The sequence below is a fragment of the Heterocephalus glaber genome, unplaced genomic scaffold (assembly GCF_053883595.1).
Source record: "Heterocephalus glaber isolate CG9 unplaced genomic scaffold, H.glaber_assembly_v1.0 deba00000470, whole genome shotgun sequence".
Classification (NCBI taxonomy): Eukaryota; Metazoa; Chordata; class Mammalia; order Rodentia; family Bathyergidae; genus Heterocephalus; species Heterocephalus glaber.
Genome location: NW_028258145.1, coordinates 4,045,076 through 4,307,695, shown reverse-complemented (window position 1 = coordinate 4,307,695; position 262,620 = coordinate 4,045,076). Strand labels below are relative to the sequence as shown.

The following is a 262,620-nucleotide window of genomic DNA, read 5'->3' as shown; positions in this document are numbered from 1 at the left end:
AGCAATACTAGCCCAACTCTGCTAGCTGACATGCCCATTTGAGTCACACAGGGCTTCGGTCTGATTCCTGATATAAAACAGTATAGCCAAATTAGGGAAAGCAAGAAGCATGTGGCACTCATAGCCCGCTAGTACCAGGCAGGGATGTCTCCTACAGAAACGTACTGTTGTCTTGGGAAAAGAAAGCAATCTCTGCTTCAGGAAGTTAAGGAACAGTGAACTGATTTGCAAGGAGAATGAGGGAAGAACGGACCCTGTATCGCAGAGGATTGTAGACGTTCTCCATGCCACAGACCAAGGCTTTGTGATACCGATAGGGACCCACCAGAGTACGAGAGTACTAAGGACCTGAACCAGCAGAGCAGCAGCATCTGAATCTTCACTCTAGGTCATGTTCTTACCTGTAAAATACTCCCTTTTATTATTCTTAGAGGATTCGCTGGTTTCTTTTCATAAGCAAAATACACCTCTTTTTCAAAAGTACAGTTTGCAGAAGTTTCACTCCTTTTGTAATAAATTTGAGTTAGGAACTTTTACCTTGTAGCACAGCAGTACCAACTCTAGCTAGTTCAGCTGGGAACCACAGGCTAACTGTGGGGCTCAGCATGTGGATGCTGGGAACACTGACTGCTGAAGAAGATGTTTTTATGTAATGTGTGGAGATGGCAGCCTCAGTAGAGAAATGTAAAGACTGAGATGAATTTTACCCTAATGTGAATATCTTGGAAGAAAATGTTTTAATATCCAGGAACGGTGGCACACACCTGTAATCCCAGATCTCGGGAGGCTGAGACAGGATTGTCACAAGTTTGAGGCCAGCCTGGGCTACATACTGATTCAAGGCCAGACTGGAATACACAGTGAGACCCTGTAACAAAAAACAAAACAAAAGAAAACAGAGAGAGAGAGAGAGAGAGAGAGAGAGAGAGAGAGAGAGATAGTTTAAATGCCATAAGAGTAGTTTTAAAAAAGATACAGCATGAAAACAGCAATCATTAGAGAGGAGAGATGGCTAAATTAATATCAGATTTGAAAATTTAAAACTCACTACAGATGGTCATTTTATAGTGCTAAAAGTCAATCCATCAAACCATAGCAATTATAAATATATGTGCACTTCACATCAGAGTCCCTACATTCTTGACAATTCTGTGTTTCGCTGTCAAAATTCTGAAGTAAAAATGGCTACACTGGGTTGGTTGTAGCTCAGTGTAGGACACATGCTTAGGCCTTGGGTTCAATTTTCAGCACCAAAACAATTTTTCTGACAGAATTAAGGAAGAAACAAACAATTTAACAATTGTTGGAGGTTTGACAAAGAACAGACAAATTAGGCAGAAAATCAACTATCAAGGAAACAATAGTTGAACAACACTATGAACTACACCTGAAATATTTATAGAACAGTCCACCCCACAATAACAGAGTACTCATTCTTCTCAAGGATCCATGGAGCTGTCTCTAAGAGAGGCTATATGTTAGACCACAAAACAAGGCTCAATAAATTCCAAGATTTTTAAATCATACAATCATGAAATCATATCCTCTCTGAACATAACACTGAAAATACAAATCAGTAACAGAAAGCTAGGAAATTCAAGAATGTTGCTGTGGTACTGGGGATTGAATCCAGGGCCTTCTCACTGAGTTACATTCCCAGCCCTTTTGTTTTGTTTTGTTTTGTTTTGTTTTGTTTTGTTTTGTTTTTGGTTGGTTGGTTTTTTGAGACAGGGTTTTGTTAAGTCACTAAGTTGCCCATGCTGGTCTCAAATTTGTGATCTCCCTGCATCAGCCTCCCAGAGCACTGGGATTATAGGGATGTGCCACCACACCAGGGGCAATTATCTCCTGTTTTAAAACATTTAAAAAAAAAACCAATCTAAGGAAAGCCAATAAAGATAAGCACACAGACCCAGCTGGCTGTCTAATCTACAGTACAATGGCTCAGCTCCCAAGACTGTCCTCCAACTTCAGATGTCAGTTTCAAGTTCTAGACAGTTTTACCTGTGCTTCTCACTCATTATAATCTGGAATTCCCACAGCTGCTTCTTTGGAGTCAATTTATTTGTTCAAGTGGCTTATAGGACTCAAGAAAACATTTACCAGTCGTTTTGTTTTGGTTTGTTTTTCTGAGGCAGGGCCTCACTATGTAGTTTAGGCTGGTCTCAAACTCAGAGTGACCCTCCAACCTCAGCCTCCTGAGTTCTTGGGGTTACTGGTGTGTGCCCCCACACCCAGCAGTCAGCTGGTGTACAAAACACCCTTCTCCCATATACTGCCCTACACATCTCTTCATTTGCATCTTTCAGAGTATCCTTTATAACAAAACTGGTAAACTGGGTGAGGTGGTGCATGCCTGTAATCCCAGCACTTGGGAGGTGGAGGCAGGAAGATTGCCATGAGTTTGAGGCCAGCCTGAACTACACAGCAAGATGCTGTCTCAAAAAAAAATTTTTTTTTAAAGTAACAGCAAGCTGACTAACATGGTAGAAAGGCAGCAAAAATTAAGGCAAATGGGCAAACACAGCCAGCAGAGGCAAAAGATTTCAACTAAGCCATACACCAGAGAGCAGAAGCCTGGAAGGAAAAAGCTGGGGAGAGAGTTTCTCTGGAAAAATTAGGACCCATTTCACAACTTATACTGGAAAATTGTGGAAGTCATGTGCCTGCCCAGGGCAGGGTGCTTGGCCAGAAATGACCTGGGAAAATGTTAAGCTTTCCCACCCAGCTGATCACTCTGCTCAGTGAAAGCAAGAGGCCAAGGCTAAACATGGTACATGTGGCCTGGCCAGAGCCAGTCTGCAGTGAGTGACAAAGGTTTTTATTTCCACCTTCCTCACCCCTTCCCTGCATTTTCTCTCCCCCTTCTTCCCTACAGTGCTCATGGGACCTTCTGCCAAATACTAGCTGGATACAAGCTAAAGAACAGAATTAAGAGACCACACATGCCAGAGAATACAGACTGAAAAATAGATCAGAAAAGGCACTAAACAGCGATAAAAACTATAAGGCAAGTAAAAAGATGTCATTTCCAGCCTATGAACATATTATAGTATTAAAAATTTCCAGTTTTCAGCAAAAAATGACAAAACGTGCAAAGAAATAATGATCTACTCACAGATGAAATTGTCCATCAGGCCACCCAGACATTGGCCTTGCTAAATAACTTTAAATCAACTGTTCTAAATCTAAGAAAAAAGAACTTAAAGTGGTCCACTTTCAAGAGAAAACTGAGGCTGGGGATTTAGCTAAGTGGTTCCACTGCCTGCCTCGAAAGCACAAGGTCCTGAGTTCAATCCCCGGTACCAAAATAAAAGATAAAACTGAGTGGAAAATTACTGGCAGTTTTCTAACTTCCTGATAAAGTTTATATATCTGGAGGGTCTCTTGGCAGACAGGAGCTTGAGGAAAGGATAAAACTAGTATCTAAGAGAGCCTCTGTAGGTGTGAGTAGGGAACAAGAGAAGAAAAGCATATTTTTCTAATAGAAACATAGTAATGCAGTTGCAAGGCCACATGAATCACTATACAGGAACATCTGCTTCTCAGAAAGTCCTAGGGTAAGGAACAGACAGTAATATGAAAAAATCCAAACTCCAACTGGGAGGGACCTGGGGTGAAACATTAGGCGACATCCAGGGACAGATTGTGCCACTCTTAATACTTGGCCAATGCAGAACAAGGGCAAGGGACCAGTTGTGTGTAGGGAGTTTAAATTGTTTGCTGTGAGCACTCAAGTGTGTCTCTCAGACACCCACACTTGCAAGACTGACTACATTCAAGCTTCGCCTTCGATGTTCTTCCTGCCTCTGGAGTCCATCCTTTGGGTCTAGACAGGTGAATGCATTTCTCATACTAAAGGTGCTCAAAGACTTACAGGAAAACAGGGAGGTTTTTTTTCGTTGCTGTTGTTTTGGTTTTTTTTTTTTTTTTTAACAAAAAACTAAAGGAGTCCAGAAATAAACCAATTAAATGCCAAATTGATTTTTTCCCAATGATGCTAGGGATCAGACCCTGGACATCGTGTATATCCTGAATGTAAAGCACATACTCTACCAATGGCCAATTAATCTTTAGCAAAGTTGTCAAGACTATTAAATTGGATTGTTTGCCCTAGAGCTGTCTCCATATAGTTTTATGTCAGCCAAAAGGCTTCTCTGTACATAGTGAACCACAACCTAACTTGATATGTAAACAGACTATAACCTACTATTGTAACAAGCAGCTGAGACTCAATCACAAGCAGCCAGCTGTTAAAGCCATGTTCAAATAAGACAGATTCCAGTTGTAACTAATTGGGCTGTCTCTGTACCCTACTTATATTTTCTGGATATTACTTCTTTTTTCTGGCTATAAATAAAGCATGGTTTTGTAGTCAATTGTTGCCTCATAAAATGACAAATAAAGCCAATTAAGATCTACAAAGTTAGATTTGTTGTAATTTTCTCTTTTAATAAGACCATTCAATTAGGGGAGAAGAGTCTTTAACAAGTATCAATGGAACACAACTGGATTCATATGCAAAAGAATGAAGTTGAATGCCTATCTCACACTACACAAAAATGAACTCCATAAAAATTAACTACCTAGCCAGGTATGGTGGTGCATGCCTATAATCCCAGCACTCAAGAGACAGAGAGGAGGATCACTGAAAGTTTGAGGCCAGCTTGGGCTACATAGTGAGCTCAAGGCCACCCGGAACTACATAGCAAGATTCTGTCTCAAAAAATCCAACCTAAATATGAAAGCTAAAATTACCTAATTATGGAATTCCTTAGGACTTCCGGGAAGATGGCAGAGTAGTGAACAGCAGAGAAACAGCTTCTCCAAGATTTGGTGTCCAGATGCTGGAATAAACGTGAAGAAGACAAGGAGGGAAATGGGTCCCCAAGACACAGCAAGGATCTGAAGTGAGAATTGAAGCCCACAGGGAGAGCAAAGAGAGAGACTTCAATGAAGACAGAGGAGGTAACAAGCAGTACTTTCTCCCTGAGCCCTGACTGACTGCATGGGAAGGGCAGCTCAAATCTATAGATGCACAGTGACTTCTGGCAATCCCAAAGGCCTCCACAGAGAAATGTACCAGTGGAATAGAGCAGTGGATGCAGCATATTGCACTGCCTGGTGAGTTATTCAGGTTCAGACATCCCCCAAGAGAGTGATTAGCAAGTAGCCATCTTGGAGAGGGACCAATTGAGCTCAGAACTCAGAGCAGCTGTGGGCTGGTTCCATTAGGGTGAGGCAGGTGAGTTCAAGTCGGCAGAAGGTCAGGGAGCCAAATTCAAGTGGGCAGGGACCAAGTTCAAGCCAGCAGGAGACACACAGAGTTTTGCAGGCTGAACAAATATAGTTCCAGCCTTACAGCCAGAAACCAGCCTGAGCTTCAGAACTAAGGGTATAGGTTTGGTGGGATTATCCACTAACCCAATGTAAATCTTTAGATGGCTTCCTGGGATTAATCACCATAGATCTGAGCTCTGTGTGCCCAATTTGTCTCCCCAACTTGACAGCAGAGACATGTTTCAAAATGGGCATTTTCTTTCTTATTTTTCCCTTTTTTTGTTATGTTTTGTTTTTTCTTGATTGTTTGTTCTTGTTTTTATATAAGTGTGAACATGTTTCTAGTTTTTTTGTTGTTGTTTTATTCTGTTCCTATTTTTATTTCTTCCTTCTCTCTTTTCCTCCTGTCTTCACCAGTTCTGTAATCTTCCTTTGTCCTCCAGCCTTGCTTCTCATCTCTTCCTCTTCTATTTCTTTATTTTTTCCCTAACCCTTTTTAAATTTTCTCCGCTGAGGGTAAAATCACCATGCCAAGGGTATATTTACTGTATACAATTTTCTGGTTTGTTTTAGATTTTGTTATATAGCCACAAATCTAGTTCTTACAGTTAAAGTTGCAAATCAATCGTTAACACAGTTTGTCATTTTCTAGGCTGTGTTTGATGCTATTGTTATTGTTGATTGTACTATTTTAGCTAAGGTGACATAATTGTTCTAATCAGTTGTTCTTCGTGGTATGCCAAGACTGAAATTGCCTCAGAGTCATAAATAATACTATAGGCCAGTGCAAAAAAATCAGGGGTAGGCCAAATAGGAAGTAACTTCTCACCCCTAATAAATTGAAGAGGTAGGATCTTGCAACAGACTCAAAATCCAAAAGCCAGCTACACCCAGAAGACATCTCTGAGAAGTACTCATTTCCTAAAGGTTCTAAATACTGGCAATAAAGCTACTTACCATACACAATTTGCAAGCATCAACCCAAGAATTAAACTAAAAAAAGAAAGAAAGAAAGAAAAAGAAAGAAAGAAAGAAAGAAAGAAAGATAGATAGATAGAAAGAAAATGGTAAGACACTTTAGCAAGATGCAACTCCAAGCTTCCAGATCACCAAAGGCAAACCCAGGGAGCAATGAGGTGGAACAATTTGAAACCCACCCATCTAGACTCTAAAGTGCTAACAGTGGAAGTAACAAAAGCAGATAAATGAGGTGCTAGAAAAAAATCAAATCAAAAATAGTTCTGAGATAACGACAGAGATAATGATCATAATGAAAGACATGATTAGTGACCTTAGAGCAGATACAGCTAAAAAAAACAAATAGAAGAGGGCTGGGGATTTAGCTCAGTAGTTCTGCCACCTGCCTCAAAAGCACAAGGTCCTGAGTTCGATCCCTGATCCCTGGTACCAAAAAAAAAAAGAAATTAGGAAAATGATAGAAATCATGAATGCCCAACATAGGAAACAAATGGAATCCATGAAACAGATTCAAACAGATATCCAAGAGAATAAAATTCCATTGAAAGTATATGCAGTTGAATGAGCCAGTGTGAGGAAAGTATATCAGATATGGAAGACAAGATGACAGTTAGTGATCATGAAAAGAAAGATCTCTTAAAAATAGCAAGGGACCATGAAAAATCAATCCAACAGCTACTAGATGATGCAAAGAATAACATAAAATTGGTCAGACACAATGAAAAAGCAGGAGATGAAACAAACAATAATAAAAAACTGTTCATAGAAGTAATGGCAGAAAACTTCCCAAGCAGGGAATAAGAATTTGGCTTACAGACAAGTGAGGCATATAGAACTCCAATTAGCCATGATAAAAAAAAAAATCTTCCCCAAGACATATAATAGTTAAGAGTCCAGAAATTCAACACAAGAACAGAATATTAAAAGTTGTCAGAGAAAAGAAACAAATCACCTATAAAGGAAAGCCCATCAGAATCACAGCAGGCTTCTTAACACAAACCCTCAAGTCAAGGAAAGCTTGGAATGAAGTATTTCAAGCCCCAAAAGAAAACAACTTCCAACCCAGATCGACACACTCCATGAAACTATCTTTCAAAACTGTTGGAGAAATAAGATACTTCCATGACAAAGAACACCAGAAGAAATTCACGACCACCAGACCAGCACTTCAAAATGTTCTGAAGGACATTCTAAAAGGTGATAACAAGGACTACAATTCCATAAACCCCAACAGAATGAATCCACTAGGTATGGCAAGGAAGTAAACAGAAGGGGAAAAAAGGGACCCAACAACAAGAAAATAATATGACAAGGATAAGTCAATACACAACAGTCATAGCCATCAATGTAAATGGTCTCAATTCACCAATCAAAGAAACAGATTGGGTAGAACAAATCAAGAAGCAAGATTCAACAATATGCTGCATACAAGAAACACCTTGGACTCAAAAAGAAATTCATAGACCGAAAGTCAAAGGAAACAATACTCCATGTGACAAGAACCTGGAAAAAAGCAAGCATAGCTATTCTATTTTCAGACAAAGTAGATTTCAAGGCAAGATCAATTAAGAGAGACTACATCCTGGTAAAGGGAAAAATCCAAGAGGAAGAGATAAACAATTATAAACATATATGCACCCAATGCCAGTGCACTTAACTATATAAAACAAATATTAATGGACATCAAAAATCAAAAAATCAGTAATACAACTGCAATAGAGGACCTCAATGGCCCACTATCACAAATACAGAGATCATCTAGACAAAAAAAATCAAGAAAGAAATATCAGAACTGAACCAAATTTTTGAGCAAATGAACTTAGTAGATGTCTGGCGAGTGTTCCACCCCACAACATCAGAATATATGGGGGAACTCATCAAAATAGACAACATACTAGCTCATAGAAAATGCTTAAGTAAATGTAAAGGAATTGAAATAATCCCATACATATTATCAGAACATAGTGCAATGAAATTGGAAATCAATGGTAAAAGAAATCACAAGAACTTCAGAAACACATGGAAATTAAATAACACCCTCCTGAACAACCAATGGGTCACAGATGAAATTAAAGAAGAAATTAGTTTCTATAATTAAATGATAATGTCAATATAACATACTGGAATTTATGGGATGCAATGAAAGTAGTCCTGTGAGGGAGATTTATAGCAGTGAATTACCATATCAGAAAAACAGAGCAAGCTCAAATAAACAACCTATCGTTGAACCTCAAAAAGTTCTTCTAGAAAAAGAAGAGCAAGTCAAACCCAAACTTGTACAAGGGAGAAAGTTCAGAGGAGAAACTAATGCAATGGAGTCTAAGAAAACAATACAAAGAATAAATGAATCAAAGAGTTATTCCTTTGAAAGATTAAATAAAATTGACAAACCCTTAGCCACCTTATCAAAAAAGGGAAAAAAAGACTCAAATCCATGCAATTAGGAATAAAAAGGGTGAAATCACAAGAGATCCTGCAGAAATTCAGAAGATTATAAATCCCTACTTTGAGAACCTGTATTCTAATGAAATGGAAAGGATAAAACAAATGGACAAATTCTTAGATACGTATGAATTACCAAAGCTGAATGAACAAGATATAAAAATTCTAAATAAATCAATATCAGTCAATGAAATTGAAGATGTAATTAAAAACCTACCAACAAAAGAAGCCCAGGCCCCAATGGATTCACTGATGAATTCTATAAGAAATTTAGAGAAGACCTAATGCCACTACTTCTCAAACTCTTTAATGAAATTGAAAGGGAACCAATACTCGCGAATTCATTCCTGGAAGCAAGCATTACTCTGATACCAAAGCCAGAGAAAGATCCAACCAAAAAAGAGAACTACAGGCCAATCTCTCTCATGAACATACATGCAAAAATCCTCAATAAGATACTGGCAAATGGAATGCAGAAGATCATCAAGAAAGTTATAAACCATGAACAAGTAGGATTCATCCCAGGGATGCAGGGATGGCTCAACATACACAAATCAATAAATATAATACACCATATTAACAGAACCAAGGACAAAAACCATATAATCATCTCAAATAGATGCAGAAAAATCATTTAACAAAGTTCAACACCCATTCATAATTAAAACCCTACAGAAAATTGGAATAGACAGTCTTTATCTCAATCTGATAATAGCCATCTATGATAAACCAAGAACCAACATCATACTAAATAGACAAAACCTGAAATCTTTCACTCTAAAATCAGGAACAAGACAAGGATGTTCACTTCATCACTCTTGTTCAATAGAGTTCTGGAAACACTAGCCAGAGCAATTAGACAAGAGAAAGAAATACAAGGGAATAAGGATAGGAAAGGAAGAAGTTAAATTATCATTATTTGCAGGTGACTCAATACTCTACATAGAAGACTCCAAAAACTCCACTTGATTTAATAACAAACTTCAGTAGTGTAGCTGGATACAAAGTCAACACTCAAAAATCAATAACATTCCTGTACACAAATAAGAAACTCATTGAGAGAGAAAATAGGGAAATAACATCTTTATATTAGCATCCCCCCAAAATGAAATACCTAGGAATATATCTAACAAAGAAAGTAAAAGACCTCTACTTTGAAAACTACAGTACTCAGAGAAAGGAGATTGAAGAGGATATCAGAAAATGGAAAGATATCCCTTGTTCTTGCGTAGGAAGAACCAATGTAGTGAATATGGCCACACTTCCAAAATTGTTACACAGATTTCATCCTGATCAAAATACCAATAGCATATCTCACAGAATTAGAAAAAACAATCCTAAATCCATTTGGAACTAGAAGAGACCTAGAATAGCAAAAGTAATTCTGGGCAACAAAGGCATGACAGGGAGCATCCCCAACTTGAAATTATACTACAAATCTACTGTGATAAAAACAGCATGGTACTGGCAAAAACAAAACAACTCCCCCCCAAGAAAACATACTTGAGGATCTATGGTACAGATTAGAAGATGCAGAAACAACTCCAAACACACTCAGCCACTTTATCTTTGACAACAAAGCCAAACATCTTCACTAGAAGAAAGATAGCCTCTTTAATAAATGGTACTGGAAAAACTGCCTTTCCACATGCTGAAGATTAAAACTAGACCAATATCTTTCATCATGCACTAAACTAAAATCAAAATGGATAAAAGACCTAAATATTAAAACAGAAACAATAAATCTGCTGGAAGATATAATAGGGAATACTCTTGAAGACATTGGTGTAGGCAAAGACTTCATGAACAAAACCCTGATTGCACAGGAACTATCACAAAGAATCAACAACTGGGGTCTCATCTTATTAAAAAGTTTTTGCACAACAAGAGAAACCACCAACACTGTAAAGAGACAACCCATAGTGCAGGAAAACATTTTTTCCAGCTGTTCCTCAGACAAAGAACTACTATCTAGAATATATAGAGAACTCAAAAATCAGACCCCCCAAATTTGAAGACCCAATCCAAAAATGAGCATCTGAAATGAACAGACATTTCTCAGATGAAGTAGTAACAACAAATAAATATATGAAAAAATGATCAACCTCACTGATCCTTGGAGAGATACAAATTAAAACAGTGAGATTCCATCTCACTCCAGAAAGAATGGCTGTTATCAAGAAATCAACCAATAACAAATGCTGGAGGAGCTCTGGGAAAAGAGGAACCCTTCCCCACTGCTGGTGGGAGTGTAGACTGGTGCAACCACTGTGGAAATCAGTGTGGAGATACCTCAAAAAAACTAGGATTAGGGCTGGGAATTTAGTTCAGGGGTTTTGCCGCCTGCCTCGCAAGTGCAAAGACCCGAGTTCGATCCCCGGTACCAAAAAACCCCCCAAAAACAACTAGGATTAGAGGTCCCATTTGACCTAGCTATTTCCTTTCTGGGTATGCTTCTGAAAGAATTAAAAGCATTGGGCCAGGGATTTAGCTCAGTGGTTTCGCCGCCTGCTGCGCAAGTGTAAGGACCAGAGTTTGATGCCTGGTACAAAAAAAATAATAATAATTAAAAGCATCATATCACAGCAATATATGCACACCCATGTTTATAGCAGGACAGTTTATAATAGCTGAATCTTGGAAACAGCCCAAATGCCCATCAACTCATTAATGGGTAAAAAAGATGTGGATTTTTTATACAATAGAGTGCCACTCTGCCATAAGTATAAGCTTGAGACATTTCTAGCTAAATGGATGCACCTTGAGACCATACTCTTAAGTGAGATAAATCGGACACACATGTTTAAATACCACATTGTTTCTTTGGTGTGAGAAACCCAAAGTGGAAATAAGGACCAAAATGTATAATAGATATTGAGAAATGGGAAGTAAATGTTTAAACAGAAGGGTGGGGGGAGAGGGAAAGGATAGAAGGGACAAGGAAAGAGAATAGAAGGAAAAATGGAAACAATGCTTTTTTAAATAAGGAGGGGGAGAGGGGTTGGGAAGGAATGTGAAAAAAAGAACCAAGATATATCATGTACAGGTACAAATTCCCTATGATGAATGTCATCATTATGTATATCTAAAATGTTGCAATAAAAGTTTTCCTTCAAAAAAATAATAAAATTACATAAATATGAAAGCTAAAATTATATGTCTCTGAAAAGAAAATGAAGTAGATCTTCCTAACCTTGAATTTGGCAATGACACCAAATACATGAGCAACAACAGAAAAAAATTGATAAACTGAATTTCATCAAAATAAACTTGTGGTCATCAAAACATATTATAAAGAAGGCTAAAATATACACAGTGGGAAAAAAAACATTTGCAAGTCATGTATCTGATAAGAATATAGCATTTAGAATATAAAAAGTATTCTTAAAATTCAACACATGAACTGGACCCTCTAAAATTATGAGTCAAAAATACCTCCCTCCTTTAAAACACACACACAAACACAAACACACACACACACAGACAACAAAAAGGGAGACAACGCTATTTTAAAATAGGTAAAGGACTTGAGTAGAGATTTCCCCCAAAGAAAGGAGAAAAATGGCCAACAAACATGTGAAAAGATGTTCATCATCTTTAATCAGCGGTTATTAGAGAAATGTGCATTGAAACTGTACTGAGATACTAATTCTCTAGCATTGTGGCTGCAGTTTTATTAAATGGAAAATGACTAATGTTAACATGGATGTGGATTAGAGTCAAAAATAAAAATATAGGGCTACCCACTTGGGACCCCTCCTGCCCCTCAGGAACTTTCCTATCAATAAATATCTTCCTACTTAAAAAAAAAAAAAAGAAGAAGAATCAAGATATATCATGTACAGGTACAAATTCCTTATGATGAATGTGATCATTATGTACTTCTAAAATGTACCAATAAACTTAATTAATTAAAAAAATAAAAATATAGAGAAGAAGTTCCAGAAAAGAACTTTTTACTTGGGCATGAAGACTAGGATTGCAATCTGGGGCACCACGCCTGAGCCAAGGTGGCTTCTGGTGTGTTCAGAGAACCAAGGAAAGCTGCGAGGCTCTCTTAGGACACAGACATCTTGCAGATTACTATGAAAGGAAGTTCACTGGCACTTCCGGTGCTTGAGGCAGCAGGCAAGCTCTAATGGGTGAATAATAACAGTTACTATGCAAGAGTAGGCATGGCACATACCTGTAATCTTAATATTCTGTGAGGCTGAGGCAAGGGGATTGCAAGTTTGAGTCTTAAAGCTAGAGACTCAGGAAAGTCAATGATGCCATTCTGAGTCCAAAGGCCTGGCAACCAAGGGATCCAATGATGGAAATCCTAGACCCTGGGCAGAAGAGGAAATCATGAGCTGCTTCAGCTAAGCAGAAAGACAGGAAAAATGTGTTAATCTCTCCATCATTTGTTCATGACAGGCCCTCATAGGACTGGAGGTTGTAAGGTTGCCCAATTCTACCCCACAAATTTTTCTCTTGTCCCAACCAACAGGGCTTTCAACATCCCCAGGTGCTGATTAGGGTGTTTAGATTGTTGCTAAAGAGTGGGGGATGGTGGTGCATGCCTGAAACCTCAGCACTCTGGGGGGCTGAGGCAGGAGAATCAAAAGTTCAAGCCCAGCAATTTAGTGAGACTTTCTCAAAATTTTAAAAAGGGGTGTGGGGAGTGGGGATGTAGCTCAATGTGAAGGCCCTGGGTTCAACCCCTAGTACTACAAATATAAAATAAAATATAAAAAGTAGATTACCCCACACACAAAACAAACTAGTCCAACCCTTGTGCCAAATTCCTTATAGCTTTACTCCATTCTTTGATCCCCTGGGTATAGACAAATCTGGGTAGACCAATTATTTCTCTCACTGTTGCATAAGGATATGCTGCAGCACTCTGGAATAATTTCCCTAATAAAAGCTTTGGGGTGCTCACCCTGGCATTGAAGGGCTTTTTCCTTTGGAATCCCCACCAGCCCTGTCTCCAGGTGACTTAGGGCACTCCCTTGTGGGAATTCCACTGCCCTGATCCAGGAGGACAACATTTCTTACTGAGTCCACCAAGTCCAAAGCTAACCTCATGTGGAAACACCCTTGCAGACGCACCCAAGAATGTTTAACCGGGGATCTGGTAGTCTCTGAGTCAGTCAGATTGACACATAAGACTATCAGAGTCCTCAGAAAACTGAAACAAGAGATTTCACTGGACCCAGCCACACCTCTTCTGAGGATCCTTCTGAAAGAATTATAGATGTCATACCACAGTGATGTGTGCACACCCATGTTTATAGTAGCACAACTCATAATAGCTAAGTCTTAGAAGCAGCCTAGATGTCTATCAGTGGATGAATGGGTAAAGAAAAATGTACTTTTACACAATTAAGTACTACTGTGCCATAAAGAAAGATAAACTTGAGTCATTTGTAAGAAAATGGATACAACTTGAAACGATAATGTTAAGGGAAATAAATCAGACACACAAGCTTAAATATTGCAGTTTCTCTTATATGAGAAACCTGAAGTATAAATAATTTCAAAAGCAAAATTAAAGGCAGATGATAGGAAAGGGAGATAAAGTATGTGGAGATGGGAAAGGGATCTGTGTATGGAAGAAGGTGGGAGGGAGAGAAGAGGAAGGGGAAATAAAAAGAATCAAGATGTGATACGTCTATGTACCAATTCCCCATGATGAATATATATTTATTATGTATTGCAAACATGCTATAAGAAGAGGGGGAAAAAGATTACTGTCATATCATCCATCTAAAGAACATAGTTCAAAGCTGGGCATAGTAGCACAAACTTGTAATCTTACTACTCTGGGAGGCTGAAGCAGGAGGGTTACAATTTCAAGCACAGCCTGGGGGATTTAGCAACTTAGTGCGAACTTGTCTCAAAATTGAAAAGGACTGGAGACATAGCTCAGGGTGAAGGTACTGAGTTTGATCCGAGAGAGAGAGAGAGAGAAAACAATTCAATAATTTTTAGTATATTCTCATATATGATCATATATGGATATGCAACATTACCAGAGTTAAGTCCTTTTAACCAGTAGGTGCTCAAAGAGCAAGAGCAAGGTCATATCCAATCTTGGCCAGAAAGAGCATCATGACTGATAGTCTTGTCTACTATGGCTATGAGATTGAAGGATGGTGGCATTTATTTGTGTTGCTTATTTGTCATAACTATATCTAAATCTTATCTCAGAGTCATTTAGGCAAGCTACAGAATTTGACTGGCTGAAAACAAAACAAGAAAAAAATGTACCTTCAGGCTATGAAAGGAGCCATCCCTAATTGTGAAGCTTTTAAGAGGTCATTCTATGTGGGAGGGGGTTGCCCCAGCATATGTTGTCACGCTGGAGCAGTAGTAGTAAAGCTCAGTAGTAGAGCACTTCTAGCATGTGTGAGGTCCCAGGTGCAATACCAACACAGGGAAAAAGAAAAAGAACACATTGCTAATGTTTTTGTTTGTTTGTTTGTTTGTGTTTATGCTAACTATAGCTCTCATCTGCTGGGGTTGCTGTCATTTCCATTCTCAGTATCTTTTGGGTTGAGGAACCTGGATCTCAGCACACAGAAAAACTGTGAAGAAACTTTAGAAGCTTGTTATTTGAAGTCTGTGTACTCTCCACCAAATGCCTGTAGATTTAATGGAACAACTTTCCAACACCAGAGGTTATTTATGGCACACATAGAAAATACCTGTGCCTGGAGATTTCTTTCCTGTGGTGCACATGAGGCAGGAGATTAGGGCGTGACAAACTGGCTGGAGAAGTGGACGTGACCTATCAATTACCAAGTTCCAGCACACATGGGCAGAGTTTCTCAAAGCCCTGTACTTGGAACCAATCAGAGAGTGCTGTCTTCAATTCTTTTCACCAGAACCCAAGCAGGCTTTTGATAGGATGGCCTAGACCTGAAGTCAGCTGGAGGAGTGAGAGATACAAAGATGGTGGTCATTGAGCTCAGGGCCACTGTGCTCTCTTTCAAAGTGGTCCACTCCTACACTACATTTATACACGGTCTCAATGCAAGGTGAACTAGCCTGATGAAAATACATATTCCCTCAAATTTCACAAGAAATATTAATATGGAAGTCTATACTGAAAGAGAATTGATCCATTAATTAATTCATAGATTAACATTTTCAACAACTACTTCCAGAATCAATGATGAATAGGCTTGGTGTCAAAATTACACTGAACAAAATCCATTGTTTACATTTATTTTATTCAGGTAGTTAATTTTTTGTGATAGGTCTTGGTACATTGTCCAGGCCTGCCTTGAACTCACAATCTCCTGCCTCAGCCTCCCATCTTGAGATTGCAGGCCTGTGTACCACACCTGGCTTACTTTTATAATTATGAGTTTAAGATCTTTGCTCCTCTGGTCATTATCGTGAACATCATTGTTTTAAATTTTGCTGGACTTGGTGGTACACACCTGTAATCCCAGCACTTGGGTGGCTGAGGCAAGAGGATTGCTGTGAGTTCGAAGCCAGCCTAGGTCCATAGTGGGTTTAAGGCCAGCCTGAACTACAGACCGAAGCCCTACCTCAAAAAACCCCAGAAATTTTAAAAAAGACAATATTGCATATGTAATCATTTACAATTTCTTCTCATTTTTGATTGTGTAAATATAGGCCATTTTCAAATTTAAGATATGACAAAATGAATATCATATAGCCATTTAGGAGATTTTAGGGCATCTGAGGGTTCAGGTTAGTTATGATCAAAGCCCTAGTTAGGTTCAATACCCAGCACCAACCAGAACTAAATAAACAAATAAAAGATTTTTAACATAAGTATATAGTTTTGAATAAAACAGGAATTAAGTACTTTATATTGAGTTGTATTGATTATGAACCCCAGTGAGGACTAAGTTTTCAATATTTTCCTTACTGTAGAAACCAGTGTTTAAACAAGGGCTCAATAAATACATATTGAATAAAAATGAAACAAATTAACCCAGAAAACCTATGCCAGTGGTAGCATTATAAAGCAATTTCAACCAATTTGGCTTTAAAATTTAATTGGCTTGTATTTTGTATTAGCAATTCATGCATTTGTATAGCATCTCACCTAAAGACTCGGACAAGGTACTTTGCTGAGTGTGGCAGAATAGGTGGTTTTTATAAGGTAGCTAACACAGGAATGGGGATACTGAATACAAAAAGCAGGCTGGTTAGCATCAGGTTGCTTTGCTTGTGAGGGTTATCGAAGAGGGGAAGTTAATACCATGCCCAATGAAGTTGATTGAGCCCTTTCTGATTATTTGCTGCTACTCTTCTGGTTTTAGGAAAAGCTGGTCTGCTTGGGAATTTTCCCACTTCCTTATTGTATAGTTCTTGCCAGGGGTGGTGGCACACACCTGTAATTCCTGCACTCAGGAGGCTGAGATAGGAGGATTGCTGTGAGTTTAAGGCCAACCCAGGCTACATAGTGAGACTCTGTCTCAAAACAAAACAAAACAAAACAACCTTATGACACAGTGTCATGAGTGGCTCTTTAGTTTGGTCCTTTGGGGCCTAGTTCAGGAACTCAGTTCAGACACAACGGCCTTCATTTAACTGGTTTTAATCCTGGCTTTATGTAAAGCTATGGGGTAATAGTAAGAACCCCTATATGCTCGTAGCCTCTGTGTTTTACAAGTGCTTTTACAGAGGTTTTTCCACTTGGACCTGGAAAGGTGTGTTAGGTAATTAGGGCAAAGATTACTCCCATTTTGCAAATGGAGAAACTGAAATGCCAGGAAGTTAAATCATTTTATCATTTATGTTTGTAAGATACCGATTTCTGCCTCCCAGTTTGCTCATTTCTAAAGACATCAGGGTTAGAGGTGGGTGGGGTATTATATTGTCTATAAACATCTTTCCTTTAAAAAAATATTAAGTTTTAACTAAGTGGCACAGGCCTGTAATCCCAGCACTTGGGAGGCTGAGGTAGCAACTTCGAGGCCAGCCTGGGCTACATAGTGAAAGCCCAAAAAGTTCAATGCTGGGAGTGCAGCTCAGTGGTAGAGTGCTTGCCTAGTATGTACAAGGGCCCAGATTCCATTCCTGACACTGCAAAACAAAACAAAACAGTATTCTCTTACAGTTCTGGAGGTCAAAAATCCAAAATGGTACTCACTGAGCTAAAATGTAAGTGTGGAAACTGTTTCTGGGAACCCTATCCATTCCTTACCTTTCCCAGCTTCCAGAGGCTGCTTGGCTGCCAGCTGCATCCCTCCCTCATCTGCAGAGGCACCCAGGGCTGGTCACAACTCACAGCCCCTCCTGTGACCTGATTCTTCCTCCTCCTGTTCTGCACCAAGGGGCCCTGGAAATTACACTGGGCCCACACGGGTTGCCTAGGGCCCTCTACCCTCTAAGGCCAATCAATTAGCAATGTTAATTCCTTCTGCTGCCTGTATTTCCCTCTGCCCTGTGACATAACCCACCCACTGGCAGGTCCCAGGGAAGAGGGTGAAAACTTCTTTGGAAGGTTATGGTTCTGTCCACCATACTCAGGAGCTTCAGGAAGTACCGACGCTCGGCCTCAAGCCTCAGACACTGGTATAATTGGCCTTGAGTGTGGCCTGGGTGTTGAAATGTTGCTGAAGCTCCCAAGGGATTCTGATGGTTCAAGAACCACCTGTACTAAAGAAATAGTTTAGCCAGGCTTGGTGGCATATGCCTGCAATCCCAGCACTAGGGAAGCTGAGGCAGGAGGATCACCGAGAGAGAGAGAGGAAAAAAGAGACAGAGAAAGATATAGAATATATACACATGCCTGACACAGTCTTACATGTTTTTGTTATTAATGAGTCATTTATTTTTCTTTCATTTATTTATTTATTTTTTAGTCAGGATCTCATTATATTACCCAGGCTGGCCTCAAACACCTGGGCTCAAGGAATCCTCCTGCATCAGCCTCTTTCAGAGCTGGAACTTCAGGTGCACCACTTTACCCAGCTGATGCTTTTGTTATTTCCAACTGTTTAACTTCCCCAGCAACCTGTTTTTATATAACTACTAACATTTACATGCTAGGCATTGTAATAAGTTGGTTGTGGTAATGCTGTAATGATATTGTACCCATGTTTTCTCACAGGTAATCCTTGTGACAACCCTCTGAAATAGGTACTAATCTATCTCTCATTTTATTTTATTTTTCTGAGAGTCTCATTATGTAGTCTGGGCTAGCCTTGAACTCATGACCCTCCTCCCTCAACCTCCCATGTACTGGGGTTACAGTTGTGCACTGTCATTCCTGGCTTTCTTTTCCCCATTTTGCAAAGGAGAAAAAAAGTCTCAGAAATTCCCCCCAGGTCATGTGATGATAAATAGTGAGCAAGGATTAGATCCCGGTTCTGTCGGACTCAGAACTTCTGTATGACTCTGTCCCTGGAGGAGAGAGCACTCGGAGCCACTGGAATTAAGACTGGGACCAGAAAGGTGTGAATCAGGTATTAACATCGAAGCTCCAGAGGAGCTGGTGTGGAATCCAGATGAAGGGAGCCCATGTTTAGAGAAGTCACTCCCAGGGGAAAACACATAATTTAAAATGGTCATCAGGATAAATGGGACAGGTTACATTTCATGATTTTATATTTAAAATCGGGTGTACTGACTGTTTTGTGCGTTAAAAAATATGAAATTGTTTACTTTTACTCCTTTGAAAGCAGAACATCCCTCATCTTTGTTAGGGATACATGTCATTAAATCAACCACATATAGCTTATGTTCCCAGGAAAGACTGTTCACCAGCTTTTGGCAATGGGTCATTGAAGGAATTTATTTATTAATTCATTATGTTTGTTTTGTTCTTTTGAAACAGGATCTATGTATACCAGGTTGGCCTTGAACTCACTATGTAGCCCAGGCTGGCCTCGAATTCACAGTGATCCTCCTGCCTCAACCTCCCCAGTATCTGGGATTACAGGTGTACACCACTGCAACCCAGCAAACCTCTATTCTTTTTTTTTTTTTTTTTTGGCACCAGAGATCGAACTGGGGTCCTTCCGCTTGCACAGCAGGCATCGAAATCACTGAGCTAAATCCCCGGCCCAAGCCTCTATTCTTATAAACCCTGCAGAACCACACTCATAGCTTCTGGTAACCTTTATTCAACACCACAGGCAGCCTTGGTTTCCCATCTTTGAGAATGGTGGGACCATGCATGGCCACACAGCCCACTGGTAAGATTGCACTGTGTGGTCCTGGGGCATCTCTAAGGGTGCCCAGATGTGAGGGTGGGCTCAGGGTGACAGAGCAGGGCAGGGACCACAAGTCTGTCACTGGACATCTTCCAAGCCTTGAATGCAGCCCTGTACAACGTAGATGGGGCTGAACTTCTGTGAGACAGTAAACAGTACCTTCCAGGAAGTGACATCAACATGAGAATACACCATGTGGTGCCGCATGCCTATAATCCTAGCATTTAGAAGGCTGAGGCAGGATGATTGCTGTGAGTTCAAGGCTAGCCTGGATTACATAGCAAGAACCTGTCTAAAAAAACAAACAAAAACTGAGCTGGTCATGCAGGTGCACACCTATAACCCCAGCACTCTGGGAGGCTGATGTAAGAGGATGATGAGTTCAATCCCAGCCTGGCCAACTGAGTGATTTAGTGAGACACTGTCTCAAAATAAAAACAATAAAATTTAAAAGGGCTGGACTGTAGCTTAGTGTGAAGGCCCTGGGTTCAATCCCCAGAATACTCTCCCCATACACACACACACACACACACACACACACATACACACAAATTAAATCAGTAGATTGAGTAGAGCAGATGGGCCTCCATAATGTGGGAGAGGCCTCAACCTGCCAATGGAAGCCTTCGCAGAACAAAAGACTCACTCACCACCACCACAGCGGCAAGAGGCTGTTCTGCCAGCAGGAAGCTTAAGACAAACTACAACACTCTTCCTGGACTCTTCCTAGGTCTCCACCCTGCAGATTTTGGACTTGTTGTCTTCCATAATTATAGGAGCAAGTCCTTCAAATAAATCACAGAGACTGGTGTGACGTTGCATGCCATAATCCCAGCTACTGGGTAGGGTGAGACAGGACGATTGTGAGTCCAAGGCCAGCCTGGGCAACATAATGAGACCCCATTTCAAAGAAAAAAAATCAGAAAAACTAGATTAAAATAGACTAAACATGTTACAAAGTTAATAATAAACAAAATTTCTCTCTGTATCCTGTTGGTTCTGTTTCCCTGGAACACTCTAATGCAAACTGTTAGATGATTCTGCTGCTGCCCATTCCTCTGACACAACAAAGATCCTGATGCTCAAATTCATGGGGCAAAAACATCCATGGTGTTCTGTGGAGCAAAAGCGTAAGAAAAGAGGTCCCAAGTACCCTATGGTTGCCCCTCCTAAAAGTCCAGAGCTCATTGCAAAGCAGGTTGACAGCAATGTGGGTGAGGGCCACAGGCTCAGGGAGGCATCCACACCTCCAGAACTCCCGAGGTGCCTTCCTCTCCCTCCACTGGGTGTGCATAGTATGGAAAGTGGCCCCCATGACCATCTCATGCCTCACGGAGACAACACTTAAGGAACAGTAAATTGTTATGTTTCAAAGGCTGTCTTACTCTGAGGACTCCCCCAACGGACAGGAAGCCCCATCCAGCCCCGGCAACCAACATTCCCTGAGTCAAGCAGCCACAATGAAAGAGGCTCCAGATAGCTTGGAACTGTGCTTGCTGATGAGGAACACTCAAGTTTCCCAAGGGAACACGTCCTTCTGTGGAGGTCAGAACTTGCAGGGTCACCCCCCAGCACCTCAAGAAAAGACCAAGACTTGGAGACACTGCAGCCGGAGTGATCAGATTTGTAACCAGATTTGGGTTAAGAACCCAAGGAGCACAATGCTCTAGCAGAGGGAATCCAGCACAGGGCATCCGGTCTGGGTGTCATACCCAGGATGTGGGACCTACTGCTTCTTTTCCTGACCTGAGCCAATGACAAAGTCCCACAGCATCCCCGAAAGTGCTTTGTAGCCTGAGGAATGAACAACAATTGTGAGGTATGGTTGAGTGATTCCCTGGGCAGATTCCCATATTTGAGGTATTTTAGACAAATTGCCCGAGTCACAACATGTAAGGTAGTTTTATTTGTTCCTGGATAGGTCACACACCTTCCATGCCTGTGGACAATAAAGAACTTTACATACCATTACTTCATCAGTGGCTGACGGACTGATGGATTCTAGGGAGTTTTATGAGCTTCACATGAAGGGTTTGATATGGGCTCCAGTGAGAGACAGCAATTTAACCCTTTAGTCCATCATAGAATGGGAAAATGTCAGCAAATATCAGTCACTGCCATCTTGAGGGTAGAAGCTATGTCTTAGTTGACTTTTATTCCTGGCTGGTAGCTCAATGTAGATACTAAATAAACATTTATTGTATGAACAATTAAAATATTTCAGAAGAGATAAGGTTGTTACTTCCTGGAACTGCTCTTCACAGCCAATTTAAACATTTGCATACTATTTGCCTTGTTTTGGTGTTGTTCTTTTTGTCACATGGGGTCAATATTTTATTTCATACTTACCGGAGAAAAGGTGTAATGTGAGAATAAATTGAAAATACACTCACACTACCTATTTCAGATTCATCATTCAAATCTCCATTATTTTTCTGAGTGTAAAGTAGAAAAAATCTAAAACAAATTAAAATTAAAGCCTTCATTCATAGCTGTTCTCCCTAATGCTTTCAGCTGAAGGTAATTTACATCCATGTAATTTAAGATTTTGGACTATTGAAAAGTATTTCCTTTAGAGATTTCATTAAGTACAAAAGAAAAGTCAATAATAGAAGGTAGATGTTTAGGTGTTTAAATTTATGTAAATACACATTTGTAATCATCGCCCTTAACACACAAGAGAATTTGCACTGGTTAGGGATGTACATTAGTCAATGATGCAAAGTAGAAATGCAAAAGAGAAGATTTTCAAAAATCAAACAAACAAACATGGTAGAACCTCTCAATTAAGAGGAGTTGATTAAGAGAAGTCAACACTTCCCATCAGGAAGTTTTCCTGGGCAAGAGTGACCAATTTATTCCTCTTCCAGGAATCACTCACAAGAGGGGCAACAAGATGTTTTTACTTTTTTACCTGTGTAGCAACCAGCAGTAAATCCAGACACCCCCTTTTCCATCTGACAATTTGAAGGAGTCAAACCTTTCTGACCCTAAACAATTTCAGGGCCAAGGATTTAGTTCAGTGGTTCTGCCACATTTCTCACAAGCACAAGGTCCCAAATTCAATCCCTGGTACCAAAAAAAGAGACAAGGTTGGCACCCAAGAAAGCAGGATGGAGAGACATAAGGATTCCAGGTGCCCAGACAAGAAATTAAGCCACTGAATCAACCACCCCTAAAAATCTTCCTACCACTGGGCTTCCTGTTCTATGAGGAAAGAAACCTTCTTTAGTGTTGAAATCAATTTGAGTCAAGGTTTTAGTTACTTACAACAAAACATTCATGTGCACCTGTATCAAAATTGGTCTTTCATGAGAGGCCCACCCAGATACCATACATAAGTGTATGCAGACCCTAGCCAGAAGCCCACTCAGAAACCAGGGACTCAGGTGCACAGCCCCCACCCAAAGACCCTCCCAGACAACAGCTACACAGGTGGACATGCCCCAACCAGAGGCATGCCCAGATACCATCCTAAGAGTGCACAGACCACAGACAGAACCCCGCCCAGACAAGAGTACAGCACAGGGATCCAGAAGGGTACCATTCTGAACCCAGAAATTGGCACAGTGGTGAGCATCAGAGGAGGCCTCTCTGAGGCTTGCTGAGAATTGAAGCCCACTGCATGAGCAAAAAGTCACCTCAACGAAGGCTCAGCAGGCTGCATCTGATGAAATGAGAAGACACGTAAACAAGACTCAAAACCAGGCTTCCAGATCACCTAAGGCAACCCCAAGGGGCAATAAGATGGAACAATCTGATACTCAACCAACTGGACTTCCTGAATTGGCAACAAAAGAGGATCTGGAAAAAATGAAATCAGAAATAATTTCTCAGATAACAGCAGAGATTGTGCCCATGGTACAAGACATGATTAATAAACCTAGAGCAGACACAGATAAAAAAAAATAGAGGAGCTGAGGAACATGATGGAATCCCAACATAGGAAACAAATGGAATCCATAAAACAGATGCAAACAGATTTCCAGGAGATTAAAAACTCCATTGAAAGTTTACGCAGCAGAATGAGCCAATGTGAGGATAGAATTTCAGATATAGAAGATTGGATGGCAATTATGACCAGGAAAAGAAAAATTTCTTTAAAGTAGTAAGGGACCATGAGAAATCAATCCAGCAGCTGCTAGATGATGCAAAGAAAAATAACATAAGACTGATCAGAGTCAATGAAGAAACAGGAGAGAGTGCAAATGGCATTAAAAAACAACAACAATAACTGTTCACAGAAGTAATGGCAGGAAACTTCCCAAGCAGGAAAAAAGAATTTGACATACAGAGAAGTGAGGCATATAGGAGTCCAACTAGCCATGGTTAAAAAAAAAAAAATCTACACCTAGGCATATAATAGTTAAGATTCAAAAAACTCAACAGAAGAACAAAATACTACAAGTAGTTAGAGAAAAGAAACAAATCACATACAAAGGAAAGCCCATTAGAATCACAGCAGACTTCTCAACACAAACCCTCAAGTCAAAAAGATCCTGGAGTAAAGTACTTCAAGCCCTAAAAGAAAACAACCTCCAACCCTGATTGATGTACCCTGCAAAACTATCTTTCAAAATTGATGGAGAAATAAGATACCTTCCTGACCAAGAGTCCCTGAGGAACTTCATGAATACCAAACCAGCACTCCCAAAATTTTTAAACAATATCCTAGGAAAAGACAATGAGGATCACAACTTCAGGAAGCCCAGTAGAATGAATCCATCAGCCAAAACAAGAAATTAAATGGAAAGGGAAAGAATACCACAACAGGAAAAGGTCATGACAAGGATAAATCAATACATATCAGTTATAACCATCAATGTTAATAATCTCAATTCACCAATCAAAAGAAACAGAGAGGCAGGATGGATCAAGAAGCAAGATCCAGCAACAATATGCTGCATACAAGAAACACACTTAATTAAAAAAAAAAAAACTAGTATTCTTTTTTTTTTTTTTTTGGTACCAGGGATCAAACTTGGGACCTTGCAAGGCAGGTGCTGGAACCACTGAGCTAAATCATAGATGAAAGTTAAAGGGTGGAAAACAATAATCCATGTGACAGAAACCCCCAAAAAAAGTAGGAGTAGCTATCCTATTTGCAGATCAAATGGATTTCAAACCAACACTCATTAAGAGAGACGGAGAAGGCCACTATGTCCTTGTAAAGGGAATAATTTAAGAGAAAGAGATGATAATAATAAATATATATGCACCAAATACTAGTGCACCCAACTATATAAAACAAGTACTAGCTGACATGAAAAATCAAATATGCACTAATACAGTAGTAGTGGGGAAACTCAATACCCCACTGTCACAAATAGATCAACTAGACAAAAAATAATGAAATACTAGAACTCAATCAGACTCTTGAACAAATGAACTTAACAGATGTTTCCAGAGTGTTCCACCCCACAAAATCAGAATTCACATTCTTTTCAGCTCCACATGGGTCATTCTCCAAAACAGACCACATACTCGCTCATAGAACATATTTAAGTAAGTGCAAAGGAATTGAAGTTATCCCCTGTATATTATCAGACCATAGTGCAATGAAATGGAAGATCAATAGCAAAAGAAAGTGCAAGATTTCATAAACAGAAGGAAATTGAACAACGCACTTCTGAATAACCAATGGGTCACAGAGGAAATTAAAGAATAAATCAGACAGGTTTTACAATGAAATGACAATGCCGATACAACATATTGGAATCTATGGGACACAATGAAACCAGTCTTAGGAGGGAAATTCATAGTAGTTAATACTCATTAGGAAAACAGAGTAAGCTCAAATAAACAGCCTAATGCTGGGCCAGGGATTTAGCTCAGTGGTTCTGTGCCTGCCTCGCAAGCACAAGGTCCTAAGTTCAATCCTCAATACCAAAAACAAAACAAACAACAAAAACCTGATTCTGAACCTCAAGTTTCTAGAAAAAGAAGAGCAGGATAAACTCACAGCTCATACAAGGGAGGAAATTAGAAAGATCAGAGCAGGAATCAATGCAATGGAGACTAAGAGAATGATGCAAAAAAATCAATGAAGCAAAGAGTTGGTTCTTCAAAAGAATAAACAAAATTGACAAACCCTTAGGCAACTTTGTCAAAAAAAGGAAAGAAAAGACTTACATCCATGCAATTAGGAACAAAAAGGGTGAAATTAAAATGGATCCAGCAGAAATACAGAGGATCATCAATACCTACTTTGAGAATCTATACACCAATAACATGGAAAACACAGAAGAAATGGACAGATTTCTAGATACATATGAATTACTAAAGTTGAACAAAGAAGACCTAAAAATTCTTAACACCCCAATTTCAATCAATGAAATTGAAAACGTAATTACAAACTTATCAACAAAGAAAAGCCCGGATCCTGATGGGTTCACTGCTGAATTCTACACAACATTTAGAGAAGAACTATTGCCAGTACTGTTTAAACTCTTCAATGTACTTGAAAGGGAAACAATACTCCCAAATTCATTCCCGAAAATAAGCATCAACTTCATCCCCAAAGCAGAGAAAGAACCAATCAAAAAAGAGAACTACAGGACAATCTCACTCAAGAACATGGATGCAAAAATCCTCAATAATATATTGGCAAACAGAATCCAGAAGATCATCAAGATCATACATCCTGACTAAGTGGGATTCATCCCAGGGTTACTGGGATGGTTCAACATACACAAATCAATAAATATAACACACTATATTAATAGACCCAAGGACAAAAACCATATGATCATCTCAATAGATGCAGAAAAAGAATTTGACAAAATCCAACACCCATTCATGATTTAAAAAAAAATCCTACAGAAAATTGGAATAGATGGTCTCTATCTCAACCTGATAAAAGACATTTTGAAAAACCAACAGCCAATATCGTACTAAATGGTCAAAAACTGAAATCCTTCACACTACAATCAGGAACAAGACAGGGATGTCCATTATCACCACTCCTGTTCAATATAGTTTTGGAAACATTAGCCACAGCAATTAGACAAGAGAAAGAAATAAAAGGAATAAAGACAGGAAACAAAGAAATTAAATTGTCATTATTTGCAGATGACATGATACTCTCTATAGAAGACCCCAAGAACTCCACCGAAAGTCTTCTAGACTTAACCAAATTCAGCAGAGTAGCTGGATACAAGGTCAACACACAAAAGCCAATAGCCTTCCTGTACACCAATAACAGACTCACTGAGAGGAACTGGAGAAACAACTCCTTTCACAATAGCATCCCAAACAATGAAATACCTAGGAATCAACCTAATGAAAGAAATCAAAAACTCTACTCTGAAAACTATAGCACTCTGATAAAAGAGATGGAAGAGGATATCAGAAAATGGAAAGACACCCCTTGCTCCTGGGTAGGAAGAACCAACATAGTGAAAATGGCCATACTTCCAAAACTGCTATATAGATTCAATGCAATCCCAATTGAAATTCCAACAGCATACTTTGCAAACCTTGAGAAAACAATCCAAAAATTTATTTGGAACAGGAAGAGACCTAGAATAGCAGAAGTAACTCTAGACAACAAAGAAAAGGTAGAGGGTATCACAATCTCCAACTTGAAACTATATGACAAAGCTACTGTGATAAAAGCAGCATGGTACTGCCAAAGAAATAGACTCAAGGATCAGTGGAACAGATTAGAAGATACAGAAACAACACCAGTCACATTCAGCCATCTCATCTTTGATAGAGGAGCCAAACACCCTCACTGGAGGAAAGATAGCCTCATTAATTAATGGTGCTGGAAAAATTTGGTTTCAACTTGCCAAAGATTAAAACTAGATTTATATCTCTCACCATGCACTAAACTAAAATTGGAATGGATTAAAGATATAAATATTAAAACAGAGACACTAAACCAGCTGGAATAGAAGTTAGGTAGAACTCTTGAAGACATTGGCTTAGGAAAAGATTTCATGAACAAAACCTCAGTCGCACATGAACTAGCACAAAGAATCAACAAGTGGGATCTCTTCTTATTAAAAAGCTTTGGGGGCCAGGGATTTAGCTCAGTGGTTCCACCACCTGCCTCACAAGCGGAAGGACCCAAGTTTGATCCTCGGTACCAAAAAAACAAAAACAAAAACAAAAAGCTTCTGCACAGCGAGAGAAACCAACAGCATGAAGAGACAACCTACAATGTGAGTAAATATTTTACCAGCTGTTTCTCAGTCAAAGGTCTACTATCTAAAATATATAAAGAACTTTAGAATGATGAAACCCATCTCATTATTTTGGGATACAGTGGACCCTTGACTTACAAACTCAATTCATTCTCGAGGACTGGTTCTAACTCAAGTTGGTCAGTGAAGGTTCAGGCTTCCCTACATAGCCTTCAAAGTTTCTCTCCTGTGTACAGGTAGATCTCAGTGTCCTTAGAGAGACATCAGCCCTAGATTTCTCAGTTAACCCCACACAGGAAAGGATGTTGTAATGTTCCTTCCAGAATTCTTTAATGGTTAAATCTGTATCTGAGACCATCTGGAAGCACAAGTTGCTAGTATTCAGGTCATAACTCAAGATTTTGGTAAGTTAAAACTAAAATTCCAGTTGTAACCCAAGTTGTTCATATGTCAAGCTGGTCGTAACTTAAGGGTCCACTGTATAAGCTTCACATGGGCCTCTCTAGGATCATGCCAGCCTCAGAATCAAATAAGGACTAAAAGGTATAATAGATAATGTGAAATAGGAAGAAAAGGGGCAAAGGGGAAGGAAAGAAGGGAATGGAATTAATATGAGAAAATGAAAAAATGGAAACAAAGTCTTTGTAAATAGGGAGGGATGGAGGGGTTGAAGGGAGAGCAGGGGAATGGAGAAAAAATAAGAACCAAGAGTGATTATGTAAAAGTACAAATTTCCAATGATGAATGTCTCTATACTGTATACCTAAAATGTACCAATAAAATTAATTTTTAAAATTGTGAAAAAAAATAAGAATCAGGTGTCCACTAAATTTTGAATTAACAAAGAAGGGATAAGTGAGTAAGCGAGTAAATTAGACAGCAGTGTCCTTGGGTTGCAAATAACAGCCTGACTCAAACCACCTTAAATAAGAAGAGGATTTCAGGCCTAGCCAACTGGGGTGTTTCCATTGATTTTGAGGGCAGGAGTGCGATTGGACCCCAAGGCCATTTGGAACTTGATCTTTGGATGCTGCCAGGACTCTTCAATTCTTGCTCCTTCTTCAAGAGCAGCTATTCAACTTTCTCTATAGTTGCTTTTTTGTTGTTGTTCCTCAGATCAAATAGAGATTCTAGAGCTGGGATTGGTGAACTAGGATTGGTAAACCAGAGAGGCTCAAGGGCCATGTGACCACTCTGTTGCAAGCGATCTCACCTCTGCTCCTTGTATACAAAGGCAGCCTTGGATAATGTGTGAATGAGTGGCCTTGGTAATGTTCCAGCAGTGATAAAACAGCCTGGGGTGTGAAGGGGAATAAGTCGAGCTGTTTTATGATATTTAGTCTTACTAAGTACAGATGTCTGTCTGTCTGTCTGTCTGTCTCTCTCTCTCGTTTGTCCTTCCTTTCTTCCTTCTTGCAGCACTGGGGATTGATCCCAGGGCCTTCACATTGAGCTACATCTCCCCTTTTTTAATTTTTTGAGACAAGGTCTTGCTAAATTGCTCAGGCAGGACTTGAATATGTGACCCACCTCCCTCAGCCTCCCAATTTTTGTTTTCTTTTCTCTCTTTCTTTTGCTATGTTGCCCAGATTGGTCTTAAACTCCTGGGTTCAAACTCCTACCTCAGCCCCCTAAGCAGCTGGCACTATATATGCTCCACTCCAAGGCCAGCTAAGCTTTCTTTTTAACACCACCCTCCCCCTCCCCACTGGCTTCTAGGATCCTCCTTTTTTCTGGGACAGGACTTGTGGGCATATATCAGATCTTTGAAAGGAATGTTGTCCATAAAGGAACTGGCTGTGAACCATACAAAGCTGAGAACAAAGGTGGACAGCATTTCTGTGAAGAGGTTTCCAGGCAACATACTGGCTGCTGACCAGAGAGAAATTTCCAGGATGCTAATGTGGGCCTCAGTGCTGATGACATGGTATCTTTGTAGACAAGGCCAGGGAATTCCCAGATTTCCTCACACTGTAATCCATTTTAATTGTCACTGTGTGCTAGTCACTGTTTGACAAAATAGAGAGAAAGGGACCCATGGAGAGGTATGGTATAGTTTTTAATTCGATACATTACTTCTTTACTTTTTACCCCAACTCTGCCTGTCACAAAGAGGAGCTGAGGATTCCCATACTCCCCTCCTAAATCGAGGGCTTGGGGACTCCCTAGGTGTTGGGGTCTGGATTGTCATTTGTGGTGCCCCGCCTTGTGACTTCACCATCTCAGCCATGGGTAACGAACAACAAAATCCTAATCAAAGTCTGAGTGGGGAATGTGCCATCAGTGACCCCTGACCTAGAAGCTCTGCTTGGTCCAAATATCAGTTCCTTCCTTCCTTCCTTCCTTCCTGCCTGCCTGCCTGCCTGCCTTCCCTCCCTCCCTCCTTCCTCTCTCCCTCCCTCCCTCCCTTCTTTCTTTCCTTCCCATCCTTCCTTCCTTTCTTCTACCTGTTTTCCCTTCTCTCTGTCTCATTCTGTCTCTCTCTCTCCCTTCTTCTCTTCCTTACCCTTCTTTTTCTTTCTCCATTCCTTCCTTCCTTTCTTTCTTACTAGCCTCATTCCTGGAAACTGGTGTGAATAAAGACAAATGTGAGACCTAAAGTATTCACAGGAACCTACAATTAGGATCTGCTCTCCGAGATGTGGTAAGAAACTAATTGGTTAATGTTTGCAAAATGCCAGGACATTCTTGAATAAAAGCCCTTATATAAGTTCAAAGTATTTGTAATTATTATGATTATTACTATAATTTATGGGATTTAGCTGTAAATCTTTTAATAGGGTGAGGTCAACACTTCCAAAAAGCAGCAGCAGACTGGGGCTGTATATAAAGCACTGTGGATTCACTGCCTCTAAGGACAAGAGCTAACTGAAGACAGGTGAGTGTAAAACAAGTATAGAACCTGCACCTGGCTTACTTAGGATGAAAAACTCCAGTGTATGGTGATGGACTCATAAGGGTTGTGTTCTGCTGTGGCGTAAATAAGAAAAGTTGGATCAGATGAAATTTACAGACTTTGCAGTGAAAACTCAAGTTTTAAAAGATGTGTAAATGATAAATAATTTTTTTCCTGTTCATTACAATACTTACACAATTGTAGATTTCTTTTAGGGCCAATATATGCTTTCTTTTGGATTTGTGTGCATATACGAAACAAAGAATGGTAGAAGAGAAATATGTGTGCATTTCGGTCACAGGTCAAGCGGGATGGCTTTTCTGTGAATTCAGAGCCAAAGGAGTAAGGTGTTTGTATTTCACCGAATGACAAATCTCTTCCCTTCCCTCGCATTCGATGTTGCCAGTCTTATGTTAACCCGGACACTTGGTGGGTCTACAACAGACAGAGGCCTATGTTCTCTGGAAGCTGTGGAAGTACTAAGGCCAGCATGCCTACCAGTTGGTGTCTTAGCTAATAGAGTAAAAGGATAAGTGAGCTTCAAGAGTCTATCGATGGAACAAAGAGGCCAGAGTCTCTTTGATTTGTCCTTTGTTGAGAAGGGGAAACTCCAGGACGGATCTCCACCATGAGAAAAACAGCCATCCTCAGGCTCTCAGCTCTGGGAAACACAAATGGGTCAAGTGAGGAAAAGCAGGTGCAGCAGGAAGAAGCCTCCTGTCATGGCACCATCTTCTCAACAAGGAAAGGATTTCCCTTCAGAGGGACAAGAGAACAAGTTGATCCTTCTGAGGTTTTCTGGGCTGGTCATCACGGCTCACAATCCAAATTCAGCAAATTTGCGTTTTCACAGACCATGTAAAAATGCCATCTGTAAACAGTGACAATTTGAAATGAGCTGTCATGCTGCTGCCTTATATTTTCTGCTAAAATGTTAGATCGTTTTTCTCCAGAAAGTGCATTCCAGAGCAGAAGCATTTTGAATGTGTGACTTTTGTTGCTGTTATCATTTTAGTTTAAGGACTATTGATGCATAGTGGGCAATGGGCTGGGTTGTTGCTATGTGTGTGAGGAGTCAGGGGAAGAACAAGACAGCAGGATGGGTATGACTGAGATATGATGCTCCTGAAAAGGGCCCTCAGCCCACAGGGAGCAGGCGGGGGAGAGATGAATTAGCAACAAACAAGGCAGCAACACAATTTGGAGTGGGAGACCCTGCCTAATGCAGATCTATAGAGCCTTTCTTGAATCCTTTAGAATCAGATGGGGACCACAGTGGGGCAGGGCCACCCTCATCTCTCAGCATGTCGGGGTGTTTAATGCAGCACAATTCCAGGCTAGTTGGAGGGCCTCGAGGACCCAGGGTGCTCTCATTCAAGGTTAATATGAAGATCAAGAGCATTCATGGAAAAGGAATGGGAATTCTATAGTGAGAACCACAAAGATCAAAGTCCCTCTTTCTACTTTTCCCAGGAAAACTTTGAGCAAAGAAAGGAATTATTCTTGTCCCTAATCTACACAATTGTCCCAAATCTAAACAATGCTTTGGGAATTACAAAGTGCCCAATGGAGAGAAGATAAGTAGAGGAAGACATCCTGATCAAGGCCACCAGGAACTTGAAGTAGCCCCTGAGGAATGCTTTGGTCACCACTTTCTAGGGTGGCATGTTGTTCCAGTCTGTTAACACCCCCCTGCTGTTAGCTACTGGCTTGCTCTTCAAGGTGGCAGAAGAGTGATGCTACCATATATCTTATGCTTAGCATCAAGACGCCATATTTGACCTGGCCTGGCATTGTCATAAGTTTCAAGGCAGGGAGCCACAGAGGTATTAACAAATTCATCCTAAGTAACCAGTGGACAGTCCATGAGCACACCCCATGACGCCTGAATACTTCCTTCCAGACAGAGTATTTTGGGGCACCTGTGAATTTGGGCCACAGAGTTTGGGTTGCTTCCACCTGCTATGTTTATGAGTTTGGGGGTGGAACATTTTGTCCATTCATATAAGAAGTGCATTGTCACTTCTTGCTCTTCCCTGATGTAACTGGAAAAGATTTCTTTGAAGATCTGGTCTCATGGACAACCAGAAATTGACTGGGTTACTAAGTAACTGGCACATTTATTTACACAGACTCACGCAAGTAGCTGCTCAGCACAGAAGTTAGTTCTTGGAAGAACTTAGTGTTTGGAACATGAGGTGGCTCTCATGTTGCAACAAAAGCTGTCTTGAGTTTCCAAGGGGAAGCATCTTTCTTTCCTGGAAAAGCACAAAGAGAGTGAAACACCCAAAGCTTAGCATTTGATTACAAACAGTGCTTTTTTTCTAAGGCTCCTTTCCATGAAGCCAGTGAGATACATGCGTAAAGATGGATTTCATGAGACTGTGGGCTTTTTCTGTGCCAGAGCAGCTTTCTCCATTGTTTTTTCCTGGATTGATTGTCCTCTTGCATTCAGTGCTGGGGGCTCAGGGATGCTGAATAATTGATTCCTAGGGTTCTGCCAGCCCAGCTAAAACTCTTAAGTTCCCATACCTTTCTGGTGACTGAGCATGACATTTTCTACTCAGCTAAGCATAATCCACAGACCACCCCAATGTTGCAGGGAAGAGAGGCTAAAAGTGTGGCCTCATCTGAGGGACCTCTTCCCCTAAACTTTAAGAAGATGGAACTTACTAGGTGTGGTGGGGCACCTCTGTCATCCCAGCACTCTGGGAGGCTGAAGCAGGAGGATGGTGAATTAGAGCCCAGCCTGGGCAACTGAGTGACTTAGTGAGACCCTGTGTCGAAAGAAAAGAATAAAATTTCAAAGGGCTGTAGGGGATGTAGTTCAGTGTGAAGGTCCTGGATTCAATCACCAGTACCACAAAACAACAACCACCACCGTGGAACTTTCTATCTGGGGACATCATGTCTTCCTGAGTGTTTGGAAGAAATTGCCCATAAGAATAACCTTAAACCAAAAGAGGCCTGGGGGTACAGCTCAGTAGTAGAGATCTTGCCTGAGCAAGGACCTGGGTTTGTTTCCGAGCACCAGAAAAGAAAAGGGAAAAAAAAAAAAAGCCGCAAAGCACCAGGTTTCCATGCAGGCTCCTGCAGGCAATGATAGCAATAACTCCAAATGACAGGTTGAGGCTCTGCTGATCCCAAGAAAGTCAACAGGAAACACCCTGAGGTGAGAAGGTTGGTGGAGGTGGACACTGTGAGGCAGAGGCCCAGACAACTGTGAGCTGTTCTGGGGTGTGTGTTGTGTGTGTGTGTGTGTGTGTGTGTGTGTGTGTAGCAGTAGTAGTAGTGGGGGGGTTCTGGTGGAACCGGGGCTCCTTGTACTCGTGCAAGGTGCAAGGCACAAGGCATGGAAAGGAGGCGTTGGGCTGAGAGAGAGAAAGCAGGGGAGTGCATGTTTGATCCTGGGTGATTATCCGTTCTCCCCTTGAGCAAGCACTTAGTGAGTTCATCCGGGGCCCCTGCCAGTGACCTGACTTCTCCGGGCGGTTATCTTTCTATCCTCCTGGGTTCTAGCACAAGAGTTTTTACAAGCTGGGCGTGGTGGTGCACACCTATAATCCTAGCACTCTGGGAGGTTGAGGCAGGAGGAGTGAAAGTTAGAGCCCAGCCTAGGCATTTGATAAAATAAAAAGGGGCTGGGGATGTAGCTCAGTGTGAAGGCCGGGGGTTTGATCCTCAGCACAGGCAGGGTAAGGGTGTGCTAGAGAGGGAGAACAAGGAACGTGGTTCAAGGTGACTGAGGGGATCTGGAGCCCCCAGGGTGGGGACAAGAGCAATGGGGAATGACTTCTGACTCCTTCCTTCATCTCCAAGTAAAGAATCAGCATATGTCCCGAGGCACCAAGGACAGTGTGGCCTGTCCTCCTACCTAAAGGGCAAAGAACCCAGAGTAGGGACAGCAGCAACCCAAAACTCTTCTTTTCACATTATCTTTGGATAATGAAGAGGCCCTTTGGATAAGACACTACATCAAAAGTTGGTTTTTCAGGGGGCTGCAGCTCAGTGGCACAGCGGCTGCCTGACAAGCAAGAGGTCCTGACTTTGATCCTCAGTACCAAAAAAAAGAAAAGACAAGTTGGCTTTTCAGGGACTTGAGTGGGCCCAGAGTCTCTGGGTGTCCAGAATGAAAGCATCTTGACTTCTTGCTGGCACTCAGTGTCTTGACGCTGAGAGGCATCCCTGTGGTACGAGTAGAAATCTCCTCCTCTTTAAGGAAAGATGGAGCACTTGTCCTACTTTTGCTTTGTGTGTGTGTGTGTGTGTGTGTGTGTGTGTGTGTATGATGATGATGATTTTACTCATTACTTTTCTTACTTCTCATGCAGGAAAACTCATTCCATTCATTCTCCCTTCCCAGAAATGTTACACACTGTAATGACAAAGATGGATGTTTTTACATCTTCAAGCTAATGTTCATTTTTAAAGCATTTCAGGAGCGGCAGAGCCAAATCTTCAATATGTCTGCATTGTGGCTGCTTCTGGGCCTCCTGGCCTTGACTGGTGAGTGGGTTTTAGTTTTTCCAAACCACCCTGGAGATGGGAAGGGAAAGTACAAGAACATAGTGGTACTTTTGTACTCAAAACTGGAGTGGAAATATGATCTTTCTTCTAAAATGTCCATTAAATCCTGGAGTTAGGAATAGTCAATGACAAGCAGTCTCTCTCCCAATACCCCATGAAAGGTTGAGTTTCCCCAGAATTCAGGGTGGGCTTTAAAACAGGGTTGCTTGAGGTCAGACTTTAAACATACACGAATGATAACGACTCATTTCCCACTATACAAAGTATCGATTGAATTTATTTATAGACTGTGTATTCCACTGAAATGTTGAGATGGTTGCCACAATAAGATTTATGTAATTCCAATGGAGAACTAGTACATAAGCTGACAAGATGGGCCCAAGCTAATAGCCACCCAGGCTGACCCAGCTGCTGTGACTGTGCTTCTGCTGTGGCCCTAACATTGCTTGCAGCTGGATGAAAAGTGAAAGCAAATTTTTTTGATAAATAAAATGAGGAATCACAGTTCTTCAGAAGGTACAAAACTTTTCCTGTCTCTAAATTTTAAAATGTCTTACATTCATTCATTCATTTATTGGCTCAGTCCTTTAACAATTATTTTTAAATTCCTACAAGGTGCTAAGTACTGGAATATGAGGAAGTTTGAGCATCATAGAATGTGGTTAGGGAGCGGTCCACAAGGGGGGGAGCAAAAAGTGAAAACCAAGTGTGACCTTCAGGGTATTTGTGACCAATCAGAACGACAAATGTGCACTGGTTAAAAAAATTTAAAAGAACACATTGGCTTCTTCAATTTTTAATGTAGTCATAAAGCATCAGGTCTTTTCATTTCCACATTGCTCATCCCAAGTTTGGGAGGTAGAAGCATTTACTCCAAAATACTAGTATTTTCAGACATTGACCCCTTGAAACTGTAAGAACACACAGCCTAGGAATGCATTTATGTAAACATATGGACCACATATGATATATGCAATAGACATATTTCCGAAGATCATTAAGATTTGACAAGCAACCAATTCATTATGTATCACAAATATGATACAAATATTGTATGATAATAGAAAAGAAAAAAATCCTTATTAAATACTATTTTGGAAAGGACTCTATTGAGAAGTTCTTATTGGCTTACAATGATGAGAAAGTTCTTACAGGGAACAATTTCCTGCCACATAAAGGTATCTTTTTTTTTTTTTTTTTGGTACCGGGGATCGAACTCAGGTCCTTGCTCTTGTGCAGCAGGTGGCAAAACCACTGAGCTAAATCCTGGGCCACATAAAGGTATCTTATTGGTTCATGTACCCTTATCCAGTGCCCATTGTGAATTTATAGTCATAAGTCAGGATATCAGATATCCAGATCCTCGGATGCTCAAGACCCTTCTATGAAATGGTGTAGTGCCTTCATAGAACCTACACTAGTCCTCCCATACTCATTAAGTCACCTCTAGATTCCATATTGTTCCTAATACAATGCAAATGCTATGCAAGTGGTTGTTAAATTGTATTGCTTAGTGAATAATGACAAGCACAAAAGTCTGTGCATGTTCAGTACAGGCAATTTTTTTCCTAAAAAATTTTTGATCTCCAATTGTTGAAACCATAGGTGCAGAACCCACAAATATAGAGGTTCAGCTGTCTATTGTTAGTACTCATCAACTCTCATTCAGGTGTGAAAAGAAGAAACAGTCTTTTCTTACAGGGCCTTTGTGAAATCTCAGTAGTGTCTAAAACAATGCCTCCCTTTCAGTGATGACTAAATTCCAAGTAGAGACAGATGCAAAGAGACACAGGGAAGAAACAGAAGAAACCCCTCCATGTAGAGACCTGGCCCTATGCCTCACATGCACACCCACTCTTTGCAACCTAGGGTCCCCACCTAGAAGGCATCAAGAGAAGGTGAAGCCAACCTCATTATATGGGCAGTGACTTTTCTCAGGGTCTGAGTTGAGATTCCCTGAGAGACTCAGGTGTTATATGTGTTTCTCCAGATGTTCTCCATGAATATCTCACTGGACCAAGGAGTCAGGAATATTTAAGTATATGCTGAGGGAAGTAAGATGAAGATTAGAGTTCATCTATTATCTGATAATCTCTGATTTATTCCAAGACCCATACCCAGCAGCATCATACAGCCCTTGAGCTTTGCAAAGAGTGTAGCTGCCCCAGTAGATGCTCATGTCTGTGGAACAGGAGGGGAGAACTTAGTATCAAGCATTGTCTGTTATAATTTCTTAAGATACTATTGGATAAACTCCTAAAGTTTTGACTGCAGAGTCAAGTTCTTTTTCATTTATCATAGTTGACTGTATTAATGTCATTTCATTCACAGACAGAAAGATGATGAGGACTATTCTAGTGTAGTGCCTAAGGCTAAATCTTTCTCGATCTGCAGGCTCATCTGAAAGCAGCAATTGGGGATGCTATGGGAACATCCGCACCCTGGACAGCCCGGGAGCATCCTGTGGGATTGGAAGACGTTATGGCCTGACCTACTGTGGTATTTACATCTCTCTGTCCCCTCTTGCTCTTTTGACATATCCTCTAGGCTTCTGCTATGACCCACGCCAAGGAATGGTGAGAACACTGGACCTTGAGTCCAAAGACCTTTTCAGAGTCCTGGCTGTGCTCCTTCAACAAAGTCACTCAGCTTCCCCAAACCTCCTTTGAATGGTGGGGTGACAGTCTTTATAGTGTTGTGGTGAACTCTGATTAATGTCATGAAATGAGAGGGCTTCTTAAACCGTAAGTGCTTAGAAGGTGAGGCCAGCCAGCTAAATTAGTATCAATTTTCATTGTTCTTGGCATTCTTGTTAGATAAAGGTTTAAACATACACGATTCTTGGTGTCACTTAGGAGTGGAAAGGTGGCCAATCATAGGCAAAGCCATTGTGAGGGACTCCAAGGACTTCGTGAAGTGTTTAGGGGAACTTCTCCTCCATAGTGTGTGCCCAGCTGGCAAAAGGATGGGTACTGCACATTTTGTTGGGAACCCTGTCTGGGGTGCTTAGGAGGGGCCCAGTGGTGCCCATGGGCATAGAATTGCATCAGGAGCCTGGTTGAGGGGTGCTGGTGGCCATAGAGGACATCTGTCTCAGGAGAGGCATGGGAGGGACCTGGCTCAAGCTCTCAGGAAGAGAATCCTCAATCTCAGGTCAGGGAGCAGGACCAGGGATTTAGGACAAAACCCTGGGCTACCAGATCTCTCTCTCTCCTTGCTGGCTCCCCTCTGAGTAAGTCACCCTGAGCTGCATCCTTCCTCCTGCGTTTGTTTCAGGAGTCCGTGCTTCTGAAAGGCTGGCTGAAATAGACCTGCCTTACCTGCTAAGATACCAGCCCATTGTTCGGACAGTTGGCCGGAAGTACTGCATGGATCCTGCAGTGATCGCTGGGGTTCTGTCCAGGGAGTCTCTCCGGAGCAGGGTTCCAGTCAACGTGGTGCAGGTAGCTCTCCATCAGTCAGTGTCATGTGTGGCCCTTCTGCAGGTGACACAGTGCAAAGACACACATGCCTGTTTCTCCTGTTGTTGAAGGCACAGGTCCATAGAGTACACTGCAGGTAGTGCTGCCCTGAGTTTGGAGTTCTCAGTTCTGCCTGAAAGATACCAGCTGCACCATTTCTGCCTCACTTGGAGCCACAGTTTCTTTTCAGTAAAATAATGCTTTATTTTCAGGATATCAGCCTGGGCACCCTATTCTGGATTTCCAACAAGGCAGGGGCCGGGAGAAAGATTAGAGATAGTATATCCTTGCTATGTTCTTTCCTAGCCAAGTGACCTTGAGTAGGTAATTAAACCTCACTGGGCTTCTGTTTCCTGGTCTATAAAATGTCATTCTTTTATTTCCATTGCTACAGATCAAACCCAGAGCCTTGCACATGCTAGGCAAGTGCTGTATCACTAAACTGTAGCCTTAGCCCTAAAACACCATTCTCTCAGGATTATTATGAAGATTCAATGAAATAATGTGAAAAAGTGCCTGGTATCTGGTAGATTTGCAAAAAATTCTAAATTCTTTTTCCCTTGTTTTCTTTCCACACAATTCTTAGTTCTGAAGGTTGAGTTTTATTTGTGCACTAACTCTGCCTGGCATAACTTGTTTTGTTTTGTTTTAGAAAAACATTTATTGGTACATTTTTTTCCTTAAATTCTGTTATTGGTACATTCTAGGTATACAATACGTTCACATTTATCATTGGGTGCTTGTACCTGTACATGATGTATCTTGGTTCTTATTTTTTCTCCATTACCTGTGCACTCTTCACCCCCTCCACCCTTCCCTATTTACACAGACTTTGTTTCCTTTTTTTTCTTTTCTCATAATTTTTCCTGTCCCTTCTTTCTCTTCCCCTTCCTGTCTGACCACCCCTACCCCTTTGGACCTTTTCTTCCAATTTCAAATTATCAATTATTCATTTTAATCCTTTTAATCCTTAATTACACTTTCAGTTTCTCACACTAGAGAAACTATTTGATATTTACACATGTATGTCCTATTTATTTCACTTGAGAGTATGGCCTCAATATGCATCCATTTAGCTATAAATGACTCTAGTTTCTCATTCTTTATCGCTGAGTAGTACTCCATTTTATAAAAAATAAACACCACATCTTCTTTATCCAGTTTCCAGTTGATGGGCACTTGGGATGTTTCCAAGTTTTAGCTGTTACAAACTGTGCCACTGTAAACATGGGTGCACATATATCGCTGTGGTATGATTCTTTTAATTGTTTTGGGATGATACCCAGCAGGGGAAGAGCAGGGTCAAATGAGACCTCTCGTCCTAGTTCTTTGAAGTATCCCCATACTGATTTCCACAGTGGTTGCACCAACCTGCACTCCCACCAACAATGGAGAAGGGTTCCTTTCTCCCCACACCCCTGCTAGCATTTGTTACTGGTTGATATCTTTCTTTTGGTACCGGGGATCAAACTCGGGTCCTTGTGCTTGTGCAGCAGGTGGCGAAACCACTGAGCTAAATCCCTGGCCTGTTGGTTGATTTTTTGATAGCAGCCATTCTTTCTGGGGTGAGGTGGAATCTCAGTGTTGTTTTCATCTGCATCTCTTGAATGACCAGTGATGTTGAACATTTTTTCATATGCTTATTTGCTGCTTTTACTTCTTTGTCTGAGAAATGTCTGTTCATTTCAGATGCCCATTTTTGAATTGGGTCTTTGAATTTGGGTGGTCTGATTTTTTTCAGTTCTTTATATATTCTAGATAGTAGTCCTTTGTCTAAGGCACAGCTGCTAAAAATTTTTTCCCACATTGTAGGTTGTCTCTTAGCTCTGTTGGTGGTTTCTTTTGCAGTGCAGAAGCTTTTTAATAGGATGAGATCCCAGTTGTTGATTCTTTGTGCTAGTTCCTGTGCTACTGAGGTTTTGTTCATAAAGTCTTTTCCTATGCCAATGTCTTCAAGAGTTCTACCTAACTTATCTTCCAGCAGTTTAGTGTTTCTGTCTTAATATTTAGATCTTTAATCCACTTTGATCTTAGTTTAGTGCATGGTGATAGGCATGGGTCTAGTTTTAATCTTTGGCAGGTTGAAATCCAGTTCTTCCAACACCATTTATTAAATAGGCTATCTTTCCTCTAATGATGGTGGTTGGCTCCTTTGTCAAAGATGAGGTGGCTGAGTATGTCTGGAGTTGTTTCTGTATCTTCTAATCTATTCCACTGATCCTCAGGTCTGTTTCTTTGCCAGTACTATGCTGTTTTTATCACAGTAGCTTTGTAGTATAGTTTCAAGTTGGGGATTGTGATACCCCCAGCCATGTTTCTGTTCCCTAGAATTGCTTTTGCTATTCTAGGTCTCTTATGGTTCCAAATGAATTTTTGGATTGTTTTCTCTAGTTCTGTGAAGTATATTGTTGAAATTTCAATCAGCATTGCATTAAATCTATATAGTAATTTTGGAAGTATGGCCATTTTCACTATATTGGTTCTTCCTACCCAGGAACAAGGGATGTCTTTCCATTTTCTTATATCCTCCTCAATCTTCTTTTTCAGAGTGCTATAGTTTTCATTGTAGAGGCCTTTTGCTTCCTTTGTTAGATTGATTCCTAGATATTTCATTTTTTTGGATGCTATTGTAAAAGGAATTATTTCCCTAATTTCTCTCTCAGTGAGCCTGTTATTTGTGTATAAGAAGGCTATTGTTTTTTGAGTGTTGACCTTGTATCCAGATACTCTACTGAATCTGTCAATTAAGTCTAGAAGTCTTTTGGCCGAGTTTTTTGGGTCTTCTATGTAAAGTATCATATCATCAGCAAATAATGACAGTTTAACTTCTTCCTTTCCTATCTTTATTCCTTTTATTTCTTTCTCTTTTCTAATTGTTGTGGCTAATGTTTCCAAAACTGTATTGAACAGGAGTGGTGATAGTGGGCATCCTTGTCTTGTTCCTGATTTTAGCATGAAAGTTTTCAGGTTTTGACCATTTAGTATGATGTTGGCTGTTGGTTTTTCATAGATAGCCTTAATCATGTTGAGATAAAGACCTTCTATTCCAATTTTCTGTAGGGTTTTTATCACGAATGGGTGTTAGATTTTGTCGAATGCCTTTTCTGCATCTATTGAGATGATTATATGGTTTTTGTCCTTGACTCTGTTAATATGGTGTATTACATTTATTGATTTATGAATGTTGAACCATCCTTGAATCCCTGGGATAAATCTGACTTGGTCGGGTGTATGATCTTCCTGATGACACTCTGTATTCTGTTTGCCAGTATCTTGTTGAGGATTTTTGCATGTATGTTCATTAGGGAGATTGGCCTGTAGTTCTCTTTTTGGGTTGGGTCTTTCCCTGGTTTTGGAATCAAAGTAATACTTGCTTCCAGGAATGAATTTGGAAGCCTTGCTTCCCTTTCAATTTCCTTGATGAGTTTAAAGAGTAACGGCGATAGTTCTTTAAATGTATTGTGGAATTCAACAGTGAAGCCATCAGGATTGATGAAAAGCCACCAGCTTTTCTTAGTAAGTTTTAATTACGTTTTCAGTTTCATTGATTGATATTGGGTTGTTTGGAATTTTTAGGTCTTCTTCATTCAACTTAGGTAATTCATACATATCTAGGAATCTGTCCATTTCTTCTGTGTTTTCCATCTTATTGGCATATAGGTTCTCGAAGTAGGTATTGATGATCCTCTGGATTTCTGCTGGGTCCCTTGTAATTTACCCTTTTCATTCCTAATTGCATGGATTTGAGCCTTTTCTTTCCTTTTTTTGATAAGGTTGGCTAAAGGTTTATCGATTTTATTTATTCTTTTGAAAAACCAACTCTGATTCATTGATTTTTTTGTATCATTCTCTTAGCCTCCATTGCATTGATTTCTGCTCTGATCTTTATAATTTCCTCTCTTGTATGGGCTTTGAGTTTGTTATGCTCTTCTTCTTCTAGGAGCTTGAGGTTCTGCATTAGATTATTTATTTGAGTTCTCTGTGTTTTCCTGGTACATTTTAGATATACATAATGATAACATTCATCATAGGGAATTTGTAGCAGTACATGATATATCTTGCTTATTATTTTTCCCCCATCCCTCCTTCCTTATGTACAAATGCTTTGCTTCCATTTTTTCCTTTTTCTCTTTTTTCTTGTCCTTCTTTCCTTTCCCCCTCCCCCTCCCTTGTTCCTTTTCCAATTTGAACATTTTCTCCCCATTTCCCAATATCTATTATACATTTTAGTCCTTATTTCCACTTTTGGTTTCTCACACCAGAGAAACAATGCAGTATTTAAACATGTGTGCTTGATTTATTTCACTTAAGAGTATGATCTCAAGGTGTATCCATCTAGCTATAAATATCTCAAGCTCATCCTTCTTTATAGCAGAGTAGTACTCCATTGTATAAAAAAACACATCTTTTTTATCCATTTGTTGGATGATGGGCATTTAGGCTATTACAAACTGTGCTGCTATAATTATGGGTGTGCATATATTGATGTAGTATGATGCTTTTAATTCTTTTGGGAAGATACCAAGATACCAAGAAGGGGAATGGCTGGGTCAAATGGAACCTTCGGTTTTGGTTCTTTGAGGAACCTCTACACTGATTTCCACAGTGGTTGCACCAGTCTACACTTCCACCAATAGTGGAGAAGGGTCCCCTTTTCCCCACAACCCTGCCGGAATTTGTTATTGGTTGATTTCTTGATAATAGCCATTCTTTCTGAAGTGAGATGAAATCTCAGTACTGTTTTAATTTTCATCTCTCAAATGACCAGTGATATTGAACACTTTTTCATATATTTATTTGCCACTTCTACTTCTTCATCTGAAAAATATCTATTCATTTCAGATGCCCATTTTTGGATTGGGTCTTCAAATTGGGGGGTGGTGCCTGATTTTTTGAGTTCTTTATATATTCTAGATAGTGGTCCTTTCAGGAACAGTTGGCAAAATTTTTTTCCCACATTGTGGATTGTCTCTTCACCCTGTTGGTGGCTTCTCTTGCTTAGCAAAATCTTTTTAATAAGATGAGATTCCAGTTGTTAATTCTTTGTGATAGTTCCTGTGTGACTGAGGTTTTGTTCATAAATTCTTTGCCTACACCAATGTCTTCGAGAGTTCTACCTATTCTCTCTTCCAGCAGATTTAGTGTTTCTGTTTTAGTATTTAGATCTTTGATCTATTTCAATTTTAAGTTAGTGTGTGGTGAAAGATATAGGTCTAGTTTTAATCTTTGACATGTGGAAAGCCAATCTTTCCAGAACCATTTATTAAAGAGGCTATCTTTCTTCCAGTGAAGGTGTTTGGCTCCTTTGTCAAAGATGAGGTGGCTGAGTGTGTCTGGAGTTGTTTCTGCATCTTCTAGTCTGTTCCATTCATCCTGGAGGGTTTTGCCAGTACCATGCTGTTTTTAATCACAGTAGCTTTGTAGTATAATTTCAAGTCAGGAATTATGATGCCCCCTGCCTTGCCTTCGTTGCCCATAATTGCCTTTGCTATTCTAGGTCTCTTCTGGTTTCAAATGAACTGTAGGATTATTTTTTCTAATTCTGTGAGATATGCTATTAGAATTTTGATCAGGATTGCCTTAAATCTGTATAACAATTTTGAAAGTATGCTCATTTTCACTACATTGGTTTCTCCTAACCAAGAACAAAGGACACCTTTCCACTTTCTGATATCCCCTTCAATCTCCTTTTTCAGAGTACTGTAGTTTTCCATGTAATGGTCTTTTATTTTCCTTGTTAGATTCCTAGGTATTTCTTTTTTTATGTTATTGTGAAATTTGTTATTTGTGTACAGGAAGGCTATTGATTTTTGAGTGTTGACCTTGTGTCCAGCTACACTACTGAAGTTGGTTATTAAATCTAGAAGTCTTTTTGTGGAGCTTTTGGGGTTGTCCATGTAGAGTATCATGTTATCTGCAAATAATGATAATTTAACTTCTTCCTTTCCTATCCTTATCCCTCTTATCTCTTTCTCTTGTCTAATTGCTCTGGCTAATGTTTCCAGAACTATATTGAACAAGAGTGATGAAGTTGACATCCTTGTCTTGTTCCTGATTTTGGAGTGAAATCTTTTTTTGTCCATTTAGTATGATGTTGGCTGTTGCTTTGTCATAGATGGTTTTTATTAGGTTGAGATAAAGACCATCTATTTCAATTTTTTGTAGGGTTTTTATCACACATGGGTGTTGAACTTTGTCAAACACTTATTCTGCTTCTGTTGGGAGGATCGTATGGTCTTTGTCCTTGGCTGTGTTAATATAGTGTATTACATTTATTGATTTGTGTATGTTGAGCCATCCCTGCATCCCTGGGATGAATCCCACTTGGTTAGGGTGTATAATCTTCTTGATGATCTGGACTCTTCTGTTTGCCAGTATCTTATTGAGGATTTTGGCATCTATGTTCATTGGTAAGATTAGCCTGTATTTCTCTTTTTTGGTTGGATCATTCTCTGGCTTTGGTATCAGAGTAATGCTTGCTTCCAGGAATGAATTTGGGAATATTGCTTCCCTTTCAGTTTCATTAAAGAGTTTGAGAAGTAGTGGCATTAGGTCTTCTCTAAATTTCTTATAGAATTTATCAGTGAATTCATTAGGGCCTGGGCTTTTTTGTTGTTGGTGGTGGTGGTGGTAGGTTTTCAATTACATCTTCATTTCATTGACTGATTTTCTGACGTAATTTGTGGGGAAGAGACTTCTGGGAAACAGGTCAGACTACACTAATTAATGCTCAGCTGGGGTCATTGACAGCAAAGTTGAGTCTGAGGCTCAATTCTTCCTACTATATCTCAGACCATTGTTCCTGGGAAACCTGTGAGAATTATAGTCATTTCTTAAACTTTTAAGAACATTTATCATTCCATGATCCTTAAATTGGTTTTGCATCAGTAGTTCCTTGTATGAAACTATAAATCAAAGTTCTTTCAAGTAACTTATCTCGATTTGGGGATCCACAATCCATCCTTGACAAGTGAGGAAATGAACTCACAAGGGAGTGGTCACTGCTGTAAAATCACCCTGGAAATCACACACCTGGAACAAAGGACATCTTGAGGAGGCCTGGGCTGGCTTCATTGCTGCTGCCCCCTGCTGGCTTCTTTGTAACATCTGGCTCTTGGGGAAAAGGATGAGTTGACCTCCTTTCAAGATGAAATAAGAATCCCCAGAATTGAGACATTTCTCCTAAATAAGGTGAACCCGGTGTGAAAGTGGAAACCAAAGGGATATAGGACAGGTTAGAAGTGCCCTGAGACATCCTGATCACCGGAAGGAAGATTTCCAGGACTGGGGAAACTCCTAAGGAGTTTCACGTTTGCAGCATTGAAGAAGGCCATTGAGATGGTATCTACACAAAAGCAGTCATTTCTGGTCTCCAACTGGACCTCTCACCTGAGGCAGCAGTGAAATGACTGCTCATTCCTTCCTTAGCCCAAACTCTGGGGTTAACTTTTTCTTTCTTGGTAGGGACCTTTAACATGAGATCTCTTTAAAGATTTTATTTTAAATACCATACTGTACACCATACAGTGGCATTAATTCCATGTACAATGTTGCACATCAGATTTCTAGAACATTTTTACTGCAAAGCTGAAGTTTTACACATGTTAACTAGCAAATCTGCCTCTCCCTTCCCCCCTAGGCTAGTCTAGTACACCATTCTGTTCCTTGTGTCTGCGCATTGGACTGTTTTAGACCCCTAATATGAGTGAAATCATGTGGTATTTGGTTTTTGTCTTTCTGTGACCGGCTTATTTCACTTAGTATAACGTCCTCAATGCTTATCTAGACATTATCCCTGGTACAGAATGGCCTTTCTTTGTGAGGCTGAGCAATACTCCATGGTGTATGTATGTGCCACATTTTCTTTGTTCACTCATCTGTCAAGGATGCTTAGTTGCTTCTATAAATTGGCTATGGGCACAGCTCTGGAGTGAACATAGGAGTGCTACTATTTCTTTGGGCACCTGATTTCAGTTATTTTGGATAAAAACTCAGAGATGAGGTTGCTAGATCACATGCACTTCCTATTTTAATTTTCTGAGGAACCTCCATACTGCTTCCCATGGTAGCTGTATCACTTTTCATATCCATCAACAGCACACAAGGATTCTAATTCCTACACATCCTCTTTTTTTTTTTTTTGGTACCGGGGATCAAACTCAGGTCCTTCCGTTTGCGCAGCAGGCGACGAAACCACTGAGCTAAATCCCCGGCCCAGTATACATCCTCATTGACACTTGCCTTTTGTGTCTTTGACAATGGCAATCCTTATAGGTGTAGGTGGCTTTACTCTTTAATCCCCAGGGAGATCAAACCTGGCATTGGTTCCACCAAAGGTGGAATGAGAAAAGCAGAGGGGAAAGGAAAGGAAAGGAAGACACTGAGCACATGACCTGGCATCCCCCACCCCACCCCGTCAGCTTACCCAGTTTTTCCTCTGCCTCTTTGCTTCTAGGACATAAATGTTTTTGCTCCCAAATCTTGGATCAGCGAGTCCCAGGTTTCCCAGATGACTAAGGTTCTGACTACTAGAATCAAAGAAATCCAGAGGACATTTCCAACCTGGACCCCCGACCAGTACCTGAGAGGTACGTATAACCCCATTGGTCATTTTTTCACAGCATGGAATCCATACAAATTTAATACCTTGCACTACATTCCCTCAAACCACAATTGCCTCCTGCTAGGCAGTCAGGAAAGACAATCTAAGGTTTGTTTTGCTGATTATCCTGAAGCAGCAAGGGGCTGCCAGGCCCCTTGGGATTAACCTATCACCTGCATTTCAGCTGGGCTGTGCTCCTACAGCGAGGCTGCTGGCTTTGTCCGAAGGGGCCAGGACCTGAGCTGCGACTTCTGCAATGATGTCCTTGCACGCGCCAAATACTTCAAGAGACATGGATTCTAGAACTCTGGCGAAACCCCAGTTCATTCAACTGTTACGCAGAAAAAGCTAGCCAGTGGGGCTGCCATTGCAAATCTGAGATTGACTTAAAGGTCATCAAAATAATTATGAATCATATTAAAGGAAGAATTATTACCTGCACTCTGTGGTCCAGTGTGTGTGTGTGTGTGTGTGTGTGTGTGTGTGTGTGTGTGTGTGTGTGTGTGAATTATGGTCTGTATCTCTTTAATAGTGTTTTCAAAACATTATTTCTAATGTGGATTTCTGTGAAATGAATCCTATATCCCTGTAATTGCCAGATTTAGCATATTTATTCCATTGAACAGGTATAAGGGATAGGACCCTATTGCAAACATAGACATCTTCAGTTTTAAAGCTCATCTCTTAAAGTTTGTATTTTTGCCAAGGTGGCACAGGTACATAACTGGGTAGTTCCTTGCACACATGCATGTGTGAATATGTAGTGGGGTGTCGGGATGACTGTCCTGGTTTGCGCATGTCAGGACAAAATCACAGCAATGTAATTTAAAGATCTCGGTTCAGTTTATTTTCCATTCTAAAATCCGGTTACACTTATGAAACTAAAACTCTGAAGACAGAAATCTCTAAAATAAAAGTTTATGGAATAGTTACAGATGCTAGGGGGAAAGGGACCAGGTCCCAGGACAAGTTCCTGCCACCACCCAAATCAAGGCCAGATAGCAGATGGGAACTGGACCACAGACAAGAGTGTTCTTTGTTTTGGTTTGGTTTTCAGTGAATGTTAGTAATATAAAGTGTTGTGGATCATTTTGAGTCTGTGGAACTTGCATTTAACATATCTTGATTCTTTTAAAGTCCATTCTCCCCTCTCCTTTTCCTTTACCTTCTCCATAATCTGGTTCTCCATCTCTCCTTTATTTTATTCACTTATTTATTCAGTTTAGCTTTCTCCTGTGAAAGAGAACATAGTCTATTTAACTTTCTGACTCTGGCTTATTTCACTTAGCATGGTAGTCTCAAATTCCATCCATTTTCTTGCAAATGACATGATTTTATTCTTTTTTATGTTTGAATAGTATTCCATTGTGTATATATAGCACTTTTTTCTTTATCCATTCATTTATTGATGGGCAACAAGGCTGCTTCCAGAGCTTAGGTACCGTGAATTGCACTGCTATAAACATAGGTATGCATGTATCACCAGAGTATGTTGTCCTTAATTCTTTTGAGAGTGTACATGGAGAGGTGCAGCTGATCTAATGGTACTTCCATTTTTAGTTTTGGGGAACTCTCCATACTGATTTCCATAGTGGTTGTACTGTTTTAGATTCCTATCACAATGTAGGAGGTTTCCTTTTCCCCACATCCTCATTAACATGCATTGTTTCTTGTATTCTTGATGACAGCCACTCTGCAAGGGGTGAGCTGGGGTCTGAAAGCAGTTTTCATTGGCATTTCCTTAATGGCTAAAGATATTGAGCATTTTTCATATACTTATGGCCTTTAACCTCCTTTGGAAAATATCTTGTGCGTACTAAGTATATGTTCTACTGCTGAGCAATATCCCCATCCTGTTTTGTGGAGATTTATGATTCTCAGACAATACAAAGCAGAAAGAATGTTTAATTTAAAAAAAAAAAAACACTAGCCAGACATGGTATCTGCCTATAATCCCAGCACTCAGGAGGCTGAGGCAGGAGGATCACCGCAAGTTCAAGACCAAGCCAGGCTACACAAGGCCAGCCTGAACTACAACAGTTTTAAAAAGCACTAACCTCTGAGCTGACCTTCAATTGGGTATGTAGGGAATGATGTCCCAGAACAGGTCTGAATCACTAATCTCTTCCAAGTCTCACCCGTGTTGCAGTATTTATCAGTACCTCATCACTCCTGAATGCTATTTTATTGTATAGCTCGTGTTTTCTATCATTTTGATATTCAGTACATTGATAAATTAAGTTCTAATCATTTTATTTTTACCAACAAAACATGAGTATTTATTTTCCCATAGCCTCAATATAGAAGGTATTTTTAAATTTTTTCATTAACCTGATATTAGTAAAAAGTGGTATCCTAGGATAGCTTTAATTTTTTCATGTTGTGAATGAACGTGAACATTTTTTCGTACGTTTAACAGTCGCTTGCACTTATTCTCTGGAAACTGTATTCTTTGCCATCTTTCTATTTACTTACCAATTGTGGGAACTTTTAATACATTCCATATCTTAGCCCTCTGTAATACAAGCGTTTGTGGGTTTTTGTTTTGAGATAGGGTCTCACTATGTAGTTCAGGCTGCCCTTGGACTCATTGTGTAGCCCAGGGTGGCCTTTAACTCGTAGTGATCATCCTGCCTCAGCCTCCTAAGTGCTGAAATTACAGGTGTGTGCAACAATGCCTGGATTTAATACAAGTTTCAAATGTTTTGTCCTGATTTTTGTGTTTCTAAAATGTAATCCCACAACTCAGGAGGCTGAGGCAGGAGGATCACCTCGAGTTCAAGGTCAGCCTGGACTACATAGTGAGGCCCTGTCTCAAAACAAAACAAAAAAATAATTATCACGTTGGTAACTCCTAAATTTGGAGGGGGCTATCTGGTTGTCTCAGTGCCACTTATGGAATTGTCCTTGTTCTCCATATTGATTGGAAATGTCACATTGTCACATTCTGAATTCCCATATCTAAGGTCCATTTTAGCCAGCTCATGTGTTTCCCATTAGCTATCTACCTCCTCGTGTGCCCGTACCACATTACTTTACCTAACATCTCTGTATACTCCTATTTTCTCTAGTCTGGTCCTTCTTTAGGTATTTCCTGCCGCTGGTCACTGGGAAGGACTTGAACTGTTCTCAGTGATTGAAAACAAAGTTGATGCTTTCAAATCCATTCACCGAGCAATTAATAAAAAGTGCAGGTGATGGTCTGTGTGAAAACCTCAGGACTTGGGTCTTTTAGGGGATGAGATTGGGGGCAGATGTGTGAGCAGGAGGAGGAGTGGAAAGGGATGGGGATGAGGCTGAATGAGCCCTGGAGAGCTCTCCATCCACAGAGAGCCAGCCCAGTTCCCATTCACGTTAAAAATGTTTTCATCTCCTCATGCACCAGTGTTCTTTAGAACTGCTGGAATCTCCCCTCCATGGATTCTACTATAATGGGCTTGTTCTATCCAAGGGCCTCCAGCCAGGTGATTCTTGTGTGGAGCACTAGTGGAGCTTTGCTGCCATACAGATGCTCCGTGGTCACCTGGAATAGACAGAATGTGTGTGTGTGTGGCTTATACAGCTGCAAACCCTACGCCGTGGTGTCTCTGAGCTCTGCGGAGCAGAGCAAGCCCAATCCTGAAGACACTGGGCATAGATGGACCAACCCATCTCATGGGCATTGTAACAACCATGCTTGTCTCTACAAACAGCTAAGACTGCTGTAATCAACCAAAGGAATGTGGCTCATCCCCTCCACATTCGAGGGCAGAATCATGCACCATCCTGTGTCGTGCGGTTTCTCCTCAGAGCCTGATGAGCTCTAATGAACTAAAAAGAATGACTTATTCTTTCTTCTGGAAAAAAAATGAATACAGTTATCAACATATAAGTAATGGGGCGGCTTTTATGTTGGAAACTTCAGAGAATAAAAGTGGATGGGAGCTGGGGATGTAGCTCAGTGGTGGAGTGCTTACCTAGCACATGCAAAGCCCTGGGTCTGGTCCCTAACACTGAGAAAAAATTAGGAAAGAATTATGACTTAGGTCTCAAAAGCAGAAGATGGCATTTCATTCTCCACTCATGTTTCAAAGGAAGCCAACAACCAGAAAGAGCAAAGTCATTGATAAAAGCTGGCCATCAGAGCCAGGTGTGGTGGCACATGCCTGTAATACCAGAACCTGGGAACCTGAAGCAGGAGGATCACTATGAGTTCAAGGCCAGCCTGGACTACATATCAAGACCTTGTCTCAAACAAACAAACAAACTTGGATCTCATCCCCAACATATCCCATTATGCATATGCAAATATTTCAAAATGGGAAACACTTGTGATTCTAAGCTTCACAAGTGAGGGATATTCAACTTGAAACTGTAAATGCAATCTATTTTGAGTGCATCTCATTGTAAAGGTTTGTGCACACGGAATATTCAGTGCATATTCAGTTCAGCTAAAAATACATTCATGGAGAAAATCTAAGGACATTGGAAGCTGTGTCCTGATTGACTTTCTCCATGTTGCATAGAGTAGTAGCTTTCAGGCTGTGCTTTACTCTGAGTGACTCCATGTTATACAATAGCAGCATGCTCTATTTGGAGCACAACTGCTGAGGCAGAATGACCTGATCACTAATCTGTCCAAATAGATAACCACCCAATGCTGGACACACCAAACTTCTCAGAAAAAACTCCCCATTGCACAGCACAACCATAAGGCATCTGCTGATAAAATAAAATGAACCTAGCTAACCAAATGGTCACCTGTGGACTTAATTAATTAAATCAAGGACACATGGATACAGCTAAGTCATACAGGGAAAACAGCCCCATGAGCTTATCAGACGCACCACACCAACACATGTGCAACTTCCTCACCTGGATCATAAACAAGTGTGACCAAAAAACATAGTGAATATTTAAGAATTTTATTATTTAGTACAGTAAAAGACACTTTGCCATGAATTCCCCTTGAAATCCTCCCCCTCGCTGCAAACACAATCATCCCATGGTTCTTGCCACTTTCTGAAGCAGTTCTGGAGTCCTCCTTCCTGAGGGTCTTTAGTCTCGCTGTCCTGGCTGCCTCAGGGTGAATCCATTTAAAGTGTCTACCTTTCATGGTCTTCTTGACTTTAGAGATGAGCCAGAAGTCTCACAGTGGGGTCAGATTCAGTGAATAAGGTGGATGAGGACACAACATCATGTTTGTACGAACTGCCTTTCTGTTGGATGGTGCTTGGCATTCATCATACTCCACAAAGACACCTTGACCTGTGATTTCATCGGACCAGCTCGTGAATACACTGAGAATGACAGGCCACAAACTCCAGCTTTCTGTCCCCCAGCTCCTGCTCAGCTCCATCTCCCTGCTTGAGAAAGCCCCTCCAAATGCTGGCCATCCAAACTCCAGCTTTGAACCAACACTAGGGTCCTAAGTAGCCCCCAGTGCCTGCTTGGAGAAGCTCTACCTGGCCTGCAGTCTGTTCTGGCCACATGTGGTGACACTTTTACGTCTCTGCCTCGGCTTCTGGTTCTTGCTCTTGGAGTCCTGCAGCCACCACTAACCCTTTCTTAGCCATTCTATAACCTACATATGTGTGGAGTATGACGTGTGACTCAGGTGTTACAGATATTGGTCATTAAGATTGGCATAAAAGAGGGCTGGGGATTTAGCTCAGCGGTTTTGCCGCCTGCTGCACAAGCACAAGGACCTGAGTTCGATTCCCAGTACCAAAAAACCCCCAAAGATTAGCATAAAAGAACCTGTGACTGCCTAGCTTGCTTGATTATGTGGCCTGATAAGGTTGATGAAATTTGTGCCACTCATAAATTTATTGTCATTCAGTAAATTCTGACATTATGGGAAGACACAGCCATATCTGGCCTATGTTACTGGCATAGTTCACTTATGACATGACTTTAACAAAGACAACTGCTCCCAAGGATGGATAGAGCCGTGGGTTCAAGTCCAGCCTTACAGAAGTTACTTCATCTCTTCATGTGAATCTCCTTATCTGCACAATGAGGATTAAATCTATGGAAAGTGCTGAGTACAGACCCTGACGCATGATAGGAACTCAACAGGTCATAGAAATAGATATTACTTTGAAAGGTAAATGTGCATTCTTTCAGCATCAAAAGGCTAAGAAGAAGGCCAGAGTGGGCTCAGGGGGATGCACTTGGGGGGAACAGGATATTCATTGGCTCTAGTTTCAGTAATATCAATGATTCCCAAGTCCCCGCCCATTGACACTCAGACCCCAGGCAAAGGTTTCTTAACCTGAGTTGGATGCTCATTTCAACAGCATCATTACTTAGAAAGAAAATGAAATAAGGGGGTGTGAGTACCATTGTTTTCAGATGTAACAGCTTGAGGGGGGACCGACCTCTAAAATAATGACAATCATTTTTGCTAGCACTCAAAGGATTTTTTATTGGTATGCTTGCAATACATGCTATTTACACTTGTTTAGAGCAATTGATACATATACATAGACAACATACTATGATCCATGTCTTATTCCACATTCTAAATGATGAAGAACACACTCTGGTCAGGCTCATCCTGCTCTTGGGAGGCCTGATTTCTCCCAGCTTCCTTCCACCACACCTCCCAGGAGACGGGCGCCATCTGTCGGTCCTGAAGGAAGTCTTGCCTTCCCACTCAGATGAAAGACACCTGCACTATCTTTTCCCACTCGGCTCATGGACACCTGACTCATCTCTTGGGAATTCATGTGCCTCAGGACTCTGGGATTCTACAACCTCAACTGGGAAAAACCTGGTGCTTATGTGGTCTCTGAGCACCTGGTGTTGCCTTCTTTGCAGAAACTGTCTCAGGACATCTTGTTGGAAATTCCCAGGAGAGAACATTGTTTCTGGCTGCCTCAGAGCCTGATGAAGCAACACAGGTTATCGCATGTCATGTAAACAGCTCCTAAGGGTTGTGTCCATCATAGTCTTTTCTAATGTGAAAACACAGGGCTGAAAACAGCCAAGCATTTAAAAGAGGCTTTTGTGGCTCTGATTGTCTCCTTGGTTCCAGTGGAAAACAGTTTATAGTCTATGGCTTTTTAAATTCATTCCTAGCTAAGACAGCTAAGGTCTTCTCCAGCGTTTGGGTAACATGTGATTCTGATGCCTCCACCTAAGGACCAGCAGGCCCCAAAAGATTCCCCACACCAACATTCACCTTGCTCATCACGATGAACCTTTCCTGTTGTCAGCATCTCCATGTCACGTCCCTACTTTCTATCCCGAGAGAGGAAGGGAGAGAGAACAAGATTTAAACCCACCTTACCCTGGCATGGTGTCGAACACCAGTAATTCCAGCACTCCAGAGGCTGAGGCAGGAGGATAGATGTGAGTTTGAGGCCAGCTTGGGCTACAAAGTGAGTGGCATAGCAAGATCTTGTCTCAAACAAACAAACAAGGGGCTGGGGATTTAGCTCAGTGGTTCTGGCACCTGCCTTGCAAGTGCAAGATTCCAAGTTCGATCTCTGGTACTCCCAAAAAACAAAAACAAAACAAACTAAAAAAGGTTTAAACCTACCAATTTGCTAATATTAGCTGTAGCTTTCTCCCCTGCAAGGTAAAGATTGAATTGCCTATAGCTGTCTAATAAATGACTAGAATACATTAGGGCTTCAGCTGAGGAAAACGCCCAGGCTGCCTCAGGTGATGGGGCTATGCTATGAAGAGTCAGGGGAGTGTGTAGATAGCACCAGAACCCCCCTCAGTAGAGGATGAACTGGCACTGTGACTCGAAATGTCCCTAGAAAATGTCTAGCTCAGCTCCCAGGATCTGTCTTCTCTGGGATGCAGGAAGCCTCCTCCGTCTCTGTGTGGACAACACCTCTCCTAGCCACCACCAGCTCTTCTGGTTGCTCTCTGGTCTCCTGTCTGCGCCCTGAGGGTTCCTACTGCCTCTTGGCCTCTGCTACCTGGCTTCTCCCTGGTGGGTCTTTGTACTCTGGCCACTACATGTGATCAAAAAATATCGTAGATCTTTAAAGTTTTAAAAAGTATTCCAGCAAAAGACGCATTGTTCATCTCCCTCAAAATCCTCCCCCTTGATTCAAACAAATTTATCCCACCATGCTCACCAAATTCTGAAGCAGTTCTGGAAGTCCACTTTCATGAGGGTCTTTAGTTGTGTTGCCATGGCTGCCTCAATGTCCTGAATTGATTCAAAACATTTACCTGTCATGGTCATTTTGACTTTGATGGGAAGAACCAGAAGTTGCACAGTGCCAGATCTGGTGAGTAAGTTGGATGAGGACATACAGTGATGTCTTCATAAGCCTGCCTTTCTGTTGCATGGAAACCAGCAGCAGAATTCACTGTATTTTTGTTCACATCTCAAAAAGACCCTAAGGAAAGAAGACTTCCAGAACTGCTTCAGAAAGGGGCAAAATGATGGCATAAGTGAGTTCAAAGTGTGGGGTGGGGGGTTGAGGGGAATTCATAGAAATATGTCTGTTAGTGTAATAATTATTTTTAATTTAAGCAGTCAATATATATGTTGATCACATCTTTTATGTTCCTGACTTTCATTCAGACTGTCCAATCAGAAGCTCATGGATTACTCCCCAGCACAATTACCCATGGAATATTTTTTAACTCTTCTTTTTTCCTTGACCCATGAAAATCATTCTTTGAAATGTGTGGGGCAGGGGTGACACCCTTACATGACAATTACACTTGGTGCTGTGTTTGAATGTCTGTGTTCTCCAAAACTCCTGTTGAAACTTAATTGCCATTGTGCCACTATTAAGAGGCAGAGTAGAGGTGGTGGCCCATGGAAGAGCACCTGCTCAGCAAGTCCAAGGCCCTGGGTTTCACTATTAGGGACAAAAATAAGTTGGGACCTTTAAGTGGCATTCAGGCCATGAGGACTGTGCTCTTGTGGGTGGGACTGACACCACAATGAAGGACAATGTTGGTCCCTGCTGTCCTCTCCCATGTTATGATTCAGCAGGACGTGATTTCCTAAAAGTCACTATCTACTAATACAATAGCCACAGGCAGCTATCCAGCCCTTGACATGTGGCTAGTTTGAACTGAGATGTGCTATAAATCTAATATATAAGAACTTAGTATAAATAGACTTTAATAATGATTACATGTTGAAATAATATTTTGGACATATTGGGCCAAATATCATATATTATTAAAATTCATCTCAGCTTTTTCAATGTGCCTAATAGAAAATTTCCAATTAAGTAAGTGTGTGTACATTATATTGCTGTTGGACAGCACTGGTCTAGAAAGTCTCTGGACATAGGATACCAAACAGATATCCTTTCTTCAGGCCTTGGGGGTATATTTTGAAGAAACAGACAGGTGCTGGGCAGTGTCAAAATTTCAGGCGACCCCTGAATTTCAGGTGGTCAGGAAGGTCACAAGTTCAAGGTCAAGGCCAGCCTAGGCTACATAGTGAGACCCTGTTTCAAAAAAAGAAATTAGGGCCAGGGATTTAGCTCAGTGGTTCCACTGCCTGTCTCGCAAGCGGAAGGACACGAGTTGGATCCCTGGTACCAAAAAAAAAAAGAAATTAATGTGGGCCTATGTTGGACTAGAAAGCGCAATTTTTTGAAGGCAGATAGGGAGTGAAAGAATTGATGTCTGGCTGCTGGAAATGACAACATCATTGAATCCTGGAATTTCAGGATTAATGAATGTCTTATGAATCATTTGATCCAATCAATGATGAAAAGGAAACACCTGGATTCAGAATTTGAATGTTTGGGTTCTAATCTCAGCTCCATCCTGTGTTAGATTGGGGGGTGGGTCTTAGAAAACCCTCCCTCCCCATTGTATGTCTAAAGGGGAGATCAAACTTGGTTGACCTTTCTTGGAAGGTTACTTCAATTATTTTAATTTATTTGAAAACCAACTTAAAATTCCAAAGCACTCTACAAATATAAAATATTAAGTAGATGTCACATACTGCACAATCCTGGCTCAGTCTATTTCTACAGAGTTACTAATCATTTTCCAAATGGGCGAAAATCTATAGAACATTTGACCTCAAACATATTAGTGTTCTGTCTACATAGAGAAGAGGAGGAAGCAGAGATTAAGCCTAAAGCTTGCATTTTTCCTTTTCTATTTTGATTATTTTTTCTTTCACAATTCCAACTAGTTGAGGGGTGCTTGGTGGGCGTTCTGGGTCCTAAGTTTAATTGCACCAGTCTGAGACAAGCGCAGTGGACCCAAGCAGAGGTCTCAAATGCCTGGGAGATTACAAACAGCATTTCCCTCTGGCCAGTAAATTAAATGAATTCAAGTTCTTTGTAGAGCACTGGAAAATTATTGAAAAATATTGTAACTATACCCTTATAATTAGGTAATCTTGTTTTATGATACAAAATTCCTTTCTTCCTTTCCCTTCCCTTTCCCTTTTTTTTTCTTACTGACTTTCCCTTCCTGTTTTCCTTCCTTTCTTTTTCCCTTCCTTCCCTTTTTCCTCCCTCTCTTCCACCCTCGCTTCCTCCCTAGCTCCCTCCCTTCTTCCCTTCTTTCTTTTTTGGCATATGATTAACAAAAGACCCTAACTCTAATCCTAACCCTAACTGAGACAACAGTATATTAGGACTCTTGTTCTAAAAAATGAGAAAAAGGCAAATGACCCAGTAGAAATGATAAAAACAAAACAATAGTACAAAACAATAAAAGATATAAGCAGGCAGTTCAGAGAAGGTGAAACTGGAATGAGTAATAAGCATACATGAAAAGACACCAACTTCAACCAGAAAATGAGACCCCCTCACAATTCAAATCAGCTAATAGCCAAACTTGGTGGGAACGGGGGGCACTGGAACGTCCCACACTGCTTTAGAGGGCAGCTGTGCCACCTTGAAGAAGAACGTTACAACATCCGATGGTTAAAAATGCAATTCAGATTACTTCCCATGCTTTTTTAAAACATTGGAAACAGTCATCCTGCTTAAGTAAAGAACATAACAATATATCATGAACAGTTTTTGGTCATTAAACAAGAAAGCTTATTATTAAAAAGTCTTCATGTTAAAACAGAAACACTTAAGCTGGTGGAAGATAAAATAGGTAAAACTCTTGATGTCATAGGAGTAAGCAAGGACTTTCTGAACAGAACACTGGTTGCACAGGAAAAAGTCCCAAGAATCAACAAATGGGGTCACATCAAATTAAAAACCTCTGCACAGCAAAAGAAATAACCAACAGAGTAAAAAGACAACCTGCAGAATGGGAAAATTTTTTGCCAGCTATTCCCTAGACAGAGAACTAATATCTACAATATATAAAGAACTCAGGCCAGAAACGTAGCTAAGCAGCACAGCTCCTGCCTGGCAAGGACAATGTCCTGAATTCTATCCCTGGTACCAAAAAACTAAAAAACAATTGGACTCTTCAAAATAAAAGGCCAATAAAAAAATGGGCAAGTGAAATGAACAGATGCTTCACAGAAGAAGTACAAATAGCCAATGAATACATGAAGAAATGTTCAACATCTCTGGCCATTAGAGAAATGCAAATTAAAACATTACTGAGATTTCATTTTATCCCAGAAAGAATGGCCATCATCAAGAAATCAGATAATAACAGGGCTGGGGATTTAGCTCAGTGGTTCCACTGCCTGCCTCGAAAGTGCAAGGTCCCAAGTTTGATCCCCGGTACCCCGGCCCCCAAAATCAGATAATAACAGATGCTGGCGAGGCTATGGGAGAAAAAAGAACCTCTCTACACTATTGGTGGGAATGTAAGCTAGTACAACTACTATGGAAATTAGCATGGAGATTTCTCAAAAACTAAAACTAGAAACACCATTTCACACAGTTGTTCCCCTTCCAGGTATCTTCCTGAAAGAGTTAAAGATAACATGTTACAGTGATCCATGTTTATAACAGCACAATTCGTAATAGCTAAATCTTAGAAGCAGCCTGTATGTCCATCAACAGATGAATGGATAAAGCAAGTGTGGTATTTATACACCATGGAGTACTACTCTGCCTTAAACTCAAGTCATTTGTAGAAAAGTGGATGCACCTTGACACCATAACATTAAGTGAAATAAATCGGACACAGAAGCTTAAATATTGCATGGTTTCTCTTCTATGAGAAATCCAAAGCATAAATAGTAAAATAAAAGATAGATATTAGGAAATAAGGAGATAGATCTTTCTCAAAAGGGAAGTTGGACCAAGAAACGGAGGGAGAGGAGAATGGGGAGGAAAAGGTAGTGAAAAAAGAATGAAGATGTATGTACATCTAGCAACTCCACACAAGGAATGTAAACATTATGCACTGCAAACAGGTGCCAATAAAAATTAAAGATAAAATAAAAAGCCAGAGGAAATCCTGGCCCCTGCATCCTTTCTGTGCCCTGCAGGGTCACTGGGCTGAGGAACGGTCACCAGAGCCTTGCACACAGCCCAGGTTCCGTGCCCCAGCCTCTGCCATGGAGATGTGGTGTTGTCCCCCACCATGGCTCCTCTCTCCACTCCTTCCGAAAACTCCCCACCTCGGTGTTGCTCAAGTTACTAAGGAGAAGAATAGGAGAGATCCCCAGGGATCTGGGTGCCCTAGAAACAGGAGGCAGGGCCAGGGCTGGGCTCGGAGAGTGGGGTGGAGCTTGCACACGACAATCTGTGCAGCTGTGGATGAAGGGAGGTGGAGTCTCACAACATAAGGTGGGACCTGTGGCGTTGGATCTGCTTCACCCCCAAAACCTGGACCCCAAGTATCTTACGGGCTCTCTTGGCAGTCCTCTGGAGCAGCTTTTCCACATTTTCTCCATGTCCTAATTCCATATGACTTGATCTCCTATTTTATAGGGGAACTAGAATCCATGAGAGAGCTTTCTGAGTTTGCTCCCATTAACTCAATATGTTGAACTACATAACTCTGATTTCCCCATCTTTTTCCTCCTATTAGAATTCAAACTAATCTATTTCTAAACATGGTTGATTGGCCCACAGGTGGGTACTAGACCCAGGGTAGGTTAAGTGGAGTTCTTCTCCAATTTGTTTGTTTTTCAATTTATGTACTAAGTAGCTATACTGTAATTAGTGTACATCTCCACAGTCTGCACATCTGTAATCCTAGCACTCTGGGAGGCTGAAGCAGGAGGATGTCAAGTTCAAGCCCAGCCATAGAGAAAACCTGTCTCAAAAAAAAAAATATATATATATATATACATATATACATATATACATATACATATATACATATATATATGTGTATATATGTGTGTGTGTGTGTGTGTGTGTGTGTGTGTGTGTGTATGGACTGGGGATAGAGGTTTGTGTGAAGTCCCTGGATTCAATCACCAATCCAGGAAAGAAAAAAAGAAACTAGTTGGAACATTCTTGTACTAGTCTTTTGGGAGACATTTGTTTTTTCAATTTTCTTAGGTGAATGCCTAGGAATGAAATTCATGGTCACAGGGTAAATGTATGTTTAACTTTATAGGAAACTCCTAAATGGTTCTTCAAAGTAATTATACTATTTTATATTCCCAACAGCAGTGAGTGAGCTCTGGTTTAGATTCTCACCAATACTTGGTATAACTACTCTTTGCTCTTAGCCCTTTTAAAGAGTGTAAAACAGAATGTCATTGTGGTTTTAGTTTGCATTTTCCTGATGTCTAATGACGTTTAGCAAGTTTTTTATGTGGGCTTTATTGGCCATCTATAGATCTTCTTTTCTGAAATGTTGGTCAAATCTGTGACATGGGGAGCTGGGACCAACAGTGTATGCCTATAATCCCAGCTAGGAGGCTGAAACAAGAAGATCTCTTGAGCCTAGGCATTTGAAGCCAGACTGGGCAACATAACCCTTTCTCCAAAAAGAAAAGAGAAGGGCCAGGGATTTAGCTCAGTGGCATCACACCTGCCTTGAAAGCACAAGGTCCTGAGTTCGATCCCCAGTACCAGGAAAAAAAGAAAAGAGAAACATTGGCATTGGAAGATTAATGATGCAACCGTGGAAGGGGTCTCTTCAGCAGAGTATGTTAGTTTACCTTTCCTATCATAGACTGAGTGGGATTCTAGTGAGGTGCTGTAAGGGCTTCCCGCTGCCTCCCCATCGGCCATGCCTTCTGGGGCTCTCCCTTCAACCCGAGCCATAGACACTGACCTCCTGTCCCCTCCCCCCAATTTCCCTCACCTAGGCCACAGTGAGCCCTCACCTCCTACTTCCTGGCCTAGAAATCAACTCAATTATTTCCCTGAGCTGGGAGACATGTAAACAAACAAATGAATAATTCAACAAGAACCCAAAGCATCAAAACCTGGGGGCAACACATCGTGATAATAACAGGGCGTGTGTGGGAAGTGCAGAGGTTTACAGGTTTACGACATGTTTTTGTAGATAATTTATGTTTATCTTCAAAACAAAGTCCTGGGGCATCATTATCAGTGCCACTTACAGAGGGGGAAATGAGGGCTCAGGGAGGCTGCAAGAGTTGTGCATGCTCCTCCCCTGCGGCTGGGGCTGGGACTCACAGGCAACACCACAGGGACACCCAGGCTCTGCCATCACAGAAGTGTGTGGGGATGGAGAGGGAGAGTGGGCCAGGGAGCTGGAGACCCCGGACTCTTCACCCTCAGGGTGCCATCCCTGGCTAGCTCAGGACACAGGCAGCCCTCTCCTTGGTGGATCAGAAGAGCCCTTCACGGACCCCACCAAAATCTGCTTCCTTGGGCACAAGTGCCTCAGTTTCCCTCATCCTTCATCCCCTCCTAGTTAGGGTGGTGCTTCTTCTTCTTTTGGGAGGCGATGGTTTTGGATTTTTGAGTCAAGGCCTCACTATGTAGTCCAGGCTGGCTTCCAACTCACAGCAATCCTCCTGCCTCAGCCTCCTGAGCACTGGGATTAGAGGTGTGCAGTACATGTGGCTACTCTTGACACTGCAAAGTTAAGAAGTTCTTTGGGCAGTGCCCCTGCCTGCCCCACTGAGGCAGCCTGACTGAAAAACCTGTAACTACAGCTGAGGACATTTCAATGATGGAGAAAACAGGCACCCTCTCTCCTCATACTGCCCTTGTCAATATGAAAACAACTGACAACCAGGTCTTCAATTGAAATTCTGGGCCTGCCCTCCATGAAGGACTTCTCCTGTTTGCTAATCGCAATACCGGAGGAGAAAATGCACTTTGAAAGCCACCTTAAAACACAGGATTGCCAGACATGGCAATACATTCCTGCAATCCCAGCTACTTGGGAGGCTGAGGCAGAAGGATGGCAAATTCAAGGCCAGCCTGGGCAAGACTTTGTCTCAAAATTGCAAAAAGTAAGAGACAGGAGGCTGGCCTGGGGTACACAGTGAGTTCAAGATCAGATTCTTGTGAGACGGAGCTGATACTTAAACATCCAGTGGGCCAGCAGGGTATAGGAGTTGAGAGTCAGGCTTTGCAACAAACCTAGGCCCATGCCCTGTGCTGGTGATCTACTGGGCCTACTCTACAAGTTCAGTGCATCTTAGCCACATTATCATTATTGATGGAGAAAATAGAGAGCAACAAAAAGGCACTATGAGTGTATTTTACTCATTGTTCATTTGCATTTTTTTTAAGCTTACAATTCACTCTGAACCATTTGCATTTTTCAATGAATTGCCTTGCAAATCATTGGTTCAGAGCACTGTATGAAGAGCATCGCTCTGGAAGCACATGGACCTGGGTTCAACCCTGGCTCTGCCTCAGGTTTACTTTTGGTCCTTAACAGGTTGGGGGACTTCTCCGAATCTCAGTTTCCTCAAATCTAAAACAACAACACCTAATTCACAGGGCTACTGGAAACTGAGTGATACAATGTCCAGGGGAAACTGGGATTTGAAGGGTGTCACGTTTTTGTTTGTTTTCTCACTGACCAAACAGAATAATTGTCATATTTGAAAACAATTATTTAAGTTGCAAAGGGTGTGGATTTAAGGTCCTCATATGTAGAAGAGCTCAGAGCCCCACTTCTGAAAGCAGGGAGGGAAATAAAACCCACTTCGTGTTCAACAGCACTTTAAATGCTTTATTACCATCTATCTTCTCCAGGAGCACCTGGGGAGAGCATCAGCCTCCACCCCACACTCTTTTAATGTTTAATTCTTTCCCTATGCCTTCTTCCTCCTTCCTGAAACTTTCTCATTGCACTTAAGCCTAGAACATCCCTGCCCACCTCCCTGAATGCTAAGCTCGGAGCCACTTAAAGGCATCTGTGCTGCCAGCAGGAAGGCACAAGTGACAGACATGAGTGCCCTGAGACAAGGCAGAGGTCTGCTTCAGGTGGACGTGTGCTCCTAGGAGCTGCAGCCATTGCAGGAGCTGGAAAGTCATTTGTTTCCGTGCCTTTGACTTCCTGTCTCCAGGTGGATGTAGAAGGGATTATGTGCAGGCTTAGAAACTTCTCAGACTTGTGGAAATGTGGCCAAACTTCTTCCCCTCTGGGAAATGTGCTTTGCCTATTTCAGGACTATCCTCACCAGGTGTGGTGCCCATACCGGTAATCCCATCACTCAGGAGGCTGGGGCAAGATGATCACCTCAGTTTAAAGCCAGCCTGGGATACATAGTGAGGTCCAGGCCAACCTGAACCACATAGTGAGACCCTGTCTCAAAAAACCAAAAAAAAAAGTCCTTCTAATTTCCTTTTTCTGGGGCTATGCAAGGTGTTTCATCTCTTCCTTTGGCCGTGAGCGAGAAGAAAGATGTCTATCCCTGAAGAAATTTTCATCCCTAGCCGAATCCTCTTTTCCCATCTGCTCGGAAAGTCTGGAAAATGACCACCCTACTGGCTACTCCTGGCTTTGAACTGCTCTCCTAGAGAAGGGACCTGGTCTATGTCAGAGCTGAAATTGGAGCACAGAGCCTAGCTGACCCTTTGAGGACATGTGACATGGAGTCTGGGGATCATGTGACACTGAAGGTGGAAACTCCTCATTTCAGGCAAACCACCAACCCAGGAACAAAAGCTGCCAGTATTTTCTGTTTACTCACCTTTTAAAGGGTAATCTTAGTGTTACCAGATGGAGGGTCCCTTGGGGCTTTTTTCCAGGTTCTTGGGGTCCCAAACAGAGAACTGGACAAAACACACAGAAAAGAGAATAAAAGTACACATTTATTGAAGGCTGAAGAGAAGTTCACACTGCAGAGTGAAAGGAGACTGGAGAAAAAGTCCCCTAAGATAAGAGAAAGTAGTTTTTTGTATCCAAAATTCCTCATTTATCTTTCTTTTATGTAAATGAGGCATTGGGGCAATTAAGCTATAAAATGCTCACTTGGCATCATGCCCTATATAACTGTCCTATCAAAAAACTCATTTGGGGGCTGGGGATTTAGCTCAGTGGTTTCGCCACCTGCTGTGCAAGCACAAGGACCTGAGTTTGATCCCCGGTACCAAAAAAAAAAACTCATTTGGCTTCTTGTTACATGTAAATGAAGGATCAGAAATAGTGTCTTTTGATTGGCTGTGCCCACATGCAAACAAAGGATTGAAAAGAGCATTTTCTGATTGGTCCTGTGAATAGCACCAGATTTAAATGAAAGGACTGAAAGTAGCCAGTTTCTGATCAGTCCAAAGTAGCATGTTTCTGATTGGTTCTGTGTACAGTGGCAATGGTTCACTGTATTGGGAGTGTCCCTCACCCTGTTTCCCTGTCTTATTAGCATAACTTTAGGTATTCAGAAACAATCCACCAAATAGATGCCTCCAGTGCAACCTGGGGGTTCATTTGACAAATTAATTACTTGTGGTTAATAAACATGTTGAAGTCCTCTCATTAAAGGGCCCACCTAAATCCAAAGAACTATTATAGTCAGGTCTAATGAGGTCAGTGGTTTTAAAGAGAGTGCTATAAACCATATATAAAGCTCCTTTACCAACCTTTGGTACTGGAGGAGGGTAGGAGGAGGCAGGTAAGTTTGCATGCTAGTGAGTGACCACTTCCCCCATAGGTTTCTCGGTTGAAGGAGAGAGACAGTGACCTGGTGACTAGTGGATTCTCCAACTGTTACACCTGTGCCATAGGACAAAGGCCACCACTCTGTACCACTCTGTAAATCTTTTTCTTTTTTTCTTTACATCTTGACCTACAGGTTGCTGCTACAGAGGACCTTCTCAAAGGGAGAGGGAATATTTTCTCTGGAAAGTTGCAAACAGGTAAGTGCTGGCTTTCTTGTGTCTTGTAAGCCTTATAAGCTGTCTTTAGAATGAAACCAAGAATAGAGTACAACAAACTTCTTTTAAGTGTGTGGGGGTAACGTACATAAGATGTGGATGGGCTGGGTCAGGATGAACTGAGTTGGGAGTTTACACTTTGAGCTGGAAAATGGGTATTGAATTTTGGAAATGATGCTACACTTTTTTTTTTTGGTACCAGGGATTGAACTCGGGACCTAGCGCTTGCAAGGCAGGCGGCAGCGGCACCACTGAGCTAAATCCCCAGCCCGACTCTACACTTTTTTTTCTTTTTGTTACCCAGGATCGAACTCAGGTCCTTGCGCTTGCACAGCAGGTGGCAAAACTATTGAGCTAAATCCCCGGCCCTCTACACTTTTTTTTTTTAATAATCAAAGCAACATTCAGAAAGCAAGTTTTGAAATTAATGAATTTCTATTTAAAATCACAACAGGTCCTGAAGGGTAAGATTCACCACCATGCTGCCCTCTATCCTGTTTGTGGGACTTACTGCTCTCATCGGTGAGTCCTCCGGCATTTATCACTGTTCACTGGGTGTCAAAAAAAAAAAAAGCAGTGATTCCATACAGTAGAAGAGTGGGCTCTTCTGACCCTCATGGCCATGAATCAACTGCTTATTTCTGTAAATAAGACTGCATTCTGCTTGTCAAGCAGATGGAGACATGAGTGGAAATTTAAAATAATAGCAATTGATCTCCTCACTTCTGGTCTGATGGTGCACCAATGCAGTTTTGAACCTTTGCCTTGTAATGAAGGCTGGTAGAAGAGCTTCAGATATGGTTCAATGCTCTCTGTAAACCACTGACCTAAGAGATCTATGGAGCGGTGTCTTGGGAGGCAAGACTATGAAAAGAAAAGTCATCAATGCCAGGCAATAGATAAGAGTTAAATGTACATATAGAGGAAAAAAATCCACTGGATTTGGGAGATCCTACTAAGAGGTCCACACCACAATGGCTTTCTGGGAGGATATAAAGTTGGAGTGCTCAGTGATTACTGTGACAAGGGAAGAGCCTGCTGTGTGGGAGGAATGAGCAGTAAAAGACACAGCAACACACAAAAAGTGTTTGGGACACAGTGAGTGTGTCAGTGTGACCAGAACAGGGAGAGGCTTTTGGGGGTTGTTTTTTTTTTGGTACTGGGGATGGAGCTCAGGTTGCAAGGCGATTGCAAGGCAGGTGGTGGATCCAATGAACTAAATCCCCGGCCCGGGACAGGGTATTTCTTTCTTTCTTTCTTTCTTTTTTTCTTTTAGTACTGCGGATTGAACTTGGGTCCTTGCACTTGCGCAGCGGGCGGCAAAACCACTGAGCTAAATCCCCAGCCCTGGAGAGGGTATTTCTAAGGGGAATGCTGGACAGGTGTGGTGACACACGCCTACAATCCCAGCACTAGGAAGGCTGAGGCAGGAAGATTGTCATGAGTTTGAGGCCAGCCTGGATTACAAGGCAAAACTCTGTTTCAAAACACAAATCAATCAATCAATCAGTCAATCAATCAATAAATGATGGTGGTGGCTGGAGGCTGGAAACATAAGTTGGTGAAATGATAAGAGACCTTGAAAAAGAAAAGGTCAAACCTTTATCTGAAGAAAAGCAAGAGTCATTATAAGCAATGATCAAGCTATCTTATTTATGCAGTGATGAATGAGAAGAAAACATTTCTAAAATGTTCAATTCTAAATTTGGAAAAGAGAGGCTACCTAAAAGCAATAATTTCCAGTTACTATAATCAAAAGCAGGGCAACATAGTCTTACTTTTTTACTGATTTCTAATTGCCAGGTAGTAGCAGAGTTACACTGCCAGTGGATTAATTATGAGTTTCTACTGAAAGGTGACTCTAATTGTAAAAGGGCTTATCATGTTGAGGACACCATAAACACCAGGAAGTCATAGTTACACTGTATTGTTTTATTTGTTTGTTTTTGTTTTTGCAATGCTGGGACCAAATCCAGGGTTTTGTCATGCTAGGCAAGTGCTCTACCACTGAGCGGCACCCCCAGCCTTATGCTGAGTTATTTGGGAACTAAGGATGATTTAGGGACCAGTGTTTGTGAACAGTGCTTATGTCATTGTTCCCCCAGATATTTTGGATACATGAGTGGTTGAATCCCTAGAAACAGAGCTTGCAGACAAGCAGGGCTGAATGTGTTTCCTACCCACACTGTGGGCACAAGGGTAGGCCCCCTGTGGGATGGTTTCTGCTCTGTGGATCTTGTGGAAACCTACACTTTTTTTTTCCCCATTAAGTTTATTGGTACATTTTAGGTATACAGTACAGTTACTTTCATCACTGGGATCTTGTACCTTTACATGAATCTTGGTTCTTATTTTTTCCCCCTTTCCCTACCCTCCTTTCACCCCCTCCATCCCTCCCTATTTACAAAGACTTTGTTTCCTTTTTTTTCCTTTTCTCATATTTTTTTCTTTCCCCTTTCCTTTCCCCTACCCCTCCCACTTCCCCTATCCCTTTAGACCTTTTCTTCCTATTTCACAGTATCAATTATACATTTTGATCCTTACACTTTAAGTTTTTACACTAGAGAAACTATTCAGTATTTACACATATGTGTCCTATTTATTTCACTTAAGACTATGGCCTCAATGTGCATCCACTTAGCTATAAATGTCTGTAATATCTCATTCTTTATGGCTGAGTAGTACTCCACTTTATAAAAAAAAATCACATCTTCTTTATCCAGTATCCGGCTGATGGGCAAGGAAACCCATACTTCTTAGAGAGCATAGGGGCTTTGCGGGTTTCTGCTGCTTTTATCATTTAGGCAGACTTTCTCAGTATCTTCTGTGTTCATGATAGTTTAACTGTCTAACTTTCTGGTTCATTCACAATTCCTTTTTTTTTTGTTTGTGGATGGAAGAGAACAGGTTGGGCCTATATTTTTATTTGTTTTGATGAGTTTTGCTTTTTGAAAAGTTACATACTTTAAAATTTTTAAATCTTCAGAGTTACTTTGTTTTCTGTGTAAAATAAATATTTTAGGGAAGAATTCCATTTGTTTTTTCCTCCAAGTTTTGGATTTTAAAATAATCTTTATTAGTAAGTATTTGCAGTACATGATGATTACATTCATCATGAGGAGTTGGTACATATACATAACATATCTTAATTCTTTGTACTTCCATTTGTTATATGTCTAATTCTAAAATATACAGTCAAGGGCTGTACCACAGAACTACAGTCCTAGTTCTGGTAACCCTTTTTACATCAAATATTTTAACAAAGTTAGTTAAAAATTTATGAGCCAGGTATGGTGGTGCATACCTGTGATCCCAGCACTTGGGAGGCAGAGGCAGGAGGGTCCATCGCTGTGGGTTCAAGGCCAGCCTTGGCTTATAATCAGTTTAAGGCCAGTAAGACCTAGTCTCAAAAAAAAAAAAAGACCAGCAAATATGTTTGGGACCTATACGAGTTGATTTCCATAACATTTTGCATGGTGCTTTAGAATTAAGAGCTGTATTTAAAACACAGCACAACAAAAAGTATTTGGAGAGGGTGGGAAGGATGCACTCTTTTGACTGAAGAGCCAAGAGTGGTGAAAGAGGGTGTGAGAAGGACCAAGTCTGTGGCCCTGGGCTTTGGTTTAGTAGTGGTTTTGGTTTTGTTTGTTTGTAGTTTTTTAATAGCTCAAGCAATATTTTGTCACAGGCTTCATGCAAGTTATCCTTCTGCCTCCTAGGCATGAGCTGGGGCTCCTACCCTTTCCCTCACTCCCTTCGGCCTCACCTGCACCCCCGCCTATACCACGGCTGCTATGGGGACATCATGACCATGGAGACCTCCGGGGTGCGCTGCGACATCTCCAATCTGCTCAGCTGTGGTGAGTGGGAAACAGCTAATGTTTGGCCTCCACCTTTCATCAGCTTCTTTCTTAGGAAGTAACTTAATTATGAAAGATGTCATCATTATAACAACAGTTATATCAAAATTAAAAGTTAAAGAAAATACAATTCAGCCTCCCAGCACTGTGGGAGGCTGAATCAGGAGGATCGCAAGTTTGAGCCCAACCTGGGAAACTCAGCAACTTAGCAAGACCCTATCTCAAAAAATAAAAACTAAAAAAGGGGCTGGGGATATAGCTCAGAGATTTGTTACCAGGCTTTGGGATGCTGGGATTCTACTTCTAGAGGTGATTTCTAGGTTCTTTCTGTCCCAAATAAGGAATGGAACAAACAAGCATAAACAGTGGCAAAGGTTCACATTTATTGAAGTAGGCAAAAACAGGCTCTGCAGAGCGAGTTTGGGCCAAGCACAAGTAGGGGAAGGGGGTGGGATACACTCTACAGAATAGGGTGGGCTATCATGAAGAGACAGGATAGCAAAGGCTTAATGGCCACATATACCCCAGGAAGATGTCACATCCAGGTCACTCAAAAACCTGCCCAAGTCCCATGAAGGGCTTTAGAACAGTTCTGTGCATGTGTCCTGGGATTACTAGGTCATACCTACTTTCTCAGTTTTAGCTCACCCTACCTTCCTGCCTCAGGTTCAATCACCAGCACAAAAAAAAAAGAAAGAAAAGAAGAAGCCTGTTCAACCAAACAAATCATTTCTTTTCATTTTCCACCATCCATTTGATTTGAGGTTTTTGTTTTTGTTTTTTTTCTTTTTTGGTACTAGAGATAGGAGCTTGTGCTTTTCAGACAGGTGTGGCACCACTGAGCTACATCCCCAGTCCTTGATTTGGTTTTATGAGACAGGGTCTCACTGTGTAGTTCAGGCTGGCCCTGAGCTCACTATGTAGCCCAGGCTGGCCGTGAACTCACGGGAATCCTCCTGCCTCAGCCTCCCGAGTGCTGGGATTACAGGCATGCACCACCATGCCTGGCTACACACATACTTTAAGCAAGCCTCCTGCACTTTGTACTCCTGCTCCTTGGTGACCCTGCTCCAAAAGGCTTCTTCCTGGTGCTACCCTATAGGAGCAGGTCAGAGCTGGACAGAGCTATGAGGTCACCACACTGCCCCTCTCTGGACAGATCTGAGCACTGAGGTTCAAGCCTCCCTGGCAAAGAGCTAGGTGCTAGCAGAGCAGGGCTACAACTCAGATCAGCAGCTCCTGGCCCAGAGCCATCCCAAAGCATAAAGAGGAAGGAGAAACAGTGGAAGCAGTTCCAGCCAGAAGCCTTGGACCTGTCTGGTTTCTACAGTCAGGGCTGAGAAGGGCATCTTGGGATGGTTGTCCAGGCTGTAGGCAGTGGCAGCAGTCAGGGCTGTGGCTAATTTTAGTAAACTTTGAAAAAGGGCCCTCAGAGCTGGGTCTGGTGGTGTATACCTGTAATCCCAGGGACTGGGAGGCTGAGGCAGGAGGATCACAGTGAGTTCAAGGCCAGCCTGGGCTACATAGTGAGACCCTGTCTCAAAAAGCCAGAAACCCAGAAAATGTGGTTTTTAAATAAAATGGAGTACTACTCAGCCATAAAAAATGAGAAATTAGAGACATTTATAGCTAAATGGATGCACATTGAGGAAATACTCTTAAGTGAAATAAATAGGACACACATGTGTAAATACCAAATAGTTTCTCTGGTGTGAGAAACTGAAAGTGTAAATAAGGACTAAAATGTATAATAGGTAATGTGAAATAGGAAGAAAAGGGGCAAAGGGGAAGGAGATGGGAGGGCTAGGGGAAAGGATAGAAGGGAATGGGATTAATATGAGAAAATGGAAAAATAGGAACAAAATCTTTGTAAATAAGGAGGAATGGAGGGGTTGAAGGGAGGGCTGGGCAAGGGTGAAAAATAAGAACCAAGAGAGACTATGTAAAGGTGCAAATTTCCAATGATGAATGTCATTATATTGTATACCTAAAATGTACCAATGATTAGAATGAATAATCGAGAATGCAAAATAGGAAGAAAAGGTCCAAAGGGGCAGGGGTAGTGGGAGGGGCAGGGGAAAGGAAAGAAGGGAAAGGAAAAATGATGAGAAATGGAAAAAATGGAAATAAAGTCTTTGTAAATAGGGAAGGGTGGAGGGCGTGAAGGGAAGGCTAGGAATGGGGAAAAAATAAGAACCAAGATGCATTATGTAAAGGTCCAAGTTCCCAATGAGAAATGTAACTGTGTTGTATACCTACAATGTACCAATAAAAGAATTTAATACAAAAAAAAGAATAAATATACTGTCATTTCTAACTTAATCTTCACCCTCTCGTTGCCTTTGCCATAGTGGCTTGTGGGTGTGCTGGGAGAGGGGTGGCTGTCTTTGAATAAAACAAACAAACAAAAAAACAGAAATCCAAAAAAGAAAGAAAGAGAAGAAAGGAAAAAGGGCCCTCTTTCAGAATGAGGGAAGCAGTCTTTTTTTCTGTCGCTTAGGGATCCGTGGTTCTGAAATGTTTGCCGATATGGATCTGAATGCCATAAGGACCTACCAGACTCTGATCAAAGAAGTGGGGCAGAGGTACTGCGTGGACCCTGCGCTCATCGCGGCTGTCATCTCCAGAGAGAGCCACGGGGGTGTCGTGCTGCAGCGTGGCTGGGACCACAGGGGACTGAAGTTTGGCCTGATGCAGGTATTTGGGCTTCATCCTTCCTCGCAGAAGCTCAGCCCCAACCAGAAACTCAGCTGCAGAGCTCCCAGGCCCCTGGGTACAGGTGCTTCACCATCACTCGTCCTGGGATTCTGTGACCCGTCTGATACTTCATGACAGGATTTTCAGTTACTCAATCTCTTCTGAGGTGTTTTAGATGGCCAGGCAGGCTAGCTACACCTGTCATCTCGGCACTCTGGGAGGTTGAGGCAGGAGGGTCACAAGTTTGACCCCAGCATGGTTATTTAGGGACTTAGGGAGACCCTGTCTCAAAATAAAAAACAGGCTCAGAATGTAGCTCATGCAATGGCCCTGTATTGAGTCCTCAGTACAAAAACAAAGCAGTGTTTTATAGGAATCATAACTACAATTCTGCGATAAGTAATATGCAATATACTTCAACTGAGAGAATTTTATAGAAAGCACTATTATTACAGGTGTTTCTTGGGGTTCCTGAAGTAGTACATTTCACCCATGTGAATTGAAACACATAATCAGGCCCACTTGGACTTTTTCCTTGGGATAACCTGAAGAAAAGGATCCAAATTACCTGGATATTTGCTTTCTATGTTACATTGTATATAGAAGCCCAGACTTCAGGTTTCTGAGTTAGAAGCCAATTTTTATTTGAATTATTTGGAAAAAAAATTTTAAAGTACAAATTGCTGGACATTGGTTGCTAATGGTTTTGAAACAACTTTGCTCTTCCTGCTCCTCCTCATCCTCTTCCTCTTCTTGAATTTTAGCATGCTTAGCTAAAACTACGCATGTCTGCTTCTCCCAACCTTTCTTTTGTTTCTACCTCTTCGCTGTGACAGACAGGTCAGAAGAGTTGACTTTTGGGAGATAAAGGAAAAGGCTTCCCAGCATCTAGGAAGCTGAGCCTGGGAAGAAAAATTCCAAACAGCAGAGAAATGTTGCCTGATTCCGATGCTGATGTTATTATCTGCATTTTCCAGCTTGATAAAAGTGTTCATCCTACTGGTGCCTGGGACAGCAAAGAACACCTTTCACAGGGTGTTGGGATTCTAGCGGAAAACATTAAGGTGATCCAGAGAAAATTCCCCATGTGGAGCGTGGATCAGCACCTCAAAGGTAGGCTGTATATTTAGTGCTTCGTTAAATGAGCAGTGAAGAGATGAAATGTCAGATGTGCTCCGAGCCTCCCAGGGGTCCTCCCCACCCAGCACCTTCGCCAGCCTCTTTCCCTTTCTACAGCCTGTTGAGCTCCTATGGCATCTCTGTCAGTAATAAGCCGTGACTGATGCCTTGAGAATAAATGCAGTAATTTAAGAGAATGTCACCTTCTTCTCATAGGCTTTCGCAAGTGCAAGATGTTAACCATTTCCCAGAGTGTTTGAGTAAGTTTTCACCCTGTGAGCATCCTCAGGGGTTCGGGCATTCTGAAAAGTCAAGATGAAAATCTCAGCTCAACAGAATGCAAGCCCTCCAGTTCAGCATCTCCCAGAGGGGAGGAACTCACTAGCCTCCCTCTCTGCCCTTTTTTCCTGCATTTTCTGTATCTTTGGTGACACCATGAATGTAACCAGTCATGCCAGCCAGAAAACCAGATTGCTTTCTTGGGCTTGCTGGCCACTCCTGTCTATACCCAGCCATACCAGCTCCTTCGTTGGCCTTCTGTAGACCCAGAGTGTGCAGGTCTCTCTCCTCCTTCCAGTTTCCCAGTCTGAACTAAGAACAAGCAAGGCCCGTGAAGGCAGGAATCTGGACTAGGACCTTTTTTGTGTGTGTGACATAAGAGCAGGGTACCATTTTGTTAAATGCATAAATAAATATTTGCAGATAAAATTCCAGGGTAAAACAGCACCTGCATGTGCATATGCCCCTACAAGGAAATGAATATGTGTTGGGTACCTTGCCCTCAGAGTGGCACATAGTGGCTATCTGAAAACATTGTATCTTTTCTTTTTATTAGTACGTATTTGTGGTACATAATGATTATGTTTATCATGGGGAGTTGGTACGTGTACATAATGCATCTTAATTATTTTCTTTTTCATTCCCCCTCTTCTCCATCTATGGTCCTTCCAACTCTTGGCCCCCTTCCCATTTGCAAAAGCTCTATTTTTGTCTTTTTCCCTATTCAATTCTTTTTTCTTTCCACCCCCTTTCCTTCCTTCCATCTCCTCTCCCTCCATTTCTTGTTCTTCCATTAATTTGAAAAAGATCTTCCTACTTCCTATTTACCTATCTTCTGTTTGTGAGTGGGGCTCCTCCTTCCCTATTTTATTTTTTAAAAGAACACTTATTGAATGAATGAGTGAATACATGAGTGAATTCTTGAATAAATGAGATAATGTTACCATCTCAGACATCAGATTTGCTGTACATCTGGTTCTGCCGGCTCTCGACTACATAAAAAGCAAATTTGACTCTTGAAGCAGGAAAAACCAGAGTTAAAAAGAGAAAGAAAGAAAACAAATTGGAACCTTGCTAGTGATCCTGGAGGAAGTATATCCTTTCAGGAAGGGAGGCAGGTGGAGGACTTGTATCTCATCTCTACCGACAGTTCCTGTTAAAGTCTAAACCTCTGTGCTTCATTTCAGGTGGTCTCTCTGCCTTTAAGTCAGGAACAGAAGCCATTGCTGCCCCAGAAAATATCGACTCTGACTACGTGAATGATGTTATTGCCCGAGCTCGATTCTATAAAAGCCATGGCTTCTAGGTAAAACCACATTGGAGGTCATTCAGATGGTTTCTTGGTGAGAGTTTGATACCAATGAGTTGTACACAACACTGGTAAAGATAAGATGAAAATTATGAAAGAAAATACATTTCCAAATTTTCTTAATGAAAATAAGCATTAGAAAAAGAAAAAGAAAAAGAGGGGCTGGGGCTGTAGCTTAGTGGGATGCTTGCCTAGCATTTGCAAGCCCCAGATGTTTTCCTTAGCACCACAGAAAAAAAGAAGGAAGGAAGGAAGAGAGAAAGACAGACAGAAAGAAAGAAAGAAAGAAAGAAAGAAAGAAAGAAAGAAAGAAAGAAAGACCCAGTTCACAATATGGTTCCCATGAGTGTACACAGGCAGACATAACAATTGCTTTGTAGTCAGTGTGGATATGATGGCGGTGACACCTACATATTCCAGCATGGCCTCTTTTCTTCATGATTTCAGTGCCGATGTACACCATGGTTTAAATGCCCACCTATACCCTCCCTACCAGAATTACTACCAAGAAGTTAAGTGAGCCCAACCTGAATCTCTTTCCCAGTGTCTTCCCAGAGCAGAAGGGCTTTGCTTATAAGAACTTCCTGGCTCATCAGCCAGTTCTCCTGTTGACAAAGGAAGAGGCACAGATGGAATTCCAGTCCCATAAATAACTGAACGCTGACAGAGTGACCTTCAAGTGATGGACACCACGTCCTTCGGGCCCATACCAACCTCCTGTGTCTCTTGTTTGCAGAAGATCCATGCACTGACTTCTTTTCTCCTGTTTTCAGTATTCACTGCCAAAAACTTTATTTCTCAGAGGTCTGCTGCCCACAAGACATGGCTGAAGATAACCATATGACACCTAAATTAATTATGATTCTTTGGTCAGAAGCGAAAAGTGGACATTTCTGGAAATTTTAAGCAGTAAAATTACTAGAAGGGGTATAGAACCAACTGAGGACATAAAGAGAAACCAGACAACTCTAGTCAGTCTTGATAGAGCATGCCTATAATCCCAGCACTCAGGAGGCTGAGGCAGGAAGATTGCCACACATTCAACGCCAGCCTGGACTACATGGTGAGTTCAAGACCAGCTTAAACTATATAGTGAGATAAGGAAACAAAGAGACAAGAAAGGAAGGAAGGAAGGAAGAGAAAGAAAGAAAGAAAGAAAGAAAGAAAGAAAGAAAGAAAGAAAGAAAGAAAGAAAGAAAGAAAGAAAGAGAGAGAGAAGAAACCAGGCAATTCAGGTCTGGGAAACAGCAATCAGTTAGCCATACCTCGTAGTATGAAGTATCACCCTTACTGCACAAATGAACTCCAAAGACTTCCCCCAATCTGTCCATCACTTACACAGTGCCAGGGAAAGACTCTGGTTGGTTTGACTTAGGGCAAATACACACCTACCCCTTGGCTGCTCTGCTGTTTGGTTTTGCCCACGCTACCTACAGTGGGGAGAGAGAGAGAATTCTCTAGGAGGAAACCAGTGCTGTTTGTGACTCTTACTTGCGTAGTCAGGAGAACACACAATGTGTTGGAGTGTGAAGGTCACAAAGTCCCTGCCAGTATGGCCCCTGCTGGGCTTTTGGCTTCCTTCCCTGTCACTTCTCTTTCTGAGAAGGAATCAAAATCATAGCCACTTACCTGGGAGCCACTTTGGGGAAAGCCAAGAAAACCCTTCTTTGCGCAGCAACCTCCAACCCTTGCCTGATGATTTGACCCCAGCAGAACCAGGAATCTCTGTTGCCTTGGGAAGAGCCAACAGCTAGATGGTGTGGCGGCATAATTATCTTTTGCAGTCAGCCGAATTAGCTGTTAAACATTTTTGATTCTCATTCCTGCATGTGGGCAATGCAAGACCTTCTTTAGATGTTCACTTTGCTCCAGAATCATTTCCCCACAAGCATTTGTGCCACCTCGTCACCAGCCCCTTTGATGTTGCTGTTACAAGGATAAAGTACATCCAGACAAAATAATTTTCAAGTAATTTGCAAAAAAAGAACTGGTACACTGACTTAATCCCTGAGCCTACTCTCCTGTTATTCTCTTTACACTAGGAGGTATCTGACAGGAGACTCCATACTCAAGGTGTTTTAGTTTGCTTGCCCCAGATGCAGACTCTGACACGGGAATCTGAGGGCAGGTAGTCAATCTTAGAGGTACAGGGAACCTGGTATGAAGTGGCTAGTGATACAGGGAAGGGAAGGAAGCTAATAGAACATGCTAATAGTGGGCCCCCAGGCTCAACCTTGCAAGAAAGATATAAGGATTAATGCAAAACACATATCAGAATTACTCTACAAGAGGAACAGGAGCCAACAGACCTGTAGGTGTGTGTGTGTGGGTCTGTGATTCTTTGCTATGATCTGCCAAGCATGTAGGCAGCACAGTGTTCTGTATTTCCAAGAACAAAAGGCCACAGGCACAGAAATGCAAATCAGCTGAGGGTTCTGAAGGTCCAGGGAATACATAAGGAACTTTAAAAACTTAGACCCTCACACTAAAAGACCCAATCAAAAAATGGACAAGTGTTAAATGAACAGACACTTCACAGAAGAAGTACAAATGCCCAATAAATACATTGAGCAATGCTCAATATCACTGGCCATTAGAGAAATGCAAATCAAACAACACTGAGAGGGCCGGGGATTTAGCTCAGTGGTTCCGCCGCCTGCCCTGCAAGCACAAGGACCTGAGTTCGAGCCCTGGTACCAAAAAAGAGTATAAAACAACACTGAGATTCCATCTTACCCTAGAAAGAATGGCCATCATCAAGAAATCACATAATAACAAAGTGCTTGGGAGACTGCGGGAAGAGGAACTCTTTTATACTGCTGGTGGGAAAGTAAACTAGTACAACCACTATGGAAACCAGTACGAAGATTCCTCTAAAAATGGAATCTAGAAATCCTATTTGACCCAGATATTCTCCATCAAGGTATCTTCCTGAGTTAAAGACATCATAGTACAGTGACTCATGCTTACCCATGTTTATAGCAGCACAGCTCATAATAGCTAAATCTTGGAAGCAGCCTATATGTCCATCAGTAGATGAATGGATAAAGAAAATGTGGTATTCACACACAATGGATCACTCTGCTATAAAGATAAACTAGTCATTTGTAGGAAAATAGATGCACCATGAGACCATATTGTTAAGTGAAATAAATCAGACCCAGAAGCTTAAATATTACATAGTTTCTCTTATATGAGAAGCTCAAATTATAAATAAAGAGCAAAATAAAAGGTAATAGGAAGCAGGGAGATGGATCTTTCTCAAATGGGAAGGAGATGAAGAGATGGAGGGAGAAGGAGAGGGAAGGGAGGGGGAGGGGATGAAAAAAGGAATTAAGCTGTGTTATGTACAGGCACCGATTCACCCCAGGAGTGTAAACATTATGTACTGCAAACATTACTAATATATATATAAAACCAGAGAAGGCACTTCACTCAACAACAGAAAGGAAGCTGTGTACAGAGAGTAATGTAAGATATTAATCGAGGTCAATAAAAATTTTTCTTATAAATAATATTAAAGTACTAGTGACATTGATGAAGCAAAGGAAAAAAGGATTATCTTATAATTTTTAATGAAAAAGAAATCTAAAAGATATTTCCCTGGATGGACCCATTCATGATTTATATTCTCATCTTTTCTTCCTCTTGGTCATCAATGCCACATATGCCCTGTGACATAATAGAACTGTACATTCAGTCTCTGAAGCACTGTGGTTAGGAAAACCATGATATAAGTCTCAGCTTCTACACCTGTGACTTCCAATAATGCTCTTAGCACTGATGGTCAAAGTCCTGTGAGATATTTCCGATTTCTGTTTCAACAATACTAGGCAGAGGGAATACCTCTCAGGCAAAAGTCCACCTCCTTAATACAGTCAGGAAAAAAAGACATAACCACTTAACATTAAGTACTCAAATATACTGATTTTTCTACAAACTTTTTTTTTTTTTGAGACAGGCTCTCTCTATATGTAGTTTAGACTGGTCCTGAACTCACCATGTAGCCCAGACTGGCCTCGAACTCAGGTGATCCTCTTGCCTCATCCTCCTGAGTGCTGGAATTACAGGCATGCGGCACATGATTGGCTTCTCCTAAAGACTATTACCTTAATTAGTGTTCCTAACTGTACCCTCCATTTGGACTCTCATAACAGCTTTTGACTTTACAAAAGCAGGTAAGGGAAGTGTTTCTCAGCCAGACATAATATTCATTCTCCTAAGACATTTGGGTGAGGAGACACAACTTTAGTGGTGGCAAACCTATGACATTCATGCTGCAGTGGGCACGCAGAGCCCTCTCTGTTGGCACATGAGCCAAGTCACCCCATCTAGGATATGAAAAATTACCAGCATGCATACAACATAGATCACGTTAACTGTGCAAAAGCATGCCAAACACAAACTTTTATCTTTCAATAAAAAGCTATTTGTAGCATTGAAAGCTCTGTTCTTTTTAACACAAAAGATAATAATGTATGAGTTGATTTTTCTAAACTAAAACCTCAGTATTCAGGTTTAATTGCAGAGTTGGCACTTTTCAGTAAATAAGTGGATTTTGGGATGCAGTCTGGGCACTCAGTCTCTAAAAGATTTTCCATCACTGATCTAAAGCCTTTTAACTCAGGCATGGTGGCACATGCCTACAATCCCAGCACTCAGGAGGCTGAGGCAGGAGGATCAAAGTGAGCTGAAGGCCACCCTGCGCTACATAATGAGTTCAAGGCCATCCTGAACTACATAACGAGACAAGAATCTAAAAATAGAAAATAATCTGATTTTTAAAAGGAGTTTCTGGGCAAAAAGTTTACCAAAATTATATATTGACTTTTACTTTGCATTATTCAGGGCTCAGAGAAACAATCTTCATGTCAAAATCTCCCTAAAATGGTGTGTGCAACTCCAAATTGCCCTTGGCAAAGCTGTGCCAGTTAATAAGCATACTAGTTAGTACTTCTAACGTGAAGAGGTAAAGAAACAGGTGCTTGGCCTGAAAGGGGCAGAGTTATGTTGTACAGACCCTAGGAGAATTGCAGTGGTCCTTAAGGATAGTGGTTGGGTAACTTAGTGCCCTCTGAGTTTGACCAATGGCCAGTGGCAAACAATCAGAGGCCAGATAAACTACAGCACAGGAGACCAAACAAAGCAATCCTCTGAGACACAAAGTCAAGACCAAGAAACACATCCTTAGGTTTTGAAATGACTAACATGAGGCAAAGGAATGGTATCCGGAGCCCTTATCAACTCTGCAGCCCCTGGGATGAGCTCTGGGGTGGCCTTACAGGCTTGTCCCATACATTGAAAGGAGGTCCCCATGAGCCCTGCTCCTGGGAGTCACACTTGTGCAATTCCTCTCTTCCTTGAGAGGGCATAGGACCTGTGATTAGCTCCTAGTCAGGGAAACTCAACAAAGGTAATGGAATGTCTGTGATCATATTTATGTGGTTACTTAATAGTGCCAACCCACCTGGCTAGAGTTTCTCTTTGGTGCTATTTTTTGGTAGGTAGGGCTTTTTTTTTTTTTTTTTTTGGTACTGGGGATTGTACCTAGGGGCCTTGTAATGACCTACATCCTGAGCCCCGGCCCCCCTTTAAAATTTGAGATAGGATCTTGCCAAGTTGCCCAGGCTAGGCTTGAACTTGTGTTCCTTACGCCTCAGCCTCCCAAAGTACTGAGATTCCAGGTGTGGGCTGTGCCCAGCTTTAGTAGCAGCTTTAAAGAAGCAACTTGACATCAGTCTTGGTTATCTGTTTTTTTTTGTACCGGGGATTGAACTCGGGTCCTTGCACTTGTGGAGCAGGCAGCGAAACCACTGAGCTAAATCCCCAGGGGCCCCTGTCTTGACATCAGTCTTATAGCCACAAGGAAATGAATTCTGCCAACCACCTCCGAGTTTGGAAGCAGGTCATTTGCCAGTCAAGGCTCTGATGAGAACATGGCCTTGGCAGACTATTTGCAGGCTTGTGAGGTTCCAAGCCGACAGCCCAGCTAACTGCCCAGACTTAGGCCTCACAGAAACTGAGATAATACATTGTAACAAGGAGCCACATACACGTGGCTGCAGAAAGTGAGGATTGGATCTGCACCAATAGAGAAGAGTCACATCATGAGTTTTATATAGGTGAAAGAAAGTTAAAATATAAAATAGAAAAAGGACAGCAGATATGAGTATAGTCCAACAGTACATTACTACATGAGGCAAGAGACAGCACCAGCAATGGGGAATCTCCTGGGGAAGGATCTTGCATGAGATGGAGCCCTTGGCAGAAGCAAGAGAAAACACCAGCACTGTATCCATCTTGTTAGTTTAAGTATTATGTTTAGACAAAAGTGGCATGGTACCAACAGGCCTTCATGTCTTAGAGCAGTGTCTTGGGCCTGGCTAAAACCAAGGGCACTCACAATGCTCTCAAGAGTAATCTGCACATAACAGTTCTTTCCCAGGGGAAATAGCTAGTATCTCTGCAGAAGATAGCAGCCAAGGTCATTTCAGCAAACACTTGCATTTTGGCAACTCTCAACATTTTTAACCCTTTCCCCGATTTATGTGTCTGAGTGTAATTAGCTACATTTGTGGTCATTTGTTTTGCAGCAATAGAAAATGAATGCCCTGGCCAGGTGTGGTAGTGCACACCTATAATCCCAGCATTCAGGAGGCTGAGGCAAGAGGAGGGCCATGAATTCATGGACAGCCTAGACTATGTAGGAAGTCCCAGTTTCAAAAGAAGGGAAGGGGAGGGGAGGGGAGGGGAGGGAAGGGGAAAAGAAAAAGGGAAAGAAGATAAATGTACTGAGGTGTGCCCATACTAATGGCTTTTTCCTTTTTATAGATCATTTTGTTTGTAGATGTTCAACTTAACATTTAGATCTCTTACTCTGTGGGCTGTTGAATATTTACCCATACTTTATTAGCCAATATACTCTCCATCAATCTATACAATATTAATATTAGCACATTAAGATATGGCACATTTGGCAGGAGCTGCTTTTATTTACCAAGACATCTTCAACCTCCCAGCAGGAAAGAAAATGTTACAATGTGACATACAGGTCTCTCCCCAACTAGACCGAGCACATGTAATTTAGCGTCCTTTTGTTACCAGGTTCTGGGGTGCTGGGGATGCCTTCTAGAGGTGTTTTCTAGGTTTTTTATCCCAAACAAAGAACTGGACAAAGGCAAAAGGTGGTGAGTGCGGTTTTACATTTATTAAAGGTAGGTAGGAAAAGAAACATGCTCTACTGAGCAAGCATGGGCTAATTAAAAGTTGGAAAAGAAGTTCACTCTGCAGGGTGAGTGTAGCCACTGTGGAAGAGACAGCAGCGGCCAGGAGCCCAGTGGCTGCCATCTTTTGTATCCATCCTTGGGCTGATGTCAATTCTAGGCCATCCTATCAAACTCCTGCTTTTATTTATTTTTTGGGTACCGGGGATCGAACTCGGGTCCTTGTGCTTGTGCAGCAGGTGGTGAAACCACTGAGCTAAATCCCCGGCCCTACTCTTGCTTTTATTTACCAAAACATCAGGACTTGTTTCCTGCTCCACAGGGTTTTTTTGGTTTTCTGAGTCAAGGTCTCACTATGTAGTTTAGGCTACCCTTGAACTATGTAGCTTGGGGCTGGCCTTGAACTCTTGATGATCCTCCTGCCTCAGCCTTCAAACTGCTGGGATTACAGGTGTCCACAGGCTTCAGATGCCACTGCACTACTAACTCCCCGCTGCTCTTCAGGCATGTGTTAGCCATGTTTTCTTCTGTTGGAAGTCCTTGTGGCAGCTTCAAGGGCTGGATTCTGTGACATGAGAGAACGTATTTAGAGTTATACTTGGGGACACATTTCTTTCAAACTGCTGAGATAATAAACAACAAACCTTATCAAATGTTTAACCACTTTCAGTTTTGCATTTACTGAAGGGATATTCTTGTGAACTTGAGGAGTATGTGCCTATGAATAAAGAGAAATAATGTCACAGGTCAATTTAAAATGCACATGGCCCTGTTTCAATGTTAAATGGAAGGCTTTTTCTACCCAAATCAAACTTATGATTACAAATAAGTTTCACTCAGTAATATATTTAAACACAGAACATATATATCTCAAAATTTAAATAGCAGAAAATTTAAAGTGAATTTAAACAACACTAAAAATGACTGAAGTAGTTGCATACTTTTTCTAATCCAAGCATCTTTATTATATCTTTTTCCCAATATGGACGTCTTTGTATACTTTTTATTCTGGTAACAATATGCAGTTTATGGGGGTGCTGTGGGTCCCCACCATATTTTTCATGATCTTCAGGTGAAGGCTGAAACACCTAGAGGGGAAGATTTAGAAATAATAAATTTTCAACTTACACATAGTTTCTGTGTATCTCATATTTTTTTCTTACACACACACACACACACACACACTACATAATTATCTCATCCCTAATCTTTATTTTTGGTACCGGGGATTGAACTCGGGTCCTTGTGCTTGCGCAGCAGGCGGCGAAACCACTGAGCTAAATCCCCGGCCCAATCATCCCTAATCTTTATATAATTCTCAAACTCAAACTGAACATTTCTACCATGCTAGTCTAACTATTCAGATAAACAGATTTAAAATTTCATACTCTAAAAAAATATCACACAGGTAAGAATTTTGCTGGGATTTTTTTTTGGTATCAGGGATCAAACTCAGGTCCTTGTGCTTGCGAGGCAGGCAGTGGAACCATTGAGCTAAATCCCCAGGCCTGCTGTTTTGTTTTTTAACTGGTAGAACAAAACAAAAGGAATCAGATGACACTGAATATATATATATTTCAAATGCCAGGAGAATGTCTTCGCACTATAGGGGGAACACCTTCATGTGAAAACAGAAAGTCCACGACCTTCAGGGAGTGCACATTTCAGACTTTCAGATTGGGGTGCTCAGTTGTTAAAAGTTAAATATTCCAAAGTCTGAAAAACTCCAAAATCTGAAATTAAGGGTTAAGATGATACATTTTGTTCTGTGTATTTTGCCACAATAAAAAAGCAAAGAGGAAGGAAGGAAGGAAGGAAGGAAGGAAGCAAGGAAGGAAAGAAAGAAAGAAAGAAAGAAAGAAAGAAAGAAAGAAAGAAAGAAAGAAAGAAAGAAAGGAACCCACCCTGCCCCCTCAAAAAACTCAGCTTTTGGACTGGGGATTTAGCTCAGTGGTTCTGCACTCAGTGGTTCTGCAGCCTGCCTCACAAGCACAAGGTCCCAAGTTCGATCCTTGATACCAAAAACCGAAAAACAAAAACCAAAAAAATTCAGCTTTCACAAAGCTAAACATAGACTTTACCCTACAATTCCGCAACTGTGCTCCTGGATATTTATCCAATGAGTTGAAAACATGTCCACACAAAGACCTACAAACAAGTACTCATACAACTTTATTACTGCCCCAATCTGAAAGGATTCAAGAGGTCAGTTGGTAGGTGAATGTACAAATAAACTATGTAAATCTATACCATGGCATATTATTCAGCAATAAGAATAAAGAAGCTATTAAGCTGCAAAAAGATATAAAAGAACCCTAAATGGACACCATTAAGAGAAACCAGTGTGAAATGACTATATACTGTATGATTTCAACTACATTGTGACTACAAGTGACATTTTGGATAAGGTGAAGCTATGGAAATTCTAAAAAGATCAGTGGTTGCCAGGGTTTGGGAGTTAGGAGGGAAGAACAGGTAGCGCACAGGTGATATTCAGGGCAGTGAAGCCATTCTGCAATATTCTGTAATATAAATACATGATGCTACGCATTTGTCAAAAGCCACAACTATATAACACAGAGAGAACCCTACATAAACTGTGACCTTTAACTAATAATAATGTGTCAGTGTTATTTCAATAATTATAACAATTGTATCACAACAGCGTGAGATGTTAGCTCCAGTGAAAACTGTACTTTGAGGGGAGGGAATATATTGGAAGTCTCCACACTTTCTGATCAAATATTCTGTAAACTGGAACTACTTGATGAAATAAAGTCAATTAATTAAAAAGCAAATGAACAAAGCAAAACAAAATGAAAACCAAAGTCAACACAGGGGTTAGTTTATGTTTTCTAAAAGAAGGATGTGTATACAAGAATCTAATAGAAAAGGCTGAGAGATTCAAAGTAGCAATGGTGGATAAAGGAAGTGAAGAGTCACAGAGAGCAAGCCTGGGCTGGAAGGCCTCGTGTTTTCCCATGATGATGGTGACATAAAAACACATATACAGGGAAAAACCATAAGCAGGAACAAACAGACTCAGAAATAATAAAAACCCACCCCTATGGATGCCAGTGGTACAGGTTAACAGAACATACTTATCTTTTTAAGATCATCATTTCCAGGAATCCTACTATGTTTTTTTTTTGGTACCAGGATCAAACTCAGGACTTTGAGGTTGCGAGTCAGGCACTGGAACCACTGAGCTAAATCCCTGTCTCCCTACTATGTTTTAAATGCTTCACTGTTGTGAGATTTTAAGAGGAGAGACTAACAGGTGATACAGGAGAATTTATTACAGAATTTTACGTGTATACTGACTTGGTGGACTAATGTCCAAAGGCCAAGCCCAGCACAAAGGAAAGGCTCCAGTTTTATACATTTGGTCAAAGGGATTGGTCTTTCTAGTGATGTAGCAAGTGAGTTTAGAGAAGCAGGGTAAGGACAGCCTTGAAAGAAGACAGAGCCTTGTGAATCTTTTGAGAACAAGATGACACAAACTTTGTTTACAGGACGGTTGCCAATTTTATCTGTACCAGAACAAGGACTTACAGCTGGGGGAGGTGGGTGATCCAAGGGGTGGGTGGGGCTGGCGAAAGCTAGGAATAACTTGTTTTCCTTTGAGTCCTGCTTTAGTACTATCGCCAAATGTAATTTAACATAAACACTTTCAATATTACAAAATGGCTACCTTTTCAGACATAATTTTTAAAAATAGTAACAAAAAAATTCTTACTTTATCTGGAATTCTTGATTTGGTAAATTTGTGACGAATCCAATCTGTACCCATGAGAGATTCCATACCTTTTATCACAGTCTAAAATATGATATAAAAAAATTGTTCTTTCAGAATCCTGTCCAGTGCAGAAATCCATACCCACCCATCTTTAGTTGTCAAGAGTTTGTTCTGAACTAACTTATAATTGTTAAAAGTTTATCTCAGCTCTCAGGCTGAATGAATGTATCTCCTCTATCCACTAATGTACTATAAAGATAGACGTATATAACCTCCTCTCTAACCAGGAGTCAGTAAACTTTTTCTGTAAAAGATCAAATAGTAAATATGTTCAGCTTTGAGTTATCTCTACTGGTAGGACTTGACTGCCTATTTAGGGTGAAAGAAATCATACACAATTTTCAAACAAATGAGTATGGCTGTTTCAACAAAACTTTATTTACAACAATAAGTGGCAGGCTATATTTGGCTTGAAAGCCATGGTTTACCAATTTTTGCTCTAGACCATGAGTAATAATTCATCTTCAATAAAACAATGTAAAAGAAATCCAAAGTGAGTTTTCTTTCTAGTCCTAACAATGCCTCACTCCTAATTCCTATCTTTTGTTCCTGCTCTTTCTTCCTCTGATCCTGTTTTTCTCAGGCTGCTTGGGGGGCAAGAGGGGGGAATTCCCTGCCAACCTTTCGCCCCAGCCAAGTACTATGTGCATGAGTGACAGCCACTCCCACCATTCCTTTCAGCCTTCCCTGCAGGGAACAGATGCAGAGACAGGGCATCAACAGCTAAAGAAGAGGCAGGGAGGGGGTGGGTGAGTGGGTCTTTTACACTAAAACACTGAGCCTACACACTGGTTCTGCTGTTTATAGTTGTGAGACAGGACATACTTATCCTCTCAGAGGTCAGTTTCCTCAGAACTAAAAGAACTACCAATTTTATGGGCTCCATTAGAAGTTAAGATAATGTACACATTATTACCGTTGACAGCCAACAGCAGGTCTATTTTAAGACCTAGTCTACATCTAGGTCTGTAATAACCCTGTTCTTTTTTTGGGGGGGTACTGGGGATCGAACTCAGGTCCTTGCGCTTGCACAGCAGGCGGTGGAACCACTGAGCCAAATCCCCAACCCCTACCCCATTCTTAAGTGTAGATATGTTAATACATTGTTGCACTCTCTAAACAAAGAATAGAAGGAAATACATGAAAATTCTAACATCAGTTGCCTCTGGGAGTGTTTCTCTTCTTTCTGTTTCTGTGTATTCTTCTAATTTTCTGTGATTGAAATGTACAATTTTTAGCTGGTGTGGTGGTACAACCCTATAATCCCAGCATTTAGCAGGCTTAGGCAGGAGGATTGCTGCGAGTTTGAAGCCAGCCTAGACTACAAAATGAGTTCAAGGCCAGTGTGAACTATACAGCAGGATCCTGCCTCAAAAACAAAACAAAAATACAATTTTCATAATTTATGGGAAAAAAGTCCTAAAACTTTTAGGATTAAGGCAGACCTAAGGAAATCAAGAGTGGCTGTTTTTTACTAACATGTTCTCCAGAAAAAAGGTTTTATGATTCCAATTTTTATTTTTTTTGAGACAGGGGCTGACCACGTTGCCCAGGCTGGTCTTGAACATGTGGGTTTAACTGATGCTCCCACCTTGGCCTCCCAAATGGCTAGGACTACAGGTGTGTGGTACCATTCTTAGCTGTAATTCTAAATCATTAGGGATAAAATAGCAGATCAACCATAAACAAAATCAATGCTTACATTAAAAAAATTCATATATAAAGGAATCTGTAAAAGAATTTGCCTTATGTATTGTAATCAGGAAAAAAAAATAAGAAAAAAATAAAGAATTCTTGAAATACTCACCTGTAGCCTGCCTGGGGGCCCTTCAACCACTATGCGCAAAATCCCTGCCATAGTGTAGTATTATTTGTCTTCAGAGGCTGTAAGAAGTATAGAATAGATCCACTGGTGAAATGTTTTGGAAATGGACAGGTCCCTCCTTCTCTAGTACTGCAAAACAAATCAGCAAGTTAAGTGTTAGCTTGATTGAAGTTTAACAAAACCTTGGAGCTGGGCCTGATGACACAGGCCTATAATCCCAACACTCTGGCAGGCTGAGGCAGGAGGATCACAAATTTGAGCCCAGTCTGGGCAACACAGTGACTAAGAAAGACCCTGTCTCAAAATAAAAAAAAATTTAAAAATGGCTGGGGATGTATGTAATTGACTGCAAAGGACCTAAGTTCAATCCCCAGTACTACAAAAAACCAAAACAAATCTTGATGATTTTAATAGTATAAAGGGAATTTATTTTTATTTTTTCAGTGCTGGGGATTGAATCCAGGACCTTTATAATGAGCTACATCCCCAGCATTTTTTGTTTTTGAGACAGGCTCTAGTTAAATTGCCCAGGCTGCACTCAAACTTGTGTGTGATCCTTCTGGCTCAGCCATCTATAGTGAAAACAAAGGTAAATAAATACACAGCACAAACATAGTAAAAAAAAAATTAGTCATATACCATTTCCTTCCAATGAGTTACAGCTTAGCTGATGCCACAAAACTGAGAAATGGGGGTTTACTATCATTTTTTAACATCTTTAACAATGAACTCACAGCAATCCTCCTGCCTCAGCCTCTCAATGAGATTACAGGTGTGCACCACCATGCCTGGCTGAACCAATTTAATGCTAAATTATTTTACAATACTTTTTCCTTGCAAGATAAGCATTATAAGCTAATACAACACATTTGGCTTCATACTTTATTAAATCTTTCTCTTATCACTTAGATTTCAACAAAATCCTCCAAACTGGCCTGCCTTCCATTCCAAGCTCCCTAATGCCTTTTTCCCAGACAGAAACAAATCAGCTCATTAAATATCATCACTCTGTTCAAAACCTTTGAAAGAGAAAGGTTTCTCACGGCTGAAGTTGGAACTCATGGTTAGGTTAGTGTAGACACTATGGGCATGGAAATCCTTACAGATATGCATGCACGGAAGTGTCAGCTGAATCAGCTGAGGAACTAAAATCAATGGCACCTAAACTGTAACCAGTAATGAACACACTCAGTGCCCAGACCTTGCTAACAGCCTTCTGTAGTAAAAGGAGAAATGCTGATGATGTCTGGAGCCTCTAGTAGTGCCAGAGTGACTACTATAAAAAGTAAAATGAGGGCTGGGGATTTAGCTCAGTGGTTTCGCCGCCTGCTGCGCAAGCCCAAGGACCCGAGTTTGATCCCTGGCACCAAAAAAAAGTAAAATGATGGGAGTATGTTAAATGGACATAGGGGCCAATTGAGAGAGTGCCCAATGGCCAAAGCTAGAAAAATGTAAAAAAAAAGTTAAAGTATTGGGTTAGAACCTGAACCAAAAAATACAGTCTGAAGCCCATAATGATTTAAATAAATAAATGAGAAAAGAAATAAAACTCTTGTACAGAAGAATTGTTAATAATTCATGTAGATGCTCTCCCCTCAAGGCAGTAGATCAAAACTATGTATCCCTAGCATGAACTAGGGTTAATGACTTGTTCCCAAATAGTATGGAAAAAGGAAAAAATAAGCCAGCTGTAGTGATGCACACCTGTAATCCCAACACTCAGGAGGCTGAGGCAGGACTGCCATGAGTTCACTACATAGCACAACTGCACTACATAGCAAGACACTGTCTAAAAAAAAAGGGGGGGTGCTTTTCAGGAGAGAAACCTGACAAACACCACCACCTTACCCAGGTGATCAAGGTTAACATGGACAATGATAAAAATAAAGCTTATAGCATGTACACATGATACAAGAATGACATTTTACCACTGGTGTTTCACCCCTAAACCCCTAACTCCACTGTAAGAGAAAACCTCCAATTAAGGACCACTGTGCAAAATACTTAAACAATACTTCATTAAATACCTAACTGCCTCAAAACTGTCATGGTCATAAAAAATAAGAAAAGTCCGAGAAACTAGGCAAGAAGAATATGAGAAGATATGATCATTAAAAGTAATGTAGGTTCCTGGCAAAAACTGAGGAAATCTGAAAAAATAAGTATGGATTTTAATCAACAATGTATCAATATTGGTTCATCAATTCTAACACACACATTATCAAAAGGGGAAAGTGGATGCAGTATATGTAGGAATACTATACTACCCTTACAACTTTTCCTAGTCAGCTAACTTTTTTAAAAGCCCAAAGTGCCTCTTCATTTAATCACAGTGAAAGCCAAAGTCCTTAACCCCCACATCCCATTCCTTTGCACCTCATTGCCACTTTTGCACCTCTATCCCTGTCTCATCCCCAAAATCTAGGGTATCACTAGACAAGCTGATTTCTTGCTTGGCCTGAAACTAGTCAAGCAGCAGTTCCTTTTAATTGGCAGAACAATCCTGACATGACTAATCCCCTTAAATCTTTCAATTTTTGTCTCAAAGCTCATCTTGTTAATGAGGTCTACCCTGATTACATTAACATTCTGACACATGCAACTGTTAGCACTCCTGACCCCTTATTCTTTTTTCCAACAGCACTTATTATCTTGTATCATAACTTGATTTTACTTGTTGTTGAGCGTTTGTCTCCACTTACAGCATGTCAGTTTCATGGAAAAAGAATTTAAAATTTTGGTTGTTTGATATATTAACAGATATATCCTAATTATCTTCCTAAAGCAGCACCTTCTCCATAGCAGGCACTCACTGTACACTTGCTGAATGCAGTTTAATTTACAGACATCAGAAGGTGTGACAGTCAAGTTATTCTCTTTTTGTTTTGTGGCGCTGAGGATCGAACCTGGGCCTCATACCTACTAGTTAAATTTGCTCTATGGCTATGCTGGATCCTCAGCCCCAAAAGTTTTATCATAATAAAGTAGAGCTTATTTTTTTTACCCATGTAGAAGCAATGATACTGTCTTCTACTTTACAATAACTCTTCTCTAGCACAGCTATAAAAACAGGAAAATACCTTTTTTTTTGTACTGGGGATTGAACTCGGAATCTTGTGCTTTCGAGGCAGGCGCCAGAACCACTGAGCTAAATCCCTGGCCCGAAAATACCTGTTTTTAAAAAATGTCCGTGATGTGTGTATACAACTCCAAAAAGCTGTCAAAAAACATTAACATATCCCTGTATGGTAGGCTGTATGGATAATATTATATCGGATGTTTTTTGTTTTGTTTTTATTTTACAGTGGGCATGCATGTAAAGGGTCTTTTAAAAAGCAATTTCTTCTCCTAAAGAAACATGGATTTAGTTATGCGAGAAAAAAACCCCTACTACACAAATGCATAAAACTACATAAAACTACCCTTGCCAAAAAAACCTCGAGATCTGTGAAGGCAAGAAATGTGTCTCTCTTCTCTGTACTCCTAGTATCTAAAAGGGAACAGGCAGCCCTACAAACTACCACTTGGGCAAAAAGGCTGAAGCAGCTCTGGGTAGACAGTGATCAAAATATGCTTGCAAAAATCAGTTTTTGGCAAATGGCAAACATTTTAGCCGCTAGTTCCTGAAAGTTTCATTTTAAAAGATAGCGATTTTAAGATAAGACAATTTTGCCTTCATCAAAAAAAATTGTCACTTATCCCCAGTGGAAGCCCTCGGTTATGAATAAAGCAGATACAACAATTAGAAAGCACATATGAATTAATTCCCACTCCCAAACTGCCCAGCATTGGCGACTCCGTCCAGGGCTCCAAGAGTGTGTCGCAGGAGCCCTAGAAAAGGATGCAGGATCTGGCCGGCCGATAGTTTTCCGGAGTCAAAGAGATGGAATTGGGACACAGACTCGTTTGAGTAAGTGTGACCCGCCAACTCAGAATGGAACAGGGGAAATCTATCAGCACGCAGCGGAGTAAAACTAGAAACATAGACTCTTGGAGGAAAAGGTAATACTCCCAGCCTCTCATTGCCCACTCACCAGTGGCCGATAAATGTCCACCCTGAACTTCCGCACAGAGCGGAAGCTGAGCGGAGAAAGGAACACCAAGTGCAACACTCAAACCCCGCCGTCTCAGCGTGCGCGACCTTTTAGTTCCAGGAGTTCCGAGAGGCGCACTTTAGTTCCTGCTACAGTCCCTCCCACTCAAGGACTAAGGGTGGAAGGCGCAGGCGCAAGCGTGTCACAGGACCATTTCCTGGAAGCGCACTAAGCCCAGCTCACATTAACTGGGGCCGAGGTGGAGGGGAATTGTTTTAATTATGGCCACGTCGCACGTTCGAGGGGATCCGGAAGGCAAAACTGCCATCACTGTGCTGAAGCGGGCGGTGGAACTAGATTCGGAGTCCCGGTACCAGCAGGCATTAGTGTGTTACCAAGAAGGGATTGATCTGCTTATACAGGTTCGGAAAGGTGAGCGGTGAGCCGTGGAGGGGAAGACCAGAGGAAAAGGAGCTGGTTTACCATGTTTATAGGGTGCAGCGAAACAAAATGATTCTTCCACACCACCAGGAAGCGGTCAAAGCCGAGGGTGGGATACTCTGCAGGACAGCTGGGCTGGTTTAAAAAAAAACAAAAACTAATAGAGTGATGTCATCATGAAAGGAGAGGGTCTATTTCTAGATTTTTAGAAAGGTTAAGAGAAAACCATATAGTTAAGACCTGGCTTTGAGAGAACTTTATTTTATTTTTTATTTTTCCCCATTAAGTTTATTGGTACATTTTTGGTATAAAATACATTTACATACATCATTGAGATCTTGTACCATTACATGAGTCTCTTGGTTTTTTTTTTTCCCCCTTCCCTTGCCCTCCCTTCACCCCCTCCACCCTACCCTATTTGCAAAGACCTTGTTTCCATTTTTTTTCCTCTTCTCATATTTTTTCCTTTCCCTTCCCCTACCCCTCCCAATTCCCCTGGTCTTTTAGACCTTTTCTTCCTGTTTCACAATATCAGTTATACATTTTTTAAATTACAATATTAAGATCTAGGAGACATTACCACAGATTTTACAGAATTTGAAAGGATATAGAAAGCATATTACAAAAATCTTTTTTGAAATAAATTTGACAACTTCTAAGAAGTACCTTGGAAGACAAATTAATGAAACTAACTCTGGAGGAAATATAAAATTTGAATAGCACCTATTAAAGAAAGTATATTCCTAGCTTGAAAACCTACCTATATGACAACAGGCTTGTATACATTTTAAGTGGTAAATTATATCAAACATTTAAAGCGGAAAAAAAGAAAAGGAACACTTCTCCCTTCATTTTAGGAACTCAACATTGTGCTAATCCTAAAACTGGATAAAGATAATAGAAGAAAAAAGTATGAACATAAGATATAAATTTGTTTAACAAAACAATTAGAAATCAGATCTGGCAGGATATAGAAAGTGGTTTTGTTATAGAGATGGCATTGGTTGGTTCAGCATTGGAAGATCCACCCCCCAAAAGTCATCATTTTAACAGAGGAAAGGAAAAAGCCATATGATCCTGTCACTAGTTGGAGAAAAAGTATTGGACTAAATTCCACAGCTGTTCATGGTAAAAGCTATCAAGAGACTAGAAGTAGAACAGAACCTTCTCAACAGATTAAAGACATGTACTCCATACTTCCAGTGAGAACGCCTTATATGAATGGAAAAGATACAATGCTTTCTCCCTAAGGTGGGGAACGAGGGCAGATATGGTTACTCTTCATCTGTTCATTAAACTTTGAAACCTAGGCCCAAACCAAATAGTCTGGCAATAAAATGACACAATTAGGATAGGATTGGCAAGGTAGAAGCAAAATCTTTATATGTAGATGAAATGATCATCTACAGAGAAAATACTAAGAAATCTCTAGGAGCCCCTAGAACTTGTATTTGAATTTAGCAGGATTAGAAAACACAAGGTGTATATAAAAATTCAGGTCTATGTATACTTGCTATAAATGAAGAATTGGATATTGAAATTTAAAAGTTATGTAGGAGTACAAAGGACCTAGAAAAGTAAAAAAACGAAACAGTGTTGGAAGACGTTTAGTACCTAATTTTAAGACTTCTTCTAAAGCTACAGTAATCAAGGCAGTGTTGGTGTAAGGAAAGACATATAGATCATTGGAATAAAACAGAGAATCTAGAAATAGAACCACACATATATGGTTCTCTGAGTTTTGAAAGATTATTTAACATTAGCATTTTATAGGATATAAACTCAATTCAAGAGCCAAGGAAGAGAGAGTGTTTTCAGCAAATGGCACTAGAACACCTGGTATCCGTATATAAAAAATTAACCTCAACCCTTTTTTTCCATACATGAAAATAACTTGAAGGGATATATGAACCTAAATAAGAAAGCCTAAAAGTATAAAACTTTAAGAAGAAATTATAAGGGAAAGTATTTATGAATTCAGGGTAGGCAAGAACTACGTAGGATACAAAAGACATGATGTATAAAAGAAAAAAATTGATAAATGAGATTCCATCAAAATTTAGAACTTTAAATGACATCATTAAAATGAAAAGCAGTCCTTAAACAGACCATATTTACAATGCATATAACCTATGAGCAGAATATATAAAGAATTCTTAGAGCTCATTAATAGACAACCCAATTAAAAAGTAGACATAAGAAGATGAAAAATAGCCAGTATAGCACAAGGAATGGTGTACAACTCTAGAATCAGAAAAATACTAATCAGTACAATAATAAGATTGAATTATACACTCATTAGGGAGATGAAATTAAAAGTTTTAAAAGCCTTGTCATGACTTTTTCTTTTTGTTGGATTCTCCCCCTTTGTGTTTAATTTGTCACGCCCAATGGATTCATTCTACTGGGTTTCCTGGGGTTGTGATCCTCATTGTGTTTTCCTAGGGTATTGTCTAAAAGTTTTTGGAGTGCCGGTTTGGTATTCATGAAGTTCCTGAGGTGCTCTTTATCATGCAAGTATCTTATTTCTCCATCAATTTTGAAAGATAGTTTTGCAGGGTACATCAATCTGGGTTGGAGGCTGTTTTCTTTTAGGGCTTGAAATACATCACTCCAAGCTCTTCTTGCCTTGAAGGTTTGCATTGAGAAGTCTGCTGTGATTCTGATGGGCTTTCCTTTGTATGTGATTTGTTTCTTTTCTCTCACTGCTTGTAGAATTTTATTCTTCTGTTGGATTTCTGGAATCCTAACTATTATATGCCTGTGTGTAGATTTTTTTTGATTAAGGCTAGCTGGAGTCCTATATGTCTCACTTACCTGTATGTCAAGTTCTTTTCCCCTCCTTGGGAAGTTTTCTGCCATCACTTCTGTGAAGAGTTTTTTATGTCATCTGCACTCTCTCCTCTTTCTTCATTGACTCCAATCAGTCTTATGTTATTCTTCTTTGCATCATCTAGCAGCTGCTGGATTGATTTCTCGTGTTCCCTTACAATTTTAAAGCAATTTTTCTTTTCCTCCTCACTAACTGCAATCTGATCTTCTATATGTGAAATTCTATCCTCACATTGGTTCATTCTGCTGCACAGACTTTTGATGGAGTTTTTAATCTCTTGGAAATCTGTTTGTATCTGTTTTATGGATTCCATTTCTTTCCTATGTTGGGATTCCATCATGTTCCTCAAATCCTCTATTTGTTTTATCTGTGTCCTCTCTAGATTTATTAATCATGTCTTGCACCATGAGCAAAATCTTTGCTGTTATCTGAGTAGCTATTTCTGATTTCATTTTTCCCAGATCCTCTTTTGTTGCCAGTTCAGAGAGTCCAGGTGGTTGAGTATCAGATTGTTCCATTTCGTTTCCCTTTGGGGTTGCTGTAGGTGATCTGGAAGTCTGTTTTTGAGGCTTGTTTATGTGTTTTCTCATTTCCATGGGGGGGGTGGTGGTGGTGGTGCTGCTGGTGCCCACATGGCTCACCTTTTCTGCCCTAGGAGCTTGGGATGGCAGCAGGGGAGCTTCCTTCCAGGTTCTCGGACCGGCTCAGCTTCTCTGCCCTAGGAACTTGGGATGGCAATGGGGGAGCTTCCTTCCATGTGCTGGGACAAGCTCACCTTCTCTGCCCTAGGAGCCTGGGATGGCAGCAGGGAGCTTCCTTCCGGGCGCTGGGACTGGCTGAGCTTCTCGGCCCTAGGAGCCTGGGATGGAGGCAGGGAGCTGAGAGAACTTTAAGAGACATCGTTGGATTAGGAAGTCTGAATATAGAGTATATTAAAATCATTAATAAGGCAATTCCCCCCCCCCCAAAAAAAACTATTCTTAAGTTTTAGAGATGCGGAGTGATTTTTGGAAAGAAATATTGTGAGCATCTCCCCCCAGCCCTAAATCAAAACAAAACAAAAAACAAAGTTGAGACTGGGTACATAATTCAGTGGTAGAGTGCTTGTCTAACATGAAGCCCTGGATTTATCCCTAGAACCTCGAGAAAGCAGAAACAAATGTATGACCTTTTTCATCCTTTAAATTGTTCTCTAAAGCAGGAGTTGATGGTATTCTTATTCTATAGTGTCAAGAGGTAGTTCTCTTTCAAGTTCTGCCGCTGGCAGGTGGTAGAGCCACAACTGGAGCCAGAGGCCTCAATCACTGGAATATCAAGTCCCCAAAACAGAGCCAGTGAAGTGTTGGTCAGGTGGAACACTCCTGTGAGGGATCAGAAGCAGGAGAGTCACAGGTCCCAAGGAGGTTATAGAGACAAGTTAAGACCCAAAATGCAATTAATTCTGATACAAGGAATAAGTATTGGGATAGATAAGTACAATGTAGATTTAAACAAGTAAAGGTCACGCGAAGGGAGAAAGGTAGAGATGATGGTTTGATAGAAGCTTTGGAGTAAACAGTAGAACTTCAGAAATCAGAAATAAAAAGGCTTCATAGTGAAGATGGTGGTCTCCAGGTGGCTGTGTGCTTCCCTGCTCCTGCTTTGTGCCTCTGACCTGGACGCCCAATGAGGCTACTCCACCTCTGCAGAAGGAGGACATTGGCAACTACAACAATGTGGACATGGCAGGTCTCCTGGAACAGTGGGAGATAAATGATGACACAGAAGGAAGAAATGAGAGAACAAGAGACCTTCAGCACCTGTTGACTTCTCAAAGCAGACCAGGGGAAGCCCAAGAGCATCCTGAAAATGATGAAGAAAGGAAAAACTCCTATGCTGTTTGTCATTGGATGGGGGAGCCCCATGGAGAAGGAGATAGGAAATCAGGAGCCTACGGCAGGGCAGCCTGTGCAATGCCAACTACAATGGGCAGAGGTTCATTGTGGGATCAGACTGGGCTATCTTCATTCTTAGGAGCAATGCCTGGGAGATGAAGGACTTTGGTCAGTCAAAACAGGTGTGCTGATGTTACTCTGGAGGGACAGGTGTGCCTGGCAAGGGAGGAGGAGGCAAGGAGAAAAAGCAAGAGAAGAGCAAAAGAAACAAGGAAGGAAGGGGTCTGAAATCTCGGGCCTTGAAGGAAGATAAATGAACTGGAGGTCAGCGAGAAGACCTGTGACTGCGCAGTGTGTCTCCCCATGGAGCAGACAGGCCACTAGAGCTCCTTGCTGGTCTTGTGGGCAGGGATGGGTGCTGGAAACTCAGACCAGGTGACATTCTCATTTCTTCTAGAAAGGGTCTGCCACAACGCCAGTCTGATCAATGCAAAAATTACTGTCATAGGGCCGGGGATTTAGCTCTGGTTTCACAGCCTGCTGCACAAGTGCAAGGACCCGAATTCGATTCTCGGTACCAAAAAGAAAAAAATTACTGTCATAAAGCATTCAAGTATGAAGACAGAGGTTTTCTGGTTAATAGCAGACGCCAACGAATTCATGCTTACTACAGAATCACCATCCAAAAGCTGATGGTGTTGCTATTTCCCATTTAAATTAACCTGATGGGTCTTTGGCTCCCAATGTGTCACCGCCTCACCTGCTCTGGTAGTCTGCTGAGTCCATGCTTTTGATTTTCTGTTAACCAAAAAGATAGCAGGTTGTGATCAGACCAGCTTTTCAAACTGGCTTCATCAAGTCAGACTGTTGGGCCACAGCTGTGGTTTTCATCACCATGAAGGTAAAGTGAGTTGTGGTGTCTAAATGTGTCACCAGGAGGCCAGGCATGTAAACCCTGTCTGTGTAGGAAATGCTGAGAGCAGAAGCAATGCCACTCAGCAATCCTACATAGTTATTTGGGATGTCACTGACTGAAGTCCCTCTCCTCAGCTGAAGGGAACTCCTGCTGTCAGATCATGTGGTTTCCTTATTTAGGACAGAGAGAGATCACTATAAAGTATAATTGGGGGCCAGCAGAGCCCTGAGCAGGGGTGGCAGAAGATGCAAGGGCCTCATTTACAGTGTTTCTAAACATTGTCCTTTGATAAAGTGCCTAAAGTTGTGTTTTTTGTATGGTACTAACTTGATGTGCTGCTGTAGGTGTCTGAATTTTTGCTGTTTGTATATTACAGCCGACTCTGAATAAGAGAACATTCATACACAGACATCATTATTTTGGAATTTAAGTTATTTGAAAAAACTTGTGGTTTCAAGAGATTAAAAATAACACATACATGGTTAGAAAATGTCACTAAGGGTGGTACAAAGTGTCCCTCCCCTGCTGCCAGTACCTTGTCCCTTGTCCTAGTGGAGCTATTATTCATACTTTGTTTTAAAAAGAAAAGACATTCAGCTAAGAGTATTCAAATGTTTGTGCTCTTTTACCAAATAAGTAGTTTAGTGTGGTTTAGTGTAGTCATTGGTGAGCTTAGTTTTAAGGTCCTTTAGAAATCTTTTATTTCTAAAGCCCAAATGGCAAGTAATTAAATCGAGTGGGCATCCAAGAAGCATGTCAATGAAAAGAGAAACTCATAATTTTTGGAAAATTTAAAAGCATAGGAAGGTTGAGGGAAGGTGGATCTTGGGTTTTGTTCTGGCAGGAAAGTGATGGAAAAAACAGAACATGTTTAGGGAGAGTAGCAAATCAACAGCAGAGATTAAAAAAGGAGATATTAAAGTGTGGCTCTAAAGGAGCTTGGGTGAGGTGTATGGGAAGAATTACATGGATGATATTGCTGTTGACAAGCAGCATTTACTTCCTACATGCCTGGCAGGCTTTTTCATAGTCAGCCACGCTCTAAGGTATTATTACTGTTTCCATGTTAAAGTTGAAGATACAAAGAGAATGACTAACTGGCCAGAAGTCACTCAGCTAAAAGTGGAAAAGCAAGTTTTAAATGAAAATGGCCTGACTCCAGGGCCTTTTTTGTTAACCACTATTCATACTGAACGTTTTTGTAAAGCGTTTGACATTAAGCCACCTTTCTCACCCTTCCAGACTTGGTGCTCCAGAGGTGACATAGTATCAGTGCCACATTCCTAACCAAAGGTGCTTCATATTCTTAGAATGACTACTCTGTATCAGCTGAATTTGAGCTTGGCACCTATGTATTTTAGGACTGAGGTAAACCATGCTAAGAAGGAAGTTTGTGGGAAACTGGAAATAATGTTTGAACTAAATAGAAAAACTATTTTCAAACTTGAAAATATGATTATTTTAAAAATTTATAGGCACCCAGGATCACACTAAGAGATGTTATCTCAGAGAAAAAATTACTCACTACATGGATAGAGCAGAAGACATAAAGAAATACTTGGATCAAGTAAAAGAAGGTAAAAAGGCTGTTTTAAAAAACAGGTCCAAGGGGGCTGGGGATGAAGCTGGGTTAAAGCATTTGCCTAGCATGCATGAGGCCCTAGGTTTGATCCCCAGCACCACAAAAAATAGTAGAAAACTTATCCATAAGCTGCCATGATTCTGTCCATTCTCCAAGTATGTCCAGCTTCCTTTAGAGCTCTGTGTAGTCTGAACCATTTGCCTGGGGCTTACAGATTTACTCTGCATTTCTTCTCCCTCTATACAAGAATTATTCACTTTTTTTTGTTAATGGGTGGGGTCATACACCCCTTTGAGTATCCCATAAAAGCTCTACATACTGCAGAACATCACCATTTCTAAGGAATTTGCAGATTCCCAGTTGCTTTGTGGACCTAGTTTAAGAACTACTGCAGAGGAATGCTGAATGTGGATCCTGTATTTTATGTGTACTTCCCTTTATGAAAGGAGTAAAATCATTAAAGTAGCTAAAGAAACTCCTGGGACTTCTCTAAGATACTGTTGTGAATCAAAGCATACCAAGAGTTAAGTACTCCTAATGACCAGATGTGAAATAGGTATGTATTGTTCCCTGTATATTACTAGTTTCCTATTCACAAGCATCCAGGTTATGAACATCTACATAAAAGGGCATTGCCACCTTACAGTGTACATTATTGCTGCTTTCTATGGCCAGAGGTACTGCCACCTGCAAGTACTGGTCCCCTGACCCTTAGCTGTTCTTCCTCTCTGTCCTTACTATGGCCCAACATGGTTTCTCATTGTCTTAGACAACTTTAGAACTTTGGGTCTCATGGCACAAACCCCTGAGTGCCTGGGGACATCCCACACACAGATATTGGTGCTTTCCCAACCTTCTTGACATAAAAAGCAAATAATTCTGTTACCACTGTTTTGGGACAGTCTAGTTTTTAAGAGCCTGTATTGCAGGAAAGCCTAATATGTATGTCCAATGCTAGACTGTCCTGAGTGCCTTCAGATGCTATCCCCCAAAGAAGAGCCAGACTACTGATTTTTAAGCAAAGTATGAAGTACAAAACCATGTGAATTAGGGATTACTATTAGGGGTCATATATTTTTTTAAAACCTTGATGGTCTCTGATAACTTATTCAATAATTATTCATTTTGAATTAACAAAACCAATGGAACTATCCTGTTGATCCTGTGACATCCCATTCTTTAACTTGGATTATAAGTTTAAAAATTATAACTGATCCTGGTTAATCACTGTTTAAAAATTGTTTTAAAAAGTGGTAACTGATAATATACTGAAGTTTGTGTTTTGCAGATGGAAAATATCACAAACAAATTAAGATAGAAGAGAATGCAACAGGTTTTGGTTATGAGTCACTTTTTAAAGAATACCTTAATGAGACAGTCACAGAAGTTTGGATAGAAGACCCTTACATTAGACAAACTCATCAGGTAAGTCACGTGTACTAAAATACAATGAAGTCTTACTTTTAATGAACAGTCAGCCCTCTGTAGGTCCCACATTCAAATAAAGATGGAAATTAAAAAAAAAATTGCATCTATACTGGACACACTTTTCTTAACATTGTTCACTGAACAGCACAGTGTAAACTATTTACATTGTATCAGATATTACAAGTAATCTAGGTGTGATTTAAAGTATTTGGGAGGCTATGTGGAGACTGTGCAAATACTGGGGCATTTTATATAAGGGACAAGCTTCTGTGAATGGGGGAGGGGTCCTGGAAGCCCCGCCCCTTCAGTGCAGAGGTAAAACTGTACTAGTCATTATCCATCCTGATGTCTTTCAGCTATATAACTTCCTTCGATTTTGTGAGATGCTTATTAAGAAACCATGTAAAGTAAAAACGATTCATCTTCTCACCTCTCTGGATAAAGTAGGTATCTGAAAGAACTTTCTTACTTGGCTTATTAACACTTTTTCAATTATGAGATGTAGCCTGATTACAGAAAACCTGGGTGCAATGCTTCAGCTATATTCATTTCTTGGGAATTATTATCTGATAATCAGCCTAGCACATCTTGAGAAAAATGCTGTTGATTTTAGGATGTTGATTTGGATTTGACCATTTTCATAAATTCTTATTTGTTCACATAGTTTGTCAGTTTTTTCTCTGGGATGTTCCTAGAAGTGATCATGCTTTCTGCACTACTATTTTGTGTCTTTACTAATTCTTTCTGGGATTAGCAGCATGATAGTAAGCATATTTATCTTGATTGGGGCTTAAACAGGGATGCCTCTAAATAATTATGATTTCCAGCATTAATTAAGAAGTGGGCAGCCACACCTGTATGATTAAACATCATTACTAAAATACCTTTAAGGAGACCAGCTGAAGTTGTGTTATGGTCATGTTAGGAAGAAACTTTATAAAATTACTTGTTTTTTAAATTACTTCACATTGTTGGGTTGCTTTGTTGAGATAATAGACATTAAAATAGTATAGAACTTTTAAATTTTAACCCATCTGTGATATTCACTGTATAGCACAGGGATAATTTAAAATGTTAGTAACTGAAGCATCAAATTATATTTTTGCTATTAACAGGGGTTTGGGAAAGTACAACAAAGTAGCCTGGAAGAAATAAAAGAGTCACTCAGGAATCATGGAGTGCTGTTGGAAATAGAATATTCTTCTTCAATACATGACCGAGAAATTAGGTTTGTGTACAGTAAAACTTTAATTTTTATCCAGTTGAAATAGCTTTAAAATTTCTCTTAATAAGTCTTATATAATTGTATACAAATACTGTTTAAATATTAAAATTCAAATAAAGCTCAATTTTAGTAATTTCTCACTTTTGAGATTAAAAGAAAAAAATCTGTTTACTTTGTCCCATGAATTTATTATTTCTAGAGGAAATAAAATTTACATGTTCTATGTCATTGTAGGAAGAGGGAAGACTGTTCTGCGTACTGCATATAGTGTTATGAGAGTGAAGTAGTTCCTTTTCTAGTAAAATTTATATTTACATAATGTAGTTTTATTTGCTGTGGGTAAGTAAATATTCTGGCAGAAAGGAAATATGCTGAATTGCCAGGCATGGTGGCGCATGCCTGAAATCCTGGCAGTTGTGAGGCTAAGGCAGGAGGATTGGTGTGAGTTCAAGGCCAGCCTGAACTACATAGCAAGACCTGTCTCAAAACAAATGAACAAACAAGAAATCCGCCCCCCCAAATGCTGAGTCAATAAGAAAGTCGTGCTTGCAGTTATTTTAGAGCTATCTTCCTTTTGTTTAGCACAGGGGTTTTCCTATGATTATAACAATGGCAACCCCATTTTAAATGGAAACTTAAGCACAAACTACACAAAATAGATGCAAGTTCAGTGCTTCTGTGGTTAAAGCAGTGGTCAGGAGCTGGGGTTCCTGTGCTCATGTTCCCAATCTCTAGGAAGGGATCCCCTGAAATCCCACCACAGTCTCTGTGAATATACTCCGCAGCCACCTAGCACAGTGGAAAACTTTATCAACAAGCTGAAATGCAAGAGTAAGTTCTGACTTAATTGTTAAAACTGTTAGCTAATCAAGTCAGCTGACTGTTTCTGTGGCCCTTGTGTTTAATTGTAGACAGAGCCCATGATGATCCAGGTCTGATTCAGCTCATGTATTGGAGGAAATGGTTTTCTTTGTTGGGGGGAAATTTTACTGATACTTAATGCACTACAGCTTTAATAATTGTCTCAAATCTGATACTGTATACTAATTTCAATAGGTTCAACAATGGATGGATGATTAAGATTGGAAGAGGACTTGATTACTTTAAGCATCCACAGGTAGGATATAATTCTATGAGTAAGCGTGTAGCACCATTTTGTATCACTTTTGTTTTTGTTTTCTGAGATGGGGGTCTCACTATGTATGTAGCCCAGGCTGGTCTTGAACTCCTTGGGCTCAAAAGTTATCCTCCTACCTCAGCCTCCCAAGTAGGTGGGACCACTGGTGCATCATGACGCCTAGATTACTTCTGTGTTCCTTTAAACAATACTCTTTTCTTCCTAGGGTCGTTTTTCCCTCGGATATTGTGATTTTGATTTAAGACCATGTCATGAGACAACAGTTGACATTTTTCATAACAAGCACACACGAAAAATATGATCATGGAAGCCTAATTCATACTTCATATTTCTACTTTAAATGCTGTCTTATTCCATTTTCTGTTGCTATAATGGAATACCACATATTGGCTAATGTAAAAAATAGAAGTTGATTTAGCTCACAGTTTTAGAGGCTGGAAGTCTTCAGAGGACAGTGTTGGCATCTGGTGCAGGCCTTCTTTCTGCTTTGTATGTGACAGACGGCATCATGGGAGAAATGCAGGCTACCCAGAGAGAGCTCAGTTTTATAACAAAGTCACTTCTGGGAAGCAGAGCTGGTCATATTTCAGAAGTCCCACTTAAAATTGCTATTTTGAGGACCAAGTTTCCAACACATGAACTTTTTTTTTTTGTTTCTTTTTTGGTACCGGGGATCGAACTCTGGACCTTGCTTGTGAGGCAGGCGCTGGAACCACTGAGCTAAATCCCCGGTCCAAACACGTGAACTTTTTTTTTTTTTTTTTTTTTGGTGCTGGGGGTCGAACTCGGGTCCTTGCGCTTGCATAGCAAGCGGCAAAACCACTGAGCTAAATCCCCAGCCCCAAACACATGAACTTTTGAAGGACACATTCAAACCACAGAAGTGAATACTGGATTATTTTTTTTAAATTCGAACATATTTTTATAATGTATGAATCTAACAATAAACTTTTTACATTTCTACTAGTTTATGAATCCATTGTTCATTTGGGGGAACGTTCATATTTTTGTTAATGTGTTAGTAGACTGACAGTGTTTCTTATCAAATTCAATGGTTAGGCTCAGTGTTGACCTAGTGGGGAACTTTGATTCTCTTCCAATTTGGTTTGTGACCAGAATCGTGGAATTATGTTTGGGAAATGAGGCACTATTTTAATTCTGGTTTCTAGACCACATAAATCTGTCACTATAGAGAATCAGCAATCTAGAAACCTCTGGATTTATCCAATTCTTGTAAAAATCCTGGCTAAGAGCAGGAGGTATTAGATCAGTGGTACAGTGTGTGCTTAGCATGCATGAAGCCCTGGGTCCAGTACTCAACACCCTGGCCAAAAAAATCCCAAGAGAAAATGATATTTAAGGAAAAGCGTCTATACATATGTTTTCCATTATGTTAAATACCTATATATTTGGAGTCCCCAGATCAAATTAGAACACCAGAAAGATACCAAGTACAAGTATAAATGGATGGAGTTGTAGAAGAAAGAAAACTAGAGCAACTGGAAAGACAATTACATTCCTGAAAGAATACAATGTCAGTTTGCCCTAAATGAAATTTATAAATTAGATGACAAAGGAGACTAGCACCAGGAGACTTTCTTGACCAGCTGCAAGACATATTCACTACAGCAGTTTTTAAAATATGCAAGGGCATAGATCTGGGCAAAAAATCAGTGCAACAAAATAACTCAGAAAATGTGTGTGTGGATATTTAATATATAACATGGTGTCATTTCAATTTAGAAAGTGGACATTCAATAAATGATTGGAAAATAACAATACTAGATCTCTCCCTTGTTCCTCATAGAGAAATGGATGAAAGAAATAATTAAATGGAAAATCTGGGTTTTTTTTTTTTCTAAACTCTTGTTTGTTTTTGTTTGGTTTTTTTTTTTTGGTACTGGGGATTGAACTCAGGAACTTGCGCTTGCGAGGCAGGCGCCAGAACCACTGAGCTAAATCCCCGGCTCCCTAAACTCTTAACAAATGTATAATAACATGGAGACCAGAAACTGTTGAGGAAAGGAGCAGAGCAAAAGATTTGATCACATAAATATTTAAAACTTGTGTATAGGTACCATAAACAAAGTTTGAAAACATGATCAAATTTACAACATATAGAAAAGGGATAAATATTCCTAATTCTGTAAAGAAGATGGTCTAGTTTTCAGCAGTGACCTTGATGCGACTTGTAGCCTCATGGAGGACTTGGTCCTAGAGCAGTGTCTTCTGATCATTCCTGCCAGCACACACATCCCCAAGCAGATGGTGCCCTATTTTTTGTTCTCTTTCAGGAACAAATTTCTTGAAAGTTTTCTCCATTTCCTCACCACCTATTCACACTTCAACTCTACTCAGTCACTCCACTGAAATTTGTTAAAATCAGTAGTGACTCACCATATGCAGTGGGCACTTTTTAACCTTCATCTCACTTGACCTTTCAGGGGCATCTGGCCCACTGGCTACTCTCTTCTCAAAACTCAACTTTGAAGGGCTGGGGATTTAGCTCAGTGGTTTCGCCGCCTGCTGCGCAAGCGCAAGGACCCGAGTTCGATCCCTGGCACCAAAACAAAACAAAAACTCAACTTTGGTAAAATACAATTTTTGATTCCATCCTTTAAAATACTAGACTTGGAGCTGGTGATGTGTAGGTTCACTGGTAGAGCATTTGCTTAATCCCCAGCACAATAATAATCCTTAATCTCTTCAACCCATACTCTCCCTAAGAAATTACACTTGAGGTCACTTCTATCACTGGCATTGCCAGTGTGGGCCTCACTGCCTTTGCTATCTCTCTTTTTTTTTTGGTACCAGGAATCAAACTCAGGAACTCTGGGCCTTGAGCTTACCAGGCAGGCACTGCACCACTGAGCTACATCCCCAGCATGCCTTTGCTATCTGAGAAAGTGAGGCTCTAGACTACAGAGGGATCTCCCCTCTCAGTTTCTCTGCCTATTCTCATGATCTAAAATACTATTCATACACTGTCAACTCAAATTACCTAAGACTTCTCAGAGTTAAAATTCAGCTGCCCTACAGCATCTCAGAAGCACACAAGCATTTCAAATATAGCGCACAGCTGAACTCCTCCATTCCCTCTGCTTACTCCCATCCATCCAACTGCTTAATAGGAAGTCTAGACTTCTCTTTCCTTCATCCCAACATGGGTTTGAAAAGTTCGGTGGAATTTACTTGTAAAATACACCTTGAACCCATCTGTTCCAGGTGTTCCTTGTTCTGATTTCCTTTTTGGAACACCCTTCACCTGATGATATCCTTTCTTGAGGAAAAAACTGGTATGGTGCTAAAGCATACCATATCAAGATTTTTATACCTTTCTCAGAAAATAATTTTCATGTTACAAGTGTAATAATGTTTAAGAAATTTGAGAAATCTCTTCAAAACTGTTAACATGCTATTTAATATTTGAGCTGCTAAAGAACAAAAGGACTTGCCTATTGAACCTGCCTCAAAGAACAACTAAACTGCAAGTCATGTTTGTCCCAGGAACAACTAAAAAGTAAAGTTCTCTTTACTTATACCACCTGTGCTTTGAGAAAATTAGTTGTAAGCAAAGCCCAGTGTCCTCACTCCTGTTCAGTCTATAGGTCTGGTCTACTTAGATACGTGAAAATAATTCATAAAAGGAGGGCTGAAATCAATGTGGTGATGTCCAAATACTGTAGAACGTTGTTTCAGATAGAGAAGTCTCTAGATCCCTCAAGATCCTGTTTAGTCCCTCCACTAAATTCGTATATGGGAGTCCTAACCCTTAGTACCTCAAAATATAACCATATTTAGAGATGAGGTCTTTAAAGAGGTAACTGAGTTAAAATGAAGTCTTTGAAGTGGGTCCTAATCCAGTATGACTGATCCTCTTGTAAGAGGAAATAATTTTATCACCGATATACCAGCAGAAGAAAGATCATGTGAGGACACAAGAAAAAAGGTAGTTGTCCTCAAGCCAAGGAAAGGGACTCAGTAGAAACCAAACCTGCTGGCACCTCATTTTGGACTTGGAGCCACCTAATCTGTGAGTATTACAGAAGGCCTAGCAAGCTAACATGTATTGCTTTTGTTTCCTTTGTAAATGAGGCATGCCTTGAAAATAGGAGTTGTAGTGTCCTTAATTTTTAACAAGTGCCCAATACACTGTCCGATTCTTTCCATGGCCATTCTCAATGTGATCTCTCATCTCTGCTGCTGTAGGAGCCTCCCAAGTGGCTCTTTCCTCACCTTGCCTCATACTAATCCATTTTCCACAGAGCAGGAGACTCATCTTTATTAAAACTGTCATCTCACTGCACTTAAAATCAAGCTGTACTTCAGGCCAGCAGATTCTGTATGATCTAGTCCCTGCCTCTCCAACTTCATCTTGCCCAGCTCCTGCATTCCTTCAACCAGCCTAGCTCTTTCCTGCTTTTAGGGCCTTCCTGGATGTGTGGCAAATTGTACTTTCCAAAACTGGCTGCAGTAAAATCCATTCTAGCTTTTATAATGAGTTTAAAATTCCTTTCATAGAGTATGGTCCTTCTCTTTGCATTTAGACGTACTTGTGACTACTGAAGTGATCCAATGTTACTTCCAAGGCTGGGTCATTGGATCAGCTTTCTATTGCTGGCACAAAATACTTGACATACACAAAGGAGGAAAGGTTTGCCTTAACTCACAGTTGCAGAGGTTTCAGTCCATGGTCAGCTGGCTCCAAGGTACCAAAGTTATGGTGGAAGGGTGTGGCACAGGAAAGCTGCTCAACTCATGGAAACCAGGAAACAGGGAGGAGGGGAAGAGCCAGAGACCATATAAAGTTGCCCAAATCACCCCTCCATGACTGACCCAGACATACCCAGAAAGGGGATTTACTAATCTAGGCATCTCTCGAGCAAATCGAGATGACAAGATAAATTGTCACAGTCTTAAAATGGCCTCTGCCCTGCTCTCTTGGGTTGCTTGCTCTGGGAACCCAGCCACTAGGATGTGGGGAATCCAGGCAGTCCATGTGGAAAAAAATTGAAGCTCTGACCCCATGGTCCCAACTTGAGCTCCCAGATGCCTCCCAGCACGTCTGCCATCCAGATGAGCAAGATTCTCTTGAAAATAGGTATTCCTTGCCCTGGTTAAACTGTCATCACTAAAGATGTCGAAGCAAATAAGCTATCCCTGGCAAAGTCTTGTTCAAATTTGTATTTGTGAATGATTGTTGTTTTAAGTCATTCTGTTTTGGAATGGTTTGTTGCATAGCAGTAACTGATATCAACTGGAATACTGTCCTTCTCACCCCACCCCTCTTTGCACAGTGGATTTCTTATTCTTCAGGTCTCAGTTTAAATAGCATCTTCCTGAGAGCTCTAGCCAGGTAGCCCCTATTATTGCCGGTTACTACTCCCTCAACTTTTCTCTCATAGCTTTTCTTTTTGATTATTTACTGATTTGTTAATCTCCTTTTCCTAAATGGACAGAGATTTTAAAACTCAGGTCTTGATTTCTTAATGGATAAGATCAACTTTTAAAAGATGAAATAAAAGGAATATATAATATCAAAACTAAATAAACATTGTATTGTGAAGCTTGTTAGGTAAGATAAATGTCTGGCTAAGGCACAGGAAATTATTTTAGTCCAGTTTTACTTTGGTTTTTTTAAAAGTTTGAAAGCCACTATACTAAAATGTTAATTCCTTTTTTTTTTCCTGAGGTCAAGAACCATTTGTCTTTATTCACCATGAACACTGCACGGTGTTGGCATAGTAGACACTCAGTAAACACTGAATAAATACTGGAGAAATAAGTGTGTGGATGAGTGAACTGTAGAAACTGGAAATGGTCAACAGTGATGTTACTCTCTAAAGTTTACTAATGAAAAGATGGAGAAGGGCTGGGCATGGTGATGCATGCCTGTAATCCCAGCATCTGGGAGGCTGAGGTGGAAGGATGGCCTCAAGTTCGAGGCCAGCCCCTGAACTACATAGCAAGACACTGTCTCATAAAAAGAAAAAAAAAAGAAAGGAAGAAAAGAAAGAAAAGATAAGATGAAGAAAAAAAGAATCTTGAGCAGGACCCAGTAAAAGTGGAGAGAAAGAAAAATGTGATGGTTCAAGGCACAAACTCAAATAGGAGAGGACAAATCCTGGGTATAGTTAGAGGAGGCAGCTTTAAGGAAAGGGGGACATTTCTTCTCTGAATGAAAAGGGCAATGTTGAAATACACAACATGGGAGCTGAAGGAGCTCACTTCTGAAGGCCTCAACAAATTATGAATCAAAGTTTGTGACAAAATAACTGTAGTGGAATTCTGAGTTTGAGAAGAGTGGAAATCTAGGAATAAGCCACCTTTAGAATGACAGGAAGTCAGCCAGGGACAAGGTGAATCTGACACCAACAAAAAGATATGTTGATAACTATAAATATGAAACTGGGCTAATATGCATGAATATACATATCACTTACCATCTAGGTATAGTAGAAAATCAGGGGGATTCCATCTTTCTGGAACCCTCTTGGTCCCGCTTTGGGGCAGTTTTCTATCTTCTGCTTTTTCCTCCTTAAAAAAAAAGTGACTATGAGCTGGGCACGGTGATACATGCCTGTATCTGCAATACTAGGGAGGCTGAGGTAGGAGGATCACTGCAAGTTCAAGGCCATCTTGGGCTACACAGTGAATTCAAGGCCAGCCTGAACAACAAAGCAAAATCCTGTCTCAAAAGGACTAAATAAATAAATGAGTTCAAGGCCAGCCTGGAATACATAGTAACACCCTGTCTCAAAAAGAACCACCTGGGCCTGGGATTAGCTCATTGGTTTCACTGCCTGCTGCGCAAGCGCAAGGACCCGAGTTTGATCCCCTGTACCAAAAAAAAAAAAAAGAACCAACAAAAAAAATTTTTTTAAATGTGGCTATGGTTGATCCAGGGAGAAAAGTAGATAAGAATACCATTAAGAAATTATAGTATGAGAGTTGAAGTTTCCAAAGGAAGACTCGGGAGCGGGATCAAGACCACTTCAGGAAGGCTTTCTGAGCTTGTTGTACATTTCCCATCCATTCCTAAGACCAGTTTTCAGATACAACAAACAATGTCATCTGAAATGTTACCAGATTTTAATGAGACTTCTGGTGCTGAAAGAAAGCAAGACAAGTGAAGATCAAGAGGAGAAACAGAAACCAAGAGTGAATGAAGGGATTGAGCCAGTATCTAAACGATGAATGAAGAAGCTAAGGAAACAGAAACAATGGGAAGAACAATGAGAACTCCGCAAACAAAAGCAGAAAGAAAAATGCAAGAGAAAGAAATTAGAACGACAGTGTCAACTGGAATCAAACTCAGATGGAAATGACAGAAAACGTGTTCGAAGACAAGTTGTCCATAGCACACTCCGCCTTATCATTGACTATAGTTTTGATGATTTGATGGTCTTAAAGGATATTAAACTTCATAAGCAGATTCAGCAATGCTGTGCAGAAAACCGAAGAGCACTGCATCCTGTGCAGTTTTACTTGACGAGCCACAGAGGCCAGCTGAAAAAGAACATGGATGACAATGACAAAGGATGGGTCAACTGGAAGGATATCCACATCAAACCAGAGCACTATAGTGAACTAATAAAAAAAGAAGACCTGGTATATCTTACATCAGATTCCCCTAATGTACTGCGGGAATTAGATGAGTCAAAGGCCTATGTGATTGGAGGATTGGTAGATCACAACCATCGTAAGGGATTCACGTATAAAAAAGCATCAGATTATTGGATTGATCATGCCCAGCTCCCTCTCAGAAATTGTGTGAAGATAGATAGTCTGAAAGTTCTGGCAGTTAATCATGATCAACACCTTTCTGATCTATGGCCTGTTTATTTGTGGAGGCAGATATTCATAAACATACTGTAAGTATACTAGAATGTTGTATAGGAGAATTACCCTCCATTTGCAGCTTTCATTTTCAACTTGAGTATTGCAAAGAAATACCATAACTCTGGGAAGAAATGCAATTTGCTGGACTCAACTTCATCTCTTCTGGACTGTGGAGCCCTAACCTGTGCCTCCTTTGTAATGTCACCGTGGAAATAATCAGGCAGAGCTGAGAATCTTTAATACATTCTCTTAATTTCTATAATGGTAATAAATCAGTTATGCAACTGTTAAAAAGAAATAGTATACTTTAAATAATTCACACTGGAATAGGAAGGGAAATGAAACTAGGAAAGATTAGGGAAGTATCAAGGGCTTAGAAAAGTGTAGGGCTTGATTTAATAGGTCAGGATGGAAGGATAAGAAAATATAGCTAAAAGGGAGAATTTTAGAGTTTAAGGGAAGTGGTAAGAAGCCTGGATTATATTCCTTAGAAGTAGGAAAAACAAAAACCTACCTCTGATATTAGTGTGTCTAAGATGGTATGCATCTAAAGACGGTAAAAGAGCAAGGAGCTGAAATATAAATGTGTGCCAGGTGTTAAAACCTATGAAGAAAAAAGTAATAGTATCCTACAGGTTGGTAGAAAATATGGGCAAGGACAGGTGATAAACAATTTCAGATGGGGAGATGTTACTGAAAGACTTTTTTTTTTTGGTACCGGGGATTGAAATCAGGACCTTGTGCTTGCGAGGCAGGCGGTGGAACCACTGAGCTAAATCCCCGGCCCTGAAAGATTTTTTTTCTTTGTAAGACACAGGCATTTAAGATTTTAAAAATTTTCTCATTGAAACTGTCAGTACAAAGAAAGTTCTTTGGAGTCACATTATTCCTTTAATTTTTTCACAGAGAATATTCCATTTACTATGTAATTCATGGTCTTCTGGACATGTTCTGAGTAACATATGTGTTATCATGGTAGTTTCAATTGGACAAAACTTGCTGCCAGTCAAACTTGAATTTAATTTGTCATATATTTCCAGTGGCAGCCAATGATCAGGTGCTTCAATATTGCAGATTTCGATTCTCCCATTCTTTATGTCTAGAAATACTTTAATTTCCAAGTGTTCCTGCTCATATAACACATTAAAAGTAGTGTTTACACTAAACTTTGGAGTTCTGCCATATATCCACTCCCAAGTTTGTAGTTCTTTGGCTTTGCTATTTATTCCAGGAAACAATGTCTCATCTGTTGGGTTTATTAGGTTGATATGATTATCAATTTGATGATGAGCAGCATATGTGGAAGCAATAGCATTTATCAGTACCTCACAGGTCAGAGTGGGATCTTTTTCCAGAAGATTTTTTACTATAGCAGGTGTGCTAGTAGTGGCATTGCTCTTGATTCCTTGGTACGGGCTCTTCAGCAAAGATGACAAAGAAGTCCTGTCAGTACTACATAACAAAGTGCAATGGTGATAAGCCGCAGTCCTGCCAATCTTAGAAGCTGTTCCTGAGATCTTAAACTGCCCATCAAGTAAAAGGTCAAATCTTTTTGTAGCCTGCACATCCAGCTGGGGTTGGACAGCATTGAGAGCTCTCACAACTAATTTCAGGTTTTCCATTCTATCATACTTGTTTTTGGTTGTAAAGAAAGTGAGATTGATATTGCCTATATCATGGTACACTGTTCCTCCTCCACTCAGCCTCCGAGCCAGTTTTACACCTCCTTCTCTCATCAGAGTCAGGTTACATTCCTGCCAAGGATTCTGATGCCTCCCAATCACAAGAGCGGGAGAATTCCTCCAAAAGAAAAGAATTGGCTTGGCTTCTAGATTCACATGGTCGTGGATCCAGTCTTCTACAGCCAGATTTTGGTAAACATCATTGGAAATTGACTGTAAAATGAGCCCACTTTTTACTGTGTTTTTAAAGCCAGCTGCTGGGACCTTGTGGTTACAAAGTAACTGGAAGCAATTCTTCATTGAAAATGGGATCAGCATGCTTTTAAAAATGGAAGACAAACAAATTAATTCAGTGAGAAAAGGAAAATGAAATTATATTTTGTAGCTACTGGTTATTTAATTCAGTCAGGTTGCTTTTCTTGCCTTTTATCATTAGTTTTTAGCAACTCTACAAGGGTGCTCAAAGGAATAAATGAAGATAAACCATTAATTTCAGTTGATATGAAATGAGGGCATAGATTTTTTGAAACAATACACATGCTTCACATAACATTATGTAATATATCTCAAAGCCAAACAAATTATTTTTAATTCACAAGTAATATACAATCATTGAGAAAATAACAGATAAGCAAAAAGAAAATAAAAGACTCCATAATCCCACCCCTGTAGAGATAACCATAATTAACATTTTGGTATGAATAATCCATTTTATTTCTGTGCATGTTTATACACCCAGCACACACTTTTCCCTAAAAAGTGTAAGTGTACTGTTACTTTAGCATTTCATTCTAACTTTTTAAGATAAGGTCTCACTGTTTTGCCCAGGCTGGCCTTGAACCCTTGGCCTCAAGTCATCCTTCTGCCTCAGCCTCCTGAGAAGTGTTGGGGTATAGGCAGTGCCATCCCACTCAGCTCATTTAAAATTAAAACTATTTTTACTTCAGCTTTAATGATTGTGTAATAGTGCATTGTTAATATGCCAATTTGTATAGTCTCAGGCTCTATTAGGCTGTTTCTAGTTTTTCTGTTTTATCAACAATGTATTCATGAACATCTCTGTGGAAAAAGAGATGTCTCTATGAATTATCTATAATTTTTTTTTTCTCGGTACTGGGGATCAAACTCAGGACCTTGTGCTTTCGAGGCAGGCGTGGTGCCACTGAGCTAAATCCCCAGCCCTATCTCTAAAAAGTTTTAAAAATAATTTGTATTTGACTTTGGGATATATGATTTATTACTAGCATAACTTTTATTTAGGTCAATATTAAATTAGGATGAACTACCTAAGGTCAGAGGGAGAGCAAATCAGAATATGTAGGTTTATATGGAAAGGCTATGAATAATTTCATTGTTTAGATAGTTTTACAAACTACATATCAGCAGTGTTTGTGAAATTTAGGTGTCAAAAGGAAAATACTATCCATAAAAATGAAGTACTTTGACTACTTATGGTTTTTTTGGTTTTTTTTGGGGGGGGTAGCCGAGATCAAACTTGGAACCTTGGGCTTGCAAGGCAGGTGCTGGAAACACTGAGCTAAATCCCCAGCCCTACTTATGGTTTTAAAATCATTCTATTTCAATTTTATTTCTTAGCACACTTCCAGTTTTCCTTTAGGATAAAGAACTAGGAATAGAGTGGATTGTTTTTTGTTCTATTTTGTATTTTTGAGACAAGGTCTCACTATATAGTTCAGGCTGGCCTTGAACTCACTATGTACTCCAGGCTGGTTTTGAATTCTTAGTGATCCTCCTGCCGCAGGCTCCAAAGTGCTGAGATTACAGATATGCACTACCATGCCTGGCTGAGAGTGGATTTTATTTTTTTTGCAATTCTGGAGATTGAACCCAGGGTCTTTGCACTGAACTGCCTCCTAGACCTACCTCTCTTTCTCTTTCTCTCTCTTTCTCTTTTGACAGGGTCTTGCTAATTTGCTCAGGTTGGCCTCAAAACTTTTGATCCTCCTGCCTCAGCTTCCCAAAGTGCTGGGATTACAAGCATACACCATCATGCCCAGCTCAAGTGGATTATTGAAGTTCATTACTAGGCCAAACTATTTAGTTCAGTAATGTCCTAGAAGTGTAATACCTAGGTTAAAGAGTCTTCAGATTTTTATCACTCTTGACATATTTTATAAACTATGTTAAAGAAAAGTTGAGCCAGTTTACATTCCCTCTGTTTAAGAAAGATCTGGAGAGGTTTAACAGAGGCAGAGTTACTTGAACTGTATCTTGAAATTTGATGGTTTTCCAGGTCGTTTGGAGCAGCATACTGCTGGCACATGCAAAGGCATACAGTGGTCTAATATTAATGAACATTTTAGGGACTCCTTCCTAAGGGACAGCATTACCCTACCAGTGTTCTAGCTCCCCTGAGGCCTGTAGCTACACTTTCCTAGGAAGTCTCTACACTCAGATTGTATCTTTGGTTAATCTCTTTGTTCTTAGATCTGTTTGTCTGAGTTCCATAAAATTCTGTATTCATTTGACAAATATTTATGGACCATCTACCAGACACAAGGTAGTATGGAGACAGAGAAGAGAGAAAACAAAGTCATGTACAGTAATACCTCAATTCACAAAAGCCAATGTTGGTGAACAATTCAGTCTCCGAACAAAGGTGTTTAGCAAAATTTTGCTTCCTTTCATGAACTCCGCATCATGAGGAACATGACCATGACTATCTTCCCCAGAATCATGGAATGAGTTAAGCCATGAACCGAGGTATCACTGTAATCTTAAAACATTTGGATTCTGTGCCCTAGACCTCTTATCTGTAATATATGCATAATGACAGGACTCATCTCATACCATCAGGATTAAATGAGCTAATATAGCTAAAGTGCTTATAGTAGTTCTGGGCATACAGAAAGTACACAATATGTGTTCTGTTAATATTATTCCCTGATCTCTGGCCTGGCTAATAGGTGGAAAGAGATGATAATTCTGAGGACAAATCTTATAGGAAGAGGTGGTATGGGTGAAGATATATGGCTCATTTTGACTGTACTGAACTTGAGTTTATGGTTATCCAGCAGCCAGTGGGACAGAACTAAATAGATGGTGACTGAGGCCATGGGAGAGGACTAGACAGTTTAAAAGATATTGTGAGTAGACATAGAGCCTTCAACAAAACCCTGAGAAGGAAGGAGAGCTCTCCTCCCCAAAACTGGTAACAGAATGAAGACATTTAAAACATACAGTATTATGGAAGCTTCAAAGAGATAAGCTGAAAACAGCACCAAGAAGGTTCAGTTAATGAGATGTGTAGAGGGAACACAGGCACAAAAGCTGTGGCAATAGAAGGAATGTGGTTAGGAGAGGCCTTAGGAAGCAAGAGAACTGAGCGTGTTTAGATGCTCATAGGAGAGTCAGGAGAACAGAGCAACACTGGTGAAGGGAATCCTTGAGAAAGCAGTGGTGCTGGGATCCAGATTTCAGATAGGGAAGTAGTCTTTAACAGAAGGAATTCTCTTCTACTGTGATCCAAAGGAGAAATGGTGACAAACAGGTATGGTGGTGTGTTGAATGCTAAAATTGGAAGTGTCTACAGAAGTGGAGATTCTCAAAGACCCTGTGACATATCCTTCCCTAAAGTTAAAACTCTCACTCTTGTTATCATATACAGAATGTAGTAGGATAGCTTAAATTTAAGTCCAGAGTGGTGATACATACCTGTAAACCCAACACTTGGGAGGCTGAGGCAGGAGGATCAAAAGTTCAACACCAGCCTTAGTTACACAGAGAGAACCTGTCACAAAATAACCAAAACTAAAACAAAAAACCTCCAATTTTAATCCTGGCTCTGCCAGTTAGTTAACTGAATAACCTTAAGTAAGTAGTTTAATCTCTAGTTGCTTTATTTGCCTCAGACCCCATAGAATGATTGAATTAAATGTGTTATGCATAAACCACTCATGTCTGGTCAATGTGAAATGTGTCAAAATGTTAGATGTTATTATAGGGTTCCTCCCTTCACAACTGTTTTCCTGTTCATACTGTTCCAGTCATACAACATGTATTCCATCACGTGTACAAGGATTCCTAACCAAGACACACCCAAATGGTATTTTTCTTGATAAATTAGCTATAGTCCCAATATACTGTCCAAAACCAAGATCATACTAGGGTTCCAGAATTAACCCAATTCATGAATTGATCTAATTCACATATTTTAATAGTGCTCAAAACATCTCTATATCCCCGGGCATTTTGTAGTGTTAATGAAATACAATAAAGGTATTAATTTGACAAATTCTGCATCTACTACATGACTGCATTGTTTTTGACAACTGGAATTCATCAGTAAGCCAAATAAATAAAGGTGATAAGAAAAAAGAAAAGGTAGGGCTTGGAAAGAGGATTGGAATCATATATGTGAGTCAATTTTCAGTAGGGTTGTTAGCTGAGGCCTCATCAAAATGCTGACATGTGAGCAAAGGTAGTTTGGCTGAATGCCTACTATGTGTCAGAAACCATTCTAGGTATTTGAACTCGTAAAACCAATAAATCAGCCTTGGTGAGGATGTAACATTTCAACTGAGCCCTAAAGGATAAGAAAGGGTAATACAGAGATGAAGTGGAAACAAAGGCACATCCAAAAACCCTGAGTACCAACGACCTGTACTGATCTAGAGAGAGCATGGACTATCATACTGATGAGTGTCCATCCACTTGCTCATGAGCCAATTTATCACAAGTTTGGTGAATATATAATCAGAACAAAATGATCAAGTTATACAATTTCAGTGTCTGATGGTTTGGGCACTGAGGAAATCACAACTCCTGGGCAGAGCAGAAATCCTACATTTAAGCCAGGACATTTGTATTCCATCTGGGACGAGTATGCCTCCCTTCTCTTTTATGGTATTGTTGAAGACCCATCCCTGAATGACTGATACACTCTTTATTTGTCAGGATATAGTTAGGCCTTTGAAAGACTAGCAAAATTTTGTTTCTTTAATCTCCATTATCACTGTTTAGCAGTTTTACAGCAAATAAATGCAGGAAAAAAATGTTCAACATCATCCATCATCCGAGAGATGCAAATTAAAACAACGCTGAGATTCCATCTCACTCCAGAAAGAATGGCTGCTATCAAGATCAACCAATAACAAATGCTGGTGAGGCTGGGAAGAAAAAGGAACCCTCCTCCACTGCTGGTAGGAATGTAGACTGGTGTAACAGCTGTGGAAATCAGTGTGGAGATTCCTTAAAAAACTAGGACTAGACTACAAAAAACTAGAACTAGACCTCAAAAAACTAGGACTAGGACTACATTTGACCCAGCTATCCCCTTCCTGGTATCCTCCCAAAAGAAGTAAAAGCATCATACTACAGTAATATATGCACACCCTTGTTTAAACCAGCACAGTTTGTAATAGCTAAATCTTGGAAACAGCCCAGATGCCCATTAACGGATGAATGGATAAAGATGATGTGGGGTTTTTATACAATGGAGTACTACTCTGCCATAAAGGTTACACTTGAGACATTTCTATGTAAATGTATACACCTTGAGACCATACTCTTGAGTGAAATAAGTCAGACATATATGTGCGGGAAACTGAAAGGGTAAATAAGGTCCAAAATGTACAACAGATATTGGGAAATAGGAAAACGTTCAAATGGGGAGGGGAACAAGGGAGGGGGAAAGGAAAGAGGGGAAAAGAAAAAGAATAAAAGGAAAAAACAGAAACAAAGCTTTTAAAAATAAGGAGGGGAAGAGGGGTTGAAGGGAGGGGAGGGGGTTGGGGATAAAGAAGAATCGAGATATGTACAAACACAAATTCCCTATTATGAATGTGATCATTAAGTGTATCTAAAATGTACCAATTTTTAAAAATTCATTAATTTTATTAGTACATTATAGGTATACAATATGTTGACATTCATTATTGGGAATTTGTACCTTTATATAATATATCTTGATTCTTATTTTTTTCCCCATTCCCCTGTCCTCCCTTCAACCCCTCCACCTCTCCCTATTTATAAAGACTTTGTTTCCATTTTTTCCTTTCCCCTTTCGACCTTTTCTTCCTATTTCACATTATCTATCATACATTTTGATCCTTATTTACACTTTCAGTTTCTCACACGAGAGAAACTATTCTGTACCAATAAAATTTAAAAAATAATTATTACTTTTAGTTTTTCCTCAAAGGATATTCTTATTTCCACATTCTTGGGGACACTTTGCACTGCCGAACAGGGCATTCCATCACTAAAACAATCCCCATTCCATCATCTTTTTTTTTTTTTTTTTGGTACCAGAGATCTAACTCAGGACCTTGCGCTTGTGTGGCAGGCGCCGCGCCACTGAGATAAAGCCCCGGCCCTCCATCATCTTTCTAGGTAGGCCTAGCTTTTGTTGTGTGTGTGCCAGTACTAGGAATTGACCCCTGGGGCGCTCTGCTACCAAGCCCCAAACCTTTTTGAGACAGGGTCTCAGTTTTGCCCAGGCGGGCCTCGAACTTAAGATTCTCCTGCCTCAGCCTCCAGAATAATTGGGTTTACAGATGTGCCTGGCTCCTGTTTCTTCATATACTTTATCAAGACTATTTTGCCACCTCGCTTACAATATTCGCAATCTCATCACAACACTGTGCGTGTTCTGCCTCCCACTTTTATCTGTAGGGGTACACACAGCTAGCATACAACGTGTTTTACTTTGTTCACCCTCGGTCCGGGGTTCAGGACCAGCCTTTCCTAACAGCGACAATATCGCGTCTCAGGTGCCCAGGGTAAAGTGCAATGCCTTCATCCTTCATCCTGGGAGGCCCGAGATGGCCCCCGCAGGTGGTACCCGGCCAAAAGGTCCTCAGTCCCTACCCGCCGCCCAATCGCGCACCACGATCTCTGCCACGCACCTCACCCCGCAGCGTCCCCGGGAAATCCGTTTCCGGTTTCACCCACTAGCTACTTCCGGTCGTGCAGAGCCGCTGGGGAAGGTCGAAGGTCGCTTGGACGCTAGGCATCCGCCAGCAGCTCACTGAAGCTATCCAAGCCCTTTATGCCCCGCCCACGGGGGAGGGGAGACGATGGCCCCGCCCTCTCGCGGCCCCCGCCCCTAGCGTTCGCCCCCCGGGGTCTAGAGGAGGCGTGGCCGCACCGGGAGCGCCCCTGGCCTCCCAGTCGCTAGCGAGGTGGCAAGTCTCGGGTTTGTCAGAGTCCTTCAGGACACAAAACCACATTCGAGGCAGGAACGCAGGCCTATGTCGAATAAGAGAATAAAGTCCCAATTCAGATGGCGTTCTTCGCTTGACAGCAAATAACGGCCGCCCAGCGGCGAAGGTAGGAGAGGCCGGTGAGCCAGAGCGCTAATCGTGGAGCGAGTTTCGGGGGAGCCCCCGGAAACCCCGAGCAGCGAGGCCAGGAGGGCCTTTTCACTGAACGTGCAGTCGCTGCCCTGGGTCTTCACGTAGCTCCTCCTCACAGTCCTGCCTTTCCGCCTCGAAAAGTGAGGAAATTCAGATCAGTCTTGAAAGACAGATTGCATGTAAAGGAGTAATGAATACTGAAGCCAGAGTTAAGGGGCGGTAATAAGAGTGGGTGCAGAGTTCCTAAGCTGGAATCAGTGCATCAGAAAACCGACACGCTGAGGGTAGTGACGACACTTGGGTGTCCCTCACAGCAGCTGCGGGAACATCCCTGCGGCTCAGCCAGATAGATGGGAAGTCACCCCAGCAGCTGAGGTAGCAAGGGACAGCTTCAGCTAGTGATTGCAGTGTAACAAGCCACCTCAAAGGATGGAGACTTACAGCAACCATTTATTTTTAAATTTTTATGTATTTTGGTACCGGGGATCGAACTCGGGACCTTGCGCTTGCGAGGCAGGCGGTGACATCACTGAGCTAAATCCCTGGCCCAAAGCAACCATATACTATCTTTGAAGAATGATGTGTGCAAGCTGCGTGGTTCTACTGCTGCTTTCACTTGGGCTAATTCCTGTGGCTTCATTAGCAAGAGTTGATGAGCTGCGCGGTCCAAGATGGCCCTTGTGTCCCACTCTAGCAGTTGGTGCTGGCTGGCTGCTGGGCCAGCTCAGGTCACCTAACCTAAAGTAGCACTTTAGCCACCTGCTACTAGCCAAAGCAACATGAAAAGAAGAGTTAAGGGGTGGGATAACAGACCCCACTTCTTGAAAAGATGGGCCCAAAGAATCTGTGGCCATCTCTTTCAATCTCCCGCAGAACCCAATCTCTCCGTCAGTTAGAATGGAGACCACCAGGACTTACCTCTTGGAGTAAGAAGCTCCAGCGTTTATAGTTTGATGCTGATACCGTAGATAACCAGGGCTTTGTATAAGCTACGATACAGACACAGTGACTCATTTATTTATTTATTATACTTGTGACCAAGGTCACTCTGAGTCTTTTTATTTGGATGGAATGGATTTTGTTAAGTTAGTCACAATAAGAATTTTTCCTAGTTATTAAAATGGCCCCACAATATTATTTTTTAATTTATATCCTGCTAAATTTCATTTCTGTGAAATCTGAGGTGGTGCCATTTACTTTTTTTCTTTGTAATTTCCATCTGAGGTGGTTTTAGAGAATCTGACTCTATTCCTTGCTCTTTTTGTCCCTTGGTTATTGTTGCCCCTCTCCTACTTCTTCAGTTTTTCCACTGGAACCTTTCCAATGACACCTGCTTCACAGCCCTCCAGTGAATTGCTCCTTCCAGCTTTCATCCTGTATACTCCTCTTGAAAGCAAAGCTTCTTGTAAACTGCCACACATCCAGTATCTATTTCCTTCTTCACAATCAACCTTCTCCAAGATGGCTTTTGCTTCATTATTCCAGCAAAAGTGCTAGTATCACTGGTGGCATTCACGTTGCTAGATCCAATGGACTTTTCAGTCATCTAACTGTTCAGCTGACTGTCTCTGCCTGCAAAGACTCCTATGGGCAAGCTTCATGTTCACATCTTGACTTTCCTCCATACTCAGCTGCCTTTGACAGCTGTCCCTACTCTGATCAGCCCCTAAATGTTGGAGTTCATCAGATCTTTAGCTATCAATATATAGTCCTCTTAAGCAATTTCATTTATTCTTATGGATTTAAATACCATTTTTTATCCATTTAAAAATTCTATTTTTAGTTCTATACATACAATTACCTTAAAAATCTGGTATGTTTAAAAACTATCTTTCTGAGCTCACTCATTGGCCCAGGAAACCACCATGAACCTGGCCTTTTTTAAAAATCAAAAACCCCCCATCTCTCCCCCGGATGGCCATCATCATCATCATCCACTTGGACAACCATGTGATGCAAAGTTACAAATGTCACCTCCTCAGAGAAACCTTTCTCATTCCCACGATTAAAATCAACTTTATATGTTATGCCTCCTGTCTTGTTTCTTTGAAGGCTTTACTTTTTCTTCATAGCGCATTACAGTTTAGATCCTATATCATCATTGTATAGCACCCTGTCTTCCTTTGTAGACAGAACACCCTGTTAAGGCAGTGGCTTTTACTCACTGCTATATCTCCAGTACCAGCACAGTGCCAGGCTAGGTGAACAATGAATGATTTATGTTTTTTTTTCTTTTCCAAAGAAATATGGTCTGCAAATGGCAAAAAGCATGGTCTCATTTAACAATTTCATTTTTTTAAATTCCAAGATCAATATTCCTATAAATATATTTGTTTAGTTTTTGTCTGATTTATAGAACATTGTTTCCCCTTAAAGATGCCTTTTCCTCTTTTGTAATGCATATTAAGGTGATTATGCAATTGGGTATTAGGAGTGATTAAGTATTCAAGTTGAGGAATATGTTCAAAACATATGTAATATGGGTATAGCTCAGTGGTATAGCATGTGTTTATCATGGGTGAGGCCCTGGTTCAATCTCTAGCACCAAAAAAGAAACAAACAACCATATACAATATAAATAGTTACAGGTCACTTCCTAAAAAAGGTGTTAATTTCATCTAACATTACATTAGTTGATACTGCTGTTTCACAGAGCTAGATAGTTTAATAGCTGATATAAAACAGCTGTGTTTAAAAATACAAACCAAAACATGGCTAGGTGATAGCCCACCCTGCTTTCTCCAGGGTGTTCTTTTGTCTTGCTTTTTCCTCGTTTAATCGGGCCGAGCTTGCTTCACAGAGCATTTCTCTCTCACTCTTCATTTTTAGTTTTTCAAATAAACTTTGCCTCTGCTTAAAAAATCAACAACAACACTGGATTACTTTTACTAAGTATTGATGGTATAAAATGGTAGCTTATGCAAGATAAACCATTAAACTAAGAAGTATTTTCTAACTCTGAAATAGATTAAATATGGGGAGAAACGTTTTAAAAAAAAGATTTAAAATGTGAAACACTTCTGAAGATATGCAGCTTATTGGTCTTTTGCCAAGTTTATCTGTAGTGATCTTTCACGGAACAGAAATGAAAAATATAGGAAGGTAAACTATCGTAAAGCAAAATCCAAAACTGGAAATGCAACATACAGAAGTGGTACACCAGAAATAGCATGAAATACTGATGACAAATTGCTGGGACACTTCATTTTTAAACCACTCATTAAAGAAATTCTTTACAATTACAATAAAACGTTTTGGTGTCATTCAAATACTGTCGTTTTTATCAAGGTTTGAATATAATCCTAGAGAAATCTGCTTTGAATTTTGAAAGGCTTTTTCTCCCTAACCTGACTGCCTTTTCAATATGCACCATCAAAAGATACAGTTTAAGATGATTCATAAATAGTGAAAAATAAAACATATCTTACTTCATTTTTGTTAGGTGTTCCTAATGCAGTTCAGGTCTCAATAAACACCTCTTAATTGAAAGCAATTTTTGGTTTCTTCATTCCATATCTGTCATTTCTATTCCATCACTTTCTTTAACATATACCACTGAACCCAGAGCTTTTTCTGAAAGAGAGCCTGTGCCAGTCTCTTCAATTTTTGTAAAGTTCTCTTGGTTTGTGTCTTCTAATCTTATTTTCTTGGTATTTTGAAATAACTGAGTGACTGGTTCCAAACTGCTTTTCTCAGTCCCTTGCATTAAGTGATCATCCACTTTTGAATTCATTCTCATGGCAGATACCTGAGTAGCAGATTTACTATGTGAAAATCCCATTGGGTAGTTTGAAGATACCTTTTAAGGTAGTAGAAACGTTTCTTCAATTTGATTACTGAAAAATGAAAATAGAGGTCACAAATGAATACAATAGGAATTTCAACAACTGCATGGCAATATTTGTTTGAAATGTCATGGTGATGCTAAAAATATAAAGTAAAATTACCCTTTATCATTCACTGCTTACATTTTCTTTGTGGGAAGGGTTTTAGAGTATACCAATTCCTTTGAAAGTCTTTTTAAAAAGTAATTTGCCTAATTTACTATTTATCACTGTCCAGCAAACAGCAGAACTTCTCTTAGTCTTTTCTGTCATTCTTACTAACAATAATTTTTAATTCATTATTAATGGTTTAAATAATTACCGAAGGCCAAGCATTCTGCTATGTAGGTGTTCTGTAAAAAAGAAAAGATAAATAAAGATATGGACCTTGTCATTAAGGATCCTAACCTGGAGTGAGATCTTGGAGAGGTTTCCAAAGAAGGTCAGGGGCTATGACAGAAAAGATAGCCTTCCTGGTAAAACAAAGACTTAAGAAAACCTGTTGATTACGGGAGGACCAAGATCTACCAATGATGTGCAAGCAGCCACTTGAGATCTGAAGTCAACTCCACAGCCAGGAATGAAAGCACCAGCCCAGGTTCTAGAATATGTAATTCTTTGATATTTAGCTACTGTGTTTTCTTTTGATAAGTTACAATTCCATACCTATCAAGCTCTAATCCTTATACTGCAAATTTCTTTTTGAAAAATATTTAAAAATTTTAGTATGTTTATAGTACATGTTTACATTCCTTGTGGAGAGTTGGTACATGTACATAACACATCTCAATTCCTATTTTTCATCCCCTTTCCCTCCCCTCCACCTCTCCTCTCTCCATCTCAGGATCCCCTTCCCCTTTGAGAAAGATCTATCTGCTTATATCCTATTACCTCCCTATTTCTATTTTGCTCTTTTTTATACTTTGGTTAAGATTATGGTATCAATGTGCTTCCATTTTCCTACAAGTGACTCAAGTTTCTTTCTTTATAGCACAGTAGTACTGCATGGTGTGTAAATACTACATTTTCTTTTTCCATTTATCTGTTGATGGACATAGAGGCCACTTCCAAGACTTAGCTTCTGTGAATTGTGCTGCTATAAACATGTACGTATCACTATAATATAATCTTTTTAACTCTTTCAGAAAGAAACCTAGGAGAGGAAGAGTTGGGTCAAATGGAATTTCTAGTTTTTTGAAGATGCAATGCAAATTTCTAAGAAAACCCCTTGAAACTCTGTTTATGTTCTGACTGAGTATCAGTGTTTAACCTGTAACAGAACAGAGTCCTTGGCCTACTGCAGTATCCTTCATATAGTGGGAACTCAAATGGTGTTACTATAACTCTTAGATAAATAGTACAGATTTGGCTTTCTGTGACTCAAATACATCTTAACTACATTTTTAAAAGATCTCTGGTGAGACTGTAAAACATGTATACCTGTTATATTTGGAACTTAGAGATAAATATTTCTTCCTCATCAAAGATATCTAATACTATTATCAAGTTAATAAAATTGAGTTTATTCTATTATTTGGTTTTTCATCTTTAATTATGAAGGAAACACTCCCATCAAAAATGCATAACAAGACTGATGGTGTAGTTGAGTGATAGGGCACTTTCCTGGCATAGTTAAGGCACTGGGTTCAATCCTCAGCACCAAGAATAAAAAGTATAATTTTAATTTAATCATGAGGAAACAATCAGATTGAGAGACAACCAAATTGAGAGACCTCCTGTAAAACAAGATAGGCCTCAGAATTGTTTCTGACTAAAAGAAGCCAAAAATACATGATTTCCAAATGCAGTGAATGTTGTTGAATTTAAAAGGGGGAAGTATATCACATAGACTATTATTTGGACAACTGAAAAATATGGATATGTATGGTTTGTTAGATAATATTGGGTCAACAGTAAATGCCATGGATGTTATAACTGTATTGTGGTTATATGAATGAATGTCTTTGTTCATAGGAAATACACGCTGAAATAGAGTTGAAGGATCATATCTGCAACTTGCTCTCAAATTGTTTAGCAATGCATAAGTTGACAAATATAGGGAGAAAGAAAAATAGACACAATATTAACTATTGAATCTAGGAGACAGAAGCTAAAAAATGTTAAGAGTATTATTCTTGTTACATTTCTACAGATTTAAAACTTTTCAAAATACAAAATTGGAAAACACTAACAAAACCCTACAAAACAACCTACGCAGTTGAAACTAACAAATGTGAAATAATGATAACTTATGTAATTACCTATTAGCAGACTGAGTCCTTCACTCTAATGGGCTGCAGAAGGACATTAAGGAAGGAAAATAAGAAGGTAGATTTATCCTCGTGAGTCTCTCCATATCTTCCCCAGAATCTTGAGGACATAAAAGAGAAACAAGTCTTTTGCTTTGACATGCATTCGGGTCAATAGTCAAGAAGAAATCTTGAATGTATACAGAAGAATAAAAGCCCATAAGGAACAAATCAATTTGGCAAAAAAGAACAAAGAGGTTTACCTTACGAGATACTAAGATAGGGCATAAAGTAAGAAAGCAGTCACCATTGAGGTGTAGGAACAAATAAATGACCAAAAAGAACACAAAAGAACTTCAATTTGGACCTGGTTATGTTTGGGCACTATAAGGCAAAGGAGATAAACACACTAAATTTAACATGTTAGCATTGTGAGCATTGGCTTACTATGGGATCATGCAGGGTTCCTGTGATAGAATCCTTATCATAAAAGGACTTTATAAAGCAGAATCCTTATCTTATATATGAAAGTGAAGTCAAAAGGCAGAAAAGACCTAAATGTGACTGTTAGAACTATAAATGCAATAGAAGAAAATGTAAGACAATGTATTTATCACTGTGGGTCTTCTTGAACAAGACCTTAAAAGCTTAAACATTAAGGAGAAAACAGATTACTTATAACTAGGAATTTCTATTCACTGAAAAAGTACACATGATAGGACAGATGCAAAATTGGAAGGAGGTATTTTCTCTCCAAAGATGACAGGGGATTTAATAACTAGAATTAAAAAGAAGTAAAAATAAAAGAAATCCTAAAAATCAACAAGGAAAAAGAAAACCCAAGAGAAGATGGGCAAAGGATATAAAGACATAATTCAAAGACTGTGGAATCCCAAATGGGTTTTGAATGCATGAAGAGATACTCAAACTTAGTTGGTATCAGAAATCCAAGTTTACTACCATCAGACTGGTAGACTTTAGAAAAATAGACAATACTGAGTATTACAGAGAGTGCAGGATGATGGGAAACCCTGCTAGTGGAGTCATTCTTAACTCTGCTTGTATATACTATGTCCCGTCTGTTAATGAACCCTCTTTCTACTTCCACCCTTATAATTGTTATGGTTTTGGGGGCAAAGGTTCATGTATTAAAGGCTTGGACTCTAATAGAGCAATGTTCAGAGGTGGGACTTTGGAAGGTGACTGGATCATAGGAGCTCTAATTTTATCAATGGATTAATCCATTGATAGATTCATAATTTTATGGCATTATTGGGAGATGATGAAAACTTAGGAGGTGGGAGCTAGTTGAAGGGAATGGGTCATATGGGTATACTTTGTGACTATGTCTTGTACCCAGTCCCTTTCTCTCTGGCTCTATCTCACTGGTTCCTGCCTATCTTGAGGGGAGCAGCTTTGATCTACCCTGCATTCAGCCATGATATTTGGCCTCATCTCAGGCTTGAAGCAATGGGGCCAAGCTACCATGGACTGAAACCTCTAAAGCCATAAGCCAAAATAAATCTTTCCCTTCTTTTAAATTGTTTCACTCAGGTATTTTGTCACAGCGGTGAAATGCTGCCTAACATACACCATACTTCCCCACGTATAGTCTTCAAACAGTATCTGATAGGTGCCCTTTTAAAAAGTAAGGCAGATCACAACATCTTGATAGACACGTTAGTTGCTTCCCATCTCACAGCAAAAGCCAAATTACATATCTGGTCCCCAGCAATGCTAGGCAGAAGAATGGCCACCAAAGCTCAGCTAGCCTTGAGGTGGGAAAATTATGCTGGATTAATTGAAGGATACCAATCGAATCACAGGGGTTTTTTTAAGTGAAAGAATGTCAGTGTTAGAGTGAAACGTGAGAAAAATTTGCTGACTACTGTTGGCTTTAAAGATCAATGGGGACCACAAGCTAAGGAATTTGGGCAGCCTGTAGAAATTAGAAAGGGAAGTAAATAGATTCTTCTCCACAGCTCAAGAAGGACAGCAGCCTTGCTGACATATTTATTGGGCTAGAGCACAGTGAGATCCATTTTGAATGTTTAATCTCTGGAACTGTATGATAGTAAATTTGTGTTGTCTGCGGGAAATTGTTATAGTAGCAACAGGAAACTCATACAGCAGCTAATACCCTTTTCTATCTCTCTCTCTCTCTCTGATTCTTCAGCAGCCCTGTGAGGTCACAGATGTTCCTCAAGCATATGCTATGCCAAACTCTCATCTGCTACAGGGCCTTTGCACTTATAGTTCCCTCAGCCTGAAACAATTTTTGCTCTGCAAACCACTCCCGTTGGGATTAAGTAGTGACATGGAGCCTCAAACTATGAAGATCTGGCAGATTTCTGCTTCCTGCAATAGTGGAGTGACAGGAGCCAGACTGATCATCATGCTTTTTACCATTTATAAAAATCGACAACACATGAAGCAATGATTTTTAGATTTGGGACAACAGGCGGTGTACGAGAGGGACCCCTGAGAGAAAGGGAATAAAATAAGGGAGCCTCATAGAAGGGCTCATTGCCTGGAAATTTTCAAGCTTCCACACAAGAAGGGGGCCCAAAGGGGAATCTGGTCATTTTAATGAATGGAGAAGATAGTTTGGGGAGGCCAAGTGGGTAGAATCTGTGGAGAGAGGAGAGAAGCACAGAGTGAGAAAGCACTCCAGAGATCTTCAGAGGATTCCCCTCAACTCTTCAGCTGAGTGCTGACAAGGGCATGTTAAGAAGGAAACTTCTAAGGCCTGAGAGGGAACCACTGAAAAGAAGAAGGCAGAATAATTGCTGGAGCTCACACAGGTCAAGAATAGTTTAGGGCCGGGGATTTAGCTCAGTGGTTCCGCCGCCTCCCTCACAAGCGCAAGGTCCCGAGTTCAATCCCTGGTACCAAAAAAATAAATAAATAAAAAATAAAAGAATAGTTTATGTTCCCACCAGTCAGGTGGAAAGATATCCCAATATCTGGGGCATTGGGTAGAGTCTATAGAAAGGTATTGGCTCAGTAATAAAGCCAAGATTGCCCTACACTAAAGATTACACTGGACCTAGCAAATTTTAAATTAATGTCTAGCTAGGTGTGATGGTGAATCCTGTAATTCCAGAACTCAAGAGACTGAGGCAAGACAATTACAAATTTGAGCCCAATCTGGGCAGTCTAGCAACTTAGACTCTGTCTCAATCAATCAACCAATCAATCAAACAATCAATCAATGGGCTAGGGAATGTATGTAGCTCAGTGCAAAGGCCCTGGGTTCAATTCCTAGTACCAAAACAACAGCAGCAAAACTTGGCCACTAAATAGCATTGTCTAATATGGTAGAATTTATTGTAGTGATGGAAATAGGTATAGTATTCTATACCTATATCATCCTGTATGGTAGTCATTAACTATATGTAGCTTTTGGAATGTGAAATGTGGGTGGTACAAATGAGGAACTAAAATTTAATTTTATGAACATAAATTTAAATAATCACATCTAGCTAATGGCTACTGTTTTGGATAGTACAGATCTAAGGGGTCAAACTGCTCCCAAGTACCTTAACCGTATCTCAGAAGAAAGCCAAACATATTTAAACTCTAATTCTCTCTCCCTCTCTCTTTCTCTCCTGTATCCAAGTGTGTGAAATCTGCAATGTTTGGCAGTCAATCAAAACTTAGCAGGCATGAAAACACAGAAAACTTATAATCAGGAGGAATAAAAGTAGTAGCAAATCCAATCCCGTTGCACCTAATGGTGGGAGGCAGTAGCCCCTCCTTCCCTTCCACGGGTGGGAGAGTTAAACAGCCACAAAAACATCATGAAAGATACTGGTATCAAGACACTACTATATGCTCATTTTCTATGCATATTTTCAGTTATTCTAAGTGTCCTTATTCCATCATTCTTCGTGGAGGATTTCTCAATATTGGACACACACTTGACGTGGTTGTGCTTCTGTTCTCTTTTTGTAGCTTCAATCAATTTTGTATTAAATTTAGTACCAAAGCCAAATGCATCCTCTAAAAGAAGTTCATTATCACATAAGGTAACCAGGTTTTTGAAATGCTGTCTACTTTCTTGTGTCTTGTTTTTCCTTTCATGTGATTTTTGTTTTATATGGAGCACCACTAATTGAGTTGGCATTGGAAACATTTTTATTTGCAGTTATTTTGTCTACTTTTACTACTGTACCTTGTTTATGTTTGTTAGGACCAAACCTTAAAGCATGGCTAAGAGTTTTCAGTAAAAATGGAGTTACATCCATTTGGGAGAACAGTCTCCAGATCACTACAATTTCTAGTTTTGTAGGAGCGTGGCTTGGAGCATTTCCTATTCCATTAGATTGGGAAAAGCCATGGCAGGTATGGCCCATCTCCTGTACACTTGGAACAACCTTTGGGTACGTGGCTGGCCTTGTTATTTCACCACTCTAGATACACTAGAATAGATAGCAACTTACATACAAGAACAATTAACTGGAGCAAAGGGAGAAGATATTTCTTTGTGCAGATTCTGTAAGGGGTGTGCAGAAATGTATATGGTCAAAGCCAAGCAGTTCCATTTAGAGCACTGTTTTTTTTTTTAATGTAGGTTCAACATGATGTGATTGTAGCTTTTTAAACTATGAAAACCCTGAGAGATTGTACCTTCTAGTTGAAATAAAGTATTTATAATAGAAAAAAAGTAGTAGCAAATCCACAATGAGTACCTAAAAGGAGTATTTTATATATATTCCATGTCTGGAAGAAGGTAGAGTAAATCATGAGCATGATATAGTATGAAATGGAAGCTTTCTTTTGAAACATCAAATTTCCATAAATGAAAAATAAATGTCTGATGTGAAAAATATGGGTGAGACTAACACTTCCAATGAAAAGAACTGAAAGCTATAGCATTGCAAGGCTCTGGAGGTAGCTTAGTTGTAGGGTGCTTGCCTAGCATGTGTGAAGCCAGGGTTCCATCCTCAACACTGCACAAAATCTATATACAGATACATGTCATATAGAGAAATATAAATATGTAGATATATTCATATAATGTATAGATACAGCTACATATAAACATGTTTATACAGATATATCTACACATATATATAATCATATAGATAGGTAGATATAGATACATGATGATATCTATATATACCGCAATGGGAATTATCCAATCTAAAAAAATGCACAGAGCCTCAGTGAGCTATCAGAAAATACCATGTAGCTCAACATATGTGTATTTGAAGTCTCTGATTTTTTATTTTGAGGGGATCGGGAGGGGCACAGGAAAAAAAAAGGCAAAACAGATTTTGCTACTGAAGCCTTTGAAATAATGGAGAAACTAAAGGACTAGAAAACCTAGACCTTAGAACTACACATAAGGTACATGTCACAAAAGAGGCAAGTTACTATACAAGGCTTAATTGGGGCAGGGTGGGACACTCACCACCCCTTGGGTTTACAGAGAGGGAAGGACATTTTCACTTTTTTGGGTTAGGGGAGTAAACCATCTGTCCTTGATAGGAAAAGGAAAATTCTTATGCACTCCTTTGGCCTTAAAAAACTCTTTTCTCTACATTCTTTCCAAAGAATCTTCAGTAATATCTAGGTGGCATAGGTAAATGCTTAAAACTTTTCTTATTCTTTCCCATTTCCTGTATTAGTAATCCCCCTCCTCCCTTAAGTCTTCAACTGAGAGAGTTTTGTTTGTTTGGGTTTTGGTGCTGGGCAGTGAAACCTGGGCATCCTGCAGCTTAGCACCTTGCTCTACAACTGGGTCACATTGCAGCCCAATTGATGGCTTTAAAGTTAGTACATTCTTTTTATTTGTTTTCAGTCATGCTAGAAGAGACTCTTCAAAATAATCTTAGTGTCTGACAAGAATAACAGATTATCCTAACTTTTCAGGATGGTCTTTTGAAAGCGCATGCTTTTTTGTTACATATTTTATCAATGAGGTGTAATTGTATCAAAGGAAATGTGCTGTTCCCTGGATTTTTCACCGCTTTAATATGAGACAATTTCATTTTCTAGTATCTAGTTAGATTTAGAAATTATATGGTATTGAAAATAAAAGTTATCTATCCCATTTTGTGGAAAAAGTGAGTACTCACCAGAAAAAACAGGAATTGTTAAGTCTCCTCAAACGTGAGCTTACTTTTGAAATGCAAAGGTTTACACCACATCAAGATCATCAGAAGGCCGCTGTACAAACCTACCTAATGTCATCTGTAGGAAAAGACAGGGAGATAGGGTCACCATTGTAGTTCAGAAGCCCTTGGGTTAAGAAGGGTGGGCATATTAAATATTTAGAAAAATTAAGAAGATACTTCTTTTCAAGCTAGGCTCCAAAATACTGGCAGAATAGCGCAGTTCTTATTCTTTTTCACTTAGAAGCTCACTTCTCCACTTTAGAATAACCTAGTTGCTTTTTTTTTTTCCTGCACTGGTTAAATTAAATGAGCGTTCCCGGACTGAAGGCTCCTAAGTGAGCGAAGACAAGTTTAAACGGTATTAAATAGGAAAAAAAATCGATACATTATGAAACATCGCGTGAGGCAGTATGCCTCTTTTTTTGGTTAACCATCGCCAGTTTTTCTGCAAAGAGGACTGGCACTTGAAAACTACCGGCCTAGAATCTGGGATTTTTATTGCCGCCTCCCTTCTCCAGCCTGACTGGATCTTGCAAGGGTGACCGAGGTCAAAGGTCCTCGGGCTCCCCAGATCCGAGGCTGCAAGCGCTCACCCGGACTGGCAGCTCACTCCCTGGAGTCTGGAGCTGGAGGACCCGACCGGGGAGGCCCCGCCCAAAACGAGCTCTTGGGTGTAGAAAGAGCCGTGCCCAAAAGCACCCGTTCTAATAAATGTGGATCCAGAATGACGTCGAATCCCTAGGAAAAAGCCCAGAGCCATCACTGGAAGCATCAGGAGGGCGGCGGCGGGGCGTGGGGGGGGGGGAGGGAGGAGGTAGACGTGCGCACGCGCGTTCCATCTAGGTGTGTCGGCACGGAGGAAGGAAGTCGTGAGAAAGGGGTGGACACTGGTTACTAAGAGACGGGACGCTCCGGTCGGGCGTCTAGCGCTGCGTGGGCGTGCGCCTGCGTGGCGCGGATGGGCCGCGAAAAGGTCTCTCCTAGGCACTCTGTGAGGCGGACAGGTGGACGTACGCGTCGATACATGCGTGGGTGCGCGCGCACGGCTTGTAATCCCTGAGCGAGGGCGGGTCGGGCCAGCTACGCGTGCGCACGGGGCCCGGGGGCGCGCCGGACGAAAGCGGAGCGAAGGCGCCTGGGAGGTGGTAGAAGAGCCCCTCTCAGGTACTGAGGGAGCGTGAGGGCGGGCCAGACCTCGCGCAGGCCGGCGCCAACCGCCCCCGCCTCCCTCCTGCGGGGTCCCGCCTTCCTCCACCTCCGCCGGGGCGGGGCCAGGCCGATTTGGGGGCGAGCAGGGCGGAGGATGGAGACCGGGCAGGACCTGGACTGACCGCGGAGGCTCGGGCCTGGCAGTCGCAGGGATGAGCACCGCGGAGGACTTCGGGCCCGAAAGCCCGTGGAGGGCCCCGGAGCTCCAGGTAGATGCTTCGGAGATGCGCGGGGACTGCGGGCGGCCTGGGGTGGGTCTCCGCGGCCGGGACCGCTGAGGGGAGGTGGCGGCCCGGGAAGCCCTCTAGGACCCAGCCTAGACCTTGTTGTCTAGTCTCAGGAGTTCTGGGTTGAACCCAGTTCCTATGGTGACCGCTTCGCTTCCTCCCTCAGCTTTTAGCTTGGTTGTTGGGGGACGGTTCTGCCTAGAAACGCTCTGGAGTGGAGCAGAGAAACTTGGAAGTTAGAGATTTAGGAGCTCACCTTGTCTCCTCCTGACTCTCAGTTTCTCCCTTCTGAGTCGTCTTTGTAGACTTTGTAAGGGGAAGGGACGAGATGATATAGGCATTTGCATAAAATGTCATGTAATTTTAGTAGAAATTGTACACAGGAAAGGCAGGGTAAGCTGGCTTCTGTTTGAAAAACTATTGAAGCGTCAAATACAGGAGATCGTGGACTTATACCTAAATACATGTGTCCTTTTTAATTTTCAAATAAAATCAAGGATTCTGGTTTCAGGGAAACATTGCATAGATGAGTGTCTCAGCGTTTTTCCTTTTCCATTGTAGGCCCTTATGTTACGGGATGTTTGCTATTTAAAATTCTATTAGTTGTCTACATTTTCAAGTACATTTTTTGTAAGGAAATAGAGAATAACAATCGGTTTGTAAATGGAACGAATAGATAGATTATTTATAAATAAATAAGCCTAGTGTCACATTTACTTCTACATCCAGGGTAAAACTATTTCTTGTTTATATATTTTAATCCTAAGTCCTTCGGTGTAAACTATTGGGAAACAACTAAGCTTATTACGTTAAATATTTATTTCAGGTCTAAACTTAGGTATTATTTAATGTCAGCCTTCAAAATGTATCTCATTTTATTTGCTTTCTGAAGAAAAAAAATCATTACTTGTAGCGCAGAGTACAATCGGGTGTAGAGATTGGTTGAGCTCTTTTCTGTCTTCTTTTTCAGTTGCTTAGTGTAGTTTGTTTTCAGCTGGCCTATTTTTAAATCCACCGTGTTGCATAGGTAGTCAGAGCAAATGTTGTTATTCATCCCTTCAAGGGTCACATGCCTTTCTGTCCCCAGAGAGAGCCACTGTCCTGACTTCTAAGATAGCCACTTGCTTTCTTTTCCTTATAGTTTCACCATCTTTGTATAATATGAACATGCACTGTATAGTTTGATTTGTTTTTGCACTTTAAATAATTGAACTTTACTAAGTATTCTTTTTGTATCTTCACTCAACATTGTGTGTGTGTTTGTTTTACACGTTTGCAGTACATAAGGAATACATTGTGAGGAGTTGGTACTTGTACATGACACATCTTAATTCTTTTTATGTCCTCTTCCCTGCCCCTGCACCTTTCCCTCCGTCTCTTGATCCCCTTCCCATTTGCAAAAGATCTATCTCCTTGTTTCCTGTTGTCTGTTATTTTGCTCTTAAAATTATTTGTACTTTGGGCTGGCCATGGTGGTGTACACCTGTAATCTCAGCACTTGGAAGGCAGAGGCAGAAGGATTGCGGAGAGTTTGAGGCCAGCCTGGGCTACGTAGCAAGACCCTGTCTCAAAGGGTCTTTTTTTTATTTGTACTTTGGGTTTCTCATATAAGATGATATTTAAGCTTGTGAGTCTGATTTATTTTATATTATTAGAATGCACCTTGAATATTGTGTTTTAAAGATTTATCCTTGTTGCTTGTAATTTGCAGATTAGTGTTCCATTGTTAGAGTAAACCACAGTTTATCTACTTTAGATGAACAGTGTTTTTTTTATAGTTTTGGGCAATTATGAAAGATACTGCTGTGAACTAACTAGCTTGCCTGCCTCCTTCCTTCCCTCCTTCCTTCCTTCCTTCCTTCCTTCCTTCCTTCCTTCCTTCCTTCCTTCCTTCCTTCCTTCCTAGAGATAAGGTCTCTATGTAATTCAGGCTAATCTTGAACTCACTATGTAGCCCAGGAGGCTCTACAACTTGCAGCAATCCTCCTGCCTTGACCACTTGAGTGTTGAGATTACAGGTGTGCGCTACCACAGCTGGCAAATATTCTTTTTTTTTTTTTGGTACTGGGGATCGAACTTGGGTCCTTGCACTTTCAAGGCAGGCAGCAGAACCACTGAGCTAAATCCCAGGCCCGCCAAATATTCTTATACATATATCCCAGAAAAATCTTGTTTTGAAGTGAGCTAACTGGTAGGGTAGATCTTACCTCTTATTTCACCACAAAATGAAAATTGTACCAGGTAGGAACTTCCTCAGATGTCTACTCCTCATCTAAATCTTCACTTATCCTTGTTTTTTAATTCTTGTCTCAGGGGATGATGCACACTCTACCTGGGTTTCCTCATATTACCTCATTTTCTTTCTCCATCAGTTACATTAACCTGTACTGGGAATGATTGTTTCTATACTGTTCTACACCTGAGGCCTTGGACTTCAGGGAGTTCTTCAGATACCTGAATTTGCAGAGTTTTATGTATATAGATTGAGTATTCCATATCCAAAACAATTGAAACCACAAGTGTCAGAAGACCACATTTTGAATTTTTTTCAGGGGGAGACTTGACATATGCATAAACATAATGAGATATTCTGGGGATGGAACTCAAGTTTAAACATAGCATTCATTTAAATTTCGTATATACATACCTTAAACATATGGCGTGAAGGTAATTTTCTTTTTCAGTACTGGGAATAAAACCTGGGGGCACTTTACCACCCTCCCTCACCCTCAGCCCTTTTTGATTTTTTATTTTGAGATGATCTTGCTCAGTTTCCTGGCCTGGGCTCAAACTTGTGATCCTTTTCTGTCTCAGTCTTCCAAATAGCTGAGATTATAGGCATTTACTATTGCACTCACCTGACGGTAATTTTGAACAATATATATATTTTTCTTTTATTGGTACATTTTAGGTATACAATATGTTTACATTTATCATTGGGTGCTTGTACCTGTACATGATGTGTCTTAGTTCTTATTTTTTTCCCCATTACCTGTGTGCCCTTCACCCCCTCCACCCTTCCCTATTTACATAGATTTTGTTTCCATTTTTTTTCTTTTCTCATAATTTTTCCTTTCCCTTCTTCCCTTTCCCCTTCCCCTCCCACCACCCCTACACCTTTGGACCTTTTCCTATTTCAAGTTGTGAATTATTCATTTTAATCCTTATTTACACTTTCAGTTTCTCAGTATTTACACATGTGTGTCCTATTTATTTCACTTAAGAGTATGGCCTCAGTATGCATCCATTTAGCTATAAATGTCTCTAGTTTCTCTTTCTTTATGGCTGAGTAGTACTCCGTTTTATAAAAAAAACCACATCTTTATCCAGTTTCCAGTTGATGGGCACTTGGGCTATTTCCAAGCTTTAGCTATTACAAACTGTGCCGCTATAAACATGGGTGCACATATACCGGTGTGGTGTGATTCTTTTAATTCTTTGGGGAAGATACCCAGCAGGGGAATAGCAGGGTCAAATGGGACCTCTAGCCCTAGTTCTTTGAGGTATCTCCATACTGATTTCCACAGTGGTTGCACCAGTCTACACTCCCACCAGCAGTGGAGCAGTGTTCCCCTTTCCCCACAGCCCCGCCAGCATTTGTTATTGGTTGATTTCTTGATAGCAGCCATTCTTTCTGGGGTGAGGTAGAATCTCAGTGTTGTTTTCATCTGTATTTCTCCAGTGACCAGTGATGTTGAACATTTTTTCATATATTTATTTGCTGCTTTTACTTCTTTGTCTGAGAAATGTCTGTTCATTTCAGATGCCCATTTTTGAATTGGGTCTTTGAATTTGGGAGGTCTGATTTTTTTCAATTCTTTATATATTCTAGATAGTAGTCCTTTGTCTGAGGTACAGCTGCTAACATTTTTTTCCCACATTGTAGGTTGTCTGTTAGCTCTGTTGGTGGTTTCTCTTGCAATGCAGAAGCGTTTTAATAAGATGAGATCCCAGTTGTTGATTCTTTGTGCTAGTTCCTGTGCTACTGAAGTTTTGTTGATTCTTTGTGCTAGTTCCCGTGCTACTGAGGTTCTGTTGAACAATATTTCTGATGTGCCTACATTTTGGTTATGGCCATACACCTGAGGTCAGTGACGTATTTTTTACTTGTGGCATCAGCACTCAAAGAATTTTGGATTTTGGAGTATTTCACGTTTTGGATTTTTAGATTAGGGATGTTTAACCTTTATTTGCACTTTTCTGAGAAGAGGAGTCAGGGTTTTTGTTTGATTGTAAAAAACAAAAGAAGTCCTTAATTTAAAGAGAATTAACAACTTTTTTTTTTTTTTTTTTTTTGAGACGGGGTCTTCTCATTTATGTAGTTCAGGCTGCCTTGAACTCACTATGTAGCCCAGGCTGGCCTGGAACTTGCTGTGCTCCTCCTGCCTCAGCCTCCTGTTTTTTTCCCTCTTACAATCACCCTTGTACAACTTTGGTCTTCCTCTGACTTTTGCTCTCTTTTCCTCTTGTAATTATGCTTAAAAGTAATGTACATTTTCTGTTTCCTTTAAAAAAATCCTCAGTCATTCCTTAGTCCTCTTCAGACTTACTTTCATCCCACCCCTACTGCTGAAATTGTTTTGTTTAAATAATGAGACTTCATTATTTTGAAAATGTTTTATTGAGTAGATATAAATATTTTATTGAATAAAATTACTGTTATATTGAACAACTTTATGGTTTCAGGCACTAGAGACATCAGAGTGCCCTGGACTATAGCTTGGTGGTAAAGTGTTGCCTAGCATATGTGAAGTCCTGGGTTGGATCTCTAGCATCTCTCCCCCACAATAAAAGAAAGGAAAAAAAAAAGAAGAAAATAGGTATCATAGTTACCAGACAAGAATTTACATGTCTTACAGTTTGTATCTTAGTAAAGGGAAGACAGACAATAAATGAGACCAAATAAGTGATACAATTTCAAGTAGCAATAGTGTAAATAGCCTAAACAGTGACTAGGAAAGGCTACTGTAGGAAAGAAATAGGTAAGACTATAATATTTGAGCCAGATTGCTGAGGATGAGAAGTAGCAAACCATGCAAAAGGCTGTGGTAATTTGTAAACAACAAAAATTTAATTCCCAGTACTGGAGGCTGGGAAGTCCAAGGTCATGGCACTAGCAGATTTTGTGTCCTTTAAGGTTCTATTTCCTGTATCACAGACAACTTCCAGTTATTTTTTTCACAGGATAGAAGGGGGCAAGAGAATTCTCTGGGGCCTTTTTTATAAGCCAATTAAATATGACCTAGTCCCTTCTCAAAGGCTGTACCTTTTTTGGGGGAGGGAGGTGCTGGGAATTGAACCCAGGGCCTCAGGCATTCCAGACCATTGAGCTGCATCCTCAGCCCCCATACCTCTTAATGTGATCATTTGGGGGTTAAAATTTCAACATATGAGTTTAGGGGGCACAAATATTCAGATCATAGCAGCACATTAGAAGAACAGAAAGAAAATAAATAAAACTAGTGGGTGAACAAAAAAGACAGTACCAGATCAATTAAGTGAAGACAGGGACCAAATCATGTAGGGCCTTAAAAAGTTTCCATTTCATTGTGATTGTAGTGGGAAGCCACTGGACTGTTTTTGAAAATTATCTCATTTTATTTAAAAAGAATTTTAAATTAGTGCATGTATGCAGTACATAATGATCATAATTGTCTTGGGGAGTTGGTACATGTACATAACAATCTTGATTCTTCCTTTATCCCCTTCCCTTCACCACCCTCCTCCTTTCTCCATCACTTGGACTCCTTCCCTTTTGCAAAAAAATCTATCTCCCTCTTCCCTGTTACCTTTCATTTTGCATATGTATGATTTCTCATATAAGAGAAACCATGCAGTATTTAAGCTTGTGTCTGATTTATTTCACTTAATATTACAGTCTAATGGTGCATCCTATTTCCTACTGACTCAAATTTATCCATTATGGCAGAGTAGTACTTAAAGTGATTGATTTGATTTTAGTGTGGAGAATAAGTTGTAGGTGAAAAACAAGCAGAAATACCAGTAGGAATTTGTAGTAATCTAGGTAGGAGATGATGGTGACTTGGACTAAGGAGGTGGTAATAAAAATGTTCAGAGTGAATGTTTTTAGAATATATTTTGGTGGTGGAAACAACAGGGCTTGCTGATAAATGAGAGTCAGTGAAAAAGAACAAATATCACTCCTTAGCTTTTGACCTTGGGCATATTCACAAATGATGATGAAAGAATGTATTGGAGGCAGGGCTGAAAGCAGGCTGCGGGGTTTGAGAGGTCTGTTCTGGACTTGTTGAAGTGGCCATGGCAGTGGATATCCAGTAAGAACAATATAATGTATTAAATGCTCTAATAGGGCTACATTGATAGCTTTGGGGAATGAAGAGTAGATTCTAAGTCTTTTCTGGAGAAGTGAAAGTCAGAAATGCTTCTTTGTGTCCTTTTCTCTGTATTTTCTTACTATACATGTACATTACTGATATGATAGTAGTCATGCTGTGCTGTAATTTCTGATTGGTTTTGGACTTCTGTAAAGTAAGGGTTGAAATTGTAGATTTTTGTTTGTTTTCTGTGTTTTTAATCCCCGTATGTTAATATCATTGGTTCATTCTTATTTTGGCTATTTATAAATTTGATTAGTGAATAAATGTGATTATTGTAATCTGATAGCATGAGCTGAAACAGTTATAGTAGGAATAGAAGAAATGTATTTGAGAAAAATTTTAGTGAAACTATCAGGACTTGATGGTTGATTAGGTGAGTTAGTGAGAGGAATTATTAATAATAGTAATAATAAATCATATATATGATACTATATGCAAGGCACTATTCTAAGTGCTTTACATATATTAACTTACTTAGTCCTTGTACAACTCTATGAGGCAGGCACTACTATCATCATTCCTAGTTAATAGACAAGCTAAAGCCAGAGAAACAACATGTCCAAGGTCATACAACTAGGCAGCAGAACTAGGATTATGAACATAGGCAATCTAACTAACATCAAAATATACTCTTAGCCAGTATACTGTTTCTCGGTGGAGAATGAAAGTTTCACTTGTGTTCTCTGAGATCTATACAAAAACACCAAATCCCATTCTAATGGATATTGATATTAGAAATCACAGGAATTTGGAAGATATTCACATGGCCTGAAGTGTGGAAACTGCCAGGCTATGAGTGGTAATTTCAAATACACACATCCCTTACCCCCCCAGAAATATTGTTTCCAAAGCTAAAAGACAGAAGGTAGCAGCTCCAACATGCTTGTTCATGATTGTCACATGGATTTATGGCCTTTTCCTATTTTTAATTCCTAGACTAGCCTAATAGGTAATTTTAGAATAGGTAATTTTAGAATAGGTAATGTAGAATCTCCATTTGACTGCTCAGCTTACCAAAGAGAAGAAGGGAAAGGTCAATTTGTCTCCTTTGGTACACTGCTTCATTATCAACCTCAACAAAATTTTATTGGCAGGTTGGTGGAGAGAGAGAGAGCTTCCAGGTATTGCATGTTCTTAAGATCCTCATAATTTTGTGAGAAGGACATATCCAGAAAAAATAGCTACATAAATTGTTCTGTAATCAATATATTGAAGTCTTAATAAAGAAGTGATTATTATATAATGGTAATAATAGAGAAAACCTCCTGGAAAATTTAGAATTCAGGCTGGGCCTTAAAAGGATTTAGTTAAATTGAGAAAATTACTTCTAAGTGTATGTATTAAGAATGTATAAAATAGTTTGTCTTGAGGAGTTCTTAGAGGTTTCAAGTAGGAGATAAGTTTGGAAAGTGAGAATTATGAAGAGCTGAATATTGAGCAGGTTTACATTTTAACTAAATAGACCCTTGAAATTCAAACTGAGGTATTAACCAAAGAAGAAGTATAGGGCATCTTTTTCCTGAAGTGCAGAATCTCAGGTCTTCTTTGAATAAAAATCTGCATTTTAGTCAGCTTTCCCATTGCTGGGACACAGTACCCCATATGCATAACTTGAAGTAAGTTTTATTTATTTATTTTATTTTATTTTTAAATTTTTGCTACCAGGGATAGGGAAGTAAGTTTTAATTTAGCTCCTGGTTCAGGGCTTCAGTCCACTGTTAGCTAGTTCCAAGGCAGAAATATCATGGCACAAGCATGAGGTGGAGCAGAGCTGCTCAATTCATGGTGGCTAGGAAGTAGAGCAGGGCAACAGTGCCAGAAAAGAACCTGCAAGGGACCATATATAGTACCCATGGCCCATCCAGACACCCAGGAGTGTGCTCTACTAATCTGCAAGGTAATCGTAATCCAATAAAGTTGAGATATCAGGATGAATGATTACAATCCACCCATTGTCAACTTCAAACCCCAAAATATCTCCTTAAACCATACTTAATCTCCAAATAAAGACAATAGTAGGTTCATAATTCCACCTAACATGTTTCAGCTATCCCACATACAACCAGAAATGCAATAATCCCTTCCTTAAAGTTTCAGTAGGTCCAGTGTTTTGCAAAGTCCAAGTCCAACTCTCTTTCGAGATTCAAGGGAAACTATTAGTCATAAACCTCTGTAAAAGTTAAAAAGAAATTGCATAATCCCAAATGCTATGGCTTGTGTCTAGATGTCCCACCAAAGCCTCATGCAATCATGGGTTGGGCTTTTCAAAGGTGGCTAGATCTAGAATGCATGATGTTAGCTAGGATTAAGGGTGTGTGATTACCACATTTGTCCACTGGTTGGGTTGGTATAGTTCTGAGTATGAATAATGAGAAGACCCATCCTGGGTATGAGTGCTACCCACCCTAAGGGCATATAGCCTGGATATGAGGGATAGAAAGAGGGTCACTGTAGCTTGCTGCTCACTGCCTTCTGCCTGCCATGAACTGTTTCTCCTCTGTGATGCCCTTCTGTCATGCCACTCTGCCTTGGAGCCAGCCAACCATGAACTGAAACCTCTATAAACTATGAGCCAAATAAACCTTTCTTCCTTTAACTTTGGGCATTGGGTATTTTGTCTCAGTAGCGAGAAAAATAACTAAGGCATTAAGATAAAGCTGGCACCAGGTAAACATTCCCTTTTCAAAAGGGAGGAAGTGGGAGATAAAAAAGAATCTGAGCAAAGGAAGACTGAAAACCAGCAGGGCAAACATTAAATCCTATAGCTGCATATTCAGCATCTGGGGCACGTGGTGGTAAATATGATTTCCAAAGGATATGGGTGGCCTCATCCCCTGTGGCCTTGCTGATTGCAGCCCACAAAGCCTCTTTTTTTTTTTTTTGGTACCAGGGATCAAACTCGGGTCCTTGCCCGGTGAAACCACTGAGCTAAATCCCCAGCCCCAAAGCCTCTTTTTAGGGCAGCTCTCAGTTGATGTTCACATTCCTGGCATCTCTGACTTTCTGAGGTCTCCACTGCACCATAGCTTTATGTATTGCCCTCTTAGGGGCTTCTTGCCTGGCTTCCTGGGTCTTCCTTTGAAATCTTTGTGGGAACCCGACCCCCACAGTTTTTGCATTCTGCATATAAAACCAATATCACATGGATGATGCCAAGGTCTGCTGTCTGTAGAAACAGTAGCCAGGTATCCTTAGACCATGGATGGCTGAGCATGGTGAAATGAATCCCAGGGAACCAGTTTCCTGTGAGCCCCTTTTCAAGCAGGCATCCCAGGGATTCTCTTCTCAAAAGAAAAGGTGATGCTTTTGCATGCTTGGGATCTTAGAGGTCTTGGTGATTCATGAAATGCCTTCAAGGCATCTTCTCCCCCTTCTACAAAGTACTTGTTTTTCTGTGTTTGTTTGTTTGTTTGTTTGGTACCGGGATCGAACTTGGGGCCTTGTGCTTGCAAGACAGGCGGTGGAACCACTGAGCTAAATCCCCGGCCCTTTCTGTTTGTTTTTAATGGCACTAATCTCTTTAGCAGCCAGATCTCCTTTGATCCAAACTTTACACATGGTTCTTTCTGGGCTAAAATGTAAGTTTTCAAATTTTTCTGCTCTGCCTTTTATCTTTAATTCTTACTATAAATCTGGCCAAGCAATCAGCAATACCCATGCCACAGCTTGATTTTAAGCTGTCTTGAAATTTTCTCCTCCAGATAAATTAGTTCACTTTCCTTTATCTCAGTCTTCCACAAAATCTCAGGACGTAGGGAAAATGTAGAAAGACCTTTTGCCAGAGCATAACACGAATGATCTATAGTCCAAATGCCAGTGGACTTCTTGTTCCCAACTGAAACCTCCTGAGGCTGGCCTTTACTGTCCATATTCCTGTTAACATTGGGCTTTTGAGTGCTGATCAGAATCACCCATTAGGCTCTGCTTATAGCATTCTAGGCGTTCTCTAGCCCGCATCTCCAAACTCCTCCCATAAGTCAGTTCCAAAGGCTTCTAAACTGCATGGTCAGGTAGAATCGCACTAACCCCATTCTTGGTATCAGTTTTCTGTATTAGTCACTTTTCCTGCCACTGAGACACAATACCTGATATGCATAACTTAAAGGAGTGTTTTAATTTGGCTCAGAGTTCAGAGGATTCAGTCCATGGTTGGCTGGCTCCAATGTAGAAATATCCTGGTAGAAGTGTTGGATGGAGCAAAATTGCTCAGTTCGTGTCATCTGGAAAGCAGAGCAAGGGGAACAGTGCCAGAGAAGAACAGGCAAGGGATCATATATAGTACCCAAGGGCATTCTCCCATCACTGACTAGACATACCCAGAAGTGTGCTCTACTAATCTGCTAGATATTTCTAAATCTAGTGAAGTTGACATGAAAAACTCTGAATGTTGAGCAGCTTTACATTTTAATTAAGTGGACCCTTGAAATTCAACTGAAGTGTTAACCAAATTGTGATTGCTGGACAGCTTCAAAATGCAGAATCTCAGTTCTAATGTGAATAAGCATCTACATTTAAACAACATTCTTTATGTGCATTTATATGGTTAATAGATTTTATGTTGTTCAGTATAAATACTGTATCAGTTTACATTGCTACCAGTGATGTGTAAAGATGGTAAATTTTATATCCAACTCATTAGTCTTTAAAACAGGGTACTTCAGTGTTGCTTTCATTGGTATCCAGTCCAAAGGATAAAATTGAACATTTCTATAAATGTCCATATTTGTTACCAGTTTTTATTAGGGTATTTTTTTCCTTTTTATTTATAGGAATTATTTGTATATTAGGGAATTTAGCCCTTTGTGATATTGGCAGAAATCCTTTTTGTTGACATACAATACCAATGGCAGACATGTTGCTAATGGTTCCTGTATTGGACAACATAGGCCTAGAGATATACGGCTCACTTTGTTACTGACTTATATCTCCTTAGAATAGTGATAGAATAGAGCATGCCTTTGAAAAGCATGTTCAATATCATAGTTTTATATTTGGAAAACACAAAGTTTTTAAGTAAATTTAAGAAGATAAAGCTTGAAATTCTCTTGCAGTAGGACATAGTTAATAGCTATTGAAAATATATCTAAGAATGTTACTGATTTTTGAAGTTTATTGATTATTGTGAAAAATCACAGAGCCATTTTAAATTGAATGCTTCTGTATATTTCTATTCTTCCCATTAGGTTACCACCAAAGAACATCGTTCTGGTCTAGGGGCTCTAGTTTCTGAAGCTGAAAAAAACCAGAATACTCTCCAGCTAGAACAAGAAGTGAAAAACCAAGATAAATTCATCTCTACACTGAAATTACAGGTTTCTTTTAGTTTACATATGTATTTCTCATGAGTTAATTTGGGATGGGAACCTACTTTAAAACAAGGGGATGGAGAATAAATAATTACTGATTCAGAGCTTGTTGAAATCTAATGGGTCTAAAAATCAATTAATTTTTATCTTAACCTTTTTGATATACATGGATTTAGAGGCAGTAAGTGCAAACTCTGTGACAAGTGTTGTATCAGGTGCTTTAAAGTACACAATCTTACTTAATCATTTCCAACTTGTGAACTAATGATGTTATTTCCATTTATATGGATGGGAACTGAAGTTACAAGAAGTTAAATAATTATAATGTTCAATTAATAAAGTTGATTTCTCTGAACTTCTCGGTTAATCGGGATTTGAATGCAGTCCTCTGAACTGCAAGTGCAGTACTGTTTGTATTCTCCTGGTGCCTCATATGTGGTGTAGCTATTAAAAGCCACTTCTGGGAGACAGAATAGACTTACCTTTTCTTATTCATCCTTTTAAATACAGCTAGCAACTCTGAACATTGTATATATAAAACAAACTTAAGAAAGGTAGGTAGAAGGAGGAAAACTAGTTAGGGACCTCAAGACACAAAGAACATGTTAGTGAGTTCCTGTATTTTCTTTTTCTCAATATATCCTAGACAGAATGCTAGAATAACTGGCACCTGGAAATGACAGTGGGCACAGTCAAGACCCCAGAAAAGGCATCTCACCCTAACCAGAGGACTAGGAAAGGGACGGCTGTACAAGGTAGACAACTTCTGGACAATAACTGATCACTCCAAACATCACAGAAAAGAACTTCAGCCCCAGTACCTCCAGCCCAGGCAAGAGCCTAGACCAGTGATGGTGAACCTTTGAGAACTTTCAATGATTACAAACAGCTGTCTGGAGCACGAATGCCATAGGTTCACCACCACTGACCTGCCTTTGACTCTTGCCAGGCTGTAACAAGGAGCTTCACCTGTGCCTCGTATGGCCTCATTTCTTGCACCACACTCTCAGCCAGCATGTTATCAAAGAAGGCCGAGTGAGGAACCAGAACTTTGTTTCCCACCAGGTAGTAAGGAGCACCCATGCCCTAAGTTTTGGTAGAAACAACGTGGGGAGACAAGACTTCTGCTTCCACGCTGCAGTAAGAAGTATCCCTTCTTTCAAGGGTGGTATCAGAGGATACCTAGTGCAGAGTCAGGACTTTACTGCTTCTCAGCACAAGTAAGACCACCCAACAACAGTGTCAGTGGAGGATAAAGGGGGAGCAGTAATGAAGTGTCTCTTCCTCCCATTTCCATTGGTAATCGCAGAGGACTAGTAGAGAGCCTGCACACTCACCCCTGCCTCTCAGTAACAAAGATCCTGCCCTCCTTGAATGTCAGTAAAGGCTGGCTGCATGGAGAAATTGGAGTTCCAACCCATGTAGCAGCAGTGAGACAATGTCCCCCTTTCTAGCAGCAGCAGTATCATAGGAGGCCTACTAGAACCTCAGATCCAAAGTGTTACAATACCAGATCTCAATGAAAGAAATTCACTCATCCTCACAGGAATCAGGAATATCTGAGAAAAGACAGGAGAAGCAAACACTGAAATACAGCATATTATAATATTTTGTTAAGGATTTTAAAGCACTCATGTAAATGCTGAACAAGCAATTATGAGCCCACATGAAACTAATAAAAAATACAACATCTCAGCTGAGAAAAGTTACAAAGAACCAAACTATATAGTAACTGGCCCCAGAAAAATCTACACACAAATGTTTATAACAGCCTTAATTATGATTGCCCAACAATCAAGATGTCCTTCATTAGGTAAATAGATAAGCCAACTGCAATATATACATACAATGAGATAGTACTCAATGATAAAAATAAAGAACTATGTATCAAGCCTTTAAAAGGCATGGAGGAACCTTGAAAGAATATTCAAGGTGAAAGAAAATCTGAAAATACTACAAACTATATGATTATACCTATATGACATTCTGAAGATGAGCTATGCAGACTGAAAAAGAAGCCTTGGGGAAAAAGGGATTTGGGAGGAGGGGGATGAATAGGTGGTATGTGGGAGTTTTTAGAGCAGTGAAACTATTCTGTAGTATACAGTGATGGTAGATACATGTCATTCTACATTAAAAACCACTGAATGTCAACACCTAGAGTAAGTCCTAGTGGAAACTATGGACCATAGTTAATAATGTATCCTTATTGGTTCATTAATTTTTTTTTCTTGCTGCAGTGGAAATTGAACCCAGGAGCTTTGCACTGAGCTACATCCCCAGCCCCTGTGTCAGGCATACACCACTATGTCCAGCTTCATTTCATCAATTTTAACAAATACACTGCAAGACGATAAGATATGAATAATAGGGAAAACTGTTGGGGAGGAGGTGGGAAGGGTATGTGAGAACTCTTAATTTCTGATTAATTTTTCTGTAAACCTGGGCTGGGGATTTATCTCGGTGGTGCCGTGCCTGCCTTGCAAGCACAAGGTCCTGAATTTGATTCCTGGTACTGCAAAAAAAAAAAAAAAAAAAAAATCTATAAACATAAAACTTGTTTTTAAAAAATTTGTTTAGAAGCATAGACAGGACAAAAAATTTCTAGATTGGATATTTCATAAAAGCTTAGCATCCAGGATGTACAAAGAAGTACAACTCAATCGTATCTCAATGGTAGAGCAATTGCCTGTAATGTGCTAGGCCCTAGGTTAGAGCCCCAGCACTGAAAAAATAAAAAAGAAAAATGACTTAGATAGATGTTTCTCCAAAAAATATATAACAGGTTGTCAAGTGAATGAAAAGATGCTCAGCATCATCTACCATTAAGGAAATGCAAATCAAAACCACTATGAGGTACCACTTCATGCCCATTAGGATGGCTGTATCAATTTTACAGAAAATAACAAGTGTTAGTGAGGATATGAAGAAACTAGAACACTTTTACATTGCTGGTGGGAATGTAAAATGGGGCAGGTACAGTGGAAAACAGTTTGATTGGTCCTCAAAATGATAGCTAACTATATGATTCCGTAAGAGGGGTATGTGAGAACTCTAATTTCTGATTAATTTCTCTGTAAACTTAAAATTAGCTTTTAAAAAAATTTGTTAAATAGTATAGACAGGACAAAAGTTAGCTATTCCATCCATAGGTATATACACTAAAGAATTAAAAGCAGGGACTCAGATACTTACACATGTTCATAGCACCAGAAACCCAAAGTTGGAAACAATCCAAATGGCCATTGACAAAAGAATGATAAACATAGTGTGTGACCTAGCACAGTGGTTTAGGCCTGTAGTCCCAGCTACTCAAGAGGCTGAGGCAGGAGGATCACTTCAGCCTGGGAATTTAAGGACAGCCTGAGCAGCATAATAAGACTCTGTTTCAAAACAATAATAGCACCAGGCCCGGGGGATTTAGCTCAGTGGTTCTGCCACCTGCTTTGCAAGTGCAAGGTCCTGAGCTCAATCCCTGGTACAAAAAAAAAAACAAACAAAAACAAACAAAAAATATATATATAGTAACTGAAATTGAAGACCCAGTGTTCTCAACAGTGTAGAGAGGAATGGATCATTGAATATGAGAATAGAAAAATAGAAATTATCTAATCTGAACAACAGAAAGAAAAATACATTTTAGAAATATGAATAGAGCCTTGAATAAGGTGGAACTATTACAAAAGACCTTACATTTGCATCATCAGAGTCCCAGAAAGAGATATAAGAGAGGGTGAGCTGAGAAAATATTCTAAGAAATCACGGCTGAAAATTCTCCTAATTGGGTACCAAATATATAAAACAGATTAAAGGGCTGGGGATTTAGCTCAGTGGTTCTGCCGCCTGCCTTGCAAGCACAACGACCCGAGTTCGATCCCCAGTACCAAAAAAATAAAACAGATTAAAGGTGAATGAATACCTAACAGGGGTCACCTAGTCCAATCTATGCCAAGACACTTCATAATCAAACTTTGGAAAACTAAGGACAAAAACAATTCCTGAAAGCATCCAGAGAGAAACTATACATTATTGGTAGGGGAATACCAAATTTAAAAGATTGCATATTTTTAAAATTTGAAACCATGAAAGTAAGAAGGAAATATTACATTGTCTTTCAAGTTCTAGAAAAAAGAACTGTCAGCTCTCTGTTTTGTATCAAGTAAAAATATCCTTGAAAAAAGAAAGAAAAATTAAGATATTCTCAGGTGAGGGAAAACTAAGAATTTGTTGTTAGCAGAGCTATCCTAAAAGAATAGCTAAAGAAATTTCAATAACCAGAAAGGAAGTGGAATTGGAAGGAATTTTGGATCAGGGAGAAGGAAGGAAGCACAATATATACCATATAGAGCAAATCTATAGGTAAATTCAATAGAATTTCCTGTCATTATATATTTATTTTTAGTTTTCAAAATTATGTTTGACAGTTGAATGTGTTTCTCAATGCATGTAGGAGAAGATTATTTTATTAATTTAGGAAAAGGGATATAAAGGGAGGTAAGATTTCTATACTTTCACTTGAACTGGTAAAATACAATATATGGTAAATTATGTATATATAATGTAGTGTATATAAAGCATCCACTTAAAAAAAAAGATTTAAAGAGGTACACTCAAACACTACAGACAAGTCAAATTGGATTTCTGAAAAACTGGGAAAAAAACCAGGAAGAACTTCTGGGGTAAATGGCAGAATAGAAGTGTCCTTTACACAACTCTACAAGTGCAAAGAGTCAGGGCAACAAAAGAGAAACTATATTTTGAGGAAGAAAGGAATTCCAAGAATCAAAAAAAATTACAGGAAAATTAAAAAGCTTGGTGAAGTAGAAAGGAACTCAGAAAAGCACAAAGCAATCTACAGCGCCAACCCTGGCTCTCCATCAGGGGTGGTGGTGAAGCCAGGGATTGGATTGGGGGTGGGAGGGAAAACCCAATGCTGCAAGCACAGGTAAGCCTGGAAAGTGCAGGTGCCCCCCAAAATAAAGCCTAGCAGTCCTAGCTCCAGAAGAAACCCACAGTTCTTACAAGCTTTTTGTCTAGCACAGGGATTTTCTTTGACAGTGGTGATTGTTGTATAACCAGCTGCGTTTACAGAAGAATTACATCATTTGCTGTCTTTTAGAGAGCTTAATGAGAAGATGTCTTGAGAGGGGGCCTGTTGTTAGGGACTAAACTATTTTGAAGATAAGTAAACATGGAATAGTCACAATTCACTGTCCTTGGATGTTGTGACTGGATGTTGTGGAAATAGGCACCATCTGTCACAAGTCCACTGAGAAATTTAAGTAGCACATGTTCAGGCTGTGGAAGGCCTAGTGGTCAGTGGTCCCACCCTTTGTGGTGAGGAATGAGACTAGTTGCTTGTGGTTTAGTGCCAGCACTTACACTGCTGAGACTGAGGCCAGAAGATTGCTGTTTCCATGATTTCCCCAGGTTATGGCTTATATCTAGATGTTCACCCAATGGCTCATATGCTCATAGATAGGGCTTTTGGGAGTGACTGGATCATGGGCGTGTGATACTGGATCAGTCCACTGATTGGTTTAGCATAGTTCTGGATATGGATGATGGATTTACTGAAGAGGAAAGACCCATCATGGGTGTGGTTGGCACCAGCCAATAGACTTGTAGCCTGGATGGAAGAAAAAAGGAAAGGAGAAGGCAGGCTGCCGTTTCATGTCTGCCATGCCATGAACTGTTTCTCTTTTTTGATGTCCCTCTACTATGCTGCCTTACCATGTAGCCAGCCAGCTATGGATTGAAACCTCTGCAAACTGTGAGCTAAAATAAACCTTTCTTCTGTTAACTTGTAAGAGTTTCAGGTATTTTTGTCTCAGAAAAGAGAAAATAACTAAGGCACCCATCTCTTAACTCAGAACTCAGTGTCTTTTTTGTTTTTTTGTTTTGCTTTATTTTTTTGCTTCCCCCATTCTCTGAGGCATTTGGGGATATGTTGCTGCTTTGACATTTGCCATGCCTATGGGTGCATAGACTGAGGGGCTCTGAAGCATGCCCTTTCCACATACTACCAAAAGCTCATTGGGGCTTTTGTTGGCTCCAGATTTCACCACACTTCCTACATGCACAGACAGAGGCCCTTTTGAGCAATGAAGAGGGTTTTAGGAGCAAGTGACTACCTGCCTGGCGCATATACCTTGGAAGTACTTTGGGACTAGTGGCTGCTCTGGTTGTGTATTCCACAAGCTTCTGGAGTGAAATCAGTCCTACTGCAGACAGCATACCCGTAATCAGTCTGGTGGGAAATATGAGGCAGGGCTCAACCTGCATACAGCAACTGCCTGTTGATGAAAACTGAGAAGAACTACAATAGGCCTCAGCTGCTGCCTAGGCCCCTGCCCCATTCATAGTGGAGTCCAGTGTTAGAGAATCTGGAGAGAAGCTTCTCCAACCCAAGTACCTTGGCTAGGAGAAATTTTGGACTCATTTTTTTCTTTTTTTGTCTTATTTTTTCTTTTATCTAATTTTATTTACACATTTTGTTCTTTAATTGTCTTTTATCTCTTCATCTTTATCACTTATTTTTTTCCTCGTTGAAAATTATTTTGTAATTATTAATTTGACCTTTCTTAACTTGGAACTTTTTAGTTTATTCTGCATTTTCCCCTTTCTTTTCTACTGTTATTGGTGGTGTAGTTGTTGCTGTTAATTGGGTTTTACTATTTTTTCTATACCTGGTTTGTTTTGTATTGTTGTAACTGCGGTTTGTTTTCTCCTCTGAGTGGTACTGGGTCTCAAGGCCACAAGAAAAGATTCTTTTCTAAGAAGACGCTCCCATAAAAGTGGAAGAGATGTCCATCCTAGCAGGTACACAAATCTAAATATAGAAACATAAGAAATGAAAAAAAAAAAACCAACATGATGCTTCCAAAGGCTTATAAGTCTGCACTAGCTCAATCCAAAGACAATGAAGTGGATGGATTGCTGGACAAAATTTTTATTCAAAACACTGATTTTAAAAATGATCAGTGAATTCAGAGATGATGCTGTTGAAAGCCAAATGAATTAAGGAAGACAAAAGAGGATATGAAAAGAAATTTATTAAATAGAGATCCTGGAAAAGAACCAAACAAGTCTTGGAAATGAAAAATTCAGTCAAATGAAAATGTGAAAGCTTCATCAATAGGTTACATCAAGCAGAAGAAAGAATACCAGGGCTTGAAGACAAGGTTGATTAATTGTCATATGCATACAACAATAAAAGTATGAATGCAATGTATAAGGCATATGGGACACAATTAAAAGACCAAACATACGAATCATAGATATAGACAGAGGATCAGAGATAAAGGCATAGAAAACCTATTTAGTGAAATAATAGAAAAATTTTCAAATCATGGTAAAGATATGAACATCTGGGTATAGGAACCATTTAGAACTCTTTTGAGACATGACCAGGAGAGAACCTCTCCACATCATATACAAAGGCAAACTCATCAGAAAAATACCTTTTAGCAGAAACTCTAAAGGTTAGGAAGGCATGGAATTATGTATTTCAAGCTCTGAAAGACAGTGCCTTCAAACTTAGATTACTATATCTACCAAAGTTATCCATCATGCCTGAAGGACAAATACTTTGCAAGATAAGCTTAAACTAAAGGACTTTATGACCACTAAAGCAGCATTAGAGAAAATACTAAAGAAATCCTACATAAAAAAGAGGAAGTAAGATAAACACAATCATAAATACAAGAACTCTCACTAGAAGAGTAGACAATAGGAATTAGGAAAGAAACAATTCAGTATACCATTAGACCTCTAAGATGCATAGGTGAGAAAGAAATGAACATAGATTATTCAAAACACCCAGAAGAAGAACAAAATGACAGGAACCAGTATATACCTTTCAATAATAACCCTGCATGTAAATGTCTTAATTATGCTGTTAAAAGTTGTAGACAACTATTTATTGTCACACTTGATCAGCCGAGACATACATAGACAGAAAATTAAAGGATGGAAAATGACATTCTGTACATACTGGATCTGAAAACAAACAGGAGTAGCTGTACTCATATCTAACAAAACAGACTTCAAGCCAAAATCAGAAGAGACAAATAAGGTCACATATTGATAAAAGGAACAAATCATCAAGAAGATATAATGATCATATATGTATATATGAAGAGAGAGAACCCGATTTCTCAATTTTTAAAAAACACTACAGGACATAAAGAGAGAGATAGGCCCCAGTATAATAATAGTGGGCAACTTCAGTATCCCATTCTCACCAGTAGACAGATAATCCAGATAAAAAGTCAGCAAAGAAACATCAGAGTTAAATTACACTCTAGCCCAAATGAATTTAGCAGATGTATAAACTATTCTATCCAATAATAGCAGAATGCACATTCTTTTCATTAGCACATGAAACTTTTTCCAAAATAGATATTCTAGGCCACAAAGTATTAACAAATACAAAAAATTGAGTTTGTTGCATCTTATCAGATCGTAATAAATGAAGTCAACAGTAAGAGAAACTATAGAAATTATATGAACACATGGAAATTTTAAAATATTCTTTTGAGTCAGACGAGTGGTGACGTGCCTGTAATCCCATCACATGGTAGGCTGAGATAGGAAGATTGCTGTGAGTTAGAGGCCAACCTCCACTACATAGGGAGTTTAAGACCAGCCTGAACTACATTGCAAGACCCTGTCTCCAAGAAAAACCTTGTAAGCTGACTGTGGTGGTGCACCCCGGTATTTCTAGCACTCAGGAGGCTGAGGTAAGAGGATCACCAAAAGTTTGAGTCCAGCCTGGACTACATAGTGAGTTCAGGGCCAGCCTGAACTGCATAGCAAGACCCTGTCTCCAAAAACAGAACTGTGTGTGTGTGTGTATAATTTGAACACAATGAATCATTGAAGAATCAGAGGAGAAATAAAAAATGTCCTAGAATCAAATGAAAATGGAAACACAATATACCAGAACCTGTGGGAAACAGTGAAAGCAGTTCTGAGAGGGAAGTTTGTAGCTATGAATGCCTACATTACAAAAAATCAAGATTTCAACCACATGATGCATCAAAAATGCTTTTAAAAATGACAAACTAAACCCAAAATTAGTAGAAGGGAAAAAACTGTACAGATCAGAGTAGAAGTAAATGAAGTTAAAACTAAAAAGTTATTAAAATGATCATTTAAACAGTTGACTGTTTGCAAAGATAAACAACATTAACAAACCCTTAGCTAAACCAACCAAAAGAAGCCCCAAATAAATGAAGTCAAACATGAAAAGGAAATATTGTAACAGAATGCTGCTGAAATCCATAGGGTCATTAGAAAATATTTTGAAAAATCGCATGCCAATAAATTTGGAAAATTCTAAAAGAGGTAGAAAACTTCTAGACACATATGACCTGCCAAAGCTGAGCCAAAAGGATATTAAACTAAATTGATCAGTAACAAGCAGTGAAATTCAAGGGGTAGTAAAAATTAAAATGAAATGGATTCACAGCTGAATACTACTAGACATTTTTTTCCCCCCATTAACTTTATTGGTACATTTTAGGTATAAAATACACTTACATTCATCATTGGGATCTTGTACCATTACGTGAGTCTCTTGGTTCTTATTTTTTTCCCCTCCCCTGCCCTCCCTTCACCCCCTCCACCCTTCCCTACTTGCAAAGACCTTGTTTCCATTTTTTTCTCTTCTCATATTTTTTCCTTTCTCTTTTTTCCCTTCCCCTACCCCTCCCACTTCCCCTGCTCTTTTAGACCTTTTCTTCCTGTTACACGATATCAGTTATACATTTTTTAAATTACAATATTAAGATCTAGGAGACATTACCACAGATTTTACAGAATTTAAACAGATATAGAAAGCATATTACAAAAATCTTTTTTGAAATAAATTTGACAACTTCTAAGAAGTACCTTGGAAGACAAATTAATGAAACTAACTCTGGAGGAAATATAAAATTTGAATAGCACCTATTAAAGAAAGTATATTCCTAGCTTGAAAACCTACCTATATGACAACAGCAGGCTCATAAACATTTTAACTGATAAATTATATCAAACAATTAAAGCAGAAAAAAGAAGGAACACTTCTCCCTTCATTTTAGGAACTCAACATTGTGCTAATCCTAAAACTGGATAAAGATAATAGAAGAAAAACGTATGAACATAGATAGAAATTTGTTTAACAAAACAATTAGAAGTCAGATCTGGCAGAATGTAGAAAGTGGTTTTGTTATAGGGATGGCAGTGTTGGTTCAGCATTGGAAGATCCACCCCCCAAAAGTCATCATTTTAACAGAGGAAAGGAAAAAGCCATATGATCCTGTCACTAGTTGGAGAAAAAGTATTGGACTAAATTCTACAGCTGTTCATGGTAAAAGCTATCAGGAGACTAGAAGTAGAACAGAACCTTCTCAACAGATTAAAGACATGTACTCCATACTTCCAGTGAGAACGCCTTATATGAATGGAGAAGATACAATGCTTTCTCCCTAAGGTGGGGAACAAGGGCAGATATGCTTACTCTTTATCTATCCATTAAACTTTGAAACCTAGTCCCCACCAAAATAGTCTGGCAATAAAATGATACAACTAGGATAGGATTGGCATGGCAGAAGCAAAATCTTTATATGTAGATGAAATGATCATCTACAGAGAAAATACTAAGAAATCTCTAGGAGCCCCTAGAACTTGTATTTGAATTTAGCAGGATTAGAAAACACAAGGTATATATAAAAATTCAGGTCTATGTATACTTGCTATAAATGAAGAATTGGATATTGAAATTTAAAAGTTATGTTGGAGTACAAAGGACCCAGAAAAGTTAAAAAAAAACAGTGTTGGAAGATGTTTAGTACCTAATTTTAAGACTTCTTCTAAAGCTACAGTAATCAAGGCAGTGTTGGTGTAAGGAAAGACATATAGATCATTGGAATAAAACAGAGAATCTAGAAATAGAACCACACATATATGGTTCTCTGAGTTTTGAAAGATTATTTAACATTAGCATTTTATAGAATATAAACTCAATTCAAGAGCCGAGGAAGAGAGAGTGTTTTCGGCAAACGGCACTAGAACCCCTGGTATCCACGTATAAAAAATTAACCTCAACCCTTTTTTTCCATACATGAAAATAACTTGAAGGGATCTATGAACCTAATAAGAAAGCCTGAAAGTATAAAACTTTAAGAAGAAATTATAAGGGAAAATATTTATGAATTCAGGGTAGGCAAGAACTACCTAGGATACAAAAGACATGATGTATAAAAGAAAAAAATTGATAAATGAGATTCCATCAAAATTTAGAACTTTAAATGACATCATTAAAATGAAAAGCAGTCCTTAAACTGAATAGTTTCTCTCGTGTGAGAAACTGAAAGTGTAAATAAGGACTAAATGTATAATAGGTAATGTGAAATAGGAAGAAAAGGGGCAAAGGGGAAGGAAGTGGGAGGGCTAGGGGAAAGGATAGAAGAGAGTGGCATTAATATGAGAAAATGGAAAAATAGGAACAAAATCTTTGTAAATAGGGAGGAATGGAGGGGTTGAAGGGAGGGCTGGGCAAGCGTGAAAAATAAGAACCAAGAGAGACTATGTAAAGGTGCAAATTTCCAATGATGAATGTCATTTTATTGTATACCTAAAATGTACCAATGATTAGAATGAATAATCGATAATGCAAAATAGGAAGAAAAGGTCCAAAGGGGTAGGGGTAGTGGGAGGGGCAGGGGAAAGGAAAGAAGGGAAAGGAAAAATGATGAGAAATGGAAAAAATGTGCATAAAGTCTTTGTAAATAGGGAAGGGTGGAGGGCTTGAAGGGAGGGCTAGGAATGGGGAAAAAATAAGAACCAAGATGCATCATGTAAAGGTACAATTCCCAATGAGAAATGTAATTGTGTTGTATACCTACAAATGTACCAATAAAAGAATTTAATAAGAAAGAAAAGAAAAGTAGTCCTTAAACAGACCAAATTTACAATGCATATAACTTATGACCAGAATATATGAAGAACTCTTACAGCTCATTAATAGACAACCCAATTAAAAAGTAGACATAAGAAGATGATAGCCAGTATAGCACAAGGAATGGTGTGCAACTCTAGAATCAGAAAAATACTAATCAGTAGAATAATAAAATTGAATTATGCACTCATTAGGGAGATGAAGTTCAAAGTTTTAAAAGCCTTGTCATGACTTTTTCTTTTTGTTGGATTCTCACTCTTTGCATTTAATTTGTCACACCCAATGGATTCATTCTGCTGGGTTTCCTGGGGTTGTGATCCTCATTGTGTTTTCCTAGGATATTGTCTAAAATTTTTTGGAGTGCCGGTTTGGTATTCATGAAGTTCCTGAGGTGCTCTTTATCATGCAAGTATCTTATTTCTCCATCAATTTTGATAGATAGTTTTGCAGGGTACATCAATCTGGGTTGGAAGCTGTTTTCCTTTAGGGCTTGAAATGTTCTTCTGTTGGATTTCTGGAATCCTAACTATTATATGCCTATGTGTAGATTTTTTTTGATTAAGGCTAGGTGGAGTCCTGTATGCCTCACTTACCTGTATGTCAAGTTCTTTTCCCCTCCTTGGGAAGTTTTCTGCCATCACTTCTGTGAAGAGTTTTTTTATGTCATCTGCACTCTCTCCTCTTTCTTCATTGACTCCAATCAGTCTTATGTTATTCTTCTTTGCATCGTCTAGCAGCTGCTGGATTGATTTCTCATGTTCCCTTACAATTTTAAAGCAATTTTTCTTTTCCTCCTCACTGATTGCAATCTTATCTTCTATATCTAAAATTCTATCCTCACATTGGTTCATTCTGCTGTGCAGACTTTCGATGGAGTTTTTAATCTCTTGAAAATCTGTTTGTATCTGTTTTATGGATTCCATTTGTTTCCTATGTTGGGATTCCATCATGTTCCTCAGATCCTCTATTTGTTTTATCTGTGTCCTCTCTAGATTTATTAATCATGTCTTGCACCGTGAGCAAAATCTTTGCTGTTATCTGAGTAATTATTTCTGATTTCATTTTTCCCAGATCCTCTTTTGTTGCCAGTTCAGAGAGTCCAGGTGGTTGAGTATCAGCGTGTTCCATCTTGTTTCCCTTTTGGGTTGCTGAAGGTGATCTGGAAGTCTGTTTTTGAGGCTTGTTTATGTGTTTTCTCATTTCCATGGGGGGGTGCTTCTGGTGCCCACGCGGCTCACCTTCTCTCCTTCTCTGCCCTAGGAGCTTGGGATGGCAGCAGGGGAGCTTCCTTCTTGTTTCTGGGACCGGCTCAGCTTCTCTGCCCTCGGAGCTTGGGATGGCGGTGGGGGAGCTTCCTTCCGGGTGCTGGGACTGGCTGAGCTTCACTGCACTAGGAGCCTGGGATGGAGGCGGGGAGCTTCCTTCCGGGTTCTGGGACCAGCTCACCTTCTCTGCCCTAGGAGCCTGGGATGGAGGCAGGGGAGCTTCCTCTCTACTAGACTTTTGAAGAAAACTAGCACCAATTCCCCTCAAACTATTTCATAAAACAGAGAACAAATGTTTCCAGACTCATTTTATGAATTCACTGTTATCCTGATAACAAAATCTGATTAAGCACAATGTTTTAGTTACTTTTCTAATTGCTGAGACAAAATACCTGACACTCAAAGTTAAAGGAGGAAAGGTTTATTTGGCTCACAGTTTGTAGAGGTTTCAGTCCATAGTTGGCTGGCTCCAAAGCAGGGTGGCATGGCAGAGGGGCATCGCAGAGGGGCATCACAGAGGAGAAACAGTCCAGGCCAAAGCAAGGCAGAGAGAAGACAGCAAGTGGCAAATCCAAGGGATCTTAGCACCTTCTTTCTTTATATTCTATCTAAGCTACCTGGCTTAGGGCAGGTGTCAAACCAATCAGTGGACTAATTTAGTAATCACACACCCTTGATTCTAGCATCACCCATTCTAGATCCAGCCACCTCTGAAAAAGCCCCCACCTATGACCACATGAGGCTTTGGGGAGGCACAAAGCCATAACATGCAACAACAACAAAATAACTATAGATCAGTATTCTCAGTGAACATAGATGCAAAAATCTTCAATAAAATACTTGCAAGTCATAATCAACACATTAAAAAGATCATAGAGCATGATCAAGTTTGTCTCATTCCAAGTATTCAAATCAGAATAATACAGCACATAAATGGAATCAAGGATAAAAATTACATCTCAATAGATGGAAAAAAAGCCTTTGATAAAATTCAAAATCCCTTCATGATGAAAATCCTGAATAACTTGGTATACAAGGATCATACCTCAGCATAATAATGGCTATATGTGACTAACCTGTAGCTAGTATCATACTAAATGTGAAAAACTGAATGCATTTCTTCTAAAATCAGAAACAAGTTATGGGTCTCTTCTCTCTTTCTTTTTTTCTTTTCTTTTGAGACAGGATCTCACTATTGAGTGCAGTCTAGCCTTGAACTCAATATGTAGTCCAGGCTGGCTTTGAACTCGTGGTAATCCTCCTGCCTCAGCCTTGTGAGTGCTGGGATTACAGATGTACAGCACCATGCCCCCCTCACCACTCTTATTCAATACAGAACAGTACTTGAAATTTTACCCAGAGCAACCAGGCAGTAGAAATAAAGGGGATAAAAATAGGAATGGAGGAAGTCAAACTATACCTGTTTGCAGATGATACTCTGTACTGAGAAAATCCTAAAGGCTCCTCCAAAAGACTCTTAGAACTGATACACAAATTCATCAAAGTAGCAGGATACAAAATAAACACACAAAACATCAGCTTTTCTCTACATCTATAAAAAACTCACTGAGCAGGAAGCCAGGCATGGCAGCACATACCTATAACCCAGCACTCTGGGTGTCTGAGGCAGGAGAATCACAAGTTTAAGCCCAGTCTGGGCAACTTAGTGACTATCAATGTTAAAAAATAAAAAAAGCTTGGAATGTAGCTCAGTGCAAAAGTCCTGGGTTCAATCCCCAGTACAATAACAACAAAAAATGAATCAGGAGAACAATTCCATTTGCCATAGCCTCAACAAAGCAAAACAGAACCCCCAAAGCCTATGAATAAACCTAACCAGGAAGATGAATGACCTCTATAATGAAAAATAAGAACCAAGAGAGACTATGTAAAGGTGCAAATTTCCAATGATGAATGTCATTATATTGTATACCTAAAATGTACCAATGATTAGAATGAATAATCGATAATGTAAAATAGGAAGAAAAGGTCCAAAGGGGTAGGGGTAGTGGGAGGGGCAGGGGAAAGGAAAGAAGGGAAAGGAAAAATGATGAGAAATGGAAAAAATGGAAATAAAGTCTTTGTAAATAGGGAAGGGTGGAGGGCGTGAAGGGAGGGCTAGGAATGAGGAAAAAATAAGAACCAAGATGCATTATGTAAAGGTACAGCTCGCAATGAGAAATGTAATTGTGTTGTATACCTACAATGTACCAATAAAAGAATTTAATACAAAAAAAAAAAAAGAAAATTCCAAAACACTGAAGACAGAAATTGAAGGAGATGCTAGAAGATCGTAAGATCTCCTGTGTTAATGGATAAGGAGAATTTTTTACACAAAGCACACAAAGATCTGCCTCTTTTTTTTTTTTTTTTTTTTGGTACTGGGGATCAAACTTGGGTCCTTGCACTTGTGCAGCAGGCTGCGAAACCACTAAACCACTGAGCTAAATCCCCTGCCCAAGGAGAATTTTTTAAATGGTGCTCCACTGAAAATGATCTACAGATTCAATGCAGTGCCCATCAAAATAACAATGATCTTCAAAAAACTAGAAAAGGCAATTCATATGGAAGCACAAAGGACCCCAAATAGACCAAGCAATCCTGAGCAGAAAGAGTAACGCTGGAAATGCTGTGATTTCACACTACCACAGAGCCATATCAACAAAAACAGCATGATATTGCATAGAAACAGACATAGACCAACAGAATAGAATAGAGGTTCCCAGAAATAAAGCTACGCATCTTCAAACAACTGGTTCTCAACAAAGGTGTCAAAAACATCAATTGGAGAAAAAAATAATCTCTTCAGCAGATGATACTGGGAAAACTGAGTATCCAGTTTGAAACTTGATCCTTAATCTCTAAACCCTGTACAGAAATCAAGTGTAAATGGATTAAAGACCTTAATATAAGACTTGAAAGTTTGAAACTACCAGAGGAAAACATAGGAGAGACACTTCACTATGTTGGCACAAGAAACAATTTCCAGAATAAGTCTTTAATAGCTCAGGAAATAAAAGCAAGAATTGACATATGGGATTATATCAAAAAGTTTCTGCACAACATGGGAAATGATAAACAGCAAAGAGGCAACTTACAGAGTGGGAGAAAAATCAATGTCATTCATCTGATAGAGGACTAATATCCAGAACATATAAAGAACTCAAAAATTCAAACACCAAAAGAATAAATATTCCAATAAATAAGCAAATGAGCTGAACAGGCACTTCCAAGAAGTACAAGTCAAAGATGTAAATATTAAAACAGGAACAATTAACCTGCTGGAAGATAAAATAGGTAAAATTCTTGAAGACATGGACATAGGCATAGACTTTCTGAACATAACCTTAGTTACACAAGAAATAACTTGAAGAATCAACAAAGGGATTATATCAAATTAAAAAGCCCACAGCAGAGGAAGCAACCTACAGAATGTAGAGACAACCTACAGAATGGGAAAAAAGTTTTTGCCAGCTACTCCAACAGAGGACTCATTTTCCAGAATATATAAAGATCTCAAAAAAATTAGACCCTCAACCCAGTAAAAATAGGCAATTGAAATGAATACACATACCAGAAGAAGTACAAATATCCAATAAATTAAATACATGAAATTCCTCCAAAAACTAAAACTAGAAATTCCAGTCGACCAGTTGCTGATTCCTCTTCTAGGTACCTTCCCCAAAGTGTTAAAGACATCATATTACAATGATATAAGCATACCCATATCTAGAGCAGTACAACTCGTAATAGCTAAATCTTGGAAGTGGCCTTTATGTTGATCAACACATGAATGGATAAAGAAAATGTGACATTTATACACATTTGCTATAAAGAATTTGAGTCATTTATAGGAAAATTAATGTACCTTGAGACCATAATGTTAAATAAGTCAGATATATACACTTAAATATCGCATGTTTCTCTTATATGAGAAACCTAAAGTATAAATAAGAACAAAATAAAAGATAGATAATAGGAAACAGGGAGACAGGGCTTTTACAAATGGGAAGGGGACCAAGAGATGGAACAAGGAAGAAGTGGAGGGGAAGGGTACGTAAAAAATTAAGATGTGTTATGTACATGTACCAAATTTATATGATGAATGTAATCATTATGTACTGCAAACATGTACCAATACAAGTAAAGCAAAAAACAAGTATAAGTAGCCAATTAATATATGAAAAGATGATCAACATCTGTAGCCATCAGGGAAATGCAAATCAAAAGTACATTGAGATTCCATCTCTCATAAGAATGGCTGTTATCAAAACAGACAAAAAATAATAAATGCTGACGATGTCAGGGAGAAGGAACCTTTAGAAAGTCTTGGTGGAAAGGTAAATTAGTATAGCCACTATGAAAAACAGTTATGAGGCTTCCAAACATTAAAAATATGACTACCTGCCACAGACCAGCTGCAGTCAATGTAGGGTAGGAAGGGGAGATGTCCTGGGACGGCGATGGGAAAGAACCTCCACAAGCAATGTCCAGGTTCCCTATGAGAAGCCTCAGGGTCTACTTTATTTTTATATCTTTAAGCAATAGGTGGGAGGCATTGGGTGGAACATGTTTACATTTTAAGCTGTATTAGCAATTTCTATTGAAGTAAAGATTATTTTTTGCTAGACAAAGTACAATTCCTCTAAGCTGTTTCATTTCATTGAACATCATGAATACATACTTAAAAATTACAATTGTCCCCTTATTTACCCACACCTAAATAGAACAGAAAGTAATTTAATCAAAATCTATATCAGTGGGGGTTCAAGCGAGATTTAATCAATTAAGTGTCAAACTTGTGGTCGCCAGCTGGCCCTTGAGAAACTGCACAATGGTTAATATAGTTGCTATTAGCTCTCTATTTTTCTTTACCTCTATTCATCTTAACTAAATGTCATTTGGGTTCATAGTCCATGAGCAGGAGATATTTACAGCACTTTGAGAAATATTGAGTAACTTGTCTCCTTAATGCATTTACCTGTCTTAACTTTCTTTCTTTTTCCCATTTTCCACTATTTCTTTCATCCAAAGTCTGTCTTTCCAATCTTTTCATAAGACCCCTTTAGTAAATAGAATGTCAACAATAAGAGGGGCAGTTATAGTAGTGGGGAAACGGGGTTTTAGGAGAAGTTTCTTTAGAAGTGGATGTGGCAGTAGAACTAAGAGAAACTGGAATTTGGGACTTGTGAGCCAGATCAGATTTCAATATATCATTTCCAATTTGCCTCATGGAGAGTTTGTTGTTAGTCACGAACACAATGACTCCTGTGATCAGAGTAACGATTATAAACATTATGGCAAGAAAAAATAAAACATGAGGGTACGATGGGTTCCACCCTTTCTTTCCTTCAGCTGGAACTTTGTCAAGCAGCAATGGAGGTCTGTTGGGCTTTGCCAACTACCGTATGATCCAGCTTTACCATTCCTGGGTATATACGTGAAGGAAACTAAGTTGGCATACAGAAAAGCTATCTGCCTTTCCCTGTTTACTGTGGCACTATTCACAATTGTTAAGATATGGAATCAACTTGGGGGGGGGCCAGGGATTTAGCTCCTGTTCCGCCACGTGCCTTGCAAGAGCAAGGTCCCGAGTTCGATCCCCAGTCCCCCCCAAAAAAGGCAGAATCAACCTAGGTATTCATTAATACAGCTAAAGAAAATATGGTATATATACACCATGAATTATTAATCATAAAGACACGGCCAAGTATTATGTTTTTCTCCACATGTGGCAACAAATTTTTTTAAATGGATGATTTGAAAGTAGTGGACATACTGCTAGGGTAGAGACTGGGAGGAGAGCAGAGAGAAGAGAAGTAAAAGAAAGTAGGTGGTTGAGAGAGTGGAATAATCAAAGCAAGATGTAGCATATATGTAACTCATTGAAACCCATTGTAAAGTTAATATGCACTAGTTTAAAAATATGTGAAATACAGAATAAAAAGCATGGTTGAATCTCATATATCATTAAACATAGTCTCAATACATCAGTTAAAAGAGACTGGCAGAGTCCATTTAAAACCATGACTCAACTATATGCTGTGTGTAAAAAACTCAAACATAATAATATAGCTAGGGCTGAAAGGTTAAAATCCATGCAAACCCAAAAGTAAAAATTGAAGCTGCCATTTTGCAGAGGAATGACCTAAAATACAAGTACAGATTTGTATTCTAAAAACTACAGAAGGCTAATGAAATCAAAGAGCTAAACAAATAGAAGGACATGTTCATGGATTGAAACCATCAATATAGTGAAGATATTGAGCCAAGTGTGGAAGTTCATGCCTGTAATCTTGGCATTTGAGAGGTGAAGGCCAGAGGATCGTGAGTTCAGGGCCAACTTGGGCTACACAGTGAGACTCTCAAAAAGCCACAAAAACAAAAGTGAAGATACTGATTCTCTAAATTGTTATGTAGGTTTAATGCAATTCTTAGCAAAATCTCAGCAAAAACATTTTGGGAAAAGGATAATCATTCTTTCTGATTTCCACACAATAGCTACAGTAATTAAGTCTGTGGTAATAGTGGAGAGTTGGACACATAGGTTAATGATACAGAATAGGGAACCCAGAGATAGCCCTATGCAAATACACCCAAATTTTATACATATATGTATATTTTAGACAAAGATGTAGACTCAACTTAATGGAAGAAAAATAGTCTTGTTAAAGTGGAGCTAGTAGAATTGGATATCTCATAGGGCAAAGTTAGCTTTAAATTTCCATGAAGCAGAAGCAAAAAGGAAATATTAAATAATAAGCCATTAGGGTAAGAACAAACCAAGTATCTAAAATAGGAATTTTATTTTCTGAAATTGAAGTCTAAGCTAATTTTTTCCTGAAGATTCTCAAAAAGGAAAATTCAGTGAATACAGTGTGTAACATTTCATTAATTTCTGTAAAATATGGTTTGTTTGGTTTTTTTGGTATCAGGGATCGAACTCTGGTCCTTGCACTTGCGCAGCAGGTGGCAAAACCACTGAGCTAAATCCCCAGCCCTCCCTAAAATATGTTTTAAAATGAGTTCAGTGAGGTTTGTTTTTCATAGCATGTCTTGGAGCTTAGGTATATATAGAGTGCCAAAAAAATTTACACACACTTCAGGAAAATATTTTAATAATTTATTGAGAAATCATGAGATTAATGCAAGTTACCTTTGGTCTCTACAATTACAAGAGGTATTCAAAATATTGGCTCAGAATAGGTGCTCAAAATAGGTGCTCAAAATGACTTCCAGACATTTATTAGTACAGCGAACTATTGCTTGGGTAACCTTGGTCCATTGCATGTCCATTGCTGCACATGCATTTTTCAATTTCTTCTCCAAGGGCCGGCAGTGTAGCGGGTTTTCTGTGATATCTGACATCCTCTAGGGGCCTCACGTGAAGTTACAACTATCTGTTGAAGAAGCATCATACCATTTTTCTTTTCCTGAAGTGTGTATACATTTGTGTGTGTGTGTGTGTGTGTGTGTGTGTGTGTGTGTGTGTGGACTCTATATCGGGGATGGTGGCAAGTCAGACTGGATAGGTGAGTAGATCTGGGATCACAAATGGCATTTTTTAGCATTTTTAAAGAATATAAAAGACTCAGTTAAGGAAACAGTACATTTCTAGTTTCTCTTTTTGTTTTAAAAAGTTTCTTCAATTTTTTTCTTGTTTCTTCTTTTTAATAATTCACACTTTAAATCTCTTTTAAGTTAATGTGCCTTATAAAAAATGCTAAAACAAGTGTTGAATTAAAACAATGGCTGGGCATGGTGGAACATGCCTGTAATCCCAGCACTCTGGAAGCTGAGGCAAGAGGATCACTGCAAGTTTGAGTCCAGCCTGAACTACATAAAAATAAATAAATAAATAAATTAGTTAATTAAAAAATGAATTTTGCTTCTTGATGTGTATTTATTTAATATAATATATAGCATTGTAGCATACTTAAGAATGTTTCATGACACAGGATATTTTTTAGTGACAAATCATAGTTTATTTTTTAAAGTAAATTTTGTTGATTTTGATGTTTTGGAAGACTGTTGCTACAGTTAGTTGTTCAAGAAAGGCAAAGTTAGGGCAAGACTAATGTTAGAACTCACAGATTGAACATTTAGGTATTTCAGATGTTTTTTAAAGACTTAGACTTTTTTCTGGTTTTTTTTGGTTTCTTCTATAGGATACCAACGCAAGGTACTCAATAAATAATTGATAAATACACAAGGGGCAGGTACTATGGAAAAGTACTTGTGCTAGGAATATCTCAGAGATATTTTTGTGATTACACTTAACATACTGTATTTCCTTAAGTAAGCAAAAATTCTCTAAGGGCAGTTACTTAATCTGTTTGTATTTTTGGAAAATAATATAATTTCTGAAATAATTGGTAAATGGTTATACTGTGCTGTTTTTATTGTATTTTTTTAAAGACATTAAAGGTAGAAAAAGCCATTTTCGTTGTCTATTGATTGGTACTAGGCTGGAAAGAAAGGCTGTGGTCCTCCACATTAGGCAGCACATACTTGGTTGATTTGGTATTTAGCTTAGTCAAATAAGTTATTATGTTCAAAAGGACCTTTCTAAAGAGTCAACATTTAATTCTAAAGAACTCTTAATAATTAATTTTAAGAATATGGTTTATTGCAGATATGAATATTTGGGTACTTTTTGAATAGTTTGGTTAAAAATTAATAGTGCTCAAATTCATTTAAAATAAACTGGAAATTTTCATGAAAGATACAGATGTAAAATTTACCACTCAGGTTCAGTGGTACAGTGCTTGTGTAGCATGCACAAGGCCCTGCTTTAGATCCCCAGAACCACAATTAATGAACAAGTAACATTAAAAAATTTTTAATATATTTCTTGAATAATACATTTGCATGGTATAAAATTCAGAAGGCACAAAATGTTACACAGTTAGGTCTCTTTGCCAGGGAAACAAATGTTCCCTTTCTGATTCCAACTGCCTAAGCTGTTCTCCTCAGAAGGAAGCTAAGGAGATCTTTTAATGTGATTCTTTTCTTTCTAATTGTAACAGATTGAAGATCTCAAACAGACAAATCATGGCTTGGAAGAATATATTAGGAAACTCTTGGATAGTAAGGAAGTGGTAAGCAGTCAAGTAGATGATTTAACCAGCCACAATGAGCATCTTTGTAAAGAATTAATTAAAATTGACCAACTAGCAGAGCAACTAGAAGAAGAGAAAAATTTTGTGGTGGATACCGCTGACAAGGAACTTGGAGAAGCAAAGGTACTGCTAGATTTACCACTGATCAAGATTTTAATTCTACTTTAAACATGTAATTATTAAACACAATGGAAAAAGTGGCATTCTCATGGCATTAGGAAATTCTTTTAGATTTGTAATTATATTGAAGGGTCTATTCTAATGATTAAATTATACTGTTTCTTACTTTTTTTTTTTTTTTTTTGGTACTGGGGATTGAACCTTGCGCTGCGAGGCAGGCGCCAGAACCACTGAGCTAAATCCTCGGCCAATGTTTCTTACATTTTTTTAAAAAAAGTTTTTGCTCAAAAAGTTCTCTTTATCCAAGTGCTAACCAGGCCCAACCCTGTTTAGCTTCCAAGATCAGATGAGATTGGGCATGTTCAGGGTAGTATAACCAGAGACCAGTGGTGGCAAACCTATGGCATGCATGCTGCAGCCAGCTATTTGTTATTACTAAAAGCTCTAAAATGCTTGCTTGCCATTACTGCCAAAAATGTTTTCTAAACAGTATGTAGTCATTGCATAAGCTTCAAAGCAACAGAAATGTTCTGTACATACGATGTTGCTTCCGTCCCTAGTTCTTCTCTCTGCAGAGAATAATACATTTATTCTCATCTCTCTATTTTCATACACATGGTTTATGTCATATTTCATACTTTTAATTTAGATTTTTACCCAAATTTAAATTTCTATGTAGTTAAATGTGCTAATTCTTTATTGACTTATGAGTTTGGTTCTTTCTTCAGCAGGCCTTATCACTACAAGAATTAGAAAAATATTTTCTGTAGTTTTCTTTTAATAGTCTTAATTTTTAATACTTCTGGAATTTATTTTTCTTCTGGTAGGAAGTAAGGTTGACTAGCCCTTTCTTTCCCCACCAATTTGAAGTACTATTTTATCGATACAAAGTTCTTCTATCTCTGTGAATATGTTTCTGAATTTTGTTTCATTGATTCATTTGTCTTTTACTCTGCCATTGCCATATTATTTTACTTATTATAGTTTTAATATATTTTAATAAACATTTTATTTTTTGATTGGATTTTAATGCTCTGTCATCAAATTTAGAAACTAGGGATTTAAACACAATTGTAAAATGAAGACAGTTTCATTTATCATTGCTACCTAATGACTTACAAGCAGGATACAGCCTATACTGAATGTTTAAATGATAATGATTTTATTGATCACCAAATTAATAAATTGTGTCTGCAATAAGGTAATTTTCAGAGCAAATGATTATTGCATGTTATTTCATAAATATTCTTTAATGTGCTGTCATGTACTTATAATAAAGCACTTAGTTCAGTAAATTATCAGAGAACACTTAGTGAGATGATATTATTATTATTATTATTATTATATATATTTTTAGTACCAAGAATCAAACTCAGGGCCTTGTGTTTGCCAGGCAGGTGCTGTGCCGCTGAGCCACACCCCGACCTGTGATATTATTTGTTAAAGTAAATTGAAATGTAAGAGTTCAGTTAATGAACTCTAGGATCATATAGGTTTTTATGCAGTAACCTCTTTTATTTATACTATGTAAGGGATAAGTCAGTCTAAATTAGTGGAAAGTCAAATACTAAATGGAATAAATACATGAAGTATATTATAGGCACACTCATCTCTAGCAGTGTTGCCCTAAGAGGTACTTAGGAGAACTACTTAGAGAGAGTATGTAATAATGGCTTGTTTCAAACTTCTAATTGTTACTACTAAAATATTTGAAGGACACTTAAAAATAGTTTGAGTATTTTAAACATTTCTCAATAAACTTTTTAGTTTGCATTGCTACTTTCTTTAAGGATAATTACTCTTGCCAGGGATTTAGCTCAGTGGTTCCGGCACCTGCCTGGCAAGCACAAAGTCCCAAGTTCGATCCCTGGTACCAAAAAAAAAAAAAAGATTACTCTTGATTCATAGTTTAATGGTAAATGGAGTCAGGCTTTAATATTAATTACAAAAATCATCAAAGTTAAGAGTTTATGTCTTCCTCATTTTCTTCAAATTATAAATAACTATACTCTTTCTAAGACTGAAGGAATTGTAGTTGGCTGAATTCCATCAACAGCAGTGCCCTTTTTAGATGTCATCCATCCTAAAGGATTGCTTAGTGTTTATATTCTAGAGAGAGGAAGAGTACTGTGGCAAGGTGAATTCTCTGCTATTAAAAAGGAGCATTTCAGGAATGGAAAACATCTAAAATACACAAGCTAGGATTTACTTAAAATATTAAAATTTACAGATGAAATTTTCCCTGGCTCAGAAGAGTATTTCTAGGAGCATGAAATGTTGGGTATATTTCAGAAGTGGAAAGCTATTCAAGCTTTTGAGAAAGAGGTGGGCTGTAGTCTTGGAAAAAGCACGGCTGGTGCAGGGAAAACATGGAAAACTTAATAGAGGACAAGCTAGAATGAATTTCAAGGGAAAAGGGAATTAGAAATATGTACAACCAACATATGTACAGGCAGTATGAACACTAATGTGTCATCATCTCTTAAGTCATTGGGTCTGTATTGTAGGTTTATAATCTAAACATTATAAAATAAATTATAAGATTTTCTTTGCCTAACTTTGGGGATGGAGATTGAAATCAGAATTTCTAATAGGATTGCTAAGAGAGAATGTTAGGTTCCTATAGTGCTTGAGATTAATGTTCTGTATATGTGAAGTAGGCCAAAGCTGCGGTGTAGTTTGCCTGGAACTGATATAAATAGTTATGTTATTCAGCTGTCTTGTTGACATACAATATCTGACACCCACAACTTAAAGGAAGAGAGATTTAATTTGGCTTATGGTTTTGGGGAATTTAGACTCTGGTCATCCACTCCAAGGCAGGAATATCATGATGAAAGGGACAGCAGAACAAAGCTGCTTAGTTCATGGTGGCCCAGAAGCAGAGCAGGGGAGCAGTGCCAGAGAGGGAGGGGTGGGTAACCAGACATAGACCCTCAAGGCCACACCTCCATGACCTGCTCAGGCACCACCTGTCCCATGGTGGATCCCACAGGCAATCATAGTGATACTCCACCCTAATGGCTAAAATAGTGTTAAATTTATTTACTGTGGAGAGTTCACTTTTAGTCATATTTCTAAATCAACATAGTAACTTCTTTCATTAAAATGTTTTCAGTATTATTTATTGCTATGTAAGAAATTACTCCTAAACTTTAATGGCTTCAAACAACAAATCTCAGTTTTGATAGGTTGGGAATTCAAGAAGGGCTGAGCTGGGTGGTGATTCTGGTTCCGTTTATCAGAAAATGATGACTAGGAGGACAGGCAGCAACAGTCATGGCTTGACTGTACTGGCGCTGGCTCATTGTGTGGCTGCTGACTCTTGGCAGGAGGCCTCCATTCCCTGCTAAGTAGACTTCTTTCTAGGGTTGCTTGAAGGATTCTGTGTGCCTACCCCTCCCCCAGTCAGTGATTAAGAGACACAGCAAAGAGAAATCTGCAGGGTCTCTTGTGACCAGGTTTAAAAGTTAAATACGATCACTTTTACCATTATCTCTTCATTAAAAGTGAGTCATTAAATATAAGCCCCATCCCTCAAGGGGAGGAAAATAGGGAATTTTCTTTGAAAGAAGGAATATCACAATTTTACATATGCCTTAAAACTACCACAGCTATCTGCCTCCCTTTATCTTCTCATTGTAAGTTGTATATCATTCATGTCTTAATAAACCATATCTCAGTTAACTAAACATAATTTTTGAAAAAATAAGTTTTTTTGAGACAGAAGCTTGCCGTTTTGCCCAGGCTGGCCTTAAACCAACAAGCTTCCTGCCTCAGCCTCCTGAGTACTTGGTATTGTAGGTATGCACCACTATGCCCTTCTTGATTTTTTGAAGTGTGAGGAAGCAGAATTCCAATTTTACCATTATTAGTTTCTTCATAAAGTTTATATTTTTAATTGATATAGGGGTCATTATTGGAATGGATCACTGATATCCCTATCATTATCATTACTTTCCTATATGATTCACTTAATCAAAAATTGTATCAGAGCCTACCATGTGGAAAACATGGTGTCAGTCCTGTTGAAGTTTGTAAACCACCTCCCCATAGACTCTCCTTCCCACTCCTGAGCTCCTTCCCCTTTCTTCACTCTGCTCTAGCCACCGTGGCCTCCTTACTGTCCCTTGGAATTTATCAGACGTTCTTTTGCTTTAGCATCTTTGCTGTAGCTGTGACTTTTGCTTGGAATATTCTCCGGTATTTTCATATAATTGATTCCCACCCTCCTTTAAATCTTTACTCAAACCCAGGGATTTAGCTCAGTGGTGCCACACCTGCCTGGCAAGCACAAGGTCCTAAGTTTGATCTCTATATTCAATGGTCACCTTTCAGTCAGTACTTCTAGATCGTCCTATTTCATGTTCCAACCAGTTTCTCCATAAACATTCCCAATATCATTAGCTCTGCTGTTACCTTGCTAATATACTATATGATTTATTTTGTTTATTTTTAAGTTGTCTATTCCACTTGGAATGTTAAGTCCTCAAAGGCAAGAATCTTCACCTATTTTGTTTACATTTTTATCTTAAATACCTAGAACAGATACGTAAGTGCCCATTGTACATTTTTTTAGTGACATGATCACTATCTGACATCTATGTTTCTATTATCTTTTGTTTTTTCTCTTTTGACTAAAATATAAACTCCAGGAGGGCAGAGGTTTTTATTTTATTCTTTGCTTTACCCAGCACATATTGCAATGACAGATAGATAATAGGCATTTATTAAATAACTGACAAATAAGTGAAAACATTAGGTTGACTTTTTTTTTTCACTTGGGCCAGTTATAATTTTGTTTTTCAGATTGGAATCAGCAATATTTTTTTTCCAGTACTGGGGATTAAACCCAGAGCCTGCACACTGAGCTACATCTCCATCCTATTTATTTTGATACAGAGTCTTGCTAAGTTACGCAGGCTGGGCTTAAAGTTATGACCCTCCTTCCTCATCCTCCCAAGTAGCTGGGATAACGGATGTGCACCACCCCACCCAGCACTTTGTATCATTATAAAAGTATGGGCTGTGGATGTAGCTCATTCGTAGAGTGCTTGCCTAGATGTGGCTTAGTGGTAGAGTGTGTGCAGCCCTGGGTTTGATCTCAAGCATCATGCACACACAGAGCAGTAATACATGTTTATTATAAAAATTTCAGTCCATGAAGTATATTGAAAAAATAACATCCACCATGATTACACCTTGCTATACCCAGTCGTAATCTTTTTCTATTTACATATTACTGGTTATATTTTATCCATATCTAGAATGTATGTGTATTGACTTATTTTTATTGTATGTGCTACTAAAGCAAGCACTAACAGTTTTTTGAGAAAGTATCCTAGTAGATACTTAATTTTGCCAAGATTTTATACTTAATTTAGTATGGACATCTTTATAAGTTGTATATACTAGAACCATTTCTTTTTAGTGTCTTTACAGTAGAATAAATTAAAACATTGAAAATTATTTATTTAAAACTATACATAAGCTTTTCCAAACTTCAACTTACATTCAAAATGATAGGATCCATTAATATTTAATAGACTTAATTATGACTGCTAGAGGAATCTTAGGAAAGAACTTTGATTTAAAGAATAAATGAAGACAAAATAATTCAAGAAAATGCAAAATTAAAATATAGCAGACATAAATTAAAGTATAATTTTAATTAATATAATAATATATTAAAAATATAATATTAAAACATAGCAGGGCACATTTTAATTAAGAATAATGAAGGAAAAGTTGATGAATAAAAACATCTTTCATTAAATTAATTGCTAATTCTTTTTTTTCATACCGGGGATTGAATTTGGGACCTTGCACTTGCGAGTCAGGTGGCCGAACCCCTGAGCTAAATCCCCGGCCCCTAATTTCTAACTTTTAACAGAGAGCTTTAGTGCCTCACATAAAAATTCACTGTCCTTTAGGAACATACAATATAGATTTATAAGGTGATGTATAAGACTGAGGATGTTCAGTGTTACGAAACTGATACTATAAATTATATAACAGTGTTTTGTAGATTGGGTTGGACTAAGCTATTTAAATGGTTCAGAGGAGGAAGCAATCTATTCTAAATGGGTTAATTTTGGCAAACTTCTTTTATTCCAGTCATTCTCTTACAGACTCCATATTAACATTTTCAGAATAATAATTAATATTGATATTTTGTTCTACTTCATGGGGTTGTGATTTGGTAAAATGTAATTCATTAATATCTTGCACAGAACATTGTGTAATTTACTGGAACTGCTGTATTTCATCATAGGTTCTTTTACCATGAAAGGTAGGTAAACATAAGTGGTAGGTTATATTTTTCTTAAAATTTTGCTGTCTTCATGTTTTTATTTTAAAATGTCTTCCTTTTTGTTGTTCTTTACAATTAAATCAGTTTAAGCATCTGTAATAAAAGAAATTGTTTCTCATTTTTCAGATTGAACTTATATACCAACAAAATAATATAACAGTATTGGAAAGTAAAATAAAAAGACTTAGATCTGTAAGTATATTTTTCATAGATCTATGTTAAGGAGTCATTGTTATTTAGTAAGCTGTGAATATAATTATATATATATTTGTGTGTGTGTGTGTGTGCGTGTGTTTGTGTGTGTATATGCACACACTTTTTTCCCTAGGGAGAGAGAACAACTTTTGGTTGGTTTGATTAATGTCTTTAGCAGTTCTTTGATTAAAAATGATGGCTCTGAAATTTTTAATTTTCAAAATATAAGGTGCATTTGTCGGCACATTAAATTTCATTGTCCTTAGTAATACATATTTTTAATCATAAGTTTTGTTACTTCTGTTACGTTTTATTTATGAAATGAAAACTCCTCTGTTTAAATATTTTAATGTTAGTATATTTAAAATACTCTGAAAATGTTTGTAATTTTCTTCCAATAAAGTATTGATAAATGTAAAAAAACGTTTAAAAATTGTAAAATAAGTGTTTCTAAATATATTAAAGCGAACGCGAGTCCATGGAAATACACTTGAAGGTATGGAATATCCAGCATCCATTTAATTTATTAATTCCTTGAACAATTATTGAACAAAACTCAGACACTATGACAGATGTTTTAATGGTAGCATGTAAGTTTTTCTAAATCAAGTTAATTCCTTTTATGAGATTTGTGTTGGGTCTGGGCACATTTACAGCATCTGACAATTTTTTAAAACCGCTTTTTCTTCAAAATTATTGAGTAAATTTAGGGGTTCTTTTATTCAAGAAAAAAATAAAGTACATCCAGAAATGATAAAAAAAAATGAAAGGATCTAATTGCTTTTAAAAAACTATTCACAAATAAGTTTTAAATATTGCTTTTAAAATACCAAATTTATTTTTTTAAATTTTATTTTATTGGTACATTTTAGGTATGCAGTATAATGACATTCATTGTTGGAAATTTGCACCTTTACATAATCTCTCTTGGTTCTTATTTTATCCCCATTCCCCTGCCTTCCCTGCAACCCCTCCATCCCTCCCTATTTACAAAGACTTTGTTTCCATTTTTCCATTTTCTCATATTAATTCCATTCCCTTCTTTCCTTTCCCCAGCCCCTCCCACTTCCCCTTCCCCTTTGCCCCGTTTTTTCCTATTCCTATTTCACATTATCTGTTATACCTTTTAGTCCTTATTTACCCTTTCAGTTTCTCACACTAGAGAAACTATTTGGTATTTACACATGTGTGTCCTATTTATTTCACTTAAAAAGAGTGTGGCCTCAGTGTGCATCCATTTAGCTATAAATGTCTCTAGTTTCTTGTTCTTTATGGCTGAGTAACACTCCATTTTATAAAAAAAAACAAAACAAAAAAACACATTTTCTTTATCCAGTCTCCAGTTGATGGTCATTTGGGCTGTTTCCAAGTCAAATTTAATATTTTTAAGGATCTTGTTTGTTTTTTTAGAAAAGGATGTCACAATTTAGCTTGAGATAATGGCCTAATTTTTTTTTCCCTTGGCAAGATAATTTTAGAGACTGAAAAAGCACAAAATCAATCTCCTTCTAGACTTGATTCTTTTGTCAAGAGTTTAGAAGCAGACAGAGATTACTACAAAGGTGAAGCTCAACATTTGAGAAAAATGCTCAGAAATAGATCTAAAAGCCCAAGACGCCCATCTCCATCTTCCAGGGTAAGTTTGAAAACTTGTAAATATTTTGGAGTTTGTTGGTCAAACGCTGACTTTTATACTTTGACTTACCTAATCTGGAAATAATTCATTTTGATTGGTTGGCATGAGTTGCTGTATCAAAGAGGTTGGGGGACAGAGGTCCCTTTGATGGCACAGTGGATAAGAATATTGCTTCTTTAAATGTAGTATAAATGCACAGTGGAGTACTGTATTATACAGCTATAAAGAAGAGAAAAATTATGTCATTTTCAGGTAAATGGATGGAACTGCAAATCATCATATTAATTGAAATAAGCCAGACTCAAAAAGAAAAGTATTGCATGTTCTCCCTAATATGTAGAATCTAAAAAGATGACATGCAAGTAGGAAGAGCCTATTAGTAGACAAGAAGAAGGGAGTAAGGGAGAGGAGGGAGGTGCAGGGGGATGAGAAAATTATTAATTATATCATTAAGAGATCAGATGCTGACGAATTTATTGTAGGTTTCTACTACACTTCACGAAGTGGAACAGCAAGTTACAAAACAGTATATGTGGCATTGCCAAGTTTTTATTTTCAAAATTGCATTTGTATAGGGCCAGGGATATAGCTCAGTGGTGCTGCTGCCTACCTTGCAAACGCAAGGTCCTGAGTTCAATCCCCGGTACCAAAAAAAAAAAATTTATATAGAGAGATATCAAGAAATCATCCAGAATTATGTTCACTTATCCATTTTAACTGCTTCTGGGAGTGAGATGCTGATCATGTTTTTCTTTTTGTTTGAGTGGTTTTTGACTTGCGCTACTATAAAATATTTCTAAGTGGAGGAAATTAATATTTCTATGAGTATATGAGGTGATGAGTACATTAGTGCCCTAGTCAACTTTCTTTTTCATGGAGACACCATACCTGATACCTACAATTCAAAGGAGGAAAGGTTTATTTTGACTTACATTTCAGTCCATGGTTGGTTGGCTCCAAGGCAGAACAGCTTGGCTCAGGGGCATAGTGGAGGAGAGCTGCCCACCACATGCATCCAGGAAGCAGAGAGAGTGAAGAGAGAGGCCTAGGAAGTGAGATTAAACCCTTGCTGGTCATACCCCAGTGACCGCCTCTTCTGACCAGGCCCCTTCTCCTGACGGCACAGCAGTTATGTATAAGCCCCCATAATCCATTCACCTTCCAAAGGTCCTGCCTATGATCCCATGAGGCTTTAGGGAACACCTAGATCTTAACTGTTAAAAGTTAGTAGTAATCACTTCACAATGTATATGTATCTCGAAATACCATGTTGTACACTTAAATATGTATAATTTCATCTGTCAATTATACTAAAAAAGAGGGAGACATGCTCCTTAAAAAAAGGAATAGTAGCTCTTTATTCATAGTATGAGAAGTGTTTAGGCAATAATCAGACAATTTGGAGCAATTTGGGGTAAAGCTGTTGTAAAAAAAAAGATGATTTTCTTATTTATTCTTCATGATTTCTCTTTATTATATAGTCATATTTAAGTAGAGATCATATACTGCCACCAGTATCAGCTTTTTAAAATACCATAGGTTGAAAAGAAAAATTTCAGATTTCTAATATAATAATTATAGGGTGCAAACTGTGATGTAGAGCTTTTGAAGTCAACAACAAGAGATCGTGAAGAACTCAAATGCATGCTGGAAAAATATGAGCGTCATTTGGCAGAAATTCAGGGTAATGTCAAAGTTCTTACATCTGAGAGAGACAAGACCTTCCTTCTTTATGAACAGGTAAATTGTTTATTCTTATAAATAAACAAGTAATGACATTACTTCTATATGTATATATTCTTAGCTTATAGATCTATAAAATAAGGAGGCAGGCTCCCTTTGTTCTGTGAGCTTATGTAGTTTGTTGACATCTCAATTTTGATGGTAGAGGCTGTTTAGTTAACCTGATCAGAAACTTACACTTTGTTTTATAAGCAGTAGAAAGTTTTATTATTTTTTTAAAGCAGGAGAAATATGGCCAAAGTAGCATTTTTTACAGTTTTAACCCGGTGGCAACTTTTTATTATCTCTCACGTAATCTTCTTTATCATTCTTGCACAACAATTACTCCTTCAGGAGAATTAGAGGAGGGAGAGACCATGGGCTCCTTGGAAGGCTGCCCTGGTAGTCCGTGCATGAGGCTTTGGGGGACTTAAGTGAGGGTTCTAACTGTGGAAACAAACACAGGGACACACACAAGGAATGCAGGGAGACTTGAGATTCACTTTAGGAAGGAGGAACATTGAATTATCTGAAAGTCTGTCTTGAATGACTAAGAGAACTGTAGTAAGAGGAGAAATAAACTCATTGGTGTTTGGGTGAAAAATTGTGACTCTGGGGTTAAACAGATGGAGTAAGATGATGGTAATACTTTCAGGTAATAATTGCCAGCAGGCAGTAAGAAGTATGGTGTTGGACTGAGGAAACAGACAGGAGCTGAATATGTAGTTTTAGAAGTCATGGCTTAGAGGTGAGTTTTTGTTTTTTGGGATTTTTTTTTTCCTTTGGTACCTGGGATTGAACTCAGGACCTTGTGCTTGTGAGGCAGGCAGTGACATCACTGAGCTAAATCCCTGGCCTAGAGATGAATTTTGAGTCTGCAGAGGGAATGAAATTCTCAATGAGAATTCTCTGCCTAAAGGAGCAGAGAGGCCAAAATGTAATGTTCAAGAAGCAGAGAGGATACTTTTAATTCATTTGGGAAGATACCCAGCAGGGGAGTAGCTGGATCAAGGGGGACCTCTAATCCTAGTTCTTTGAGGTATCTTCATACTGATTTCCACAGTGGTTGGACCAGTCTACACTCCCTCCAACAGTGGAGTAGGGTTCCCTTTTCCCCACAGCCCCGCCAGCATTTGTTATTGGTTGATTTCTTTTTTTTTGTATATCCTTTTATTGGTACATTTTAGGTGTACAGTATAATGACATTCATCATTGGAAATATGCACCTTTACATACTCTCTTGTTTCTTATTTTTTCTCCCTTCCCTTGCCCTGCCTTCAATTATAAAGATTTTATTTCAATTTTTTCCTTTTCTCATATTAATTCCATTCCCTTCTTTCCTTTCCCCTACCCCTCCCACTTCCCATTCCCCTTTTCCCCTTTTCTTCCTATTTCACATGATTTGTTTTACCTTCCAGTCCTTATTTACACTTTCAGTTTCTCACATTAGAGAAACTATTCGGTATTTACACATGTGTGTCCTATTTATTTCACTTAAAGAGTGTGGCCTCAATGTGCATCCATTTAGCTGTAAATGTCTCTAATTTCTCGTTTTTTCTGGCTGAGTAGTATTCCATTTTATTTTTTAAAAGCCACATTTTCTTTATCCAGTCTCCAGTTGATGGGCATTTGGGCTGTTTCCAAGTTTTAGCTATTACAAACTGTGCTGCTATGAACATGGGTGCACATATATCACTGTGGTATGATTCTTTTAATTCTTTGGGGAAGATCCCCAGCAGTGGAATAGCAGGGTCAAATGGGACTTCCAGTCCTAGTTCTTTGAGGTGTCTCCATACTGATTTCCACAGTGGTTGCACCAGTCTACACTCCCACCAGCAGTGGAGCAGGGTTCCTCTTTCCCCACAGCCCCGCCAGCATTTGTTATTGGTTGATTTCATGATAGCAGCCATTCTTTCTAGAGTGAGGTGGAATCTCAGCGTTGTTTTCATTTGCATCTCTTGAATGACCAGTGATGTTGAACATTTTCATATGTTTATTTGCCATTTCTACTTTGTTGTGTGAGAAATGTCTGTTCATTTCAGATGCCCATTTTTGGATTGGGAGGTCTGATTTGGAATTGGGAGGTCTGATTTTTTTAAAGTTCTTTATAGATTCTAGACAGTAGACCTTTGTCTGAGGGACCACTGGTGAAAATTTTTTCCCACACTGTGGGTTGTCTCTTCACACTGCTGGTGGTTTCACTTGCTGTGCAGAAACTTTTTAGTAAGAAGAGATCCCACTTGTCAAGTGATTCTTTGTGCTAGTTCACAGGCAGCTGAGGTTTTGTTCATAAAATCTTTTCCTACACCAATGACTTCAAGAATTCTACCTGACCTCTGTTCCAGCCGGTTCAGTGTTTCTATTTTAATATTTAGATCTTTAATCCATTTTGATTTTAGTTTAGTGCATGGTGAGAGTTATAGGTCTAGTTTTAGTCTTTGGCAAGTTGAAACCCAATTTCTCCAGCACCATTCATTAAAGAGGCTATCTTTCCTCCATTGAGGGTGTTTGATTCCTTTGTCGAAGATGAGGTGGCTGAGTGTGTCTGGAGTTGTTTCTGCATCTTGTAATCTGTTCCACTGGTTCTCAAGTCTGTTTCTTTGCCAGTACCATGCTGTTTTTATCACAGTAGCTTTGTAATAAAGTTTCAAGTTGGGGGTTGTGATACCCCCTGCCATGTCTCTGTTGCCTAGAATTGCTTTTGCTATTCTAGGTCTCTTCTTGTTCCAAATGAATTTTTGATTTGTTTTCTCCAGGTCTGTGAAGTATGCTGCTGGGATTTCAATTGAGATTGCATTGAATCTATATAGCAGTTTTGGAAGTATGGCCATTTTCACTATGTTGATTCTTCCTATCCAGGAGCAAGGGATGTCTTTCCATTTTCTGATATCATCTTCAATCTCTCTTTTCAGAGTGCTTTAGTTTTCAGAGAAGAGGTCTTTGATGTCTTTAGTTAGGTTGATTCCTAGGTATTTCAATTTCTTGGATGCTATTGTGAAAGGAATTGTTTGCCCTATTTCTCTCTCAGTGAGTCTGTTGTTTGTGTAGAGGAAAGTTATTAATTTTTGTGTGTTGACCTTGTATCCAGCTACTTGACTGAATTTGGTTATTAAGTCTAGAAGACTTTTGGTGGAGTCCTTGGGGTCTTCTATATAGAGTATCATGTCATCTGCAAATAATGACAATTTGACTTCTTCATTTCCTATCTGTATTTTTGTTTTTCTTTCTCTTATCTAATTGCTGAGGCTAATGTTTCCAAAACTACATTGAACAGGAATGATGATGATGGATGTCCTTGTCTTGTTCCTTATTGTAGTGTGAAGAATTTTAGTGTTTGACCATTTAGTAAGATATTGGCTGTTGCTTTTTCATAGATGGCTTTTATCAGATTGAGGTAGAGACCGTCGATTCCAACTTTTTGTAGGTTTTTTATCATAAATGCATGTTGGATTTTGTCAAATGCTTTTTCTGCATCTATTGATATGATCATATGGTTTTTGTCCTTTGCTCTGTTAATATATAGTATATTAAATTTATTGATTTGTGTACATTAAACCATCCCTGCGTTCCTGGGATGAATCCCACTTGGTCAGGGTGTATGATCTTCTTGATGATCTTCTGCATTCTATTTGCCATTATCTTATTAAGGATTTTTGCATCTATGTTCATTAGTGAGATTGGCCTATACTTCTCTTTTTCTGTTGGGTCTTTCTCTGCTTTGGGGTTCAAGGTGATATTTGCTTCCAGGAACAAACTCAGGAGTATTGCGTCCCTTTGAATTTCGATGAAGAGATTAAACAGTAGTGGCAGTAGTTCCTCTCTAAATGTCTTGTAGAATTCAGCAGTGAATCCATCAGGACCTGGGCTTTTCTTAGTTGGTAAGTTTTAAATTATGTTTTCAATTTCATTGATTGATATTGGGTTGTTTAGAATTTGTAGGTCTTCTTCATTCAACTTTGGTAATTCATCCATATCTAGGAATCTGTCCATTTCTTCTGTGTTTTCCATCTTATTGGCGTATAGGTTCTTGAAGTTGGCATTGATAATCCTCTGGATTTCTGCTGGGTCTGTTGTAATTTCACCCTTTTCATTCCTAATTGCATGGATTTGGGCCTTTTCTTTCCTTTTTCTGATAAGGCTGGCTAAGGGTTTGTCCATTTTGTGTATTCCTTTGAAGAACCAACTCTTGGCTTCATTGATTTTTTGTATTGTTTTCTGCCCTGATCTTTATAATTTCCTTCTTTCTATGGGCTTTGGGTTTGTCCTGCTCTTCTTTTTCTAGAAGCTTGAGGTTCAGCATCAGGTTAATTGCGCTTGCTCTGTTTTCATAATGAGCATTCACTGCTATGAATTTCCCTCGTAAGACTGCTTTCATTGTGTCCCACAGATTCCAATATGTTGTATTGTCATTGTCATTTAATTGAGGGAACTGTCTGATTTCTTTAATTTCCTCTGTGACCCATTACTTATTCAGGAGTGTGTTGTTCAATTTCCATGTGTTTATGAAGTTTTTGCGGTTTCTTTTGCTGTTGATCTCTAATGTCATCGCACTATGGTCTGATAATATACAAGGATAACGTCACTTCCTTTGCACTTACCTAAATATGTTCTATGAGTGAGTATGTGGTCTATTTTGGAGAATGACCCATGTGCAGCTGAGAAGAATGTGTATTCTGATTTTGTGGGGTGAAACACTCTGTAAACATCTGTTAAGTTCATTTGTTCAGGAGTTTGATTCTACTATTTCATTGCTTGTTTTTTGTCTAGTTGATCTATCTATTTGTGACAGTGGAGTATTGAGGTCCCCCACTACTATTGTATTAGTGCTTATATAATTTTTCATTTCTGTTAGTATTTGTATTATATAGTTGGGTACACTAGTGTTTGGTACATAGATATTTATGATTATCATCTTTTCCTCTTGGATTGTTCCCTTTACAAGGATATAGTGTCCTTCTTTGTCTCTCTTAATCAGTGTGGGCTTGAAATCCACTTGGTCTGCCAAGAGGATATCTACTCCTGCTTTTTTTCAGGTTCCCCTCTCATGGAGTATTGTTTTCCACCCTTTAACTTCCAGTCTGTGAGTTTCTTTTTGAATTAAGTGTGTTTCTTGTATGCAGTATATTGTTGGATCTTGCTTCTTGACCCATTCTGCCAGTCTGTTTCTTTTGATTGGTGAGTTGAGGCAGTTAACATTGATGGTTATAACTGATACATATTGAGTTATCATTGTCATGACTTTTTCTTTTTGTTTGATTCTCCCCCTTTGCTTTTAATTTCTTGTCATGCCCAGTGGATTCATTCTCCTGGGTTTCCTGAGGTTGTGATCCTCATTGTCTTTTCCTAGGATTTTGTCTAAAATTTTTTGGAGTGCTGGTTTGGTGTTCATGAAGCTCCTAAGGTACTCTTTGTCATGAAAGTATCTTATTTCTCCATCAATTTTGAAAGGTAGTTTTACAGGGTATATCAGTCTGGGTTGGAGGTTGTTTTCTTTTAGGGCTTGAAATACATCTCTCCAAGCTCTTCTTGCCTTGATGGTTTGTGTTGAGAAGTCTGCTGTGATTCTGATGGGCTTTCCTTTGTATGTGATTTGTTTCTTTTCTCTAACTACGTGTAGAATTTTGTTCTTCTGTTGTGTTTCTGGAATCTTAACAGTTATATGCCTATGTGTAGATTTTTTCGATCAAGGCTATTTGGAGTCCTATATGCCTCACTTATCTGTATGTCAAGTTCTTTTCCCTTGCTTGGGAAGCTTTCTGCCATCACTTCTGTGAAGAGTTTTTTATGTCATCTGCACTCTCTCTTCTTTCTTCATTGACTCCAATCAGTCTTATGTTATTCTTCTTTGCATCATCTAGTAGCTGCTGGATTGATTTCTCATGTTCCCTTACAATTTTAAAGCAATTTTTCTTTTCCTGGTCACTAATTGCAATCTTATCTTCTATATCTGAAATTCTGTCTTCACATTGGCTCATTCTGCTGCATAGACTTTCAAGGGAGTTTTTAATCTCCCGGAAATCTGTTTGTATCTGTTTTATGAATTCAGTATGTTTCCTATGTTGGAATTCCATCATGTTCCTCAGCTCTTCTATTTTTTATCTGTGTCCTCTCTAGATTTATTAATCGTGTCTTGCACTATGGGCACAATCTCTGCTGTTCTGGGAGAAATTATTTCTGATTTCATTTTTTCCAAATCCTCTTTTGTTGCTAGTTCAGGGAGTCCAGGTGGTTGAGTATGAGAGTGTTCCATCTCGTTTCCCTTTTGGGTTGCTGTAGGTGATCTGGAAGTCTGGTTCTGAGGCTTGTTTACCTGTCTTCTCATTTCGAGGGGTGAGGGGTACTGCTGGCGCCCACGTGGCTCACCTCCTCTGTGCTAGGAGCTGTGGCTTGCCTACCCAGAAGCCTCCTCCATGCTGGGAGTTGGAGCATGCCTATCCAGAAGCCTCCTCTCTGGGAACTGTGGCACCCCTACCCGGAACCCTCCTCTGGGCTGGGAGCTGTGGCTTGCTGACCTGGAAGCCTCCTCTGGGCTGGAAGCCATCTGTTATTGATTTCTTGACAGCAGCCATTCTTTCGGCAAGGTAGAATCTCAGTGTTGTTTTCATTTGTATCTCTCGAATGATCAGTGATGTTGAACATTTTTTTTCATATTTTTATTTGCTATTTCTAGTTCTTTGTGTGAGAAATGTCTGTTCATTTCAGATGCCCATTTTTTTGGATTGGGTTTTTAAATTTGGGAGGTCTGATTTTTATAAGTTCTTTATATATTCTAGATAGTAGACCTTTGTGTGAGGAACAGGTGGTAATTTTTTCCCCACATTGTGGGTTGTCTCTTCACACTGCTGGTGGTTTCTCTTGCTGTGCAGAAGCTTTTTAATAAGAAGAAATCCCACTTGTTGATTCTTTGTGCTAGTTCACATGTGACTGAGGTTTTATTCATGAAATCTTTTCCTACGCCAGTGTCTTCAACAGTTCTACCTAATCTCTCTTTCAGCTGGTTTAGTGTTTCTGTTTTAATATTTAGATCTTTATGTGCACCCATGTTCTTAGAAGCACAGTTTGTAATAGCTAAAACTCGGAAACAGCCCAGTTGCCCATCAATTGGAGACTGGATAAAGAAAATGTGGGGTGTTTTTTTAAAGTAAAATGGAGTACCACTCAGCCATAAAGGATGAGAAATTAGAGACATTTATAGCTAAATTCATGTATATTGAGGCCATACTCTTAAATGTAGTAAATAGGGCAGACATATGTAAATACCGAATAGTTTCTCTGGTGTGAGAAACTGGAAGTGTAAATAAGTATCAAAAGGTATGATAGATAATGTGAAATAGGAAGAAAAGGGGAAAAGGGGAAGGGGAAGTGGGAAGGGTTGGGGAAGGAAAGAAGAGAATGGAGTTAATATGAGAAAATGAAACAATGGAAACAAAGTCTTAGTAAATAGGGAGGGGCGGAGGGATTGCAGCGAGGGCAGGGGAATGGGAAAAAAATAAGAACCAAGAGAAATTATGTAAATGTGCAAATTTCCAACAATGAATGTCATTATATTGTATACCTAAAATGTACCAATAAAATTAATTTTAAAAAAGAAGCAGAGAGGAACCTTTCAAAGAGATAAAGAACTAAGAGCATATTATAAGCCCAAGGGAGGAAGGAATCTCAAGAAAAAGGGTGATGAAAACAAAACCAGATATTGCCAGAATATCAAGAACAGGAGTGGAGAAAAAGCTGTTAAGTTTGGTGAGCTCATTAGTTGAAGTTCCACAGAATATGCTGGGGTTGGGAGCCTGGTTACATTGGGTTGAGAGAGTGCGTCGTAAGGAATTATTCCAATGGGCACAGATGGTACTTTAAAAAAAGTATACCAGTGGAAGAAAAGACACAGCATGGCTAGTGACAAAGCAGGATTAAGTGGCATGTTTTCAAGATAAGGGAGCCATGTACATGACAGAAGGTGGGGGAGAAAAAGCCAGTGGAGAGTATACTATTCAAGGTCACAGAAAACTAGAAAAGAGTTTGGGAGATTGTAGAAGTCACTTTAGGAGGTAAGGTCTGGAGTTCTAGTGAAGGCTTAGACACAGAACCTGGGAATTGATGTGTCTTTCTCTTAAGACTTAGACACCAGCTGAATAGATGGTGACCCAAATCCTGAGGAAAAAGATAAGGAGACTTCTGCAACAAAGTAGAGTCTGAAATCAACTGCAAGCACGCAATAGATTTGAGACCAGGGCATCACTGAAGAAGTGTAGAAGAGAATATGTTAGGCTATCAGTAGGGATTGATGGGTGTTTCTGTCAAGGCAAAAGGAGCCAGGAAATGCTAATAGAAAATACACTTAAGCAGAGAAAGGCAAACACTGCGATAAAATTCACCATACCAGTATTCTACCTGAATTATGTTGTATTCAAGTTTTTACCATAAATAGTTAGATGAAGTATACTGAGTATATTTCTTTGCAAAACATTCTTTGATACAATGATTTCTTCCAAATTAATTTTATTTAAAAAGTTTGATACATTGTAAAGTGAGCTGCTATTTAAATACATTTGTTTGCATTTATTTGTATAAACTCATTTGAAAATAAAAACTTCTCTTTACTTGCTGTATGTACATTAATATAGGTTTGCACTTTAACTGGCTAGCTATTAGGTGGCTATATTTTTGTCTAATTTAAAGCTTGTTTTAAAATTTTATCTATGTATTTAAATAACAGGCACAGGAGGAAATTGCCCGACTTCGACGAGAAATGATGAAAAACTGTAAGTCTCCTAAATCAACAACAGCGCATGCTATTCTCCGGCGGGTGGAGACTGAGAGAGATGTAGCCTTCACTGATTTACGAAGAATGACCACAGAGAGAGACAGTCTGAGGGAAAGACTAAAGGTTTGCAGAAATTTTATCTATCTAAACGTATATGAGATACAAATGTAGTGACACTGAAAGTGCTCTATTTTATTTTTCTTTTTAAAACAGATTGCTCAAGAGACAGCTTTTAATGAGAAGGCCCATTTGGAACAAAGAATAGAAGAGCTGGAGTGTACAGTTCATAATGTAAAAAAATCAATCTAGGCTATAAGAGCCTTTCAGTGACCTTTCCTTTTCCCTGTTTTCTATATTCAGAGAAGTTCTTTTATTTTTATAAGATAGTGTTTCTTGTCCTAAAATACTTAAGGTGGTATATATGGTATAAATCATCACTGTTTTACTTGTTTATTTCTTTCTAAAAATATGAGCAAATTGTTTTGTGTGTTTGGTTGCAAAATGTGTTCTTTTAAAAAAAATTATCAGGATTCACTCACAGGAATTTTAACAACTTTCTCCTCTCTCTGTTTTGTTAAAAATAATATTGCCAGGGCTGAGGATTTAGCTCCATGGCACCACACCTCCCTTGGAAGCGCAAGGTCCTGAGTTCGATCCCTGGTACCAAATAATAATAATAATAATAATAATAATAATAATAATAATAATAATGCCAACTATGAAGATGCTATGGATCTATATTTGAGATGTTATGGATATATAAACAGGATTAAATGGATTAACTTTTTTCATCAAGTTTAGTTAAAAGTTTTTATAAATTTATCTGTAGTATTTTAAGTAGAAAACACTAGACAAGAGAAATAGAATTTTTATTTTCACAATCCCACTTACCTACCCGTAATCCCATTTGTAATTTATTAATGGTGGATAACAGATAAATTCTTTTGCAATTTGAATACGTAGGCTGTAGTCAAATTGAACTAGATTGAAAACTGTAAGCCAGTGTACTGTTATAGACTTTCGGAAGAGCTGTGCAGTGGCTAGTTTTTGTTCCTTCCAGAGACATAGTACTTTATCCATAATGCCTCCCATAGCTCTCAGGTCTGACCTGATCATCTCATGTAAATTTTTCCATAAACCACAGTTGGAATGGAGGGAGGATGTCTCTGCAGAAAGACTCCTGAGGCTTCGTTAGTGATGGCTGTAACCTTGTTGTTCTACTTGTATAGCTTGATGACGAACGGATGGAACAAATGTCAAATATGACTTTGATGAAGGAAACCATAACCACTGTGGAAAAAGAAATGAAATCACTAGCAAGAAAGGCAATGGATACTGAGAGTGAACTTGGCAGACAAAAAGCAGAGAATAATTCTTTGAGGTAAACAAAATAACTGTTAAAACAGTTTACTGTTACTGATAGCTCTGCCTTTTGTAATATATTTTATAATGAACATTAAGTTATTTATTGAATTTAATTTCTGAAAGGATTATTATAAATTAGTTTTAGAAACTTCAGGACACGTTTGAACAGTTTTCCCAAGATCAATCACAGACTAGTAATGGTGCACTGAACTAGAAAGCATATTTCTAGTAATCTTGACTGTACATTTGCAGACTTCTTCAGGTTTACCTTAAATAGCTTTTACAGGGCCCTTATGGGTACTGAGCATATTTCACTTTCACTTTACTTTTTTTTGGTACTGGGGATCGAACTCAGGACCTTGCACTTGCGGGGCAGGCAGCGGAACCACTGAGCTAAATCCCTGGCCCTTAATTTACTTTTATAACCTTAAATTCTGTTCTGGGATGTTAACGATACAAGGAAGCAGAGGTCTGACAATAGCTTAGAGAAAAGGTACTTTAGGGCATAATTAAAAGTCAGCAGAGAAATAGGAACATGTAATGGAATTTCTCTTAATTGAATGCTAAGTATGTTGCTTAACTCTTCCTACATACTAGTATGGAAGCAGAATAAATATCAATTAAAACAGCCTGTAGGCACTATATATATGAGAATACATTTTCGAACAATTTCTATGTTTGTCATTTAACTTTTAGGATCTGTTGATGTGAGTAATCTATAAATTCAGTAAGGTTGAATTTTAATAGATAAGTGAACATTTGAAAAATAGCATTCATATTGTTTTTGTGGTATTGGAGATTGAACCCAGAATCTCATGCTGATTCACATTCCCAGTCCTTTTAAATTTTTTATTTTGAGTCAGGGTCTCACTAAATTGTCCAGGCTGGGTTCAAACTTAAATCCTCCTTCCTCAGCCTCCCAGAGTACTGGGATTACAGGCATGCACCATCATGTGTTTCTGAAAAATAGTAGTTCATCTGAGTGAAATCTATTACTGTGTCTACAGATAATATTTGGTCCCTGTACAAATTCTCAGTTTCTCCTTGATCATGCTGCACAGGTTGTAATCATTTGTCAGGATGGATAATTACTTAAATTCTTTCCCTTCACTTTAAAAATTTTTTACTGCTTATAAGAATATTGGAAGATTAGGTGAAATGAAGGTAATAATAAAGCAAGACAAGAGTAACCAAAAAAAACCTTTGAAAATTGAGAAAATCATGAAGAAAATTTAGATCATTCTTAATTCCAATTCCCAGAGGAAAATAATAATATAGAACTTTCTGACCAGAAATTTGTCTATCTGTATATATTATGTAAGTTTTTATTGGTTGAGATTGACCTGTATAATTTTATACTTGGTCAGTTTCATTTAATTATATACCATAAACATTTTCTCATGTTACCAAAAGTTCTTTGAAAGCATTTTTTAGAATAATATTCTAGCAGAGATATATAATAGTTTTAGAGATTTTTGATGTATATGTTTCATTTACATGTAATCAGCATATAGTACAGTATGAAAACTTTAAATGTATGTAATAATACAGCATGAATTATTTTGAGATGTATTCATGTTGTTATATATATTTAATCATTCTTTGTAATTACTGAGTAGTATTCTGTTGTATGGATATAGAAATAGACATTAAGTTGTTTCCAATTTGTGGCTGTGACAAATAAACCTGCTAAGAACTTTCCTATGTAAGTCGTTTTGTGGACCTATGCTTTTATTTCTCTTGGAGTGGTACATAGGAATAAAATGGATAAATTATATGATGATATATATTTCACTTTTGAATAAACCGTTAAACTTTCTGTCTCCCTTTCTCCTCCTTCCCCTTCTTCCTCTTCCTTTCTCTCTCTCTCCCTCTCCTTCTCCTGCCTTCTAGTGGTTGTCCTAAAGTGCCTGTTCTATTTTATTTTGCATTTGTACCAGCAGTGTATGAGTGTTTCAGTAGTTATATATCCTCACCAACATTTGGTATGCAGTATCTTAGCTTTACCTTTTCTAATATATATATATTATGCTTTTAATTTATTCTTTCCTAATGATTAATGATTTTGAGCATCTGTTCATACACTTATTCGCCTTTTGTGCATCTTTTGTGAGATGTCTCCTCAAATCTTTTATATTATTGAGTTTATATTAATAAAATGGTAAGTGTCCATATTTTATGTATAAGATCTTTGTCAGGTGTATGTTTTGCAAAGATTTTCTCCCATTCTGTGGCTTGCCTTTGTATTATCTTAAGAGTATCTTTTTAAAAAAGCAAGTGTTTTTAGTTCAAGTGAAATTTATTGAATTCAGTAAATTTATATTTAGTGTTTTATTTTCTTCTAAAGAAATCTTTGTAAAACCTAAGGTAATTAAGATTTTCTCCCATGATTTCTCTTAGCAGTTTTGTAGTTTTAGCTCTTATATTTAGATCTGTAATACATTTCAAGTTAATTTTTATGTATGATATGTAAATGAAAGTTTACCTTTTTTGCATAAGGATGTTTAATTTTTCCAGTATCATTTGTTGAAAATACTTTTCTTTCTTCATTGAATTGCCTTGTACTTGTATAGGTCAGTTGTCCATATGTCTTCCCTCCCTCCTTCCCTCCTCCCTTCCCTTCTTTCCTTTGTTCCTTCCTTATTGTGGTAAAAAAAAAATAACAGGAAATATACTTCTTAAATCTTTAAATGTATTGCATAATACTAACTATATAGCAGATCTCTAGAACCTTTGCTTTTTGTACACCCAAGCGATCTACATCCATTGAAAATGGATGCTTCCCCCTCCCCCAGCTCCTGGCAACAACCATTCAACTTTCTCTTTTTGAGTTCATGTCTTATACATGGTATATTATACAGTATTTGTCTTTCTGTGACTATCTTATTTCACCTATCACACAAGTGATGTTCTTAAGGTTCAGTCTGACAAAATTTCAGACTGATAATATTCCATTAAATTATACACCACATTTCTTTATTCATCTGTTGAAGGACATTTAGATTCTTTTAATCTCTTGGATACTGTGAATAATGCTGCTGTGAGCATGGGAATACAGATAATGTCTTTGAGGTCCTGATGTCCATTCTTTTAGGTAAATACCCAGAAATGGGAATGTTGATTCATATAGTAGTTCTGTTTTAATTTTTGAAAGATTTTCAACATTATTGAGATATAATTATTGAATTAAAATTGTATATGTTTAAGGCATACAATGTAATGTTTTGATGTACACATATTGTGAAATGATTAATAAGCTTAATTTATATATCCATTGTCTCACATAGTTCCTTTAACTATTGTAGTGAGAGTATTAAAATCTCCTATTAGAAAAGTTTAAGCATATGGCATATTATTATTAACTATAGTCACCTCACTGTACGTTAGATATTCAGAACTTTTTCATCCTAGAACTGTAAGTTTTTATCCTTTAGCCAACATCTCCCCATTTCTTCTACAACCTCAGCTGTTGGTAACCACCTTTCTACTCTGTTTCTGAGTTTGACTTTTAAAAGATTCCCCGTATAAGTGATATCATGTAGTATTTGTCTGTGTTTGGCTTATTTCACTTAGTATAATGTCGTCCAGTCTCATCCATGTTGTTATACATGGCAGGGATTTCTCCATATTTATGGCTGACTTATATTCCATTGCATATGATATATTACAGTTTTTTAATCCATTCATCCACTGATGGACACTTAGGTTGTTTGTGTATCTTGCCTCTTTTGAATAATGCTGCAATGAACATGGGAGTGCAGATTTCCCTTTGAGGTAATGATTTTATTTATTTTATATGTATATATATGAAATTGGTAGATCACGTGGTAGTTGTATTTTCAGTCCTTTGAGGCACCACCCTAAGTTGTCCATAGTGGCTATTCCAGTTTACATTCCCATCAACAGTGTGAGGGTTTCCTTTTTCTCCACATCCTTCTTAGAACTTGTCTTTTGATACTAGCCATCCTCATGGTGTGAAGTGGTATCTCATTTTGTTTTTGATTTGCATTTTTCTGATACTTAGTAATGTTGAGTACCTTTTCATATGTCTTCCTTGGAAAAATGGCTGTTTACATCTTTGCTTATTTTTTGAGTAGTTTGTTTTGCTGTTACTGATTTTGTATCCTGCTACTTTGCTGAAATTGTTTATCAGATCTAAAAGTTTTCTAGTGGAATTTTTATGTACAAATAAGGATAATTTGACTTCTTTTTACCCTATTCATATCTCTTTTATTTATTTGTCTTGCTTGATTGTTCTGGCTAAAATTACAAGTACCATGTTGAATGATAGTGGTAAGAGTGAATATCCTTGTCTTTTTCCTGATTTTGGAGGGAATGTTTTCAGTTTTTCTCCATTTAGTATGATATTGTAGTTTACTGTTATTGCATAGACACACAATTGATTTAGCTGAGTGTGGTAGCCACACCTGTAATCCTGCCACTCAGGAGGCTGAGGCTGGAGGTTTCCTATGAGTTCGAGGTGAGTCTGGCTACATAGTGACTTCAAGGCCAGCCTGAACTACATAGCGATACTCTGCCTCAGTCCCCCCCCCCAGATAAAACCCAATAGATTTTATATTTTGATTTTGATCCTGCAACTTTACATGAATTTATTAATTATAAATTTTTTTGGTGAAACTTTTTTTCTATACCATGTCATTCTAAATAGTAAGATGATGTCATTTCTGAACAGAGACAACTGTACTAATTCCTTTCTGAATTGACTACCTTTCATTTTTTGTTGTTTAATTCTCTAGCGGGGACTGCCAGAGTTGTAATGAATTGAAATGGCAATGGCAATAGTCCTTGTTTTGTACCTAATTTTAGAGGGAAAGTTTTCAGTGTCCATTATTGAGTGTGTTAGCTGTGGACCTGTGATATATATATGGCATTTAATTTTGCTTTGACTTTTGTTATTTCCTTTCTTTTACCATCGTTGGGCTTAGATTTTTTTTAAACTTCCTTGAGGTGTAAAGTTAGGCTGTTTATTTGAAATCTTTTTCCTTTTTGAATGTAGATGTTTATCAGTATATAGTTCCTTCTGAGAGCTGCTTTTACTGCATCCCATAAATTTTTGTGCGATTTCTATTTTTGTTTCAAGATTAAATTCTCCTTTGGATATCTGTGTTGTCTCATTGGCTTTTCAAAGTATGCTATTTAATTTCCACATATTTGTGGATTTTCCAGTCATCCCCTTGTTCCTGATTTCTAATTTCATTCCATTATGGTCAGAAAAAAAATGCCTGATATGTTTTCAGCCTTCTTACATTTGTTAGCGTTATTTTTGTTTGTTTGGTTGGTTGGATGGTTTTTTTTGGTACTGGGGAACAGACTCGGGACATTGCACTTGTGAGGCAGATGTCGGAACCACTGAACTAAATCCCCAGCCCTGTTGGTTTTTAAAAAACTAATTTTATTGGTACATTGTAGGTATACAATATAATGACATTCATCATTGGAAATTTGCACCTTTACATAATCTCTCTTGGTTCTTATTTTTTCCCCATTCCCCTGCCCTCCCTTCAACCCCTCCATCCCTCCCTATTTACAAAGATTTTATTTCAATTTTTTCCTTTTCTCATATTAATTCCATTCCCTTCTTTCCTTTCCCCTACCCCTCCCACTTCCCATTCCCCTTTTCCCCTTTTCTTCCTATTTCACATGATTTGTTTTACCTTCCAGTCCTTATTTACACTTTCAGTTTCTCACACTAGAGAAACTATTCGGTATTTACACATGTGTGTCCTATGTATTTCACTTAAAGAGTGTGGCCTCAATGTGCATCCATTTAGCTGTAAATGTCTCTAATTTCTCGTTTTTTCTGGCTGAGTAGTACTCCATTTTATTTTTTAAAAGCCACATTTTCTTTATCCAGTCTCCAGTTGATGGGCATTTGGGCTGTTTCCAAGTTTTAGCTATTACAAACTGTGCTGCTATGAACATGGGTGCACATATATCACTGTGGTATGATTCTTTTAATTCTTTGGGGAAGATACTGAGCAGGGGACTAGCTGGGTCAAATGGGACTGCCAGTCCTAGTTCTTTGAGGTATCTTCATACTGATTTCCACAGTGGTTGCACCAGTCTATACTCCCACCAGCAGTGGAGCAGTGTTCCTCTTTCCCCACAGCCCCGCCAGCATTTGTTATTGGTTGATTTCATGATAGCAGCCATTCTTTCTAGAGTGAGGTGGAATCTCAGCGTTGTTTTCATTTGCATCTCTTGAATGACCAGTGATGTTGAACATTTTCATATGTTTATTTGCCATTTCTACTTTGTTGTGTGAGAAATGTCTGTTCATTTCAGATGCCCATTTTTGGATTGGGAGGTCTGATTTGGAATTGGGAGGTCTGATTTTTTTAAAGTTCTTTATAGATTCTAGACAGTAGACCTTTGTCTGAGGGACCACTGGTGAAAATTTTTTCCCACACTGTGGGTTGTCTCTTCACACTGCTGGTGGTTTCACTTGCTGTGCAGAAACTTTTTAGTAAGAAGAGATCCCACTTGTCAAGTGATTCTTTGTGCTAGTTCACAGGCAGCTGAGGTTTTGTTCATAAAATCTTTTCCTACACCAATGACTTCAAGAATTCTACCTGACCTCTGTTCCAGCCGGTTCAGTGTTTCTATTTTAATATTTAGATCTTTAATCCATTTTGATTTTAGTTTAGTGCATGGTGAGAGTTATAGGTCTAGTTTTAGTCTTTGGCAAGTTGAAACCCAATTTCTCCAGCACCATTCATTAAAGAGGCTATCTTTCCTCCATTGAGGGTGTTTGATTCCTTTGTCGAAGATGAGGTGGCTGAGTGTGTCTGGAGTTGTTTCTGCATCTTGTAATCTGTTCCACTGGTTCTCAAGTCTGTTTCTTTGCCAGTACCATGCTGTTTTTATCACAGTAGCTTTGTAATAAAGTTTCAAGTTGGGGGTTGTGATACCCCCTGCCATGTCTCTGTTGCCTAGAATTGCTTTTGCTATTCTAGGTCTCTTCTTGTTCCAAATGAATTTTTGATTTGTTTTCTCCAGGTCTGTGAAGTATGCTGCTGGGATTTCAATTGAGATTGCATTGAATCTATATAGCAGTTTTGGAAGTATGGCCATTTTCACTATGTTGATTCTTCCTATCCAGGAGCAAGGGATGTCTTTCCATTTTCTGATATCATCTTCAATCTCTCTTTTCAGAGTGCTTTAGTTTTCAGAGAAGAGGTCTTTGATGTCTTTAGTTAGGTTGATTCCTAGGTATTTCAATTTCTTGGATGCTATTGTGAAAGGAATTGTTTGCCCTATTTCTCTCTCAGTGAGTCTGTTGTTTGTGTAGAGGAAAGTTATTAATTTTTGTGTGTTGACCTTGTATCCAGCTACTTGACTGAATTTGGTTATTAAGTCTAGAAGACTTTTGGTGGAGTCCTTGGGGTCTTCTATATAGAGTATCATGTCATCTGCAAATAATGACAATTTGACTTCTTCATTTCCTATCTGTATTTTTGTTTTTCTTTCTCTTATCTAATTGCTGAGGCTAATGTTTCCAAAACTACATTGAACAAGAATGATGATGATGGATGTCCTTGTCTTGTTCCTTATTGTAGTGTGAAGAATTTTAGTGTTTGACCATTTAGTAAGATATTGGCTGTTGCTTTTTCATAGATGGCTTTTATCAGATTGAGGTAGAGACCGTCGATTCCAACTTTTTGTAGGTTTTTTATCATAAATGCATGTTGGATTTTGTCAAATGCTTTTTCTGCATCTATTGATATGATCATATGGTTTTTGTCCTTTGCTCTGTTAATATATAGTATATTAAATTTATTGATTTGTGTACATTAAACCATCCCTGCGTTCCTGGGATGAATCCCACTTGGTCAGGGTGTATGATCTTCTTGATGATCTTCTGCATTCTATTTGCCATTATCTTATTAAGGATTTTTGCATCTATGTTCATTAGTGAGATTGGCCTATACTTCTCTTTTTCTGTTGGGTCTTTCTCTGCTTTGGGGATCAAGGTGATATTTGCTTCCAGGAACAAATTCAGGAGTATTGCGTCCCTTTGAATTTCGATGAAGAGATTAAACAGTAGTGGCAGTAGTTCCTCTCTAAATGTCTTGTAGAATTCAGCAGTGAATCCATCAGGACCTGGGCTTTTCTTAGTTGGTAAGTTTTAAATTATGTTTTCAATTTCATTGATTGATATTGGGTTGTTTAGAATTTGTAGGTCTTCTTCGTTCAACTTTGGTAATTCATCCATATCTAGGAATCTGTCCATTTCTTCTGTGTTTTCCATCTTATTGGCGTATAGGTTCTTGAAGTTGGCATTGATAATCCTCTGGATTTCTGCTGGGTCTGTTGTAATTTCACCCTTTTCATTCCTAATTGCATGGATTTGGGCCTTTTCTTTCTTTTTTCTGATAAGGCTGGCTAAGGGTTTGTCCATTTTGTTTATTCTTTCAAAGAACCAACTCTTGGCTTCATTGATTTTTTTTGTATCATTCTCTTAGTCTCCATTGCATTGATTTCTGCTCTGATCTTTATAATTTCCTCCCTTGTATGAGCTTTGGGTTTGTCCTGCTCTTCTTTTTTGTTGGAATTTTTTGTTTATTGTTTTGTGACTTAACATATGGTCTATCTTAGAGTGTGTTTTAGATGTGCTTAAGAAAAATTTGCAATTCTGCTATTGGGTGGAATGTTCAGGTCCTTTGACATAAAGTATACTTCATGGAATCCTTGTTGGATTCCTCTAAGAATAATTATCCATTATTGAAAGTGGTATATATATATGTGTGTTCAGGTCCTTTGACGTAAAGTATACTTTATGGAATCTTTGTTGGATTCCTGTAAGAATAATTATCCGTTATTGAAAGTGGTGTATTAAAGTCCCTATCTATTATGAATTTTTGGTTCTTTCTCCCTTCAAATTTATTAATATTTGCTTTATATGTTTAGGTGCTCCAATATGGGGTGCATATTATGTATAACTGCTGTATCTTCGTAGTGAATTGACTAGTTTGTCCTTATACAGATTCTTGTATTTGTATTCTATACATATTCTTTGTCTCATTTTATAGTTTTTGACTTAAAGTCTATTTTGTTTAAGTATAGCTACCACTAATCTCTTTCTGGTTTCCATTGGTATGGAATATCTTTTTCCCTCTGTGGGGTCTGTAGTGAGGACTGCTAATAGTCACCTTAGTGGGGAAGCTGCCAGTGTCCTCTGCAGAGCAGGCCACTGGGGACCATGGTGGCATTGACCACATGGCTGATACTGATAGTCCCTGCCCTTAGTTGTTCAGGCATCTCTCAATGTGTCAGGTATGCTGATCTTTCCAGAAATCCTTCCGAGTGAATAGTCTCCATTTTTTGCTCCTGTGTGTTAGAGCAGATTCTTAATTCTGATCCCTTCCTTGGATATTTTCTTTAATGGATAGCTGTCTAGTTATTTTGAGCATTTTTTTTTTGTGGCAAGCAAATGCTGTACTTTGCTCAGCCATCTTACTGATGTCACCCCTCTTATTTTTAATTTTTTGAGAGACGACTCTCCTCCTTAGTGGCTGAACCAATTTACTTTCCCCCAAACTATGTATAAAGCCTCCAGTTTCTCCATATTTGCAAACATTTGTTATTTATTGTTGTTTCGTTTTGGTGGCCATCCTAACGTGTGAGGTGATACCTCATTGTGGTTTGCGTTTCCCCAAAGATTAATATTTAGCATCTTTCCATATACCTGTTGATTTTTTGTATATGTTTTCTCGGGAGAATTGTGTATCCAACCCCTTTGCCCATTTTTGAATAGGGTAGTACAACAATTGTTTGGTTGCTTTTTGGGTTTTGGGTTTTTTGCTATTGAGTTGTATGAATTTTTTTTTTTTTTTTTTGCCGTACCGGGGATCTTACTCAGGACCTCAGGACTTTGCGAGGCAGGCACAGGGCCACTGAGCTAAATCCCCAGCCCAAGTTGTATGCATTTTTAAACTATTTTGGATATTAATGCTTTAGCAGGTACATGTTTCCAAATATTTTCTCCAGTTCTCTAGGTCTTTTTTTTTTTTTTTTGGTGGGAGGTACCAGGGATCAAACTCAGCACTTTGCCCTTGCCTGTTCCGCTGAGCAACATCCCTGGCCACTAGGCTGTCTTTTTACTATACTGATTCTTTGCTACACAGAAACCTTTTAGTTTGATGTAGTCTCACTTGTCTATTTTTGGGTTTTGCCTGTGATTTTGGTGCCATATCTAAAAAATAACTTCTAATATTATGAAATGTTTTCTCTTTTGTTTGGACTTCTATAGTTTCAGTTCTGTTTAATTTCTTAATACATCTTTAGTTGATTTTTGTGTACAGCGCAAAGTAAAGATCGAGTTTAATTTCTTTGCATGTGGATATTTAGTTTTCCAACCACTATTTGTTGAAGAGAATCGCCTTAACCCATTGTGTAGTTGTTACCCTTGTGCCACACTTCACATCATTTGACCATGCATATGTGGGTTTATTTATTTTATGTCAGTACCATGATGTTTTGGTTACTATAGCAGCCAGTGTGATATAGTTAAAAATCAAGAGTCATGAGGTCCCCAACTTTGTTTTCTCTCAAGATTGTTTTCTGTCTAGCTAAAAGTTTGTCAGTTTTGATCTTTGTGGGTCTATTTCTTGATTATCTACTTTGTTCCATGGGTCTATTTATATATGTTGATGCCCATATAATATTTCTGATTATATTAGGTTTTAAAAAAATCTTCCTATTAGGTAGTTTTACCCCCTTAACTTTGTTCTTATTTTTCATTGTTGCATTGGCTGTCCTAGTTTGTTTGCATCTTATTTCAATTTTAGAATCAACTTTTTTAAATTAAAAAAATTCTGCTGGGAATTTTGTTGGAACTAGAGAGGAATACCAACACTGTTGAATCTTCCTACTCATGAACACAGTATATTTTTTCATTCATTTAAGTCTTTAATTTCCCTCACTTTTTTGTTTTACAAGTGGTCTGTGTGTGTACACGTGTGTGTGTACCCATTCATGCACATGCGTAAGTCTGTGTGTATCTGTGTGTTTCACTAGGGATTGAATCCAGGGAGTGCCAACCCATATCCCCAATCGTTTTTTATTTTGTTTTGAAATGGGCTTTCACTAAGTTTCCCATACCTCAAACTAGTGATCCTCTTGCCTCAGACTCCTGAGTAGATGGGATTCACGTGTGTGTCACCATACCCAGTTGATTTGTAGTTTTTAGTGTATTGGTCTTGCACATCTTTTGTCAGACTTGTCCTTGTGTGTTTCATATTTTTATGCTGTTATAAAGGAGTTTAAATTTTACTTTCCAATTGTTTATTGTTAGTATATGAAAATACAATTGTTTTTCAAGATAGACTTTTTATTTTAGAAGTTTCAGATTTTCAGAGAATTATGAAGATTTATAGCATTCCTATGTACCTCACACACAAGTTTTGCTCATGTTAACATCTTCATTATTATAGTATATTTATTATAGTTAATGAACCGATACTGATACATTATTATTAAGTAAAGTCTATACTTTGGGCAGATTTTCTTAGTTTTTTTCCTAATCTCCTTTTTCTGTTCCAGGATCCCATCCAGGATACCACATTACACTTAGTTGTCATGTCTTCTTAGGCTTCTCTTGGCTCAGACTTTCCTAGTTTTTGATGACCTTGACAATTTTGAGGAATACTGATCAGCCGGTATTTTGCAGAATGTCTCTTAAATGGGGTTTATCTGATGTTTTTCTCATGATTAGATTGAGGTAATATATTTTTAGGAGAAAGGTCATAGATAGAAAAATGACGATCTAGGCTATGTATAAAAGAAGGGTATGCACAGACAATATGATTTAACACTGTTGATTTTTATCTTGATCACCAGTCTGAAGTAGTGGTTGTCTTCCTGAGGATGTTATGTACTTGGGGGTCATCTAGTGTATAGTCTTTTCAGTTTGGCTTCTTTCACTTAGTAGCATGTGTTTAAGGTTCATCTATGTCTTTTGTACTTTCATCATTCATTTCTTCTTCTCACTAAATAATATTCCACTGTCAGATATGCCATATTTTGTTTATCCATATACTTGTGAATGATATCTTGTCTGCTTCCATGTTTTTGGTAATTACATTATAAACTTTCACTTGTAGGGTTTTTTAAAAGTAAGTTCAGTAAATGCTTAAGTGCATGATTGCTGGATCATATAGTAAAGTGATGTTTAACTTTTTGGGAACTACCAAACTCTCTTCCAAAGTACGTATATACCAAAGATTTTGATTTTACTATTGTGATAAATGTATACTGATAAATTGTTATAATTTGCAGTTACTTAATAATAAATGATGTGGAGCATCTTTTCATATGTTTATTTTCCATTTGTATATCTTCTCAATAAACCTCTCATTGAAATCTTGTGCTAATTTTTAAAGTGTTTATTTACTTATTGTTGGGTTTTCAGAGTTCCTTGTGTATTTTGGATGCATTTTCTTATAAGATAGATATTTACAGTTACAGTCTCCCTATCTGTGTCTTGTCTTTTCATTCTCTTAACAGTATTTTTTTTAGAGAGCAAAAAATGTTTTAATGAAGTTCAGCTCATCAACTTTTCCTTTCATGGGTTGTGCTTTTGGTGTCATATTAAAAAGCACATCAATCTTTCTCTTATGTTTTCTTCCCTAAGTTGTATAGTTTTACATTTACACTTACTGTCAGTGATTTATTTGGAGTTAATTTTGTGAAAGATGTAAAGTGTGTGTTGAGGTTCACTTAATTTACATATGGCCATCCAAAAATTGTTCTAGCATCATTTGTTGGAAGGCTGTTCTTTCTCCACTGAATTGCCTTTACTCTTTTGTCAAAGATCATTTGCCTATATTTGTGTCTTTCTTCAGCTTTCTGTTCTGCTTCTTTGATGTGTGTCTATTCTCTTGCCAAACCATGCTGTCTTAATTGCTAAAGTTTTGTATTAAATCTTGAAACCGGATAATGTAAGTCTTCACATTTTGTCTTCTTCAGTAGTATATTCTGTCTGCTAAATCTTTTGCCTTTCCATATAAACTTAGAATTACTTTTTTAGTATCTACAAAATAGCTTTCTGGAATTTAAATTCAGATTGTATTGAATCTGTAAATCAATTTGAGAACAATGTATATCTTAATATTGTATGTTTCAGTCAATGAACATAGAATTTCTTTCCATTTATTTAGATCTTTGAATCTTTTGTCAGTGTTTTATAGTTCTGTATATTAATACTGTACTCAGTATGTAAATATAGATACTATATATTATCAAAATTTTTAGGCCATTTAAAGTATTTCTTATACTCCATCCTATATTTTTTTTCTCCTTTTGGCATTTCAAGAATATTCACATTTTGTTTGGAGGTACTGCCCTGTTTTTCAGTTCTTTTTTGTCTTTGCTTCTTTTTTGGTACTGGGGATCAAACTTGAGACCTTGTGCTTGCAAGGCAGGTGGCGGAACCACTGAGCTAAATCTCTGGCCCTGTCTTTGCATTTTAGTTTGAACAGTTATACTTTCTTCAAGTTCAATGATTCTTTTCCTTGCCTATGTTCAGTCTACTGATGAACTCATCAAGGACATTCTTGGTTTTAGTTACAATGTTTTTTACTTCTAGCATTTCCTTTTCATTCTCAGAGTTTCTGTCTCCCTGCTTGCCTTACCTCTGTATTATTGCATGTTGTTTATTTTTTTCCATTAGTTATCTAAATCAATTTGTCCTAATTATTTTACATCTACCTTATAATTCCTATATCTACCTCATATTTGAGTTTAATTGTGATCCTTCAGACTTTTGGTGTGTGTTGGAATATTCTGTTGGAATTTGAATATGTTGCCTTAAGTTTTAGTAACCAAGGTAAATGGTCCTTTAGTGTGAATATTTATGTTACTTTGGCTAGGAGCCGGGTATATCCAGTGTTTGCTGTAGCTGAACATTCCTTCAGATTTCTCTATTGTCCTAATTTTTGGGGGTGGGTTGTTGGATTTTGCTGAGTTTTTAAAGAAAATTTGAATAAAATTTATACATATTTATGGAGTATCATATGATGTTTTATTACATGAATAAATTGTATTATGTTCAAACCAGGGGAAGCATATCTATCTCCTTAGATATTTATCATTTCTTTGTGTTAAAAATACTCAAAATCCTTTCTTTTAACTTTTTTGATCTACAGCACATTATCTACAGCCACCCTACTGTACAATAGAACACAAGAACTTATTTCTTCTATCTAACTGTAACTTAGACCCTGTGTTGTATTGTCTTGATTTTTGTCTCTCCTCTTGGTATTGAGCTTCTCTGGATACTTTTCATCACTGAGAGGACACATCTTATAATTTATTTGGATTATTTTAGAGTCCTGATGGTAAAGGGGAAGGGGAAAGATTTCATGTTTTTTTGGGGGGGGGTATTAAATTCTTTTATTGGTACATTGTAGGTATACAACACAATTACATTTTTCATTGGGAATTGTACCCTTACATAATGCATCTTGGTTCTTATTTTTTCCCCATTCCTAGCCCTCCCTTCACGTCCTCCACCTTTCCCTATCCACAAAGACTTTATTTCCATTTTTTCCATTTCTCATCATTTTTTCCTTTCCCTTCTTTCCTTTCCCCTGTGCCTCCCACTACCCCTACCCCTTTGGACCTTTTATTCCTGTTTTACATTATCGATTATTCATTCTAATCATTGGTACATTTTAGGTATACAATATAATGACATTCATCATTGGAAATTTGCACCTTTACATAGTCTCTCTTGGTTCCTGTTTTTCACCCTTGCCCAGCCCTCCCTTCAACCCCTCCAGCCCTCCCTATTTACAAAAATTTTGTTCCTATTTTTCCATTTTCTCATATTAATCCCATTCCCTTCTATCTTTTCCCTTAGCCCTCCCACTACCTTCCCCTTTGCCCCTTTTCTTCCTATTTCACATGATCTATTATACATTTAGTCCTTATTTACACTTTCAGTTTCTCACACCAGAGAAACTATTTGGTATTTACACATCTGTGTCCTATTTATTTCACTTAAGAGTATTGCCTCAATGTGCATCTACTTAGCTATAAATGTCTCTAATTTCTCATTTTTTATGGCTGAGTAGTACTCCATTTTATAAAAAAACCACATTTTCTTTATCCAGTCTCCAGTTGATGGGCATTTGGGCTGTTTCCAAGTTTTAGCTATTACAAACTGTGCTGCTATGAACATGGGTGCACATATGTCACCGTGGTATGATTCTTTTAATTCTTTGGGGAAGATCCCCAGCAGGGGAATAGCGGGGTCAAATGGGATTTCCAGTCCTAGTTCTTTGAGGTATCTCCATACTGATTTCCACAGTGCTTGCACCAGTCTACACTCCCACTAGCAGTGGAGCAGGGTTCCTCTTTCCCCACAGCCCCACCAGCATTTGTTATTGGTTGATTTCATGATAGCAGCCATTCTTTCTGGAGTGAGGTGGAATCTCAGCATTGTTTTCATTTGCATCTCTCGAATGACCAGTGACGTTGAACATTTTTTTATGTATTTATTTGCTATTTCCACTTCTTTGTCTGAGAAATGTCTGTTCATTTCAGATGCCCATTTTTGGATTGGGTCTTTAAATTTGGGAGGTCTGATCTTTTTAAGTTCTTTATAGATTCGAGATAGTAGACCTTTGTCTGAGGAAGAGCAGGTGAAGATTTTTTCCCACATTGTGGGTTGTCTCTTCACACTGCTGGTGGTTTCTCTTGCTGTGCAGAAGCTTTTTAATAAGAAGAGATCCCATTTGTTGATTGTTTGTGCTAGTTCACGGGCAACTGAGGTTTTGTTCGTAAAATCTTTTCCTACACTGATGTCTTCAAGGGTTCTACCTAACCTCTGTTCCAACTGGTTCAGAGTTTCTATTTTAATATTTAGATCTTTAATCCATTTTGATTTTAGTTTAGTGCATGGTGAGAGATATAGGTCTAGTTTTAATCTTTGGCAAGTTGAAGTCCAATTTTTCCAGCACCATTTATTAAAGAGGCTAAAAGATTTCATGTTTAAATCTCAGTCTCTTAGTTGGTCTGTGCCTCGAAGCTGTGATGTTCACAAGAGTTTTTCCAAGAGTAGAGCTTTTTAAAAAAATCTCCTTAGTGAAACAGGAAGGTAGAGAGGACTAAATTATGGTAGAGGGAATGTCTTCTTTCAGTCTTTATAAGGTTGTGGAAAAGTCTGTTCACTCAAACAGTAAGAATTTAATGTGAAGAATGCTCCTGCCATATTTTACCATAATTACTCTTGCCTTTCCCTTGTCAGAGCTACAAAGGAATCGTTTTAAGATCTTTACCCTGAGAACCTGGTGGGGTTCCTGAAGATAAAACACACTGCAATGTGGGATCTCCTTCAAGACTCTGGTCCTCAGGAGCTTCTCTCCTGGAAGGAGCTTTTCAAACTTATCTACCAGTAATTCATGAAAATTATCATTTAAATGAAAATAACCATTTATGTTTCCATTAGCTTCTGCTCCAGATGAGTAAATCTGGACTGTGGCTCTAGATTTGCCAGTCTTTTCAGATTTAGGGCTAATGGTTTAACCTGAAACTCAGATCACTACTGTGTCTAAGACAAGTCTTTGATTATCAGTTCATTCATTTTTTTCCTCTTATAAGGATGGGAATGACAGATTCCAAGATCTTTACATGTTGAGACTGAAACCAGAAAGGCTGCGATTGATTTTTATATATTGATCTTGTATTCTGTACCTTGCTAAATTTACCTTTGTGTTCTACATTTTTCTAGATTCCATTGAATTTTCCAAATAGACAATTTTGTCATCTGAAAATAAGAACAGATTTACTTGCTTAATTTGGGTGTCTTTTTCTTGCCTTATTACCCTGGTTGTAGCATTCATTACAGTGTTGAATAGAAATGACAAAGGGCATGGACATCCTTGTCTTGTTCTAGATCTTAGGGGAAAAGCATTCAAATGCTCATCATACCATTTTATAGTTGTATAGCCTCTCTTTCCGCCACCATACCTCACATCTGGCACTGTTTTTCAATGGTATAATTTTTTTAATTTCATGACTATTATAAATGAAATCATATGGATATGATTTTTGAGATTAGATTGAAAAATCGGAAGAATGCAAGACTTATCTAAATTTTTGTATCAATAATTTACTACTTTTTATTGCTGAGTAATATTCTATAGTATGAACATATCACGATTTGTTTATTTTCCTGGAGAGAGACATTTTGATTGTCTAGTTTGAGCTATCAGAAATGAGGTAGACCATGTGCATTTAGTGTAATTACCAGTAGGGCTCAATTCTCCCATGTTATTCTTTGGTTGTTTTCTCCCCATTTTACATTTCTGTGGGTTTTTCCCCCTGTCTTTATTGGGTTATTTGGCTTTTTAAAAAATCCACTTTGATATCTGTAGTGCTTTTGAATATATAGATCTTTTCAGTAATTGCTCTAAGCATTATATTTTATATTATACTTTCCTGGTGTTACATTTTATCATTTTGAGTAAAGTATAAAATCTGGCCTCCCTTGAAATCCCTTTACTCTCCACTGTTTATAATTGTCTTAACAGATACAGATTCATACTTCTTAGTGTAAGATTTCCTCTTTTATTAGCCATTATCTCTTTGAATATTGTCTTTATACTTTCCTTCTGGAATTTCTATTAGATATATATTAAACTTTCTCATTCTGTCATTCATGTCTCTTAACCTTTACTGTGTACTTTTCTTTTTATCATGCTCTATTATAGGAAGTTTTATCTGATTCATTCTTTTCACAATTTTCTTTTTCTCTTCAGCTTTATCTCTTCTGTTCTTTAACTTGTCTGTTAAGTTTTGTTATTTTTGAAGTTTTAATGATAGTTTAATTTATGAAATTCTCTGGTTTTTCCAGTGTTGATTATTTCTTTTTCATTTATATCTGTTACTTATGTATTTGTACTTAAATCTGTTTTAAGGTTTCTGTTTGATATTGCTATACTTTGATGTTCTTGGTAATCTAGTTTGTATATTTTTTGCTCCCATAAGGTTGTGTTGTTAATGTGTTCTATAATTTTGAATTGTGAGATCATTTTCAACGAGCCTTTTTGAGGCCCTTAGTTCTGTGCCTTAGTCGACAGCATGTTTCCAGCAAAGTTTTGCCAAGTGTCGCAGATTCTGGGACAAAATTTTATTTGATTTCTTATCTTGTTTTGAAAATATTACTACTGTCTTTTCTTCCCTCTTTGATAACCTGCAACTCATTTAGCTTGTTGTGCTTGTTTCCTAATACTAAGGTTACTCCTACTTTCTTTTATATGCTAAATGAGCTTGATTTAGTATTATGTATCTTTTTTTAATGTCCTATTCCTTACTTTATTTTTTAATTTTTATTTTTAATAGTACATGCTTGCAGTACATAATTACATTCATTGTGGGAAGTTGGTACATGTACATAACACATCTTAGTTCTTTTCACATCCCCTTCCTCTGCCCTCCTCCCTCCTTTGAATTTAAGAATTCCTAGGGAAAACTTTTATTTCTCTGAGCTTAGCAATAATTGATAAGGTCTGTAGTTTGACCTTTTCACTAATAGTATAGCTGGCTCTCAGTGGCTTAATGTGAGAAATCTTAGTCCATTCTTGTGTTGTGAACATCTCTGTAGCCTTGTTTTCTGTTTCTAAGTTAAAATTCAAGATCACAGGCTACCGAGACAGTTAAACCCCAACCATAACTAATATGTCTTACTGCTCTAATTTAGTCACAGGGAACTTTCCTTACAAATTCTTAACAAGTTTTGCTGTACATTTAAAGGATGAGTCTTACATTACATTCAATATATCTAAGTATTTTGTGGTTAAAGAACTTTCAGATTATGTAGTCTTCCATATTTCCAGAAATTAAATCTGTTTACTTATTATTGACAGTGAACTCTGTGAGGGAAGCACCAGTGACAGTCTGATTCACCATAACTTCTTCAACACCTAGTGCTTGGTGCATATGAGACACTTAATCAATGTTTTTAGAATGAATGAAATGCTGTTAATTACAGATTTATTTATAAAAGTGAAAACCTGAAATGAATCTAATATATAGTTAAGTAAGTGATTATGTTTGCTAGGAAGTAAGTGAATATTATTCATGTAATATTTTTTAGCCAGGAAATAATTATGTGGAAGGCTATAGGAAGACTTAAAAATATTGAAGAAGTATAGGTGAAAAAAATCATATTCAGTTTTGAATTTATGGTATGTTAGCTTTAAAATGTATATAGCAAAAAATATTGAATAATGAATGCCAACATGCTAATAGTAGCTCGTGTTGGAGTAGTGATTGAGGATCCTTTTTTATCCTTTATTTTCTATGGGGTGGTTTTATAAATTAAAAAGTAAATATTAGTATCCTACATTTTTAGATTTTAGATACATTAAAAGGTGGCAAAACATAAAAATTTGAGGATTAGTTTTATGATTAAAATATTTGCAGACTTTTATATGAAAACACAGAAAAAGACCTTTCTGATACTCAACGACACCTTGCTAAGAAAAAGTATGAGCTACAGCTTACTCAGGAGAAAATTATGTGCTTGGATGAAAAAATTGGTGAGTTTTCTTCCTGATATTACTATTATTTTTCTTTAATCTGGTAAAAAAACGTGTTCTCTTCAGTTATAACTGAAATTTGTAAACTGAATTTTTTAGGTAAACTTGGAAATAGGTCTTTAACGTAAGAGTTTACAAATGAAAAATAGTGGAAAATGCATTTTTTATAATAAGATTTTTTTTAAACTTAAATTTAGGACCAGAATTAATTAGGATTTAAAATTTGTCAGTGAAGAAATAGCTAAACAAAGGAGCAACACTTTAAATATATGATCACTTTCAAATTTGCAATTTTTTGTATAATATTACAGCTTGCTCATAGCAGTTGTAATGAAGCACCTTAACTGTTTCATTACTTTTGGTATATAGTATACAAATATTTGGCTTATATCTATGATATTACTTGGGTTTATCAAAAGTCAATTTTATAAAATTTTTTATTTGTTTCTTATTGGTGATCTTTATGCAAATATGGTTATAACAATCTTATAAGGTAAAATTTTTTGAGCTCTATAAAAGAGCTTTTTTTTTTTTTTTGGTACTTGGGATGAGGATTGCACTCGGGACCTTGTGCTTGCGAGGAAGGCAGTGGCACCACTGAGCTTGAAAAAGCCTATTTTAAATCAGAGAAAAAGTTTTAACATTTTCTATTATGTAGTTCAAAAAATGACTGGCATGAGCAGTTAGATAGGTGGAGTTGCTATTTATTGAGACAAAAAAAATATTAAAAGAACTATAAAAGATAATGTTGAAGAATTCATTTTTTAAATATTTTGAGACCAAGATGCAAGGTAAGCAGTTAGATATATACATTTGTATCTCAGAAGAAAAATCTAAGCTAACCAATATATTTTGGGGCCATATAAGCATATAAGTGATATTTTAAAACCATGAAATCACCTAGAGAAAATATAGAGAATAAGAAGAGGATCCAGGACCAAGTAAGAACTCAAAAGAAGTAGGAAGAAAACGTAGAAGTGAGTGTTATTTTGGAAGGCAAGAGAGCAAAGTGTTTTTAAAAGGGGGAGTGATCAATTGTCAGAAATGAATTGAAGGTTGGGCAAGGTGGTGCATGAACACCTATAATCCCAGCGCTCAGGAACTGAGGCAGGAGAATCACTGTGAGTTTGAGGCCAGACTGGACTGCACAGCGAGACTATCAAAAACAAACGAACAACACACAGAAGTGAAATAAGATGAGGATTAAAAAAATATTGATAGAACTTGGCACATTACACCAAAAATGTTTGAATGACATTGAATATTTGAATGGAGTGTTAGATGTGGAAGTTTAGGAATGAATGGGAAGTGAAGTAGAGGTGGAAAAGAATAGAAAAGTCTCTTGAGAAGTTTGGCTGTTAAAAGGTAGCAAGAGGGTGGGGATTTAGCTCAGTGGTTTCACTGCCTGCTGCGCAAGTGCAAGGACCTGAGTTTGATCCCTGGTACCAAAAAAAAGGTAGCAAAAAAATAAAGTGGTAGAGAAGTTTTTAAGAAATTCATGGATTGATTGTCAGGAGGAATGAACTCAGATGTCAGAATACCCCACACATGTGGGTTGCCTTAACGTCAGTACTGCCTGCAGAGAGGCCTAGTACATTCTCGAGTGCCATGCAACACAGGACAGTATGGTCTGACCTCCCTCAGCACTGTGTCTGATGGCCCTTGCAGGGATTAACTGGTCAGGTATTATCCAAAGTTCTGGTCTAGCAGAGATGACCTTGTAGAGCACCAAACCAGTGGTTGTCAAACTTTGGTGTGTGTTACAATCACTGGAAGCTGATAAAGATTATGAGGCCAGAGTCCCTGAAGTGGGGCAGTACCAGAGTCTTAACACCCTACAACCTCCACTCTGGACCAGTAGTTCTAACCTTTCATCATACATTAGAATCACTATGGGCTTGCTAAAACATTAACTGTTGGGCCCAGTTACAACTCCCAGAGTTTCTCGTTCATTGGGGCTGGGCTGGGGGTTTGAGAGCTTCCATTTGCCAGGTGATGTTGGTGATGCTGATGGAGAAACCGTAGTTTGAAACCACTGTCCCACACCAATCACTTCAGCTTTCAGCATTGCCATTGGCTTGCCCGAGTTCTCAGAGGAAAAATAGAATCAGATTCCCTGGGATGATTTTTTTCCCTAGGAATTTTAGAAAAATTAGGGGAAAAAATCAGAATATTGGAAGACATTTGACTCTAAAGATAAGCTAATTTAATATTTTATTGTTTTGTTACTTGCCAGCTTTATATACAACAGTTATTCTAGGCTAGAGGGTCAGGAGGGGAAATGAAGGGGTCCAAGGCCACAGGTTGTTTTAATATTCCACCTCTTCCATCCATCCACCCACTCTTCCCCACCACACCTGTAAATCTACTTTGAGAACTTATCCTATAGAGCTTTCCTTTATTTATTTATTTTTTTTTTCGGTACCGGGAATTGAACTCAGGACCTTGTGCTTGCCAGGCAGGCATGGCTCCACTGAGCTATATCCCCAGCCCTTAGCTTTCCTTTACTTTTTAATTCAGAGGTATTAATTGTGCTTTTCTGTGTATAAACTATTTAGAATTTTATGATTCATTGCAGTTTTTAATCACAACAAAAACCTTTTTTTATTTGTAATACAGTACTTCTATTTTTAATCATTGACTATAATAATATAGGGAAACTTTGAAAAGTGCTTCAGTCTAAACTGGATAAGTATTTTATTTTTATTAAAACAACTCCTTTATGATTACATATTTAGATAATTTTACAAGGCAAAATATTGCACAGCGAGAAGAAATCAGCATTCTAGGTGGAGCTGTCAATGATGTGGCTAAAGAAAAGGAATGCCTGCAAGCTTGTTTGGACAAAAAATCTGAGAATATTGCATCCCTTGGAGAGAGTTTGGCAATGAAAGTATGTTTTGAGAACTGTGGTGGACAAGAAATGCTTAAGTGAAATATTTAAATATTAAACTGTGGTTTACTTGAATATGAATAAAATAATAGTATTTTCTCAGTGTTCTTTTAGAGAGCTGAAAACTTAAATTCTGACTTTGAAATAAGATAGTCTTAGAAAGTATCTGTGCATATTCACTAGGTAATATTTTAAATTGATTTTCTACTGTGAATTAGTGGCTAATATTCACTGGTAAATTCAAATATCAGAATGAAGAAGTGAGACTAATTTCTTTTTAAAAACATTTTCAGGTGGTCTGGGAGGTCAAACTTTCATTCCATTAAAGCTGCCTTTGTGATTGTGAAGTAGGACGCATGACCCATTATTCATCAATCTATCCATCCATTCTTTTAGCAAACATTTTTTGACATGTACCAGGTATTATATTAAAGACTGAGGGTGAATATAATAGGGAAGGACATAAAGAAATTACTATGATAGAATATGTTAAGTACCACAGTGACATACACACAGTATATTACTGGAGTTTGACAGAAACGCACTTGGCCCAACATGGGAGTTGGGTTAAGGGAGGATGAAGATCTAGGAAAACTTCCAGATGTGACACCACTCGTATTCACTGAGAAATGACTAGAAATAAGCCAGAAAAAGATTTAGGGGAAAAGATAATGAGAATGTAATTAGACAGGTAAATGAGTTTACAGGAGACTGGGGGCTTTCATGAGATTTCCTGAGACTTCCTGACAGTTTAGTATGGCAGACTAGGTTGCTAAGAGATAGATATAGGAGGGCAAAAGATGAGATGGGACAGAAAAACGAATGATAGGGTCATTATAATGATGTAAATGAAATGATACAGTTGATTATTTTAGGATAAGTATCTTGGCATTGTAAATCTGCATAAAAAATAAATTACAAAGGAAGTAAGAATAGTGACAGGGACACTAGTTAAGAGAACAATGGTGAAACCTGTATGGGGATAGTGAAAGTATCAGTGGGAGAAGTATATCTGTCGTGGAGGTCAGATTGACAAGATGTGAGTTCCACATTAGGAACCACATGAATAGTCCCTTTGCATGGAGTAGGAAACATGGGAAATAAAACACACTTAACAAGGAAGATTATGCACATGATGAGTTTAAATTGTCTTTGAGATATTTAGATAAACTATTCATAGGCACTTGGGCTTTTAGTGTTAGAAAAATGAAGTTACTAGATTTAGGATCATTAGCATCATTGAAGCCATCAAAGGGCATGAGATAATAAATACTGGCTTACTTGCTGAAAAGGCTGATTCATTACTTTGAAAATTTAGATGGAATTTTGCTTCTCTTTACATTCAAAACATTTTTAAATACAATTTTCTTTCAAAAGACTAACATTTACAAGAAATGCATTTTTTTGCATTTTCCTGAATCTCATTTCTCTCTGCCATATCTAATATTTCATATTTCTTTCATTCTCCTAACTATACCAGTGTTAACTTTGTTTCACAAGGAATATTGAATTTAAGTCCATTTCAAAATCAAGAACTTTGTATAAGATTTTATGAAAGTAATCACATTCATCTTCTGAAGGACACATGATTTTAAAATTCAGAAATCTTAAAATTTTGGAAAATTTTAAAATGTTCTCTATAATGGCATTTCAGAACTGAACTAACAATTGTCCTTCAGTGGGAAGTAGGAAGGACTGTTTTTTTTTCCCCATTAAGTTTATTGGTACATTTTAAGTATAAAATACAGTTATATTCATCATTGGAATCTTGTACCATTACATGAGTATCTTGGTTCTTATTTTTTTCCCCTTCCCTTGCCCTCCCTTTCCCCGCTCCACCCTTCCCTATTTGCAAAGACTGTTTCCATTTTTTTCCCTTTCTCATGTTTTTTCTTTTCCCTTTTTTCCTTTCCCCTACCCCTCCCACTTCCCCTGCTCCTTTAGACCGTTTCTTCCTGTTACACAATATCAATTATACATTTTTTAAATTACAATATCAAGATCTAGGAGACATTACCACAGATTTTACAGAATTTAAAAGGATATAGAAAGCAGATTACAAAAATCTGTTTTGAAATAAATTTGACAACTTCTAAGAAGTACCTTGGAAGACAAATTAATGAAACTAACTCTGGAGGAAATATAAAATTTGAATAGCACTTATTAAAGAAAGTATATTCCTAGCTTGAAAACCTACCTATATGACAACAGGCTCATATACGTTTTAACTGATAAATTATATCAAACAGTTAAAGCAGAAAAAAAGGAACACTTCTCCCCTCATTTTAGGAACTCAACATTGTGTTAATCCTAAAATTGGATAAAGATAATAGAAGAAAAAAGTATGAACATAAGATATAAATTTGTTTAACAAAACAATTAGAAATCAGATCTGGCAGGATATAGAAAGTGGTTTTGTTATAGAGATGGCGTTGGTTGGTTCAGCATTGGAAGATCCACCCCCAAAAGTCATCATTTTAACAGAGGAAAGGAAAAAGCCATATGATCCTGTCACTAGTTGGAGAAAAAGTATTGGACTAAATTCTACAGCTGTTCATGGTAAAAGCTATCAGGAGACTAGAAGTAGAACAGAACCTTCTCAACAGATTAAAGACATGTACTCCATACTTCCAGCGAGAATGCCTTATATGAATGGAGAAGATACAATGCTTTCTCCTTGAGGTGGGGAACAAGGGCAGATATGCTTACTCTTACTCTTTATCTGTCCATTAAACTTTGAAACCTAGACCCCACCAAAATAGACTGGCAATAAAATAACACAACTAGGATAGGATTGGCAAGGTAGAAGCAAAATCTTTTTATGTAAATGAAATGATCATCTACAGAGAAAATACTAAGAAATCTCTAGGAGCCCCTAGAACTTGTATTTGAATTTAGCAGGATTAGAAAACACAAGGTGTATATAAAAATTCAGGTCTATGTATACTTGCTATAAATGAAAAATTGGATATTGAAATTTAAAAGTTATGTAGGAGTACAAAGGACCCAGAAAAGTTAAAAAAAAAACAGTGTTGGAAGATGTTTAGTACCTAATTTTAAGACTTCTTCTAAAGCTACAGTAATCAAGGCAGTGTTGGTGTAAGGAAAGACATATAGATCACTTGAATAAAACAGAGAATCTAGAAATAGAACCACACATATATGGTCCACTGAGTTTTGAAAGATTATTTAACATTAGCATTTTATAGAATATAAACTCGATTCAAGAGCCGAGGAAGAGATAGTGTCTTCAGCAAACAGCACTAGAACACCTGGCATCTGTATATAAAAAATTAACCTCAACCCTTTTTTCCCATACATGAAAATAACTTGAAGGGATCTATGAACCTAAATAAGAAAGCTTAAAAGTATAAAACTTTAAGAAGAAATTATTTATGGGAAAATATTTATGAATTCAGGGTAGGCAAGAACTACGTAGGATACAAAAGACATGATGTATAAAAGAAAAAAATTGATAAATGAGATTCCATCAAAATTTAGAACTTTAAATGACATCATTAAAATGAAAAGTAGTCCTTAAACAGACCATATTTACAATGCATATAACCTATGACCAGAATATATAAAGAATTCTTAGAGCTCATTAATAGACAACCCAATTAAAAAGTAGACATAAGAAAATGATAAATGGCCAGTAATAGCACAAGGAAAGGTGTGCAACTCTAGAATCAGAAAAATACTAATCAGTACAATAACAAGATTGAATTATACACTCATTAGGGAGATGAAGTTAAAAATTTTAAAAGCCTTATCATGACTTTTTCTTTTTGTTGGATTCTCCCCCTTTGTGTTTAATTTGTCACACCCAGTGGATTCGTTCTGCTGGGTTTCCTGGGGTTGTGATCCTCATTGTGTTTTCCTAGGGTATTTTCTAAAATTTTTTGGAGTGCCGGTTTGGTATTCATGAAGTTCCTGAGGTGCTCTTTATCATGCAAGTATCTTATTTCTCCATCAATTTTGAAAGATAGTTTTGCAGGGTACATCAATCTGGGTTGGAGGCTGTTTTCTTTTAGGGCTTGAAATACATCACTCCAAGCTCTTCTTGCCTTGAAGGTTTGCATTGAGAAGTCTGCTGTGATTCTGATGGGCTTTCCTTTGTATGTGATTTGTTTCTTTTCTCTCACTGCTTGTAGAATTTTATTCTTCTGTTGGATTTCTGGAATCCTAACTATTATATGCCTATGTGTAGATTTTTTTTTGATCAAGGCTAGCTGGAATCCTATATACCTCACTTATCTGTATGTCAAGTTCTTTTCCCCTGCTTGGGAAGTTTTCTGCCCTCACTTCTGTGAACAGTTTTTTAATGTCATCTGCACTCTCTCCTCTTTCTTCATTGACTCCAATCAGTCTTATGTTATTCTTCTTTGCATCATCTAGTAGCTGCTGGATTGATTTCTCATGTTCCTTTACAATTTTAAAGCAATTTTTCTTTTCCTGGTCACTAATTGCAATCTTTTCTTCTATATCTGAAATTCTGTCCTCACATTGGTTCATTCTGCTGCACTGACTTTCGATGGAGTTTTTAATCTCTTGGAAATCTGTTTGCATCTGTTTCATGGATTCCATTTGTTTCTTATGTTGGGATTCCATCATGTTCCTCAGATCCTCTATTTTTTTAATCTGTGTCCTCTCTAGATTTATTAATCATGTCTTGCACCATGAGCACAATCTTTGCTGCTATCTGAGTAATTATTTCTGATTTCATTTTTCCCAGGTCCTCTTTTGTTGCCAGTTCAGAGAGTCCAGGTGGTTGAGTATCAGCGTGTTCCATCTCGTTTCCCTTTTGGGTTGCTGTAGGTGACCCAGAGGTCTGGTTTTGAGGCTTGTTTATGTGTCTTCTCATTTCCACGGGGCGGGGGTGTGGTGCTTCTGGCACCCGCGTGGCTCACCTTCTCTGCCCTAGGAGCTTGGGATGGTGATGGGGGAGCTTCCTTCCAGGTGCTGGGACCGGCTGAGCTTCTCTGCCCTAGGAGCTTAAGATGGTGGCAGGGGAGCTTCCTGCTGGGTTCTGGGACCGGCTCACCTTCTCTGCCCTAGGAGCTTGGGATGGCAGCGGGGGAGCTTCCTTCCGGGTGCTGGGACCAGCTCACCTTCTCTGCCCTAGGAGCATGCAATGGCGGTAGGGGAGCTTCCTTCCGGGTGCTGGAACCGGTTCAGCTTCTCAGGAAGGACTGTTTTATAGTCTAATATTGCAATTACAGAAATAAATTAATTTGGAAAAGTCTACATTATAGTGAATAAGATGATGTTTTACTATTTGCTACCAATTAATGATAGAAAACTGAGTAGCAAGCTCATAGTTTTTTGAGTAAGAAAAGGCCGAATTATTTGTGTAAGTCTTTAGTTTTTCTTCTTTCTTAATACATTCATTTATGACCATCCTGTAAACCAAATTGTAGTAATTAACATGAATCTATGTTCCTGGCTGGATGAACATACTGAGGTTGTAGAAGGACTATTAAATTGCTAATGTAATGGCGGTATTGGAGTCCTATTAAGAGAAAAATAGGTTGAGGATATATTATTAGATTCTATTGAGTAGCTTTTTTTGTTGTTGTTGGTTTTGTGGGGGTTTTTTTGGTACCAGGGATCAAACTCAGGACTTTGCGCTTGCGAGGCAGGCGCCAGAACCACTGAGCTAAATCCCTAGCCTTCTATTGATTAGTTTTGTTTCCTTGGTATTTTATAGTGTTCCTATAGAACCTTACTTCAAGGTACATTTCTGTTAATAAAGGAAAGTCCTTTTAAAGGTTATAAAGTATATTTCAAGCTCAACCAAGTAATGACTTTCAAAAGCATTAGAAGTTCAGTTAGGTTTTTAGAATTTTAAAATACATTAAATTATATCTTTAGAACATGTAAACATTCTATGTTTAGCAGTATTTTCTGTTTGAGTTTTTTTCTCCACAAGCTTGTTCCCAAAGAGGTTTAACTGTTTTTGTTAGTGGATACTTTAACTATACTACAATATCCACTATAGCCAGATGTAGAATCTTCACCATTCTATGAGAAAGTAGAAAAGGAACAGAAGCTAAAATTACTCTGGAGAGGGGACACATAAATAAAGGAAGATAGAGTAAAGGAAGGTAGTATAAATGAAGATAGTGCACACATACTAAACCGTCTCTGTAGAGACAGGGACAGTATTGATTGAGAAATATATTTCATTTTTCTACTCATTCTCAGTTACTAAGGATTTAAAATCCAAAGGACAAAGTTAAATCTAGTTATTATTAAGTGAAAGGATAATTTTCTTTCTATTTTTTAAAAGGTTAACATTAGCTCTAAGTATCTGTTTATAGTTAAACTAGCTCAGGCTCAGTGACAGTTTTAAAAGATGTGTAAATGGTATTGAAGGCATTAAGGATATTCAAACCCATTTCAGCTTCAATGGAATCTACTATTTCTATTCTCTTACTATACCCCTGAAAAGGGAGAATATAAATAGTTACTATATCTTTGGCCTAGGACTAGTACTTCCTCCTTACTATCTCATGCTCATGAATTAATATCTTATAAATAATTCAGTTGGAGCAACTTTTTGAAGATGAGATTGCTGACTAATATAAAAAATATATTCAATCATAGTTATTTTTGTGATGAACTAAATTTAGTTCCATGTGATTCACTTCCCTAGGTTTTATAACATGAAGAATATAAGGAAGTGAATGAATCCTATTCATTATAAAAGATTCCAATACCAAACCATTGATTTCCCTAGAGGAAAAATAAAACAAGTTGATTATGGGGGTATTGTATTGCTAGGTGACTGTACAAATCTTTTAACAATGCATTTTATATATTATCTAAGATCAGTAGACCTAAAAGTAGCCTTTACTTTAATGAACATAATCTGTTTTTGCACAGTCCAAATATTTGTATTGATATAGTAGGCTTTAAATGCACAGAAGAATAGACATGTTCAAAATGAAGTGAAAATCAAAAAGTGAGGGGACATTTTCTTTTTGTTTATTCAGTTTTTACAGAAATAACAGTTTAAGATAATTTTTATTTAACATTTATATTACTTTTCAAGGAAAAGACCATTTCAGGCATGAAGAATATCATTGCTGAGATGGAGCAGGCATCAAGGTAAGGCATTCAACAAATATTTGAGCACTTAGCAGGGGCAAAGTACTATGTAAAGTGCAAAGAGTAAGGAACAAGAGGCTTAGTGTTATGGGTGAGGTGATAACTCTGTTAATGTTCAAGGGAGGTATGAATATGTCTAGGGAACTAAAAGAGAAGATGCTGTTTGCCAAGCAAAATAAAGAGAAGGACACTCAAAGTTTTAAAATGGCAAAGAATCACAAATCATATTCAAGAGGCTCGTGAACTACAAGTAGGTGAGTGTTGCTGGAACCCGAAATAATGAATGAAGGAAGAAGAAGCTAAACAGGCTCAAAGAGGCCTGTGTTATAGACAAATGAGTCTTGGTTTCACCTGTTGGGCCATAAAAAAATCATTGAAGACTTAAAGAGGGGTGTGTGTGTGTGTGTGTGTGTGTGTGTGTGTGTGTGTGTGTCATTGAAGACTTAAAGAGGGGTGTGTGTGTGTGTGTGTGTGTGTGTGTGTGTGTGTGTGTATTAGATTATCCAGGCAGAGGAGTTGGGGGTTTAGGGGTTGGGGAACAGAAGTAGTGAGGTGTTTATCAATACTGAGTATCACAAAAATGTGAGGAGAAAGGTGGTTCTGCCTCTGAACTTAAAGAGCCTTTGAGACCTTGTTGTAGACAGGTCCTGTAAGCTTGAGTCTGGCATGTTAGCAGAGGAGCTAAGGCTGGAGTTCATGGCTCTGGAGTCATCTGGGTGTAGTTGGGGTTAGAGCCACAGATACAAATGGGGTTTCTCTGAGAGAAAGACTAGTGTGAGGAGAATCAGGAGGCCAAGGTTTGAGCCCTGAAAAACATTAATTTTTAAGGGGGCAGAAGAAGAGGAATCTACAAAGGAGACAAAGCCATAACAGCTAGAGGTAGGATGAAGGCCTTCCTATTCGTGAATGTCAAAAGTTTTAAAATACTTAGCAAATCATTGGCTCGTACATATATTTAGTGCCTTTCATAGTGAAATGATAGCAATGTAGAGAAACTAATGTGCTGTCTTTGCAATATCCTATACATTTAAACATGTTTAAAACTTCCCCAAATGTTTTCATACTGTCCATCTTCTGTCTTGTGAGCATTTGTTACTGTGTTTCAGTAAAATGTCTCTTCTTATGTACTATTTGATTTGTGGAATAGACAGTCGACTGAAGCCCTCATTATGTGTGAACAAGATATCTCCAGAATGCGTCGACAACTGCATGAAACAAATGATGAGCTGGCTCACATTGCTAGGGAAAGAGATGTCTTGGCTCATGACAATGACAATCTCCAAGAGCAGTTGGGCAAAGCTAAGCAAGAAAACCAGGTACACGTGTTCTAGAATCCTTTTCTCCAAGAAAAAAAATATTTCTCCCAAGGCACAACCCTAATTTTATCTTGTACAAAAGCTCAAACATTGGAACCAGCCATTTAAAAAATTTTTATGACAGAATATGCCATTTAATTTATAAATGAGGGGCTGGGGATTTAGCTCAGTGGTGCCATCGCCTGCCTCACAAGTGCAAGGTCCCAAGTTCAGTACCTGGTACCAAAAAAAAAAAAATTATAAATGAAATTCTCAGACATAAAGTGTTAAATATTAAAAGAAGAAATGGGGTATAATAGATTTGTATTATACCTTAGAAAGTACTTCTTTACTGATTAAATCAACAAATGAGGATAAAAGCCATCAGAAACATTAAAGGAAAGGGTAAATTTATTTAATGAACTATGTATTATTCTGTTTAATAAGGACGATGCCACATTTTTTTTGGTCCTCTTTAGCACTGTGATTTCTTTTAGAAAAATTCTTTTTTTTTTTTTTTTTTTGGTACCAGGGATCGAACTCGGGTCCTTGGCCTTGCAAGGCAGGCGGCGGAACCACCGAGCTAAATCCCCGGCCCGGGAAAATTCTTTTTATAATAACTTTTTCTAAGCTAGTATATTTCAGTCTAATTCACAGTTCTCATTTCTAATAACAATATTTTAACTGGAACATTAAAATATTCTATTTGGAAACTTTCTTTCCCCCTCAGTATTCTTAAGTCCAAATGATTTCCCCTACTTCGATATCATTTTCCAGGAGTTTAGTTTGAATCATAAAACCTGTATTCTTTAACTGTTAAAACTGTTAATTTACATAAATAGCTATATATTGAAACACTTTAATTATAAAAATTATTTGAGACATTAAAATACTTTGTTCAACAGTTGATGGGATTCTGGAATTTAGAAAAAGTACATTTTGTAAAAATGGAAGAACTGCTTACAATACAGACTTCAGATAATGATGTATTAATGTTAGTTCATTAATTTTGATAACTTTACCATACAAGATAAAATGCTGAAATAGAGGAAAGTGAGTGTGGAGTGTGTGTGGGCTCTCTGTACTAATTTAACAACATTCCTATAAAACCAGAACTATTCTAAATAATGTTTATTTTTTAAAAAATTAATGAACAGCAATAAAAACCAGAAGAATTTACAAAGTCTACTTTTGTGTACTCTGTTTACACTAGCAAATAGGCTAACTTGTGTTTACAAAAAACTAGAAATTTAGTTTTGTTTTTTATTGGTTAGGAAATAGAAGCTTATTATAGAAAACCTGTTTCCTTTAAACAAGTCAAGAAAAAGGATGATATCTTATCATCCACAGTTAGTCACAACATTTGACTTTTTAAAAAGTGATTTTCAGTGTACTTAACATTTTAAATACTTTTTTAACATATGCTTTTTAATGTAGCTAAAATAAAAACCACACCACTTTATATAGAGTTGAATATCACTACAAGTTGTGTAATTATATGGTTTAACTTCTCTGTCTCTTATTACATAATCTGTAAAAATGAATAGTTAATGAGAAGGTACAAGGTCTAGTAAAAAATAGTGTATTTAATTTTTTAAAATTTATTACAGTAAAAGAGACATTGCCATTAACTCCTCTCAGAATGCTTCTCCTTAGTTCAAACACATTGTTCTTGCCATTTTCTGAAGCAGTTCTGGAGATCCTCTTTCATATCTTTACAAAAATACTGTACAGTGAATGCTGCCGTATGCCATCCAATGGAAAGGCAGGCTTGTAAAAACATTACAAGGCATCCTGAGTCGACTTATTCACCACCTGAGGAACTGAGCCTCTTTTCACTGTTCCCCAAAGTCAAAATGACCTTGACAGATTTAGCTCAGTGGCTCTGCCACCTGCCTCGCAAGCGCAAGGACCCGAGTTGGATCCCTGGTACCAAAAAAACACCCCAAAAAACCCAACATGACCTTGACAGGTGTACAGTTTGAATCATTGAAGCAGCCACAAATAGCACCACTAAAGACATTCATGAAATAAATTTTAAATTTAAACGTTTAGCAATTGTATGATTACACCACCTACCTGGAAAGCACCTGCCATAGTATCCAGCATATCACTCAATATTTTGTAGCTAATTGTTACCTTACTGTAACATAAACATTTTCTGCCTTGTCAAAACTCCATAAACACTTTTTTATTCATTCATTTTATCGGTACATTTTAGGTATACAATATGCTGACATTCATCATTGGGAATTTGTACCTTTGCATAATATATCTTGCTTATTTTTTTCCCCATTCCGCTGTCCATAAACACTTTTGATCATCAGAAAGAAAACTGGTAATATATGTTCCAAATTAGTTTTCTTCTTCTTTTGGGTCATAGACCTAAGGTTAGACAAAGGGATCTCTCTATGTATGACAGATTAAGATCCAGTACTGTAGAAAATGAGAAACTTAAAAAAATTTATCCATGATACCACATTTTTTGAGAAATTGGGATGGGGTACTTTTGTATTTTAGCCTGATTTTTAAAAATTTAACATAGATTGCATTTCCCTCTATTATTAAAAATTACGCCAAACATTTCACTGTGTGATTGCACCAGTGTGCATATACATGATTATTTGCTGCATCATTCAGCTAATGTGAATAAACATTTTTTATTATAACATCTTTATAAACAATCTCTACTAAATGTTACTAGATTTCATCACATCGAGCCAAAGCTTATGAGGTTTCTTTTTTAAAATTTAAATTTAATTAAATAGAATGTTTTATATTTTAAAATATAGTAAGCCCTTATTTACCTTTGCCTACATTTTCTCTCTTGTTTTTAATGAACATTTAAAAATGTCTGTTCATGTAGCTGAACACAAATTTGTTTTTTGCAAATTTATGTTTGGAGTGAACAGTACACGGAAATACCCATTCCTTCTAGAACTGAAGTTTTAAATCTTTACTAATTTTGTGGGCAAAATAGTATTTCTTGTCTTAATTACCATATCTTTGGTTACTAGTAATGTTTAATTTTTTTTCAAGTATTATCTAATTATGTTTCCATTTTGTGAATTATCTGTTTGGGTCCTTTGATCGTTTACTCTTAGGCTTTTGTGTTTCCTCACCATGTTTATGTGAATTTTATTTATTAGGTATATTAATTTTATTATATTTGTGGCAAATATTTAAATTTTTATTTTTGGTGATATTTTTACACATAGGATTTTTTGTTTGTTTGTTGTCATATCTAACTATCTTTTTTCCATAGACATTGTCCAAAAAACTGAATGATACACATAATGAACTTAATGACATAAAACAGAAGGTCCAAGATACTAATTTGGAAGTTAACAAGCTGAAGAATATATTAAAGTCAGAAGTATGTATATATATTTTTCTCCTTGCTCATGAAACCTTAGTTACTTTCTCTTTGCTGAGATACAATACCTGACACCCACAATTTGAAGGAAAAAGGATTTATTTTGGCTCACAGTTTGTAGAGGTTTCAGTCCATAGTCGGCTCGCTCCAAGGCAGGGTGACTGGCAGAGTAGAAAGAGCTCATGACATGGTAGGCAAGAAGCAGTGAGAAGGATCAAAGGACGATGAAAGATATATACCTTCCAGGCCATGTCCCCAGTGACCCACTTCTTTCCGCCAGGCTTCACCTCTCAATAGCATGTCCAGTTATAAACCCATCAGTGGACTGATCCAGTGATGAGAATCACACCATGATCCAGTCACCCCCCGAAAAGCCCACCTATGAGCGTGAGGCTTTGAGGGGACATCTAGATAGAAACCATAACAATACCTAAGAGTTTATAAGAATTAATTTAGTAATTCATTATACACATCAGAAGAGATAACTCAAGTCTTTCTTTACTACATAGCATTATTTTAGTTTTGACAGTGGTAAATTGACTATATATTTAGACTGTCACCAATGTCCAGGAAGGTGAGTTAAGAATATGTGCCTTTTGGGCCAGGGATTTAGCTCAGTGGTGTTGCACCTGGCTCACAAGCATACGGTCCTGAGTCCAATGCCCAGTACCAAAAAAAAAAAAAATGTGCCTTTTGGTTTGCTACACTTAAACACTCAAGAAAAACAGAATCTTCCTACCTGGATAACAGACAAAAGACCACTATCAAGTTGGGCTCTCTTATGTTTGAAAATGGTGGGGTTTTCAGTGATAAACCTGTGACAAAGGTTTCCTTCCTGGTTATGTAGAAGATCAGAATTGATCATCCTGTTATGGGGCCATCTGTTTTGTAGGACCACAGGGCCAATGACTGTTCTTTGTACTTCTTTGTTAGCAACTCTTTGGTCAGGTAGGTGTGCATATGTGACAGCAGATGATCCCAAGTAGTAACCCTGGAATAAACATAGAGCTTGACCAAGGATGGTGGATATGCCAATTAGACAAAATATCTCAGAGTGTACATTGATTGAGCTTTATAATAGGGTGTGGTGCTACCTACTTACTACTTACACTGTTAATGGGAACTCTTCCCCTCCACTCCTTATTTTATTTAACATATCATTTAATATCAGTCCAAATATGTCTTGAATATTTGTTCATAGTGTACATAGGACTGTAAAGGCTCTGAGATTTAAGAGAATCTAAGAATCCCTAATTACAATCCTTGCTTTCAGGCCTAATGTAGAGAAAGCAAGTGGTTTCCTATACTTACTGTTTTTAGGGTATTAATAATGCAATACCGTTTGGAATCAGCCAGATGTGGCTTTTTTTCCTCGTTAATGCTGTGATTTACTCGGGGTGCTTGCCTTGAGTCTCCATTTCCCAACTGTAGTTGGAAAGAACATCCAAGCACATGAAATAAAGTATATAAAACACCAAGTAGAATGAGTCATCTATGAGTAAATATACTGTGGAATAAGTCAAAAAGAAATCAATGAGTATCCAGAAAAGTGTTTAATATGTAGTAAGCTTTTAGCCAATGCTAGATACTTCCGTTAAATCTCCCTGGTTTATCACTCACATTACCTGAAATTCCACCATTATGGAGTATTTAGATTTTAGAATTGTATTTTCAGATATCACACATCAAGCTTCTCTTAGCTTTTAGCATCTACTTTGGGTTTGTTTGTGAGACTGCATTTCACAGTACTGGATGGGTTCAGGTACTCCCAGGGAGAACAAACCAGGCATCCATTTGGTAGAGAGGAGCATCAAGAAGTGTGTGGTATTTTATTCATTTTCTCAGTGTGCAGGATGAGAGAGGTACCAAATAGACCTGGAGAGGTCCTGAAGTAGAAACAGCTTCATTTTCTTCATAATGTTGCCTCTCTTGGGCCCCATACTTCTCTAATCTGCATGGGAGGATGTAGAAAAGCTCAAAATGTGGCTTTTGATTACCAAGAGGGAGGGGCTCTGGGTGGCTAGAGGTCAGGAGAGATGTTTTCTGCAATCCTTTTTCAACTTTTCATTGGTCATAAAACTAAATTTAACATTAAAAAGGTTCCTATCTTGGGGCCGGGGATTTAGCTCAGTGGTTCCGCTGTCTGCCTTGCAAGCACAACGACCCAAGTTTGATCCTTGGTACCAAAAAAAAAAAAAAAGATTCCTATCGTGGAGAAATTCAAAATACTAAGGAGACAGTATATCCACACCTAACTACGTAAACTATCTGGCAGTTTTAAGCAAATGGCATAGACAATAAGATCTATAGGCAGTTAAAAAAGGTAAAAGTTGACATGGGTATAATTCAGTTTGTGTGTATTTTACCTGGTAACTCTTGATCACTTGCTCCATGCACAACTATTGTTTGTAGTATAATTACAGAAAACATACATTAGGTTTCTACTGGCGCATCTGGAATATCTGAATCTTGAAAGCCAAGCAAGCAGTTTAGTATACAGTATTAATTTGTTAACAGACTTGGTAAAGTTCTTTCATATTAGAAACCACAAGGTGGCAATATTAACTGAGTTTCAGTCAGTTTCTTTCTTTTTTTTTTTTTCTAGTTTCTTAGGATTAAGTAATCTTAACTGTGAGAACATAAATCTGATTTGAAAGGCTTATAGAGTTGAACATTATTTATTTGCAATTTGGTCATTTTATTTAGCGCAGGATTTCTGATAGAGAAATGTGGTATTTATTAACAGGTAGCAGTGAAAGAAATCTAATGCCCTTTTATTAATTACTGAAATTATAGCTGATTTCTTAGAATAACTTGGCCAACCCATAATACTAAGATGTTTCAAAAATAGCCTAATAATGATTATTCAGCATAGTGTATTATCTGTGGAGCTAAATTTTTTCTCTAGAAAGAAGATCCTATTCAATCAGTCCACTCAAGGTATAACTTTGAAGGTTGAAAAAACCTGGTTCTACACTGTATGTCCAGTTTACACATGAATTCATATAGTTTACAAATAGTGTTTATTGGCATAGGTTTGATATTTAACTTGTGAGCAATTTCAGGCAAGTAATTAGAATAACAAGTAAAAGTGAATTATAGCCCATGCTCAGGAAAATTAAGGCTGGGTTTGTGAATGAAAGGCAGCAGACAGGAAATGCTCTAAACCAAGAGAATTTGCAGAAGTTGACCCTTCAGCTGTGTAAGAATTCAGAAGCTTTGTAACCAGTACAACCCAGTAAAGTGGTCATAAATAAGAAAGAATACACAGACACAAAAGATCAAAGGCTCAGAAGTCAGACCAGCAAGGAGTCAGTAAGAAGCATGGGAAAAGGAGGCAATGAGAGTTTTGTTTGAACCCAAGGAAACGTAAAAACCTGTTATCCAGTTCCTGAAGAGTAATTAACTTGACTTAATTCACTAGGTAGATAACTGACTAAGCTACAACAGATTCTGATTGATCTGCTTTTTGCTTAATTACAGGATGGCTAGGTTTGTAAACTAAGAGTCTGAATAGATTTTCTCATAGAGGTTTTAAATAATACCTAAGATTTGCTTTTCAGGAATCTGAGAACCGGCAAATAATGGATCAACTCCGAAAAGCCAGTGAAGATGCTGAAAACTGGGAAAATAAGGCCCGCCAATTAGAGGCAGATAACAATACCCTCAAATTGGAACTTATCACTGCTGAAGCAGAGGGTAACAGATTGAAAGAAAAAGTAGATGCCCTCAACAGAGAAGTTGAGCAAGTACGTCGGGGTGATGCCTTTATAATGCATCCAGTATCATATTTAAACTTTTGTTTGATTTCCCATAAGTTAATAGCTAGGCAGACGTTATGTTATTTAAATACACAGTGAATTGTAGCCTTCTAACAATTCTTGTATCTACTCTGGTTCTCCTCTAGTCTCTTATCTACTGTATAAACAGAATAACTTTTAGTATTTTTTTAAAATTTGGAAACTAAAACATATAAAAAGTACAAAAAAGGTAATAAGACACACAAATCCCCATCCTCCAGATGTAAGAACACTAACATTTTGTCATATTTGCTTCATATAATCAATCATATGTCTTTGTTTAAAGAAACAACATTACAGATACAGCTTCTCATCCTTTCTCTCTTTCTTCTTGCCTAATAGTTGATGTAAGTTTTATGTCAATTTGTCTAACCCCTTTTTATGTCTTTATACTTTTTTGGCATATGTTACCCATCTATTATAGAGAATGTTGTTTTGGTTTTAACTTTTCATTTAAGTGATAACATACTGTAGATACCACTTTGCAACTTTGTTATGTCTAGTATTTTGATATCTATTATTTCTAATATTATGATCAGACAAAATGGCTTGTATGATACCAATTGTTTGGTATCTATTAAGACTTAATGTCAGGGCGGTATTTAATGATAATCTACATGAGCTTAAAAAGCATGTATACTCACTTATTTTTGAGTCCATGCATACGTGTGTGTTACACATAACATGTAAATGTATATATTAGATTAGATGTAACTATGTCATTCAGTTCTTATAAATCTTTACTAATTTTGTGTTCTTTGTATTTTAATTTCTGGAGAAGATGTCTTCACATCTTCCTCTATAATTGTAGATTTGTCTTTGTTCCTTTTAATACTTTTTTCTCTTTTTTTGCTTTGTTTTTGAAGCTACTATTAGTTTTATACCAGTCCTGTGTTTTTATATATTTCTGATGAAAATATTACTTTTATCATTGTGTAATAACTCATTTGAATAACCAACATTTTTGCTTCAGTGTGTGCTTTTATATATTAATGTAACATCTAATTTGTTTACTTTCTTATACATTTTTGGTAAATCTAATTTTAAAATCAACTGTATTGAAGTATAATTTACATGAAATAAACTCACTTTAAACATACAATTTAGTGAATTTTGATAAATAAGTAAACTGTACAATTACCACTGCGATCAAGATGTAGCACATTTCCATCACCTCCCCAATATTCCCTTGAACCCCCCATCACATCCCAAATCAGGCAATCCTGACTGTTTTCTGTCAGCACAGATTAGATTTGCCTTTTCTACTATTTTGGAAAGGGTAGAAAAGTGGAATCACACAGTATGTACTTATTTGTGTCTTGGATTCTTTCAGTGTATTTTTGAAGTTCATACATGTTCTATGTTAATTTGTTAGTTCATTCCTTCTTATTGTGTAGCTTTCCTTTTCACTTGTGTAGTGAATGTACAGGAATCATTCCTGTATTCACCTGTGGACGGGCATTTAAGTTATGTACTAGTCTGCTAGGGACACCATAAAAAATATCACAGGCCAAGTGGCTTCAACAATATATTTTCTTGCATTTCTGGAGGCTAAAAGTCCAGGATCACAGTGCTGGCATTCTGTGGCCTTTCTCCCTGTTCCACAAATAGCTGCCTTCTGTGTCCTCATGTGGCTTTCTTCTGTGTGTGCACATCCTACGTGTCTGTTGTTCCTCTTTAAGGACATCAGTCATCTTGGAAGAGGGTCCCACACTTATAACCACGTTTAACCTTCTGTGTGTGTGTGTGTGTGTTTGTGTGTGTGTGTGTGTCTATAGTGCTGGAGATCAAACCCAGGGCTCGCACATGTTAGGCAAAAGCTCTACTGCTGAGCTTTACCCTCACCCCTTTCCGCTTAACCTTAATTACCTTTTTAGAATGTCCTCTTTCTGAGTTCAGTCACATCACACATTAGGGTTTCAGTGTATGAATTTGGAGGGACACAACAGAGTCCATAACAATTTATTTTCAGTTTTTGGTCAAGAAAAATAAAATTTCTGTGAACGTTCTGTTCAAGGCTATGCATGCACCTAAATTTTTATTTTTCTTGGTAAATAACTAGAAATGGAATTGCTGGATCTTATGGTAATTGTGCTTAACTTTGTAACAAATTGACAGATTATTTTCTGAAGTGTTTATGCCACTTTACACTGCCACTTGTATTTTATGACAGTTCCACTTACTCCACATCTTCTCCAGTACTTGATATTGTTAATTTTAACTTGTGTTTCCCTTTGACTAATGATGTTGAGTAGCTTTTCACATGCTTCTTAGTCACTCATCTGTCTTCTTTTGTGAAGTATCTGTTCAGATCTGGTAGCTATCTTTTTACTGGAATGTTTGTCATCTTGTTACTAAGTTGTATGACTTTTTAAACATTTCACATATTTCTTTGTCAGGTATATGTATTTTGTATGTTATACGTTTATATAGCTGTGTTAATTTTATTTATTTTTCTCTATCATTGATTTTCATTTCCTCACGTAATTTGGATTTAATTTGCTCTTCTTTTCCATTTTTTTTTTTTTTTTTGGTACCAGGGATCTAACTCAGGACCTTGCGCTTGCGAGGCAGGTGCCAGAACCACTGAGCTAAATTCCCGGCCTTCTTTTCCCATTTTAATGTAGACATTTATGTCATTGGTTTGAGACCATCTTCCTTTATACTATACTTCTTTTATACTTTAAAGTTAGATATTTTTTTCTACATACTACTTTACCTGCATCCTACCCATTTTTATGTTACTGTTTTTTGTAATAGCTTTATTGGGACTAATTCACATGTCAGACAACTCACCTAGAATATGGTTTAATGGAATTTGCATACTCATAGAGTTTTGCCACCAGCGCATTTCTAAACATTTTCATGACCTCAAGAAGAAACATTATATCCTTTAACTCTCACTACCGAAGTCCCAGCTAGATCCCTCTTGGTTAATTTTTCTATATGGTATAAAGTACATGTTGCAAAATCATCCCTTCACATATGGCTGTCCAGTTGTCCTAGCAACATTTATCAAAAAGATTTCTTTCCTCATTGATCTCAGCACTCTCATCAAAAATTAATAGGCTACAGACAAATGCATTCATTTTAGATGCTCAGATCTGTTCCATTGATCTATGTGTCATTTTGTCAGGGCCATGAAATCATAATTTCTGTTGCTTTCTTTTTATTTTTCAAGATTGTTTGGCTGTTTTGGATTTTTTGAGTTTCCATATTAATTTTAGGATTAATAATTTTTGCCTTTTGATTGAATTACTTAATTCATATTTAACATTGATATAACTGGACTTACATTTGCCATTTTACTTTTTCCACATAACTTATGTCTTTTTTGTTCCTCTATTCCTCATTTACTGCTTTCTTTCGCATTAAATGAATATATAGAACAAAGCATTTAAATTACATTAGTGATTTTTTTTTTCCACTATGTTTTTTGAATTACTTCTTTGGTGTGTGGCACAAACATCTGACTTATTGGTTATTATTATTTTTTTTTTGGTACCGAGGATTGAGCTCGGATCCTTGCGCTTGTGCAGCAGGCGACGAAACCACTGAGCTAAATCCCCAGCGCAACATCTGACTTATTGGAATCGTCTTCAGGTTTATAGTAACTTAATTCCAATGAAGTATAAAAATGTTACTTGTAATGGTTCTCGTCTCTTCTGTCATTTTGTTTTGTTATTATTCACATGTGGTATATAAGACATATGTAGTCTACCTTAGTGAATATTCCATGTGAGTTTGAGAGCAATGTATATCCTATTGCTTTTGGATGAAGTAGTCTATAGAAATGTCAATTAGATCTTATTGATTGACACTGCTGCTCAGTCCAGCGATATCCTTACTGATTTTCTACCTCCTGCATCTATCAATTATTGATATATAAATATTGCATTCTCTAGTAATAATGTGTAATAGTAGATTTGAGTATCTCTTCTTGACATTCCTTTTTTTGTTGTTTTGGTTCATATATGTTCACATACTTTAGGAGTCCTACATACTGTTAGGAGTATACATTTTCTTTTTTACTTCATGTTAGTAATACAGAATTGTGATGTTTGGGGAATTCATACATGCACATAGCATATCTGGGTCATTTTCAATCTATTTACTTCCCTCTCCTTTACATTTCCCCTCTCTCTGAGCCCCTTCACTATCTCTAAGGGTAGGAGCATACTATTTTAAGTATTATTATGTTCTCTTGGAAAAATTTAATTTTTTATTATTTTATAACACTGTCTCTGATAAATTTTCTTATTCTGAAATCTACCTTCTCTGAAATTGATAGGTACTCCAGTTTTCCCTTAATTACTATTAGCATCTTTACACCATTTGAGTTTCTTATAGATACATATACTTAGGCCTTTTGCAGTCTGTCTTGATAATTTGTATTTTACTTGATGTATTTGTAACCATTTTCTATTTATTATCCTGTTCTTTGTTTCTTTTTTTGTCTTCAGTTCTTCTGTCTTTTATGTTTTTTTGTTTTTGGTACTGGGGATCGAACTCGGGTCCTTGCGCTTATGCAGCAGACGGCAAAACCACTGAGCTAAAGCCCCAACCCTTTTATGGTTTTAATTGAGGATTTTATATAACTCAGTTCTGTTCCTTCTCTTAGGATATTTACTATGCTTTAAAAAAACTTTTTGTAGTTGCCCTACAATTTGCAATATAAATTTCTATCTAATCTAACTCTGTTTTCACATAAAACTACCACTTCATGAATAGTGCACGTTACTTACAGCAAAATATTTGAAAATTCATCAGTCTCATCCCCATGTGATCCTTAATTTCACCTATTTATAAGATGAAATAATTCAATATATTGTTGCTATTATTTTATTTAATTTTTATTTTATTGGCATATTTTAGGTATACAATATAATGACATTCATCATTGGAAATTTGCACCTTTACATAATCTCTCTTGGTTCTTATTTTTCTCCCTTCCCCTGCCCTCCCTTCAACCCTTCCATCCCTCCCTGTTTACAAAGACTTTGTTTCCATTTTTTCCTTTTCTCATATTCCATTCCCTTCTTTCCTTTCCCCTACCCTTCCCATTTCCCCTTCCCCTTTGCCCCTTTTCTTCCTATTTCACATTATCTATTATACTTTTTAGTCCTTATTTACACTTTCAGTTTCTCACACTAGAGAATCTATTGGGTATTTACACATGTCTGTCCTATTTATATCACTTAGAGTATCGCCTCAATGTGCACCCATTTAGCTATAAATGTCTCTTAATTTCTCATTTTTTATGGCTGAGTGGTACTCCATTTTATAAAAAAAACCACATTTTCTTGATCCAGTCTCCAGCTGATGGGCATTTGGGCTGTTTCCAAGTTTTAGCTATTACAAATTGTGCTGGTATGAACATGGGTGCACATACATCACTGTGGTATGAGTCTTTTAATCCTTTGGGGAAGATACCCAGCACGGTAAGAGCTAGGTCAAATGGGACTTCCAATCCTAGTTCTTTGAGGTGTCTCCATACTGATTTCCACAGTGGTTGCACCAGTCTACACTCGCACCAGCAGTGGTGCAGGGTTTCTCTTTCCCCACAGCCCCACTAGCATTTGTTATTGGTAGATTTTATGATAGCAGCCATTCTTTCTGGAATGAGGTAGAATCTCAGCGTTGTTTTCATTTGCGTCTCTCGAATGACCAGTGATGTTGAACATTTTTTCATATGTTTATTTGCTGTTTTTATTTCTTTGTCTGAGAAATGTCTGTTCATTTCAGATGCCCATTTTCGGATTGGGTCTTTAAATTTGGGAGGTCTGATTTTTTTTAAAGTTCTTTATAGATTTAAGATAATAGACCTTTGTCTGAGGAAGAGCAGGTGAAGATTTTTTCCCACATTGTGGGTTGTCTCTTCACACTGCTGGTGGTTTCTCTTGCTGTGCAGAAGCCTTTTAATAAGAAGAGATCCCACGTATTGGTTGTTTGTGCTAGTTCATGTGCAACTGAGGTTTTGTTCATAAAATCTTTTCCTACACCAGTATCTTCAAGAGTTCTACCTAACCTCTCTTCTAGCCAGTTCAGCATTTCTATTTTAATGTTTAGATCTTTAATCCATTTTGATTTTAATTTAGTGCATGGTGAGAGATATAGGTCTAGTTTTTAATCTTTGACAAGTTGAAACCCATTTTTCCAGCCCCATTTATTAAAGAGGCTATCTTTCCTCCAGTGAGGGTGTTTGGCTCCTTTGTCAAAGATGAGGTGGCTGAGTATGTCTGGAGTTGTTTCTGCATCTTGTAATCTGTTCCACTGGTCCTCAGGTCTGTTTCTTTGCCAGTACCATGCTGATTTTATCACAGTAGCTTTGTAGTATAGTTTCAAGTTGGGAGTTTTGATACCCCCTGCCATGTCTCTGTTACCTAGAATTGCTTTTGCTATTCTGGGTCTCTTCTTGTTCCAAATGAATTTTTGGATTGTTTTCTCAAGGTCCGTGAAGTATGGTGCTGGGATTTCAATTGGGATTACATTGAATCTATATAGCAATTTTGAAGTATGGCCATTTTCACTATGTTGATCCTTCCTACCCAGGAGCAGGGCATGTCTTTCCATTTTCTGATATCATCATCTCTCTTTTCAGAGTGCTACAGTTTTCACAGAAGAGGTCTTTGATTTCTTTTGTTAGGTTGATTCCTAGGTATTTCAGTTTCTTGGGTGCTATTGTGAAAGGAATTGTTTGCCCTATTTCTCTCTCAGTGACGTTGTTGTTTGTGTAAAGGAAAGCTATTGATTTTTGTGTATTGACCTTGTATCCAGCAACTCTACTGAATTTGGTTATTAAGTCTAGAAGACTTTTGGTGGAGTTCTTGGGGCATTCTGTATAGAGTATCATGTCATCTGCAAATATGACAATTTGGCTTCTTCATTTCCTATCTGCATTCCTGTATTTCTTTCTCTTCTTTAATTGCCGTGGCTCATGTTTCCAAGACTATATTGAACAGGAGTGGTGATAGTGGCCATCCTTGTCTTGTTCCTGATTTTAGTGTGAAGGATTTCAGTTTTTAACCATTTAGTATGATATTGGCTGTTAGTTTTTCATAGATAGCTTTTATCAGATTGAGGTAGAGAGCGTCGATTCCAATTTTTTGTAGGGTTTTTATCATAAATGCATGTTGGATTTTGTCACATGCTTTTTCTGCATCTGTTGAGATGATCATATGGTTTTTGTCCTTGGTTCTATTGATATAGTGTATTACACTGATTGATTTGCATATGTTGAACCATCCCTGCATCCCTGGGATGAATCCCACTTGATCAGGGTGTATGATCATCTTGATGATCTTCTGCCTTCTATTTGCCAGTATCTTATTAAGGATTTTTGCATCTATGTTCATTAGTGAGATCGGCCTATAGTTCTCTTTTTTGGTTTTGTCTTTCTCTGCTTTGGGGAGCAAGGTGATGCTTGCTTCCAGGAATGAATTCAGGAGTAATCCTTCCCTTTCAATTTCATTGAAGAGTTTAAACAGTAGTGGCAGTACTTCCTCTCTAAATGTCTTGTAGAATTCAGCAGTGAATCCATCAGGACCCGGGCTTTTCTTAGTTGGTAAGTTTTTAATTACGTTTTTAATTTCATTGATTGATATTGGGTCGTTTAGAATTTTTAGGTCTACTTCGATCAACTTTCATAATTCATCCATATCTAGGAATCTGTCCATTTCTTCTGTGTTTTCCATCTTATTGGCATATAGGCTCTTGAAGTAGGTATTGATGATCCTCTGGATTTCTGCTGGGTCTGTTGTAATTTCACCCTTTTCATTCCTAATTGCATGGATTGGGGCCTTTTCTTCCCTTTTTCTGATAAGGTTGGCTAAGGGTTTGTCAATTTTGTTTATTCTTTCAAAGAACCAACTCTTGGTTTCATTAAGTTTTTGTATCCTCTTAGTCTCCATTGAATTGATTTCTGCTCTGATCTTTATAATTTCCTCCCTTGTATGAGCTTTAGGTTTGTCCTGCTCTTCTTTTTGTAGAAGCTTGAGGTTCAGCATCAGGTTGTTTAATTCGGCTCTCTGTGTTTTCCTAATATGAGTATTCACTGCTATGAATTTCCCTCTTGTAAGAGGGCTTTCATTGTGTCCCATAGATTCTGATGTGTTGTTTTGTCATTGTCATTTGATTGAAGGAACTGTCTGATTTCTTCTTTAATTTCCTCTGTGACCCATTGGTTATTCAGAAGTGTGCTGTTCAATTTCCGTGTGTTTATGAAATTCTTGTGGGTTATTTTGCTGTTGATCTCCAATTTCAAAGCACTATGATCTGATATTATACAGGGGATAACTTCAATTCCTTTGCATTTACTTAAACATGTTCTATGAGTGAGTATGTGGTCTATTTTGGAGAACAACCCGTGTGCAGCTGAAAAGAATGTGTATTCTGATTTTGTGGGGTGAAACACTCTGTAAACATCTGTTAAGTTCATTTGTTCAAGAGTTCGATTGAGTTCTAGTATTTCATTACTTATTTTTTGTCTAGTTGGTCTGTCTATTTATGACAGTGGGGTATTGAGGTTCCTCACTACTATTGTATTAGTGCATATATGACTTTTCATGTCCGTTAGTATTTGTTTTATATAGTTGGGTGCACTAGCATTTGATGCATATATATTTATGATTGTCATCTCTTCCTGTTGGATTGTTCCCTTTACAAGGATGTAGTGTCCTTCTTTGTCTCTCTCTCTCTCTCTCTCTCTTTTTCTTTTGGTACCGGGGATTGAACTCAGTACCTTGCACTTAAGAGGCAGGTGCCAGAACCACTGAGCTAAATCCCCGGCCCTTTCTTTGTCTCTCTTAATCAGTGTTGGTTTTAAATCCACTTGATCTGCAAAGAGGATAGCTAGCTATTCCTGCTTTTTTTCCGGTTCCTGTTGCATGGAGTATTGTTTTCTACCCTTTAACTTTCAGTCTATGAGTTTCTTTTTGAATTAAGTGTGTTTCTTATATGTGGCATATTTTTAGATCTTCCTTCTTGACCCATTCTGCCAGTCTATTTCTTTTAATTGGTGAATTGAAACCATTAACATTGATGGCTCTAACTGGTATGTATTGACTTATCCCTGTCATGACTTTTTCTTTTTGTTGGATTCTTCCCCTTTGCATTTAATTTATTGTCGTGCCTGATGGATTCATTCTGCAGGGCTTCCTGGGGTTGTGATCCTTGTTGTCTTTTCCTCGGATATTGTTTAAAATTTTTTGGAGTGCTGGTTTGGTATTCATGAAGTTCCTAAGGTGCTCTTTGTCATGAAAGTGTCTTATTTCTCCATCAATTTTGAAAGATAGTTTTGCAGGGTACATCAGTCTGGGTTGGAGGCTGTTTTCCTGTAGGGCTTAAAATACATGAGTACACCCTCTTTTTGGCTTGTGGGTTTGTGTTGAGAAATCTGCTGTGATTCTGATAGACTTTCCTTTGTATGTCATTTGTTTCTTTTTTCTGACTGTAGAATTTTGTTCTTCTGTTGGGTTTCTGGAATTTTAACAATTATATCCTTATGTGTAGATTTTTTTTTTATCAAGGCTATTTGGAGTCCTATATGCCTCACTTATCTCTATGTCAAGTTCTTTTCCCCTATTTGGGAAGTTTTCTGCCATTACTTCTGTGAACAGTTTTTTTTTAATGTCATCTGCACTTTCTCCTCTTTCTTCATTGACTCCAGTCATTCTGATGTTATTCTTCTTTGCATTGTCTAACAGCTGCTGGATTGATTTCTCGTGGTCCCTTATTGTTTTTAAGAAATTTTTCTTTTCCTGATCGCTAATTGCCATCCAGTCTTCTATATCTGAAATTCTATCCTCACATTGGCTCATTGTGCTCCATAAACTTTCAGTGGAGTTTTTAATCTCCTTGAAATCTGTTTGCATCTCTTTTATGGATTCCATTTGTTTCCTATGTTGGGATTCTATCATGTTCCTCAGCTCCTGTATTTTTTTATTTGTATCTGCTCTAGATTTATTAATCATGTCTTGTACTATGGGCACAATCTCTGCTGTTATCTGAGAAATTATTTCTGATTTCATTTTTTCCAGGTCCTCTTTTGTTGCCAGTTCAAGGGATCCAGGTGGTTGAGTATCAAATTATTCCATCTCGTTGCCCTTTGGGGTTGCCTTAGGTGATCTGGAAGTCTGGTTTTGAGACTTATTTGTGTGTCTTCACATTTCAGCAGATGCAGTCTGCTGTGCCTTTGTTGAGATGATGTTTTGCTCACCCAGTGGTCTTCAGTTCTCAGCAAGCCACCAAGCAGCCTTTACTCTGCTGCTCACCAGTACACCAATTCCTGGGTTCAGAGTCATGGCCTTCTGGATCCCTGAACTGACCTATTGTCTGGGTGGGCTTCTGGCTGGGGCCTGTGCACCCTTGGGATGGTATCTAGGTGTGCCTCTTGCTGGGACCCCTATGTAGCTGTTGTCTGGGAGCGCCTTTGGTTGGGAGCTGTGCACCCCAGTTCTTGTTGTCTGCGCAGGCTTTGGCCTCAGTCTCCAAACACTTATCAATGGTATCAGGGTAAGCCTCTGGGTATTGCTTGTGTGCCTGTGCAGCTTTTTTCCAGGTGGGTCTTTGGCTGTGGCCAGTGGTATGGTGGGCCTCTGGCTAAATCTTGTGGGCCTGTGCAGTTCTTTTCTGGGTGGGCCTTTGGCTTGGGTGGGTATGCAGGAGCCTCTGGGGTCGGGGCAGAGCCCTTGCTGGGATCTGCCTGCAACTGTGCCAGTCTGGGCCTCACAGTTGCTCCCCAGGATCTGCACGCACTTACCAATGGAATGGTGGGCCTCTGGCTCTTGTTGCTATGATTTTTAACAAACTGTTATCTGGTAGGTCAGTTAAAAAGAGGAAAAGAAAAGAGTTTTATCTTCATTTATTCCTTCTCTAATACTTTTTTTTCTTTTTCTTTTGGTGACAGGGTCTCACTCTGTAGTCCAGGCTGGCCTTGAACTCATGTAGCCCAGACTGGCCTCAAACTCACCATGATTTTCCTGCCTCTCAGCCTCCTGAGTGCTGGGATTACAGGCATGTGCCACAATGCCCAGCCTTGATATTTTATTTATGTGGATCTAAGTATCTGAAAAACTTCTTTGACTATTTCTTGGAAGGTAGTTCTACTAGCAACAGATTGCCTCAATTTTTCTTTGAGGGAACATTTCTCCTTAACTTTAGAAAGATAGGTTTTTGGATATAGAATTCTGAGTGGAAGGCTTTTTCTTTCAATACTTTAAATATTTCACTCTTCTGTCTTGTGTGCATGATTTCTGAAGAGAAGTCTGATGTAGTCTTATTTCTGTTCCTTTTCTCTCCCATCTGAATTTTTTTCACGATTTTCTCTTTATGTTGATTTTTTGCAGTTTGAATATGATATGTTTAGGTGTAGCTTTTTAAATATTTATTCTGTTGCTCATTTGAGACATTATCATTTTTATTTCCAGATATTTTATTTGGCTATTGTAAGGCCTTTCACTTCCCTTCTTATTTTTCTCTTTAAATCTTTGGTCATAATGAGTATGTTAGCCAGGTGTAATGGTGCACACCTATAATCCCAGGAGCCAGGCATGGTGACACACACCTGTAGTCCCAGCACTTGGGAGGCTGAGGCAGGAGGATTGCCAAGAGTTTGAGGCCAGCCTGGGCTACATAGTTCAAGGCTGGCCTGAACTGCATAGTGTTGTGAGACCCTGACTCAAAAATAAATAAATAAACAAACAAACAAACAAATAAATAAATGTGTGTGGTTACAGTAGCTGTTTTAATGTCCTTTTATGGCTAATCTCTGCAATATTTACTTCTGTATCTATTGACTGATTTTTTTCTTAGATATCTCGTTCATATCTTGAGGAGTGAGAAATCTGATTGTATTCTAGACTTCTTAAATTTTATGTTATTGATAATTGTATTTTTTGAATGGTAGATGTTTATCCTGTGAAGCTTTTAAATTACTTGCTGGTACCAATCTAGATCAGTTTCCTTGTTGCATACTTATTCTCCAGAGATGTTTTCTTAATACGGATTTGTACATTCATGTATCCTTATTTGATTCCCCCATTAGTCTGGAAGTTTTATGAGATCACAGGTGATTTTTCTTCCAATTAAATATACACAAAGGCAAAGTGACTAGAATATAGATTGTATCCTGTGAATATTGGGGTATGTGGGAGTGAGTGGATGTATGGGTGGAAGGCTGGTAGGAAGAATGAATAAGGCCGAGTATGGAAGGAGGGGAAGAATGGAGGGGAAAAGATGGGAATGAATTGTGACCGAGTAACTTATACCAGGAAAAGTTTTTAGTGCCTTATACTTGTAAAAGTACATAAAAATTTTCACGTTTCAGTTCTGTTATCCTCACTGATAGAAAACAAATACTTCTCTGTAGGTGGCAAGTGCTCTTATGTAAGGCATTTTTCTGAAGGAAAAAAAAGTAATGGAAAGGAATTATTTTGAACATTTGGAAGCATTTATGTAACTTGAATCTCATATTGTGGTTTTTAAAACATGCTTTTCTTTCCAATTATTGGATATATGCTCAATTTATACTTGCATGGATTATTTTTCCTCAGCAGTATTACTGTTAGACTTATGGGGCCTTGTTTTATATGGTATGATTGATATCAACATGCCAGTCAAGAATTGGAAGATGGGTGCGGAGTGAAACAGTGGCCAACACTGTGACTTTAGCAACAACATTTGTATTGTAGAATAATTAAGACTGTGACAGATGCAGGTAAAAGTATAGACCAAATGTATATATCTCAACTCAGCACTGGAGACTTTTAAGTGGGAAAGGGTTTTTTATCTAAATATATTTTTTAAATGACCAGGTGACCACCCTACTCACTGATTTTCCTTAAACAGATTTGAAAACTGAATTTATCTTTCCCAGAGTGTTTTGAATACACATTTACTACCTACACCATCTGAGCTTCTTGTGGTCTTAAGATACTAGAGTTAAAAGATCTGCTTCCCTTTACTTTCCATGTTGTAGTTTTTCTTCCACATGTGTAGTAAAAGTGATCTTGTCCTTGCAGCACTTAAATGCAGAAAGATCTTACAAGTCCCAGATTTCAACCTTACACAAATCTCTTGTAAAAATGGAAGAGGAGCTAGAGAAGGTTCAGTTTGAAAAAGTGTCTGCACTTGCAGATTTGTCTTCCACCAGGGAGCTCTGCATTAAACTTGACTCAAGCAAAGAACTTCTTAATCGACAGCTGGTTGCTAAAGATCAAGAAATAGAAATGGTATGTAATACATTTTATATTTTTATTTGTTTGTTTTTTGAGACAGGGTCTCGCTATGTAGTCAAGGCTGGCCTTGAATTCACAGCAGTCCTCCTGCCTCAGCTTCCAGAGTGCTGCGATTCTATGCCTGTGCCACCATGACTAGCTATAATACATTTTAAAAGGTTCTTTAAAAATTGCTGTTACTCTAACATTATTACAATTTTGAATCAAATGGTTTTTTAAAATTAAATATTACATTAAGATATATCTTTCAACTTTAGATTTAATTTTTATTAGTTTTAGATTTTAAAAAAATCATTAATTTATGACAATTATGTTCACAATATTGAGAACAGACACTCTTCTCTTGAGCATACAATTTGATTTACTTTTAGCCTGAAGAATTATAAAACACATTGACAGCAGTCAGCAAACAGCCCTGAGGTTGAGGGTTATTCAGCTTAATTACAATCTGAATGATATTCTTTTAAGTGAATTTTATTTACTAATTAGCTTTGTTCTTTCAAACAGTAATTCAGTTGATTGTATCTAGTTTATGCCTGACATTTTGCCTGCTACTGGGAATTTAATGTTCAAAAGACATAAGCTCTGCCCCTCCAGGTCCTCTCAGTTTTGACACATAGATAATTGGAATGAACATTACACTAAGAAGAAATACTCAACGTTTTATAGAGTAATTCCTGTTTAGCCTAGTAGTGTCGGGTGTGGGGTGTATGTGTATTCTTGTGTGAGCAGTAAGCACCTCGCAGTGGCTAGTGTGGCTGCATGGCAGGAATTGGCTGGAGGCTGAGTCTGAAGAGACAGAATCTAGATCCTGAAGGGCCATGTATGGAAGCTGCATAGTGTGATTAAAATACCAGCAAATTTTGTCATGCTTACATTAGTGTTATCACCAAACCTTGTTGAATTTCTCATTTTGTTACTTATTGTTTAATGATGTATTTGAGAATCATGTATCTGATTAATTTTATAAGAATCTGCAAATGTTTTAATGAAGTGATATATGCCCAAATTCTCAATCTTCCTTAAGTTATTTTTTATTTTAGGAAGAATTTTTTAATGATGAAAGTAACTCACGGATAGATGCTTGCTGTAAAAATTGAAACAGTATGGACTTCCATAAAAAATTGTTTTACCTAATATTTTCAAATTGCAAAAGTCCCTATATGTTCTTCTAACAATTGAAATAATATAAAGCTGAAATACCAGAAGGTATAATACCAAAGCTTATAAAAATAATAGACTGTGACCACGTTGATATATTCCAATATCTTTTTAATGTTTTAAAATTGTAGCTGGGGATTAAGCTCAGTGGCACCATGCCTGCCTGGCAAGCTCAAGGTCCTAAGTTCGATCCCCAGTACAAAAATTAATTAATTAATTAATTAATTGCCCTTAGTAGAATTATATATAATGATTTCTGATTTCTGTTAATTTAAAAATATTTTAAAGATGTTTACTCTAAATTTTGTAGCTTATTTTCTATTCCTATAGTACATTAAAATGCTTCTAAAATTAATTTATTTCACCTTGACATTTATTTATTTATGTATATATCTTTATCTCCTCAGTGAGATGTAATCCAAAATGCAAGGGCCATATTACTTATTTTTGTGTTTCTTCAGCTGTACTACGCAGAGAGGGGATATTCAAATAATTTTTTTCTAAACTTAACATTTTGTTTTGAGATAATGGTAATTTGCATCTAATTTAACAAATAATACAGAGCAATCTCATGTACCCTTTACTTGGTTTCCCTCAATGGTAATGTCTTGAAAAACTATAATCTGATATCACAGTCAAGATATTGACATTGATTCAAGCAAGAGACAGAACATTTCTATCCTGTGATCCACTGTGTTGCCCTTTGTAGCATCATTTGTGTCCCTCCTTAATCCTTTTCAACCATTAATCTGTTCTCCGTTTCTGTAATTTTATCATTTCAAGAATGTTATATAAATGGAATCATATAATAAACTTTTAAGATAAGCTTTTTCACTCAACATAATTCTATGTAGAGTCCTCCAGGTTGTTGCATCTGTCATTGCTTGTTTCTTTTGATTGCTGGATCATATTCCATACTATTGGCATAGCACTGTTTAACCATTCACTCACTGAAGATTGGTTAAGTTGTTTCCAATTTGGAGGCATTACAAATAATGTTACAAGTGTGTGTGGAGGGGGAGGATGCATAAGTCTTCATTTCTCTGTAAATGCCCAGGAATGCAATTTTTAGGTTATATATTAATTGCATGTTTTTTTTAAGAAAGTGCCAAACTGTTTTCCCAAGTAGCTACCATTTTGCATTCCCACCAACAATGTACAAGTTATCTAGTTTATCTGTATCCTTGCTGGCATTTGATGTTGTCACTATTTTTTATTTTAATCATTCTGATATGTGTATAGTGGTATATCATGGTGGTTTTAAAATGCTTTTCCCTAGTGGCTATTGTGATGGAAACTCTTTATGTGTAATATTTGTCATCTGTATATCTTCTTTTGTGAAACATCTTTATATCTTTGGTCCATGTTCTCATTGAATTGTTGCTTTTCTAGTCTTCACTATAGAGAGTGTTTATATATTCTAGATACTAGACTTCTATCTAATTTGTCATTTTCATATATCCTCTTTCACTTTGGACCTAGTGATTTTTATCCTCTTAACAGGTTCTTTCTCAGAGTAAAATTTTAAGTTTTGATAAATTCGAACTTAATGATTTTTTTATGGATCATGTGTAAGGTTTGAGCCAAGGATTTTTTTGTTTGGTTGGTTTTGTGTCCAATTGCTCTAGTACAATTTGTTGAAAAAGCTGTATTTCTGTTATTGAATTGATTTTGTAACTGAAAAATAAGTTGAGCCTATCTGTATGGACCTATTTTTTTGTCTTCTGTTCTTTACATTGATCTAAGAGTCTATCTTTCTACTAATACCACATAATCACTATTATTGCAGTTATATAGTAACCCTTTAAGTCCATCTACTTTATTCTTTTTTGAAATTGCTTTAGCTATTCTAGTCTTTTTGCCTTTCCATGTAAGTCTGAGAATAATTTTTCTATATCTATGAAATAAAATAGTGGGATTTTGGTAGGTGTTCCATTAAACCTATATACCAATTTGTGGAGAATTGATATCTTTACTTTGTTGAGGCTTCCAGTCCGTGAACACAATGTGTCTCATTTTCTTTTATTAGCTTTGTGTAGTTTTCAGCATATATATTCTGTACATGTCTTATTAGACTTATACCTAAAAATATGAAACATTTTTTCATTTTTAAAATTACTTTAAAAGATATTCTAGTTTTAATTTTGCTGTCAATGTGTTCATTGCCAGTGTATAGAAATATAACTAATTTTTGAATCTTTATCTTGTACCTTGTGACCTTGCCAAACTCATTTACTAGTTCTAGGAATTTTTCTGCAGATTTCAAATCACTAATCTTACCTTCCTCTTAAGATACTGGGGAAAAAAAGCACCATATTAAACTTAAAGTAATAAGAATAAACAAAATAATAAAAATTAGACAGAAATTGAGCCAAGAGAAAACAGAGAATTTTCATCTCAGTAGATTCAGAAAAAGCATTTGACAAAATCCAATACCCTTCCATGAAAGACACTCAAAACCAGGGAACAGATACTTTCTCAACCTTGTAAAGAGCATCTATGAAAAACCTACAGCAAATACCATCAAACCAATCATCTACATAGAAAGGAATGAAGTTGGTTCTCAACTTCATGCCATACATAATGATAAAATTAATTACAGATCTGTATGTAAGACTTAAAACTATAACACCCTAAAGAAGAAAGCATAGAAGTAAATATTTGTGACCATGGGTTCAGTAACACTTTTACAGGTACATATCAGAAACATAAGAAAATAAAAAGAAAGAAAAAAATGATCAAATCAACTTCATAAAATAATTTTTGAACCCTCCTTTTCTTTTTTGCTGCAAATGATATCAATAAGAAAGTGAAACAATAATGCACAAAATGGGAAAAAACTCTTGCAAACCATGTACTGATAAGAGGTTTGTATTAAAAATGTTTAAAGAACTCTTAGTACTTATAACCCAAATAAAAAGATAAGCACAGATATCAGTAGATATTCCTCTATAGAACAGACACAAATGATCAACCAGCACTTGTAAAGATACTAAACATCATTAACAGTCAGGAAAGATCAAATCAAAACCATCACATTTTACCAGCACTAGGGTAGCTACAATAAAAAAGATGATTAAAACAAAAAGAAAAACAAAAAACATTGACAAAGATGTGGAGAAAGTGGAACCTTCTTCACTCATAGTGGGAATGTAACATAGGCCCTCTTGGAAAACATTTTGACCATTCCGCAAAATGTTAAAAATAGAATTATCATAAAGCCCAGAAATGTTAATCTTAGCTAGCCAAAAGGAATAAAAGCATATATTTGCACAAAAACTTGTGTACAAGTGCCACAGCATTGTTTATATAATTACCCAAGTGTATAATAACTCAAATGCTACTAATTTATGAATGGTTGTTTGTGATATATTTGTGCAATAGAATATTAGACAATAAAAATAACAAAATACTAATACCAGCTAAACTATTGATGGCTCTTGAAAACATTACTCTAAGTGAAGAAAGCCTGTTAAAAAAGGCCACATGCATATCGTATGGTTCCATTCATATGAAACTCCCAGAATGTGGCAAATCACAGAAACAGAAGTAGATTAGGGATTGTTGGGGCCAAGGAAGGGAGGGCAGGTTGACTGCTAATGGGTACTGAATTTCTTTCTTGGATGATGAAGTTCTAACATCATATCATGGCAAAGATTGTACAACTCTGTTAATATATTTAAAATCATTGAATTATACAAATAGTGAGTTGGATGGTATGTAAGTTATATGCTACTAAAGCTGTTGCTAAAACAGTGATGTTCCATTCTGTACTCTTGCTGGCAAAAGTATATGAGATTGCTATTTCCTCCTTTTAATGTTCTTCAACACAAACCATCACATTTGCCAGTGTAGTAGACTAGAAGAATATCTGTTAGACTTTTCTTTGCACCCAAAAGACAGTCAAAAATATCTCGATACATTTTTACTTTATCTAGGTACGTTTTTTTATTGTCATAATTAGAATGGGGAAGCGCTAGAAGGATCTATAGGTAGATCAGGCCAGGCATACTGATGAGCATCCTGTAACACATAGTGCAGCCCCACACACCAAATAATTATCCAGTCCAAAAGGTCAGGAATGTTAAGATTAAAAATCTTTTAGACTGCAAATAGTATCTTGTTTTAGTTTACATCTAACTACTAGCAAGGGTGAATATTTTCCATATGCTTACTGTTTGGTTATTTCATTATAAATTTTCTGATCATACAAGTAGTTCATATTTCTCATCAATTTGTTTGAGTTTATTAGTAAAAATGTTAACTATTGAGTCTTCCAGTAGTTTCCTTTCAAAATTTGAATAAGTTTATATTAACTATCAAAATGTTTATTTTTATGTGGTTAAATTTATTTTTGCATTACATCTAGCTTAGAAAATTCCTCGCTTGTTTATCTGCCTAACTGTCCGCCACCTCAATAATTTAATTTTAATTCATTTCACTTTCCTGGAATTTGAAGTTTATTCTTTTCATATGTAACTTTTTAATGGATATAGAATTTATTATTATGTAAAATATGAGATAAGGAATTTTAAAAAATAATAATAATGGCTGAGATTTCTCCTTTTGAAGAGAAATTTGACACAGCATATATTAAGCTAGGTGGGATAAAAAATTTGGTAAATGTAGAATTTTTTAATTTATTACAGTAAAAGACACATTGCCATTAATCTTCCTCAAAATACTCCTCACTTCAAACACACTTATCCCATTGTTCTCTCCACTTTCTAAAGTAGTTTTGGAGTCCTCTTTCTTCTCTTTAGTCATGCTGTTCTGGCTGCCTTGAATAAATGCAAAACATTTACCTTTCTTGGTTAATTTGACTTTGGGGAAGAGCCAGAGGTTGCATGCTGCCAGATCCAATGAATAAAGTGGATGAGGACACACCTTGATACTTTTTATTTGACAAAAATTTCCATAAACATTTTTAATTGATTTAGCACAGCAAGGCAGCCATGAAAAGACACTTATACAAGAGAACTTCTAGAACTGCTTTAGGAACTGGCAAGAATGATGTAATAAGTGTGTTTGAAGTGAGGGAGGAGTATTTTGAGGGAGATTAATGGCCATATGTATTTAACTGTAGTTATTTTTAAATTTTTATTAAAAACGTTCACTGTAGTTTTTTATCTCACCTCATAATCTCTTTGCATTATAGCTAACTTAGAAAATTCCTCCCCTCTTTACCTAGCTAACTGTCCCTTTCAAACGGGAAGTTTCCCACAGGTTTATGTTTATAATCCTTAACTGTAGAGTACAGTGATACTCCAGAAGGTGTTTATAACTTGCCTGACTGAAGGCAGAGCAGTCACAGATGTTACCATAACAGTCTTGCAGAAATATATAAAGAAATATCAAAACTGGAAATAGACATTGGTTGCAGTTTGGGATTAATGAGACTTGATGTAAGAAGTTTTCTGATATGATCAGAGATGGAGAAAATGACACTATGTGTATGTGTGCTATGTAGATTTATTAAGAAAGAGACACAATTTCAAAGAAGTTAAAAGTGGTTGTCAGTTTATAATATACTACAAAAGCTTTTGAGTCCTTTATAATTTCAGTTGCATGAAAGGGAATAAGTCTAGATATGTTCCTATTATTATACAGATGGAGAATGAGTTAGATTCTGCTCGTTCTGAAATAGAACTTCTCAGGAGTCAGATGACAAATGAGAGAATCTCCATGCAGAATCTAGAAGCTTTGCTGGTGGCCAATCGAGACAAAGAATATCAGTCTCAGATAGCACTTCAAGAAAAAGAATCTGAAATTCACCTTCTTAAAGAACACCTTTGTTTGGCAGAAAATAAAATGTGAGTTGGCTAGCAATATAAGAACATAAAGTCATATTCTTAATTTTTGGTACTTTATAGATTAGTAGAATTTTAAAGTTGGACTCTAGATAATTTAGCTCCCATAATTTGCCATTAATTAACTTAAGGATCAGAAGTATTGTGATCTGCCTAAGATTTAGTATCATTATCTATTGTTTTTATCTTATCTGAGATATTTAAGTTGAACTATCTTTGCTGATTGTTTCCAACAGTTCTGAGTATAATAGAATGTCTGATCTAAAATATTGCCTTTAAGAAACATAATCAGAGTAGAAGAAAGTAAGCACCCTGAAACCACCTGGTATTGATACCTAGTCTTTCCATTTGTCACATAGTATTTCCTTGGTACCTAGAAGTTTATACTGGGTACCTGGAAAAGCTGAGTTCACAAAATTTCAAGCATTCTAGGACCATTAATTTTGACCTTTTCTGTTGGTTTTGCTTTTTAAAAATTTAAAAAAAAATTCTTTTAGAATCTCTGGCTTCACTAGCATTTTATTATAAGAATCTTGGCTGGATAGTGAATGTTTCTTTTATTAAACTTGGTTACTTGTCACAAAATTAATAGGGTTCTTTAGCCTCTATTCTTAGCTGTCCTAACTATAACACTTTTTCATTCACCTTCTACTCCACCCTTGCATCTGAGCCTGGGACCTGGGGAAGCATAGAAATCATGGTCTCAGCAATCACCCATTCCTAGGAGCCCCTGCAGGGCACATTTCTCTCAGAAACTGCTCTTGGGTCTTATTGTCTGTGCCTGAGTAATTCTGTTCAGTTACTGTAGCGAGGCTTTGTAATACCTTCAACTGGTTCTGCAGGATCTCTTTCTCCAGCTGGTAGGAGGAAATCTGCTTAGGGAAATGTGCCAAAACTCCTACCATCAGGGGTACACTCTGTTTTAGACTCACTGGTACTATCACTTAGAGCTGGCTAGCATGATTAAACTTTTGTGTTCTTAATCTTTAACGTTTAGATTTCAGCAGTCTGTACGCCATCTTAAAAGTAAGCAAAGAGCATAGAATGTTCTGTGCAAGCAGCATTCATCTGTTATTATCTTCCTCATGATAGTGTGCCTTATCACAGGAGTTTGGAGGGACTGTTTAACTTTAATGAAAATTCTATTAAATTAAAGAGTTTTATGCTTGTGTTAGTATGTACATTAAATTTTATTTTAAGTATATATAAAGCACCTGATTGAATTAACACTTACAAAACAGAACATACGTATTAACTGTGGTGCTAGTGAATTCCAGTGTTATTTGATGATACTGGGTACCGCTTAACAATTATGTAATACTTTAAAGTGTTTTCATAAAAAATTATTTGCAGTTAATAGGTAATATAGATAGATACTGCATTATCTATCTATAGATGCCTAACCTATATACATAGGGATACTGACAGAAAATATTTAAGTAATTGAATGAGGACAAGAATTGTTTAGGCTTTTCAAGGAGGCTAGTTTGTAAATTTAAAACATCTAAAATTAGCACATTTTACATGTACTAATAAATCTGTCAATAAAAATCACAGTGTGACTTAGATACACCTAAGAAACATTGTGAACGTGGTTTAATAAACTCTTAAGTCACAGCCATATTTTGGATTTAATCAACTGTCATTCTTCTTTTACACAGGGCCATCCAGAGTAGAGATGTGGCCCAGTTCAGAAATGTTGTAACACAACTGGAGGCTGATTTAGACATTACTAAGCGACAACTAGGGACAGAACGTTTTGAAAGGTAAGTTTATTATCCATGCAATATTTAGCCTGAAAAGTATTGTTTAATAGGTTATTTCATGATGGTTAGATTTTTCTTGAGCTATAATTTTATGATGTTTTAATAACACTGACACAAAATTTAAAAGTGTCACTATTTTATTCTAGGGAGAGGGCTGTCCAAGAACTTCGCCGCCAGAATTACTCAAGTAATGCTTACCATTTGAGTTCAGTGAAGCCAAATACAAAATGTCATTCACCAGAACGTGCTCATCATCGATCTCCTGACCGAGGCCTCGAACGATCCCTAGAAGAGTAAGTCCATTAAAGATCCATCCTCTTGGAAATATATAGCACTATATACAGTGAATATTGGAGAGAATGAGGAAACTCAGTGGGCAGTGTACTGCTAGGCAAGATGCTGGGCAAGATCATTGTTCTGTCAGCACCAAAGAGCCCACTGTCTTGTGATACCTCTTTATAACTATGTCCTTCTCTTCTCTGTCCTATCAACAGACAAAATAATTCCTTCATCTCTATAATTTTGTCACTTTAAAGATGTTATTGATAGAATTATATACAGAATGTAATCCTTTAGAATGGCCTTCTTTCATTCAGCATGATGTCCATGACATCTATCCAAGTTGTTGAATATATCAGTAGCTCATCCTTTTTTATTGCTGAACAGTGTTCCACAATATTAATGTGCCACAGTTTGTGAAAACTAAGTGAAAAAATCTATCCATTTTCCTTTAAAGAAGCTGGGGAAGAAACTTAAGTACTACTGAAGTAAAGCCAGAATACTTTTTTACACCTGCTGAAATAATTAAGTTAAAGTACTAATCTCCCTGATTTTCTTTCTCTTACAGGAATCTTTGCTATAGAGATTTCTGACATGCAGAAAGATTCTTCCCATACTTGGAAAGGTCAAAGTTAATAGGTGGATTTTTTTTTGCTATATGATTGCATTTATCTTTTGAATGCTTGATGATGTTAAATGTATTTATTAATGTTGTGCCTCTGAGTCTTTGTTCTTGTGTGCCATATCTCAGTGATCAGAGATGACTTATACAAACAAAAGTGCATATGGCTGTCTCTAGCCATACAGTAATAGTGAGTGCAAAATCTGCTCACTTTATTGGACACTGTTTGTCACCTATCCAGAGTAAATAAAGAAGCTTTAAAAAGAAGGAAAAGTGTTTTTACAAAACTGATTTCCTTTCCTTCCTTGGTATCTCAAATAATTAGTTGTTTAAATATTTTTCCCTTTGATTTATGTTATCATGGCTGGAGAAGTTGTGCCCAAATAGCACAATTTACCAGTAGTAGCCTAGGACCCAATATTGCACTTTGGAACCAACCTGACCTAAGTTCCATGCCACAATCTGACTTCAAAGCAGCAGAAAATAGGAGTGTGTTTGGATGTTAAATCCATACTATTATATCACTCAAAGACTGACATGCATCTTCTACAATTGTGTTTACTCCTACTAGTTTTAGAAAGGTAGGTGATGATATATGTCAAGAATGTAAGATTTTTAAAAATTTGTATTTTAAAAAGTTTTCTTTGAAACATTAAAGTACTGCAGTCAACCTAATTCCTGTTTTAGTATTTTGCCTGGGGTGGCTGTATGTAATCTAGAATAGCATGGTTTTCCCATGTCCCCCAAATCTCTTAAATCTCTTATCTGTCCATAGATTTTGATTTGATGACATTGCACCCTGAGCACTACTATATTTTACTGGTGTTCGCTATTTGTATTCTTGCCATTTTAATAAAAATACAAGTGCTGTCATTAATAGTATTCATGTGATGTAGACAGTTTTTCATTTTATCTAGTGATTATTTAATATGGCTATAATTATGTAGGATAGTGCCCTGATTTAGGTCTTTTTGAATCATTAACAGTTTGATATTTTACTATAAATTCATGCTATATATTTACTTTAGTTTGATTTTTAAAAGCTTTCAAGTCTACTTGTGTAGTGTAAGATAGTCATTGCAGATTGGTAAAAATAAAGTGAGTAATTTTAAAAAAGATGCCCCTTTATGAACATTTTAAGGAATAATATTCAAAAAAGTAGTTCTGACATATATTCAAAATAACCTTTCCTAGGTGACTCTATAATTTTGGTACTAGATCGTCACAATGTTAATTTTACTCTATTCACCCAGAAGAATTGACAAAAGGCTGAATGTCACCTGTGATATGCACTGAACACGTTATGTGTAGAGGGCAGTATGTTAGCAGAGGGGCATGAAAGAAACAAGAATGAAATATGTAAGAATATATTTCCATACTTGATTTAAAGTATGCTATGCTAATTCCATTAATTACAAATACTTAATTATAAATACAATACTTAAAAGAAAAATTATATACTAAGTATAAGGGGCCAACATTATCCAAAGCTGAGAGAAACCTCAATTTTGTTCTATATTAAAACTTGAAAGAAAAATTGTTTTTGTTAATGTAGTGTTTAAGCACATTTGTTGCTTTAAATGAAATTCTAATTTCTTACTATAAATATTTAATATCTACTTGATATAGTGGAAACTACCTAATACAAGCACAATACCAAAACTATATTACAGAGAAAAATAATTTCTCTTGGATCACAGCAAAAAATAACTGAAAAATAGTTCTCAAGTCTCAGTTGTTATGTGGAACATGAAAGGTCTCCTGCTGAAGTAAGGGTGTTTTGAAAGAGAATTGTTGACCCTTTGAGCAATTTAAATATAGAATATATTGTATAAAAAGCCTATTTTGAAATTCTATGCACCACCAGAATTCTTTTAGTCTTGTCTAGTCTTGTTTTCTTTTTCTTTCTCTCTTTCTCTTTCCCTTTCCTTTCCTTTGTTTTCCTTTATCTGACTTGTCATCCAGCTTTCTATCAGAAGTAGAAGCATGAGAAACCATTCTGAAGGTCATGAGCCATGGTTTCAAAAGGAATAGATGTTATCTTTTTGATCTTTAAAACATTACTACTAGTGTTCATCCCTTTATTATAACTTAGCAACAATAGGCATAATGAATTAATTGAATATGTTTTAATAATAATATCAGCTACATAAGACAGATTGGAATCAGTTAAAAATGTTAGTAATTTAAAGAAAATTAAAAGTCATGTAAAGAACAAGAAAGAATATGAGTGGAATCTACAGATTTAAAGTCAGTTATGATTCCTAAGCAGTTATTACTTCAGAAATTATTTGAAGTTATACATCCAGTTACTTTAAAATATATTTTAAAATATCATTCTCATATGAGTCTGCTACTTTTTTCTTTCCTGTCTTCCAACACATTTTCTCATTTCTGTGACCTTTCATAGAATCCACTCAGCTCCCCAAATACTGTGCTCAATGAAGGATTCTTGCATAGACAGAAATAGTTTACAATTCAATTTATAAGCCTTATTTACCTTTATAAGGTAGAATGATAGCTATTAGTTGAGAAAGAAGAATCTTCAAAACACATGTATTTGTAGTCTTTTCCATAACAGCAATCATAGCAAATCATAGGTTTTTGAATGGCACAAACTCATATTCAAAGTCAAATCATAAGCTATCCAGAATATAACTTCTTAGACTTTTGTTAGCTCTGAACTTCTCAAGTAAAGAAAAACTCTGGCCTGCTACTATAAGAAATAAAGAGCTCAAGAAACCACTTTTTCAAGCCCCAAAATGTGCTAATTCTTTGCCCCTTAGCTTGTTTCTATATAACCAGAGCTAGACTAATTATCTTTAAATTTTCTGTAATTTCCCAATTAAATTTAAGAACACTTAATATTTTCATAAAAGAAGAGTTATATTAAAGTTCAAAGCATCATTATGTCAAGATTTTATGATCTCCACGTAATACTGAATCTCACCATCCCTATCAATATCCTTTGAATTAACCCTATTCCAAAAATATCACTGACAAGATAATACATGATAGGTCAACTTGAACTCACTTTTTTTTTCTTTTTGTGGTACTGGGGACTGAACACAGAGCCTTCATACTTATACAGCCTCAGCCCAGTTTTATATTTTATTTTGAGACAAAGTCTTGCTAAGTTGCCAAGTTCCCAAGTTCCCCAGGCTAGGGTCAAATTTGTGATCCACCTGCTTCAGCCTCCCAGAATGCTGGGATTACAGGCTTTCAATAAATTCTTTAATTGAAAATGTATTCCTTGATTTTTAAAGTAATATATGCATATATTATATTAGTGCATTTGAATTTAGAAAAAGATATTTCTATGATCATAAGATTACAGAACCAGAGGGTATTTTTATAATCTTAACATCAGACCATATCTATTAGGTGCTTCTTAATATTTTGTGTTTTAACAGAATTGATAAAGTAAGCAACATTTACAATTAACATGATAAACATGCAATTTAAAATACTCAAGTTTGAGCAAGTAATAATTGGGCACCTTCTATTAGACAAGAACTATGCAAAATGCTCATAAATAATAGTTCTTAATCCAGAGTATAGCTTTATGACTCAATTCCAAAGAATCCAACCAACACTGTTCTTTTTGAGTTTTGAGGCCTAACTTAAATTGATGGTCATTGTATTTATATTTAGTTAAATTATTTTATACTTGTCCCTTTCAAATATTTCATTTTTTTCTTGTAGAGTTAGCGTAATTTTATTATACTGCTTCATTTGATTTTCTATGATCATAGGTGATTTCTGCAATATTACAGTACTTATCTCTTTTCTGGCATTGTATTTTGACCCTTTGCTTTTTACATGTATGACAATAAATGGCCTTTCTAGTCTATGTTACTGAAATGAATTGTGTATCTTTGTGTGCTATAGTGGTAACCTCAGAAAGTTTTAGTGAGTCAGACTTGGGTTGCTCTGTTATAGTATGTTCTTTAAACAGCACAGTCCTATCCTCACAGAGTATTATGGAAGGGTATTATCAAATAGCCTATTTGACCATCTATTGATTGATTTATTTTTACAGAGCATCTGTGAAGTTGTTTAGAGATGTACTGTAATTACTTATGCATCTTCATATGCACTCAAGCGATTTGAAATACATTGCCTAGTTGATTTTTTATCTTTAATGCTGACTACTTAGATTATTTAATTTTATAACATTTTTTGAAATGTTTGCATCTTCTAAATTCAAGAGCTTAGAATGTTCCCAAGCACATAGTAATTTTCAATAAATGTTAATTGTTACTACACTATCTCCATCACTTATTCCATGGAGAAATTGGAAAGGATGCAGAGAAGTCCTATGTTCCCTTTCATTGATTATTTAAAATACTTAGGAATGAATTTCCCAAAATTATCAAGCATGTCAGGGCCATGACTCTCCAAGAATTCTTGTGTATCATAAGTAGTACTTTTTATTTTTTTTATTTTTATTTTTTGTTTTTTTGGTGCTGGGGATCGAACTCAGATCCTTCCGCTTGTGTAGCAGGCGGCGAAACCACTGAGCCAAATCCCTGGCCTTAAGTAGTACTTTTTAAACAGGTTTAAGTCTTTATATGTGCTAGGTATCGTAAATGTCCATTGGAGATTAAAAAAACCAATGAAAACATTGCAAATCTCTCACAATAGAAAAGCAGTGATTTTATTCTTATATATTCTTATATATTAGTATTATCTCTTTACCATGCTTTCCCAGATTTCTTGGCTCAGTAAGACAGCATTTGCATGAGGGAGGTCTGGCCTGACTGATGTTTCAAACACAGCATGTGAAATAGTATTTCCTGAGCTAACATCAGTAAATGACATAATGCTGACAATCAAACATGCTGGAAGGTAAGTCAGAATCTGGTTGTGCTATATTATGTGGAGAGGTATCTTCTCTGTGGCCCCACTTTTTCAATAATACACTCATTATTTCCTCCAGTGTATTTTTTTGTGGTAAAATGGTCTCACCATGTGATGCCATCTGCCATGTTACAGTGCAACTAGAAGGCCCTCACCAGAGGATAGCACTTTTATATTGGACTTCCAGCCTCCAGAACTGTGAGAAATAAATTTCTTTCCTTTACAAATTACTCAGTCAATGGTCAATGGTATTGTGTCACAGCCACAGAAAACAGAGTAAGATACCATTCAGGCGAAAAATGATATAGATGTTCCAGTTGATCATGGGCTTCATGTAAGCTAATGAAAATGTGACTCCTTAAAAGTTAATGCTATTGGGCCAGGGATTTAGCTCAGTGGTTTTGCCACCTGCTGTGCAAGCGGAAAGACCCGAGTTCGATCCCCAGTACCAAAAAAAAAAAAAAGTTAATGCTATTGTTTATTAAAGAAGTAAAATGATCAGTACAAGAATATCTTTGCTGTAAGCAGTTTGTTTCTATGAAACAGTGCAGGGAAAGGTATTAACCAAGGATAGAGATTGGCAAGGTAGATAAGGTAGAACAAGAAAATTAAACCAATAAGTCCTCACTTTCTCTTGATATGTCTCAATTCTTCAGCTATTAGATTGAAAGATAAATGAAGGCAGAGCCTTGTCCTGTTCACTGCTTTATCTGTCACACCTTGGTCACCACACTTCCTAGGTCCTGGTTCAGTATCTGTTAGTATGAACGAATGAGTTCAGAATCCAACGCCTTTACATCACATAGTTGTACAGATCTTATATGCCTGCAAAGTCAGGATACTGTTTAGAAAAATTGCTGTTTAGAAATATCCCTGTTATTTTCATACTTTGTGCCTTATTCATGCTAATCCTGTCCTGGAATGCACTTATGATCTCTTCTCTTGATAATCAAAATCCTACTCAGTTTATATAAAATTTCCTTCATCAACTTAACATTTGCTAAACACTTGTTGGGTTCTGTTCAATTGGGTTACACACATAGATAAAGGACACAGTATTTGCTTTGCAGAGTTCATAATCAAGTTCAGGAGACAGATAAGCAAGTAGAAAAGTAGGTAAACAGTATGATAAAGTATACACAGTTTGCTCTAGAAGCATGGAGTAGAGAAGGGATCTCTAAGATTAAGGAGAATTAGAGGGACTTGCAAAAAGCAAGTATTATCTGAGTTGAGTCATGAGGGATAAAAGAATAGAACTGTGTTCTAGGAACACCATCAAGGTCTGAAGGAGTTGAACAGTCTGGATAATACGAATAGGTCAGTAAAAGAGTGTAAGGTGCGAATCTGGGTGAGGGAGGGGAGAGGTTAGGAAGAGCCTAGTGTGATATGCAGAGTGTCAAATTTATCCTGAAAGTTTACAGAGTTCCACTGTAAAATTTTAACTACAGAAATGACCTATTCAGTTTTGCATTTTTGAAAGATTACTATAGATGCAAGAATGGAAGTGGAGACAGACCAATTGAATGGCTATTGCTACCAGCCCTAAAACAAAAATACTGGGAATAGGGAAGTATGGCAGATTTCAAAAATACTCAGCAGTTAGGACATGGTAAGCAATTGAATGAAGAATTTTAAAGATCATATTCAAGGTTTCCAGCATAGGCAGTTTTAAGACCTTCACTGTCTAAAAATGAAATATCAAGAAATAGTGACATAAGTATTATATGTTAGAGACAAGGATTCTAAAATAATCTTGTATAAAAGGTAGAAATGGTTGCCTCTGGAGCAAGAAAAACAGGTGTGGGAAATGAGGCAGGCTGAAGATTCTTAATAACTGATTTGAATCTTAGGTAACTTTTATAAAAGTTAAAATGAATAAATATTGTTTTTGTTTTCATTTGTTTCAAGATAAGAGGTGAAAGACAGATCAATAGCTAGAAAGCTTTTGAAATCTTTTCTAATCTCATAGGGCCCAAATTATTTTATCTTTCTCTGACCCTCTCATTAAAATGTTTACTTTTGTAGCCATTTATCATATAATGTCATATTTTACTCCCATTTTTGTACGTTTACCTTTTCTAATAAATTTGAGTATTTTGAGGGAAAGGAACATAGTTTTGTCAATTTTCATTTATATCCCCATCTCTCCTTTACTAAAAAATGCTTTATACATAACAGATTATCTCTAAACATATGATGAAATATATGAAATACGTATGAAAAGAATGTTCATGTGTTTTGGCTTTATTTAGTCAATATAACAGGGATACTGCTTCTGTTTTTCTGTCTCTCACCATGCTGAAAATGTAGGCAGATGCTTAATAAATGTTAGGATGATTGACAGGCACAGTGTCAGAGCTCTATATTTTGAACAAAATAACCAGTTTGTGTGCCAGAGCTAATTTTTCAAAATAACCTCCATTGTTCTGATGTGCTAGGGAAATAAAGTGGAACATAGTTGTATCTTTTCTGTCTTTTCAACAGTATATTTAATTATCATTTTCTTAACAAATGTTCACTCTCTTATTTGTACACATTAGTGTCTATTTGTGGTGTTTTCTGATGCTAGAACATAAACAATTTGTTCCTGTCCCTCAGAACATTTTCTCTGAGTTTAATCTGTCCTTTTTCTTCCAGTTTTCTAGTGGTTTTGAGATACAATTCATACATGATAAATTTACCTATTTAAAGTGTACAATTCAGTGGTTTATAGCGTATTCGCAGAATTGTGCAGCCATCACCACAATCTAATTTTAAAGAATGTTTTTGTCACACACAAAAAATCTTGTATTCATTAGTAGTCACTCATTCCCCATTCCCCTCCACACACACAACCCTCTGTCCTAGGTACCTACTAATCTACTTTCTGTCTCTATAATTTTTCTAGTCTGGATATTTCACATAAAAGAAGTGATATAATAGATGGTATTTTGTGACTGGCTTATTTCACTTAGAACATTTTCAGGGGCTCTTCATGTTATAGCAGATACTGGTACTTCATTTATTTTTATTGCCAGTTGACATTCCATTATATAAGTATATTGCATTTTATTTATCCAACCATGAAAACCTTTGAGTTGTTTCTGCCTTTTGGTTACCATAAAATGCTATTAACATTAATGTAAATAGTCTTTGTATAGGGACTGGGAGTTTAGCTCAGTGGTTCTGTCACCTGCCTCGCAAGCGCAAGGTCCCAAGTTTGATCCCTGGTACCAAAAAAAAAAAGTCTTTGTATGGACATACATTTTCAAAATTCTTGAGTATATACCTACAGGTGAACTTGCTGGGTAATATAGCAAGAGTTTTAAGTACCACAAACTGTTTTCCAAAGCACTTGTACTATTTTACATTACTATCAGCAATATATGAAGATTTCAGTTTCTCCATATCCTCTCCAACACTTACTATTATCTGTGTTTTTATTATAGCCATTCTAAAAAGTATGAAATGGTGTGGTTCTGGTTTGAATTTTCCTAATGGTTATTGATGTTGATCATCTTTTAATGATTTTAGCCAAAAGACTTAAGAAGTGGTCTACTAAGAGTTTTATCTCTTTAGATCTATGATCCACTTTGAGTTAAGATATTTTTAAGATTTTTTAAAAGATATATATATCTTTTTATACATATCTTTATATATATAAGATTCCCTTATATATAATAAGATATATATATCTTTTTAATATATATCTTATTTTATATATATCCTTTTAAATATATATTTTTATATATATATGGGGATCCAAATTCTTTTCCATATAGATATCCACTTATCTGAACATCATTTTTTTGGTAAAGACCATTGTTTTCCCACACCAAATTGGCTATGGTACCCATACTGAAAATACGTTGATCATAAATTTTATAGTTCATTTCGGTATGCTCAAGTCTACCTCATTGATCTGTCTCTCTCTATGCCAGTACTGTTTTCTGTACTGTAGCTTTGCAGTAAAATTTGAAATCATAAAGTACAATTCTTGAAACCTTATTCTCTTTGTTTTCAAGATTCTTTTTAGCTATGCTGGGTCTTTTTAATTTCCATATGAACTTTAGTATCTGCTTATCATCATCTTCAAAAAAATCCACTAATTTAGTTAAGAAATCCTTAGGATTTTCACTCCTGTTGTTTTCAAGTAGAGATAGTCTTACTTCTTTTCCAAATAGGTACCTTTTATTTATTGGTCAGAGATCAGAAGAACAGAAAGTTGTTTGAAATGAAGACAAAGGCCAGGCTCAGGAGGCTTTCATTGGGAAGTGCATTAGCAGTTGGACTACATACCCTGCATATTATGCTCTGGTAGAAAATTTGCCTGTGTTTCACCCGTGTTCTGAGACTGGAAGACTGAGATTAAGGGCAGCCAACTGATTAATCATGCTATGGCATGGGTAGTTCTACTGGCTTTTGGCTAGGCTTACAATGAGAAACAGGAGCAAAAGGCTCATTTGAAAAGTTATCTGTTTCACCAGAATGGAAGTACCTGCAAAATTGGGGCACAGGAGAGCATGGTTGCTGAAAAGATAAGCATTTTTAAAAAGCCAAGAGCCAGGCATTGTGTGGCATGCCTGTAATCCCAGCACTCAGGAGGCTGAGGTGAGAGGATCACTATAAGTTTGAGGTCAGCCTGATCTGCATAGTGAGTTCAAGGCTGTCCTGAACTCTACATAGTGAGACTCTTTTTTAAAAAAAAAAAACCCACCCCAAAATAAATAAACAAACAGGCAGGAGACTGGGTACTTTGCATCTGGAGAATGGGAAGGGTGCCTATCCCACTATTTCTCCCTTTTGGAATGGAAATGTTTATCCTGCACCATTGTATCTTGAAAGTATTTAGCTTTTTTATTTCTACAGGGACTCACAGTAAGAGTTTGCTTTGAGTCAGAAAAGACTTTGGACTTGGACTTTTTAGCAGTGTTAGAACTGTTAAAACTTCAGCAACTCTTAGAGATGGACTAAATGCATTTTGCTTAGAGATGCACATGAGTCTTTTGGGAGCCAGGGGTGGAATGTTCAAATCAAGCATGACTCCCAAAACTCTTATGTCCTCAAAGTCAAGGCTTTGGAAGGTAAATGGGTCCTACAGACACTATGGCTGACATGCTGTTGGAAAGTGGGGCCTGGTCTAAAGATGTGGGTCTCTCTCCCAGCCGCTCTCTCCTCTCTGCTTCCTGGCCATCATGACATGGCAGCTTTCCTCTGCATGGTCTGTGCACCTTGTCTTTTCTACCTTGGAGGCTACTGAACATGGACTGAAACTTCTGAAACCATGAGCCAAAACAAATCTCTTCTCCTTTAAGTTGTGGATGTTGGGTATTGTGTCCCATTGATGAAAAAGTGACTAAGACAAAGTATAATCCCTTTTTTTGGTACCAGGGATCGAACTTAGGACCTTGTGCTTTTGAGGCAGATGGCAGAACCACTGAGCTAAATCCCCAGCCCCCAATACCATAAATTTTTATTTTTTATTCATCACAAAATATTTTCTAATTTCTCTTGTGATTTCTTCTCTGACTCATTTATTATTCAGCAATGTTTTATTTAATTTACAGAGTTCCTCAAATTTGCTTCTGTTTTTTTTTAATTTCTAACTTTACAGTGGTCAAAGAACATACTTCACATGATTTCAGTCTTTGAAATTTTCTCAAGTTCGTTTTATGGCCTGATATATAATTTATCCTGGAAATCTTCTATGTACACTTGAGAAATTGTGTATTCTACTGTTTTTGTGTGGAGTGTTCTATAGATGTCAATTATGTCTTGTTAATTTGTGGTGTTGTTAAAATTTCTTATTTCCTTGTTGATCATCTGCCACTTGTCCTTTCCATTATTTAAAGTAGAGCATTGAAGTCTCCCAGTATAATGTGAAATATTATTGTTTGTCTGTTTCTAATTCCAGACCTGTCAGTTTTTGCTTCATGTATTTTGGGACTCCATAGTTAGGTGCATATATATGTATATAATTGTTTTGTCTGTGTATGTATTGACCTTTTATAAAATCTCTCTTTACTTTTAGTAACATTTGTTTGTATGCATGTGTGTGCATGTGTGTGTGTATGTGTGTGTGTGTTTTGCTGGGGATTGAGTCCAGGTACTCATGAATTCTAAGCATATGCTCTTTACTGAGCTACATCCTCATCCTTCTAGCATTCTTTGTTTTGTCAGATGTGTTATATTTTTTGTCTTTTAGGCCCAATAATATAGTTATATGGATATTGTTTTATATAAATGCTTTTTAAAATCAGTTAAGACAATATAGGAAAATTTCATAGTTTTCCATAATTGCCTGTATACTTGCTTCTACTAGAACTCTATTTTTGAGCATATTTGAATTACTCCCTCTTGTCACTTTCTGTCAGCCTAAAGAACAACTTCTAGCATTTCTTGTAAAGCTTATTTGCCATGAACAAATTCTCTCCATTTTTGTGTAACTAGAATGTCTTTTCATTTTTTAGAGGTCATTTTTCTAGACATGAGAATCTGGGTTTAAAGATTTTTTTTTTCTTTTAGCATTTTAAGTATGCCATACCACTGATTTCTGACCTTCATTGTTTCTAATGAGAAGTAAGCTGAAGCTTTTCAAATATAACAGCAGAGGTATCAGCTGTTAATCATGTTGGGGTACATAGTGGGTCATTTTTCTCTTGCTGTTTTCAAAGTTTTTCTTTTTTGTCTTCAGCTTGACATTTTGACTATGATGTATCTGGGTATGCATTTTTTGTGTTTATATTACTTGCAGATGGTTGAACTTATTTCACATGTACATTAATGTTTTACAACAAATTATATAACTTTTAACCATTATTTCTTCAAGTATATTTTCCACTTATCTTTCTCTCCTGTCCTCTCATGTTCTTATTGCATATCCGTTACTGAGATGAATGGCATCCCACATTTCTTTGAGGCACTGTTAATATTTTTCCATTTTTTTTTACTGTTTCTCAGATGGCTAACTTTCAATTGTTTTTCTTTATGTTTGGTGATTCTTCTGCCACTGCAAACCTACTGTTGATTTCATCTAGCAGTTTTTCATTTAGGTCGTTGTACTTTTCAACACTAGAATTTCCAATTGGTTCTTTAAAAAAACTCTACCTATTGTTGATATTCTTTATTTTATGACACATTGTCATTTTATCCTTTTTAATTCTTTAAAACATAATTTCTTTTAGTTCTTTGAAAGTATAATATCCACTTTGAGGTCTTTTTTTGCTAAGCCCAACATCTAAGAACCCTCAGTTTTATTGCCTTCTTTTCCTCCAATTTTTTTACTTTTAAAAATTTATTTATTTGCATTTAAAAGAAACTGTTGACAAAGAATAATGGAAATAATCTTGAACTAGTGGGAAAAAGAGTCAACACTACCAAAACATGTTTTTTTTCAACTGAACAAAACCTCTTAGATGTTGTCACTGATATCAATGAAAAAACTGACTGCTTCTTACTTTTCTAAGCACATGGCGATATAATGAACAACGTTCATCACCTCTGTTCTTTCCTGAATATACAAAAGTTAAAATACCAATTTAAAAACTAATATTTTTCTCTTTAAACATTTCTTACAGATACAATTTCAGTAGTCTCATTTAATAGTGGTATAATTTATGAGACTTTTCCATTCACAAGTTAAGCAATCCACCCAAAGGGAACTGATAATCTGTAGGCTCACAGTGCAAATTAAAAGTTCAGGAATGCAGCAACTGACATTTCTAAAATACAAAATAGATAACAATTCTTAGAAAGTTCATGCAGAAAGCTTTGCTAAGCAGATGGCCACAAAACTAGAACATCTGATAATTCTGCTGGCAATATCAGTAGGACTCCCAATATTTCTTGACAACTTGAACTCTCATCTTAGGCTTTGTATTTGGCTTTTCCAGTTTTACTAATGACACAAACATGATTCAAATCCTGGAAGTATTCATGATAGTCAAAGGCATAGTCAAGAACAAACTTGTCTGGAATTTCAAACCCAACAAAGTCTAGCCTATATCCAACACTTCGAGGTGTCCTTTTCATAAGCAAGGTTGCGACCTTGACCATCTTTGGATTATATTGCTTGACCAAGGAAAGCAATGTTTGCATTGTTTTGCCGGTGTCAATTATATCCTCAATAATCAAGATATTCTTTCCAGTTAAAGTTGAGAGATCATCTCCACCAACTACCTTTATGTCCCCTGTTGACTGGTTATTACAGTAGCTCTTGGAGTCTGATAAAATCTACAGTCATAGGAATGGATTCATCTCAGTTTCTATTCAGTGCTTTAATGTAAACCAGCAGGTCAGCAAAGAATTTATAGCCCCTCTTGAAAACACAGAGAGCTACAATGTGATGGCCTCCCATCTCCTTCATCACATTTCGAGCAAGCCTTTCAGTCCTGTCCATAATTAATCCATGAGAGATAAACACCTTTTCCAAATCTTCAACATAATGATTAGGAATACAAAATAAATCTAGGTCATAGCCTGGTTCATCATCACTAATCGTCACTATAGCAGAGAAAATGATATGCCCCATTTATTGCCCAATGAACTAAAGAGAACTAAAAGAAAATTCCACAGAGCATGGGGTTGCATTCCTTCAGTCCCAGATACTCAAGAGATGGAGGCAGGAGAATCACTTGAGTCCAGGAGTTAGGTGTCTGGATGGGTGACATAGCCAGACCTTGTCACGATGCTGGGGCTGCGGGCCGCCATAACGAAGCCAGCTGGCACGCGGGCGGGTGGCAGTCTGTAGAGAAGGAAGCTGGCCAATGGAGGAGCCAATGGAGGCGCTAACACTCGCGCCCCCTCGCGCTTCGTGTCTTTCCTCCAATTTTTTAGTGGTCGAGCTCCTCACAACTCCATTCTGCGTCTTCCCTCAGGTATTTTTTAATTATCTTAATTTACTTTTAGAATTTAAACTGTCAGAGTAGATTTTCATTTTTCTCTGTTTTAAGTTGGTTTTTGGTGGGGTGTTTTTTGGGGGGTGTTTTGGGGTTTTTGCTACAACTACTATTGAAAATAGAGGAATAAGATGATACTG

The 262,620-nt window shown here is 38.1% G+C and overlaps 6 protein-coding genes, 1 long non-coding RNA gene and 4 pseudogenes across 23 annotated transcripts; 7 read left to right on the top strand and 4 right to left on the bottom strand.

Moving 5' to 3' along the window:
• The first annotated feature begins 35,272 nt into the window (after positions 1-35,272).
• On the top strand, positions 35,273-47,965 carry Lyg1 (lysozyme g1). Its single transcript, XM_021257949.2, has 5 exons — positions 35,273-35,441; positions 37,857-37,961; positions 38,739-38,905; positions 47,379-47,511; positions 47,710-47,965. The coding sequence occupies exons 1-5, from the start codon at positions 35,351-35,353 to the stop codon at positions 47,826-47,828; spliced, it is 615 nt and encodes a 204-aa protein (XP_021113608.2). The 5' UTR covers positions 35,273-35,350; the 3' UTR covers positions 47,829-47,965.
• Positions 47,966-66,132: 18,167 nt separating this feature from the next.
• Lyg2 (lysozyme g2) lies at positions 66,133-76,831 on the top strand. Its single transcript, XM_004844426.3, has 5 exons — positions 66,133-66,175; positions 69,373-69,513; positions 72,014-72,210; positions 73,188-73,323; positions 74,796-76,831. Exons 1-5 carry the CDS (start codon positions 66,133-66,135, stop codon positions 74,912-74,914), a joined length of 636 nt encoding a protein of 211 aa, XP_004844483.1. The 3' UTR covers positions 74,915-76,831.
• A 5,271-nt stretch (positions 76,832-82,102) lies between these two features.
• On the bottom strand, positions 82,103-119,766 carry Mrpl30 (mitochondrial ribosomal protein L30). Of its 3 annotated transcripts, none has more exons than XM_087203532.1 (6): positions 119,629-119,766; positions 87,747-87,823; positions 85,880-85,960; positions 83,082-83,228; positions 82,785-82,858; positions 82,103-82,705 (listed from the first exon to the last, which is right to left on the bottom strand). In XM_087203532.1, exons 2-6 carry the CDS (start codon positions 87,795-87,797, stop codon positions 82,519-82,521), a joined length of 540 nt encoding a protein of 179 aa, XP_087059658.1. In that variant the 5' UTR covers positions 87,798-87,823; positions 119,629-119,766; the 3' UTR covers positions 82,103-82,518. The 3 variants fall into 3 exon arrangements, with proteins under 3 accessions (XP_087059658.1, XP_021113727.1, XP_087059662.1); XM_021258068.2 differs by lacking the exon at positions 119,629-119,766 and adding an exon at positions 91,799-91,901; XM_087203536.1 differs by lacking the exon at positions 119,629-119,766 and adding an exon at positions 90,845-91,796.
• On the top strand, positions 92,048-114,207 carry Mitd1 (microtubule interacting and trafficking domain containing 1). 3 transcript variants are annotated; one of them, XM_021258065.2, is made up of 7 exons: positions 92,048-92,230; positions 99,338-99,439; positions 100,733-100,869; positions 101,229-101,315; positions 101,988-102,100; positions 103,154-103,214; positions 108,928-114,207. In XM_021258065.2, the coding sequence occupies exons 1-7, from the start codon at positions 92,080-92,082 to the stop codon at positions 109,003-109,005; spliced, it is 729 nt and encodes a 242-aa protein (XP_021113724.1). In that variant the 5' UTR covers positions 92,048-92,079; the 3' UTR covers positions 109,006-114,207. The 3 variants fall into 3 exon arrangements, with proteins under 3 accessions (XP_021113724.1, XP_021113723.1, XP_021113725.1); XM_021258064.2 differs by lacking the exon at positions 108,928-114,207 and adding an exon at positions 103,441-105,014; XM_021258066.2 differs by lacking the exons at positions 99,338-99,439; positions 108,928-114,207 and adding an exon at positions 103,441-105,014 and having other exon boundaries at positions 92,069-92,230.
• Positions 95,952-99,322, top strand: LOC101697072 (LRP chaperone MESD pseudogene; annotated as a pseudogene).
• Positions 110,180-114,207, top strand: LOC101696706 (tRNA methyltransferase 10 homolog A pseudogene; annotated as a pseudogene).
• Lipt1 (lipoyltransferase 1) lies at positions 111,956-119,767 on the bottom strand. Of its 3 annotated transcripts, XM_013072128.3 has the most exons (3): positions 119,629-119,765; positions 116,435-116,510; positions 111,956-113,078 (listed from the first exon to the last, which is right to left on the bottom strand). In XM_013072128.3, the coding sequence occupies exon 3, from the start codon at positions 113,075-113,077 to the stop codon at positions 111,956-111,958; it is 1,122 nt and encodes a 373-aa protein (XP_012927582.1). In that variant the 5' UTR covers position 113,078; positions 116,435-116,510; positions 119,629-119,765. The 3 variants fall into 3 exon arrangements, with proteins under 3 accessions (XP_012927582.1, XP_004844480.1, XP_087059616.1); XM_004844423.3 differs by lacking the exon at positions 116,435-116,510 and having other exon boundaries at positions 119,629-119,767; XM_087203490.1 differs by lacking the exon at positions 119,629-119,765 and having other exon boundaries at positions 116,435-116,526.
• An 86-nt stretch (positions 119,768-119,853) lies between these two features.
• On the bottom strand, positions 119,854-133,781 carry LOC101725884 (uncharacterized protein C2orf15). 3 transcript variants are annotated; one of them, XR_002394764.2, is made up of 4 exons: positions 132,870-133,069; positions 132,238-132,352; positions 123,507-123,914; positions 119,854-122,931 (listed from the first exon to the last, which is right to left on the bottom strand). It is a non-coding gene; the product is annotated as an uncharacterized protein C2orf15 (long non-coding RNA). The 3 variants fall into 3 exon arrangements; XR_002394766.2 differs by lacking the exons at positions 119,854-122,931; positions 132,870-133,069 and adding an exon at positions 133,608-133,781 and having other exon boundaries at positions 122,933-123,914; XR_001183423.3 differs by lacking the exon at positions 119,854-122,931 and having other exon boundaries at positions 122,933-123,914.
• On the top strand, positions 123,912-130,633 carry LOC101726483 (GPI ethanolamine phosphate transferase, stabilizing subunit pseudogene; annotated as a pseudogene). The gene is made up of 2 exons (XR_015448193.1): positions 123,912-125,008; positions 128,328-130,633. The product of XR_015448193.1 is annotated as a GPI ethanolamine phosphate transferase, stabilizing subunit pseudogene (transcript).
• Tsga10 (testis specific 10) lies at positions 133,143-253,834 on the top strand. 8 transcript variants are annotated; one of them, XR_015448154.1, is made up of 22 exons: positions 133,549-133,694; positions 145,255-145,383; positions 167,619-167,834; positions 174,271-174,336; positions 175,808-175,975; positions 177,557-177,715; positions 186,411-186,581; positions 186,672-186,749; positions 187,688-187,839; positions 207,276-207,391; positions 210,130-210,284; positions 217,342-217,397; positions 218,545-218,713; positions 221,958-222,068; positions 225,632-225,817; positions 238,888-239,097; positions 245,875-246,077; positions 247,736-247,840; positions 247,987-248,133; positions 248,688-248,758; positions 253,456-253,592; positions 253,684-253,834. XR_015448154.1 is itself a non-coding variant. In XM_021258061.2 (21 exons), exons 6-21 carry the CDS (start codon positions 175,925-175,927, stop codon positions 248,710-248,712), a joined length of 2,094 nt encoding a protein of 697 aa, XP_021113720.2. In that variant the 5' UTR covers positions 133,143-133,308; positions 145,255-145,383; positions 146,024-146,132; positions 167,619-167,834; positions 174,271-174,336; positions 175,852-175,924; the 3' UTR covers positions 248,713-252,594. The 8 variants fall into 8 exon arrangements, 6 of the variants coding, with proteins under 6 accessions (XP_021113720.2, XP_021113721.2, XP_087059585.1 ...); XM_021258061.2 differs by lacking the exons at positions 133,549-133,694; positions 253,456-253,592; positions 253,684-253,834 and adding exons at positions 133,143-133,308; positions 146,024-146,132 and having other exon boundaries at positions 175,852-175,975; positions 248,688-252,594; XM_021258062.2 differs by lacking the exons at positions 133,549-133,694; positions 253,456-253,592; positions 253,684-253,834 and adding exons at positions 133,323-133,440; positions 146,024-146,132 and having other exon boundaries at positions 175,852-175,975; positions 248,688-252,594.
• A 7,558-nt stretch (positions 253,835-261,392) lies between these two features.
• LOC101725126 (hypoxanthine-guanine phosphoribosyltransferase pseudogene) lies at positions 261,393-262,228 on the bottom strand (annotated as a pseudogene).
• Between the last annotated feature and the right edge of the window lie 392 nt (positions 262,229-262,620).

Coding starts and splice junctions, on each gene's coding strand:
- Tsga10 (XM_087203459.1), top strand. CDS start 133,638: ATGAGCACCGCGGAGGACTTCGGGCCCGAAAGCCCGTGGAGGGCCCCG. Junction 175,976..177,556: donor GCCCATCTCCATCTTCCAGG/GTAAGTTTGAAA, acceptor TAATAATTATAG/GGTGCAAACTGTGATGTAGA. Junction 210,285..217,341: donor GAGAGAGTTTGGCAATGAAA/GTATGTTTTGAG, acceptor TTACTTTTCAAG/GAAAAGACCATTTCAGGCAT.
- Lipt1 (XM_004844423.3), bottom strand. CDS start 113,077: ATGCTGATCCCATTTTCAATGAAGAATTGCTTCCAGTTACTTTGTAAC.
- Lyg1 (XM_021257949.2), top strand. CDS start 35,351: ATGTTCATTTTTAAAGCATTTCAGGAGCGGCAGAGCCAAATCTTCAAT. Junction 35,442..37,856: donor GGGCCTCCTGGCCTTGACTG/GTGAGTGGGTTT, acceptor CTCGATCTGCAG/GCTCATCTGAAAGCAGCAAT. Junction 47,512..47,709: donor CCCCGACCAGTACCTGAGAG/GTACGTATAACC, acceptor CCTGCATTTCAG/CTGGGCTGTGCTCCTACAGC.
- Lyg2 (XM_004844426.3), top strand. CDS start 66,133: ATGCTGCCCTCTATCCTGTTTGTGGGACTTACTGCTCTCATCG. Junction 72,211..73,187: donor TGAAGTTTGGCCTGATGCAG/GTATTTGGGCTT, acceptor TGCATTTTCCAG/CTTGATAAAAGTGTTCATCC. Junction 73,324..74,795: donor CGTGGATCAGCACCTCAAAG/GTAGGCTGTATA, acceptor GCTTCATTTCAG/GTGGTCTCTCTGCCTTTAAG.
- Mitd1 (XM_021258064.2), top strand. CDS start 92,080: ATGGCCACGTCGCACGTTCGAGGGGATCCGGAAGGCAAAACTGCCATC. Junction 92,231..99,337: donor GCTTATACAGGTTCGGAAAG/GTGAGCGGTGAG, acceptor AAAAATTTATAG/GCACCCAGGATCACACTAAG. Junction 103,215..103,440: donor ATTACTTTAAGCATCCACAG/GTAGGATATAAT, acceptor TTTTCTTCCTAG/GGTCGTTTTTCCCTCGGATA.
- Mrpl30 (XM_087203532.1), bottom strand. CDS start 87,797: ATGGCAGGGATTTTGCGCATAGTGGTTGAAGGGCCCCCAGGCAGGCTA. Junction 85,961..87,746: donor GGCCCCCAGGCAGGCTACAG/GTGAGTATTTCA, acceptor ATCATATTTTAG/ACTGTGATAAAAGGTATGGA. Junction 82,859..83,081: donor AGATGCTTGGATTAGAAAAA/GTATGCAACTAC, acceptor CTTTATTCATAG/GCACATACTCCTCAAGTTCA.